Source organism: Triticum aestivum, chromosome 1D (genome assembly GCF_018294505.1).
Source record: "Triticum aestivum cultivar Chinese Spring chromosome 1D, IWGSC CS RefSeq v2.1, whole genome shotgun sequence".
Classification (NCBI taxonomy): Eukaryota; Viridiplantae; Streptophyta; class Magnoliopsida; order Poales; family Poaceae; genus Triticum; species Triticum aestivum.
Genome location: NC_057796.1, coordinates 408,175,553 through 408,463,910, shown reverse-complemented (window position 1 = coordinate 408,463,910; position 288,358 = coordinate 408,175,553). Strand labels below are relative to the sequence as shown.

Below are 288,358 nucleotides of genomic sequence, written 5' to 3'. Positions count from 1 at the left end.
CGAGCTTTGGTAAGTAACACCCTTTCAATTACTTTCGTGTAGCCTCATGTTCTTCAATGTGTATATGTTGTAGTTTCTGTTTCTCTTAAGCGTGGTGTTCTTCGATGTGTAATAAGAAGAGTCTTAATCGTCCTAATGCTTTCGTTTTTAGCTTGATGTAGGAAGTGGGTGTTCTCACCTTGTAGTCTGTTTTTTTCCTTTTGAATTCACTTCTCCGAGTTCTGTTTATCTGGCTTCTACTAAATGGATCTAGCTTGCTCTGAGTATTGATCTAAAAAAGAAGTAACCTCATGTCAGGATGCAGTTCCTGCGAGGAGGGAAGTATGGTCAACCTCGAGATCATGTTTCCAAAATGAGTCTGGATTACACACAAGGTGCCAGTTCCCTAATGATGCTGGATTAGACACAAGGTGCAAATTCCCAGATGATGCTGGATTACACACAAGCCAGGTGGAGTCGTCGGCTGTTCGTGTCCTCGTGGCATTAGTAAAGGCTGAAAGAAAGCGTGCAGTAGCCCTTGAGAATGTAGCTGAGTTCCTGAAGAAGCGAAAAGAGCAATCAGATGCTCTCTTCGCCCAAGCCAAAGAAGAGATGGAAGAAGCCAGAAATAAGCTTGCAGATCCAGAGCAGGCTAGGCGTCTCCTGCTATCTAAAACTGTTGTCAATACAAAATTTCCTTCATAATAGCTAGGTTCAAATGTTTATACAGTCAGCATGCCTGTTGTGATGTCCGTGCATCTACTGATGTGGCACAAAATGTTTTTTTTATGTCATGTATAACAACAATTACTTTCCAAACAATAACAGACGAAGCATTGGACATGGTATAGTTCACGCGCAAACCCGACATTCCAAGTTCAACTTCCACATCAAACTCATGTTCACAGATATCTGCACATTCATACATAATGTCCACAACCATGATTCACTTCAAAGCCAAAAAAATGTGAGGAGAGTTATAAATAAAGAAAATCCTCTACTAGTTCCTGCAACCAGTGCGAGCACAACAAGTCAAGACCATGCGTAAATTAATTATATTTTAGTCATTTTTTTTGTTCTAAAATGCCTGCCGGCTCATGGAAGGACGTATTGCCGGCACACGCGCGGATTCAATGAAGGCAGGCGGGGCAGTCTTAAGCTGGTTGCACGCGGCGAGGAGGCGTGCTCAGCCGGGCCTGCAGCGAGTGCGGCCCTCTTGGCCGGCGCGCCGGTTCAATGCCTGCGCTATGAGAGGTCGCGTCCGTGTTAGAGCAATCACTCCCTCCAGTCCTTTTTTGTTTGGGTATAACAAAATCTCGTTTTCCATTCACATTTTACAAGTAAAATTCGTGGACAAACTTTGACCCAAAGTACGATGGGGACTAGTAAACCAGAATGGAGGTAGTAGTTTTTTTTAATCAAAGAAGGGTTTCCCCTTCCGATTTTCATTACTGAAAACCAGCATCTAAATCTAAACCATAGTATTTGCCCTAGAACTACCAGGTTCAACATTTCGCAACATAAACCCATACAACCTCCATCGCAAAAAAAACATACAACCATACGCCAAGGAGGTACGTAGTACTATGAATTCCATTTTCGCTCCATACCAATCGTTCTAAAAACTACTTACTACTTATAACGCGCCATTGAAAATCGGAACTCTTAACCCCGCTAAAAAACAATATTTTAAACGTGGCTACTCGATCTGTGGCAACTGGCGAGCCACCGCGCTCCAAGTCGTTCACCTATGGTCCCGACCATCAACTCCTACGGATCAAATTATCACGCGAGCTGACTATTCCTACAAAGGTGCTTCACCACGTACCCGGTACCCGCGAATGCAGGAATCATGCACCTAGGGTTTTATGGTTTATTTGTTAACGTCGCCTTTACGTAACACTCATGTGTGCGAGACAGCGAGAGGCCGACTGCATGCGTGCGCCTCTTCTCTTCGTATATGTACTCCACCGTTTGTCTGGTGTCCAAAAAATTATAATAACTACTAGCAATGTGCCAATGCGTTGCCACACGATCAAAGTAGATTAATACATATTCACCGATTTGATAGAAAAAAAGTCTAGTTTTGAAATACGTATATCACTAAAAAATATGTTATGTTTCACTCAAAATATATTCCTTTGGCGGTTTTGATGAGATAAGGGAGGAATGTTGTTGGTTTCAAGATTCGAGAAGTGGTATATGTCTAATTTCTACTCTTACTAGCAAGATGCCCGTGCGTTGCACGGAACATCAAGATCTTGTGGGAGAAAAGGATGAACGAGGGAAGGCCTTATCTGCAAATGTGGTGAAGAGTGCAGGTAAATTGCCATATTTTCCTTCCTATCCGTCAGATATAAATCGGATGACCTACATTGCAGGATGGCAGGCCCACCATCATCACCAACTCTATTTTTTTATCCATACTCTTATAAAAAGCATTGTCGGTGATGATCGTGTGCCTGCCATCCTGCAATATAGGTCATTCGATCTATATCTGACGGATAGGAAGGAAACTAAATCCCGGATGGAATTGAAGCGTCTTCTGATGTGCTTGGTTCTCTTGTGAAATCTGGATTCCTTTGCTAAGGCAATTGCACCAGTATTGTCACAAAAGATTTTCATTGGTCCCGATGTACTAGGTATGACACCTAGATCGGATATGAACTCCTTCATCCAGACTCCTTCATTTGCTGCTTCCGAACCAGCTATGTATTCCGCTTCACACGTAGATCCCGCCACGACACTTTGCTTAGAACTGCACCAACTGACAGCTCCACCATTTAATGTAAATACATATCCGGTTTGCGATTTCGAATCGTATGGATCAGTGTCAAAGCTTGCATCGACGTCACCCCTTACGATGAGCTCTTTGTCACCTCCATAAACGAGAAACATATCCTTAGTCCTTTTCAGGTACTTCAGGATGTTTTTGACCGCTGTCCGGTGATCCACTCCTGGATTACTTTGTTACCTCCCTGCTAAACTAATAGCAAGGCACACATCAGGTCTGGTACACAGCATTGCATACATGATAGAGCCTATGGCTGAAGCATAGGGAATAACTTTTATTTTCTCTCTATCTTTTGCAGTGGTCGGGCATTGAGTCTGACTCAATTTCACACCTTGTAACACGGGCAAGAACCCTTTCTTTGCTTGATCCATTTTGAACTTCTTCAAAACTTTGTCAAGGTATGTGCTTTGTGAAAGTCCAATTAAGCGTCTTGATCTATCTCTATAGATCTTAATGCCTAATATATATGCAGCTTCACCGAGGTCTTTCATTGAAAAACTCTTATTCAAGTATCCCTTTATGCTATCCAGAAATTCTATATCATTTCCAATCAGTAATATGTCATCCACATATAATATCAGAAATGCTATCGAGCTCCCACTCACTTTCTTGTAAATACAGGCTTCTCCAAAAGTCTGTATAAAACCAAATGCTTTGATCACACTATCAAAGGGTTTATTCCAACTCCGAGAGGCTTGCACCAGTCCATAAATGGATCGCTGGAGCTTGCACACTTTGTTAGCTCCCTTTGGATCGACAAAACCTTCCGGTTGCATCATATACAACTCTTCTTCCAGAAATCCATTCAGGAATGCAGTTTTGACATCCATTTGCCAAATTTCATAATCATAAAATGCGGCAATTGCTAACATGATTCGGACATACTTAAGCATCGCTACGGGTCAGAAGGTCTCATCGTAGTCAATCCCTTGAACTTGTCGAAAACCTTTCGCAACAAGTCGAGCTTTATAGACAGTAACATTACCATCAGCGTCAGTCTTCTTCTTGAAGATCCATTTATTTTCAATGGCTTGCCGACCATCGGCCAAGTCAACCAAAGTCCATACTTTGTTCTCATACATGGATCCCATCTCGGATTTCATGGCTTCAAGCCATTTTGCGGAATCTGGGCTCACCATCGCTTCTTCATAGTTTGTAGGTTCATCATGGTCTAGTAACATGACCTCCAGAACAGGATTGCCGTACCACTCTGGTGCGGATCTTGATCTAGTTGACCTACGAGGTTCAGTAATAACTTGATCTGAAGTTTCATGATCATTATCATTAACTTCCTCACCAATTGGTGTAGGTGTCGCAGAAACTGATTTCTGCGATGATCTACTTTCCAATAAGGGAGCAGGTACAGTTACCTCATCAAGTTCTACTTTCCTCCCACTCACATCTTTCAAGAGAAACTCCTTCTCTAGAAAGGATCCATTCTTAGCAACGAATATCTTGCCTTATCTGTGATAGAAGGTGTACCCAACAGCCTCCTTTGGGTATCCTATGAAGACACATTTCTCCGATTTAGGTTCGAGCTTATCAGGTTGAAGTTTCTTCACATAAGCATCGCAACCTCAAACTTTAAGATACGACAACTTTGGTTTCTTGCCAAACCATAGTTCAAAAGGCGTCATCTCAATGGATTTCGATGGTGTCCTATTTAGAGTGAATGCAGCCATCTCTAAAGCATAACCCCAAAACGATAGCGGTAAATCAGTAAGAGACATCATAGATCGCACCATATCTAATAAAGTACGATTACGACGTTCGGACACACCATTACGCTGTGGTGTTCCGGGTGGCATGAGTTGCGAAACTATTCCGCATTGTTTCAAATGTAGGCCAAACTCGTAACTCAAATATTCTCCTCCACGATCAGATCGTAGGAATTTTATTTTCTTGTTACGATGATTTTCAACTTCACTCTGAAATTCTTTGAACTTTTCAAATGTTTCAGACTTATGTTTCATTAAGTAGATATACCCATATCTGCTCAAATCATCTGTGAAGGTGAGAAAATAACGATATCCGCCACGAGCCTCAATATTCATCAGACCACATACATCTGTATGTATGATTTCCAACAAATCTGTTGCTCTCTCCATAGTTCCGGAGAACGGTGTTTTGGTCATCTTGCCCATAAGGCACGGTTCGCAAGTACCAAGTGATTCAAAATCAAGTGATTCCAAAATTCCATCAGTATGGAGTTTCTTCATGCGCTTTACACCGATATGACCCAAACGACAGTGCCACAAATAAGTTGCACTGTCATTATCAACTCTGCATCTTTTGGGGTCAACATTATGAATATGTGTATCACTACTATCGAGATTTATTAAAAATAGACCACTCTTCAAGGGTGCACGACCATAAAAGATATTATTCATATAAATAGAACAACCATTATTCTCTGATTTAAATGAATAACCGTCTCGCATTAAACAAGATCCAGATATAATGTTCATGCTCAACGCTGCCACCAAATAACAATTATTTTGGTCTAAAACTAATCCCGAAGGTAGATGTAGAGGTAGCGTGCCGACGGCGATCACATCGACTTTGGAACCATTTCCACGCGCATCGTCACCTCATCCTTAGCCAATCTTCGCTTAATCCGTAGCCCCTGTTTCGAGTTGCAAATATTAGCAACAGAACCAGTATCAAATACCCAGGTGCTACTGCGAGTATTAGTAAGGTACACATCAATAACATGTATATCACATATACCTTTGTTAACCTTGCCATCCTTCTTATCTGCCAAATACTTGGGGCAGTTCTGCTTCCAGTGACCAGTCTGCTTACAGTAGAAGCACTCAGTTTCAGGCTTAGGTCCAGACTTGGATTTCTTCTCCTGAACAGCAACTTGCTTGCCGTTCTTCTTGAAGTTCCCTTTCTTCTTCCCTTTGCCCTTTTTCTTGAAAATAGTGGTTTTACTGACCATCAACACTTGATGCTCCTTTTTGATTTCTACCTCCGCTGCCTTTAGCATTGCGAAGAGCTCGGGAATTGTCTTATCCATCCCTTGCATGTTATAGTTCATCATGAAGCTCTTGTAGCTTGGTGGCAGTGATTGAAGAATTCTGTCAATGATGCAATCATCCGGAAGTTGATCTCCCAGTTGAATCAAGTGATTATTATACCTAGACATTCTGAGTATATGCTCACTGACAGAACTATTCTCTTCCATCTTGCAGCTATAGAACTTATTGGAGACTTCATATCTCTCAATCCGGGCATTTGCTTGAAATATTAACTTCAACTCCTGGAACATCTCATATGCTCCATGACGTTCAAAACGTTGTTGGAGACCCGGTTCTAAGCCGTAAAGCATGGCACACTGAACTATTGAGTAGTCATCAGCTTTGCTCTGCTAGACGTTCATAACTTCTGGCGTAGCTCTTGCAGGAGGCCTGGCACCTAGCGGTGCTTCCAGGACGTAATTCTTCTGTGCAGCAATGAGGATAATCCTCAAGTTACGGACCCAATCCGTGTAATTGCTACCATCATCTTTCAACTTAGCTTTCTCAAGGAACGCATTAAAATTCAACGGAACAACAGCACGAGCCATTTATCTACAATTAACATAGCCAAGCAAGATACTATCAGGTACTAAGTTCATGATAAATTTAAGTTTAATTAATCATATTACTTAAGAACTCCCACTTAGATAGATATCCCTCTAATCATCTAAGTGATTACGTGATCCAAATCAACTAAACCATGTCCGATCATCACGTGAGATGGAGTAGTTTCAATGGTGAACATCACTATGTTGATCATATCTACTATATGATTCACGCTCGACCTTTCGGTCTCTGTGTTCCGAGGCCATATCTGCATATGCTAGGCTCGTCAAGTTTAACCTGAGTTCCGCGTGTGCAACTGTTTTGCACCCGTTGTATTTGAACGTAGAGCCTATCACACCCGATCATCACGTGGTGCCTCAGCACGAAGAACTTTCGCAACGGTGCATACTTAGGGAGAACACTTTTATCTTGAAATTTGAGTGAGAGATCATCTTATAATGCTACCGTCAATCAAAGCAAGATAAGATGCATAAAGGATTAACATCACATGCAATCAATATAAGTGATATGATATGGCCATCATCATCTTGTGCTTGTGATCTCCATCTCCGAAGCACCGTGCTTGTGATCTCCATCTCCGAAGCACCGTCATGATCACCATCGTCACCGGCGCGACACCTTGATCTCCATCGTAGTATCGTTGTTGTCTCGCCAACTAATTGCTTTTACGACTATCGCTACTACTTAGTGATAAAGTAAAACTATTACATGGTGATTGCATCTCATACAATAAAGCGACAACCATATGGCTCCGGCCAGTTGCCGATAACTCGGTTACAAAACATGATCATCTCATACAACAAATTATATCACATCATGTCTTGACCATATCACATCACAACATGCCCTGCAAAAACAAGTTAGACGTCCTCTACTTTGTTGTTGCAAGTTTTACGTGGCTGCTACGGGCTTAGCAAGAATCGTTCTTACCTACGCATCAAAACCACAACGATAGTTTGTGTCACGACCGGATTTTTGAGATATAATTTCCCAGAAAAACGGCCTTTGTGCCCATCAGCCCCAGGATTACTGTTAGCTGATGAGGCACCAACTTGATACAAGAAAATCCAAGCAAGCACAAAAATATGTAGTACAAGACCATTGAGGCCTAGGAGTACAACATTTGGTTTCTAATGGTTGAGGGCGGAAGCGATTGGACACATCTGTGTCTATGGGACTCCTGATACCAAGTCTGTCACGACCGGATTTTTGAGATATAATTTCCCAGAAAAACGGCCTTTGTGCCCATCAGCCCCAGGATTACTGTTAGCTGATGAGGCACCAACTTGATACAAGAAAATCCAAGCAAGCTGATGAGGCAAGGAATGGCTGTGAGTGCTGCGCACAAAGGTGAGGGGTGCTCGGCAAGGTCAGGAAGTGGCCTTTAAATAGCACCGGGGCTGGGTTATCTACCGGGGCGAAGGGTAACTGGTTGTCGATCCTGTACTCGGGTCAAAGCCACAGATATACCCATCACATAAATGTGACACATTACTGTGGGTGCCGACGGGGTTGGTCTTGGTAGCTGCGCCCGAATTTAAAAAAAGGCAACTGTACGGTAATGTACACATGCATAGCTACTACTCCAACAATAAGGGCGCTCAAGCAGACATCATGCAATAAAAGCGATACAAGGCCACATCATTACAAAGCATAGGAAAAACTAAGGCTTGATACAACTCGGGCGACTTAGTCTACTACGTTAATGTGTAAGTGGGCTGGCCTTGCGGACGTCGGGGTTTCCCCACGGGTTCCGCCGTCAGGATGTGCCGGCTGAGGCTGAGGGGCTGCAGAGTCGGGGAAATGGTGATGACCATCGCGGGGGTTGTTGGCCACAATCCTGTTGGAATGGGTTCCCAAAAGGCGACGAAGCGCTTCTGGGGTCACCAAAGCACTCTGGTTGAGGGCTGGCGCAGACCTCAAGGGATCGATTGGGTGTCCGAACAGCACGACTGGGTTGTCGGCGTCGGGCTCCGCTTCTCTTCTCGCCGGGGCTCGGCGAACCATCTCTCCACGAGCTGCGATCAGATCAAGGGTGACCTGATCGAACAGTTGCTCCAGTGCGCTTACATAGCGCACCAGATGCAATAGTGCAGGATCCGTCTCGTGGTCTCCGTTGGCAACCTGGGGCGGCCTACCATACCCGTCACGACTGGGGTAGTAGTAGAACGAGCGACAGTTGACTCTGGGCGACAAGTGCCGGAGTTGAACTATAGCTTCACGGGCTGCCAGTTGGATGGCTTGTGGCTCAAAGGAAGTTGTCCTTCCAGTGAACCTGTAGGGGAGTTCCGGCGATAGACCCCTACCGTAGATGTGCACAGTGGCCCAGTACTGACAGCTCTCACCGTACATGGGTCCCTGGTACACAACATACTCAGGAGGCTCTTCTAACGCATAGGCACGGCGGGTGAGGTTTGCGAGCACGGTCACAAAACCTCCCAGGTTGGTCGCTGTGGTGTCATTGTGAACGATGGGACCAGGCATCGTGGCTTGGTTTGGGGAAAAAGGGTTGTGCGGTGATTGAGGCTAGCGTGCCCTTTTTATAGGGAAAGGGGACGGAGTCTTCCTCCGCACGCTTGTGGCAGAGACGGGTTGGGTGTCGGTCACTGGCGCGTGATCGACGGGTTAGGCTGATAGGTTGGGCACCGTCCGCCGAAAAGGGCGTCGGGTCACTGTGGGGCTACCTTACGCGGGAAGCTTGACCGGGACTAGGTTAAGATCTGATGGTTTGGGTTAACCTAGGTTTATTGACCTGGCTAAGATAGGATTAGCCAATGGTCAGCCTGGCTCTGATACCAAGTCTGTCACGACCGGATTTTTGAGATATAATTTCCCAGAAAAACGGCCTTTGTGCCCATCAGCCCCAGGATTACTGTTAGCTGATGAGGCACGAACTTGATACAAGAAAATCCAAGCAAGCACAAAAATATGTAGTACAAGACCATTGAGGCCTAGGAGTACAACATTTGGTTTCTAATGGTTGAGGGCGGAAGCGATTGGACACATCTGCCTCTATGGGACTCCTGATACCAAGTCTGTCACGACCGGATTTTTGAGACATAATTTCCCAGAAAAACGGCCTTTGTGCCCATCAGCCCCAGGATTACTGTTAGCTAATGAGGCACCAACTTGATACAAGAAAATCCAAGCAAGCACAAAAATATGTAGTACAAGACCATTTAGGCCTAGGAGTACAACATTTGGTTTCTAATGGTTGAGGGCGGAAGCGATTGGACACATCTGCGTCTATGGGACTCCATTTCCCACAAGAACAGCTGACCAGGATAACTCCTATCTTCGCGAGGCTGCAAACGTCAACGCATGGGTTCCGAGGTTGTCACCACGATGCTAAACTCCAAGCAAGGAATCTGGCCAAGACAATAGCCAGGGACAAGCCAGTGAGTACGTTTGAATGTACTCGCAAACATTAAGAACACGGGTATAATATATCAAACAAGCTTCGGGTTAAATAGATGATCACACGTCTGTCACGAAATATACGGAAATACAAGATGCACACATGCGGGTAAAATAAACGAATATAAAGTACTGGGTGCCAAGCGAGGGTCTGAATGACTCCTCGAGCGGAAACTGCAAGAATAGTAATACTGGTGCCAAACGAGTGTCTGAATGACTCCTCGAAAGGAAACTGCAATAATAACAACGCCGCAGTCGGGCGTCTGAGCGACACCACAGAAAGGCTTTAAAAGAATAATCACAGTGAATATCCAGGAGGTGGAACCATCCCAGGGATACTCAAAAAAATACATAATATAAATGGTTAGTCCAAAATAATAAAGATCATAATCCATATGTGCCATAATCATAAACAATATTTAGTTCAGTCGTTTCTCCATCCGAAAACCGATAATGTAGTCAAGCCGTATTCCATCCGAATACCGTTACTACGATCCAGTTAACCGTGTCTCCATCCGAATACCGTTACTGAGCTCTAGCTAATTCGTTCTCCATCCGAATACCGTTACTAGATTCAACTCAGACTGTGGTCCTTACTCAAGAACATGACTATCCAACAGGATATATCCTCTGCAGAGGGAGTACCATTTTCCCACGAGTAACAGGTTTACTTAGTCCATCGGGACTAATTCCGTCTATGGTCTTTTAATTGAAAACACGCCTGACCTGCACACACCAGCTTAACTCACCGGTGTCTGGAATCACCCACGACACCTGCCAAGCAAAACTCTAAGTGGGGAGGCTACAACCTCGACGTAGCATGGGATCAAATTTCTATTCGCGCGCTCTAAGGGGGTGCCCCCCCTCTCGGTCCCAACCGGAAACACCCATGCCCCCTGACCAAGTGGCATGCCTACCGGAGGCCTCCGGTATCTTCCACTATGGCTCCTCTGTACGGTGTGTGCTTTGGTAGGGGTTGACAACTTACTGAACCATACCCCGTCTGCGACAGGGACAAGTGGTAGTACCAACAAATAGGGAAGCTACTGATCAAGACTCAACTTACGACCGACACAGGTGGTCCAAGCATCCTCCAACAATATTACCACTAGTGAAATAAAACACCGCTCATCAAGTCTCACCCTGCCATACCGGACATACTCGTCTCGACGAGGGACTAGGGACAAGCTCGCGTCTACCCAAGACCACGACTTTCCCGGCTTCCCACCGGTATGCATGAGGGGCTCACGAGGATGATCCAAATCACTACTGTATCCATTGCTGACCACAAAAAAACTCCAAAGTGTACCCATGTACGAGACTATATTCAACACATAAAGCCAATGCATACTCCAAGTAAAAAGGTATTGCGATCGTATCCGAACACCGCAACAAAATATTATGCCTGAGTTCAGAAATGCTTGCCTTCAAGAGTATGCAAAGGATGCACTTTTTTTTTGAAAGCTCTCCCTTTTCTCCAAAATCCTATTTTGCAAAATATACAAATATTTCAACACAGTACCAGAAGTTGTCTCAAATATTTTTGAAATAAATCTTAAAATAAACTAGATGAAATTTGTGAGAGGTAGGAAAAAGAATCAACTCATTTGTAGTTTTATTTTAAAAGTTATAGCCAGTCAAAGTTTAGTCAAACCTCTGTTTTTATAATAAAATCAGAAAAGAAAACGATTCAGAAGATAATACGCTTTCGCAGTCGAGGAGACGCACTCGGGAGTTTGCGCCATCACTTAGACAGAGAGAGAACGGCCGCGCGGGTCACTGTCAGTGGGTCCAGAGGGCCCACTGGTCAGGTTTGACCGTTCTTCCCTCCTTCTCCTCTCTTCTGCCCGACGGGAGCGAGGCTCCGGCGATCGCCGTCGACGAACGGCAGCACCTCACGGGCATCCAAGGGCGGGGATGGAACGGCTAGACCTAGGCGGTCCCCTAGGTGGTTGTTGTGTCGTCGGAGGTGGAAGGAATCGCCGGCGGCGAGCTCCGCGGCGGAGAGGGCTACGGTGGCGAAGTGCTTTTTGTGCTCCGGTGGTCTCCGATCGAAGTTGGGTAGCTGGGCAGCTCCGCAAGGACCAGAGGGAGCTACTGGTGGTGTTGGTTGGGCGAAAGGGTGGCTGGTTGCGACGAATCGCACCGGAGCTTAGCGGCGGCCGAACTGGCCGGAGTTGGAGAGGACGGTCCTCTCCGGTCAATCTACTGCTAGTGGGGCTCTACGGGGAGGGTCTGATGTTGCCTGAGTGCTCGGAGGGGCTCGGGGTTCCCTTATATAGCGTGACGAGGCTGGCTCCGCGGCGGCAGAAGATAAGATCGCCGGCGACAGCCGTTGCTGTAGTTGCAGGGCATCGTGGCGGCGACGAATGCGTGCCGACGAGCGGGAGGATAAGCACGGCCTGTGCCCTGGGGCAGCTGGCGTGCGCTGGCGGTTTGGGCGGCGCCGTCCGCGGCGGAATCCGCTGCCGACGCCGGCGTACAGCCAAGGCGGCGCTGCAGGGTGCTAGGGGAGCTTGGAGGGTACTGGAGAGAGGGCGAGTGCCTGGTGTGGTTTGGCAGGCTAACAGGGGCCAGAGATGGGACGCGACGAGGGCGGCAGAGCGGCGTGTCGGCTCAGTGTGCGCGCGTGCAAAACGTGCGCTCTGGGCGCGCCCAGAGCACGCACGGCACCTGTTCGACGAAATGCCAGTGCGATCTAGAGCGCGGGGGTGGAGCTGGCAAAGAACAGAACAAGGGTAGGGGTGGCTAGGAGCTCAGTGGACAAGGTTGTTGGGTCAATGGGGCAAGTTCACAGTGCAAAGTAGAAAACATGCCTCAAGCTGACTGTGCACACCAAATGTTCGACAGAATGCCAAGTGCACTTAGGCAACTCTTGGAGTGGCCAAAATCTCCAGATCAGGGTCTCTTTAGATGCAGGAGATGGTGGTAAGATTAGTTTGGCAAAAACAGAAAGTTGATAGTGCAAGTTTTGCAAAACTCCAGTTTTGGACAGAAAGAAGAAGGGTTTAAAGCATGCACTTAAAAACCTCTAATGAGTCCACTCTCCTGGACTTACGGGTTTTGAAGGGAGGGCTACAAGTAGGGAAAAGCTCAAGGTTACCAGCGCAAGGAAAAATAAGGTTGCAGTACAAATCACCAATTTGGGCCAGAATGCAAAAGAGGTTGTTCCACTCAAATTTTTCAAAGAACATCACTGGGTTTTTGCTTGAAGATGAATTGTATGCATCCACTGACATCTCCAAACACTTGGAAAATATTTAAAAGGGTTGTAGTGCAAAAGTGCCCACTAGACCAGATTGGAAAAGTTGGTGTAGAGCTCAAAATCTCCAATGGCCAAAAGGTATTTTTGCATAAAAGTGATGTGGAATCATCACATGACATCCCCAAATTTTGGTGGAATTTTTAAATGCATTTGTCAAGAGGTTGCAGTGTAAAACAGGCTCCAAATGCAAAAGAAATCATTTTAAAGGAATATGTTTTGAGAAAAATAGATCTTGCAACATTTGAATCCACTGATAAATAATTATTTTACAAAAGAGAGTATTCAAGTCCAACAATACTCTTTGAAGGTTTTTCCCACTAGAGGCAAAAATCCAAAAATCACAAAAGGTAAAACTTGACAAAAATGGAAAAGTTTTATTTCCTGGCAACATTTTAATAAATAAAACAAGGCCAAAATTTTGGGGTGTCACAACACTACACCCCTTAAGAAAAATCTCGTCCTCGAGATTTGTTAAAAGTTGTTTTGAACCAGAATTGTTTTGAAATAAATTTGTTTTTATCAAAGAAATCCTTCAATTGCACAAAACAAAACGGCTACAGTGAGAGGGCAATAAGTGGTGTAAAACCACAGTGTGGTACACTGGCGTAGTGTGGAAAAATCCACGGTTAGGGAAAATGAGATATTTCTACGCGGATACAGTAATTTAGAATAAATTCTAAATTACTAAAATACGCTGGTCGCAACCAAGAGCACAGTGCTCTCTTCGGCTGACAGGTGGACCCAGGGCCCACTGTCGGCCTCTTCTCCTACCTCTGGCTCTCTCTTCTCTCTCGCGCGCTCTCCCGCGCTTCCTCCACCGGCGATGCCTAGCTCGTAGGGCATCGAGGCCGTACCGTGGTAGTGCGCGGCGTGCTAGCTGCCGGTGCAGCGTGCACTCACCTCGCGGGCCAGGGCGCTGTCGGCACTGCTCGCGGACTCGCCTCCGAACACCGGCGGTCGAGCGACGAGTGGCGCTGGTGGACCTCGCCCACCGTACACCGATCTCGGGCTATAAAACGGTCGCGGTGCTCCTCTCTTCTTCCTCACACCCGGCCTCGCTCCTACTCCTCCTTCCTTCTCCTCCATTGCTGCTAGCAGGGGCTCGAGCCGAGGCTCTAATGGCGGAGGCAATGCCGGACTGGTATGTGGTCCTGGTGTGTGGAGGCTTGGCGGTGCTGCTGGGGTTCTCTGTGCTCCTGTGCGCGATGATCCTGGATGATCGTCGTGATGCTGCCGCTCGAGTGTTGGCTCTTCGCGGCGGCGGCGATCACGCGGATTAGGCGCGGCCTCGAGGCTGACTGCCGTCGGTGTGCTGGGGGCAACTCGTGCCCGAATGGTCACTCACAAATCTCCCTCACGGAGACTGTGGTGTCCTCGAGTGTGGTTAGATAGGCGCAAAAATGTGCTCAAGGATTTGTAATAGTGCTCGAGGTCGAGTGGTGGCTGCTGAGAGTTTGCTGTTAACATGCTGCGTGAATAAAAATCTATGCCGTGAAAAGAAAATATACGCAGCAATATCTCGGGGAAAGAAATCTCCTCAAAAATATGTTGCGAGAGAAAAAAAAATAATTAAAACAGCAGTAACATTGCTCACAAAAACGGGAACTAAAGAAAATCGGATCCGTCGTACACAATTTTTACGAACATGCTACAACACGCAAATACAAGTACTGGAACAATAAATACATCGGAGACGTTTACAAGGAAAACGGCAAAAAGACAGGGTCCTGAGAAAATGCCTCCGGCACTGGGGCACACTCCTCTTCTATTGGGGGAAGCGGGTTGACCAGTCGATGAATGCGCCCTTCTTGGTCAGGCCTCAGTGGTCTGCCAATGGCGATCCGAGGATTTAAATCAGCGAGGCTCTGGAGGTAACCCAATACTTGCTGAGTTAAACGCTCCTGGGCAATAATGTACTGGGCAAGGTTGGCCAGTACTGGATCTCTCTCAATGCGCCCACCGGGAAAAGATGCAACTTCTCCGGGTGCTGCACGACTCGGAAAATAATAGTAACCTCGCTCGCTGGCATAGGGTACCGCGAATCGAAGACGAGTGAGCGCCTCGTACGCAGCAGCTTCTATGGCCATATGCGGAGTCGGCATGGATTTCCCCACGAAGGAGACTTCCGTTGGGTCTTGGTTTGGGTACGCGGGAGGGATGTGCACCACTGCCCAATATTTCAAGGTGGAAGGGGTGATCCTCGATTTGAGCAACTCGTACTGGGGTGGACGGGTGGCACTCATAGTACTGTAGGTAAAGTCCCACAATAATTTGACAAAACTGCCCGGGATTGCGTCTGGGGTTCTCAGACAAATACTGGGGGTCGACATGGCAAGGAATGGCTGTGAGTGCTGCGCACAAAGGTGAGGGGTGCTCGGCATGGTCACGAAGTGGCCTTTAAATAGCACCGGGGCTGGGTTATCTACCGGGGCGAAGGGTAACTGGTTGTCGATCCTGTACTCGGGTCAAAGCCACAGATATACACATCACATAAATGTGATGCATTACTGTGGGTGCCGACGGGGTTGGTCTTGGTAGCTGCGCCCGAAATTTAAAAAAAGGCAACTGTACGGTAACGTACACATGCATAGCTACTACTCCAACAATAAGGGCGCTCAAGCAGACAGCATGCAATAAAAGCGATACAAGGCCACATCATTACAAAGCGTAGGAAAAACTAAGGCTTGATACAACTCGGGCGACTTATTCTACTACGTTAATGTGTAAGTGGGCTGGCCTTGCGGACGTCGGGGTTTCCCCACGGGTTCCGCCGTCAGGATGTGCCGGCTGAGGCTGAGGGGCTGCAGAGTCGGGGAAATGGTGATGACCATCGCGGGGGTTGTTGGCCACAATCCTGTTGGAATGGGTTCCCAAAAGGCGACGAAGCGCTTCTGGGGTCACCAAAGCACTCTGGTTGAGGGCTGGCGCAGACCTCAAGGGATCGATTGGGTGTCCGAACAGCACGACTGGGTTGTCGGCGTCGGGCTCCGCTTCTCTTCTCGCCGGGGCTCGGCGAACCAGCTCTCCGCGAGCTGCGATCTGATCAAGGGTGACCTGATCGAACAGTTGCTCCAGTGCGCTTACATAGCGCACCAGATGCAATAGTGCAGGATCCGTCTCGTGGTCTCCGTTGGCAACCTGGGGCGGCCTACCATACCCGTCACGACTGGGGTAGTAGTAGAACGAGCGACAGTTGACTCTGGGCGACAAGTGCCGGAGTTGAACTATAGCTTCACGGGCTGCCAGTTGGATGGCTTGTGGCTCAAAGGAAGTTGTCCTTCCAGTGAACCTGTAGGGGCGTTCCGGCGACAGACCCCTACCGTAGATGTGCATAGTGGCCCAGTACTGACAGCTCTCACCGTACATGGGTCCCTGGTACACAACATACTCAGGAGGCTCTTCTAACGCATAGGCACGGCGGGTGAGGTTTGCGAGCACGGTCACAAAACCTCCCAGGTTGGTCGCTGTGGTGTCATTGTGAACGATGGGACCAGGCATCGTGGCTTGGTTTGGGGAAAAAGGGTTGTGCAGTGATTGAGGCTAGCGTGCCCTTTTTATAGGGAAAGGGGACGGAGTCTTCCTCCGCACGCTTGTGGCAGAGACGGGTTGGGTGTCGGTCACTGGCGCGTGATCGACGGGTTAGGCTGATAGGTTGGGCACCGTCCGCCGAAAAGGGCGTCGGGTCACTGTGGGGCTACCTTACGCGGGAAGCTTGACCGGGACTAGGTTAAGATCTGATGGTTTGGGTTAACCTAGGTTTATTGACCTGGCTAAGATAGGATTACCCAATGGTCAGCCTGGCTCTGATACCAAGTCTGTCACGACCGGATTTTTGAGATATAATTTCCCAGAAAAACGGCCTTTGTGCCCATCAGCCCCAGGATTACTGTTAGCTGATGAGGCACCAACTTGATACAAGAAAATCCAAGCAAGCACAAAAATATGTAGTACAAGACCATTAAGGCCTAGGAGTACAACATTTGGTTTCTAATGGTTGAGGGCGGAAGCGATTGGACACATCTGCGTCTATGGGACTCCTGATACGAAGTCTGTCACGACCGGATTTTTGAGATATAATTTCCCAGAAAAACGGACTTTGTGCCCATCAGCCCCAGGACTACTGTTAGCTGATGAGGCACCAACTTGATACAAGAAAATCCAAGCAAGCACAAAAATATGTAGTACAAGACCATTGAGGCCTAGGAGTACAACATTTGGTTTCTAATGGTTGAGGGCGAAAGCGATTGGACACATCTGCGTCTATGGGACTACATTTCCCACAAGAACAGCTGACCAGGATAACTCCTATCTTCGCGAGGCTGCAAACGTCAACACGTGGGTTCCGAGGTTGTCACCGCGATGCTAAACTCCAAGCGAGGAATCTGGCCAAGACAATAGCCAGGGACAAGCCAGTGAGTACGTTTGAATGTACTCGCAAACATTAAGAACACGGGTATAATATATCAAACAAGCTCCGGGTTAAATAGATGATCACACGTCTGTCATGAAATATACGGAGATCCAAGATGCACCCATGCGGGTAAAATAAACGAATATAAAGTACTGGGTGCCAAGCGAGGGTCTGAATGACTCCTCGAGCGGAAACTGCAAGAATAGTAATACTGGTGCCAAACGAGTGTCTGAATGACTCCTCGAGAGGAAACTGCAATAATAACAACGCCGCAGTCGGGCGTCTGAGCGACACCACCGAAAGGGCTTTAAAAGAATAATCACAGTGAATATCCAGGAGGTGGAACCATCCCAGGGATACTCAAATAAATACATAATATAAATGGTTAGTCCAAAATAATAAAGATCATAATCCATATGTGCCATAATCATAAACAATATTTAGTTCAGTCGTTTCTCCATCCGAAAACCGATAATGTAGTCAAGCCGTATTCCATCCGAATACCGTTACTACGATCCAGTTAACCGTGTCTCCATCCGAATACCGTTACTGAGCTCTAGCTAATTCGTTCTCCATCCGAATACCGTTACAAGATTCAACTCAGACTGTGGTCCTTACTCAAGAACATGACTATCCAACAGGATATATCCTCTGCAGAGGGAGTACCATTTTCCCACGAGTAACGGGTTTACTTAGTCCATCGGGACTAATTCCGTCTACGGTCTTTTAATTGAAAACACGCCTGACCTGCACACACCAGCTTAACTCACCGGTGTCTGGAATCCCCACGACACCTGCCAAGAAAAACTCTAAGTGGGGAGGCTACAACCTTGATGTAGCATGGGATCAAATTTCTATTCGCGCACTCTAAGGGGGTGCCCCCCTCTCGGTCCCAACCGGAAACACCCATGCCCCCTGACCAAGTGGCATGCCTACCGGAGGCCTCCGGTATCTTCCACTATGGCCCCTCTGTACGGTGTGTGCTTTTGTAGGGGTTGACAACTTACTGAACCATACCCCGTCTGCGACAGGGACAAGTGGTAGTACCAACAAATAGGGAAGCTACTGATCAAGACTCAACTTACGACCGACACAGGTGGTCCAAGCATCCTCCAACAATATTACCACTAGTGAAATAAAACACCGCTCATCAAGTCTCACCCTGCCATACCGGACATACTCGTCTCGACGAGGGACTAGGGACAAGCTCGCGTCTACCCAAGACCACGACTTTCCCGGCTTCCCACCGGTATGCATGAGGGGCTCACGAGGATGATCCTAATCACTACTGTATCCATTGCTGACCACAAAACAACTCCAAAGTGTACCCATGTACGAGACTATATCAACACATAAAGCCAACGCATACTCCAAGTAAAAAGGTATTGCGATCGTATCCGAACACCGCAACAAAATATTATGCCTGAGTTCAGAAATGCTTGCCTTCAAGAGTATGCAAAGGATGCACTTTTTTTTTGAAAGCTCTCCCTTTTCTCCAAAATCCTATTTTTCAAAATATACAAATATTTCAACACAGTACCAGAAGTTGTCTCAAATATTTTTGAAATAAATCTTACAATAAACTAGATGAAATTTGAGAGAGGTAGGAAAAAGAATCAACTCATTTGGAGTTTTATTTTAAAAGTTATAGCCAGTCAAAATTTAGTCAAACTTCTGTTTTTATAATAAAATCAGAAAAGAAAATGATTCAGAAGAAAATACGCTTTCGCAGTCGAGGAGACGCACTCGGGAGTTTGCGCCTTCACTTAGACAGAGAGGGAACGGCCGCGCGGGTCACTGACAGTGGGTCCAGAGGGCCCACTGGTCAGGTTTGACCGTTCTTCCCTCCTTCTCCTCTCTTCTGCCTGACGGGACCGAGGCTCCGGCGATCGCCGTCGACGAACGGCAGCACCTCACGGGCATCCAAGGGCGGGGATGGAACGGCTAGACCGAGGCGGTCCCCTAGGTGGTTGTTGGGTCGTCGGAGGTGGAAGGAATCGCCGGCGGCGAGCTCCGCGGCGGAGAGGGCTACGGTGGCGAAGTGCTTTTTGTGCTCCGGTGGTCTCCGATCGAAGTTGGGTAGCTGGGCAGCTCCGCAAGGACCAGAGGGAGCTACTGGTGGTGTTGGTTGGGCGAAAGGGTGGCTAGTTGCGACGAATCGCACCGGAGCTTAGCGGCGGCCGAACTGGCTGGAGTTGGAGAGGACGGTCCTCTCCGGTCAATCTACTGCTAGGGGGGCTCTACGGGGAGGGTCTGATGTCGCCTGATTGCTCGGAGGGGCTCGGGGTTCCCTTATATAGCGTGACGAGGCTGGCTCCGCGGCGGCAGAAGATAAGATCGCCGGCTACAGCCGTTGCTCTAGTTGCAGGGCATCGTGGCGGCGACGAACGCGTGCCGACGAGCGGGAGGATAAGCACGGCCTGTGCCCTGGGGCAGCTGGCGTGCGCTGGCAGTTTGGGCGGCGACGTCCGCGGCGGAATCCGCTGCCGACGCCGGCGTGCAGCCAAGGCGGCACTGCAGGGTGCCAGGGGAGCTTGGAGGGTACTGGAGAGAGGGCGAGTGCCTGGCGTGGTTCGGCAGGCGAACAGGGGCCAGAGATGGGACGCGACGAGGGCGGCAGAGCGGCGTGTCGGCTCAGTGCGCGCGCGTGCAAAACGTGCGCTCTGGGCGCGCCCAGAGCACGCACGGCACCTGTTCGACGAAATGCCAGTGCGATCTAGAGCGCGAGGGTGGAGCTGGCAAAGAACAGAACAAGGGTAGGGGTGGCTAGGAGCTCAGTGGACAAGGTTGTTGGGTCAATGGGGCAAGTTCACAGTGCAAAGTAGAAAACATGCCTCAAGCTGACTGTGCACACCAAGTGTTCGACAGAATGCCAAGTGCACTTAGGCAACTCTTGGAGTGGCCAAAATCTCCAGATCAGGGTCTCTTTAGATGCAGGAGATGGTGGTAATATTAGTTTGGCAAAAACAGAAAGTTGATAGTGCAAGTTTTGCAAAACTCCAGTTTTGGACAGAAAGAAGAAGGGTTTAAAGCATGCACTTAAAAACCTCTAATGAGTCTACTCTCCTGGACTTAAGGGTTTTGAAGGGAGGGCTACAAGTAGGGAAAAGCTCAAGGTTACCAGCGCAAGGAAAAATAAGGTTGCAGTACAAATCACCAATTTGGGCCAGAATGCAAAAGAGGTTTTTCCACTCAAATTTTTCAAAGAACATCACTGGGTTTTTGCTTGAAGATGAATTGTATGCATCCACTGACATCTCCAAACACTTGGAAGAATTTTTAAAGAAATATTTAAAAGGGTTGTAGTGCAAAAGTGCCCACTGGACCAGATTGGAAAAGTTGGTGTAGAGCTCAAAATCTCCAATGGACAAAAGGTATTTTTGCATAAAAGTGATGTGGAAACATCACATGACATCCCCAAATTTTGGTGGAATTTTTAAATGCATTTGTCAAGAGGTTGCAGTGTAAAACAGGCTCCAAATGCAAAAGAAATCATTTTAAAGGAATATGTTTTGAGAAAAATAGATCTTGCAACATTTGAATCCACTGATAAATAATTATTTTATAAAAGAGAGTATTCAAGTCCAACAATACTCTTTGAAGGTTTTAACCACTAGAGGCAAAAATCCAAAAATCACAAAAGGTAAAACTTGACAAAAATGGAAAAGTTTTATTTCCTGGCAACATTTTAATAAATAAAACAAGGCCAAAATTTTGGGGTGTCACAGTTTGTCAAGTTGGTGTTGTTTTAACCTTCGCAAGGACCGGGCGTAGCCACACTCGGTTCAACTAAAGTGAGAGAGACAGACACCCGCCAGTCACCTTTAAGCAACGAGTGCTCCGAACGGTGAAACCTGTCTCGCGTAAGCGTACGCGTAATGTCGGTCCGGGCCGCTTCATCTCACAATACCGCTGAACCAAAGTATGACATGCTGGTAAGTAGTATGACTTATATCGCCCACAACTCACTTGTGTTCTACTCGTGCATAGCATCAACGCATAAAACCAGGCTCGGATGCCACTGTTGGGGAACGTAGTAATTTCAAAAAATTTCCTACGCACACGCAAGATCATGGTGATGCATAGCAACGAGAGGGGAGAGTGTTGTCCACGTACCCTCGTAGACTGACAGCGGAAGCGTTATCACAACGCGGTTGATGTAGTCGTACGTCTTCACGATCCGACCGATCAAGTACCGAACGTACGGCACCTCCAAGTTCTACACACGTTCAGCTCGATGACGTCCCTCGAACTCCGAACCAGCCGAGTGTTGAGGGAGAGTTTCGTCAGCACGACGGCGTGGTGACGATGATGATGTTCCACCGACGCAGGGCTTCGCCTAAGCTCCGCAATGGTATTATCGAGGTGTAATATGGTGGAGGGGGCACCGCACACGGCTAAAATATCATATATCAAGTGTGTATTGAGGTGCCCCCTTGCCCCCGTATATAAAGGAGCAAGGGGGAGGCCGGCTGCCCTAGGCACGCCAAGGAGAGAGGGGGAGTCCTCCTCCTAGTAGGAGTAGGACTCCCCTTTCCTAGTCCTACTAGGAAAAGAAGGGGGGAAGGAAAGAGAAGGAGAGGGAGAGGGAAAGGGGGCTGCGCCCCCCTCTCCTAGTCCAACTAGGACTCCTCCTGGGAGGGGGCGCGCCACCTCCTGGCTGCTGCCCTCTCTCTCCCCTCAAGGCCCACCAAGGCCCAATACTTCCCCGGAGGGTTCCGGTAACCCTCCGGCACTCCGGTTTAATCCGAAACTTCTCCGGAACACTTCCGGTGTCTGAATATAGTCGTCCAATATATCAATCTTTATGTATCGACCATTTCGAGACTCCTCGTCATGTCCGTGATCACATCCGGGACTCCGAACAACCTTCGGTACATCAAAACATATAAACTCATAATATAACTGTCATCGTAACTTTAAGCGTGCGGACCCTTTGGGTTCGAGAACTATGTAGACATGACCGAGACACCTCTCCGGTCAATAACCAATAGCGGGACCTGGATGCCCATATTGGCTCCCACATATTCTACGAAGACCTTTATCGGTCAGACCGCATAACAACATACGTTGTTCCCTTTGTCATCGGTATGTTACTTGCCCGAGATTCGATCGTCGGTATCTCGATACCTAGTTCAATCTCGTTACCGGCAAGTCTCTTTACTCGTTCCGTAATACATCATCCCGCAACTAACTCATTAGTCACAATGCTTGCAAGGCTTATAGTGATGTGCATTACTGAGTGGGCCCAGAGATACCTCTCCGACAATCGGAGTGACAAATCCTAATCTCGAAATACGCCAACCCAACAAGTACCTTTGGAGACACCTGTAGAGCACCTTTATAATCACCCATTTATGTTGTGACATTTGGTAGCACACAAAGTGTTCCTCCGGTAAACGGGAGTTGCATAATCTCATAGTCATAGGAACATGTATAAGTCATGAAGAAAGCAATAGCAACATACTAAAGGATCGGGTGCTAAGCTAACGTAATGGGTCATGTCAATCACGTCATTCTCCTAATGAGGTGATCCCGTTAATCAAATGACAACTCATGTCTATGGCTAGGAAACATAACCATCTTTGATTAACGAGCTAGTCAAGTAGAGGCATACTAGTGACTCTGTTTGTCTATGTATTCACACATGTATTATGTTTCCGGTTAATACAATTCTAGCATGAATAATAAACATTTATCATGATATAAGGAAATATATAATACTTTATTATTGCCTCTAGGGCATATTTCCTTCAGGAGGAACATAGGCGGTGGGGGCCGGTGGTCCGGCCGGCGGCCCGTGCGGTGTTCTGTATGGGAAGAATCAGAGACGAGGAAGAAGAAGGGTTAGGAGACGTAGGATCTTCATCCAACCGCTTGAAATGGTCGAGAGACAGCTGGGAGTTGCATTCTTAATGCGCTCTGGTTCATCATGTCTGGGCACTGCGCAACCAACATTTTATTATCCAAAATCTGCTTGCTCTTCTTTACCATGTTCCTCTTCCGTTCTTCTTTAATATGTACTCTCTCCGTTCCTAAATACAAGTCTTTGTATAGATTGCACCATGGACTACATATGGAGCAAAATGAGTGAATCTACACTCTAAAATGTATCTGGATTCATCTGTATGTGATCCATAGTGGAAATATCTACCAAGACTTATATTTTGGAACGGAGGGAGTATGATAGTAGTACAGTATGTTCCTTGTACTGAAGATGAGCAGGGACATTTGCAGTGTAGAGGTCTATACGGTCGGTTGTGATGGACACTTTGAGCCTCTTTGATTCGTAGGATCTTGTAAACATAGGAATAGGATTTGTAGTGGCCTGCCCACTTGAATCCTATAAGAATAGCAAGGAAATGCGGGGAGCTGTGTCGCCTTTGAGAGTTACACTGATATTAACAGTACCGCACCTTCACTTGAAGAGAGCTGGTATCCGAAGCCTTTCTAGCCATACCGGCAATACTAGCACATATATTCCAGCAAGTTCCACTTTGCTGATTTTACTCTGATGCTTAAGGTTTTCCCGTTATATCTACACTATGATCTGTGTAGCTGCTTTGTGTCGCACTAGCAGCAGTCCACTCTTGAAGCTAAACACTGCAATGACTTACAAAATTGGCACCAAGGCATTGAGTGCCATTCTGGATGTAATGAAACTCATACGCTCCCCACCTGTTGATTCTTGTTCAGAATATGATTCTAATGACTATTCTAACCTCGAGGAGTCAAAGGCAGATGGCCTGTCCTATTCACCCATCAAGGTGCCTGTTCTAATTTGGCAATGTTTTATTGATTGCAGGTATCTTGCATATGTTGTCTTGCATTTCTTCTACTTTGTTGCACCGGCATCTGCTTAGTTTACTCATCAATATGTCGAGATGCCATGCCCATCCATTATCAATACATATTCCATCTGTCATCATACCATGTTTTTCCACTCAAATGTTGTTCTTATGCATCAGACATCAAAAAGGAAGAGGGTGATTGCCGAACCTGAAGGAGCACCAGCAAAGTCCTTGAAAAACGTGGTGGTGCCAGAGAAATCGGACACCACCCCACTTATATTGGCTGTACAACCAGTGACACAAAATGTAGGACCGACTCCAGCAGACTGTACCCATACTTCACTGGCCACACCACTAGCCCCACCACACAGGACCTGCACTCCAGCAAAAGGTATACCGATTTCATTTGCCATAGCACCAGCTGTACCACAGAAAAATCCCACTCCAGCAAAAAGTACAGCAAGTCCACCGGCCGAAGACCTATCCCAACTGCAGAGACGGCTAATTCCTGCAGATTGGAACCCCATTCCATTTATTCCCAGTTTAAAAGACAATGCTTTCAATGTTGTTAGGGACTACGTGCATATATTCCCATCATGGGAAGATTATTGTGAAGACAAACACCATTTTCACATCTTCCTGTCCAACTTACGTGTAAGTGCTATTATTCATGGTTATTATTTTCCTGTTTTCTGCTGATTGAACACATCAATGATTTACATTACATTGTTGTAACTAGGCGAGGGTCAATCTGGATAGTCATGACGAGCAAAGCTTGCTTGTGCTTTTCAAGGAAGCATTGCAGAAGTATCGGTGTTACCTAAGGAAATCACACTTTGATGGCAAGTCTATAAATGAATTTCCGGTGAAGTCTCCTGTGCTAAATTTAGAAGACATTGAATGGAAAAACCTTGTTATGCACTGGTCTTGTTCCCAGGATGAGGTACTGTCTATGAAATCACATGACAATTTGAACTTCTACTTTTCCGCATGTACCTTACGGATCTTTTTTGCAAGAAATCTGCTCGAAGAAGAATTCTGATTTGACAAGAACGACAGGATATCGCAAATATGTTGCCCGCTGCTTTGCTCTTGTTAGTACCTATTGTCCTGTATCACTGTACTTGCATACATACCTGGTTCATTATGTGACAGCAGTATGCATGATAGCTTGCTTATCAATTGTTCGCTCCAAATTATCTGATATGTATGAATGGTTACATTAGTGTAGAATATATCCAATGCCAATGTTTTTTTTAGCTCTGCATTGTTCTTGTAAGTACATGCTGTCCTTTATCAGTGTACTTATAATGACAGGTAGTTGTTCATGTGCCATCACTCTGCAGCTTATTTTCCTTTGCCCTCCATTATCTACACATCAGATCTATATTTACTCTTACCATAAGGTTGGTACTGAAGAAGTTTAGCTGTGCATTGCTCTTGGCTGTACTTTTGCCTGTACCGCTGCACTTACATTTATAGCTACTTGGTTATGTAGCATCACTCTTCATCTTATCTTAAATATTCTCCATCTTTTTGTATATTATCACATCTATATTTACTCTTAACAAAATTTAGAATAAAGGCAATGCTTTTGAAGAAGATTCTGTGGTAAACTTCTTGAATTGGCCCCCCATCAGCATGGACAAGGCCTTTATGGAGCCTATCTTCACCAATAATGTAAGTTTGTCCATCTCAAGCCTTCAAACTTTGTTGTATACATTTGGTTAGGCATGGCTGCAACAGCTGTTTATTTTTGGTGTTTGCATCAAATTGCTTGTTTAAAGTTTATTATGTAGTTCATAAACAAAAGTTTGTCCTTCTCAATTTAAGTTTTCAGTTGTACAACCAAGTTCCTTCTTCATACCATGTAAATTAAACTATACAGAGGAAGTGATCTTCTTTTGCACTGCATGTATGCTTCTGTTCTTCATCCGTAATCCAGTGGTGTGGTGAACCTACCCACTACAGCACAACGTCATATTCTGCAATGTCTTAACTATGAACAATGTCATATCATTCTACTATTATTTAAACCGTCTCTTTATTTGCCAATCTGAAATGGTATGAATTGACAGCACACTAACCATTGATACTTGTGAGTTCTTGATCTGTAATCCAGTGGTGTCGTGAAGCTGCCAACTCCTTCACAATGTCATTTCCTGCCATGTCTTGACCTGAACAATACCATATTGTGTTAATGCAATTTTAAACTGTGTCACTTTATTCGTCAATAAGAAATGTGATGAATTGTCAGCACTGATACTTTTATGTGCAAAACCTGTCATCTGTCTGCTTGTTTATCTTCCAGAGTGAGGAAGATATAAGTGTTGAACAAGCGCAGTCTCATCATCTTTCTCAGCTGCTTGCGCTGCAGCTCCCCAGCAGGGCTAACCTTTCTTGAACTCTATTGAAGTGCTGTCGGTTTTGTATATTATTTTGTTGGTGTGTTTATTTGCACTGGTGGCGATCTTTGATGCCCAGTGTATGTAATCTGCTGTCTGCTTGTGCTTTACTATCATAGTGGCGAACATTGATGCCCAGTGGATGTAATATGCCGTAATTTCTTTATTGTATAGTCTAGGTTTTTTCTTATTCATGATGCTGCAGTTATTTTACTGTATATATATCCTGTCTTCGCAGTAAACCGGCCAAACCGTAAAATTACGGTACATAATCGGGCCGTCATGCAATCACGATGTAGGTTGGGCCTGAAACGTGCCGAACAGCTCACGGGCCGGCAGCAGCCCGAAATGAACCCCGACCCATGATTGTGCGAATCAAATCACGGGCTTTTAACAGGACAAAATTGTCTCGGTCCTTGTTTGGCCCAATCAGATATCGGCTGCGAGCAGGCCGGATGCAAACCGGGCCGTAGTTAGGCCCAACTATATGACGGGCTTTTAACAGGCCGAAATTAATATAGGGCCGAAATGTTAAACGGGCCCTTAATAGGCCAAAACTAATATCAGGCCGAATTACTAAGTGGGCCTTTAGCAAGTGGGCCCAAAAGCATAGTGTCCAGTTGACGGGCCGAATCTGATATGGGCCATAATTGAGCCCAAAGCCTCTTAAAGGGGCGGACCTGATCTGGGCCATAATTTGGCCCTGAACGTGATAGGCTTTTAACGGGCCGGATCTCATATGGGCCACTATTAGGCCCGGAGCATGGCAGGCCATTAATGGACCGGATCAAATATGGGCCGACATTTGGCCCAAAACATGGCAGCCAGTTAATGGGCCGGCCTACTAGGGTCCTCAAAATCTTGTGGGCCTATAGCTGGGCCGGCCCATTAATGTCGGCGAAATCTCGTGGGCCTTTAGCTGGGCCGGCCCATTATGATCCGCAAGAATCTTGTGGGCCTTTACCTGGGCCGGCCCATTATGGCACACAAAAATCTTGTGGGCCTTTACCTGGGCCGGCCCATTATGGCCCGCAAAATCTTGTGGGCCTTTAGCTGGGCCAGCCCATTATGGTTCGCAAAATCTCATGGGCCTTTAGCTGGGCCGGCCCATTATGGTCGGCAAAATCTTGTGGGCCTTCAGTTTGGCCGACCCATTTAAACTTGATGGGCCGGTCCACGTGTCAACATATCATAGGCGCGTCTCGCCCATTGGATGAGTGAGACCTGTGCCAACGCAAGCCTGACACGTGTCTCCTCCAGCCAATGATGATTTTACACATGGAAAATCCCCATTGGTCGGGGCTGTTAATGGATTATCGGATCCAAAACCCGACCTGATAGCTTAACGGCGTTCCGTTACGGTGGATGCCACGTGTCGGTCACCCTTGACGAAAGCACTTCTGTGACGCGCGATTTATCGTCATGGAAGTGGACACTTCCGTGATGATAATTTTGGTAATGTCATGGAACACTTCTACGACAGCACAGTATGACTATCTTGATTCTGTCATAAATTTGTCATGGACGTACATGCATGACAAAAAACGCAACCTACTGTGACAAACACATATCATCACGGAAGTGTATTTTTTTTGTAGTGAGTGCCATAGTAATAGGATAGATCATTAAAACTCATTTCATATTCTCTACGTTCAGCAGCAAGTTTCCTTTGAGGCAAGCAAAAGTAATCAAAAGGGCTAAATTTAATGGGACAAAGGTCCCCAAGATCAATTTTAGGAGGTATAGGTTCCTCCTTCGGCCCTTCGTATTGCACAACCAATTCATCATTATAAGCATTCTTTTGACAGAACTTTGTAAGCCTATATTCGAGAGAATATCCTAGCTCATTATTTCGAATAGCAAAATCATCATTAAGTTCAGAAATTATATCAACTAGAATATTGGTAGGAACCTTTTTTCTAAGGTTTTCATTAAAAGCAACATAATCTAGAGATTGAAAACGCATTATTTCCTCTTGATCGAATAGGATAGTTTCTATGGGAGGACGTCCAGCGTCCACCCTATAATGCGCAAAGATTTCTTTGGCCTCTTTTATAATAAATCTGAATTCATGAGCCAAAAAGATAGTAGCGGCACGCTTAACAGAAGAATGCTCAATGTTAGAAAATTCTAGGAAAATCCTCTGTATGCAAGGATGCATGTGCATAAACTGTCTTCCAAGTTCAACTACAAGCATGGCGATAGCGTCCGCAAGACTACTAGTTCTATGAAGAATAGAACTACCCATAGAGGGCAAAGCACCGGCAAAAGTAAAGAAATCTTGGATAACCCCTTTCCCAATAATATTACCACTACCAATTCGAATTTTTTTTGTATGCAAGGTAGGGGGTTCTTCAGCAGGAGCATCAGAATTTCCCAAGATATTATTATTGTCCATATCGACAATAATTTCCCCAATTTCAGACATAACGGCAAAAAGAGCGAGGGGCAAAAAAGGAAAGAAGAAGGTGAACAGAAAAGAGAGGGCGAATAAAACGGCAAGGGTGAAGTGGGGGAGAGGAAAACGAGAGGCAAATGGAAAATAATGTAATGCGGGAGATAAGGGTTTGTGATGGGTACTTGGTATGTTGACTTTTGCGTAGACTCGCCGGCAACGGCGCCAGAAATCCTTCTTGCTACCTCTTGAGCACTGCGTTGGTTTTCCCTTGAAGAGGAAAGGGTGATGTAGCAAAGTAACGTAAGTATTTCCCTCAGTTTTTGAGAACCAAGGTATCAATCCAGTAGGAGGCCACGCACGAGTCCCTCGCACCTACACAAACAAATAAATCCTCGCAACCAACGCGATAAGGGTTGTCAATCCCTACACGGTCACTTACGAGAGTGAGATCTGATAGATATGATAAGATAATATTTTTGGTATTTTTATGATATAGATGCAAAGTTAAGAAAGTAAAACAAAAACAGCGCCAGAAATAGCTTGTTGTTGGGAGATTAATATGATGGAAAATAGACCCGAGGGCCATAGGTTTCACTAGTGGCTTCTCTCAAGAGCATAAATATTTACGGTGGGTGAACAAATTAATGTTGAGCAATTGACAGAATTGAGCATAGTTATGAGAATATCTAGGTATGATCATGTATATAGGCATCACGTCCGAGACAAGTAGACTGACTCCTGCCTACATCTACTACTATTACTCCACACATCGACCGCTATCCAGCATGCATCTAGAGTATTAAGTTCATAAGAACAGAGTAATGCTTTAAGAAAGATGACATGATGTAGAGGGATAAACTCATGCAATATGATATAAACCCCATCTTGTTATCCTCGATGGCAACAATACAATATGTGCCTTGCTGCCCCTACTGTCACTGGGAAAGGACACCGCAAAATTGAACCCAAAGCTAAGCACTTCTCCCATTGCAAGAAAGATCAATCTAGTAGGCCAAACCAAACTGATAATTCGAAGAGACTTGCAAAGATAACTAATCATACATAAAAGAATTCAGAAGATTCAAATATTGTTCATAGATAAACTTGATCATAAACCAACAATTCATCGGTCTCAACAAACACACCGCAAAAGAAGATTACATCAAATAGATCTCCACGAGAGAGGGGGGAGAACATTGTATTGAGATCCAAAAAGAGAGAGGAAGCCATCTAGCTAATAACTATGGACCCGAAGGTCTGAGGTAAACTACTCACACTTCATCGGAGAGGCTATGGTGTTGATGTAGCAGCCCTCCGTGATCGATGCCCCCTCCGGCGGAGCTCCGGAACAGGCCCCAAGATGGGATCTCACGGGTACAGAAGGTTGCGGCGGTGGAATTAGGTTTTTGGCTCCGTATCTGGTAGTTTGGGGGTACGTAGGTATATATAGGAGGAAGGAGTACGTCGGTGGAGCAACGTGGGGCCCACGTGGGTGGAGGGCATGCCCAGGGGGTAGGCGCGCCCCCTACCTCGTGGCTTCCTGGTAGCTTGCTTGACGTAGGGTCCAAGTCCTCTGGATCACGTTCGTTTCGAAAATCACGTTCTCTAAGGTTTCATTCCGTTTGTAATACGTTTGATATTCTTTTTCTGCGAAACTTCGAAATAGGAAAAAACAGCAATTCTGGGCTGGGCCTCCGGTTAATAGGTTAGTCCCAAAAATAATATAAAGTGTATAATAAAGCCCAATAATGTCCAAAACAGAAGATAATATAGCATGGAGCAATCAAAAATTATAGATACATTGGAGACGTATCAATCACGTGATCGATATCAACTAAACTATGTCCGATCATCACGTGAGATGGAGTAGTTTTCAATGGTCAACATCACTATGTTGATCGTATCTACTATATGATTCACGGTCGACCTTTCGGTCTCAGTGTTCTGAGGCCATATCTACATATGCTAGGCTCGTCAAGTTTAACCCGAGTATTCTGCATGTGCAAAACTGGCTTGCACCCGTTGTATGTGAACGTAGAGCTTGTCACACCCGATCATCACGTGGTGTCTCGGCACGACGAACCGTAGCAACGGTGCATACTCAGGGAGAACACTTATACCTTGAAATTTAGTGAGAGATCATCTTATAATGCTACCGTCGAACTAAGCAAAATAAGATGCATAAAGGATAAACATCACATGCAATTAATATAAGTGATATGATATGGCCATCATCATCTTGTGCCTTTGATATCCATCTCCAAAGCACCGTCATGATCACCATCGTCACCGGCTTGACACCTTGATCTCCATCGAAGCATCATTGTCGTCTCGCCAACTATTGCTTCTCCGACTATCGCTACCGCTTGGTGATAAAGTAAAGCAATTACATGGCGATTGCATTTCATACAATAAAGTGACAACCATATGGCTCCTGCCAGTTGCCGATAACCGTTACAAAACATGATCATCTCATACAACAATTTATATATAATCACATCTTGACCATATCACATCACAACATGCCCTGCAAAAACAAGTTAGACATTCTCTACTTTGTTGTTGCAAGTTTTACGTGGGTGCTACGGGCTTAGAAAGAACCGTTCTTACCTACGCATCAAAAACCACAATGATTTTTTGTCAAGTGTGTTGTTTTAACCTTCAACAAGGACTGGACGTAACTAAAGTTGGAGAAACAGACTCCCACTAGCCACCTGTGTGCAAAGCACGTCGGTAGAACCAGTCTCGCGTAAGCGTACGTGTAATGTTGGTCTGGGCCGCTTCATCCAACAATACCTCCGAATCAAAGTATGACATGCTGGTAAGCAGTATGACTATTATCACCCACAACTCTTTGTGTTCTACTCATGCATATAACATCTACGCATAGACCTAGCTCTGATACCACTATTGGGGAACGCAGTAATTTCAAAAAAATTCCTACGATCACGCAAGATCTATCTAGGTGATGCATAGCAATGAGAGGGGAGAGTGTTGTCTACGTACCCTCATAGACCGAAAGCGGAAGCGTTATGAAAACACGGTTGATGTAATCGTACGTATTCACGATCTGACCAATCCTAGCACCAAAGGTACGGCACCTCTGCGATCTGCACACGTTCAGCTCGGTGACGTCCCACGAACTCTAGATCCAGCTGAGGTCGAGGGAGAGTTTCATCAGCACGACGGTGTGATGACAGTGATGATGAAGTTACCGATGCAGGGCTTCGCCTAAGCACTACAACGATATGACCGAGGTGGAAATCTGTGGAGGGGGGCACCGCACATGGCTAAGCAATCAACTTGTGTGTCTATGGGGTGCCCCCCTCCCCCGTATATAGAGGAGTGGAGGAGGGGAGGGCCGGCCCTCTCTATGGCGTGCCCAAGGGGGGGAGTCCTACTCCCAGTAGGAGTAGGTTTCCCCCTTCCCTAGTTGGATTAGGAGAAGAAGGAAGAGGGAGAGGGAGAGCAGGAAAGGGGGGCCGGCCCCCTTCCCAATTCGGATTGGGCTTGGGGGGGGGCGCCCTCACCTTGGCCGCCTCTAGGGCATATTTCCTTCACATTGATGCATGATACTGACGAACACTACTTTGATGTAAGGCAGCCGCATGATAGGAGGATGGAATCTGTATGAAAAACAGGACGACATGACATATTGACTCGTATGATGTATAAAGTGTAAACTAAGCACATGGTGTTTGAACTAGTTAGAAGCAATGCAAGCTAGAAACCATATGAAAGATGAAACCAATATCACTCTGCAAAATTAAAAGGGTGGCCTAATGAAAGTGCAACTATCCCTGGGTGGTTTTGGTAATTCCTAACAACATATAGCTCATTGAACTAATGCTCCTTCAAGATGATCATTTCAGAAAGTTCAATGATTGGCATGGCATGGATTAGGAATGTGGACCCCTCAAAATGCTAAGGACACATATTGGCTCAAGCTCAAGGGTCTACATTTTCATTTTAGTGATCCAAGATCACATTGAGTCCATAGGAAAAGCCAATCCTATTAAATGGGGATGAGGTGTTGCTTAATGGCTTGCTTGCTCAAAATGCTTAGTGATATGCTCCAAAAGCTCTCAACCATTTTCTCATATCCACATATGTCCCAAACCAAAAGTCAAACTCGGCCCTACCGATTTGATCTATCCGGCGCCACCGAGTTTATATGACATAGCCACTACCAAAAACCCTAGTCACTTTGGTCTCACCGATAGGGATCTCGGTCTCACCGAGATGGGATTGCAAACTCTCTGTTTCCCTTCATAACGTTTCGGTCCAACCGAGATGAGCGATTGGTCCCACCGAGTTCGCAATGCAAACTCTCTGTTTCCCTTTCATAACGTTTCGGTCTCACTGAAATGAGCGAATCGGTCCCACCGAGTTTGCATGACCAACTCTCTGTTTGCCTATTACAGAAATCAGTCCTACCAAGTTTATGTGATCGGTCTCACCGAGATTACGTTATGCCCTAACCCTAATGAAATCGGTCCCACCGAGCTGACATGTCGGTCCCACCGAAAAGCCTAAAGTTCACATTTTGAACTGAATCGGTCCGACCGAGTTTCATGATTCGGCCCCACCGAGTTTGGTAAATTGTGTGTAATGGTTAGATTTTGTGTGGAGGCTATATATACCCCTCCACCCACTCTTCATTCATGGAGAGAGCCATCAGAACGTGCCTACACTTCCAGCATACATTCTCTGAGAGAGAACCACCTGCTCATGTATTGAGACCAAGATATTCCATTCCAACCACAAGAATCTTGATCTCTAGCCATCCCCAAGTTGCTTTCCACTCAAAACATCTTTCCACCAAATCCAAATCTGTGTGATAGAGTTGAGTGTTGGGAAGACTATCATTTGAAGCACAAGAGCAAGGAGTTCATCATCAACACACCATCTATTACCTTTTGGAGAGTGGTGTCTCCTAGATTGGTTAGGTGTCACTTGGGAGCCTCCGTCAAGATTGTGGAGTTGAACCAAGGAGTTTGTACGGGCAAGGAGATCGCCTACTTCGTGAAGATCTACCCTAGTGAGGCAAGTCCTTCGTGGGCGATGGCCATGGTGGGATAGACAAGGTTGCTTCTTCGTGGACCCTTCGTAGGTGGACCCCTCCATGGACTCGCGCAGCCGTTACTCTTCATGGGTTGAAGTCTCCATCAACGTGGATGTACGATAGCACCACCTATCGGAACCACGCCAAAAATCTCCGTGTCTACATTGCGTTTGCTCCCTCCAAACTCCTCCCTTTACCTTCATATACAAAGTTTTACATTCTGCTGCTATACTCTTAGACTTGCATGTGTAGGTTGATTGCTTGACTTGTTCTAAGTTGTTAAAATCTGCCAAGACTTAAAATTGGGAAAAGGCTAGATTTTTATTTGGTCAAGTAGTCTAATCACCCCCCTCTAGACATACTTTCGATCCTACAAGTGGTATCAGAGCTTTGGTCTCCATTTGCTTTGAATTCCATAGCTTTTGGTGATCATAGCCTTGGTTTCACAACCTAGGAGAGTATGGCATCTAGCAAGAGAAACTACCATCATAGAGGTCCTTACTTTGATGGTACTAATTTTGCTAGTGGAAGCATAAGATGAAAAATGCATATTCTTGGACATAACCCCGCCGTTTGGGCTATTGTGTGTGTTGGCTTGCAAGGTGAATTCTTTGGTGAGAGAGAACCGAACCGTGAAGCTACCGCGGAAGAGTTGAAGATACTGCAATACAATGCTCAAGCTTGCGATATCCTCTTCAAAGGATTTTGCCCCGAAGAATTCAACAAAATCAATCGTCTTGAGAATGCAAAGGAAATCTGGGATACTTTGATTGATATGCCCGAAGGTACCGACTCCGTCAAGGAATCCAAATTGGATGTGCTTAAAAATCAACTTGACAAGTTCAAAATGAAGGATGGTGAAGGTGTCGCTGAAATGTACTCTAGGCTAGCTCTCATCACAAATGAGATTGCCGGCTTAAGAAGTGAAGAGATGACCGATAGATTCATCATCAAGAAGATCCTAAGAGCCTTGGACAGAAAATATGACACTGTGTGCACATTTATCCAAATGATGCCCAATTACAAAGATCTCAAGCCAACGGAAGTGATTGGAAGAATTGTTGCTCATGAGATGTCACACAAGGATAAGGAAGAGCTTCACAACAAGTCAAGTGGTGCTTACAAAGCCTCATGTGATGCCCCTACATCATCAAGTGAGAAACAAACCTTCAATGAGGAATTGAACCTAATGGTGAAGAACTTCAACAAGTTCTACAAGAGTAGAAGCAGGGAAAGAAGTTCCAAGTCAAGGTCCTACAATAACAAAAGATCTTCGAGTCGTGAGCATAATTGCTACAATTGTGGAAGACCCGGACACTACTCCAATGAGTGTACAGCTCCCTACAAAAGAAGAGAAGATTCACCCAAAAGGAGAAGTAGAAGAGAAGAATCACCACCAATAGAGAGGAGGAGTAGAGATGATCGTTATGAATGAAGAACCTCTCGGAGAAGCAAGGATTCAGAAAGGAAGGACAAATCATCAAGGAGCCACTCAAAGCGAAGACATCAAGCTCATGTTGGTAAATGGGTATCCGGCTCTGACTCTGACCATCACTCCGAAAGAAGTTATTACTCCGACTCCGAATATACTGAAGATGAAGGTGTTGCCGGTCTAGCACTTGTGTCAACCGACTCCTATGACATATTTGACTCACCAAATGAAGGAATTGGGAGATGCTTCATGGCTAAAGGCCCAAAGGTATCACACCCCAAGTATGTTGATTTCAATAGTGATGAAGATGATTTGCTAGGTGATGATGATTTACTTGTTGGCAACTCTAGTGATGAAAACTATGATGAACTTGCTATTAATCATGCTAACCAAGATAAAGCGAATGATGATGATAAGAAGGAGATTGAGCATTAGAGTAAAGAACTAAACACTCTTAAGTTAGCTCATGAAACTACCTTGGAAGATCATCGAGAACTTTTAAAGACTCATGAGAAGTTACGCTTTGAAATGCTCAATCTTGAGCAAGAGCATGGGTTCTTAAAGGAAATCAATGATGATCTTCGCAAGAAAAGTTCTTCTTACATTGCCAAGCATTTACTCTTGTCTACTTACATGTCACAAGTTAAATCTAGCAACAAGAGTAAGAAAGATTCTTCTTCTAGTAGTAACAACAATCATGTTAAATCCAATGTTGTGGCCTATAGTAGTTCTCTTGATTCCACTAATGATTCTCTTAGCCAAGTTACACTTGAGCAAGAAAATAGCTTATTGAAGGGAATTATAGAGAAAGGTGTTTACAAGAGCCTTGCCGGGAGTAAGCAATTTGAGGAAATTGTATGCAAGAAAGGAAGGCACCGGAAGAATCAAGGTATAGGTTTTGAATGAAAGTTCAATGCCAATGGAGTTGAGTGGGAAGAAGATCAATACCCCAAGACGAAGTTTGTTCCTCAACAAGAGAAGTATGATCCTACTTCTTTCCAAGGGACACAAGCTCAAGATGAGCTTCCACCACAAGACCATAAGCAAAAAGGCAAGGATAAGCTTCAAGAGGAGATTGATGCATTTGAAGAAGCTCCTAAGGCCTTGGTCAAGTGGGTTCCGAAAACTGCATCAAGTTCTACTTCATCAAGTACGACTACAACTCCAAGGATTCCCATCAAGATGATGTGGACCCCGAAGAAGAAGAACTAGTGAGTTCTTGAGGGTGACTCCGCCAACATACTTCACTCATATCATTTTGGCGAGGACAAGTGTAAATAACTTCCACAACTTGCACTAGTTCAAGGAGTCACGAACCCTCTTTTTGGTAAGACAAGGGACAAGGTAACCTAATGCCTTCATGGACATCATCTTGTGTGTACATCACTCTATGTCTATGGATATCCTTGTTTGTTCCTTGTGGGACTAACCTGTGTAGGTATTGAAAGTGCAACTCACTCCAATGGATTGCTCCGAATGATCTACATCAACATGGAGCATCCACATCTTCAACATCTACATGAAGTCATCATCGAGAAAACCCAAGGTTAGTTCATCCCTCTTACAGGGGATATCACATCTAGGGGGAGCTTTACTCTAATCAATTGAGCTAAAGCAACTCTAATAGTGTGAACACAACAATGCTTTATGTAAAAGTGGCAACCCCACTTGTGCTTAAACGATGAGTATGACCTATGATCAAATGTTCTCATTTGACTCCTAAGTCAATATACTCATATATAGATGACCTAGCCATCGCCAATTGCTTGATAGATGCTAGAGTGTTTGTGCATGCTTTGTCACATATTTCTTTTGCCATTTTATTGTGTGAGCATGTCGATTGCATATTTTTTTTCTCATTCGAGGACATCCATTTGTTGCTTTGGTTGTTTGCCTTTTTCTCTTTTGTTAAATGGATGGACAAGAATGCCTAAGAACTCCCTCTAGCTATCTATGCTTTTCTCATCTCAAACTCTATTCATGCTACATCACAAAGTTTGATCAAGTCAGATTCGAACCACTCTGTGTGAGGAGCACTCGGAGTCCCCGATTCGTCATAGACTTAAACTTCCAAAACCTCTCTGTGCATTTCGGTATGACCGATTCATCCACTTCGGTCACACTGAGTTCACTGAGTTGATCTAGGTTTTCAATCTCGGTGCAACCGATTTGAACCTTTCGGTCACACCGACTTGCAGTAACCGCTTGTGATTCTGCATCTCGGTGCCACCGAGTTGTTCCTTTGAAATGTTTAGTATATGAATCTATTCCTATGAACCAATTAGCTCTAAAGGAAAAGATCCTATAAAAATCATATCATATAAAGTTCCTATGATATTCCTCCACACCAAAGGATGGTTGAAATTGCTGCAGGTGATACGACGGTCTTTCTTTGTAGACTACTCCCCCATCTTTATAGTTACCTCTCTAAGATGAATGAAATAATATATACTGGGTATTCTATATGTGCATTTTGGTACACGAAAACTCGGTAAAAGTTTGCGAGGTTCGAATTTTCAATAAAGCTATATGCACTGCATTTTGGAACGGAGGGAGGACCATACGACAGTTGCTAACACTCACGTGGAAGATTTGCGTGTAGGAGGAGTGGCTGTTCTGTTAAATGACATGGAAAAACTGACACTGTCGGATGCTGATCTAACGCTTCTTACGGCGTTCGTCAGGAAATGGCTTGTGGCAAATGTTTGTCAGATAATGATTTACGGACACATGCATTGCATTGATACGTGCCCCCTCTCTCTCATGCACACACACCCTCACGAGTCACGACTCTCCCGAGTCCTCTCACACCCACCGTCTATCTGCAGGTAGACGTCACACATGTGCTCTTCACACCCTACCCTCAGAACTTCTAAAAAACAAAATATGTCGCGCACCTTTTATTTTAACTCACACGTCACACACTTATACTATTACTCTTGTGGCAAACGTTCTTTGGGCATAGTATATTGTACTCTCACGAAGAGAAGCGGTGCACGCACGCACTAGTTCTCTCACACCCACTCGCGGGTACACGTAGGAGCGCATTTTTTTGAAGCTAGTACAACAAAATCACTCCACTATCTATATAAACAGGAGCCTTAGCGCTTGCTTTACTAGGGTTCCTCTCTTTCACTCTCTCATGCTCTCCAGATCTAAGCAAGACACAGGTGGCCACACACTCTCTCTGCTCACGGCTGGTCACAAATCCGTCCGGACCACCTCGACCGAGGCAGGGTGTAGGTGCATCGTTGAAAGTGCAACTATCCCTAGGTGGTTTTGTTAATTCCTAACAACATATAGCTCATTGAGCTAATGCTATTTCAGGATAGATATTTCAGGAAAGCTCAATGATTGGCATGGCATGGATTAGAAAGTGGACCCTTCAAAATGCTAAGGACAAAAGATTGGCTCAAGCTCAAAGCACAAGACTCTACATTTTCTATTTTAGTGATCCAAGATCACATTGAGTCTATAGGAAAAGCCAATACTATTAAGAAGGGATGAGGTGTTGCTTAGTGAGGTGCTTGCTCAAAATGCTTAGTGATATGCTCCAAACGCTCCACTATTTTCTCATATCCACATATGTCCCAATTCACAAGTCCAAGTCGGCCCCACCGATTCTTTCTATCCGGCGCCACCGAGTTCAGTTGACATAGCCACCGCCAGAAACCCTAGGCTTTTCGGTCTCACCAATAGGGATCTCGGTCTCACCGAGATGGGATTGTAATCTCTCGGTTTCCCTTCGTAACGTTTCGGTCAAACCGAGATGAGCAATCGGTCCCACCGAGATTGCAATGCAAACACTCTGTTTCCTTGTCGTAACGTTTCGGTCCAACCGAGATGAGCGAATCGGTCCTATCGAGTTTGCCTGACAAACTCTCTGTTTGACTATTACCAAAATCAGTCCCACCGAGTTTGTGTAATCGGTCTCACCGAGATTACGTTATGCCCTAACCCTAATGAAATCGGTCCCACCGAAACATCTAACAGTCACATTATGAACCAAATCGGTCTGACCGAGTTCTCTGAATCAGTCCCACCGAGTTTGGTGATTTGTGTGTAATGGTTACATTTTGTGTGGAGGCTATATATACCCCTCCACCCACTCTTCATTCGTGGAGAGAGCCATCAGAACATGCCTACACTTCCTATACATATTTTCTGAGAGAGAACCACCTACACTTGTGATGAGGTCAAGATATTCCATTCCAACCACATAAATCTTGATCTCTAGCCTTCCCCAAGTTGCTTTCCACTCAAATCTTTTTTCTACCAAATCCAATCCTATGAGAGAGAGTTGAGTGTTGGGGAGACTATCATTTGAAGCACAAGAGCAAGGAGTTCATCATCAACACACCATTTGTTACTTCTTGGAGAGTGGTGTCTCCTAGATTGGCTAGGTGTCACTTGGGAGCCTCCGACAAGATTGTGGAAGTGAACCAAGGAGTTTGTAAGGGCAAGGAGATCGCCTACTTCGTGAAGATCTACCCTAGTGAGGCAAGTCCTTTGTGGGCGACGGCCATGGTGGGATAGACAAGGTTGCTTCTTCGTGGACCCTTCGTGGGTGGAGCCCTCCGTGGACTCGCGCAACCGTTACCCTTCGTGGGTTGAAGTTTCCATCAACGTGGATGTATGATAGCACCACCTATCAGAACCACGGATAAGAAATCTCCGTGTCAACATTGTGTTTGCTCCCTCGAACTCATCCCTTTACCTTCATATGGAATTGTTTTACATTCCGCTGCTATACTCTTAGAATTGCATGTGTAGGTTGATTGCTTGACTTGTGCTAAGTTGTTAAAATCTGCCAAGAACTAAAATTGGGAAAAGGCTAGATCTTTATTTTGTCAAGTAGTCTAATCACCCCTCTCTAGACATACGTTCGATCCCACAAGTGGTATCAGAGCTTTGGTCTCCATTTGCTTTGATTTCCATAGCTTTTGGTGGTCAAAGCCTTGGTTTCACAACCTAGGAGAGTATGGCGTCTAGCAAGGGAAATTACCACCGTAGAGGTCCTTACTTTGATGGTACAAATTTTGCTAGTTGGAAGCATAAGATGAAAATGCATATTCTTGGACATAACCCCACCGTTTGGGCTATTGGGTGTATTGGCTTGCAAGGTGAATTCTTTGATGGGAGAGAACCAAACCGTGAAGCTACCACGGAAGAGTTGAAGATGCTACAATACAATGCTCAAGCTTGTGATATTCTCTTCAATGGATTGTGCCCCGAAGAATTCAACAAAATCAGCCGTCTTGAGAATGCAAAGGAAATTTGGGATACTTTGATTGATATGCACGAAGGTACCGACTCCGTCAAGGAATCCAAATTGGATGTGCTTCAAAGTCAACTTGACAAGTTCAAAATGAAGGATGGTGAAGGTGTCGTCGAAATGTACTCTAGGCTTGCTCTCATCACAAATGAGATTGCCGGCTTGGGAAGTGAAGAGATGACCGACAAATTCATCATCAAGAAGATCCTAAGAGCTTTGGATGGAAAATATGATACCGTCTGCACATTGATCCAAATGATGCCCAATTACAAAGATTTCAAGCCAACGGAAGTCATTGGAAGAATTGTTGCTCATGAGATGTCACTCAAGGATAAGTAAGAGCTTCACAACAAGTCTAGTGGTGCTTACAAAGCCTCGTGTGATGCTCCCACGTCATCAAGTGAGAAACAAACCTTCAATGAAGAATTGAGCCTAATGGTAAAGAACTTCAACAAGTTCTACAAGAGTAGAAGCAAAGAAAGAAGTTGCAAGTCAAGGTCCTACAATGACAAAAGATCTTCTAGTCGTGAGCGTAATTGCTACAATTGTGGAAGACCCGCACACTACTCAAATGGGTGTATGGCTCCCTACAAAAGAAGAGAAGATTCTCCCAAAAGAAGAAGTAGAAGAGAAGAATCACCACCAAGAGAAAGGAGGAGTAGAGATGATCGTTATGAATGAAGACCCTCTCGGAGAAGGAAGGACTCGGAAAGGAAAGAAAAGTCATCAAGGAGCTACACAAAAAGAAGACATCAAGCTCATGTTGGTGAATGGGTATCTGGCTCCGACTCCGACAATCACTCCGAAAGAAGTTATCACTCCGACTCCGAATATACTCAAGATGAAGGTGTTGCCGGTCTAGCACTTGTGTCAACCAACTCCTACGACATATTTGACTCACCAAATGAAGGAATTGGAAGATACTTCATGGCCAAAGGTCCAAAGGTAACACATCCCGAGTATGTTAATTTCAATAGTGATGAAGATGATTTGCTAGGTGATGATGATTTACTTGTTGACAACTCTAGTGATGAAAACTATGATGAAACATCAATTAATCATGCTAATCAAGATAAAACGAATGATGATGATAAGAAGGAGATTGAGCGTCTAACTAACGAATTAAACACTCTTAAGTTAGCTCATGAAACTACCTTGGAAAATCATCGTGAACTTTTAAAGACTCATGATAAGCTACGCTTTGAAAAGCTCAACCTTGAGCAAGAGCATGAGTTTTTAAAGGCAATCAATGATGATCTTCGCAAGAAAAGTTCTTCTTACATTGCCAAGCGTTTACTCTTGTCTACTTACATGCCACAATCTAAATCTAGCAACAAGAACAAGAAAGATGCTTCATCTAGTAGTAACAACAATCATGCTAAATCCATTGTTGTTGCTTCTAGTAGTTCTCTTGATTCCACTAATGCTTATCTTAGCCAAGTTACACTTGAGCAAGAAAATGGCTTATTGAAGGGAATCGTAGAGAAAGGTGTTTACAAGAGCCTTGCCGGAAGTAAGCAATTTGAGGAAATTGTACGCAAGCAAGGAAGACACTGGAAGAATCAAGGTGTTGGTTTTGAACGAAAGTTCAATGCCAATGGAGTTGAGTGGGAAGAAGATCAATACCCCAAGACGAAGTTTGTTCCTCAACAAGAGAAGTATGATCCTACTCGTCTTCAGGTCTGCCTCTTCAGGTCTCCGGATCGTCCGCTCGTCGCCAGCGACCTCCCGCCGTTGGTCTCCACCGCCGTCAACGGAAATCTTCACCGCCGTTGCCGCCGTAGCAAGTTCGTCGCCGAACTAGGGTACGAAATTGATCTTTGTGCTAATCCTTAACTCCGATTCTTAGCACATTGCTTTGCCATGATTCTTGCCACGATTGGAACCATCCTGTCCACCGAAAACATCCCGTAGATTAGTTTTGATTTGAAAATTTAGGGTTAGGTCTCCACCAAATTTATCTCGGACCGACCGAGTTGTAGAAATCGGTCTCACCGATTTTGGCTTAGGCCAAAGCACACGCGTTTTCGGTCTGACCGAAAATTGCAAATCGGTGTGACCGAGTTCGATTCTTTGTGAAACCCTAGCAGTCTCGGTACCACCAAACTTTGACTCGGTCTGACCGAGTTCACTAATTCAGGTTCCAAAAGCTGCTTCGGTATCACCGAGTTTACAAATCGGTAGATCCGAAATGCTTTCTGTGAAGAACTAAAACTAAGATTTTAAGTCATCCATTTTGCAAAACTCCTGTACTTTGTGATGCTCATCTACTCTACCTCATCTATAACCTATTGACAGGGTCTGCTGTCAGAGTATTTGCAGAGATGTCTGACCAGAGTGATAGTCAGAACAGGTCTGAGCAACAGGTACAGATGAGTGAGGGTTCAGATCCCTCTAGCAGCTATGATGAAGGCAGCAGGAGCACTCCAAGCAATCTGCCAAAGGCTGCTACCAGGACAAGGAAGAAGAGGAATTCTGACTCTGAAGATGAAGATTATGTGGCAGTTGAAGATGAAGCCACTTCAAAGAAGAAGGTGCTTAAGAAAGAGTATGGCTCAGCTGCTGCAACTAAGCCAGGTCTGAAAACAAAGATGCCAGCAAGAAGACAGCCCATGTCTAAGCCAAGAAAAGTTGCCACAAGAGAAACAATGGAGTTCACTCCTGAACCAAGGAAACTGGAGATGGCAAGAAGAGAAAAGAAAGGGTCAAAAAGACCATTGCCAGAGTTATTGGGAAGCCATCAATGATGAGAGATTTAGAAGAAGAGGAAGAGGATGTTGCACTAGCACCCAAAGCACAAAAGCTTATGGGAGATGCAATCAAATCAGGGGCTGCTCCATCTAAGCCCAAAGCTGCTCCCAAGGCTGCTACTCCAGCTCCAAAGCAAAAACCCAAGAGAAGCACCAGAAACATACCTGCTAAAGAGAAGAACAAGGCCCCAATGCCTCAAGCTGCTGCTGAAGAAGAAGATGATTCTGTTATTTTGAGGCTGAAGCCCAAGATCCCTGACCACACTGATGCACACCCAGTTGTAGAAAACATGAAAATCAGGAAGGATGCAGGATTGAGACTATGGAGACAGTCTGATCCATATGCTATCAGGAGAAGAACTGCTGTGGACTACAGGTTTCACACTAAGGAACAACAGGACTTCTATGAGACTGTTTTGCTTAACAAGAAGCCCATTGTGTGTGATATGAGATGGACTGACTGGGAATTCATCAAGGAGAATGAAGATCACTTCCCTGGAGTGCTTGATAGCTTTAAGGCATGTGGAGTGGATACTTTTGTTGCCCAGAAGCTCACCAAGTGGAATAATGAGCTCATCATGCAGTTTTACTCCACTGCCCACTTCTATCCAGATGGAAGGATTGTATGGATGTCTGAGGGTACTAGGTACCAATCTACAGTTGATGAGTGGGCCAAGCTTATAAATGCTCCTGAGGAACATGAGGATGACTTGGACATTTATGCAGAGAAGAAGAAAGACCACAACAGTATGGCTAACATGTACAAGGAGATCCCAGATGCTGCTTTGGATACACATAAGTTTGGATCAGTTCACTATCTGTTGTCTGGTCTGCCAACAACCAACTGGATCTTAAGGCACACACTGCTACCCAAGTCAGGTGATCACAAGATGATCAGAGGACATGCTATAAACTTGCTGCACATATTTGATGTCCCACAGAAGTTCAAAGTCATGAGCCTGATTGTTGAAACAATCAAGAGGACTGCAGCTGATCAGAAGAGAAGTTGTGGGTATGCCCCACACATTCAGGAGCTAATCAACTCAAAGATGGGCAAAGGCAAGTACATCTTGGATAAGGAGCACCTGCCCATCTATCCTGAATTTGAAGACAACACTGTTGGATGAATCAGAATGACCCATCTTCAGCTCAAGCACAAGAAAAGAGAGAGAAGGCTAAGGCTGAGAAGGCTGCAAAGATGCCAACTGTGGAAGAGGCATCTCAGGTATTCTTGAAGAGCAAGCAAGATCAGATTGGATATCTGATCCAATCCACTCTGAGGATTGAGAAGGGCTTGGCCACCCTGACCAAGAACCAGGAGAGTCTGGAGAGGATCATTGAGCAGAAATTCTATGACCTTGATGTCAAGGTAACAGAGATCCAAACTGCAGTTGAGCAACTTCAGGAGGAAGCTGACGAGAAGAAGGGCAAGTCTACCACAGATGCTATTGCCAGAGTGCCCAGAGGACAGAGATCTGCTGCAGTGCTAGTGACAGACACTAGAGCTACAGCATCAGCACCAGCAGCTACAGCTCCAGTTCCACCTCCAGCAGCTACTCCACCAGCTCCAGCTACTTCATCAGAAGCCTTCGTTCTTGGAGTTCTCTCAACACCACCTCCCGAAGATCAAGCCTGAGAGTCGTTTAGCACTATGCATTTTTGTCAGGACCGGATTTTCGGGATATCAATTCTCCAGAAAATGGCCCTTGTGCTCACCAGCCCCAGGATTACTGGTAGCTGATGAGGCACCAACTTGATACAAGAATTCCAAGCAAAGTACAAAATATGTAGTACAAGACCATTGTGGCCTATGAGTACAACACTTGGTTCCTAGTGGTTGATGGCGGAAGCGGTTTGAGGTTCATCTGTGTCTATGGGACTCCATTTCCCACAAGAACAGCTGACCAGGATAACTCCTATCTTCGCGAGGCTGCTATCAACACTGCATAGGTTCCGGGGCTGTCGTCGTAACGCTCTTCTCCACGCAAGAAATCTGGCCAAGACAATAGCCAGGGACAAGCCAGTGAGTACGTTTGAATGTACTCGCAAACATTTAGAACACGGGGGTAATATAACAAGGGGGTAATCATGCTCCGGAATATTCTATGATCATAATGTCTGTCACGAAATATACGAAAATCTGTGATGCACGCATGCAGGAAAAATATGAACATGCAATACGGGAGTAAAAAATAGAATGCACTGACCGAGTGTCTGAAATGACTCCTCGAATGGTTGCAAATAAATTAACAATGCCTCAGTCGGGCGTCTGAGCGACACCACATAAAGGGCTTATAAAGGATAAATAGACAACAAGCATGCCGCAGTCGGGCGTCTGAGCGACGCCACATAAAGGGCTTATAAAGGATAAATAAACAACAAGCATGCCGCAGTCGGGCGTCTGAGCGACACCACATAAAGGGCTTATAAAGAATAATTAAATAACATGCATGCCGCAGTCGGGCGTCTGAGCGACACCACAGAGAGGGCTTATATAAGAATAATCACAGTGAATATCCAGGAGGTAGAACCGTCCCAGGGATACTCAATAATTCAAATAATGTAAGTGGTTAGTCCACAATAATAAACATAATCCTCATACGTCACAGGTCATAAACTAATCTAGTTTAGCCGTTTCTCCATCCGAAGACCGTCACTAACATAATCATAATCCAATGATCTAGTCTAGCCGTTTCTCCATCCGAAGACCGTCACTAACATAATCATAATCCAATGATCTAGTCTAGCCGTTTCTCCATCCGAAAACCGTCACTAGACCCATCTCAGACTGCAGTCCTTACCCATGGGCGTGGCTATCCGAATAGATATAACCTCTGCAGAGGGTGTACTCTTTACCCATGAGTAACGGATTTATTTAGTCCATCGGGACTAATTCCGCCTACGGCCTTTTAATTGAAAACACGCCTGACCTGCACACACCAGCTTAACTTACCGGTGTCTGGAATCACCCACAACACCTGTCAAGCCAAACTCTAAGTGGGGAGGCTACAACCTCGACGTAGCATGGGATCAAATTTATATCGCGCGCTCTAAGGGGTGCCCCCCTCTCGGTCCCAACCGGAAACACCCATGCCCCCGGACCAGGTGGCATGCCTACCGGAGGCCTCCGGTATCTTCCACCATGGCCTCTCTGTACGGTGTGTGCTTTGGTAAGGGGTTGACAACTTACTGAACCGTACCCTACCTGTGGCAGGGACAGGTGGTAGAACAAAACAAGAAGGGGAAGTTACTGAACAAGACTCGACTTACGGCCGACTCAGGAGGTCCAAGCATTCTCCATAAGACAAATATATTTCCATTAACAGATAAAGTCACCACCCATCAAACCTCACCATGCCATACCGGACACACTCGTCTCGACGAGGAACTAGGGACAACTCGTGTCTACCCAAGACAGCGACCTTCCCGGCTTCCTTCCGGTATGCATGAAAAGCTCACGAGGATGACTACTATCATCAGCATGACCATTACTACCAGCAAAGAATCTCCATTGTGCATTCATACGAATGATTTTTATCGTCACATAAAAATAACGTATGCTCCTAGACAAGTGGTGTTGTAACCGTATGAAAACACCTTACAAAAATATTATGCCAGAGTTCAGAATGCTTGCCTTCAAGTGTATGCATGTGGGGGTGCACTTTTTGAAGGTTGCCTTTTTCTCCAAAATCCAATTTTGAGAAATATTCAAATAACACATATTTCAAAAACAGTACAAAAATTTGTCCCAAATATTTTTGAAATAAATCTTAAAATAAACTAGATGAAATTTGAGAGAGGTAGGAAAAAGAATCAACTCATTCGGAGTTTTATTTTCAAAGTTATAGCCAGTCAAAGATTAGTCAAAGTTCTGTTTTAATAAAATCAGAAAAAGAAAACGCTTCGGGGGAATACGCTTTCGAAGCAGAGGAAACGTACTCGGGACTTCTGCGCTTTCACTTAACTAGAGTGGACGGGCACGCGGGTCACTGACAGTGGGTCCAGGGGGCCCACTTGTCAGGTTTGACTGGTCTTCCCTGCCTCCTCTCTCTCTGCCCGAACGGTGGCGGGACTCCGGCGGTCGCCGTCGACGAACGGCAGCTCCCCACGGGGCCCTGAGGGCAGGGATGGATCCGCCAGTCTAGGGCGGTCCTCCCGGTGGGCGCTAGGCAGGTGGGGACGGAGGAAGTCACCGGCGGCGAGCTCTGCGGCGGACGGTGGTTCGGGAGCAAAGTGGGCTTCGGGCTATGGTGGTCCTTGGTCGAGGCTGAGGCGCTAGGCAGCTCCGCAAGACTATGGGGAGACGGTTGGTGGCATTGGATGGGCGGGGGAGAGCCTGGCTGCGACGTATTGTACTGGATTGCGGCAGCGACCGAACTGGCCGGAGACGAGGAAGAAGGCCCCTCCCCGTCGATTGCTGGCTGCGGGAGTACTATGGGGGTGGCCTGGGGTTGCTTGAGGGCTCGGAGGAGCTCGGGGTCTCCTTAAATAGGCGCTCGAGGTCGGTCCCGTGGCGGCCATGGATAGGATCGCCGGCGACCGCCGTCCTGTGGTTGCAGGGCTACGTGGCGGCGACGAGCGCGTGCCGACGGCTTGCAGATAAGCTCGGGCTGTTCCCAGGGGGCAGCTGGCGCGCGCGGGTGGCTTGGGCGGCGCCGTCCACGGCAGAGCCCGCTGCCGACGCCGGCGTGCCGCCAAGGGAGCTCTGACGGCGGCGCTGTAGGGCGCCAAGGAGGCTTGGATGGTTCTGGTGAGTGGGCGAGTGCAGGGCGCGGCTCTGCAGGCGAGCAAGGGCCAGGGGTGCAACGCGGCGACCCGTGCGCACGCACGTGCAAAACGCATGCTCTGGCCACGCCCAGAGCATGCACACCAGGTGTTCGACGAAAAGCCAGCGCGTGCAGTGAGCTTGGGTGATGCTGGCAGCTAACAGGCCAGGGTTAGGGATAGCTAGGAGGTTAGTGGACATGCTGGATGGGTCAGGGGCTCAAGCTCACAATGCAAACTAGAAACATGCCAAAACTGTTCCTGCACACAGGGTGTTCGACAGAATGCCATGGGCATCTAGGCAACTCCTGGGTGGCTAAACTCCCCAGATCCTAGTCTCTTTAGGAGATAAAGAAGGTGGTAAGGTTAGTTTGGCAAAAACAGAAATTTGTTAGTGCAAGTTTTTGAGAAAACCAGTTTTGGGCAGAAACTAAAGGCTATCATTGCATGCACCAAAAGTACTCCAATGGGTCCAATCTCCTGGACTTAAGGTTTGGTAGGGAGGACTATAAGTAGGAAAAAGCTCAAGGGCACTAGAGCAAAATAAAATAGGGTTGCAGTACAAATCACCAAACTGGACCAGAATGAAAATGAGGTTGATTCACTCAAATTTTCAAAGAACAACACTGGGTTTTTGCATGAAGTTGAATTATGAGCATCTACTGACATCTCCAAACACTTGGAAGAATTTTTAGAAGAATATTTAAATAGGTTGTAGTGCAAAAATACCTACTGGACCAGATTTGAAAATTGATGTAGAGCTCAAAATCTCCAATAACCAAAGATATTTTTGCATAAAGTGATGTGGAAACCTCACATGACATCCCCAAATTTTGGTGAAAATTTTAAAAGCATTTATCAAAAGGTTGCAGTGCAAAAAGGGGCTCCAAATTTATGAAAGATCATTTTAAAAGAATAAAGCTCATGAAAAATAATTATGCAAATAAATCCACTGATAAAGAATTGATTTTATAAAGAGGGCATACAAGTTCCAATAATACTTTTGGAAAGTTTCTATTTGAGGTAAAAACCCACAATATTAAAGAGAAGAGGGGTTCTGAAATCAAAGGAGAAGTCCAGAAAAATAAAAATTTAATTTCCTGGCAAAATTTTAATTAATAAAACAAGGTCAAATTTTTGGGGTGTTACAACACTACCCCCCTTAAGAAAAATCTCGTCCTCGAGATTTGCTAAGGGTTGTTTTTAAAAAATAAAACTCCCATTAGTTGAAATCAAGAGTTTGCTCATAGCACGAATTTTGGGTACAAACATAAGCTGCAACACACAAATAAACATAGCTATGACGTTTACGATGAAAAAGGCAAAAGGACAGGGTCCTGAGAAAACGTCTCTGGTACTGGGGCGCGCAAGCAGACATCCTTTAATAATGGTGACACAGAATCACACAATTACAAGGCGTAGAAAAACTAAGGCTCGGTACTACTCGAGTGACTTAGTCTACTCCGTTAATATCTAAGCGGGCTTGCCTAGTGGACGTCGAAGCTTCTCCACGGGTTTCACCGTCGGGATTAGCCGGATGAGGTTGAGGGGCTGCAGGGTCGGGGTAGCGATGATGACCATCGCGGGGGTTGTTGGCTACAATCCCGTTGGAGTGTGTTCCCAAAAGGCGACGAAGCGCTTCTGGGGACACCAACGTATTTTGGTCGATGGCTGGGGCAGACCTCAAGGGCTCGATTGGGTGTCCGAACAGCACGACTGGGTTGTCGGCGTCGGGCTCCACTTCTCCTCTCGCCGGGGCTCGGCGAAACAGTTCTCCACGAGCTGCGATCAGATCAAGGGTGATTTGATCGAACAGTTCCTCTAGTGCACTTATATAGCGCACCAGATGCAATAGTGCAGGATCCGTCTCGTGATCTCCGTTGGCAACCTGGGGCGGCCTACCATACCCGTTACGACTGGGGTAGTAGTAGAACGAGCGACAGTTAACTCTGGGCGACAAGTGCCGGAGTTGAACTATAGCTTCTCGAGCTGCCAATGGATGGCTTGTGGCTCAAAGGGAGTGGTCCTCCCAGTGAACCTGTAGGGGCGTTCTGGCGATAGACCCCTACCATAAATGTGTACAGTGGCCCAGAACTGACGGCTCTCACCGCTCATGAGTTCTTGGTACACAACATATTCTGGGGGCTCTTCTAATGCATAGGCACGGCGGGTGAGGTTTGCGAGCACGGTCACAAAACCTCCAAGGTTGGTTGCTGTGGTCTCATTGTGAACAATGGGGCCAGGCATCGTGACTTGGTTTGGGAAAGAGGCTGTGCTGTGCTGGGTTGAGGCTAGCGTGCCCTTTTTATAGAAAAAGGGGCGGAGTCTTCCTTCGCACGCTTGCGAATGAGACATTAGGTGTCGGTCACTGGCGCGTGATCGACAGGCTAGGCTGATAGGTTGGGCACCGACTGCCAAAAGCGTCGGGGTCACTGCGTGGCTATCTTAGACGAGAAGCTTGGCCGGGGTTGGGTTAAGGCCTGGTGGGTTGGTTAACCTAGGTTTATTGACCTGGCTAAGATAGGATTAGCCAATGGTCAGCCTGGCTCTGATACCAAGTCTGTCAGGACCAGATTTTCGGGATATCAATTCTCCAGAAAATGGCCCTTGTGCTCACCAGCCCCAGGATTACTGGTAGCTGATGAGGCACCAACTTGATACAAGAATTCCAAGCAAAGTACAAAATATGTAGTACAAGACCATTGTGGCCTATGAGTACAACACTTGGTTCCTAGTGGTTGATGGCGGAAGCGGTTTGAGGTTCATCTCTGTCTATGGGACTCCATTTCCCACAAGAACAGCTGACCGGGATAACTCCTATCTTCGCGAGGTTGCTATCAACACTGCATAGGTTCCGGGGCTGTCGTTGTCACGCTCTTCTCCACGCAAGAAATCTGGCCAAGACAATAGCCAGGGACAAGCCAGTGAGTACGTTTGAATGTACTCGCAAACATTTAGAACACGGGGGTAATATAACAAGGGGGTAATCACGCTCCGGAATGTTCTATGATCATAACGTCTGTCACGAAATATACGAAAATCTGTGATGCACGCATGCAGGAAAAATATGAACATGCAATACGGGAGTAAAAAATAGAATGCACTGACCGAGTGTCTGAAATGACTCCTCGAAAGGTTGCAAATAAATTAACAATGCCTCAGTCGGGCGTCTGAGCGACACCACATAAAGGGCTTATAAAGGATAAATAGACAACAAGCATGCCGCAGTCGGGCGTCTGAGCGACGCCACATAAAGGGATTATAAAGGATAAATAAACAACAAGCATGCCGCAGTCGGGCGTCTGAGCGACACCACATAAAGGGCTTATAAAGAATAATTAAATAACATGCATGCCGCAGTCGGGCGTCTGAGCGACACCACAGAGAGGGCTTATATAAGAATAATCACAGTGAATATACAGGAGGTAGAACCGTCCCAGGGATACTCAATAATTCAAATAATGTAAGTGGTTAGTCCACAATAATAAACATAATCCTCATACGTCACAGGTCATAAACTAATCTAGTTTAGCCGTTTCTCCATCCGAAGACCGTCACTAACATAATCATAATCCAATGATCTAGTCTAGCCGTTTCTCCATCCGAAGACCGTCACTAACATAATCATAATCCAATGATCTAGTCTAGCCGTTTCTCCATCCGAAAACCGTCACTAGACCCATCTCAGACTGCAGTCCTTACCCATGGACGTGGCTATCCGTATAGATATAACCTCTGCAGAGGGTGTACTCTTTACCCACGAGTAACGGATTTATTTAGTCCATCGGGACTAATTCCGCCTACGGCCTTTTAATTGAAAACACGCCTGACCTGCACACACCAGCTTAACTTACCGGTGTCTGGAATCACCCACGACACCTGTCAAGTAAAACTCTAAGTGGGGAGGCTACAACCTCGACGTAGCATGGGATCAAATTTATATCGCGCGCTCTAAGGGGTGCCCCCCTCTCGGTCCCAACCGGAAACACCCATGCCCCCAGACCAGGTGGCATGCCTACCGGAGGCCTCCGGTATCTTCCACCATGGCCTCTCTGTATGGTGTGTGCTTTGGTAAGGGGTTGACAACTTACTGAACCGTACCCTACGTGCGGCAGGGACAAGTGGTAGAACAAAACAAGAAGGGGAAGTCACTGAACAAGACTCGACTTACGGCCGACTCAGGAGGTCCAAGCATTCTCCATAAGACAAATATATTTCCATTAACAGATAGAGTCACCACCCATCAAACCTCACCATGCCATACCGGACACACTCGTCTCGACGAGGAACTAGGGACAACTCGTGTCTACCCAAGACAGCGACCTTCCCGGCTTCCTTCCGGTATGCATGAAAAGCTCACGAGGATGACTACTATCATTGGCATGACCATTACTACCAGCAAAGAATCTCCATTGTGCATTCATACGAATGATTTTTATCGTCACATAAAAATAACGTATGCTCCAAGACAAGTGGTGTTGTAACCGTATCAAAACACCTTACAAAAATATTATGCCAGAGTTCAGAATGCTTGCCTTCAAGTGTATGCATGTGGGGGTGCACTTTTTGAAGGTTGCCTTTTTCTCCAAAATCCAATTTTGAGAAATATTCAAATAACACATATTTCAAAAACAGTACAAAAAGTTGTCTCAAATATTTTTGAAATAAATCTTAAAATAAACTAGATGAAATTTGAGAGAGGTAGGAAAAAGAATCAACTCATTTGGAGTTTTATTTTAAAAGTTATAGCCAGTCAAGATAGTCAAAGTTCTGTTTTAATAAAATCAGAAAAGAAAACGCTTCGGGGGAATACGCTTTCGAAGCAGAGGAGACGTACTCGGGACTTTTGCGCTTTCACATAACCAGAGTGGACGGGCGCGCGGGTCACTGACAGTGGGTCCAGGGGGCCCACTGGTCAGGTTTGACTGGTCTTCCCTCCCTCCTCTCTCTCTGCCCGAACGGTGGCGGGACTCCGGCGATCGCCGTCGACGAACGGCAGCTCCCCACGGGGCCCCGAGGGCAGGGATGGATCCGCCAGTCTAGGGCAGTCCTCCCGGTGGGCGCTAGGCAGGTGGGGACGGAGGAAGTCACCGGCGGCGAGCTCCGCGGCGGACGGTGGTTCGGGAGCAAAGTGGGCTTCGGGCTATGGTGGTCCTTGGTCGAGGCTGAGGCGCTAGGCAGCTCCGCAAGACTATGGGGAGACGGTTGGTGGCGTTGGATGGGCGGGGGAGGGCCTGGCTGCGACAGATTGTACTAGATTGCGGCGGCGACCGAACTGGCCGGAGACGAGGAAGAAGGCCCCTCCCCGTCGATTGCTGGCTGCGGGAGTACTATGGGGGTGGCCTGGGGTTGCCTGAGGGCTCGGAGGAGCTCGGGGTCTCCTTAAATAGGTGCTCGAGGTCGGTCCCGTGGCGGCCGTGGATAGGATCGCCGGCGACCGCTGTCCTATGGTTGCAGGGCTACGTGGCGACGAGCGCATGCCGACGGCTTGCGGATAAGCTCGGGCTGTTCCCAGGGGGCAGCTGGCGCGCGCGGGTGGCTTGGGCGGCGCCGTCCACGGCAGAGCCTGCTGCCGACGCCGGCGTGCCGCCAAGGGAGCTCTGACGGTGGCGCTGTAGGGTGCCAGGGAGGCTTGGATGGTTCTGGTGAGTGGGCGAGTGCAGGGCGCGGCTCTGCAGGGGAGCAAGGGCCAGGGGTGCGACGCGGCGACCCGTGCGCACGCACGTGCAAAACGCGCGCTCTGGCCGCGCCCAGAGCACGCACACCAGGTGTTCGACGAAAAGCCAGCGCGTGCAGTGAGCTTGGGTGATGCTGGCAGCTAACAGGCCAGGGTTAGGGATAGCTAGGAGGTTAGTGGACATGCTGGATGGGTCAGGGGCTCAAGCTCACAATGCAAACTAGAAATCATGCCAAAACTGTTCCTGCACACAGGGTGTTCGACAGAATGCCATGGGCATCTAGGCAACTCTTGGGGTGGCTAAACTCCCCAGATCCTACTCTCTTTAGGAGCTAAAGAAGGTGGTAAGGTTAGTTTGGCAAAAACAGAAATTTGTTAGTGCAAGTTTTTGAGAAAACCAGTTTTGGGCAGAAACTAAAGGCTATCATTGCATGCACCAAAGATACTCCAAAGGGTCCAAACTCCTGGACTTAATAGTTTGGTAGGGAGGACTATAAGTAGGAAAAAGCTCAAGGGCACTAGAGCAAAATAAAATAGGGTTGCAGTACAAATCACCAAACTGGAGCAGAATGAAGATGAGGATGATTCACTCAAATTTTTCAAAGAACAACACTGGGTTTTTGCATGAAGTTGAATTATGAGCATCTACTTACATCTCCAAACACTTGGAAGAATTTTTAGAAGAATATTTAAATAGGTTGTAGTGCAAAAATACCTACTGGACCAGATTTGAAAATTGATGTAGAGCTCAAAACCTCCAATAACCAAAGGATATTTTTGCATAGGAGTGATGTGGAACCCTCACATGACATCCACAAATTTTGGTGAAAATTTTAAATGCATTTATCAAAAGGTTGCAGTGAAAAAGGGGCTCTAAATTTATGAAAGATCATTTTAAAAGAATAAAGCTCATGAAAAATAATTATGCAAATAAATCTACTGAAAAAAAATTGATTTTATAAAGAGAGCATACAAGTTCCAATAATACTTTTGGAAAGTTTCCATTTGAGGTAAAAACCCACAATATTAAAGAGAAGAGGGGTTCTGAAATCAAAGGAGAAGTCCAGAAAAATAAAAATTTAATTTCCTGGCAAAATTTTAATTAATAAAACAAGGTCAAATTTTTGGGGTGTTACAATTTTTGAACTTTTTGGTAACTTGTTGCCAAAGGGGGAGAAAAATGTATAGATCACAGGCTTCGAGAGAGAGAGTGTTGGTTTTTATCTCTCTTTGCACTTATTTGGTTTGGTTTGAAACTTTATTGTGTGCTTGTGTGAGCTACTTGCGAGTTACTTGTTTGATCTTGTGTTTGATCATATGCTACCCTTAATGCTTGTTGGATGATAAATTTCTTATATCCTAGATGATCATTCACTTGTTTTGGTGATGAGTGCATGCTTTAACTTCTATCATTTTGAGCGCTCCACCAAGATGTATGTGACATGGAAGAATAACCCATGATCCTAATTGACTGTGCATTTGCATTCAAAAGCAAATTTTAAATAATGCACAATTTTAGGGGGAGCTCTTGCTTATCAGATACTTGTCAAAGTGACGATGTTTTTCAAACTTATTTATCATTTGTCGAAGCTTTGATCTATATGTTGTCATCAATTACCAAAAAGGGGGAGATTGAAAGTGCAACTATGCCTGGGTGGTTTTGGTAATTCCTAACAACATATAGCTCATTGAGCTAATGCTATTTCAAGATAGATATTTCAGGAAAGCTCAATGATTGGCATGGCATGGATTAGAAAGTGGACCCTTCAAAATGCTAAGGACAAAAGAATGGCTCAAGCTCAAAGCACAAGCCTCTACATTTTCTATTTTAGTGATCCAAGATCACATTGAGTCTATAGGAAAAGCCAATACTATTAAGAAGGGATGAGGTGTTGCTTAATGAGGTGCTTGCTCAAAATGCTTAGTGATATGCTCCAAAACCCTCCACTACTATCTCATATCCACATATGTCCCAAATCACAAGTCCAACTCGGCCCCACCGATTCTTCTCTATCCGGCGCCACCGAGTTCAGTTGACATAGCCACTGCCAGAAACCCTAGTCTTTTCGGTCTCACCGATAGGGATCTCGGTCTCACCGAGATGGGATTGTAATCTCTCTGTTTCCCTTCGTGACATTTTGGTCAAACCGAGATGAGCGATCGGTCCCACCGAGATTGCAATGCAAACACTCGGTTTCCTTTTCGTAACGTTTCAGTCCAACCGAGATGAGCGAATCGGTCCAACCGAGATGAGCGAATCGGTCCCACCGAGTTTGTCTGACAAACTCTCTGTTTGACTATTACCAAATTCGGTCCCACCGAGTTTGTGTAATCGGTCTCACCGAGATTACGTTATACCCTAACCCTAATGAAATCGCTTCCACCGAGTTGACATGTCGGTCCCACCGAAACATCTAACGGTCACATCATGAACCAAATCGGTCTGACCGAGTTCTCTGAATCGGTCCCACCGAGTTTGGTGATTTGTGTGTAACAGTTAGATTTTGTGTGGAGGCTATATATACCCCTCCACCGACTCTTCATTCGTGGAGAGAGCCATCAGAACATGCATACACTTCCAATACATATTTTCTGAGAGAGAACCACCTACACTTGTGTTGAGGTCAAGATATTCCATTCCAACCACATAAATCTTGATCTCTAGCCTTCCCCAAGTTGCTTTCCACTCAAATCTTATTTCTACCAAATCCAGTCCTATGAGAGAGAGTTGAGTGTTGGGGAGACTATCATTTGAAGCACAAGAGCAAGGAGTTCATCATCAACATACCATTTGTTACTTCTTGGAGAGTGGTGTCTCCTAGATTGGCTAGGTGTCACTTGGGAGCCTCCGACAAGATTGTGGAGTTGAACCAAGGATTTTGTAAGGGCAAGGAGATCGCCTACTTCGTGAAGATCTACCCTAGTGAGGCAAGTCCTTCGTGGGCGACGGCCATGGTGGGATAGACAAGGTTGCTTCTTCGTGGACCCTTCGTGGGTGGAGCTCTCCGTGGACTCGCGCAACCGTTAGCCTTCGTGGGTTGAAGTTTCCATCAACGTGGATGTACGATAGCACAACCTATCGGAACCACGGATAAAAAATCTGCGTGTCAACATTGCGTTTGCTCCCTCAAACTCATCCCTTTACCTTCATATGCAATTGTTTTACATTCCGCTGCTATACTCTTAGAATTGCATGTGTAGGTTGATTGCTTGACTTGTGCTAAGTTGTTAAAATCTGCCAAGAACTAAAATTGGGAAAAGGCTAGATTTTTATTTGGTCAAGTAGTCTAATCACCCCCCTCTAGACATACTTTCGTTCCTACAATCGTTCACGCTGTCGTCAGCGGCGAGGGAGGAGACCAGTGGCTGCCCCCTGTCCCGATCGGTGGCCGTGCTATTCTCTTCGAGAGAGTGCCGGCTCGGGACGGCCTCCGACCCCTTCTTCCTGCTTGCAGTATTGTGGCCAAGATGTAGCCCCCCGACGCCGTCTTTGCCACATGCCGATGACCCTCGGGTATATATTCCTTCGAAACCTGCCTTGCTCTATTGCCCCAGCTCCCCACGTGGCTGCCTGTGGATCTTTTCCTACTTCCATCGGATGTTCCAAATCCACCTAGGCTTTTACTATTATTAGAGGTAAAGCTAGTTCATATAGTCGAATCTAAGAGTTGGTTCAAACAGGGAAGAAAGTGGGAAAGCTGTAGCATGAATCTAGGACTTGGTTCTAAGAGGAAACGGGGGAAAGTAGTAGATACTGGCTACCCAACTGGTCTCTTGGTTGAAAAGGCGAAGAAAGCATGTTGGATGGCGAAGGGTGGGGGAAGTGGACCCGTCTCTTGGTCGAAAAAGGAAAGAAAGTGAGGGGTGTTGGGGGACAAAACAAATGAGAATGAGGACGTCTAGATTTCCTGTGCTCACATCGGAAAAATGTCGTCGAGGAGATAAAAAATGGGACAAATGTAGACATGCTGCCTGAGTGTTTGCCGCTCTCGGCAACCATGCCTCACCACTTTATGGCCCTGCTGTCCATACGCCCATATCGCTACCGCTAATGTAAAATCACATGAAGCATTAAGCAATGCCACCTAATGTCACTATAAGTAATGGTCTAGTTGTCAGGACCCCGATTCTAAGTCACACCGATCTAGCCTGTAACACCTCATATCACTTTCGGCGTCACGCACGGTAATCCCACGGGTGTCGCCTTACCATGGCCCGGGACCGTTTGCGCCTTTTGGCTCACGTATATGACAGTGTTGCTAGCATCCATATGACAGAGAACCCGGGCCGACATGGCTAGTCGTGAACCCAAAGCAGCACTAACTTACGGGGACAGGCATACGTGAATCAACATCGAGCATGTCGGTCAACAGCGTGCGAATCCGGGCTGTAGCACTGGGCTAACAGGACTCCGGGAACCCGGGCTGTAGCAGGCTAGGCAGGACTCCGGATGTCACCGCGTGACCTTTCCCCGAAGGTACAGACACAAGAACGAAGTGAATCACATGCCGGCCAATCAGGTGTCCGGAGCAGTAGTGCTGGGCTAGCAGGACTCCGGTGAACCGGGCTGTAGCGGACTACTATGGCTCATGGAAGCACAAGACTACATTTCCCCATAAGAGAGGCTACCAAGGATAAACAACTAGGTTGTCGGATCCCACACATACCAAGCATTTCAATCATACACGCAATATGCTCGATATGTGTAAATACAACATGGCATCACAACATAACTCTACGACTCAAGTATTTATTCAATAGGCTCCGAGGAGCAAGATATTACAAACATAGGTCTCATGACCCAACATTCAGAGCATACAAGTCAAACACATGCGGAAGCTTAACATGTCTGAGTGCAGACATCTACAAATGAAAAAGGCTGAGAAGCCTGACTATCTACTAGATCCTGCCGAGGGCACACGATCGTAGCTGAGGTATCAAGCTAAATGTCGAAGTCCACACGGAACTACTAGCGAGACTGACGTCTCTCTGCAAAACATAAAATAAGCAAACGTGATTACAAATGTACCCAGCAAGGCTTACATCAGAACTATCTACATATGCATCGGTATCAACAAAGGGGGTGGTGGAGTTTAACTGCAGCAAGCCAGCTTTGACTCGGTGGCTATCCTAAACTACGACTGCAAGTAACTCTTTTGAGGTGGCGCACACGAGTCCACATATTCACCATATCAATACTCCACTATGGATCCGCTCCCGTCTCCCTACGAGAACGCCATCCATAGCACTCACGCTTATCTTGCGCATTTTAGAGTATCCACTTTCACTTGTCTATGAACTGTTATAGGCAACCCAGAAGTCCTTTACCACGGACACGGCTATTCAAATATATGATGTTAACCCTGCAGGGGTGTACTTCGTCACACACGCTCTCACCACTTACCGCCGTTTACACAGCATGTACTCGGCAACCTTCAAGCGGAAGCCCAACGTGGGTGTCGGCCACAGCCTACCTAAACACTCAAGTCTCTAGTCCAGGTTTATCGCCTATTCAGGTTTCCACATACGGCCCCGAACGATGTGTACAGGGTTCCGAGACACCAAACGGGCGCCCGGCATGCCCGGCCACGTGCCTACCGCATCACAGCCCACCCCTCGGGTCAGCGCTTCCCACGGCCTCCAGCATACTACAAACACCAGAAACTACTTGCAACTCCTGGACAGAGGACAAGGGTGATTAAGAAGCCGAGAGGGTCCATTGGTTTCGGGCCCAATGCATGGTAGTAACTGTATCATGGATCACAAACACAGAACTCAGTTCCTGAGGACGGCTTCAATGAGACAACCCACCATGTACTCCTACATGGCCTCTCACCGCTACCTTTACCAAATCGTGTTCACACACTTAGCTCACACACAGTAGGACATGTTCATCACCATTCCAACTCATCCCCGATGAATCAGACCCGACTCAACTCTAAGCAGTAGCAGGCATGACAAACAAGCAGGAATGAGTAGGCACATCAGGGCTCAAACAACTCCTACTCATGCTAGTGGGTTTCATCTATTTACTGTGGCAATGACAGGTCATGCAGAGGATAAGGGGTTCAACTACCGCAGCATGAAACAGTTGAATCGTTGTTGTCCTAATGCAGTAAAAGAGAGAAGGAGCGAGAGAGTGGGTTTGTATCGGAATGGACAAGGGGTTTTTGCTTGCCTGGCACTTCCGAAGATCATATAGCTCTTCATCAGTGTCATCGAACTCATCGTCGGAACCACGTCTATCGAGAGGGGACAACCACCGGCAAACAAGGAAGAACACAATCAATGCAATGCAACAATTATGATGCATGCTAAGACATGGCAATATGAATGTGTTTTGGCTAATGCAACTACAAACAGATGGGTTTGGGTCATTTTGAACCAAAGGTTCAATCCCAAACTCAAATTATGAATTTAAATAGTGCCTTATCATGTTTTGAACTAAACAGCAAGGTTAAGTTGTTTAAACATGCATGAAACCAGTACAGATGGAAAGACTGGATTTTTTGATCATTTTTCATATATAATTTGTTTCATTTGGAGTTATGGTTGAATTTCTATGAATTTTAGAAGGTTTGGGTATTTTCTGGAATTTCCTGTATAAAAATAATTCCAGTAATTAAATTAATGCGCCAGCATTGCGTCAAGGTGACGTTAGCTGGTCAGCGGGGTCGTCCAGGTCAAACCTGACGTGTGGGGTCCACACGTCAGTGTCACTGTTAGTAAACTAACTAATTTAGAATTAATTAAAAGTTAATCCAGGTTAGTTAGCAGGCGGGCCCCACTTGTCATTGACTCAGGGGAGGGGGTCAGCCTGGGTCAAACGGGGTCAACTCGCCGGCGTTTAGCCGCCGGCGAGGCCAGACGCGGCGGCGAGCACGGGTTTGCCCTACGGGGCGTCGTTTGGCGCGCGGAGCACAGCTATGGGATGCGGACGCTCGTCCGCATCCAACCGTGGGGGTGGGCGCTAGGTAAGTGGCCTCTGGCCTTTCTCTCTCTCTCTGTTAATAATTTGTTCTGTTTTCTATTTTTTCTATTATGTTTTGATTCAGTTCAAAGACCAAACCATTTTTCAAAATTCATGAAAATAATTGTGTAAACCAAATGGACTTATCCAAAGCTAACAACAATTTCCAGAATTATTGAACATATATTTATTATATAACAAATATAGATCCAATTCAAATATTTATTGGATTAATTCAAAGGCCCAAAATAATTATGTTAAACCTTCCAAAAATATTGGTTTGAATTTTATTCTTGCCAATATTTTTCAAGGTTTAACAGGAACATTTTCTTAGGCTTCTTTGACAAGATTTTAATGTTGATCATTTTAAAAGGTTTCTGAGGCTTTGAAAATTCCTCAATTCAAATTTCATTTGAATTTAAACATGATGCATGGAGGCAAGAAAAATCAAGCAAGGGCTGATCTGGTGCTGTGACACTAGTGCCGCCGATAAATTGAAGCAATGCCACCACCATTTTATGAAGTGCTTCCATCTTGCTTTATTTCCCATGAATTGTGTTTTTGCAGTTACACTTAAATCTCACACCGCTAACATTGCTTCATCCCAGTGGAACTGCACAAATTTGATTGCACATTTACTGACCATGTGCTACTCTCATGACAGTAATACTAATGCTATTGTTCTGCATGTTAATCTAGTAGCAGTGTTGATGTGATGTGATGCTACTTACTTAAGGGCACTTTCATACTGTCAATGTAGTGCCAATTACAACATGATAGATGCTGCTGTTAATCATACGCCACTGCAAATATCTATCACTATTTAAATAACCGTATTTTGTATTTGCGCAAATAGTTATGTCTGTCTCCATATCATTTCTATCCGCGCAATCAAAAGTACACACCTCAGTTTTAGTACAACTGCACAAAATGAGATGGCTATTCCTAGCTGTCGTCCTCTAACCACCAGTGTTCCAGGTATTCCTACATTGGTAGTAACTAGGAAGAATGACCAACACAATCTAAAAGAAGTTGATTCGTACATTTTACTTCCTGATTGCAGTGCAGGGACGAGCGAAAACAACTGCATCCTAGTCCAGAATGCACTTTCTACCAGTTCATCCATGGACCAAGGACTAGCCGGCATGGCTGCACGGAGGTTTTTTGGGACAGGTGCGCGGACAAGAGGCATTGTGGTCTGCTTATTTCTGCAAATAGCGGTGCTTAAATTTAGTGGAATGCACAAGAATTTCAGCTGGTCAGTACACTACATGGTTCAGTTCAGCATTCCAGCTGAGAACACAATTATAATTGGTTGTTCTGGAATGAGAGAACCTAACCCTGGATGGTGGCAACAAGAAAAAACCAGAGTGAACTCCAGGAAATTTAAGCCTGCTGGGAGGCCCTTTGCTCAGAGAAGCCTTGCTTGATTTTTCCTGACTTGTAAACCTTCTTAGAACTTTGTCTTTTGCTGTGAACTAGTATATGTTTGTTATGTTCTATGAATCATTGAGATGTATAAAATTTCTTAACTTATGCTTTTCAAGTTTTTTATGAAGCCGAGTCTAATGTGAGTGTTCCACATGAATGCTGGATTAGCGTGTGAATGTTTGGAATTTACATTGTGGCCTCAGTTAACTGCATGAACCACTGTAACAATATACGTAGTTGCTTATATGTTAGACAATAGATTATTGATTGTTAGCTGGTCGATAGCCTAGTGTTGAAGCGATCTGAGCCAATGTGCCGTGTTTTGCACAACTGCTTCCAAGTGGGGTAGCACCAACAGTGTTTACAAGTACTTATGTATATGTCGGCGCACAGTTCTTGAACGAGTACTGTATTTCATCAAACACACACTGCTCGTATGATAAACCGTGACAACTTATGTCTTACCATGCCATATTCATGAAAAAACTAGTGAGGACGCATCTGTTTCGGCAACAATTATGATGGTTCTCACATGATTCACGGGCACACAAAAGTAGCAGCAGTTCCCATGGACGGATTCAAACAGAATACTAGCCCCAGAGGGCTCGATCATAGGCAAGGTTCGGATAATTAGACACAATCCAAACTACTATTAAACACTAGCTGGGGCAACTATTTCATGCCTCGATCTAATTTGGGTTGGACACAAGATGGACCTTGCCATGAACGTCATCGAGGACGTCCGATAGTAGCTCAATCTTGTGAACCATCATGAAGATAACCTTGTGGCCTTGCCACTCATAAACTTGTTTGTGGAGGCATGCCACGTCATCTTCTTGCGTAAGCTTGACAAGAACAGTATGCCTCACAAACGAAGGAGTAGCTTTGAACTTCTTGTGCTTCAGTACACCCTGGACAACATGCCTGACAACAGTGATGCTGGAATACAACTCGACATCGATATAAGCACAAATGGCTTCCAGGGTCCAACAGCCTAAGAACTCTGTTTTCCCAGTGCGTATATTCAGGTCATCCGCCTCATAGCGAGTGACATGTACAACCACACAATCCTTGTCTGCATCAGGGCTCTAATTGAAACAGAAACAAATTCTGAATTACTTTCCAGTATAAGAAACACAAGTTATTTAAACCACTATGTATAGCATGGCATCGAAGCTAATAGAATTTTGCATTATTCATCACCACATACTTAGATGAAAAACCACAATCGAGATCGGCAAAAAAGAAAATCACCTTGGGCAGCTCAGACACATCCTCAAAGGGGCAAAACTGCTCCTGCAGGGCCACGGGGGCTGTAACCTCAAACGGGGCATTGACCATCTCAGTAGCGCCGTGAGCGTATCTGGGGCCAGCTCGGTGGCTGCCTCCATCTTCTTGGAGCTCTCTGTCTCGTGGGGATCAGCCTCCCGCGTCTGCTCCAACATTGGCAGATCTTTGCCTGGTTTTCCTTGGTCCATCATGAAACTGACGAATACTAGGAGACCACTGAAAGGAAAACACAATCGCAATGACAATGAAACAAAAAAGAGAGTGAGGATCGGTTACTGCTTTGCAAAAGTTATTTTTTTCTCTGAACGAAAATATACCAACATCACGGATCCGCTTACCTTCCCTTCGTTGGGCGAGAAGAATAGTAGCAGATGCGAGTGTTGGCTTTCTTGAAGACGGTGAGGGAGAAGGGGATTCAGCGAAGAGTGAAAATGATGGTTGCTTCGTCCGTCAAACTTAAGACTGCGGGGAGGTGGGGTTTGTGATACGACGGCCCGTTACTGCCGCGCTACGACTGGGGTGACTCTTCGCCTGCATACTGCCTTCTAATTTGGTGGATGGCAGTTGGGTCCGCGTGCTGCATGGCCCTCATGTCAGTGAACAAAAGTAAAACGGCATTCAGTAGAGGGAGACGTTTTGATGACCTAGGAGGAGCCAGAAGCGGTAGTGTATCCACTGTACTAGTAGTAGTAGTTTCTCTGGGTAGCTGTAGAGTGTCTCCACTGTACAAGTAGTAATTGTTTCTCTGGGCCCAAGACAAAACTGCCCATCCACCCTAGTAAATATTAAAATCAATTCAAAAGCCCATATATTTACTTAATGAGAGGCGCTACCCACACCCAGCACACCGCCCCCCAAAAAAACCTGGGTGCTCTTCTTCCTCCTCACTCCCACCCACCTCACATAATCTTGCTCCACTCGTACCCCCAAATTCCTCACCTCACTCCTACAGAAATCCCCAGCTCCCCTTCTTTCTCACTACTACGGAAAAACCCCAGCTCCCCTTCTTCTTCACTCGCACTACAACTAGGCCCGTCATTTGTTACTCTGCTCAAATCCGTGAGCGCGACGCGATGACCTTGAGAAAAATGGAGTCGGCTGACCCTAGCGCCAAGAAGATGAGGCTCCCGCCAGTGGCGACGCCTGTTGTAGATCCCGCACCCGGCAGCGCAGGGAGAAGCGGCGACCCCGCCCCCACCGGATCCCAGGAACCCGTAGAATCTCGGGTGGACCGCATCAATGATCGACGCTGTCCTTGGGGAGATCATCTCGCTTCTCCCCACCAAGGATTGCTGCCGCACCCAAGTCCTCTCAATTCGGTGGCGCCCTCTATGGCTTGCCGTGGCCCTTAATCTCGACTGTCGTCAGCTATCTCTCTTCAATGATTTTGAAATCCCCCGAGCCATCATCTCCTCCCACCAAGGCTCCGTTCAAAGCCTCTGCATCCCGTCATGCTACCTGAGCAAGCATACCATGCCCTGCACGGTGGACGCCTGGCTGAAATCCCCTGAATTCACATAACTACAGCTGCTTGAGTTCTACTATTCCCCTGGAAATCACCTACCAGATACCGAACGCCATGTACTTGTGCCCTCAGCACCGATATGTCCATCTCGCGGTTTTCCTCCTCTCTCCACACAGCCACCTTTGCATTGTCCTACCTACCAGACAATCTGGTACTAAACCTTCGACTCCCATTTCTCAAGAAACTTCCACTTGTGCGGGTTCGTATATTGGAGGCCTCATTGCACAGCATCATCCACTCCAGTTGCCCTGCCCTGGAGTGTTTGGTGCTTGTTTTCACGGTTAGCATCGGTTGTCTCCAAAGAAAGTCGCCTAACCTTGTAAGAATTCGAATTTCTTTTGACGGAAGGCAGCTCATCATCCAAGATGCCCCTTCACTTAAAAGGTTGATCCTTGATTCTAGTTATTCACCGTCGCAAATAACAGTCCTCTCTGCACCTAACCTGGAGACCTTGAGTGTAATACATGATCTCTGTGCTCATTTAAAGATGGTGTTTGGCTCCACAGTTCTTCAGGTACTTTATATTATCATCTACACTTGTAACCATAAGCTGCATTTTAAATTTCTGCGCATAACTTATATATCATCTTGGAGTACACATTTTGTACTAACATTATGTTCTATGCTCAATGAAGAGTTTCTCCATGGATAGCGTATCAATGGTGCTGGATTCTATCAAGATGTTATATATCCAAATGAATAGTTTTGATCTGAACAAGATTATTCGCTTGCTGCAATGCTTTCCATGTCCGGAGAAGTTGTATATAAAGGCGATAATTTCACGCACATTGGAAGCCCGCATATAGTGTACTAGAATTAACCGTTCAGCTGTTGATCTCTCGACACTCTTTCTTAGACCTTAACTGTTTTCAATCTTCATGTCTATTTAGGCAACAGGACAGGGTAAGAAAGTTATAACCAATCGGTGGAATCGTAAGCACCGGGATTTTCTCACTTCTCATGACATTCGATTGAAGACAATAACGCTAGAACGATATGTAGCCAACCATGCAAAAACTAGATTTGTCACATTCTTCCTGCTGAATGAGAGGTTACTATTGTCCATCAGGCTTAAGTTTATCAGCAGCATGGTTTTGACGGATGTGTATGTCGAAGAGCAAAAAAAGGAGTTTCAGGTGGACAAAAGAGCTTCTGAACATGACGGGCTTCTATTTACAACATATTGTGGTCATAATCCAGTGAATTTTACGACCCAGGATGTTCATTCTATGGATCTGACCAATCCATTTGACCGTGACTGCCAAAAACAGTGCTGGAGTTAGATGTTGTTGCCCTTTTCAACCTGGGTTTTGTCTAAACCTGATGAACAATTAACCCTCGTGCTTTTGTACAATTTGTAAGCTGGAGTTAGATGTTCTTGCCCTTTTCAAGTCGGCTGTGACTGTCATATTTTCTTTGAAACAAGGCAAATGGCTTGCCATTCGTTTAATTTAGAGTGAAATATTGTAACAAATCCCAACCAAGGGAAATAACATCACTCTCGCCGGCTGCTTGAGCTCACTGTGCATTACAGAAGCCAAGTGATTAGCCCCCACCAGCACCCACAAACTTATTTTGAACTAGCACACCAAATGGGATGTAAATTTTCATAGGAAAGGCTACATGACCATGACAGATTTGGATTCTGACATTTGGGACCCACAAGGAAATAGCCTATCCAAGGTGGTGTCGACTTACTAGCTAGTCAATAAACGATTCTGCCTACCAGCCGTTGGATTGACATCCAACATCTGTCGTGTATCTTCTATCTCTTGTCTTCTTCCTCCACCCGCCCAAACCAAACCACCCCGTCGGCTCCGCCTACTCCCGCCTCCCATGGCTGGCTGCGCCTCCGCCGGCCTAACATAACCTACAACGTTGGCCAGTCCCTCCCTCTCTTCCCCCACATGTCCTATTATTCTCCGGCGACGTCAGCCCCAACACGCACCCGCACCCAAACGAGCCAACCCTCGTACTCCCCTCAGCCTGTGACTGGACCGACGCAACTTCCATGGCTCCTATTCGTTCTGTCCGAGGCCTCGTCGTCGTCCTCCGCCTTGGTTCGCTCACCGTGCGCGGTGCCCCACCCTCTTGCATTGTTGTAGGATCGAAAGTGTGTCTAGAGGGGGGTGATTAGACTACTAGACGAAATAAAAATCTAGCCTTTTCCCAATTTTAAGTCTTGGCAGATTTTAGCAACTTAACACTAGTCAAGCAACCAACCTACACATGCAAGTCTAAGAGTATGGCAGCAGAATGTAAAACATTGCACATGAAGGTAAAAGGAGGAGTTTGGAGGGAGCAAACGCAATGTAGACACGGAGATTTTTGGCGTGGTTCCGATAGGTGGTGCTATCGTACATCCATGTTGATGGAGACTTCAACCCATGAAGGGTAACGGTTGCACGAGTCCATGGAGGGCTCCACCCACGAAGGGTCCACGAAGAAGCAACCTTGTCTATCCCACCATGGCCATCGCCCACGAAGGACTTGCCTCACTAGGGTAGATCTTCACAAAGTAGGCGATCTCCTTGCCCGTACAAACTCCTTGGTTCAACTCCACAATCTTGACGGAGGCTCCCAAGTGACACCTAACCAATCTAGGAGACACCACTCTCCAAAAGGTAATAGATGGTGTGTTGATGATGAACTCCTTGCTCTTGTGATTCAAATGATAGTCTCCCCAACACTCAACTCTCTCTCACAGATTTGGATTTGGTGGAAAGATGATTTGAGTGGAAAGCAACTTGGAGAAGGCTAGAGATCAAGATTCATATGGTTGGAATGGAATATCTTGATCTCAACACATGAGTAGGTGGTTCTCTCTCAGAAAATGTATGATGGAAGTGTAGGCATGTTGTGATGGCTCTCTCCACGAGTGAAGAGTGGGTGGAGGGGTATATATAGCCTCCACACAAAATCTAACCGTTACACACAGATCACCAAACTCGGTGGGAACGAATAATGAAACTCGGTCAGACCGATTTGGTTCAAAATGTGAACGTTAGGCTTTTCGGTGGGACCGACATGTCAACTCGGTGGAACCGATTTCATTAGGGTTAGGGCATAGCGTAATCTCGGTGAGACCGATCACACAAACTCGGTGGGACCGATTTTGGTAATAAGCTAACCAGAGAGTTGGTCAGGCAAACTCGGCGGGACCGATTCACTCATCTCGGTGAGACCAAAACATTACGAAAGGGAAACAGAGAGTTTGCATTGCGAACTCTGTGGGACCGATTGCTCATCTCGGTTGGACCGAAACGTTATGAAGGGAAACAGAGAGTATGCAATCCCATCTTGATGAGACCAAGATCCCTATCGGTAAGACCGAAGTGACTAGGGTTTTGTGGCAGCGGCTATGTCAACTGAACTCGGTGGCGCCGGATAGAAAGTTTCGGTGGGGCCAAGTTTGACTTTTGGTTTGGGACATATGGGGATATGAGAAAGTGGTTGAGGGTTTTTGGAGCATATCACTAAGCACTTTGAGCAAGTAACCCATTAAGCAACACCTCATCCCCTTTTAATAGTATTGGCTTTTCCTATGGACTCAATGTAATCTTGGATCAGTAAAAGTAAAGTGTAGATTCTTGAGCTTTGGAGCTTGAGCCAATCTTTTGTCCTTAGCATTTTGAGGGGTCCACATTCCTAATCCATGCCATGCCAATCATTGAGCTTTCTTGAAATATTTATCTTGAAGTATCATTAGCTCAATGAGCTATATGTTGTTAATAATTACCAAAACCACCCAGGGATAGTTGCGCTTTCAATCTCCCCCTTTTTAGTAATTGATGACAACATATAGATCAAAGCTTCGACAAATGATAATACAATTGAAATACATTGTCGCTTTGAGAAGTATGTGATAAGCAAGAGCTCCCCCTAAATTTGTGCACTATTTAAGATTTGCTTTTGAATGCAAATGCACAATCGATTAGGATCATGGGTCACTCTTCCATGTCACATACATCTTGGTGGAGCGCTCAAAATAATGAAAATTAAAAGAATGCACTCATCACCAAGCAAAGTGAATGATCATATAAGAGATGTAAGAGATAATATCATCCAAGCAAGCATTAAAGTAGCATATGATCAATCACATGATCAAGCAAGTATCTCACACAGACATAGAGTATCAACCAAGCACACAAAAAGTTCAACCAAAAGCAAGAGAGGCAAAGAAGCAAAACACTCTCTCTCGAAGCCTATGATCTATACACTTCTCCCCCTTTGGCAACAAGTTACCAAAAAGTTCGAAAATGCATAGTGCTATGCGTCTCTCAGGCTTGGTCTTCGGGAGGAGGTGTAGAGAGAACTCCAAGGACGAAGGCATATGTTGATGTAGTTGGAGCTGGTGGAGTGGCTGCTGGAGGTGGCACTGAAGCTGTAGCTGCTGGTGCTGGCGTTGTAGCTCTAGTATCTGTTACTAACGCTACAGCAGACCTCTGACTCTAGGCACTCGCAGAAAAGCATCAGTTGTTGCCTTCCCTTTCCTCTCTCCTGCTTCCTCCTGGAGCTGCTCAACCGCTGTTTGTATCTTAGTAACCTTCAGATCAAGATCATAAGATTTTGTCTCTATGATCCTCTCCAAGCTCTCCTAGTTTTGAGTCAGGGTGGCCAAGCCCTTCTCAATCCTCAAAGTAGATTGGATCAGATATGCAAGCTGATCTTGCTTGATCTTCAGGAAAACTTGAGATGCTTCCTCAACACTTGGCATCTTGGCAGCTTTCTCTGCTTTAGCTTTAGCTCTATTCTCTTGTGCTTGAGCTGATGATGGTTCATCCTCATTCATCACAACCTTGTTGTCTTCAAATTCAGGATATAGAGGTAGATGCTCCTTGTCCAACAAGTATGTTCATGTGCCCATCTTAGCATTGATGAGCTCTTGAATATGTGGAGCATACCCACAACTTCTCTTTTGGTCAGCAACCGTCCTCTTGATTGTCTCTACAATCAGGCTCATGACCTTAAACTTTTGAGGACATGTTTGCCATTGAGTTATGGTCTTTCTTCTTCTTTGCATACATGTCCAAGTCATCCTCATGTTCTTCTGGATCATTGATCAATTCAGCCCATTCTTCAATAGTAGATTGGTACCTTGTACCTTCAGACATCCATACTATCTTCCCATCTGGATAGAAGTGGGCAGTGGAGTAAAACTGCATGATTAGCTCATCATTCCACTTTGTGAGCTTCTGCCCAACAAACTTGTCTACTCCACAAGCTTTGAAGCTGTCAAAAACTCCTGGGAAGTGGTCTTCTTTCTCCTTGATGTAATCCCAATCAACCCATCTCATGTCACAGACAATTGGTTTCTTGTCAAGCAAAATAGTCTCATAGAAGTCTTGTTGTTCTTTTGTATGAAACATGTAGTAAACTGCAGTCCTCCTCCTCACAGCATAGGGATCAGACTGTCTCCATAATCTCAGTCCAGCATCTTTTCTGATGTGCATGTCCTCAGCCACTGGATGAGCGTCATTGTGGTTTGGAATCTTGGGTTTCAGTTTTCTCAAAACAAGAGATTCATCATCCTCTTCTTCAGCTTGAGGCACTGGGGCCTTGTTCTTCTCTTCTGCAGGAATGCTCCTGGTGTTCCTCTTGGGCTTTGGAGGTTTCTGAGCTTGAGCTTTGGGAGCAAACTTGGGCTTAGATGGAGCAGCCCCTGACTTAATAGCATCTCCCATAAGCTTCTGAGCTTTGGGTGCTGGTGCGGCGTCCTCTTCTTCTTCCTCTTCTTCATCAGAAGAATACTTCTCAAATTCAGCCATGGGGTCTACCTTCTTGCACCATCTTCCCCTCTTTCTCTCCTTCTTTTTCTTATCCTCAGCAACATCTTATCCTCCAGTTGACTTGGAGGGTTCCTGAGTGGATGCCCTGGCCTTGGACATTGGGATTCTTCTGGCAGGTGCCTTCTTGTTCAAGCCTGGCTTTGTTGCAGCAGTTGTGCCATACTCCTTCAAGACTTTCTTCCTTGAGGTGGCCTCATCCTCAACAGCCACATAGTCCTCATCCTCAGAGTCTAAGGTCCTCTTCTTCCTTGCTCTAGTGGCTACCTTGGGCAAGTTACTAGGTGTGTTCCTGCTGCCCTCATCATAGCTGCTTGAGGGATCTGAACGCTCACTCAATTGCACCTGTTCCTCAGATCTGTTCTGACTGTCACTCTGGTCAGACATCTTGTCAAACACACTGACAGCAGACCCTGTGAATAGATGTAGATGAGGTAGAGTGGAAGAGCATCACAAAGTGCAGAGTTTTTGCAAAATAGATGACTTAAAAACATAGTTTCAGTTCTTCACAGAAAGCATTTCGGAGCTACCGATTTGTTCAACTCGGTGATACCAAAGCAATTTTGGAACCTAAACTCGTGAACTCGGTCAGACCGAGTCACAGTTCGGTGGCACCAAGATTGCTAGGGTTTCATAGAGAGTCGAACTCGATCGCATCGATTTGCAATTTTCGGTCAGACCGAAAACGCATGTGCAATGGCCTAAGCCAAATCGGTGAGACCGATTTCTACAACTTGGTCGGTCCGAAATGAGTTCGACGAAGACCTAACCCTAAATTTTCAAATCAAATCTAACCTAAGGGATGTTTTCTGTGGATAGATTTTTTGCATACGTGGTAAAGATCATGGCAAAGCAATGTGCTACGAATCAGAGTTAAGGAATTACCACATAGAGTCGAACTCATACCCTAGTTCGGCGGAAGTTTGCTACGGCGGCAACGGCGGAGCAGATTTCCGTTGACGGCGATGGAAACCAGCGGCGGGAGGTTGCTGGCGGCGAGGAGACGGTCCGGAGACCCGAGGAGGCAGAGTAGGACACACGCGCGGGCTGAGGAGTTTGAAGAAATTTCCAAAATCTCACCCGTGGGTTTATATATCCCGACCCTGTTGGTGTGACCGAGTGGAACAACTTGGTGGCACCGAGATGCAGAATCGCAAGTGGTTACTGCAACTCGGTGTGACCGAAAAGTTCAAATTGGTTGCACCGAGATGGAAAACCTAGATCAACTTAGTGAACTCGGTGTGACCGAAGTGGATGACTCGGTCATCCCGAAATGCACAAAGAGGTTTTGGAAGTTTAAGTCTATGACGAATCGGGGACTCCGATTGCTCCTCACATAGAGTGGTTCGAATCTGACTTGATCAAACTTTGTGATGTAGCATGAATAGAGTTTGAGACGAGAAAAGGATAGATAGCTAGAGGGGGTTCTTAGGCATTCTTGTCCATCCATTTGGCAAAAGAGAAAAGGCCAAACATTCAAAACAACAAATGGATGTCCTCGAATGAGTAAAATATGCAACCAACATGCTCACACAATAAAATGGCAAATGAAATATGTGACAAAGCATGCACAAACACTCTAGCATCTATCAAGCAATTGGCGATGACTAGGTCATCTATATATGAGTATATTGACTTAGGAGTCAAATGAGAACATTTGATCATAGGTCATACTCATCGTTTAAGCACAAGTGGGGTTACCACTTTTACATAAAGCATTGTTGTGTTCACACCATTAGAGTTGCTTTAGCTCAATTGATTAGAGTAAAGCTCCCCCTAGATGTGATATTCCCCCTAAGAGGGATGAACTAACCTTGGGTTTTGTCGATGAAAACTTCATGTAGGTGTCGAAGATGTGGATGCTCAATGGTGATATCATTTGGAGCAATCCATTGGAGTGAGTTGCACTTTCAATACCTACATGGGTTAGTCCCACAAGGAACAAACAAGGATATCCATAGACATAGAGTGATGTACACATAGATGATGTCCATGAAAGCATTAGGTTACCTTGTCCTTGTCTTACCAACAAGAGGGTTTGTGACTCCTTGAACTCGTGCAAGGTGTGGAAGTTGGTTGCACATGTCCTTGACAAAGAATATGAGTGAAGTACGTTGGCGAAGTCACCCTCAAGAACTCTCTAGTTCTTCTTCTTTGGGATCCACACCATCTTGATGGGAATCCGTGGAGTTGTAGTCGTACTTGTTGTAGTAGAACTTGATGTAGTCTTGGCAACCCACTTGACCAAGGCCTTGGGATCTTCTTCAAATGCATCAATCTCCTCTTGAAGCTTGTCCTTGCCTTTTTGCTTGTGGTCTTGTGGTGGAAGATCATCTTGAGCTTGCGTTCCTTGGAAAGAAGTAGGATCATACTTCTCTTGTTGAGGAACAAATTTCGTCTTGGGGTATTGATCTTCTTCCCACTCAACTCCATTGGCATTGAACTTTCGTTCAAAACCAACACCTTGATTCTTCCGGTGTCTTCCTTGCTTGCGTACAATTTCCTCAAATTGCTTACTACTAGCAAGGCTCTTGTAAACACCTTTCTCTATAATTCCCTTCAATAAGCTATTTTCTTCCTCAAGTGTAACTTAGCTAAGAGAATCATTAGTGGAATCAAGAGAACTACTAGAAGCAACAACATTGGATTTAGCATGATTATTGTTACTACTAGATGAAGAATCTTTCTTACTCTTGTTGCTAGATTTTACTTGTGGCATGTAAGTGGACAAGAGTAAACGCTTGGCAATGTAAGACAAACTTTTCTTGCGAAGATCATCATTGGTTGCCTTTAAGAACTCATGCTCTTGCTCAAGGTTGAGCTTTTCAAAGCGTAACTTCTCATGAGTCTTTAAAAGTTCTCGATGATCTTCCAAGGTAGTTTCATGAGCTAACTTAAGAGTGTTTAATTTTTTAGTTAGCCGCTCAATCTCCTTCTTATCATCGTCATTCATTTTATCTTGATTAGCATGATTAATAGCAAGTTCATCATAGTTTTCATAACTTGATTTATCAACAAGTAAATCATCATCTCCTAGCAAATCATCTTCATCACTATTGAAATCAACATACTCGGGGTGTGATACCTTTGGGCCTTTAGCCATGAAGCATCTTCCAATTCCTTCATTTGGTGAATCAAATATGTCATAGGAGTTGGTTGACACAAGTGCTAGACCGGCAACACCTTCATCTTGAATATATTCAGAGTCGGAGTGATAACTTCTTTCGGAGTGATGGTTGGAGCCGGAGCCGGATACCCATTCACAAACATGAGCTTGATGTCTTTGCTTTGTGTAGCTCCTTGATGATTTGTCCTTCCTTTTCGAATCCTTGCTTCTCCGAGAGGTTCTACGTTCATAACGATCATCTCTACTCCTTCTCTCTCTTGGTGGTGATTCTTCTCTTATACTTCTTCTTTTAGGAGAATCTTCTCTTCTTTTGTAGGGAGCCGTACACTCATTTGAGTAGTGTCCGGGTCTTCCACAATTGTAGCAATTTCGTTCACGACTTGAAGATCTTTTGTCATTGTAGGACCTTGTCTTGGAACTTCTTTCCTTGCTTCTACTCTTGTAGAACTTGTTGAAATTCTTCACCATTAGGCTCAATTCTTCATTGAAGGTTTGTTTCTCACTTGATGATGTGGGAGCATCACATGAGCTTTGTAAGCACCACTTGACTTGTTGTGAAGCTCTTCCTTATCCTTGAGTGACATCTCATGAGCAACAATTCTTCCAATGACTTCCGTAGGCTTGAGATCTTTGTAATTGGGCATCATTTGGATCAATGTGCATACGGTATCATATTTTCCATCCAAGGCTCTTAGGATATTCTTGATGATGAATCTATCCATCATCTCTTCACTCCCTAAGCTGGCAATCTCATTTGTGATGAGAGCAAGCCTAGAGTACATTTCAGCGACACCTTCACCATCCTTCATTTTGAACTTGTAAAGTTGACTTTGAAGCACATCCAATTTGGATTCCTTGACGGAGTCGGTACCTTCGTGCATATCAATCAAGGTATCCCAAATTTCCTTTGCATTCTCAAGACATCTGATTTTGTTGAATTCTTTGGGGCACAATCCATTGAAGAGAATATGACAAGCTTGAGCATTGTATTGCAGCATCTTCAACTCTTCCGCGGTAGCTTCACGGTTTGGTTCTCTCCCATCAAAGAATTCACCTTGCAAGTTGTAAGTGCATCTAGTGCCACCCCTAGTTGGTTTTGGAGTATTGACGACAAACCTGGTTGAGGGACTAATGTGTTTGTGAGAATTGCAGGATAACACAGGTAGTAGTCCCCCATTGATTCGGTTTACCTACCGGAGATGACCCCTAAAAATGTATGAAGACATTGAAGACAAAGGTGGTATGTGAAGATATTCACATTGAAGACTATGACATGAGAAGACATCACATGAAGACTATGGAGCGCGAAGACTTAGTTGTTTCATTGTTTCCTTTTCTTCTTTGTTGAGTCATAGGAACCACCGTACTGTTAAGTGGGGTCCCGGTGAACAAAGTCAGAGTGACTGAAGTGATGCTCAACTAAATCCTATGTCTTTGAGCGATGAAAATGAGAGCAAATCTTATCCAGAGTTGGATGAGTCAGCTTTACTTGTAGCCCAAGCCAAGCTGCCGTGTGTGTTTGAAATCTGACCATTGGAACACGTGTCAGTTCCATAGTGACCCAGGGTCATTTCGGACAAATCAGGTCGGGCTGCCTAATGGCTATAAATAGCTCACCCCCTACACCATAAATTGGTGGCTGCTCAGAGTTAGTGCACGGCTTTTGTCGTTTGAGAGCAACCCACCTCCGAAGCTTTTGAGAGAGAGAAATACTTGCGAGGACAAAGCCCAAACACCCAGAGCCAAAGAGTGTTAGGCATCACTGAAGTCTTTCTATCCGCGTGACCTAAAAACTTGTTACCCTTGAGGACTGTGAATCCTCCAGCCAGTTAGGCGTCGCGTTCTGAGCATCCAAGAGTCATTCTGGATCGCCGGTGAATGAAGTCTGTGAAGGTTTGGAAGTCTACCTTGGAGACTTACCAGAGTGATTGGGCAAGGACTGGGTGTCCTTAGCTCAAGGGGAATAAGGTGAAGACACGGTCTTCTGAGTTGAATCTCAGCCTTCCTAACCAGACGTACAGTTGTCACAGCAACTGGAACTGGTCCAACAAATCATTGTCCTCACCAAATGTCTGGTTCTATCTTCTCCCTCTCTTTACTTACAGTTTGTCTTCGTGAAGTCATTGCCTGTCTGCACTATCTGTCTGTCTTAACTGTGTGACTACTATTATTGTTTGGCTTCATACTATCTTCCATCCTGATCTTTACTACCTAGCTGCTATTAGTCTTCGTGCTTTCACTTCATTGAATACTTGACTATGGCTTGCTTAGTGTAGTCTACCTTCCGCTGCATATCAATAGGTTCATTTCTATTGTTTGTCTTCGAAACTCTCATGTTTTGAAGACTTTCATAAAAATCGCCTATTCACCCCCCCTCTAGTCGATAACTAGCACTTTCAATTGGTATCAGAGGAAGGTACTCCCTTGGTCTGTGTGATTCGGTTTAACCACCTGGAGTTTTAGCTATGTCGACTGCAGGGATAATCAAAGTCTCCGTTGCGTGCCCCGTCTTTGATATAACTGAATATCCCTACTGGAAGACTAAGATGCGCATGCATCTTGAAGCCATTGATGTCGACCTCTGGTATGTCGTCAAGAATGGTGTTCCCAAGACCGGTGAAGGTGTCACCCCTGCTGATGTCAAGAAGTTCATTCAACTGGATTCTACTGCCAAGAACATCATCTGTGGTCATCTGACCAAAGGACAGTGTGTCCATGTGAGTGCTCTGGAAACGTCGAAGCTAGTCTGGGACTGGCTCTCCAAGGTCAATGAAGGCGTCTCAACCCAGAGAGATCAAAGGATCAGTGTTCTTCGCAACCTCTTCAACCGCTTCAAGAGAAATGACAATGAGAATGTCCAGCTCATGTTTGATCGCCTCACGGACATCACAAATGAGCTTCGTGCTCTCGGCGCCACTGAGATCACCAAGCATGAAATCGTTAAGACACTGCTGAGATCACTTGACAGCTCATTTGACACCCTTGCCCTGATGATACAAGAACGCCCTGACTTCAAGACACTCGATCCGTCTGACATACTTGAGAGGCTCAACACACATGAGTTCCAGCTATCTGAGAAAAGAGATATCTATAGTCCCAACTATGGCCAAACTCACGCTTTGAAGGCAAAAGCTGTTTCCTCATCTGAAGAAGAATCTGACTGCAGTTCTGGTGATCCTGAAGACATTGGAAAGGAGCTTGCTATGATTGTGAAGAAGTTCCAGAAGTTCGCTAAGAAGAAGGGCTTCAGAAAGTCTTCACGATCCAGCTCAAGAAATGATGAAGCTTCCACTCATGATTACAAGAAGAGAACATGTCACAAGTGCAAGAAACCTGGACACTACATCTCTGAATGTCCACAGTGGGACAATGAGAAGAAGAAGAAGAGCAAGGAATATGATTCTAATGACAACAAGAAGAAGAAATCCTCAAAGTCTTCTTCCAAGTCTTCGTCCAAGTCTTCATCACACAAGAAGAGCTCATCTAGTAAGGCTCGTGCTTTTGTTGGCAAGGAGATGGATTCAGAGGAGGAGTCTGCTTCTGAGGAGGCGGACGTGGAGTCTAAGGAGGAGTCCGATTCTGGCGTTGCAAGTCTAGCTCTAGCTACAGCCTACGTTGCCAAGTCCATCTTCAACACTGAAGACAATGGCCCCGTCACCAACGCTGATGCTAATGACAAGGACGGCTCTACTCCCACCTACTGCTTCATGGCACGTGGTGCCAAGGTAAAATCACGCGATGCCTACTTTCAAACATCAAGTGAAGATGACTCTGATTGTGAATCAAAACCCAGCTACAAAACACTTGCTAAAATTGCAACTGAACAAGAGAAAGCTATGGTACATACTCAAAAACTGTTAGACAAAAGCGATGACCTGTTGGACGCGGAAATGACCCGATCTTAGTCCTTAATTGAAGACATAAAAAATCTTCATGTTAAGTACCAGGAACTTGAAAGTCGTCATGAAACGCTCTCAACGACTCATGAAAAGCTTTCCTATGATTATCTTCAAAGGAAGCAAGAACTTGAGAAATTGACAGCGGCTCATGAAGATCTTCAAAAGGAGAATGAGTCACTTCGCGCTCAACAGATCAGTCCCGCTCAGGAAGGATTTGAACCACCATGTGTAAAATGCCTTGAGCGTGATAATGCTACTTCTGTTGCTGAATGTTCTACTGCTGCTACTGTTGCAATATCTTCAACTGTTGATGTGGTAACTAACCCCTCTGCTGAGGATACCACTACTATTGCTGATGAAAATGCTAGGTTGAAGACATTGCTTGAAACAGGGATGTACAAAAGTCTCAAGGGGCATCAGACACTGTGCGATGTCCTCAAAAAGCAGATACTGGACTGAAACCCTAGGAAAGAGGGTGTTGGGTTTGAGAGGAAAATGAATGTTGATGGTTCCTACTAGAAGCCTGAGCAGTACCCCAAAACCACATGGGTTGCTGCAAAGGGACCTTTAGTGGATCCATCCACCTTATCTGGCTTCACTTGTGCTAACCCAGTTATCATTGATGAATCCTTTGATGCAAACTATAAACTGTTTAAGAATCAGAATGATGAAGTGTTCGCCAGGTATATTGGTACTAACTGCAGGAATGGGCCACCTATGAAGAAGATCTGGGTTCCCAAAAGTTGTCTTAAGAATCTTCCTATGAATGTCATCATGACACCGCCTGGGAACAAGACAAATCCCAGACCAAAAGCTTCATATGGTCCAAAGGCTTCATACAGATACATGACTCACTTGAGTCATCCTAATGCCAATGTTTTGCAGGGAAATCATGCTCAAACTTATGAATGTGAGCGGGTTTCATCAAAGCGCTATGTTCATAAAACTAAGAACTTTTCTGCTTATTCATATGAGTATCATTCATCTCCTGCAAGGCTATTTGCTAGGGCTCCAAAGCTGAAGTTCTCAGATGCTGCACTTAGACTCATTTCTTCTAAGCCACCCCTGAAGATGTGGGTGGTTAAGAAGAATTAACTTTCTTTTGCAGGGAAAGGTCTCCCTCCGGAAATCAAAGGCGTCTGATGCTATTGCTGGGGACCTAAAACATCTTGTGGGGCACAAGATAAAATGCCCAAATGGTCTTACTATGTATTTTGTTCCTGAATTGCTTGCCAATCATCCTATCAGTCCTAATCTTTATCTGAGCTTTGATAATCCTCTTGCCCGTCAAATGTTTATGCTTCACAATACTCTTGGTGAAGCCTATCCCCCTAACTGTACTGTAGGGTATGACACCTCATGCTTCATAATGGATTATGGACAGCGGGCGCACTAATCATATGACTGGTGATCGAAGTCTTCTCATGGACTCAACCTTGCGTCCATCTGACAAGAGTCACATCACATTTGCTGACACTAGTAAAAGCAAGGTATTGGGTCTAGGTAGAGTTGTAATCTCAAAGGATCAGCACATGGATAAAGTGATGCTTGTTGAATCCCTTGGTTTCAACTTAATGTCTGTCTCAATGCTTTGTGACTTGAACATGATTGTGATATTTGGAAAATATCATTGCCTTGTACTCTAGTATTTGAAGGGTATCGGAAAGATGATCTGTACATGGTAGATTTCTCAGCAGGACCACAGCTTGCCGTATGTCTTCTAGCAAAAGCTTCAGAGTGCTGGCTCTGGCATCAAAGGCTAGGGCATTCCGGCATGAGAAACTTGCACACTCTCGCAAAGAACAAGCACGTCATAGGCATTGAGGGCGTCAAGTTCAAGAAAGATCATCTGTGCGGTGCCTGCGAAGCTGGAAAGATGACAAGGGCCAAGCATCCCTCGAAGACAATCATGACGACATCTCAACCCTTCGAGCTGCTACACATGGACTTATTTGGTCCTACTCACTACTCTACTCTCACTACTACTGCTTGTCTCTATGGCTTCGTCATTGTCGATGATTATTCAAGATATACTTGGGTGCACATAATCCTCTACAAGACTGAAGTGCAGGATGTATTCAGACGTTTCGCCAACCGTGCCATGAACAACTATGGCGTCAAGATCAAGCACATCAGAAGTGACAACGGCACAGAGTTCAAGAACACCGGCCTCGACCTTTACCTGGATACGTTGGGCTTCACTCATGAGTTCTCAGCTCCGTACACACCTCAGCAGAATGGCATCGTGGAGCGCAAGAACAGAACACTCATTGAGATGGCACGGACAATGCTCGATGAATACAAGATTCCAAGAAAGTTCTGGCCTGAAGCTATTGATACTGCATGCCATGTCATCAACCGTGTTTATCTTCACAAGCTTCTGAAGAAGACATCCTACGAACTCCTCACTGGTAAGAAGCCAAATGTCAGTTACTTCAGAGTATTTGGTGCTAGGTGCTGGATCAAGGATCCTCATCACACTTGAAAATTTGCACCGAAAGCACATGAAGGTTTTATGCTTGGTTACGGAAAGGATTCGCACTCCTACAGAGTCTTCAACCTCTTTCACTATAAAGTGGTTGAAACTCTGGATGTGCGATTCGATGAGACTAACGGCTCACAAAGAGAGCATCTGCCAAATGTGCTAGATGAAGTTCCACCTAGTGAATCCATCAAGCTAATGGGAACATGAGAAATCATACCGTCTGAAGCACAGCCTGAAGAGGAACTAATCATTTCTGCACCCAATCAACCTGAAGACAATGCTCAGCTAGAAGACAATCCTCCTAACGATGACAATGATCAGCAAGAGCAAAATCTTCGTCCAGTTCATCCTCGTGTTGCAAATGAAGTACAGATTGAGAAGATAATTGATAGCATCAATGCGCCTGGTCCACTCACTCGTTCAAGAGCAACACAGCTAGCAAATTTATGTGGGCACTTTGCATTTGTCTCAATATCTGAACCCAAGAAAGTTGCTGAAGCCTTCATGGAACCTGAATGGATTCAAGCCATGCAAGAAGAGCTTCAACAGTTCAAACTGAACAATGTCTGGGAACTTGTCAAGCGTCCTGACCCTCGCAACCACAACATAATAGGCACAAAATGGGTTTATTGCAACAAGCAAGATGAGCATGGTCAAGTTGTCAGAAACAAGGCTCGTCTCATTGCTCAAGGATACACTCAAGTTGAAGGGATTGACTTCGATGAAACATTTGCTCCTGTGGCTAGGCTTGAAGCTATTCGCATATTGCTAGCCTATGCAAATCATCATAACATCCTTTTGTATCAAATGAATGTAAAGAGTGCATTTCTCAACGGCAAGATTGAAGAAGAAGTGTATGTTGCACAACCTCCTGGCTTTGAAGATCCAAAACATCCTGATATGGTGTACAAGCTTAACAAGGCATTGTATGGCCTCAAACAAGCCCCTCGCGCTTGGTATGACACACTCAAAGACTTCCTGGAGAGCAAAGGCTTCAAACCTGGTTCCCTAGATCCTACACTATTCACGAAGACATATGATGATGAACTGTTTGTGTGCCAAATATATGTGGATGACATTATCTTCGGCTGCACCAACCAGAAAAACAGTGATGAGTTTGGACACATGATGCAAGAGCAATATCAGATGCCCATGATGGGTGAGCTGAAGTTCTTCCTTGGTCTTCAAATTCGTCAGCAAAGCAATGGCATCTTCATATCTCAAGAGAAATACCTCAACGACTGCCTGAAGAAGTTTGGAATGCAAGACTGCAAAGGTTACACGACGCCAATGCCAACCAAGAGTCATCTGGGTTCCGATGCCAATGGTAAAGAGTTCGATCAAAAGGTATACCACTCCATGATTGGTTCTTTACTTTATTTATGTGCATCTAGGCCAGATATCATGCTTAGTGTTTGCATGTGTGCTCGATTCCAAGCGGCACCAAAGGAATCGCATCACTTAGCTGTGAAGCGAATTCTTCGATATTTGGCTTACACCCCAACACTAGGATTATGGTATCCAAAGGGCTCAGAGTTTGATCTTGTAGGATTCTCGGATGCTGATTACGCTGGTGACAAGGTGGATCACAAGTCTACATCAGGCACATGTCACTTTCTGGGACGATCACTTGTCTGTTGGTCTTCAAAGAAGCAGAACTGTGTATCACTCTCCACTGCTGAATCCGAATACATTGCTGCTGGATCTTGCTGCGCTCAGCTTCTATGGATGAAGCAAACTCTCAAGGACTATGGCATCCATCTGAAACAAGTACCACTCTACTGCGACAATGAAAGCGCCATCAAGATTGCCAACAATCTAGTTCAGCACTCGAAGACAAAGCACATTGAAATTCGTCATCACTTTCTCAGAGATCATGTTATGAAGGAAGATATTGATATCATACACGTCAACACTGAAGAGCAATTGGCAGATATCTTCACAAAGCCCTTGGATGAGAAAAGGTTTTGCTAGTTGCGGTGTGAGCTAAATATCTTGGAATCCTCGAATGTTCTGTGATTAGGCACACATCCTAACACTTATGCATGTTGATGACTTAGATGTGCAACACACGAAGTAATGTATATCTTCAATCAATGAAGACTTACACTCTGAGTGTGAATACATTAATGCCGAATTTGACTTCGGAGCGCCACGATAATTGTGCGCCGTGTCTGGGTCTAATACTTCCTATACGGCGGGTAACGCCACCACCAAACTTTGTTTGGAATGTTTTTCTCTTGGCGTTACATTTGCTAAGTCTTCGCATTTGGTTGTCTTCAACAGTAACATGACTTCATGTTTATCTTCACAATGTTGATTTGGTCTTGTTCTGATATATACATATGTTAGTGTTCTGTCCTCTACAGCATTCACTTATAGCTATGTCTTCTCGTTTGAATCTTTTGGACTAAGTGAATGTGATCGGACCCTAACCTCTCTATGCTTCCTACCTCAAACTCTATCTATCCAAATCATATACATTCTGTTGAAACTGTCGAATGTCTTCTCTGCGTTCTTGTCAGCAGAAGATACAGAGACAAACATTAAATCTGTTTTTAAATGCTCAATCCTTCTTGCCTGAAACCCAGAGAAGCCGGAATGACCACCCGACAGTCCAGGCGTGCGTGGGAACATGGAACAACTTCCAATATGTTGCATGTTCGCCACGTGTCCCTCAGATGTGAACCGCCAGGGCACCTGCGTAATTGCGCTGTGCCGTCCCTCTCCTTATGAATTCACATTACATCACTGTCAAAATACTTCTTCCACCTCTCCACCTCAACAAACCCTAGTGCCACCGCTAGCTCTCGACGATGCCAGCGACGAAGCGCTTAGCTGTCGCGACCTCACCGACGCCATCTTCACGCCGGCCGTGGACATCTTCTTCTCCGCCGCCGCCGTAGGTGTCCTCCGTCGCCAAGTTAGGGCACGGAAGATCGAACTGCTCGGCCTCATCTTCTACTTCGTCTAGCAGTTCATCGTGTGGTAAATTAAAACTCTCTTTTTACCGTCTTTTTGATCCGATAGATTCATCCTTCCTACCAAAAGTGGTTTCTGTCTCCACAAATTTGGATCTATCCTATTTTGCATCTCATATGATGCCTAGCATATTCACTTATGCTTCACACGTAGTTAGATTCCTCACTTGTACCTATTCTTGGATTCGTACAAATCTGGAACCAACTCTCAACATATAAGTGAATGTCTTCGCGCTATGAGGTCAAAGTCGTCTAAACTGATTTTTCTTCAAAATCTTCTGAGAATGCATATGACCTCTTCCCCTTCCCTCGCATCTCTAATGTTGTCACAGGTACATGTCTGTGGGAGAATCCCTTGGTTCTCATAGTCTGCATTCATTTGCAGAATTCTTACAGCATCATATCAACTCTCCCGAAGCCAGTTCCTGTCTGACCAGCAGACGGAAGACTTTGACAGCTTTGAAGCCATTCAGTCTGAACTACATGGCCACAGAAAAATCAGCAAGGAAGGGAGGCAGACAGCACCGCGGGGGCACATCAATGGATCTGCCTGAAGATCTCTATGAGCTATACAAAACTGATCCTGAAGAGAGCTATGGCCAACGCAAAACTCGAATCAAATGGATTCGAAGATATTGGGCCGAACAATGGTTCAAGTACAGGTTCGTGACCCAGGAATATGCTGAAAAGAATGCCATCAAGCGACCTTGGGGAGACATCTTGTTCAAAAATCTTCCACCCAGGTCCAGAACTGAAGCTATTGCTCAGGGTTTCTACCCTTGCATGGTCCATGGACCACGGCCTGCTGATGCCGACCCATTTTCTCTGATATGGTGTCGTGAAGACAATCTGTTCAAGCGCAACTTCCAGTTTGCCAAGAACTCGGCCAAAGAGAACAAGAGTCTCGGATGCAATTTCAACCCAGGGCCTTCTGCTCCGTGGGCTGATGGCACACGAGATGCCAATCCAAATGTCATTGGCCCCTTCGACAACTTTGATGGTCTCCTCTCCTAGATCGCTGCTCAGAGGGCCACAGTGGATCAGTCTGGAGATGAAGCTGATTCTGATGAAGCTCCTGCTCCGCCGAAGCCTCAAAAGCAGAAGAAACCCAAGGCTTCAAAGCCCTCCACTGCACCAAGAGCTTCACGAGTGAAGCCTCTGGCCACTGCTCCTCCTACACCAAGTGTGCATTCTGAAGATCTCTCACGCATCTCCAAGTCTAAGAAGAAGAAGCCCGTACAGACTACTGGTCAAGCACTGACCCTTGCTGCCGTTCTGAGGAATGAGAACGACGCCATTGATCTGTCTAGTGACGACGATCTTGGCGATGATGCTCTTGAGCTGCTAATAAAGAGCAAGCAAGAGGCGGAAATCTTCAATGATCTTCCCCTCTTCGATGTGAACATCCTGAACAAGTTCATTGACGAATGGTTTGATAGCCCAAACCTCAGTTTTTGATGATCTGCAACTCCATATTGGCCTCAGCGTCTCCTTCCATGGCGCCATTGCTCCTGAGCTGGCTCTAGCTCAGAAAATCGTTGAACTGAAGCACAAAATTGATGATGAGAAGGCACAGTTCAAGAAGCATATGGCCAAGCTCAGTGTGACAGACGTCCAAAACTTCAAGATAATGATGCATGAGCTCAAGGAGGCGTTTCACAAGAAACGTGATGAAGCCAAAGGTTCTCAAGAGCGCACGAAGCTCTTGGCTGCCAAGTGTGTTCAAGCCTACAACGAAGCTGAGAAGCGCAAGGCACTTGGGCATCCTGGCATTGACCCCAAGATGGCTGCCAAGAAGAAGTCTGCTGTGGACCAAGCTGAAGCATCCAGGCGAGAAGAACCTCACATTGTCTTCCCCGCTAGTATGACAGGCATGAAGCCAAAGGTCCCCATAGTGGCTTCAAAGCTCCAAAAAACAAGGGCAGCTGAAGCCGAAGCCAGAAAGCGCAAGACCAAGAACACCACTGACGAGGCTCCACCTGCCAAGAAGCGAAAAACCAAGAAGAAAGATCGGGCTGCTCCCACAGAGCCCCTTGTCATCGAGCCAATTTCTGTTGCTCGTCCTGCATCTGCACATCAAGAGCGTCGTATGATAGTTCATGAGCCTGCCACCACAGAGGCTCCTCAAGTTGAAGACATTCCAGCTGTTGACCCCACCACAGCTGAAGACATTGGTCAACATGACAATGTAGAAGATGATGAAGTCCTTCCTCAGATCGAGCAAAATGTGGTATCATCGCCTGTTCTCACGAATAGAAAACTCATCAGCATTGGTCGTCCCTTGATGCAAATCGCTCAGGATGATTCATGGGCTGATCACCCTCAAGACTCCCCCCGTCAAGCAGAAACACCAACTACTCCCCCAACTCAAGTCACCGCTCCGGTGCTTGAAGATGATGACTTTGAGGCCCAACCTACTCCATCTCCACGTGCGTCGCCAGCGTTACGCAGAAGGAGAAGAGCACCAATCGTAAAGGACCAAGGCCACAAGTCACTCTGTCGAGTGTTCCAGAAGGAGAAGAGCACCAATCAGTATCTCGCCAAGTATTTCCTGAAGCCTCTCCAACTATGAACAACTCCGAGTCTGAAGCCAACGCGGCTGAAGATATTCCGGCTGCATCAGCCGATGACCAAGAAGAACCAAGAGATGAAGAAGAACATGTTGCTACACCCCCAACCATCCCTGAAGTTGTTCTCGAGGAGAACGTGTCCGACCCTCCAGCTACTCGAGTGGAGGTTGATAACATTGAGGCGACCACCAACACCAACACTAAAGCCAATGACGTTGTCATGGCTGAAGCTGATATGGCGCCTGAAGTTAATGTGGTGCCCGAAGTGATTGCATCTGAAGCCAATGCTGCTCCTGACGCAAATCTGCAGCCAGAAGTCAATACCACTGCCACTGCTCCTGTACCGCCTCCATGGCCACACACCATCGAGCAAGCATATGATCATGGTCAGCTGGTCACTGCCAGATGGCCCATTCTGGTTCCTCCACCTGCTGCTGGTCTGCAATTTGACTATCATATCGAGCACAGGCCTCAGGTCCAGAAGCCAAAGCCCAGGTTGCCCAGGTTTCCAGGTACAGCAACTTCACCAGGGTCGTTCAATGCAAATGGCTTCATTGCACACAACACTTTCTTTGATAGTGCCAAGAACCCCTATTCCAAGCCTAGGATTTCATCAGATCGGTTCTGGAGCTATCAGCAGCGCAGCTACTATTCCTGTGTTCTGTATGATCAAGGGCGTATCTTTCCACATATGCGTCTAGACACGAAAGCCATTGCTGGACTGCCCTACCTTGAAGAAGCCCTTGACTGCTTCCGTGATGCTGGTCTGCTGAACTTTGTGACTGATAAGGAGCACTGGAATGAAGAGCTTCTGCTACAATTTTATGCTACCCTCCACATTCGCGGCTACAACAGGGATCCGAAGACTTGGGTCCTTGAGTGGATGACAGGCAATGTCCATCATGAAGCCAAAGCTCTTGATATCATTGAGCTAACTGGCCTGCCCACTCTAGGTGAACTCTTCGAGCCTGGTTGTCAGCTTCACCGCAATGCATTGGAGAGCATCTTTCAGAAGCCAGAGCCCAACATGAGCCAAATGCTAAGCATGATGAAGCTTCTACCACACGACGCTGAATACCCAAGAGAGTTCTTTGTTGAAGACCTAGAGTATCTGCCCCGAACAATCTATCATATCATAAGGCGAACTCTATGGCCCATCAAGGGACATTCTACTGCAGCAAAGCTTGAAGGAGCGATGAAGACATTGGTCTTTTATATCTTCAATGGCATCAGCTTCAATGCTCAAGAATTCTTTATCAGGCAATTGGCTGCATCAGGCTCTGATATCTTTGGTCTGAAGTTCTACGCTCCATGGGTTATGCGCCTTATCAAGCTTCACTCTGCCGTCAACTATCAGCCTTCTGCACGCAACCATCTGATATTTTTGCCAGAGGTTGATATGTCAGTTGAAGCCATATACCCGGAGCCTGCCAAGGAGCCTGTTTGTCTTCACAATGCTGATCACCAAAGCTTCACACAGCCCATTGAAGGAGTTCAGGCCGTCACTCATGTTTATCCTTTGGCTGGCAATACACGCTTCCCTCACCGTGCCCAAACTGAAGCCACTGAAAGCACTATTGCTCAAAGGCCTCGAAAGCGATCTCGTGTTCTCAATGACCGAGAGATTCTCGTTTCCCTGCATTAGAAACAGGATAAGCATCACTACTGGCTAAAGCGGCAGATGCAAAGCCTCTTGGTGCACGTAAATCGCATTCGCAATCTTGCCACCAAGAATGCATTTGTCACTCATTAAAACTGTCGGAGGTCATGGAAGAGTTTGACATTGCTGAGTGCTGAAGCAGATCTTCAAAACGATGGCTTCACTGAAAGATTCAAGTTTGACTCCACTCCTCCAAGGAATGATGTCTTGCGTCAGACTCCCTCTCTTGAAGACTCTGACTATTCCTCCTCAGCTGCAACGGTCAATGCCAGAGTCATAGATGGTCAAGATGATGCTACCTCACCACCTCCAACCTCAGCGCGTGTCGACACTGCACCAAGTTCTTCTGCACCGCCAAACCCCGACGCCGACTGATACGTCTCCAACGTATCTATAATTTTTTATTGTTCCATGCTATTATATTATCCATCTTGGATGTTTTATGGGCTTTACTATGCACTTTTATATTATTTTTGGGACTAACCTATTGACGCAGAGCCCAGTGCCAGTTCATGTTTTTTTTCCCTTGTTTCAGTATTTCGAAGAAAAGGAATATCAAACGGAGTCGAAACGGAAGGAAACCTTCTAGAGAAGTTATTTTTGGAAGGAAAGCAACCCAGGAGACTTGGAGTGCACGTCAGGAAAGCAACGAGGGAGGCACGAGGTAGGGGGCGTGCCCACCCCCCGGGCGCACCCTCCACCCTCGTAGGCCCCTCGTGGCTCCCCTGACGTACTTCTTTCACCTATATATACCAATATACCCTAAAACCTTCGGGGAACAGAATAGATCGGGAGTTCCGCCACCACAAGCCTCTGTAGCCACCAAAAACCAATCGGGACCCTGTTCCGGCACCCTGTCGGAGGGGGGATCCCTCATCGGTGGCCATCTTCATCATCCCGGCGCTCTCCATGACGAGGAGAGAGTAGTTCACCCTCGGGGCTGAGGGTATGTACCAGTAGCTATGTGTTCAATCTCTCTCTCTCTCGTGTTCTTGAGGTGGTACGATCTTGATGTATCGCGAGCTTTGCTATTATAGTTGGATCTTATGATGTTTCTCCCCCTCTACTCTCTTGTAATAGATTGATTTTTCCCTTTGAAGTTATCTTATCGGATTGAGTCTTTAATGATTTGAGAACACTTGATGTATGTCTTGCGTGGGATAACCATGGTGACAATGGGTTATTCTATTGATTCACTTGATGTATGTTTTGGTGATCAACTTGCGGGTTCCGCCCATGAACCTATGCATAGGGGTTGGCACACGTTTTCGTCTTGACTCTCCGATAGAAACTTTGGGGCACTCTTTGAGGTTCTATGTGTTGGTTGAATAGATGAATCTGAGATTGTGTGATACATATCGTATAATCAAACCCACGGATACTTGAGGTGACATTGGAGTATCTAGGTGACATTAGGGTTTTGGTTGATGTGTGTCTTAAGGTGTTATTTTACTACGAACTCTAGGGCTGTTTGTGACACTTATAGGAATAGCCCAATGGATTGATCGGAAAGAATAACTTTGAGGTGGTTTCGTACCCTACCATAATCTCTTCGTTTGTTCTCCACTATTAGTGACTTTGTAGTGACTCTTTGTTGCATGTTGAGGGATAGTTATATGATCCAATTATGTTATTATTGTTGAGAGAACTTGCACTAGTGAAAGTATGAACCCTAGGCCTTGTTTCGAAGCATTGCAATACCATTTACGCTCACTTTTATCATTAGTTACCTTGCTATTTTTATATTTTCAGATTACAAAAACCTATATCTACCATCCATATTGCACTTGTATCACCATCTCTTCGCCGAACTAGTGCACCTATACAATTTACCATTGTATTGGGTGTGTTGGGGACACAAGAGACTCTTTGTTATTTGGTTGCAGGGTTGTTTGAGAGAGACCATCTTCATCCTACGCCTTCCACGGATTGATAAACCTTAGGTCATCCACTTGAGGGAAATTTGCTACTGTCCTACAAACCTCTGCACTTGGAGGCCCAACAACGTCTACAAGGAGAAGGTTGCGTAGTAGACATCAAGCAGTTTCTGGCACCGTTGCCGGGGAGGCTAGGTAAGCGGCACTCACACCCCGTCAACTAAGCAGTTTCTGGCGCCGTTGCCGGGGAGGTGAGTGCTTGAAGGTATATCTTTAGATCTTGCAATCGAATCTTTTTGTTTCTTGTTTTAGCACTAGTTTAGTTTATAAAAGAAAACTACAAAAAAAGTAATTGAGGGTGCCTTATATGCTTCATCTTTTTAGTGTCTTTCGTGAAAATGATGGGAAGGAAAATTGTGCTCAAGTACTAGAAGAAGAATTACATAGAATGCTTGGCATAAAAATATGTGAATGGGAATGATTGCAATGTTGTTAGTTTGAATTCCTTGAATACCCATGATGCTAATGATATGCAAAGCCACAAGCTTGGGGATGCTATGTTTGATGAAGATGATATGTTTAGTCCCCCAAGTTTTGACGAGCAAATTTATTATGATAAAAGCATGCCTCCTATTTATGATGATTATTGTGATGACATGTATGCTATAAAGAATAATTATAACCATGAAATTTTTCATCTTGATCTTAATTTTCAATCACATGATAGTTATTTTGTTGAGTTTGCTCCCACTACTATTCATGAGAAGAAATTTGCTTATGTGGAGAGTAATAAAATTTCTATGCTTGTGGATCATCAAAAGAATTCTTTATGTGATAATTATATTGTTGAATTCATTCATGATGCTACTGAAAATTATTATGAGGGAGGAATATATGCTTGTAGGAATTGCAATAATATCAAGTTTCCTCTCTATGTGCTTAAAGTTTTGAAGTTATGCTTGTTTTGCCTTCCTATGCTAGTTGATCATTGTTCCCATAAGTTGTTTGCTCACAAAATCCCTATGCATAGGAAGTGGGTTAGACTTAAATGTGCTAGTCATGTTCTTCATGATGCTCTCTTTATGTTTCAATTCTTATCTTTTATGTGAGCATCATTGAAATCGTCATGCCTAGCTAGGGGCGTTAAACGTTAGCGCTTGTTGGGAGGCAACCCAATTTTATTTTATTTTTTTGCTTTTTGGTTCTGTTTAGGAATAAATAATCGGTCCTGTTTAGATGTGTTTTTGTGTTTTAGTTAGTGTTTGTGCCAAGTAGAACCTTTGGGAAGACTTGGGTGAAGTCTTTATGATCATGCTGTAAAAAAAACAGAAACTTTAGCGCTCACGAGATTAGATTCAAATTTTTACTGGAGAGTGCTATTTAGTTTATTCTTTTTTAAGATGATTACTAGATAAATTCCTCAGGTCCAACAATTTATTTTAGAATTTTTGGAGTTCCAGAAGTTTGCGTTAGTTACAGATTACTACAGACTGTTCTGTTTTTGACAGATTCTGTTTTTCGTGTGTTGTTTGCTTATTTTGATGAATCTATGGCTAGTAAAATAGTTTATAAACCATAGAGAAGTTGGAATACAGTAGGTTTAACACCAATATAAATAAATAATGAGTTCATTACAGTACCTTGAAGTGGTGTTTTGTTTTCTTTCGCTAACGGAGCTTACGAGTTTTCTGTTAAGTTTTGTGTTGTGAAGTTTTCATGTTTTGGGTAAAGATTCGATGGACTATGGAATAAGGAGTGGCAAGAGCCTAAGCTTGGGAATGCCCAAGGCACCCCATGGTAATATTCAAGGACAACCAAGAGCCTAAGCTTGGGGATGCCCCGTATGGCATCCCCTCTTTCGTCTTCGTTCATCGGTAACTTTACTTGGAGCTATATTTTTATTCACCACATGATATGTGTTTTGCTTGGAGCGTCATTTTATTTTCTTTAGCTTTCCTTGCTGTTTGAATAAAATACCAAGATCTGAAATTCTTAAATGTTAGAGAGTCTTCACATAGTTACATAATTATACAACTACTCATTGATCTTCACTCATATCTTTTGGAGTAGTTTGTTGTTTGCTCTAGTGTTTCACTTATATCTTTTAGAGCATGGTGGTGGATTTGTTTTATAGAAAATATTGATCTCTCATGCTTCACTTAGATTATTTTGAGAGTCTTAAATAGCATGGTAATTTTCTTAAATAATCCTAATATGCTAGGTATTCAAGATTAGTAAAAACTTTCTTATGAGTGTGTTGAATACTAAGAGAAGTTTGATGCTTGATGATTGTTTTGAGACATGGAGGTAGTGATATTAAAGTTGTGCTAGTTGAGTAGTGTGAATTTGAGAAATACTTGTGTTGAAGTTTGCAAGTCCCGTAGCATGCACGTATGGTAAACGTTATGTAACAAATTTGAAACATGAGGTGTTCTTTGATTGTCCTCCTTATGAGTGGCGGTCGGGGACGAGCGATGGTCTTTTCCTACCAATCTATCCCCCTAGGAGCATGCGCGTAGTTCTTGGTTTTTGATGACTTGTAGATTTTTGCAATAAGTATGTGAGTTCTTTATGACTAATGTTGAGTTCATGGATTATACGCACTCTCACCTTTCCATCATTGCTAGCCTCTTCGGTACCGTGCATTGCCCTTTCTCACATTGAGAGTTGGTGCAAACTTCGCCGGTGCATCCAAACCCCGTGATATGATACGCTCTTTCACCCATAAACCTCCTTATATCTTCCTCAAAACAGCCACCATACCTACCTATTATGGCATTTCCATAGCCATTCCGAGATATATTGCCATGCAACTTTCCACCATCCCGTTTATCATGACACGTTCATCATTGTCATATTGCTTTACATGATCATGTAGTTGACATAGTATTTGTGGCAAAGCTACCGTTCATAATTCTTTCATACATGTCACTCTTGGTTCATTGCATATCCCGATACACCGCCGGAGGCATTCATATAGAGTCATACTTTGTTCTAGTATCGATTTGTAATCAATGAGTTGTAAATAAATAGAAGTGTGATGATCATCATTTCCTAGAGCATTGTCCCAAGTGAGGAATAAAAAAAGAGAGAGAAAGGCCATAAAAAAGAGAAGGCCCAAAAAATGAGGGAAAAAGAGAGAAGGGACAATGTTACTATCCTTTTACCACACTTGTGCTTCAAAGTAGCACCATGATCTTCATAATAGAGAGTCTCTTGTTTTGTCACTTTCATATACTAGTGGGAATTTTTCATTATAGAACTTGGCTTGTATATTCGAACAATGGGCCTCCTCAAGTGCCCTAGGTATTCGTGAGCAAGCAAGTTGGATGCACACCCACTTAGTTTCTTTTGTTGAGCTTTCATATATTTATAGCTCTAGTGCATCCGTTGCACGGCAATCCCTACTCCTCGCATTAACATCAATCGATGGGCATCTCCATAGCTCATTGATTAGCCTCATTGATGTGAGACTTTCTCCTTTTTTCTCTTCTCCACATAACCCCCATCGTTATATTCTATTCCACCCATAGTGCTATATCCATGGCTCACGCTCATGTATTGCGTGAAAGTTGAAAAAAGTTTGAGATTACTAAAGTATGAAACAATTGCTTGGCTTGTCATCGGGGTTGTGCATGATGAGAGCATTCTTGTGTGACGAAAATGGAGCATGACTAAACTATATGATTTTGTAGGGATGAACTTTCTTTGGCCATGTTATTTTGAGAGGACATAATTGCTTAGTTAGTATGCTTGAAGTATTATTATTTTTGTGTCAATATGAACTTTTATCTTGAACCTTTCGGATCTGAATATTCATACCACAATTAAGAAGAATTACATTGAAATTATGCCAAGTAGCATTCCACATCAAAAATTCTGTTTTTATCAACTACCTACTCGAGGACGAGCAGGAATTAAGCTTGGGGATGCTGATACGTCTCCAACGTATCTATAATTTTTGATTGTTCCATGCTATTATATTATCCATCTTGGATGTTTTATGGGCTTTACTATGCAATTTTATATTATTTTTGGGACTAACCTATTGACCCAGAGCCCAGTGCCAGTTCCTATTTTTCCCTTGTTCCAGTGTTTCGAAGAAAAGGAATATCAAACGGAGTAGAAACGGAATGAAACCTTCTAGAGAAGTTATTTTTGGAAGGAAAGCAACCCGAGAGACTTGGAGTGCACGTCAGGAACGCAACGAGGGAGGCACGAGGCAGGGGGGCGCGCCCACACCCCTAGGCGCGCCCTCCACCCTCGTGGGCCCCTCGTGGCTCCCCTGACGTACTTCTTTCACCTATATATACCAATATGCCCTAAAACCTTCGGGGAACAGAATAGATCGGGAGTTCCGCCGCCGCAAGCCTCTGTAGCCACCAAAAACCAATCGGGACCCTGTCCCGGCACCCTGCCGGAGGGGGGGATCCCTCACCGGTGGCCAGGTTCATCATCCCGGCGCTCTCCATGACGAGGAGGGAGTAGTTCACCCTCGGGGCTGAGGGTATGTACCAGTAGCTATGTGTTCGATCTCTCTCTCTCTCTCGTGTTCTTGAGGTGGTAAGATCTTGATGTATCGCGAGCTTTGCTATTATAGTTGGATCTTATGATGTTCTCCCCCTCTACTCTCTTGTAATAGATTGAGTTTTCCCTTTGAAGTTATCTTATCGGATTGAGTCTTTAATGATTTGAGAACACTTGATGTATGTCTTGCGTGGGATAACCGTGGTGACAATGGGTTATTCTATTGATTCACTTGATGTATGTTTTGGTGATCAACTTGCAGGTTCCGCCCATGTACCTATGCATAGGGGTTGGCACACGTTTTCGTCTTCACTCTCCGGTAGAAACTTTGGGGCACTCTTTGAGGTTCTATGTGTTGGTTGAATAGATGAATCTGAGATTGTGTGATACATATCGTATAATCATACCCACGGATACTTGAGGTGACATTGGAGTATTGACATTAGGGTTTTGGTTGATGTGTGTATTAAGGTGTTATTTTACTACGAACTCTAGGGCTGTTTGTGACACTTATAGGAATAGCCCAATGGATTGATCGGAAAGAATAACTTTGAGGTGGTTTCGTACCCTACCATAATCTCTTCGTCTGTTCTCCGCTATTAGTGACTTTGGAGTGACTCTTTGTTGCATGTTTAGGGATAGTTATATGATCCAATTATGTTATTATTGTTGAGAGAACTTGCACTAGTGAAAGTATGAACCCTAGGCCTTGTTTCGAAGCATTGCAATACCATTTACGCTCACTTTTATCATTAGTTACCTTGTTGTTTCTATATATTCAGATTACAAAAACCTATATCTACCATCCATATTGCACTTGTATCACCATCTCTTCGCCGAACTAGTGCACCTATACAATTTACCATTGTATTGGGTGTGTTGGGGACACAAGAGACTCTTTGTTATTTGGTTGCAGGGTTGTTTGAGAGAGACCATCTTCATCCTACGCCTCCCACGGATTGATAAACCTTAGGTCATCCACTTGAGGGAAATTTGCTACTGTCCTACAAACCTCTGCACTTGGAGGCCCAACAACGTCTATAAGGAGAAGGTTGTGTAGTAGACATCACCGACCCTGCAGCTTCACCTACTTCTTCTGGGAACGAGTAGAGCCTCTATGTCTTCAAACCTTTTCGGTCCTTACTGACAAAAGGGGGAGAAGCATATGAGTTGATAGTCTTCAAGCGGGTCCATATGGGCGGTTGCTTTATATTTTGCCTAGTGTTTACAACTCTCGCTTTTGATACATTTGGTTCTTTGAGTTGTAACACTTAAACTTGATGGTCGTATGCTACTTGTTTGCTATTCTGTGATGTGATGATAAATTCCGCATGTGCGATGATAAATTCCGCACGAAGTCATATTGCAGACGTCCATTTTTCATTATGCATGTTAATATCTTCGTTATATCAAATCATGCATGATGAATTGTCTTCATAAGTTGAAGAGGATCTCCACATGTACAACCTGCCATGTGCATTTGCATTCCAAAAGCAAATTACTTATATGCACATCTTCAGGGGGAGCCTATTGCTACTTATGAAGACAATACCTTTAACCTTTACAATTTCACATACTTTTATCCCCGTTGAAAACTTCAACCACTTTGTCATCAATCACCAAAAAGGGGGAGATTTTAAGTGCATCTAGTGCCACCCCTAGTTGGTTTTGGAGTATTAAGACAAACTTGGTTGAGGGACTAATGTGTTTGTGAGAATTGCAGGATAACACAGGTAGTAGTCCCTCATTGATTCGGTTTACCTACCGGAGATGACCCCTAAAAATGTATGAAGACATTGAAGACAAAGGTGGTATGTAAGATATTCACATTGAAGACTATGACATGAGAAGACATCGCATGAAGACTATGGAGCGCGAAGACTTAGTTGTTTCATTGTTTCCTTTTCTTCTTTGTTGAGTCATAGGAACCACCGTACTGTTAAGTGGGGTCCCAGTGAACAAAGTCAGAGTGACTGAAGTGATGTTCAACCAAATCCTATGTCTTCGAGCGAAGACAATGAGAGCAAATCTTATCCAGAGTTGGATGAGTTAGCTTTACTTGTATCCCAAGCCAAGCTGTCGTGTGTGTTTGAAATCTGACCGTTGGAACACGTGTCAGTTCCTTAGTGACCCAGGGTCATTTCGGACAAATCAGGTCGGGTTGCCTAGTGGCTATAAATAGCCCACCCCCTACACCATAAATTGGTGGCTGCTCAGAGTTAGTGCACGACTTTTGTCGTTTGAGAGCAACCCACCTCCGAAGCTTTGGAGAGAGAGAGAAATCCTTGCGAGGACAAAGCCCAAACACCCAGAGCCAAAGAGTGTTAGGCATCACTGTAGTCTTTCTGTCCGCGTGACCTGAAGACTTGTTACACTTGAGGACTGTGAATCCTCCAGCCAGTTAGGCGTCGCGTTCTGAGCATCCAAGAGTCATTGTGGATCGCCGGTGAACGAAGTCTGTGAAGGTCTGGAAGTCTACCTTGAAGACTTACCAGAGTGATTGGGCGAGGACTGGGTGTCCTTAGCTCACGGGGAATAAGGTGAAGACACGGTCTTCTGAGTTGAATCTCAGCCTCCCTAACCAGACGTACAATTTTCACAGCAACTGGAACTGGTCCAATAAATCATTGTCCTCACCAAGTGTCTGGTTCTATCCTCTCCCTCTCTTTACTTACAGTTTGTCTTCGTGAAGTCATTGCCTGTCTGCACTATCTGTCTATCTTCACTGTGTGACTACTATTATTGTTTGGCTTCATACTATCTTCCATCCTGATCTTTACTACCTAGCTGCTATTAGCCTTCGTGCTTTCACTTCATTGAATACTTGACTATGGCTTGCTTAGGTCTACCTTCCGCTGCATATCAATAGGTTCATTTCTATTGTTTGTCTTCGAAACTCTCATGTTTTGAAGACTTTCATAAAAATCGCCTATTTACCCTGCCTCTAGTCGATAACTAGCACTTTCACAAGCCAGTACACACAATAGCCCAAACGGCGGGGTTATGTCCATCTTATGCTTCCAACTAGCAAAATTAGTACCATCAAAGTAAGGACGTCTACGGTAGTAATTTCCCTCGCTAGACGCCATACTCTCCTAGGTTGTGAAACCAAGGCTATGATCACCAAAAGCTATGGAAATCAAGGCAAATGGAGACCATAGCTCTAATACCACTTGTAGGATCGAAAAGTATGTCTAGAGGGGGGTGATTAGACTACTTGACCAAATAAAAATCTAGCCTTTTCCCAATTTTAAGTCTTGACAGATTTTAGCAACTTAGCACTAGTCAAGCAACCAACCTACACATGCAAGTCTAACAGTATAGCAGCGGAATGTAAAACATTGCACATGAAGGTAAAAGGAGGAGTTTGGAGGGAGCAAACGCAATGTAACCATGGAGATTTTTGGCGTGGTTTCGATAGGTGGTGCTATCGTACATCCACGTTGATGGAGACTTCAACCCACGAAGGGTAACGGTTGCACGAGTCCATGGAGGGCTCCTCCCACGAAGGGTCCACGAAGAAGTAACCTTGTCTATCCCACCATGGCCATCGCCCACGAAGGACTTGCCTCACTAGGGTAGATCTTCACGAAGTAGGCGATCTCCTTTGTAACGCCCAAGATGCGGCTATATCTCCCACGTGTCGAGGCACGACTTAGAGGCATAACCGCATTTTGGTTTTGTCGCAAGAGGGGTAATCTTCACACAATCCCATGTACTGAATAAGGAAGGGATAAATAGGGTTGGCTTACAATCGCCACTTCACACAATGAACATATAATTCATACATCATTCAGAGCACACACATAGGCCGACTACGGACAAATCCAAATGAAAAGAAGATAACCCCAAATGCTAGATCCCCGATCATCCCAACTGTGCTCCACTACTGATCATCAGGAAACGAAACATAGTAACGACCAAGGTTCTCGTCGAACTCCCACTTGAGCTCGGTTGCGTCACCTGCACTGGTCTCATCGGCACCTGCAACTGTTTTGGTAGAATCTGTGAGTCACGAGGACTCAGCAATCTCAAAACCCGCGAGATCAAGACTATTTAAGCTTATGGGTAGGATGGGGTAATGAGGTGGAGTTGCACCAAGCACTAAGCAAATATGGTGGCTAACATACGCAAATGAGAGTAAGATGAGAAGCTACGCAACAGACGTGAAGCTAGAAGTGATCAAGAAGTGATCCTGAAACTACTTACGTACAACCATCACACAAACCGTGTTCAATTCCCGGACTCCGCCGAAAAGAGACCATCACGGCTACACACGCGGTTGATGCATTTTAGTTAAATCAAGTGTCAAATTCTCTACAACCGGACATTAACAAATTCCCATCTGCCACATAACCACGGGCACGGCTTTCGAAAGTTTATACCCTGCAGGGGTGTCCCAACTTAGCCCATCATAAGCTCTCACGATCAACGAAGGATATTCCTTCTCCCAAAAAGACCCGATCAGTCTCGGAATCCCGGTTACAAGACATTTTGACAATGGTAAAACAAGACCAGCAAAGCCGCCCGACTGTGCCGACAAATCCTGATAGGAGCTGCACATATCTCGTTCTCAGGGCACACCAGATAGATCAAGCTATGAGTAAAACCAGCCCTCAAGTTTCCCCAAGGTGGCCCCGCAGGCTGCCCGTTTGGGACCAACACTCAGAGGAGCACTGGCCCGAGGGGGTTTAAAATAAAGATGACCCTTGAGTCTGCAGAACCCAAGGTAAATGTATAGGTGGTAGGTAGGCAAATGGTAAAACCAAGGTTGGGCCTTGCTGGAGGAGTTTTATTCAAAGCGAACGAGATATGTGCAGCTCCTATCGGGATTTGTCGGCACAGTCGGGCGGCTTTGCTGATCTTGTTTTACCATTGTCAAAATGTCTTGTAACCGGGATTCCGAGACTGATCGGGTCTTTCCGGGAGAAGGAATATCCTTCGTTGATCGTGAGAGCTTATGATGGGCTAAGTTGGGACACCCCTACAGGGTATAAACTTTCGAAAGCCTTGCCCACGGTTAAGGCGGGTTAGAGGCTTGACATGGCAATATGGGAGGCATGATAAACAAGTGGTTGGTAGCGTGACATAGCGATAGAGCGAACAACCAGCAAGCAAAGATAGAAGTGATATCGAGGGTAAAGGTCATCTTGCCTAAGATCTCGCAAGGAAGAAGAACAAGTCCATGAAGAAGACAAACGGACGTAGTCGAACGAATCCTCACAACTCCAGAACAAAACCGAAGCTAACGAGAGAAGCAAACCGGAAAGAAGCAAGCAACATGGTAAACACACAAGCATAAACATGGCATGATGCACAAACAAGTATGATGCATGTCCGGTTTAAAAGCATGACAAAGCATGGCAAAGTGCAACAAACAATACTACAAGTTAAGTGGAGCTCAATATGCGACGAAACACCACATTTACTTATTTAGTTCTCTCCCGTTTATATACCCAACAATATTAAATGTTGTTAAACATGGCAAGAGGTGAAACATAAAACTACCTATCTAGGCAAGTTTAAATAAGGCCAGAACAACAAATACAATTCCGAAAAATCCCCATGTGCATTTAGCAATTTAAAGCAAACAACAATTTTAAATGTTGTTAACATGATGCAGATGACATATGCAAGTCTTATGCAATTTAAAGAAAATATTGACATGAGCATGTTATGAAGCATTTGGTCATCATGACGAAAGGGAAGGGTGCCACGGCGACGATAACGGACACGGTGCCACGGCAATGTTCCGGTTTCGACAACTCATTGAGATAGCGGTGCAAAAGAAGCAAGTGTGCGGATGTGCGGAACATGCTAGAGATGGTGGGGTGATCCCGGTTACCGGGTTCCCATGGGTCGACGACATGGAAAACGAGGAAGAACGTGCAACGTCAATCGCATACGGTGAAAACACGCGGTTTCATCTCATACATCACTCATGCATTCGTTCACGGCAGTCGTCTCAGTGGTTATACCTTCGAAGCGTGCGTTTTGGGGCGGGCGTGTTCGATGCGGTGTAGATGGAAGTAGACGTTCTCGCGACGGTAGTGGAAGTAGTGGTACACGTTTCGTAGTCGTACACACTCCATAGATGATCAGGGTCACGGCAAGGAACTTGACATCCACGGGGTCACGGCGAGGAACTTGACGTCCACGGGTCAACTGTAGAGGTACACACGTTGTCGGGGTACTTGTCGGTCCGTTCTTGGTGTAGCTGTACATGGCAAACGTAGTGGTACTGAGCGCCGGTCGTCGAGGGACTTGCCGAAATCCACATAGCCGGTGTGCTTGTTCGGGCGTCGGTGTTGCCGGTGTGGTACTTGGCGAATCCGCGTAGTCGCACAAGAGTCGTTGTACACTTGACGGGTCCGAAAGAGGAACTTGGCGCGTCCAAAATCTTCAGGGATCGTCCTTGGACTTGGCGGTGTTAGTCTCCTCGGGTCAACAGTGGTGTGCAAGGGCCAGAACGACCGACAGCTTGGGTGGCTCCTCAAGGCTATGGAGACGACAGGTAGCAGGAGGCTGCTAGTGGAGGCAGGGCCACGCCGAGGACCCGAAGGGGTTTAGAAGGAGGTGCTCGCGAGAGGAGCCTCGCGGTGGTGCAGAGGTCGTCGATGGAGATGATGGTCAAGGAACGGGCGGAGGAGGATCGGCCTGGGCGTGATGCGGCAGCGGGGAGCTTGGCAGAGCCGACCATCCATGGCGGGCCAAGGTCGCTGAGGTCCCTGTCCAAGGGCAGAGAGAGTGCGCTGAGAGAGAGATGGATACAAGAGGAGAAAGGAGAACGAGGGAAAGAGGCGGGGCATGGTGCGGTCTGACGATATGCTGCGGGGCTCCTCGAGGTAGCCGACGATGGCGAACGCACGGATCCAGGCAGTAGCAGACGGGATTCGGCGACGAGCGGCTCTGGCTGCTCGATGCAGGGACGCGGCAGGGACCGATGCAGGTCATGAAGACGACAGTGGCGCGGGACTTGGCGTGCGGCAGCAGCGGGACATGGCAGCAGGGCAGCGGCCTACAGGGTCGTCGGCGCGGGCGCCATGGCCGGAGGCCAAGGTAGCGGTCGAGGGGATCGGGCGTGGGGCGCTGCCCCTCTGCGTGCGTGTGTTGTGTGGCGGCGGCAAAGGGAAAGACGAGAGGGAGAGGGAGAGGGGATCGATCGGGAGATGAGGAGGGGGATCGGGGCTAGGGTTTAGGTGCGGCTGGGCCTAGGTGGGCCTTGGAGGCCGGCCCAGTGGAGAGAGAGGCTGCTGGGCTCTCCACTCCCTCTCTCATATTTTCCCAAAACAGAAAAAGAATAGGAAGAAAGAAAAGAGAGAAAGGAAAAAGGTTAGAGAAGGGACTTTGGCATGCGGATAATTTTCCCGGGCTCACAAAAATGTGTTTGTTCCAAGAAAATAGGAATGGCCATGCTTGCAAGATTTAAATTCAAATTCCTTTGAATTAAATTCAAATGGTTTGAACAAGGACTAGGATTCCGAAGTGTCCAAAAATGTTGAACAATTAGGAAGAGCCTCGATAAGTGGCAAAAGAATTATTGGCAAGGTTAGAGAGTCAAAACTTGAAGAAGAAAAGGCTAAGGGATTTAACATGCAAGTGTGTTGTGGTAAATTCCAAATTATTGGAATATTTATAATAGCTCCCTAATAATAGTAGGAGACTTTGAATATGTTTTAAAGAGAAATCATCATGTGAATACCCTCGATTTAAATGGATCAAAGATCCATAAGATTTATTTAAGTTGAATTTTAAAAAGGGTTGCATGATGACATGATGCAATGCAAATGATGCAATGATGAATGCCACGAACAAAACAAATTGCACGACGAATCTCGAAATACAAGGAAGGCATCTGGAGCGCTGGTCTTGGGGCGTCACATCCTTGCCCGTACAAACTCCTTGGTTCAACTCCACAATCTTGACGAAGGCTCCCAAGTGACACCAAACCAATCTAGGAGACACCACTCTCCAAAAGGTAATAGATGGTGTGTTGATGATGAACTCCTTGCTCTTGTGCTTCAAATGATAGTCTCCCCAACACTCAACTATCTCACACAGATTTGGATTTAGTGAAAGATGATTTGAGTGGAAAGCAACTTGGAGAAGGCTAGAGATCAAGATTCATATGGTTGGAATGGAGTATCTTGACCTCAACACATGAGTAGGTGGTTCTCTCTCAGAAAATGTATGATGGAAGTGTAGGCATGTTCTGATGGCTCTCTCCACGAGTGAAGAGTGGGTGGAGGGGTATATATAGCCTCCACACAAAATCTAACCGTTACACACAGATCACCAAACTCGGCGGGACCGAATAATGAAACTCGGTCAGACCGATTTGGTTCAAAATGTGAACGTTAGGCTTTTTGGTGGGACCGACATGTCAACTCGGTGGAACCGATTTCATTAGGGTTAGGGGATAACGTAATCTCGGTGAGACAGATTACACAAACTCGGTGGGACCGATTTTGGTAATAAGCTAACCAGAGAGTTGGCCAGGCAAACTCGGTGGGACCGATTCGCTTATCTCGGTGAGACCGAAACGTTATGAAAGAGAAACAGAGAGTTTGCATTGCGAACTAGGTGGGACCGATCGCTCATCTCGGTTGGACCGGAATGTTACGAAGGGAAACTGAGAGTTTGCAATCCCATCTCGGTGAGATCGAGATCCCTATCGGTAAGACCGAAGTGACTAAGGTTTTGTGGAAGTGGCTATGTCAACTGAACTCGGTGGCGCCGGATAGAAAGTTTCGGTGGGGCCGAGTTTGACTTTTGGTTTGGGACATATGTGGATATGGGAAAGTGGTTGAGGGTTTTTGGAGCATATCACTAAGCACTTTGAGCAAGTAACCCATTAAGCAACACCTCATCCCCTTTTAATAGTATTGGCTTTTCCTATGGACTCAACGTGATCTTGGATCACTAAAAGTAAAGTGTAGAGTCTTGAGCTTTGGAGCTTGAGCCAATCTTTTGTCCTTAGCATTTTGAGGGGTCCACATTCCTAATCCATGCCATGCCAATCATTGAGCTTTCCTGAAATATTTATCTTGAAGTAGCATTAGCTCAATGAGCTATATGTTGTTAATGATTACTAAAACCACAAGGGATAGTTGCACTTTCAGTTGTCAACGTCGTCAACAACCGAGAGGAACAAGGAGATGACTATACGTGGAGAGGATGAACAGTAGGGACCCACCAGCATCATGGTAGTACGCAAGCAAGTGCCTCGTTATGGGGGTCACACCATTGTCAACATAGTCAATAAACGAGAGAATTACACAACGAGCGGCTGACACCAGGGACCTAGCAGGTCGCGCAATTGTTATCTACTTTTTTTAGGAACAAACAGTTGTTATTTATACTAGTTTTAGCGACGGATGAGGGTAACAACGGGGCTGTGCGGGGTCTGTGGCCCGTCTAGCCAGGGAGTTATTTATGTTTACCACATCATGAGCCCAGTTGTGTTTTTTCTTGCTGAAAATGGCTATCCCAGTTCTATTTTTTTTAAGAAACACCCAAACGAGGCCTACTTGCTTTATCAGCCCTGCTGGGCTGCAAACCTTTCAGACGAGGAGAGTTTCATTCGGTTTGCCCAGAAATGGGCTGTACATTTTTAAAACACATCAAACCGGGAATTAGTTTCAATTTTTTTTATTACAAGATTTTAAATTCCATTGATTTTTATGCATGGACAATTATTTGGATTTTATATTTATATAAATTATTTTTCAAAATAGTTTGAATGTGACTCGATATTTCGGGATTAAAAAACAGTTGACCGCACCGAAATATGCAAAATTTTGTAAAATTTGTAACCGTGGCCACAATATGGGGTGTAATGCTAACAAAAAGAAGATGGGCTCCAAAAAAAATTCTTAAGAATTAGCAAATGGGCTGTAAATTATTAGAAATAATGGCAGATGGGTTGTATGCTGTTTTCCACAGATTTGAGGCTGACTTGTGCGCCTACTACAGGTTGACGCGTATGCTTTCCTAAAAAAAAGGTTGACGCACACGCAACGTCGTGTCAACTTAGTCAACACACAAGAGCAGTGACTGTTGGATGTCCATCCAATGGCCGTCGTGCTTCTTCAATCTCTGCTCTTCCTGCTCCAGCCGCTCAAACAAGCGCCGGCGGGACTGCCTGCTCCCTCCTCCCGCGGGCGGCTGTGCTGCCGCGCAGGCCTCACCGCCCCACCGTACTCCCATCGCTGGCCTAGCCATCCCTCTACTCACCCACACCTGCTGTTATTCTCCGGCGACGGCAGACGAACCAGTAAACCCTCGTACTCCCCTCCATGTGGGAAACAACTGCCGAGTCTTCCTTGGCTTCATCTCGTTCCCTCCCTGGTGCTCTTGGCGCGGCGTGGTCAATGTGGTCAATGAACGACATCCATCGGAAGTGGACTGTACGTGGAGAGGCTGACAGCTGGGTCCATGGCCGCAAGCAAGGAAATGCCTCTTATTACGCGCAAAATAATGATTCCTCCACCTGACAGATGGGACCACCGGAAGGGCCTCTGTATTTCATGAAAAAAATGTTACCCCGCTGACAGGTCGGACCCACCAGCTATATCTTCGCACGCAAGGAAGTGCCTCCTTATTACGCACAAAAAAATGAATACTCCCCCTGCTAGCTGGGACCCAGCATAGTGGGAGGCTGACTTGTGGGCCTACTAAGTTGACGGGGATGGAGGGCTTTGTCAACTTAGTCAATATGAACGATTCTAGCTCCAATGACCGTACAATGTCCATCCAACGGCCGTAGTGCTTCTTCAACCTGTGGTCTTCTTGCTCCAGCCGCCCAAACCCGCGCCGATCGTGCCGCGTGCTCCTGCCTCCCATGGCCGGCTGTGATGCCGCGGAGGCCTCACCGCCCCCTACTACTCCCACCGCTGGCCAGGCCATCCCTCTACTCACCCACACCCCCTGTTATTCTACGGCGACGGCAGCCTCACACCGCAGCCGAACCTGGGATTCCACTCCCACGTCTTCCCCAGCTCCACGCTGTCCCCTTCCTAGGCCTCGTCGTCGTCCACCGCCCTGGTGCCCTCGGTGCGGCATGGTCAACGTGGTCAAGGAACGACTTCCATCGGAAGAGTACTGTACGTGGAGAGGCTGACAGCTGGGTCCACGGCCGCAGCAAGGAAGTGCCTCCTTATTACGCGGAAAACAATGATTCATCCACCTGATAGCAGGGACCCACCGGACAGGCCACCGTATTCTGCGAAAAAACATTTCCCCTGACTACTAGGACCCACCAGCTACATATTCGCACGCAAGGAAGTGCCTGACAGTCGGGACCCACCTGGTCGAAGCGTACTGCTACCTCTTGATCATGTGTTGGTTTTCCCTTGAAGAGGAAAGGGTGATGCAGCAAAGTAGCGTAAGTATTTCCCTCAGTTTTTGAGAACCAAGGTATCAATTCAGTAGGAGACTACATGCAAATCGACTAGTACCTGCACAAACAATCAAGAACCTTGCAACCAACGCGATAAAGGGGTTGTCAATCCCTTCACGGCCACTTGCAAAAGTGAGATCTAATAAAGATAATAAGATAAATATTTTTGGTATTTTTGTTGTATAGATTGAAAAGTAAAGATTACAAAATAAATAGTAAACTAGAATTATAGATCGGAAACTTATATGATGTAAAGTAGACCCGGGGGCCATAGGTTTCACTAGTGGCTTCTCTCATGATAGCATATATTACGGTGTGAACAAATTACTGCCGAGCAATTGATAGAAAAGCGCATAGTTAGGAGAATATCAGGCATGATCATGAACATAGGCATCACATCTGTGTCAAGTAGACGGAAATGATTCTGCATCTACTACTATTACTCCACACATCGACCGCTCTATAGCATGCATCTAGAGTATTAAGTTCATAAGAACAGAGTAACGCATTAGGCAAGATGACATGATGTAGAGGGATAAACTCAAGCAATATGATATAAACCCCATCTTTTTATCCTCGATGGCAATAATACAATACGTGTCGGTTCCCTTTTTGTCACTGGGATCGAGCACTGCAAGATTGAACCCAAAGCTAAGCACTTCTCCCATTGCAAGAAAGATCAATCTAGTAGGCCAAACTAAACCGATAATTCGAGGAGACTTGCAAAGATATCAAATCATGCATATAATAATTCAGATAAGAATCAAATATTGTTCATAGATAATCTTGATCATATACCCACAATTCACCAGATCTCGACAAACACACCGCAAAAAGTATTACATCGAATAGATCTCCAAGAACATCGAGGAGAACTTTGTATTGAGAACCAAAGAGAGAGAACAAGCCATCTAGCTAATAACTATGGACCCGAAGGTCTGTGGTAAACAACTCACACATCATCGGAGAGGCTATGGTGTTGATGTAGAAGCCCTCCGTGATCGAATCCCCCTCCGGCAGATCGCCGGAAAAGGCCCCAAGATGGGATCTCATAGGTACAGAAGGTTGCGGCGATGGAGAAGTGGTTTCGTGGCTCCCCTGGATGTTTTCAGGGTATAAGAGTATATATAGGTGAATGAAGTAGGTCAGTGGAGCTACGAGGGGCCCACGATGGTGGGGGCGCGCCTACCCCCTGGGCGCGCCCTCCTGCCTCCTGGCCGCCTTGTTGTGTCTCTGACTTCAACTCCAAGTCTCCTGGATTGCGTTTGTTCCAAGAAAGATCCTCGTGAAGGTTTCGTTCCGTTTGGATTCCGTTTGATATTTCTTTTCTGCGAAACACTGAAATAGGCAAAAAACAGCAACTGGCACTGGGCCTCCGGTTAATAGGTTAGTCCCAAAAAATAATATTAAATAGCATATTAAAGCCCATTAAACATCCAAAACAGATAATATGATAGCATGGAACAATCAAAAATTATAGATACGTTGGAGACGTATCAGCATCCCCAAGCTTAATTCTTGCTCGTCCTCGAGTAGGTAAATGATAAAAACGGAATTTTTGATGTGGAATCCTACCTAACATAATTTTCAATGTAATCTTCTTTATTGTGGCATGAATGTTCAGATCCGAAAGATTCAAGACAAAAGTTTAATATTGACATAAAAATAATAATACTTCAAGCATACTTACTAAGCAATTATGTCTTCTCAAAATAACATAGCCAAAGAAAGCTTATCCCTACAAAATCATATAGTTTGGCCATGCTCCATCTTCGTCACACAAAATGCTCTCATCATGCACAACCCCGATGACAAGCCAAGCAATTTTTTCATACTTTAGTATTGTCAAACTTTTTCAACTTTCACGCAATACATGAGCGCGAGCCATGGACATACCACTATGGGTGGAATAGAATATGATGATGGAGGTTGTGTGAAGAAGACAAAAAAGGAGAAAGTCTCGCATTGACGCGGCTAATCAATGGGCTATGGAGATGCCCATCAATTGATGTCAATGCGAGGAGTAGGGATTGCCATGCAACGGATGCACTAGAGCTATAAATGTATGAAAGCTCAACAAAAGAAACTAAGTGGGTGTGCATCCAACTTGCTTGCTCACGAAGACCTAGGGCATTTGAGGAAGCCCATTGTTGGAATATACAAGACAAGTTCTATAATGAAAAATTCCCACTAGTACATCTTCAACCCCTATACCAATGAATTCGTCCTGGTGTATCTCGATGATATCTTGGTTTTCTCCAAGAATAAGAAGGATCATGCCAAACATTTGCGATTGGTGCTCGACAAGCTCAGAGAGTATCAATTCTATGCGAAGTTCGCCAAATGTGAGTTTTGGCTCGATGAAGTTCTTTTCCTTGGTCACATCATCTCTGCCAAGGGCATCGCTGTTAACCCCGAGAAGGTGTCCGCAGTTGTGAATTGGGAACCTCCTCAAAATGTCAAGCAGCTTCGCAGTTTTCTGGGTCTTGCAAGCTATTGCCGAAGATTCGTTGAGAATTTCTCCAAGATTGCAAAGCCTCTTTCCAACCTCCTACAGAAGCATGTGAAGTATGTCTGTTCTCCTGAGTGTGACGTTGCTTTCAACACTCTCAAAGAGAAACTAGTCACAGCTCCTGTCTTGACTCCTCCTGATGAATCCAAGCCGTATGAAGTTTTCTGTGATGCTTCTCTTCAAGGTCTCGGTGCTGTATTAATGCAAGAGAAGAAAGTTGTGGCCTATACCTCTCGTCAGTTGAAGCCCAACGAGAAGAACTACCCCACTCACGATCTTGAGTTGGCGGCAGTTGTCCATGCATTAATAACGTGGAGACATCTCTTGTTGGGAAGACAAGTGGACATTTTCACCGACCACAAGAGTCTCAAGTATATCTTCACTCAACCCAACCTCAACCTCAGGCAGACTCGATGGGTCGAAAAGATTCAAGAGTACAATCCGAGTATTGAATATACTCCAGGCAAGGCCAATGTCATTGCAGATGCTTTAAGCAGGAAGGCTTATTGCAACAACTTAATCCTCAAGCCATTCCAACCGGATCTTTGTGAAGCTTTCCGCAAGCTGAATCTCCAAGTTGTTCCTCAAGGCTTCTTGCCAACCTCATAGTCTCTCCTACTTTGGAAGATCAAATTTGTGAGGCACAACTCCTTGATGCCATGGTGAAGAAGGTGAAACGTGGTATCGACAAGGGTCTTTCCAAATACAAGTGCTATCGCATTGATGACAGAGACACTTTGTTCTTCGAGGACTGGATTGTGGTTCCTAAAGGTGATCTAAGGAAAGTCATAATGAACGAGGCGCACAATTCTCTCCTTTCCATTCATCCTGGAAGTACGAAGATGTATCATGACCTCAAGCAGTCGTATTGGTGGACTCGAATGAAGCGAGAAATTGCTCAGTTCGTGAATGAATGTGATGTCTGCCGAAGAGTGAAAGCAGAACACCAACGACCAGCTGGCCTCCTCCAACCTCTTGCTATCCCAGAATGGAAGTTTGATCATATCGAAATGGACTTCGTGACTGGATTTCCCAAATCCAAGCGCGGAAATGATGCTATCTTCGTTGTCATCGACAAGCTTTCTAAAGTGGCTCATTTCCTTCCAATCAAAGAATCCATCACAGCAGCTCAGCTTGCAGAGCTATACACCTCCAGAATTGTCTCCTTGCACGGCATTCCACAATTGATTTCTTCAGACCATGGAAGCATCTTCACCTCTAAGTTCTGGGACTCCTTCCAGAAGGCCATGGGCACTAACATTTGCTTCAGCACAGCTTTCCATCCTCAAACTAGTGGCCAAGTCGAGCGAGTCAATCAAATTCTTGAAGATATGCTTAGGGCTTGTGTCATTTCCTTTGGCATGAAATGGGAAGATTGTCTTCCTTATGCTGAATTCTCCTACAACAACAGCTTCCAAGCGAGTTCAGGCAAGGCCCCATTTGAGATTCTCTATGGCAGAAAGTGCCGTACTCCTCTCAATTGGTCAGAGACTGGTGAACGCCAACTTCTTGGCAATGACTTAATCACTGAAGCTGAAGAAATGTGTAAAGTCATCCGTGATAATCTCAAAGCCGCGCAATCGCGCCAGAAGAGCTACTATGATAGTAAGCATCGTGATTTGGCTTTCGAGATCGGAGACCATGTCTACCTCCGCGTCTCTCCAATGAAAGGCACTCGTCGCTTCGGTATCAAAGGGAAGCTTGCCCCTAGATACGTGGGTCCTTTCAAGATCATTGGCAAGAGAGGCGACCTCGCCTATCAACTTGAGCTTCCTTCCAACTTCGTGAACGTGCACGATGTGTTCCACGTGTCACAGCTCCGCAAGTGCTTCAAGACGCCTGAGCGCACTATCGACTTCGAAGAGATTGACCTCCAAGAAGATTTGTCTTATCATGAGCACCCCGTTGCTATTCTTGAAGAAACTGAGCGCAAGACTCGCAACAAGTCAATCAAATTCCTGAAAGTGAAGTGGTCGCACCATTCCGACCGGGAAGCCACCTGGGAACGCGAGGACCATCTCCGTTCCGAATATCCGGAGTTCTTTCAGTCCTAGATCTCGGGACGAGATCCTCTCGTAGTGCTGGAGTGTTGTAACACCCCGCATGTAACTTGCCATATTTGTAACTCCGACTCTTGCCATTTCTGGCTATGTGTTATGATAATCCCTCCGTGGTCGGGTTTTGTCTTTCGTTTTGCATTTTGTCATGTCATGCATTTTCATATCATGTCATCATGTGCATTGCATTTGCATACGTGTTCGTCTCATGCATCCGAGCATTTTCCCCGTTGTCCGTTTTCCAATCCGGCGCTCCTATCTCCTCCGGTGCACCCCTCTTGTTTTCTTTCGTGTGCGTGTGTCAAACTTTCTTGGAATGGACCGAGGCTTGTCAAGTGGCCTTAATATACCACCCGGAGACCACCGGTCAAGTTTCGTTCCATTTGGAGGTCGTTTGGTACTCCAACGGTTAACCGGGCATCCGCAAAGTCCATTTGAGTGTCCAGCAAAACCCCCCTCAAAACCAGCCCAAAACCCACCAAACTCTCTTCCATGCTCTAGGTCGTTCGATCACGATCGTGTGGGCGAAAACCGCACCTCATTTGGAGCCTCCTAGCTCCCTCTACCTATTAATATGTGGGCATCCCGAGATTTTCGCGCAGTCCAACCCTAGAAATTTTCCCTCCACGCCGCCGGAAGCGCGTCCATCGGCCGCACACGTCGCCGCCGCAACCAACCAATCCGGAGCCGCACGTCGCCCGCTGCCTCGCCCGCCGCCGGCCCGCGAAGCCCGCCGCGAGCCCGCGCCCGTTCGCCGCCTGCCGCCCTCGCCGTGGACTCGCGCGCCGCCGCCTCCAGCGTCCTCCGGCCGCCGCGCGCTCGCCGCCCTCCGCCGCCGCCCGCCCGCGTGCCCCGCCGTCGCGGCCGCGCTTGCCCGCGCCGCGGCGCCCCTCGCCGCCGGCGCCGAGGTCCGCCGCCTCTCCTCCGCCGGAGGCCCCGCCGGCCTCTCCTCTCCTACCCACCGGCGAGCCGCACCACCGGAGCCCCGAGCGCCTGAGCACCAGTGCCCCGGCCAGATCCGATCAAAGCCACCGTACGCGTTGACTTTCCTCGACCCCCCTAATTTCTGTCATAAATTTTCTCAGCATGTGCACTTGTTCGTGATGCCATAACTCCTTGCATGTAGCTCTGATTCGCGCGTGTAATATGTCAAATTGTTAATCTCGTGATGCTCTTCATTTTGTTCAATTGCCTCATGTTAATTAGAGGTCATCTTGATGCCCAAATCTCTGTTGGAAGAGGGCTAGTTGCTGTTATTCTCTGGTTCTTATCAGAACTTGGAGATTTGTTATTTTTGTATCATTTAATCTGTGCATCTTTTGGGCATGAGCTCTACATGTGTTTTGAAGTATGCCATGCCATCTTTCCAGTGGTGTAGTCCATGTATTTTTGTGATCTCTGTGGTGACTAGCACAAGCATGCAAAGTAGGCCCCGTAATATTTCTGATTTCAGGGACTTGGTGATTTCTCTAAGTCCTCGTCTGCTGTTATTTTGTTGCCATGTAAACTTGATGCTACGGAGAGATCCATGCATATTTTGGAGATGTTCAGTAAGGATGTTTTGTAGCTATAGTTGTAATTGATCCATTCCTGCAATTGTCAGCAATTATGGAGTGCGATAGCATGACTCAATCTTGCTCTACTTTTGCTATAAAATATTTCTGGTAGTTTCTTAACATGATATTCATTTTTGCCAAGCTTATTGTAATTGATCCATACATGCTATGCTTGTGTTCTTGCCATGGATAGCTTCATAAACATGCCATCTTGCTGTAGGTATGCTTGGTTTTTCATGCATTGCTCTGTAGTGAGTGCATCAAGCTCACAAAGAGGCGTACATATTATTATTTCTGCCATGCTCTGTTTTCTGCTAAGTCTGAAACCTGATAACGAAACTTGCTATGTTTACATGCTTGCCATCATATCTTCTGCTCCTTTTTGGCTTATGGTCAGTAAGGGACTTTTGTCATGTGCTTCTAGTAGAACACTTCCATGCCTTGTTTTTCTATGTTAAGTTCCTGTAGCATGTTGATTTCGTGCTCCGCACATTGCTACCTGATGCTGTTTACTGCCATGCCCAGTTTTTCACCAAGTCTGTGATCCTGTTATCTTTTGCATTTTTTCCATGCTTGTTTGAGCTTGATATGTTGTGATGTAGCCGTAGCTCAGTGTTCATCTTTTGTCAAGTATCTCCTGTAGATTACTTACATGTGCTTTGTTGCTATGTTGGGGTGCTGTAGCATTGTTGCTTGTTGCATTTTAAGTGCTATCTTGCTGTTTATCGCAGATTCGTGTCATTCTTGTTTTGCTTGCCATTTGCAAACCGTGCATCCGATTCCGGTGATCTTTATATCGATTTCGACCGAAATCATCTCATCTTTCCAGTGGCATGCTTGGTTTGCCAAGTTACTGCCTTGTTCATCATTTTCCTTCCGGAGCACGCATATGCATCGCATATCATATCTTGCATATCATACATGTTTTGCATCATGTTGCTTGTGCATTTCTCGTGTTGATTGTGGTTCCGTTTGTTGTGTTCTTGTCTTGGATAGAGCCGGGAGACGAGTTCGTGAACGAGGAACCTTTCGAGTACGCTTATGAGGATGAAGCTTTCGACAACTCTGAGAACCTTGCAGGCAAGATGACCACCCCTCGAAATCACTTCTATCTTTGCTTTGCTAGTTGTTCGCTCTATTGCCATGCTACGCTACCTATCACTTGCTATATCATGTCTCCCATTTTGCCATGTCAGCCTCTAACCATCCTTTCCTAGCAAACCGTTGTTTGGCTAAGTTACCGCTTTTGCTCAGCCCCTCTTATAGCGTTGCTAGTTGCAGGTGAAGTTGAAGTTTGTTCCATGTCGGAACATGGATATGTTGGGATATCACAATATCTCTTATTTAATTAATGCATCTATATATTTGGTAAAGGGTGGAAGGCTCGGCCTTATGCCTGGTGTTTTGTTCCACTCTTGCCGCCCTAGTTACTGTTATACCGGGATTATGTTCCTTGAGTTTGCGTTCCTTACGCGGTCGGGTGATTTATGGGACCCCCTTGACAGTTCGCCTTGAATAAAACTCCTCCAGCAAGGCCCAACCTTGGTTTTACCATTTGCCACCTAAGCCTTTTCCCCCGGGTTTTCGCGAGCCCGAGGGTCATCTTTATTTTAACCCCCCCGGGCCAGTGCTCCTTCGAGTGTTGGTCCGAACCGAGCAGACTGCGGGGCCCCCTCCTGGAAACTCGAGGTCTGGTTTTACTCGTAGGATGTCTCATCCGGTGTGCCCTGAGAACGAGATATGTGCAGCTCCTATCGGGATTTGTCGGCACATTCGGGTGGCTTTGCTGGTCTTGTTTTACCATTGTCGAGATGTCTTGTAAACCGGGATTCCGAGACTGATCGGGTCTTTCCGGGAGAAGGTTTATCCTTCGTTGACCGTGAGAGCTTATGATGGGCTAAGTTGGGACACCCCTGCAGGGTATTATCTTTCGAAAGCCGTGCCCGCGGTTATGAGGCAGATGGGAATTTGTTAATGTCCAGTTGTAGAGAACTTGTCACTTGACCCATTTAAAATACATCAACTGCGTGTGTAGCCGTGATGGTCTCTTCTCGGCGGAGTCCGGGAAGTGAACACGGTCTGAATTATGTATGACGTAAGTAGGTGTTCAGGATCACTTCTTGGTCATTGCTAGATGACGTCCGTTCCGTTGCTTCTCTTCTCGCTCTCATTTGCGCAAGTTAGCCACCATATATGCTTTTGCCGCTGCAGCTCCACCTCATTACACCTCCTTTCCTATAAGCTTAAATAGTCTTGATCTCGCGGGTGTGAGATTGCCGAGTCCTCATGACTCACAGATTCTACCAAAACAGTTGCAGGTGCCGACGATGCCAGTGCAGATGATGGCGTCGATCTCAAGTGGGAGTTCGACGAGGAACGTGGTCGTTACTATGTGTCTTTTCCTGATGATCAGTAGTGGAGCCCAGTTGGGACGTTCGGGGATCTAGCATTTGGGGTTGTCTTATTTTCATCTGGATTTTGACCGTAGTCGGTCTATATGTTTGTATTTTGGATGATGTATGAATAATATTTATGTATTGTGTGAAGTGGCGACTGTAAGCCAACTCTTTATCCCATTCTTGTTCATTACATGGGATTGTGTGAAGATGACCCTTCTTGCGACAAAACCACTATGCGGTTATGCCTCTAAGTCATGCCTCGACACGTGGGAGATATAGCCGCATCGTGGGCGTACCACCCTGGCTCTTCGAAAAATTATCAGGCCATTCGAGCCTTCAAGCATACAAAGCAGAGGGCCGCCTTCCCCCGGCCGGCTATCCCCAGGACCGACTACCAGAAGGCGACCCGGCCTCAGAAACCTTCCCCAAGAAAGATACGAGATGGCCGACTCTAGGAAGCCGGCCCCAAGAGGACCGACTCCCAGAAGCCGGCCATGAAGAAAGCCGACTCCCAGAAGCCGGCCAAGACTGCACCCACCAAGACTGTATCCACATAACGGTGATAAGACGGGGCGTGGCCGCAGTACAGCCCACTACCCCCGAATCCCGGAACAGGCATGGCCACAGGGCGCCGTACGGGCCAGCCATCTCCCGTCCGGCGCGGCACTGTAGCCATGTTGACCTTGATGTCACCCACGACAGGCGCCAGTACGGCCCGCGGGCGGCGGGCCCCTTTAGCCAGAGAGACACTCGAAGGCGGCCCGGCCTCCCCTAGTCGGCCAGGGGCGTAGCCGGCTCCCAATAGCCGGCTACCTCCCTCCCTCGAAACATGTGCCTCATTAAGGAGACAAGACGAGGTGAGGCTACAGTGAGAGCCCGCAAGGCGGCGGCACTGTAGCCACGCTTACCTCGACAAAGCCCTCGTCATCAGAGGCGAGGCAACAGTAACCAGCCGCCGACAAGGCCCCCAAGCGGTGGGGCCGGCCTGTCGGCCAAGAGGCCGGCAGCCGGCGGGACCCACCAGTCGGCGGGCCCCAATGGCCGGCGGAGAAGCCGGCGAGCACAGACACTGACGGCTGGGACCCGCGCCCAGCCGGATTACCATTGTACCCCTGGGGGTAGGCCTATATAAACCCCCCGGGACACCCATGCAAAGGGTTGATCTCATAGAGTTTCACACACCACATAGAGAGAAAAGGAGAGCTAGCCTTGCCCTTCTTCTTCCTCTAGCCAAACAGCTCAAGGAGCACTTGTAGCTACTTGTATTGATCTAGTGATCATGCGGAGACCCCGCAGAGCAGGACTAGGGGTGTTATCTCCACGGAGAGCCCCGAACCTGGGTAAGATCCGCCGGCGTGCATGTCTTCGCCTTATCCCGTTTCCAGGCACCGGCGATGTCTTACTGGCTCCCACAATGATAAGCCACCCGTTGGCATATGTCGCACCTACCACCCGACATTTGGCGCCCACCGTGGGGCCAGGTGCACCGTCGTCCGGAGACCTGTTCTGGACGGGAACCCTTTTCCTCCCCCGCGAGCGTAGCCAGCCTGCTACGCCCGATGGCGCTTGCCCTGACGCGCTGCAAGGCGTCGACGACGCCTACGCGGCGAGCTGCCTCGCCGACCTTCTTGGCGAGACTCGCATCTCTGACGAGCCCGCGTCCGACGCGGGCACAGACTACCCCGAGAGCCGCCTCGTCAGCCTCCTCGACCAGCTTCACGTCTCCAGCGAGCTTGCTGTGGACTTGGAGTCGGTCGGCTCCACCGACCCGATGCTTGTCGACTCCGACACGGCATCGCTTGACGCCTTCCCCACCGACGTGGTGATCTTCGACGACCCTCTCCCTCGAGCCGACAGTGGCAGCAGCGCTGTCACTGAGGTGCTGGTCATCAGCCACGGCGCCGACTCGGGCGAGAACGCCCACGACGCCCTACAAGCGGCGATGCATGACTTGTCCGCCCCCATCCCGGCCGACGCCGACGCCGAGACTCTGGAGGCACGCCGCCTCGCCCTCATCGCGGAGGGCCAGAAGATAGCCTCCATGAGACGCCTCACTGAGGCTCACCAGCGCGAAGTCGACCGCGCCGCCTTTGGTACGCCGCCTCATGGCGGGCCGAGCCGAGCCGGCCTCGTCAAGAAGCGCGGCGCGGCCATCGCCAGCATGCTGGGGGCAGACCGCCCAGTCTACGCCACACCGCTCGAGAATCTGCGAGCCGCTCAGGCGGCCGCAGAAGAGCTGAACGGGCTGGGGGCTGATGAGCTCCCCTACATGACAAGGCGCATCCAGCAGCTGATCGACGCGGCCGCAGAACGGCATGAAGCCGGCGCCCGCGCTGAGAGTCCTCCCCCACGCCGAGAACACGCCGCGACATCCCGGTCGCCGACTGCGAGCGGCGCCCGCGCAAGGAAAGACAAGGAGCCGGCTGCTAGCCGCAGCCGGACTCGAATCACCATCGAGCGCGACGCAGAAGGCCGCCCCGAGCGGTGGAGCGCCAAGGCAATCCGCCTCCTCCCCCGCCTCGTGGGGAGAGATATCCCACCCCGCCGCCTGTCACGCATCCGACTCTCGGTGGCCGACTAGGCCACCGCGAAGGAGTCGGCGAGAACGACGCCCGCCACCGGATCGACCGCCTAGCACGATCCCTGGCGCTAGAAGAAGAAGACGATGTCGGCCCGCCTTGCTTTGGCCCCCGCATCCGCGACGAGCCCTTCCCCAAAGGGTTCTCGCTCCCCAGAGACACGCCCAAGTACAACGGCTCCGTGAAGCCGGAAGATTGGCTGATCGACTACTCTACCGCTGTCAGCATAGCGAACGGCAACAGGCGCGTAGCCGTGAAGTACGTCCCTCTCATGCTTCAAGGCACGGCACGCACCTGGCTGAACAGCCTCAAGCCCTACAGCGTCAACAGCTGGCTGGACTTCACGGAAGTCTTCGTCCGCAACTTCACCAGCACGTACAAGCGGCCTCCCAAGCCCCGCCAGCTCTCCTTGTGCGTCCAAGGGCCCAGCGAATCGACTCGCGACTACCTCACGCGGTGGGCCGAGCTCCGCAACTCCTGCGAGGGGGTGCACGAGGTTCAAGCCATAGAATACTTCACCGCCGGGTGCCGAGAGGGCACCCTCCTCAAGCACCGACTCCTCTGCGACGAGCCGGCTACCCTCGACGAGCTGCTGGTCATAGCAGACAAGTACGCCACGGCCGACTCCTCGATGAAGACCGAGCTCCGAGTGGACGCCTCTGGGAAGGTGCTCGCTCCGGCTCCCAAGACGCCGGCTGGTGACTCCAACCGACGCCCCTACCAGAACGACCACAAGCGCAAGGCCCCTATGCCGCCTTCCACCAGTCGGCAGGTGGCCACTGTCGAAGACGAGCAGCCCGAAGAGCGGCCCGCTCCCAAGAAGAAGGGCGGCAGGCCGGCTTGGCAGCCGGCCTTCTCCTACGAGCAGACTCTCGATGCCCCCTGCAAGTTCCACAGCGGCGCGAAGCCGTCCAACCACACGACCCGGAAGTGCCACTGGCTCACACGGATCTCCAAGGGCGAGGGGCTGGTGCCGCCTCCGCCTCCCGGCCCGCCGCCTCCAGCCCCCCAGCAGCCGGCTGCTCGACCAGCAGTCGGAGCCATTCAGGATGAGTTCCCAGATGAGCACGCCGCCTACGTCGTCTTCACGAGCCAGGTTGAAGACAAGCGCAGCCGGCGCCGACAGCACCAAGAGGTCAACGCAGTCGCCTCCAGCAACCCCGAGTTCATGCATTGGTCTGAAAGGCCTATCAGCTGGAGCCGGGCCGATCACCCAGAGGTGATGCCGTCTCCTGGCTCCTACGCATTGGTGTTGGACGTCACCCTCGCGACGGAGAGGCGAGCTGCCCGATTCTCCCGCGTGCTGATTGATGGCGGAAGCAGTATCAACATACTGTACCGCGACACCATGGAGAAGTTGAACCTCAAGGCGAAGCAGCTCATGCCAAGCCGGACCGTGTTCCATGGCATCGTACCCGGCCTGTCCTGTTCCCCAATCGGCAAGATCAAGATGGATGTTCTCTTCGGAGACAAGGATCACTTTCGCCGAGAAGCAATCTGGTTTGAAGTAGTGGACCTAGAGAGCCCTTACCACGCCTTGCTTGGCCGACCTGCCCTGGCCAAGTTCATGGCTGTGCCCCACTACGCCTACCTCAAGATGAAGATGCCGAGCTCGAAGGGGATCATCACTGTAGCCGGCGACTACAAGAAGTCCATCGAGTGCGCTGCAGCCAGCAGCCGACTGGCCGAGTCCCTCGTGGTTGCAGAAGAGAAGAAGATGCTGGAGCGAGTTGTGGCCATGGCCGGCAAGCAGCCGGCCCTGTCCCCCAACCCCAAGGAATATGATGCTCAGGGCTCCTTCCAGCCGGCCAAGGAGACGAAGAAGATACCTCTGGACCCGGAGAACCCGGAGAGGTTTGCTGTCATTGGTGCAAACCTGGACAGTAAATAGGAAGGCGAGCTCGTCGACTTCCTCCGTGAGAATCGAGACATCTTTGCATGGTCCCCAAAGGACATGCCGGGTGTTCCGAAGGATTTCGCCGAGCACAAGTTACACGTCCGAGCGGACGCGAAACCAGTCAAGCAGCCTCTCCGCCGACTGTCGGAGGAGAAGAGAAGAATCGTAGGAGAAGAGATAGCCCGGCTCCTGGCCGCCGGCTTCATTATGGAAGTGTTTTTCCCAGAGTGGCTTGCCAACCCGGTCTTGGTGTTGAAGAAGAACAACAAATGGCGTATGTGTATAGACTACACTAGCCTCAACAAAGCCTGCCCCAAAGATCCGTTTGCCCTACCACGGATTGATCAAGTGATAGACTCCACAGCCGGATGCGAGCTGTTGAGTTTCTTGGATGCCTACTCAGGATACCACCAGATCAAGTTGGACCCAGCTGACCGCCTGAAGACCGCCTTCATCACACCATTCGGAGCTTTCTGTTACCTGACTATGACATTCGGCTTGAGGAATGCCGGTGCCACTTTTCAGCGTTGCATGCAGAAATGCCTCCTCAAGCAACTCGGCAGAAATGCCCACGTCTACGTAGACGATATTGTGGTGAAGACGGAGAAGCGCGGCACCCTGCTGGAAGACCTCAAAGAAACATTTGCCAACTTGCGCCGATTCCAGATCAAGCTCAACCCCGAGAAATGCGTGTTCGGAGTACCAGCCGGCCAGCTTCTAGGCTTTCTGGTCTCCGAACGCGGCATTGAGTGCAACCCTGTGAAGATCAAGGCCATTGAGAGAATGGAGATTCCCACCAAGTTGCGAGACGTTCAGAAGTTCACCGGGTGCCTGGCCTCCCTAAACCGCTTCATCAGCCGGCTAGGAGAGAAGGCTCTCCCCCTGTACCGACTCATGAAGAAATCCACCCACTTCGAGTGGAACGACCAAGCAGACCAAGCCTTCCATGAGTTGAAGAAGATGCTGACCACTCCACCTGTCCTGGCGGCGCCGACTGAGAAGGAGCCCATGCTCCTCTACATTGCCGCGACTAGCCGAGTGGTCAGTACAGTCATCGTGGTCCAGCGCCCAGAAGAAGGCCGAGCCCAGTTAGTCCAGAGGCCGGTATATTATTTAAGCGAAGTACTGTCCACCTCAAAGCAAAACTACCCGCACTACCAGAAGATGTGCTATGGAGTGTACTTCGCCGCCAAGAAGCTGAAGCCCTACTTTCAAGAGCATCCCATCACGGTCGTATGCACCGCCCCGCTTGCCGAGATCATAGGCAGCCGGGATGCATCCGGCCGGGTGGCTAAGTGGGCCATTGCGCTGGCTCCTTACACAATCTTCTACCAGCCCCGCACCGCCATCAAGTCCCAAGCATTGGCCGACTTCCTTGTCGACTGGGCCGAGACCCAGTACCTACCGCCGGCTCCCGACTCCACTCATTGGCGGATGCACTTCGACGGGTCCAAGATGCGCACCGGCTTGGGAGCCGGCATCGTCCTCACCTCTCCCAAAGGCGACAAGCTCAGATACACGCTGCAAATCCATTTTGCCGCCTCCAACAATGTGGCTGAGTACGAGGCGCTCATACACGGGCTCCGGCTAGCCAAAGAGCTCGGCATACGCCGGATCCTGTGTTATGGCGACTCGGACTTGGTGGTCCAGCAGTCATCTGGCGACTGGGACGCCAAGGATGCAAACATGGCGAGCTATCGATTCCTCGTCCAGCAGATCAGTGGATACTTTGAAGGGTGCGAGTTCCTCCACGTGCCACGGGCCGACAACGACCAAGCAGATGCCCTGGCACGGATCGGCTCCACCCGACAGGCTATACCAACCGGTGTCTCTCTCCAGCGCCTCCTCAAACCGTCTATCAAGCCGTCTCCAGAATCGGACTCTATCTTCGTACCGCCCGCCCCTGATGCAGCCGGATCCGACTGGAGGAACCCAGCAGGCGGCTCGGGGACTTCGACAAGCGGCCCGGGGACTGCCGTAGTCGCACCCGGCTCGGGGACTTCAGAACCCGGCCCGGGGACTGCAGCAGTCGGCCCGGGGACTGCAGCGACACAAGAGGCGGTGGCCGACTCCAACTCTCCACCACCCAACCCACCCACCCGGGTCACAGTGGCCGTACTGACAATAGAAGAAGTCACAGCTCCATCATGGGCCCAGCCCATCCTCAACTTCCTAGTCAACAGAGAGCTGCCGACTGATGAGATCTCGGCAAGACTAGTGCAACGCCGAGCCGGAGCATACGCAATAATAAACAGAGAACTTGTCAAGCGTAGCGTCACTGGAGTCTTCCAGCGCTGCGTCGAGCCAGAGAAGGGCATAGCAATCCTCAAGGATATCCACCAAGGCGAATGCGGCCACCACGCAGCCTCAAGATCACTTGTCGCCAAAGCTTTCCGCCATGGTTTCTTCTGGCCGACTGCTTTGGAAGATGCCAAGGAATTAGTCAAATGCTGCAAAGGATGCCAAGTCTTCAGTTCCAAGCAACACCTGCCGGCTTCTGCACTCAAGACCATCCCCCTCACCTGGCCCTTTGCCGTTTGGGGGCTGGACATGGTGGGCCCATTCAAGACAGCCCGCGGCGGCATGACACATCTGCTTGTCGCCGTGGACAAATTTACCAAGTGGATTGAAGCGAAGCCGATCAAGAAGCTGAACGGGCCGACTGCCGTGACATTCATCGCAGACATCACTACTCGGTATGGTGTACCACACAGCATCATCACCGACAACGGCACGAATTTTGCCAAGGGAGCACTGGCACGTTTCTGCGCGACACAGGGCATCCGACTGGACTTAGCGTCCGTTGCCCACCCGCAGTCAAACGGCCAGGTCGAGCGAGCAAACGGCCTCATCCTCTCCGGCATCAAGCCCCGACTGGTCGTACCACTGGAGCGTTCGGCCGGCTGCTGGCTCGATGAGCTGCCGGCTGTCCTCTGGAGTCTGCGTACTACCCCAAACAAGTCAACCGGCTTCACTCCGTTCTTCCTTGTATATGGTGCCGAGGCTGTCATCCCAACTGACATCGAGTTCGACTCGCCTCGGGTCACCATGTACACGGAGGCGGAGGCCAAGGAAGCGCGAGAAGACGGCGTCGACCTGCTGGAAGAAGGCCGGCTGTTAGCACTCAGCCGGTCCGCCATCTACCAGCAGGGTTTGCGCCGTTACCACAACCGGAAGGTCAAGCCAAGATCCTTCCAAGAGGGCGATCTTGTGCTCCGGCTGATCCAGCGAACAGCCGGCCAGCACAAGCTCTCGGCCCCTTGGGAAGGCCCTTTCGTCGTCAGCAAGGCCCTAGGCAACGACTCCTACTACCTGATCGACGCACAGAAGCCAAGAGCACGCAAGAGGGATGATTCCGGCAAGGAGTCGGAACGACCATGGAACGCCAACCTCCTGAGAAGATTTTACAGTTAAAAGCAGTATGTATCATGCTACCTTTTTGTATTAAGTACGAGACAACGGGCCCCCCGAGGCGCACTCGGGGACTGCCCTCCTTTATCTATGAATGACGAGTGTCATACCCATGAATGTATTATTACATTTGATTTTCTATCTGGCACCGGGTTCGACTAGTCGGCCCGGGGACTGGCCGCCTTAAGTTATATTAAAAGTTCTACCTGAAGTCAGACAAGTAGTGTGCCAGCACCCGAGCCCTCTCTTGTTGTAAGTCGCAGCTCGAAGAACCGACTGTCCGACTGGCAAGAGCCAAAGGCAGAAAGGATGCCCACACGAAAAACGGCTAAGGACTAACGAACTTATATAACACAAGCCGGCCTCCAACCACGCCTACCGGCTGTCAAAACAGCCGGCTGGCCGGCTTCCCAGTCACTTCGCTACAATCCAACAAAGCTAGAGTACTTGCCCTCCCAACCGGCCAAGCACTTCTCCAGCCACAGACTGCAGAGCAGCTGTCCGGCTGGGAAGGCGGCAACCAAGGGAGGGCGGCAAAGGAAACAGCCGAAGGATGAAAAGCAAAGAACAAGGGAAAGCCAAACGCATGCATGATTATATTTACACATAAGGCCTTCAACAGGCCGGCAGTCAATATAGTTCGAATACACCCCCAGTGGGTGGAACTGTGCAAACTTAACAAAATACTGTTCCAAGAGTAATAAAACAGGAAAGTAGAGGCAGCAGACTAGACTAAGGGCGCAGCAGGGGAGCCGGGCTGGTCGGTGGAGACGGCAGCGCCGGCTGGAGGAGTGGCCGGCTGGCGAGTCTCGGCTTGATCATCGCCGGCTGCAGGCGGTGCGCTCGCACGCGCCTTGTTGCTGGAGGCACGGTCAAGCTGAGGCTGACCGGCTGCTCCACCATCTGGCGCGGCGCCTTCACCCTCCTCCTCCTCCTCGCCCTCGTCGCTGGAGTCGATCTCCTCCGCCGAGTCCTCGCCATCTGCCGGGTTCAGCCCGAACCACTCCTCCGGCTGGGCAACGCCGTTGTCGTCCACCTCAGGAGCAAAGGCGCTGGTGTCGGTGTAGTCGGCGATCGCCGAGGCTCGCTGGATGATAGCCGGCCGCACCGGCTCCAGCTCCGTGTCGGCCTCCTGCCGCCAGGTGGCCAGCTGGTCCAAACTCAGCTCGGGATACCAGGCCTTGACGAACTCCAGCGCCCGCCTGGCGCCTGACCGAGCCGCAGAAGCCTTCCAGGCCTCGAAGCGGCCGGCCGCCACCTCCAGCCAGTCGGCAGTCCGACTGGGAGTGCGGGGAATCACCTCACCGGGCCAGAGAGCGGCCAGCACCTGCGCCCCAACACGCTGAAGCCGGCGGAGCATGCGGTGAGCCGGCTGGAGGCGGGCTTGAATCGCCAAGAGCTGTTCCTCCAGCGACCGGCGAGCGTTCGGCGCGATCTTGGCGCCAGCCTGCCTTTGCGCCTCGCGGTGGGCCTCGACGACCTGGTTGGCGGCAGTAGAGTAGCCAGGGAAGTACTCTGCGCAAGAAAGAAAGAGAAAGAAGAGAAAAATACCAAGTCAGAAAATGAACCAAACGGCAAGCGGCAAGCAAGGGACGAAGAAGAGGGCGGCCTACCGTCAACCAAGTCTTCGATCTGGCCGTAGCCGTTGATCAACGACTGCCTCGCCTCGGCCCAGCTCGCTGCCTCCGTCTCATATTCGGCTTGGAGGGCGGCCTCGCTGTCCTGCACCGCCTTCAGGGCCGCCTTGTGGCTCTCCTCCTGGTCGGCTAGCTTCTTGGCCAGGCGGTCACGCTCCTGGGCCAAGGCGTCAAACTCGGCTTCCTTAGCGCGAAGGGCGGCCTGAGTCCCACCCAGCTGCTCCCTCAGTTTGGCGTTGGCCGCTGCAGACATGGCAGAGAAGAAAGAAGCAATAAGGAAGAAGTCGTCAAGAAAGATCCGACCCGACTGCTCAGCAGTCGGCCCGAATCTCGGGGACTGCACCCAGTGGGTGCGCTGACGCGCCCCCACGTGAGATAAAAGATGAAGCACTTACCCCGGCTCTCAGATAGATCAGCATTCTTCTGGGTCAGCTCCCGAGCCTGGGAGTTGAAGGCAGCTGCACGGAGGTTGTGGTAGTCCTGCAAGTCAGGCAGAGAAGCGAATGAGAACAAGATAGCAAACAAAGCCCGCTAAGAAGTTCCAAGCCGCCTGCTCAGCAGTCGACTCAGAACTCGGGGACTACACCCAGTGGGTGCGCTGACGCGCCCCCACGGAAGAAACCAAGATCAAAAAGCAAAAACGGGAAGACTTACCCGAATGGCCGCTCGCGTCACGAGGAGCTCGTCATTGTATTGCCTCAGCGCCGCGGCCTGGGACTGAAGCCGGTTCCGGACTTCTTGCGCCGCCACATTCACCATGGCCATCCCTCCACCCGACGTCCACCCCGAGCTGGCGCTGGCCGCCTCCACGTCCTGGGCCGACGAGCTGGAGCCCGCGGCCTTCTGCGGGTCCGAAGTGGCCTTCCCCGCGCGCTGGTGCGATGGCGACTGGACCACCAGGTCTGTCCTCGCAGCCGGCTCGCCCCCAGCCGATTGTCCAGGCGGCACGTTAGACCGGCTGCCTTGGGCCGCCCCAGTCGGCGAGGACGGTGCCACCTCCCTCTCCAGGACGACGACATCGTCCTCCCTCTCCAACCCCGGCAGGTCGCCGCCGGCTTCCTCTGGCGGGGGCTCCGGGACCTCGGGCGCCGCGACACGCAGAGGGGTGACAAGCAAGGCCCCCTCTGCTATCGTCACGGCTGCAGCCTTCGCTTGGGCCTTGGCCGCCGCGTCGGCACGCGCCTTCGCCGACTCCTCCTCCTGTGCCGCCTTGACGGCAGCCGCCCTCAGCTCCTCTGCCTCTCGCTCCTCCCGCGCATTTCGCTCCGTCGCCGCTTGAAGCTCGACGCAGGGGTCCACGCGGCGGGTGCTCCCGGATCCTCCCGGTGATCCAACCAAGGAGGCGGCAACAACCCGCTCAAGAGAAAGCGGAGCCCTGATTTTTGAAACAAGACAAGGGTTCAGAAATCCACAAGAAAAGAAGAAGGAGTATGCAAAAGAATATACACTTACGCTGACACCGTCTGCGGCTGCTTCACCACCTTGCGGAAGCGGGCCGCCTTTGCGGCCGCCTCATCCCGCCTGGTCGCCGCCGCCCCGCCCTTGGGCTTCTTCGGCCGACTGCTGAACAAGCCCGATGCGGCCCGGCACTTCTGCCCGCCGCCCCGAGCAGGCGGCGCGGTGGAGGAACCCGCGCCATGGCCGGACGCCGGCTGGCGGCGTGGGACGATTTCCGCCTCGTCGTCATCCGGCCAGTCGTCGAAGCTGACTCCAAGCCCGGAGCTGCCTGCTTCGCCGCCTCCCGCCTCGGTGTTGTCGTCCATGGCGGCCGCCCCCAAGTCGTGGTCCTCCAAGTCATGCTCCGCCCGGTCGGGAAGAAATCGGCGATCCGCCCCCAACCCGGCCGCAGGTCGAAGGAGAGGGCTCTGCCAAGACGTGCCGGCTGGTCAGAGTCAGCCAAGAAAAACTCGGCGACAAAACTAAGAGAAGAAAGGATAAAGAGAGCATACCGTAGGCGGGGGATGAGCACGGGAGTACGGCTCCTTGCCAAACCGCCACTCTGCGGAGAGCTTGCAGTTCGCAAGATAATTCACCATATGAGCCACCTCGTCGTGAGGCATGTCCTTGGTGCACATCCGGCTCGGATCGAGTTGGCCGCTCATCTGACAGATCAGATGAGGGCGGCTTTGAAGCGGAAGCACCCGGCGCGCGACGAAGGCGGCCAGCAAGTCGGACCCAGTCAGGCCCTCCAACTAGATCATTACCCGGAGTTGGGCGACGGCCGCGGCTCCAGCCGGTGACAGCGTCACGGCCCGATAGGACCACTGGGGCCGCCTCTCAGCCGGCGGGCCGGCTACGTAGGCCGGCAAGTTGACGTAGTCGCCTTGCGGGGCGATGTTCTTCACATAGAAGTACGACTTCTGCCAGCGCTTCACCGACTGGATCAGTGTGATGACGGGGAAGGGGTTGTCGGCTGCCGGCCTCTGCATCACGATGAAGGCGCCGCTCTGAGCCGGCACGCCCTGCATGCGGGTGCCGAGCTTGGTTTGGAAGAACTCCACCCAGAGCTCGAGGGTGGGGAGAACGCCAAGAAAGCATTCGCACAGGGTGACAAAGGCGGACAGCAGCACCACCGTGTTCGGAGTGAGGTGGTGCGGCTGGAGTTGATAGAAGTCGAGAAAGGAGCGGAAGAAGGCGCTCGCCGGCAAGCCGAGGCCGCGTAGGAAATGCGAGCGGAAGAGTACCCACTCGCCTTGCTCCGGCGCCGGCGTGATCTCCTTCTCCGGCGCGAGACAGACCCGCACCTGGTCCTTGCCGGGCAACCGCCGCGTCTTGCGGAGGAAGTCGACGTGGTCCATATGGACGTTGGAGCCGTCCTAGTCCCCGCCGTACTGCATGATGGCGAGGAGCTGGCGAGAAAGGATGCGGCGGCGGAGGAAGCACGGCCCCGCGGCGGCGAAGCGGCGGGGTGGTGCGAAGTTTGGTGGGACGGCGCGACGGCGAGACGCTGCGGCGATGGAAAGGAGGAGGAAGAAGATGGCGGAGAGAAGAGGAGCGTGCGAGCGTCTGCCGCTTCCCCTCCTCCCCCTACTTATAGCCTCGTGCGGCGAAGCCGAAGGGGCGAGGCGTGGGGGGGAACGTGGGATTAACTGCGCCCACTCCCCCACGTCCCGCGATTATTACGCCCTAACGGCGTGCGGAAACCGCCGCCGGAAGGCATGCGGACAGCTTTGGGCCATAGAGAATCCGCGCCCGGGCCTAGGCGTAGGAGTGGTGGGCCCCCGGCCTGCGGCGACGTCCTGTTGCGCGCGTGGGTTGGCAGGCTTTTTTCAGCAGGAGGATGCCATGTGGTTCGCGGGCGGCGAGCGGCCGGCCCGCAGCCCGGTGTGCGCACCAACCGACTCCCGCCTTCAGACTTTAGAAATTTCGCCAAGACGGCGTGCCCAATCGAAGCCACCTCCCAGCTGCTGGCTCGTGAAGATAAGAAGCTGACCGAGCTTCTCGACCTCCTCTCAGCCTCGAAGCCCAACCAGCTTCGGGGACTACTGTCGGAGTAAATGGCCACGGGTAGCCTAACCGACCCCCCTGGCTCTTCAAAAAATTATCAGGCCATTCGAGCCTTCAAGCATCCAGAGCATAGGGCCGCCTTCCCCCGGCCGGCTATCCCCAGGGCCAATTACCAGAAGACGACCCGGCCTCAGAAACCTTCCCAAATAAAGCTACGAGATGGCCGTCTCCAGGAAGCCGGCCCCAAGAGGACCGACTCCCAGAAGCCGGCCATGAAGAAAGCCGACTCCCAGAAGCCGGCCAAGACTGCACCCACCAAGACTGCACCCACCAAGACTGCATCCACGTAACGGTGATAAGACGGGGCGTGGCCGCAGTACAGCCCACTACCCCCGAATCCCAGAACAGGCATGGCCACAGAGCGTCGTACGGGTCAACCATCTCCCGTCCGGCGCGACACTGTAGCCATGTTGACCTCGATGTCACCCATGACAGGCGCCAGTACTGCCCGCGGGCGGCGGGCCCGTTTAGCCATAGAGACGCTCGAAGGCGGCCCGGCCTCCCCTAGTCGTCCGGGGGCGTAGCCGGCTCCCAATAGCCGGCTACCTCCCTCCCTCGAAACATGTGCCTCATTAAGGAGACAAGACGAGGTGAGGCTACAGTGAGAGCCCGCAAGACGGCGACACTGTAGCCACGCTTACCTCGACAAAGCCCTCGTCATCAGAGGCGAGGCGACAGTAACCAGCCGCCGACAAGGCCCCCAAGCGGTGGGGCCGGCCTGTCGCCCAAGAGGCCGGCAGCCGGCGGGACCCACCAGTCGGCGGGCCCCAATGGTCGGCGGAGAAGCCGGCGAGCACAGACACTGACGGCTGGGAGCCGCGCCCGGGCGGATTACCATTGTACCCCTCGGGGGCAGGCCTATATAAACCCCCCGGGACACCCATGCAAAGGGTTGACCTCATATAGTTTCACACACCACATAGAGAGAAAAGGAGAGCTAGCCTTGCCCTTCTTCTTCGTCCAGCCAAACAGCTCAAGGAGCATTTGTAGCTACTCGTGTTGATTTAGTGATCATGCGGAGACCCCGCAGAGCAGGACTAGGGGCGTTATCTGCACAGAGAGCCCCAAACCTAGGTAAGATTCGCCGGCGTGCATGTCTTCGCCTCATCCCGTTTCCAGGCACCGGCGATGCCTTACTGGCTCCCACAATGATAAGCCACCCGTTGGCATATGTCGCTCCTACCACCCGACAAGTCATAATGAACTCACATACTTATTGCAAAAATCTACAAGTCATCAAAACCAAGCACTACGCGCATGCTCCTAGGGGGATAGATTGGTAGGAAAAGACCATCGCTCGTCCCCGACCGCCACTCATACGGAAAGCAATCAAAGAACACCTCATGCTTCAAATTTGTCACACAATGGTTACCATACGTGCATGCTACGGGACTTGCAAACTTCAACACAAGTATTTCTCAAATTCACAATTACTCAACTAGTGTTACTCTAATATTACCATCTTCATATCTCAAAAAAATCATCAAGTATCAAACTTCTCATAGTATTCAATGCACTCTATATGGAAGTTTTTATTATACCCATCTTGGATGCCTATTATATTAGGACTAATTTTATAGCCAAAGCAAATTACCATGCTGTTCTAAAAGACTCTCAAAATAATATAAGTGAAGCATGATAGATCAATAATTCCTATAAAATAAAACCACCACCGTGCTCTAAAAGGTGTAAGTGAAGCACTAGAGCAAAAAATAACTAGCTCAAAAGATATAAGTGAAGCACATAGAGTATTCTAATAAATTCCGATTCATGTGTGTCTCTCCCAAAAGGTGTGTACAGCAAGTATGATTATGGTAAACTAAAAATCAAAGACTCAAATCATGTAAGACGCTCCAAGCAAAACACATATCATGTGGTGAATAAAAATATAGCCTCAAGTAAAGTTACCGACAGATGAAGACGAAAGAGGGGATGCCTTCCGGGGCATCCCCAAGCTTAGGCTTTTGGTTGTCCTTGAATTTTACCTTGGAGTGCCTTGGGCATCCCCAAGCTTAGGCTCTTGCCACTCCTTATTCCAAAATCTATCAAATCTCTACCCAAAAACTTGAAAACTTCACAATACAAAACTTAAACAGAAAATCTCATGAGCTCCGTTAGTATAAGAAAACAAATCACCACTTTAAGGTACTGTAGTGAACTCATTCTTTATTTATATTGGTGTTAAACCTACTGTATTACAACTTCTCTATGGCTCATACCCCCCGATACTAGCCATAGATTCATCGAAATAAGCAAACAACACACAAAAAACAGAATCTGTCAAAAACAGAACAGTCTGTAGTAATATGTATCAAACGTATACTTCTGAACTCCAAAAATTCTGAAATAAATTGGTGGACGTGAGGAATTTATCTATTAATCATCTGCAAAAATAATCATCCTAAAAGCAGTCTCTAGTAAAAAATGGCAGCTAATCTCGTGAGCGCTAAAGTTTCTGTTTTTTACAGCAAGATCGCAAAGACTTCACCCAAGTCTTCCCAAAGGTTCTACTTGGCACAAACACTAATTAAAACATAAAACCACATCTAAACAGAGGCTAGATGAGTTATTTATTACTAAACAGGAACAAAAATCAAGGAACAAAAATAAAATTGGGTTGCCTCCCAACAAGCGCTATCGCTTAACGCGCCTAGCTAGGCATAAAAACAAGAATAGATCTAGGTATTGTCATCTTTGGTATTTATCTTTTTAATGGGGTTATGCTCGGATCCGGGAGGTTCCTTAAGTTCCCCTTCATACTCGGAGATCTTTAGATCAAGAGCATTCAACCGCTTATTGCAAAGAGTGATCAACATATTCATGCGGTGAAGGTTCCCACTAACATTTTTAAGAGGTTCAAGAGATTTTTGCAAAATTTTAGTAACCTCGCATATTTTCTCAAAAACTTGGGTTCCTTCGTGACTATGATGAAGTCCCTTATGTGGGGGTAGTACTCCTACTATTCCCTCTATAATCTCATACGCGATACTGGGATCAATTTTAATAAAACTCCCTTTAGCGGCAAAATCCAAGAGTTGTCTATGGGACATGGTTAGCCCAACATAAAAGTTACAAAGTAAAATCTTGAAATCTCCCTCTATAGTGCAATCACGATAGGATTCATTCATCCTATACCAAGCATCTTTTAAGTTTTCTCCTTGTCTTTGTTTGAAGTGGAGAACTTCAAAATTGGGAGACAAAGGAAGAGGGCTAGCCATGATGGCGAAACAAACTATCTAACACACGGACACACAAGAAGCAAGCAAAGAGAGACAAGCAAAATAGGGCGAATAAAACAGCAAAGGTGAAGTGGGGGAGAGGAAAACGAGAGGAAATGCCAAATAATGTAATGCGAGGGATAAGAGTTTATGATGGGTACTTGGTATGTCTTGACTTGAGCGTAGATCTCCCCGGCAACGGCGCCACAAATGGCTAGTTGACGGGAGATCAAATCTTGCCTTGACTTGGCGCAAATCTCCCCGGCAACGGCGCCAGAAATCCTTCTTGCTACCTCTTGAGCATGCTTTGGTTTTCCCTTGAAGAGGAAAGGGTGATGCAGCAAAGTAGCGTAAGTATTTCCCTCAGTTTTTGAGAACCAAGGTATCAATCCAGTAGGAGGCCACACACAAGTCCCTCGTACCTACACAAACAAATAAGAACCTTGCAACCAACGCGATAAAGGGGTTGTCAATCCCTTCACGGCCTCCAACTGCACAATTTTACTCCGGCCTCCATCCTTCACATCACGGGTTTTGTCGCTCTTTGCGAGCTATTCCTGGGCTGCGAGGCCCACTTTGAGTTATGTAGGAAGCTTTTCTGCCTCGTCCCTCGCACTCAAAAGGGATCGGTATTCGAGGTGGGCGGCGCCGAGGTATGGCGCATAGCTGGGACCGGATACCTGTCCGGCACACCGAAGAAGGCGTCCAAAGAGTGGCCCTCGGAGTGGTTTTATATTGAAGATGTCGCCCTCCCCGACCCAGTCCGAATGGGCCTTCTCGAATTTTCCAGCGCTCCATTGGAGAAACGCCACAGCTGGCGCCCTCAGAGCTTCTAGGAGGAAGATAGTGCGGAAGTCCAACAATTAATGGGCAAGATAAGGACACTCGCCCAGTCCGGATTATCAATAATCGAGTAATGGCGACTTCCATAGCGCGGGGTGTCCAGCCACTCCAATTCAGAGGGCTCCCTATGTGGCACTATAATGGGGAAGATGACGCCTCACGCTGCGGACTAAAAGGTTCGGACACCCCCGCCGCCCTGGCCACAATATTGGCCGATGTGTACAAAGGGGAGAAAGATGAGTTTACTCGTCTTAAGCGCCGAGAGGGATTTTCCATGTACAATCCTCCTAACTGGGTGAGTTTTAATCCCACCACCTTACTCAATCTTCTCCCTGAATTATGTTTGAGTGACATTAACCCGTCCATTTTTAATAGGAATGGCGGAAGGTCATCGCAGGGATCCATAGACCTGCTCCACAGCCGGAGGACCACAACCGGGACCTCGATCCCTGATACGAGGAGGATCTGGACATATTTGTAGAGCTCCAGGAGGGAGTCTTCTACCAGGCGAGCTATGATGGCACAGAAGTAGCCATCATGGCCGATTATCCTGGCCTCTTCCCTGCTTCATATGTAAGTAATCAGGAGACATTTCCTCCAAAAGAACTTCCTCATTATGCCTCACCCGCCGCACTGTCCCATGCTCTAAAGGGGAAACGCTCGGCGCGCCATGCCACACCAGAGGCGTCTCATAAGAGGGCGGCGCCTGCACCGGGCGGGTCTTCGAGGAGGAAGGCGAACGACAACACGGCCGAGCCTCCATCAAGGAGGTATGACATTAAATATGCCCTCTGGCGGTCACATCGAACTGTCACATTGTCCGTTGTGTTTTTATCATGAAGAGTGTTCACCGGCTATGTCCAGGGATCCTGCCGGTCGCGCCTCCACCAATCAGGTTCCAGACTCTGCCTCTAGGGCGGGGGTTGACGCAGGAGTGCCGCTGGATTATCCTCCTTCTGAGGATTCGGATGATGTATTGATACATCCATTTTATATCATGCTTTTATATTGATATTTATTGCATTATGGGCTGTTATTACACATTATGTCACAATACTTATGCCTATTCTCTCTTATTTTACAAGGTTTACATAAGGAGGGAGAATGCCGGCAGCTGGAATTCTGGGCTGGAAAATGAGCAAATATTAGAGACCTATTCTGCACAACTCCAAAAGTCTTGAAACTCCACGGAAGTTCTTTTTGGAAATAATAAAAAATATTGAGCAGAAGAAATACCAGAGGGGGCCCACACCCTGGCCACGAGGGTGGGGGCGTGCCCTACTCCCATGGGCGCGCCCCCTGCCTCGTGGGCCCCCTGTTGGCCCTCTGGTGCCCATCTTCTGCTATATGAAGTCTTTCGTCCGAAGAAAAAATCATAAGCAAGCTTTCGGGACGAGACTCCGCCGCCACGAGGCGGAACCTTGGCGGAACCAATCTAGGGCTCTGGCGGAGCTGTTCTGTCAGGGACACTTCCCTCCGGGAGGGGGAAATCATCGCCATCGTCATCACCAACGCTCCTCTCATCGGGAGGGGGCCAATCTCCATCAACATCTTCACCAGCACCATCTCCTCTCAAACCCTAGTTCATCTCTTGTATCCAATTCTTATCTCTAAGTCCGGGATTGGTACCTGTAGGTTGCTAGTAGTGTCGATTACTCCTTGTAGTTGATGCTAGTTGGTTTATTTGGTGGAAGATCATATGTTCAGATCCTATATGCATATTAATACTCCTCTGATTATGAACATGAATATGCTTTGTGAGTAGTTACGTTTGTTCCTGAGGACATGGGAGAAGTCTTGCTATTAGTAGTCAGGTGAATTTGGTATTTGTTCGATATTTTGATGAGATGTATGTTGTCTTTCCTCTAGTGGTGTTATGTGAACGTTGACTACATGACACTTAACCATTATTTGGGACTAGAGGAAGGGATTGGGAAGTAATAAGTAGATGATGGGTTGCTAGAGTGACAGAAGCTTAAACCCTAGTTTATGCGTTGCTTCGTAAGGGGCTGATTTGGATCCATATGTTTCATGTTATGGTTAGGTTTACCTTAATACTTCTTTTGTAGTTACGGATGCTTGCAATAGGAGTTAATCATAAGTGGGATGCTTGTCCAAGTAAGGACAGCACGCAAGCACCGGTCCACCCACATATCAAATTATCAAAGTACCGAATGCGAATCATATGAACGTGATGAAAACTAGCTTGGCGATAATTCCCATGTGTCCTCGGGAGCGCTTTTCTTTATATAAGAGTTTGTCCAGGCTTGTCCTTTGCTACAAAAAGGATTGGGCCACCTTGCTGCACTTTATTTACTTTTGTTACTTGTTGCTCGTTACAAATTATCTTATCACAAAACTATCTGTTATCTATAATTTCAGTGCTTGCAGAGAATACCTTGCTGAAAATCGCTTATCATTTCCTTCTGCTCCTCGTTGGGTTCGACACTCTTACTTATCGAAAGGACTACGAGATATCCCCTATACTTGTGGGTCATCAAGACTCTTTTCTGGCGCCGTTGCCGGGGAGTGAAGCGCCTTTGGTAGGTGGAATTTGGTAAGGAAAAATTATATAGTGTGCTGAAATTTACTGTCACTTGTTACTATGGAAGTAATCCTCTGAGGGGCTTGTTCGGGGTATCTTCACCCCGACCAGTAGAGCAAAGAGTTGCTCCTCAACCTACTGAACCTACTGAAAAGGAAAATTTCTACTTTGAAATTCCTTCGGGTATGGTAGAAAAACTGCTAGCTAATCCTTTTGCAGGAGATGGAACTTTACATCCTGATGAGCACCTAATCTATGTGGATGAGGTTTGTGGATTATTTAAGCTTGCAGGTATGCCCGATGATGTTATCAAGAAGAAGGTCTTCCCTTTATCTTTGAAGGGAGATGCATTGACATGGTATAGGCTATGTGATGATATGGGATCATGGAACTACAAACGATTGAAATTGGAATTTCATCAGAAGTTTTATCCTATGCATCTTGTTCATCGTGATCGTAATGATATATATAATTTTTGGCCTCGCGAAGGAGAAAGCAACGCTCAAGATTGGGGGAGGCTTAAGTAAACCTTATATTCATGCCCCAATCATGAGCTCTCAAGAGAAATGATTATTCAAAAATTTTATGCTCGGCTTTCTGATAACAATCGCACCATGCTCGATACTTCTTGTGCTGGCTCTTTTATGATGAAGACTATTGAATATAAATGGGATTTATTGGAAAGAATTAAATGCAACTCTAAAGATTGGGATCTCGACAAAGGTAAGGAGTCAGGTATGACACCTAAGTTTGATTGTGTTAAATCTTTTATGGATACCGATGTTTTCCATAAGTTTAGCACTAAATATGGACTTGACTCCGAGATAGTAGCTTCTTTCTGTGAATCTTTTGCTACTCATGTTGATGTCCCTAAGGAGAAGTGGTTTAAATATCATCCTCCCATAGAAGTAAAAGTAGCCGCACCTATTAAAGTCGAAGAAAAGACTATCACTTATAATGATCCTATTGTTCCTACTACTTATGTTGAGAAACCACCTTTCCCTATTAGAATAAAGGATCATGCTAAAGCTTCAATTGTGGTTCGTAAAAGCAATGTTAGAACTTATACACCTCCTGAGCAAGTTAAAGTTGAACCTAATATTGCTATTGTTAAAGATCTCTTGGCTGATAATATTGATGGGCATGTTATTTATTTCTGTGATGAGACTGCTAGAATTGCTAAACCTTGTGCTAAAGATAAACATAGACCTGTGGTAGGCATGCCTGTTATTTCTGTTAAAATAGGAGATCATTGTTATCATGGCTTGTGTGATATGGGTGCTAGTGCTAGTGCAATACCTATTGACTTCTACAAAGAATTATGCATGATACTGCACCTACTGAGTTAGAAGAAATTGATGTCACAATTAAACTTGCCAATAGAGATACTATATCACCAATTGGAATTGTTAGAGATGTTGAAGTCTTATGTGGGAAAACTAAATATCTGGCTGATTTTCTCGTTCTTGGTTCCCCACAAGATAGCTTTTGTCCCATTATACTTGGTAGACCCTTCTTAAACACTGTTAATGCTAAGATAGACTACGAAAAGGATGTTGTTACCATTGGTCTAGGTGATTTGTCTCATGAGTTTAATTTCTCTAAATTTCGTAGACAACACCGTGAAGAGGAATTGCCTAGTAAAGATGAAATTATTGGTCTTGCTTCTATTGCCGTACCTCCTAGTGATCCTTTAGAACAATATTTGCTAGACCATGAAAATGATATGTTTATGAATGAAAGAAGGGAAATAGATGAAGTGTTCTTTAAACAGGGACCTATTCTAAAACACAACTTGCCTGTTGAAATCCTAGGGGATCCTCCTCCACCCAAGGGTGATCCCGTGTTTGAACTTAAACCATTGCCTGATACTCTTAAATATGCTTATCTTGATGAAAAGAAGATATATCCTGTTATTATTAGTGCTAACCTTTTAGAGAAGGAGGAAGAAAAATTATTGAAAACTCTGAAGAAGCACCGTGCTTCTATTGGATATACTCTTGATGATCTTAAGGGCATTAGTCCCACTCTATGTCAACATAAAATAAATTTGGAGAAAGATGCCAAACTAGTTATTGATCACCAACGACGCCTGAATCCTAAGATGAAACAAGTGGTAAGAAAGGAAATACTAAAGCTCCTTGAGGCAGGTATAATCCATCCCGTTGCTGATAGTCAGTGGGTAAGTCCTGTCCATTGTGTCCCTAAGAAGGGAGGTATTACTGTCGTTCCTAATGATAAAGCTGAATTGATTCCGCAAAGAATTATTACAGGTTATAGGATGGTAATTGATTTCCGCAAATTAAATAAGGCTACTAAAAAAGATCATTACCCCTTACCTTTTATTGATCAAATGCTAGAAAGATTATCCAAACATACACATTTTTGCTTTCTAGATGGTTATTCTGGTTTCTCTCAAATACCTGTGTCAGCTGATGATCAAGCTAAGACCACATTTACTTGCCCTTTCGGTACTTCTGTTGATAGACGTATGCCTTTTGGTTTATGTAATGCACTTGCCACCTTTCAAAGATGCATGATGGCTATATTCTCTGACTTTTGTGAAAAGATTTGTGAGGTTTTCATGGACGATTTCTCCGTTTATGGATCCTCTTTTGATGCTTGCTTGAGCAACCTTGATCGAGTTTTGCAGAGATGTGAAGAAACTAATCTTGTCTTGAATTGGGAGAAGTGCCACTTTATGGTTAATGAAGGTATTGTCTTGGGGCATAAAATTTTTGAAAGAGGTATTGAAGTTGATACAGCTAAAGTTGATGCTGTTGAAAAGAGGCCATGTCCCAAGGACATCAAAGGTATAAGAAGTTTCCTTGGTCACGCTGGATTTTATAGGAGGTTCATTAAGGACTTCTCGAAAATTTCTCGGCCTCTGACTAATCTATTACAAAAAGATATACCATTTGTCTTTGATGATGATTGTGTAGAAGCATTTGAAATACTTAAGAAAGCATTGATTTCTGCACCTATCGTTCAGCCACCTGATTGGAATTTACCCTTTGAAATTATGTGTGATGCTAGTGATTATGCTGTAGGTGCTGTTCTAGGGCAAAGAGTTGATAAGAAATTAAATGTTATTCAATATGCTAGTAAAACTCTAGACAATGACCAGAGAAATTATGCTACTACTGAAAAATAATTTTTAGCAGTTGTATTGGCTTGTGATAAGTTCAGACCTTATATTGTTGATTCTAAAGTAACTATTCACACGGATCATGCTGCTATTAAATATCTTATGGAAAAGAAAGATGCTAAACCTAGACTTATTAGATGGGTTCTCTTGCTACAAGAATTTGACTTGCATATTATTGATAGAAAAGGAGCTGAGAACCCCGTTGCAGACAACTTGTCTAGGTTAGAAAATGTTCTTGATGACCCACTACCTATTGATGATAGCTTTCCTGATGAACAACTAAATGTCATAAATGCTTCCAGTACTACTCCATGGTATGCCGATTATGCTAATTACATTGTTGCTAAATTTATACCACCTAGTTTCACATACCAGCAAAAGAAAAAGTTTTTCTATGATTTAAGACATTACTTTTGGGATGACCCACATCTTTATAAAGAAGGAGTAGATGGTGTTATTAGACGTTGTATACCTGAGCATGAACAGGAACAGATCCTACGCAAGTGTCACTCCGAAGCTTATGGAGGACACCACGCTGGAGATAGAACTGCACATAAGGTATTGCAATCCGGTTTTTATTGGCCTACTCTCTTTAAGGATGCCCGTAAGTTTGTCTTATCTTGTGATGAATGTCAAAGAATTGGTAATATTAGTAGACGTCAAGAAATGCTTATGAATTATTCACTTGTTATTGAACCATTTGATGTTTGGGGCTTTGATTATATGGGACCGTTTCCTGCCTCTAATGGATATACACATATTTTAGTTGTTGTTGATTATGTTACTAAGTGGGTAGAAGCTATTCCAACTAGTAGTGCTGATCATAACACTTCTATTAAGATGCTTAAAGAAGTTATTTTTCCGAGGTTTGGAGTCCCTAGATATTTAATGACTGGTGGTGGTTCACATTTTATTCATGGTGCTTTCCGTAAAATTCTTGCTAAGTATGATGTTAGTCATGGAATTGCATCTCCTTATCACCCACAGTCTAGTGGTCAAGTAGAATTGAGTAACAGAGAGCTCAAATTAATTTTGCAAAATACTGTTAATCGATCTAGAAAGAATTGGTCCAAGAAACTTGATGATGCATTATGGGCATATAGAACTACATATAAAAATCCTATGGGTATGTCTCCATATAAAATGGTATATGGAAAAGCATGTCACTTACCTCTCGAACTAGAACATAAGGCATATTGGGCATTAAAGAGCTCAACTATGATTTGAAACTTGCTGGTGAGAAGAGGTTATTTGACATTAGCTCACTTCATGAATGGAGAACCCAAGCCTATGAGAATGCCAAGTTGTTTAAAGAAAAGTTAAAATATGGCATGACAAAAGGATACAAAAGCGTGAGTTTAATGTAGGTGATTATGTATTGCTATACAACTCTCGTTTAAGATTTTTTGCAGGAAAACTTCTCTCTAAATGGGAAGGTCCTTACGTTATCGAGGAGGTCTATCGTTCCGGTGCCATAAAAATCAACAACTTCGAAGGCACAAATCCGAAGGTGGTGAACGGTCAAAGAATCAAACATTATATCTCAGGTAATCCTATAAATGTTGAAACCAACCTTATTGAAAACGTAACCCCGGAGGAATACATAAGGGACACTTTCCGGAACGTTTCAGACTCCGAAAAGGAATAGGTATGTGGTACGGTAAGTAAACCGACTCCAAAACAGTTCTAATGGCAATTTTTCTCCGTTTTGGAATATTTAGAAAAATAAGAAGAAGTCCGGGAAGGACACGAGGCCTCCACGAGGGTGGAGGGCGCGCCCCCTGCCTCGTGGGCACCTCGTGTGCTCCCCGGACTCCATTTTCTTGCACGTTACGTATTTTGGTCGGTAAAAATTCATTATATAATCTCCCGAAGTTTTTGACTCCTGTATCACGCAAATATCCTCCATTTTCGTTTCGAGCTATTTTTCTGACAGATCTAGATCATCATGACGTCTCTAAGTGCCCCATGGACAAGTTCTTCAACAAGGTCATCAACCCTTACCTCTCGGAGGTGCTGCAACACCCTCAAACCATTGAGATGCGTGATGGTTGTTGCACATCCGTGATGTTGAGGGATCGAAGGGGATCGGAAGTGTGGAGACGAGGCTCGAAGCAATGGAGCAACAAGTTTTCAAGTGCCAGGGGATGGTGGAACATGGATTCAATTCCAACCACATGATGATCGCGGAGTTCACCAACAACCACAAGCTGGATGCCAAGAACATTGGGGAGACCATCTTCAACCTTCACGAGAAGATCGAGCACCTCCAAGCCCAAATCTATGACCTGCAAAACCAAAACTGTGAGTATGAATATAGATTCAAGAGGATGAGTTTGGCTGCAGATTTGAGGATCCCGGAGACTCGATCATCCTTCTATGATGGTGAGCCTATGCCTTGGAAGATGGACGACAAGCCCACATCATCAACAACTCCACCACCTTCCTCGCCAACAAAGGAGATATAATCACATGGGTATGGGCACTCCCCTTGGCAACTGCCAAGCTTGGGGGAGGTGCCTCGGTATCGTATCACCATCACACTCTTATCTTTACCTTTTTCTTAGTTTGATCCTTTTTAGTAATATTTTGATCTAGTAGAATAAAGCTTTAGTATGATCTGGTCTTGAGTTTTGCTTTATGATCCCTTTTATGTAATCGAGTCCGTGAGCTATATAATAAAGATTAGTGTTGAGTTAAGGGCTTGATTATTTTGCTATGATCTTGAGGGAATAAAAGAAAAGAGAAAGAATAAAAAGAAACAAAGAGATCATATTGATCTTATGAAGAGTAATGACTTCACATAGAAAGAGTAAAAGTTGTTGAGACTTGAGAAACATAGCTTTGGTCATCGTTGCAATTAATAGGAAGTAATAAAGAAAGAGAGGTTTCACATATAAATATACTATCTTGGACATCTTTTATGATTGTGAGCACTCATTAAAATATGACATGCTAAAGAGTTGATGTTGGATAAGGAAGACAATGTAATGGGTTATGTTTTCTTATATCTGAAATAAAGTATATTGTCATGGATCATCCAACATGTTGAGCTTGCCTTTCCCCCTCATGCTAGCCAAATTCTTTGCACCAAGTAGAGATACTACTTGTGCTTCCGAAAACCCTTAAACCCAGTTTTGCCATGAGAGTCCACCATATCTACCTATGGATTGAGTAAGATCCTTCAAGTAAGTTGTCATCGGTGCAAGCAATAAAAAATGCTCTCTAAATATGTATGATTGATTGGTGTGGAGGAAATAAGCTTTATACGATCTTGTGATGTGGAAGAAATAAAAGCGACGGACTGCATAATAAAGGTCTATATCACAAGTGGCAATATAAAGTGACATTCTTTCGCATTAAGATTTTGTGCATCCAACGCTGAAAGCGCATGGAAACCTCTGCTTCCCTCTGCGAAGGGCCTATCTTTTACTTTTATCTTCTACCTTATGCAAGAGTCATGGTGATCTTCACCTTTCCTTTTTACATTTTATCCTTTGGCAAGCACAGTGTGTTGGAAAGATCCTGACATATATATCTAATTGGATGTAAGTTAGCATGAACTATTATTGTTGACATTACCCTTGAGGTAAAAGGTTGGGAGGCGAAACTATAAGCCCCTATCTTTCTCTGTGTCCGATTAAAACTCCGTAACCACAATTATTTCGTGAGTGTTAGCAATTGTGAAAGACTAAATGATAGTTGAGTATGTGGACTTGCTGAAGAGCTCTGACATAGACTCTTTCTTATGTTATGAAAATTGCAGTTGCTTCAATGACGGAGATTATAGTTTGTTGGTTCTTAATGAAGTTTTTGATTCATACTTTGCATTGTGAATAGATTGTTACTTGAGCATAAGAAACCATATGACATTATCCATATATGTTGCTGTTATGAGAATAATCATGATGCCATCATGTCCGTATTTTATTTTATCGACACCTCTACCTCTAAACATGTGGACATATTTATCGTTATCGGCTTCCGCTTGAGGACAAGCGAGGTCTAAGCTTGGGGGAGTTGATACGTCCATTTTGCATCATGCTTTTATATCGATATTTATTGCATTATGGGCTGTTATTACACATTATGTCACCATACTTATGCCTATTCTCTCTTATTTTACAAGGATTACATAAGGAGGGAGAATGCCGGCAGCTGGAATTCTGGGCTGGAAAAGGAGCAAATATTACAGACCTATTCTGCACAACTCCAAAAGTCCTGAAACTCCATGGAAGTTATTTTTGGAAATAATAAAAAATATTGAGCAGAAGAAATACCAGAGGGGGACCACACCCTGGCCACGAGGGTGGGGGCGCGCCCTACCCCCCGGGCGCGCCCCCTGCCTCGTGGGCCCCCTGTTGGCCCTCCTGTGCCCATCTTCTGCTATATGAAGTCTTTCGTCCGAAGAAATCATAAGCAAGCTTTCGGGACGAGACTCCGCCGCCATGAGGCGGAACCTTGGCGGAACCAATCTAGGGCTCTGGCGGAGCTGTTCTGCCGGGGACACTTCCCTCCGGGAGGGGGAAATCATCGCCATCGTCATCACCAACGCTCCTCTCATCGGGAGGGGGCCAATCTCCATCAACGTCTTCACCAGCACCATCTCCTCTCAAACCCTAGTTCATCTCTTGTATCCAATTCTTGTCTCTAAGCCTGGGATTGGTACTAGTAGGTTGCTAGTAGTGTCGATTACTCCTTGTAGTTGATGCTAGTTGGTTTATTTGGTGGAAGACCATATGTTCAGATCCTATATGCATATTAATACTCCTCTGATTATGAACATGAATATGCTTTGTGAGTAGTTACGTTTGTTCCTGAGGACATGGGAGAAGTCTTGCTATTAGTAGTCATGTGAATTTGGTATTTGTTTGATATTTTGATGAGATGTATGTTGGCTCTCCTCTAGTGGTGTTATGTGAACTTCGACTACATGACACTTCACCATTATTTGGGCCTAGAGGAAGGCATTGGGAAGTAATAAGTAGATGATGGGTTGCTAGAGTGAGAGAAGCTTAAACCCTAGTTTATGCGTTGCTTCGTAAGGGGCTGATTTGGATCCATATGTTTCATGCTATGGTTAGGTTTACCTTAATACTTCTTTTGTAGTTGCGGATGCTTGCAATAGGAGTTAATCATAAGTGGGATGCTTGTCCAAGTAAGGACAGCACCCAAGCACCGGTCCACCCACATATCAAATTATCAAAGTACCGAACGCGAATCATATGAACGTGATGAAAACTAGCTTGACGATAATTCCCATGTGTCCTCGGGAGCGCTTTTCTTTATATAAGAGTTTGTCCAGGCTTGTCCTTTTCTACAAAAAGGATTGGGCCACCTTGCTGCACTTTATTTACTTTTGTTGCTCGTTGCTCGTTACAAAATATCTTATCACAAAACTATCTGTTACCTATAATTTCAGTGCTTGCAGAGAATCCTTGCTGAAAACCGCTTATCATTTCCTTCTGTTACTTGTTGGGTTCGACACTCTTACTTATCGAAAGGACTACGATAGATCCCCTATACTTGTGGGTCATCATGTATCTATCACGAACTCTGAAGTAGAGAGCGGCATGAATCATCAGCGCCGAAGAGCCACTCTTCACGACCCCAACTTTACTAAAGAGGCGTTCAATGCCTTCAGCTCGGCTGATGCGTACATCCGAGCTGCTTGGGATGGGCGTACGAGAGCCATTGACCAGCATTTAAAAGATATGTGTGTAAGTACGTATTGTACATATCTGGTAATCATATACCCGTAGCCCCCGAGACTTAAAGCAGTTGAAACAACTGATTTAAGGATCATTGTATAATTAGGCACTCACGAAGAAGAACAACATGCTGTCTCATGAGCTGGAAAAGTGTCGGACCCAGCTAGCTGTTGTTACCGCCGAACTGGAGAAGTCCTAGGAGGCACCGCCTGGTAATGTTCCCCTCCATTAGAAAAATATAATCATATACCAGTAATGTTAATACTGTTGTATTTCCCATGGCAGGATCATTAGATCAACTAAAAGAGGAACTGAAGGTCGCGCAAGCGGGTAAACAACATGCCGAAAGGCAACTGGACGCTGGCGGACATGTGTTGACGCGGACCAGGGATGATAAGAACAAGCTTCAGGATTCCAACACCCTGCTGGGCGAAGAGCTAAAAGACGTGCGAGCCCAGCTAGCAGACGCCGTAAAAGAGAACAAAAGGCTATGGGGCGGCATATTCAGTATGCATTTGAAATTACCTTCATGTAATGCGGCAATGAAATGAGCAAACAGATTTATGTCTGCGGGTATACTGACTGGCCGTCCCGAAGAGGAAATGTCCGGATCTCAAGGCGATCTGCTACAAGAGCTGTCCCAAGTGCACGATCGAGCTCGGAAAGCGATGCAGAGTGTTGCCAAAGCTTTATAGCCATCCGCATCCCCTCCAGTAAGTATGGAGGAGCTTGTGAAGCTATTCAAGGGAGCTTGGCGCCGCTTTGGATTATGGAAGATATCAGCTTGCCGGGAAGGCGCACGCGAGGCCTGGGCCATGGTGAAAATGCGGTACACCAGACTTGATCCGAATCATATGGCCCGGGTCGGGCCTCGGGGGTCAGATGGGAAAGAAATTCCAGTAAGCTTGGTATATGACCAAGTAAAGATAGCCGCCAAGTTTTCACAACAGGATTGTAGGTTAGACAGCCTGTTAGACGGTATAGAGGAAGAAGTAGCTTCCGACTCCAAGTGACTATGTACTTCAATTGACAGATTTGTCCCTAGCCGAATTGTAAAACGATTGTCATGGCAGACCTTTTCGCTTCCGCCTCCGGACCCAAAGGTGCGAAGTGTTTCTGAATACCGAACTGGTAATAAATACCGGGGCATGCGTGGAAACCAGGTGTAGGGGTCATAGTTGCTTGAACAGACAAGTTGTATCCGGCTAGCTATGTTATATTACTTGTTGATTGTAAGAAACATCTTCCAGGGAGAATAGTTCCGTTAAGGGTTCCTTTCCCTGGGTGAACATGCATTAGTATGCATGCCGGAACTGTGATTCAAAAAAATCGTAGTATATATAGTATCTGGGGGTTCACATTGCAACGAGGGTAAAACGTCTTTAGTCCGCCGACCGATTATTCCCTTAAGAACGCTAGCTTTCAGCTTCACCCAGTTTGAGGTACACGTCCAGATGACCCGGCTGTAACAATCGCAGAGGTGCTCCCTTTATGCCCTAGCCGAACAAACAGGAACGTAGGGCATAAGCACAGGAGCCAGGCAACCCAGCTTGGCAAAAACTTAAGTCATAAAGGTGCATATAATGGCGAAGAAAAGGTACATATGAGAGAAGGACACATATGTTTGTGAGCTTGATGCTCAAAAAATGATAACAAGCTTCTGTAAAAGAAGCCCCCAGGTATTATGGGCGTGTACATTTAAAGATGTGTACCTCATAAGTGTGCGGTCTAGCCGCATAAGAGCTATAAAGCTGAAAAAATTTAAAGAGAGGAAAATGTAAAAAGAAGAACAAGAAAACGAACAATGAGTCTGGCTCTGGCGTAGAATCTTCGGAGTCTGGCGGCATTCCACGGGTTCGGCTCTAAGCGATTATCTGATGCATCAAGCAGGTGGTACGCACCTCCATTGAGAACTTCATCTATAATGAAGGGACCCTCCCATTTGGGCTTGAGTTTGTCCTTTTTCTTTTCTGGCAAGCATGGAACAAGTTCACCAACATTATAAGTCTTGGCCCACACTTCTCTGCTTTGATATCTGCGAGCTTGTTGTTGATAGAATGCGGAACGGGCTTTTGCAACGTCACGCTCCTCCTCCAGGGCATCTAGACTGTCCTGCCGATCAAGCTCGGCTTCTCTCTCTTCGTACATGCGCACTCGAGGTGAGTCATGAATGATGTCGCAGGGAAAAACAGCCTCTGCGCCGAACACCATGAAGAATGGTGTGTAACTGGTAGTCAGATTGGGCGTGGTCCGCAGCCCCCAGAGTACGGAGTCGAGCTCCTCGACCCAGTGTTTGTCTGATTCTTTCAAAGACCGCACTAGTCTGGGCTTAATGCCGCTCCTGATAAGACCATTAGCTCGTTCGACTTGACCGTTTGTTTGTGGGTGATAGACGGAGGCATAATCGAGCTTGATGCCAAGGTTAGCACACCAGGTTTTCACTTCGTCGGCTGTAAAATTGGAGCCGTTATCGGTGATGATGTTGTGTGGGACACCATAACGGTGTAGGATACCAGATATAAAGTCTATCACTGGTCCGGCTTCGGCCATTTTAACTGGTTTGGCCTCTATCCACTTAGTGAATTTATCTACCATGACCAGCAGGTATTTTTTCTTATGGCTTCCCCCTGTAAGGGGTCCGACCATGTCAAGCCCCCAGACTGCAAAAGGCCAAGTAATGGGGATTGTTTGTAGAGCGGTAGGCGGCATATGGCTTTGATTGGCAAAAAGTTGGCATCCTACACAATGTTGGACAAGGTCCTGTGCCTCTGCTCGGGCCGTCGGCCAATAGAAACTAGTATGGAAGGCCTTAATTAGAAGAGCCCGAGCTGCGGCATGGTGACTGCCGAGGCCAACATGTATTTCGGCCAGGAGCTGGCATCCCTCTTCTTCGGAGATACATCTTTTAAGGACTCCGGTAGCGCTCTTCTTGTAGAGCTCTCCTTCATGAACCTTGTAGGCTTTCGAACGCCGAACGATGCATCGGGCCTCATTCTGGTCCTCAGGGAGCTCTCGCCTATTGAGGTAGGCCAAGAAGGGTTCGGTCCATGGGGCAATTACTGCCATTATTAGATGGGCTGATGGTGTTATTTCGGTGGCCGAGCCCCCGATGACATCGGTGTTGTGTTCGGAATCTGGGGCTATAATTGGATGTGGACTAGTGTTGTCGCTCTCATCTTGCCACGCCATAGATGGCTTGAAGAGCCTTTCCACAAAGATGTTAGGGAGGACGGGGTCACGCTTGGTGCCCATGCGAGCAAGGACATCCGCCGCTTGATTACTTTCTCGAGCCACATGATGAAACTCGAGTCCCTCAAACCGAGCTGATATTTTGAGTACGGCGTTACGATAGGCCGACATCTTCGGATCTTTTGTGTCGAAGTCTCCGTTTATTTGGGATATTGAGAGGTTTGAATCCCCACGCACCTCCAGGCGTTGTATGCCCATGGAGACAGCCATCCAAAGACCGTGCAATAAGGCCTCGTATTCGGCTGTGTTGTTGGAGTTTGTGTATAATATTTGGAGTACGTATCGGACTGTGTCTCCTGTGGGGGACGTTAAGACGACACCCGCTCCTAAACCGGCCAGCATTTTAGAGCCATTGAAGTGCATGACCCAGTTGGAATATGTACCGTACTCTTTAGGGAGTTCGCCCTCTGTCCATTCGGCGACGAAGTCAGCCAATACTTGGGATTTGATGGCTCGGCGCGGTTTGTATGTTATGTCGAATAGCAAAAGCTCAATGGCCCACTTAGCAATCCAGCCTATAGCGTCGCGGTTGTTTATTATGTCATTGAGTGGTACTTTGGAAGCCACCATGATCGAGCACTCTTGAAAGTAGTGTCGTAGCTTCCGGGATACCATGAAGACCGCGTATGCTATCTTTTGGTAATGAGGGTACCGGGATTTGCATGGTGTGAGGACAGTGGATACATAGTATACCGGTTTCTGAAGTGGGAATTTATGTCCGTCCTCCTCTCGTTCAACGACGAGCACCGCACTCACCACGTGGTGTGTTGCAGAGATGTATAATAACATGGGTTCACCGACGTTTGGCGCAGCCAGAATTGGGTTGCTTGCTAAAAGAGCTTTTATTTCTTCCATTCTGGTCATTGCCGCGTCCGTCCACTCGAAGTGGTCGGTGTGTCGGAGCAGGCGATATAGTGGCAATGCCTTTTCTCCTAACCTGGAGATAAAGCGGCTTAAAGCTGCCACGCACCCGACTAGTTTTTTGACCTGCTTGAGGTCTGTTGGTGTAGCCAATTGTGACAAAGCTCGGATTTTGGCTGGGTTTGCCTCAATTCCTCTATTGGAAACGATGAAGCCCAGCAGTTTTCCAGCGGGGACGCCGAAAACACATTTTTCCGGATTGAGCTTGATGTCATATGTACGGAGGTTGTCAAATGTGAGACGCAGGTCGTCTATTAGTGACTCAACGTGCTTAGTTTTGATGACGATGTCATCCACATATCCTTTGACCGTTTTGCCAATTTGTTTCTCCAGGCATGTTTGAATCATGCGTTGGTAGGTGGTGCCCGCATTTTTCAGCCCGAAGGGCATAGTATTGAAGCAGAAAGGCCCATATGGGGTAATGAATGCCGTTGCGGCTTGATCGGATTCCTTCATTTTGATTTGATGGTATCCGGAGTATGCGTCGAGGAAGCACAGTGAGTCGTGTCCTGCAGTGGCATCAATGATCTGATCGACGCGGGGGAGGGGAAGGGATCCTTAGGGCAGGCCTTGTTGAGGTCTTTGAAATCAACACACAGGCGCTAGGATTTGTCCTTCTTTGGTACCATCACCAGGTTTTCTAGCCAGTCTGGGTGTTTTATTTCTCTAATGAACCCGGCCTCAATTAACTTGGCTAGCTCCTCCCCCATAGCTTGTCGTTTGGGTTCGGAAAAGCGCCGCAGTGTTTGCTTGACCTGTTTATATCCCTTCAATATATTGAGACTGTGTTCGGTCAACCTGCATGGGATTCCTGGCATATCTGAGGGGTGCCAGGCGAATATGTCCCAGTTCTCGTGCAGGAACGCGCGTAATGCGGCGTCGATTGTCGGGTCCAGCTGTGCCCCGATGGAGGCTGTCTTCTTAGGGTCCGTTGGGTGAACCTAAAATTTGACAATTTCGTCTGCTGGTTTGAAGGAGGTGGATTTGGGCCACTTATCAAGAATTATGTCGTCCCTATCCACCGTGGAGCATAGTGCGGTTAACTCTTCGGCTGCGAGGGCCTCAGATAGTGCCTCGAGGGCCAGGGATGCGGTTTTGTTTTCGGCGCGGAGTGCTATGTCCGGATCACTGGTGAGAGTGATAATACCGTTGGGCCCGGGCATCTTGAGCTTCATATACCCGTAATGAGGTATGGCTTGAAAACGCGTGAATGCGTCTCGCCCCAATAGAGCGTGATATCCACTGTTGAAAGAGACCACTTGGAAGGTTATCTCTTCGGACCAATAGTTTTCCCGCGTGCCGAATACCATGTCGAGCTTAATTTTTCCTACACATCTTCCTTCCCGACTGGGAATGATTCCTCGAAAGGTCATATTACTTTGCTCGATGCGACTTCTATCTATTTGCATTTTATTGAGCGTGTCCTCGTAGATGAGGTTCAGCCCACTGCCGCCGTCCATGAGCACTTTAGTGAGCCAAAAGCCATCCACAATTGGGTTGAGAACCAAGGCGGCTAGTGCCCGGACTGAACAAAATTTTGGTTCGTCATCAGCAGTAAAAGTTATGGCCGTGTCGTTCCAAGGATTTATTGCTGCGACTTGGCAGACTTCGGCGAGGTCACGTAGTGCCCTCTTACGCCGATTGTTTAAAGTGAAAGTCTCAAAGACCGTCAATACCCTGAGGTCGTCATTTTCCGGAGAGTACTGCTCCGATGTGTTTTTGGTGAGGATATCCTCGAAGCTCTTGGCCACTTGCCGGAGTATCCAACAAGCTCTAAGGCTGTGGGTTGGTTCGGTATCCGGTGTCGTGTGTATTTCGCATGGCTTTTCGATCCATCCCTCAAGAACGGTTCCACGTCCCGTAATGGGTTTTATTTTCTTGCCCATTGGGTTGGGTGCGCCATGAGGGTGCATCCTTTTTGCCTGCCTGGGAGGTGGTGTGAAAGCCGGTAGTTCCCAGCGAGCTGTCTGAGTTTTCCAAGCGCTTTCCATTGCGCAGTATTTCTGTACTATGGTTGCCAAGTCAGTGAAGTGTGATACGCAACGGTGGTTGAGAGCATTGAGGATCCCTTTGTCCATGCAATTATTGCAGAATACTGAAATTGCGTCCTCGTCGCGGCAACCTTTAATCCTGTCCTTGACAAGGAGGAATCTGGCCCAAAAGTGATGGACCATTTCCTGAGGTTGCTGCCGTACGTACATGAGGTCACATATATCCGGGTGACCGGAATTGCTTGGCGAATATTGTTTATGGTGGGTGGGTGGCGTTAAATCCGAACCCTGACCCACCATGGAGTCCGGAGTTTGAAAAACTTCCGAGCTCATTAGTTCGGGCTCCGGGATGTCCAATGATTCTCTAGGCTTAACGCCTGATTCTAAGATCGGAGGACTGGGGGTGTCACCCCGCGGACGGGTATCCGGCTCTTCGAGCTCAGAGATCCCAACATAGCTTATTTTTAGCATAGGGGAAGAGTTGTTGTTGTTTTGCTCCTCTACGACCGCTATCTGATGGGTGATCGGCGGAGATTTGATTTCTCTCTGATCGGGTTTAAGCCCAATCCGATCATAGCCTGTAGCGACCCCCAGGGCAGCGATGCGATCCAGGAGTTCGTTTAAAGATGACAAATCTGCCGGATCCATCTGTTTGGAGTGTTCGGGGCCAACACAGAGACGGTTTTCGATGACTTGAGAGGTCATCATCGGCTTAACAGCCGAACGGGCGGCCATGGTAAAGCTGCCAGCCGAAGGGTTTGGCCAGAGACCAGGGCTCCTCCGGAAGTGATACTGTCCTTGATAACAAGGCGAGCCATCAATCCCGTCGTCGACGTCACAGAGGAACTCTCAATGAAAGCACCAATGTCGGTGTCAAAACCGGCGGATCTCGGGTAGGGGGTCCCGAACTATGCGTCTTAGGATCCATGGTAACAGGAGATAGGGACACAATGCTTACCCAGGTCCGGGCCCTCTCGGTGGAGGTAATACCCTACTTCCTGCTTGATTATCTTGGATGAATATGGGATTACAAGAGTTGATCTACCTCGAGATCGTAATGGCTAAACCCTAGAAGTCTAGCCTGTATGATTATGATTCTGATTGCCTCTACAGACTAAACCCTCCGGTTTATATAGACACCGGAGGGGCCTAGGGTTGTAGAGAGTCAGTTTACAGAGAAAGGAATCTTTACATACGAACGCTAAGCTTGCCATCCACGCAAAACAGAGTCCCATCCGGACACGGGAGGGAGTCTTCTGTCTTGTATCTTCACGACCCATTAGTCTGGCCCATGTCACATAGCCCGAACGCCCGAGTACCCCTTAATCCAGGACTCCCTCATCTGGCATACCGTAAAACGGAGGAAATGGACTTCTCTTGGACATCCTACGGTCGAAACGGGGTCCTGTTGGTCGGGAGGGGTGTGGCGTACCGCAAAATGGAGGAAACTGACTTGTGTTGGAGCGCTACGGTTGAAACAGGGGTCCTGTTTATCGGGAGGGGTGTGGCGTACCACAAAACAGGACTCCATGGGATACTGTTCATCTCCACCATCGACTGCCTCCATGGGCTACTGTTCATCCACCGTCGACCTCCTCCAGCCTCCACCTGCGACTGTTCATCCACGGCGTCTCCCCTCCTACCTCCACCAGCCACTTTTCATCCACGGGCTCCTATTCATCCAGCCTCCACCGCTCCTCCACCAGCTACTGTTCAACTAGCCCTCTCCACGGGGTCCTGTTCAACCGCCCCTCCACGGGCTACTGTTCATCCAGCCCTCCACCGGCTACTGTTCAACCAGCCCTCCCCGGGGTCCTGTTCATCCAATCCTCCACGGGGTCCTGTTCATCCATCCCCAACCGGCTCGATCGGGGTCCTGTTCATCCAGCGGCAACGGCCTCCACTACCATGGGGTCCTGTTCATCCACCCCCACCCACCAAGAACTGTTCATCCAACCCCCACAACAACGCTCACTGTTCATCAAGAGGCAACATCGATCAGCTTCAGTTAGCAGCAGTAACAAAGGAATCACTCGGGTTCAGTTAACAGCAAGGGATCGATCGAGGTTCAGTAACGTAGCTAGTGCAATCGCTCGGGTTCAGTTAGAGCCCAACGCCTCGCTCGGGTTCAGTTAGAACGCAACGCCTCACACATACGTGCGTACGTGTATGAGAGAAACACGCAAACCTCCATGCATCCCTCGGCCCCGACCACCCATCGTAACCGGGAACTCCCCAATATTTTCCTCGCCCTCGCTTCTACCATGGTTTTTTCCGTCATGGACGGCCCAAAGAATGTCATGCAGTTGCGTCTCCGGCCCGCCTAGGACGAAAAGCCCATTTTCTGTCATGATTTTTTGTCATGGAAGTAGGCGCCCAGCACATCAATGATGATACCAGATTTTGTCACAATTATCGTCATAGAAGTGTCATAAGCATGACAGGAAAAAAATTCGTTCGGCCCAAAATGTCACGGATGTGTCTTTTTTTGTAGTGGTTGTACCTTCTCTCAAATTGGAAAATGGTTCATCACAGAAATCAGTTCCAGTGATGCCTACACCAATTATTGAGGTAGTTAATGATGATGATCATGAAACTTCAGATCAAGTTACTACCAAACCTCGTAGGTCAACCTCATAGAAGTAGGATCCCACCACATCTATAATGATACCAGGTTTTGTCACAATTATCGTCATAGAAGTGTCATAAGCATGACAGAAAAAAAAATTCATTCGGCCAAAATGTCACGGATGTGTCTTTTTTTGTAGTACATGCGACGACTATATGGTGAGTGTGGGCATTAAGGAGGAATTTGAGCAATATGTTCACAATGCCGATCTCGGTCCCAACATTTCAGATAAGTGCAACCAACACCACACTCTCACTGAACCATTTGTCAAAGGATTTAAATTCCATCCCCGTGAGTCTAGGGTGTTGATAACCCACAAGTATAGAAGATCGCAACAGTTTTCGAGGGTAGAATATTCAACCCAAATTTATAGATTCGACACAAGGGGAGCCAAAGAATATTTGCAAGTAATAGCAGCTGAGTTGTCAATTCAACCACACCTGGAGATTAATTATCTGCAGCAAAGTGATCAGTAGCAAAGTAGTATGATAGTTTTGATAATAGTAGTAGTAGCAATAGTAACGGTAATAGTGATAGCAGTGATTTTGCAGCAAGTGTAACAGTAACTATAGTAGTAGTAACTTAGCAAGAACAATATAAGATAAATTCATAGGCATTGGATCTGTAATTTGTTAGATGATATTCATCATGTGACAGTCATAACCTATGGCGATAAGGCACTAGCTCCAGTTCATAAATATAATGTAGGCATGTATTCCGTAAATAGTCATACGTGCTTATGGAAAGAACTTGCATGACATCTTTTGTCCTACCCTCCCGTGGCAGCGGGGTCCAATTGGAAACTAAGGGATATTAAGGCCTCCTTTTAATAGAGAATCATAACAAAGCATTAACACACGTGTAATACATGAACTCCTCAAACTAAGGTCATCACCGGGAGTGGTCCCGACTATTGTCACTCCGGGGTTGCCGGATCATAACACGTAGTAGGTGACTATAACTTGGAAGATCGGATCTAGAACATAGATATAATTAATGGTGATAACATAAACGGTTCAGATCTAAAATCATGGCACCCCGGCCCAAAGTGACAAGCATTAAGCATGGCAAATTCATCGCAACATCAATCTCAGAACATAGTGGATACTAGGGATCAGGCCCTAACAAAACTAACTAGACTACAGATGAATCTCATCCAACTCCTCACCGACCAGCGAGCCTATGAAGGAATTACTCACTCTCGGTGGGGAGCATCATGGAATTGACAATGGAGAAGGGTTGGTGATGACGAAGAACAATGATCCGCCTCTCCGGAGCCCCAAAAGGACTCCAGATCTGGCCTTCTGATGAAGAACAGGAGGTGCCGGCGGCTTTGTCTTGTGGATGGTGATAATTCTTTCTCCCTGAATTTTTCTGGAAAAATAGGATTTTATAGCATCGGTTTCAGGGTCTGCGGGGCCACCAGGTGGGGACAACCCACCTGGGCGCGCCTGGTGGGGCAGGGGCTCCCTGGTGGGTTGTGCCCACCCAGGTCCCCCCTCAGGTGGCTCTTGGCTCCAGAAATTCTCTTTTATTGGGTAAAAATTCCTCGCAAAGTTTTGTTCCATTCCTAGAACTTTTATTTCTGCACAAAAACAACACCATGGTAGTTCTGCTGAAAACAGCGTCAGTCCGGGGTTAGTTTCATTCAAATCATGCAAATTAGAGTCCAAAACAAGAGGAAAAGCGTTCGGAGAAGTAGATACGTTGGAGATGTATCATCTCCCCCAAGCTTAAACCTTTGCTTGTCCTCAAACAGTTCAGTTGATAAACTGAAAGTGAAAAAGAAAAACTTTTACGAACTCTTTTGCTCTTGTTTGCATAAATAGGCTTAAACAACACCCAGGTTTTCAGCCAACATTATAACTAACCATGCAGACAATAACTCTTAAAAATTATATTAACTCATATCAATGACATAATCACCTAGAGGGCAATAATAAGATATCTCAAACGGCAACACGTTATCAAAACAACCATGATATAATATGACAATAGTGGTATCTCGCTAGCCCTTTCTGAGACCGCAGAACATTAATGCAGAGCACCTGCAAAGTTCAAGCAGTGACTAAACATTGTAATTCATGGCAGAAAAGATCGAGTCATGATGCACCCAACATTAGCTACACACAATGCATCAGCATGATAGCAGTGCTCTCAGGTTATGGCGCTTATTTTAGAAGGTGGTGACACAACATAAAAGTAAATAGATAGTCCCATCGCAGAGGGAAGCCGTGATTTGCAGAGGTGCCAGAGCTCAGGTTTTTAAAACAGAGGTAAATGATATTTTGAGATATGCACCCTTCTTATTCACTTCACGACCATCAGTTATCAATATCTTCCATGCTAAACACATTAGTAGCGGTTCCCAAGCGATAAAGTAAATGTTATTACTCCATTGGGAGATTTTGTTTGATTATTTGTATGTTCTTTTTGCAATTTGGGACTGAGCATCCCTATTACCGCCCCTTTTCTCGTGCAATGGCGAGTGAATAAACACTCGACCTGAGAAGAACCCGCTTAGCATGGAAGATACCAACCACCTCCTATCGTTCCATGAACGATCCAGGTGAAGGGAATATGCCCTAGAGGCAATAATAAAGTTGTTATTTATATTTCATTATATCATGATAAATGTTTATTATTCATGATGGAATTGTATTAACCTGAAACTTGATACATGTGTGGATACATAGACAAAACACAGTGTCGCTAGTAAGCCTCTACTAGACTAGCTCGTTAATCAAAGATGGTTAAGTTTCCTAGCCATAGACATGTGTTGTCATTTGATGAACGGGATCACATCATAGGGAGAATGATGCGATGGACAAGACCCATCTGTCAGCTTAGCATGTTGATCGTTCAGTTTTATTGCTATTGCTTTCTTCATGTCAAATACATATTCCTTCGACTATGAAATTATGCAACTCCCGGATATCGGAGGAATACCTTGTGTGCTATCAAACATCACAACGTAACTGGGTGATTATAAAGATGCTCTACAGGTATCTCTGAAGGTGTTTGTTGGGTTGGCATAGATCGAGATTAGGATTTGTCACTCCAAGTATCGGAGAGGTATCTCTGGGCCCTCTCGGTAATGCACATCATAATAAGCCTTGCAAGCAATGTGACTATTGAGTTAGTTGCGGGATGATGCATAACGGAAGACTTGCCGGTAACGAGATTGAACTAGGTATGAAGATACCGACGATGGAATCTCGGGCAAGTAACATACCGATGACAAAGGGAATAATGTATGTTGTCATTATAGTATGACCGATAAAGAACTTCGTAGAATATGTGGGAACCAATATGAGCATCCAGGTTCCGCTATTGGTTATTGACCGGAGAGGTGTCTCGGTCATGTCTACATAGTTGTCGAACCAGTAGGGTCCGCACGCTTAACGTTCGATGCGATTTTGTATTATATGAGTTATGTGATTTGGTGACCGATGTTTTTTCGGAGTATCGGATGAGATCACGGACATGACGAGGAGTCTTGAAATGGTCGAGACGTAAAGATTGATATATTGGACGATAGTATTTGGACACCGGAATGGTTTCGGGATGTTTCGGATATTTATCGGAGTACCAAGGGGTTACCGGAACCCCCCGGGGAAGTAATGGGCCAACATGTGCCATAGGGGAGAGAGAGGGGAGCCTACAAGGGGTGCCCCCCCATGGGCTGTCCGAATTGGACAAGGGAAAGGGGCGCAACCCCCCTTTCCTTTCCCCCTCTCCCTCTCCTTCCCTCTTTCCCCCTCCATGAGAAGGAAAGGGGGGGGGGGGCGAATCCTACTAGGACTGGAGTCCTAGTAGGACTCCCCCCTCTTGGCGCGCCCCCTCATGGGCGGCCTGCTCCTCGCCCTCCTTTATATATGTGGGGGGCACCCCTTCGAAACACACCAATTGTTCCAAGCCGTGTGCGGCGTCTCTCTCCACAATTTACTCCTCCGGTCATATTCACGTAGTGCTTAGACGAAGCCCTGCGCAGATCACATCACCATCACCGTCACCATGCCGTCGTGCTGATGAAACTCTCCCTCGACCCTCTGCTGGATCAAGAGTTCGAGGGACGTCATCGAGCTGAACGTGTGTTAAACTCGGAGGTGCCGTACGTTTGGTAATTGATCGGTTGGATTGCGAAGACGTTCGACTACATCAACCGCGTTAACCTAACGCTTCCGCTTTCGGTCTATGAGGGTACATGGACACACTCTCCCCCTCTCGTTGCTATGCATCTCCTACATAGATCTTGCGTGAGCGTAGGATTTTTTTTTGAAATTGCATGCTACGTTCCCCAACACTAGGCACACAAAAAGGATATTTATTTGAAGTTTTTAGAGATGGTACATGCAAATTTACTCAGAACGGCAGGGTAATATCACATATAGGTAGGTATGTGGACTCGTCTAGAATAACTTGGGTTTAAGATTTTGGATGTGCAAGCAGAATTCCCACTTAGTACAGGCGAAGGCTAGCAATTAGGTTGAGAAGCGGCCAGCTAGAGAGCAACAACGGTCATGAAAATGCATTATGCATAAGTAACATTGGACACTAGCATGGGTAGGATATGAACACCGTGAACATAAATATCATAGAGGCTATGTTGGTTTTGATTCAACTACATGCATGAACATGTGCCAAGTCAAGCCACTCGAACATTCAGAGGAGGATACCATATCATCATACTACATCACGATCATTTTAACGCAATGTTGATATCCAAGAAAAATCATTATCCACCCCTAGCTACTTATGCGTGGCATGAGAAACTATAATCTATAATTGTCATTGCAAACATGTTTAATCATAATGGGCTGAATCATGGATACTAGGTTAAACATATTTACAAAAACAGAACAAGTCGAGCTCATACCCATCTCTCTCTGCCACGGGCCAGTTCATCAAATATCATCATTATTGCCTTTCACTTGCACGACCCAACGATATGAAAATAATAATAGGGCAAGAGTGTCGTGGACTAAGCTGGAATCTGCAAACATTTTATTCAACAGGAGAAGACAAGGTAATATGGGCTCTTTGTTAGATCTACAATTATGCATATGAGAGCCACTCAACATATTCATCGTGGTCTTCTCCTCGGCATGACTCAAATAAAAAGAAAAGAAATTCAGAGAAACACACTGAAATATTTTTGGAGTTTTTGGTTTTCTAGAACAGGCAAATAAAAGGGAAAAGCAAAAACAAGAAAAACTATCTACGCGGGAAAGCTCCCAATAAGAAAAGAAGAACAAGGAAATCTTTTTGGGTTTTCTTTTTAGTGCTACAGCCTACAGCTAACTACTCTAGAAAGAAAATTAAAAAGAAGCAGGAAATATTTTTGTATTTTCTCAAGTTTTTCAAACACACAAGAAGAAAGCGAGAACATAAATTTAACATGGATAATACAATGAAAAGGTGAGGATACCGACAACTGGAATGAAATGTGTAAACATGAATGTAATGTTGGTGGGAATACGTACTCCCCCAAGCTTAGGCTCTTGGCCTAACTTGGTGATCAGTCAGTAGTTGAAGAAACCATGGGGTTCATTGTAGAACTGCTGAGGAGCGGGCATCCATGGATCCCACTACTGAGGCTCCTCCTCTACTGCAGCCTGGTTGTTTTGGTAGGTGATGATATCCGCATGCATAATCCTATATCCGCCCCTGGCAACAAGATCAAAGAAAGCAGGAGCAGGCAATGGAATAATATCACGAGTTCTCACACTAAAAACCAAGTTATACAGAATAGGGATGTGAGGGTAATCAGTAGCAATAAACTGGTGGTGCTCCATGGCTGCGCGATCTAGGTAAATCTTGGGCAGAGGATAATCATGCAGGCGTATCTCAACGTTAAAGCGAGCCGCCAAACGAGTAGTGTAAATACCACCATGTATTTTACCCTTGGATTCATTAATGTGAAGGCGACGTGCCACAATAGCCCCCAAGCTATAAGTGTTGTCTCCCTCAAGTGCACGACGTAAGACAGCAAGGTCTGGGGCACTGAGTGCACCCACCTTCTCTCTAGCAAGCAAGCATTTTGCAATGAAAATATTAAATAATGAACAACAGGAAAATGCAAGCCAGCGGTGGTGATACCCGACACCCCTCTCTCATCACCCATTGTCAAGGTACGATAAAAGGCTTCAAACTCTGCAGGCCTAGGCTCTACCAAACCACCATCAGAAGGAAGCAAGCATATTTCATAGAACTCAGTAAACGGTATCTAATGGGGCTCAGCATATAAATTAAACTGCACCTCAGGAGGATTATTCCTAGGAAGGAAAGTAAAAGTTTGCATAAAGGTGTTTGTGAGGATATGACACTATTCACACTCAGCTGTGATGAAGTCGGTGAGGTCGGCATACCAGCATATTGTGCAAACTCTTGAAGGATTCCAGCCCCTTCCATGAACGGGGTATGCGGCCATTCGCACAGCCGTACTTCCGCCAATCTCCAGGTTTGGAGATCACTGTCAGAGATATTCATCTTTTTCCAAGCAACAATCCCCCGAAACAGTTTCGGAAATGGAGCTTCGAGCAAAGAGATCAAAATCCGCGGGTTTGAGAGCAAGAACACAAGAGAGAGAGAGAGAGAGCAATGGTGATTTTTTTTTCTGGAGGTAGGAGATGATGTGGTATGAAGAGATAAGTGAGGGGGCCCACGTGGGGACCACAACGCACCAGGGCACGCCTGGGGGTCCTGACCCGCCCAGGTGGGTTGTACCCACCTGGTGCACCTCCTTTTGATGTTATTTGCACCAAAAATTCTCAAATATTCAGAAAAAATCGTATTAAATTTTCAGAGCATTCTGAGAACTTATATTTTTCGGTCATTTTTTATTGCACAGGAAAAATCAGAAAACAGACAAAACATGGCATTTTATTTTATTTAACTTAATAAAAAACAGAAAACAAAAGGTAGGGATAGAAGGTAGTGCTTACTAAATTCATCAACTTCATACCTCTCAAAAATGATCCATTAATAAGGTTCATCAAGTCTTATTAACAACCACTCTCGATCAGCATGAAACCGAAGAACTTTCGTAAATAACTAATTTACCTCAACGGGGATATGAATGTCCCCAACAATAAGCATTTCATATTTCTTTTTAACAGTAGGTAGAGGTAGTTGAAAACTTCCAATAGTGATTGTCGGAGATATTTCAATAACATTAGTACCATTCACTTGGAATTGTTTCTACGGAAAGTGCACCATATGCTCATTACCATTGATATGAATAGTGATCTTGCTTTTATTGCAATCAATAACAACCCTTGCAGTATTCAAGAAGGGTCTACCAAGGATAATCGACATGTTGTCGTCCTCGGGCATCTCAAGTATAACAAAGTCAGTCAAAATAGTAACATTAGCAACAACAACGGGCACATCCTCACAAATACCGATAGGTATGGCAGTTGATTTGTCAGCCATTTGCAAAGATATTTCAGTAGGTGTGAGTTTATTCAAACCAAGTCCTTTATATAAAGAGAAAGGCATAACACTAACACCAGCTCCTAAATCACATAAAGCAGTTTTCACATAATTTCTTTTGATGGAGCAAGGTATAGTTGGTATTCCCGGATCTCCAAGTTTTTTAGGTACTCCATCTTTAAAAGTATAATTAGCAAGCATGGTGGAGATTTCAGCTTCCGGTATTTTTCTCTTATTGGTGATGATGTCTTTCATGTATTTTGCATAAGGAGGTATTTTTAAGATATCAGTCAAGCGAGTACGCAAAAAGATTGGCCTCAGCATTTCAGCAAAGCGTTCAAATTCTTCATCATCTTTCTTTTTAGTTGTCTTAGGTCGAAAGGGCATAGGTTTTTGAACCCACTGTTCTCTTTCATTACCGTGTTTTCTAGCAATAAAGTCTCTTTTATCATATCTTTTATTCTTGGGTTGTGGGTTATCAAGATCAACTACAGGTTCTATCTCAACATCATTATCTGGTTCTTTATTATTTGTTTGAGTGTCTTCATGAACCTCATTATTATCTTTTTCATTATCAGAAGGTGAGTGTTCACTACCAGATGGAGTTTCAGCATCAGAGATAGAAACTTCATTGTCATTATCAGGAGGTTTCTCTACTTCAGGTTCACTAGAGACATACAAAGTCCTATCATTTTTCTTTTCCCTTTTCTTTTTAGAAGGACTACGTGCATCAGTGTTAACTCTTTGATAGTCTTGTTCAATTCTTTTTGGGTGTCCCTCAGGATAAAGTGGTTCTTGAGTCATTCTACCGCCTCTAGTCATTACTCTAACAGCATGATCATTGATATTATTGTTCATTTCATCTAACAACTCTCTTTGAGATTTAGCAACTTGTTCTAACTGAGTTCGAACCATAGAAGCATGCTTTCCCACACCTCTAACATCAATTGAGATTCTAAATAACAAGTCACTCAAGCGAGCAATCAAATGAGAATTGTATTTCAACTGTTTCATAACATTTGTATTGAAGTGATCTTGTTTTCTAATATAGTTTTAAAATTCATAAAGGCATTGGCTAGGGTGCATATTGTGAGGATTGTCATTATTATTGAATTTCATTAGAGAATTTACCTCTACCACCTTAGGTGGTGGTGTATCAAGCTCATGTATTTCTTCAATAGGAGGTAAATTTCTGACATCCTCAGCTTGAATACCTTTTTCCTTCATAGATTTCTTTGCCTCTTGCATATCTTTAGGACTGAGATATAATATACCCCTCTTCTTTGGAGTGGGTTTAGGCGGTGGTTCAGGAAGAGTCCAATCATCATAAATTTTCAATATGTTATTCAATAATTCTTCAGCTTACCCAGTAGTTCGTTCCCTGAAAACACAACTAGCACAACTATCTAGGAAATCCCTAGAAGCATCGGTTAGTCCATTATAGAAGATATCAAGTATTCCATTTTTCTTAAGAGGGTGATCAGGCAAAGCATTAAGCAATTGGCAAAGCCTCCCCCAAGCTTGTGGGAGACTCTCTTCTTCAATTTGCACAAAGTTAAATATTTCCTGTAAGGCAGCTTGTTTCTTATGAGCAGGAAAATATTTTTCAGAGAAGTAATATCTCATATCCTGGGGACTACGCACACAACCAGGAGCAAGAGTATTGTACCAAGCTTTAGCATCACCCTTTAATGAGAACAGAAATAATTTGAGAATATAGTAATAGCAAATCTTCTCATCATGAGCAAAAAGGGTGGCTATGTCATTCAACTTAGTAAGATGTGCCACAACAGTTTCAGTTTCATAACCATGGAAAGGATCAGATTCAACCAAACTTGTCGTGGAATTGTCACGGCAGATGTCCTCGAGCTAGGACTTAGTCGTGGAGCCATCGCAACTAGGAAGCTTGAAGGGGTTAAGTGGGACAAGGAACACGAGGGTTTATACTGGTTCGGCCCCTTACGGTGAAGGTAAAAGCCTACGTCCAGTTTGAGGTGGTATTGATTAGGGTTTCGATGACCAGGGAGCTTAACTGCTATGCCTGGCTCTCGATGAGATCTTTCTTGTCCCTAAACCGCTGCCGGGTCGTCCCTTTATATAGGGAGGTTGACGCCCAGTTGTTCTCAGAGTCCCGGTCGGCTCATAAGAGTGTCCGCCTCGGACTCTCAACTATTCCTGCCTTACACTACAAGTTCTACCATAATAATGATTGTAACTACGGGCCTTAAGCCATATCCGGGTCTTAAGCCCATCTCTGGCCCATCGTCTTCAAGCTTGGCTCCGGGCTTCTGGCAATGACCATATGAGTAACCCGGCCCCTCCTGGCGGGTGACTCTAAGGTCTATATCCTCAACATTAGGCCCCAGATTGATTTGAGCCGGCTCATGTCAATCTTCAATTCTTTCGACAGAAAACCTCCGGCTTACCATTGTGTGAGAGCCATAACCCGGCGTGACGTCATCCTCTGGACTCCGGGTAATCTGCCGTGACGTCATCTTCCATTAAGCCCATTTTTTACTCCACCAGATCCGCAACGGATCTTATCTTTACTGCCATCCCGAAAATCGAGGCGTTTCGTGGGGAGATAACCACGCCGTGGTCTCCTCGTTTCTCGCGCCCACTTATGAGCTCGCCCTTATAAATAGGCCGGCCCGACGGGCCTTTCAGCCACCCTTCTTCCTCCTCGCGCCACTGTTCCTCTGCTCGAGCTCGAACTCTGCCGCCGCCGCCGCGCCCCCGGTCTTCGTCAACCTTGGCCGCTTCATCACCCTGACTCGGTCCAGACAAACGGCGGCAACCTCCGCTCCTCTTCAGCACCGGTGAGTCCTTGCTACTCCATAGGGAAGATCCGCACTAGGGCTTCATAGTTCTTCCTCTGTTCTTCGTAGTTCATCGCGGCCCTCAGTAGATTTGAATTTTACTGCCTCTTTTTGATCTTAGTATAGGGTAGAACTAGTGCGGCGGCTGTTTAGCACTCATTTCAAATCCAAGTAGGCCTCTTTTTACTGCATAAAGACCTCATTCGAGCTCAAGAACCTCCCTCGCGTCTGTTTCTAGGTCTAACAACCTTTTCTTTTGCCTGACCATTTTGATCCAAAATATTCACCGCTACGTGTGAAACCTGTTTTCACCACACTTAGTAAAAAACTGCCCTCATTGAATCATGGCGGTTTACATTTCCGGCTTAAAGAAAACACGCGCCGTAGAACCTTCCGACTTAAGAGAAGCCACGCACCGTAGAACTTTCCGGCTCACTTATAACAAGGCTGTAGACAATTTGAATTACCCTCAAGCACACCAGCGGCTTAGATAACCCGATGTACTTAGACATATATCATTAGTCCCCTCCATAAGCCGCCACCTTAAACCTTAACTTTGCAAGTCTCCTCTGGCTCATTATTAAACCGGATATTTTTCCCTGTATCATAGGTTTCCAACAGTCACCATGCCTCCCAAGGCTCCTAAAGCCTCCATCAGTTGCAACTGGATGAGGTCCAATGTCACCAATGAAACTTTAGCAGATTTTGTCAAGTCCGGCTATCTGCCCAAGAAAGACATCATGTCCTACCGTGCCCTTGACCCGTCAGAAGAGAGACCACAACCAAAGGACGGGGAGGTAGTGATTTTTGCGGATGATATGAGCCGGGGCTTCGCACCGCCCGGCTCAAAGTTTTTCAGAGACGTTCTGAACTTCTTCGATCTGTGGCCTCAAGACATAGGACCCAACTCAGTGTCCAATATCTGCAACTTCCAAGTGTTCTGCGAGGTTTACCTTGGAGAAGAACCCAGTCTGCTGCTCTTCAGAGAGCTTTTCTATTTAAACCGTCAGAATGAGTGTGCCAATGGGCCAAGTCTGGAGCTAGGTGGCATCTCCATCCAGCGGTGGAGGGACTGCCTTTTCCCTTACGCAGAGCCGCCCAGCCACCCCAAGGACTGGAATCTGACATGGTTTTACTGCCAAGACACGTCGCCGGCTGATGAGAGTCCGCTGCCCGGCTTTCGCCCCTCGCGTCTGGAGCCGACTCACCCACTGTCAGACAAGCTGACTCAAGCGGAGCGCCAACCTCTGCTCCCCACCATCAACAAGATCAAGGCTCTCCTGGGCAATGGTCTGAATGGAATCGATCTGGTCCGGGTCTGGATCTCGTGGCGGGTGATCCCATTGAGCCGCCGCCCCGGCTTAATGTGTGAGTACACGGGCCGAAAGGATGACCCCCAGAGACACAGCCGCAACGATCTTCCTGAAGATGTTGCAGAGGAGATGACCAAGGCTCTCTTGAACGAGAGCCTGGCAGACTGCGGAAGGACCGGGTTAGCCCCCTTCTGCAAGACCAACCCAGCCCCAGCGGTAAGCCGCTGATCTAAACCTCTTATCTGTATATAACTGTCATCTGAATCGTTTTAAGAAATCATCATTGTATTTTTCAGGCTGATGATAAGTTCTGGCGGGTCAAATATGACCATGAGGCGGCCAAGAAGGCCAGAAAGGCGAAGAAAGCCGCCAAGAAAGCCGCCCCTCGCAAGAAAGGAAACAGGCCTACTGCTTCAGAGCTGATGCAACTAAGCGACAGCTCCGAGTCAGAGGTAACCCCTGAGCCTGTAAGTCCTTGTTGTACTTTGTTGTTTATTTCTGTCCGCCTTATCAATACTTGTTCATCAATAGGACGACACCGGAGCAAGTAACCCGGTGGTTGAAGAGGTAACGACATTTTCCTCCGACTCGGAGCCCTTGCCCAGGCTGAAAATCCGAAGGGTAACCCGGAAAGTAAGCTTTTCACATCCTTTAGCTTATCAAGACCCTCAATTTATTTTGAAGCGACAGGTGCATGAAAGCCGGCGGCACACCCGGACCGACAAAAGCACCGACCTCTCCTCCGGGTTACCTGACGCATCGAGGAAACGCCGGACCGAGGTGATCTCAAAATTGTACCCTTTTCATCCTTTGGCAGGTGTTATACGTCAACCGCTCAACTCTTCTGACTCAAATTATCAGGAAACTTCCCCCTCTTCCGGCGACTCTATGCAGTCAAGCCTGCCGGCTTTCAAGACCGTGCCCGGGTAATGATAACCATCTCATGTTGTACTTTTGTCTTCACTTACCTATTATGCTTAATCTTTTTGTCCTTTCAGTGCCCAGGCCAAGATCACCAAGGGGCGAAGAAGTCCAAGCCGGTCGATGAGCCGGACTTGCCTGAGCCAGAGGCAGCCGCTCAAGAGCCGCCAGCCGCCTCTGCACCTGAGGCCACTGCCCCAACCACCAAGACAACTACAGAAGCTGCTGTTAACCCGGAGGCCTCCAGCTCGGCTCCCCCAGCTGATGACCCGGACGTGGTAATCACCCGAACGGAGTTCGTTGAGCCGGGGAGACCTACCGTGCTGGCCAAGTGCTCCGCCAAAGGGGAGCTGCTAGAGTCACGCCGGGTTAACCTGGACCTCACCGACTACTCCAACTTGAACATTGGAGAGATCGTCTCCGGCTTCGTCAGCCAAGTGCACAAGAGCCGGGACGCAGAGATTGCTATGGTGACCCAGATCCAGCAGAAATCTGAGGTAATATTCTTCTGTCCTCTTACTTACTGCTTAGTTACCCGTACCGTGCTAGGCCCCAAGTCGACGACTTATGATTGAGTATGTTGTAGACTTAGGTTCCGGCTTACTCCATTTGAACCGGCAAAGTGTAGATAGAAACGTTCAATATTCATTAGCCCCCAAGTGCCAAGTGTCTTTGCTTGGAAAACGCTTGGGACTTTAAATTTGTAGAGTAATTGTTCATGCCATAACCCGGAAATTTATACAGGCTGCTGGCAAGAAGCTTGAGGCTGACCTTGCTGATCTCAAGAACCGGCTGAAGATGCAAGAGATGGAGACCCGGAAGGCAAACGCCAAGTTTGTGTCCAGCATCGCCGCGCAAGAGAAGCTGAAGACGGAGTTCGACGCTGAGCGGAAGGCGTGGGCCGAAGAAAAGGCCGCATTGGTGAACCGGCCTGAACAGGCGGAGAAGGCTCTCTCCGAGAAGACCGCCGAGCTCTCCGGCCTAAAGCGCCAAGTGTCCCAGATGGTGGCCGCAATCTTCGGTAAGTCGTCTCACCGGCTTTCATCAAGTTTAGAATGTTTATATCTCATAATTCATCCTTGTCGGCGGCTTATCTGACTCTGTTAAACAGGTCCCAGAAGTGCCAACCTGAATCAGAGTGTGGTGACCAAGCTGAAGGCCGTATATACCCTGGTGGAGCAACTCTACACCGGGTCACAACGTGCCTTGGCTGTGGTGGCCCTCTCCAACGAGGTGCCGACTCACCTGGCGGAAGTCCTTCGCCGGCTCGCCGTTCTGCCTCAACGGATCCAAGAGCTGCGACGGGCCTCTGCAAGAGCCGGAGCGATCGCTGCGCTGAGCCGGGCCAAGGCGTTCTTGCCAGAGTTAGACCCGGCGGACATCGCCCTCGGCTATCCAAGTCTGAAGGAAGACGGCACCGCCTTTGATCAGAAGGACTTCGCAGCTTGCGTGAAGGCCGTACGCCCGGTGGCCACTCTTATTGGCAACGATACAGATTTGTCCGAGTATCAGCCGGGCTACGACGCAGAAAATCAGAGGATCCCTACTCCGCGCTATGAAGCCCTCAACTTGATCCCGCCGGCTCGTCAGCACACTTTCGCCCCGGAGATTGACCCGGCCGGGTTAATTGACGAGGAAGCCCAATTCGAAGCTCTCAGCGGCATCGACTGGAAGTCATCAACTTTCCAGGTCTTGGGATCAACCGGAGGAGAAGAGAGGAACGAGCCGGAGACCTCAACTCAGCAAGCGTTGTAACTCAGCTGGCGGCTTATCAATCAATGCCTCTCCTTTTTGGACTCAATGAGTCTTTGTAATAGAGTAGGACCAACACTTTATCTTTGTCGTGCCATCGTGCACGCCTTGAATGTTAAAGTCTGATGAAGTTGTCTCCTTTATGTTTCTCCGGGTCATAATCAATCCTTTGTTTTCCTTAATCTCAAAATAGTTGCCTGTTAACTATCCTGCATAGAAGGGCAAATCACAAGTCTCGAGGCGGCTTTACCGCCCTGAGAATCATAAGTTTTAGATATATAACCCGGAATATGAATCAAAAAGGACTGGTCTTCAATTATATCCTTAAGATAGCCGTAAGAACATACTTAGCGGCCTGCAAGCATACTTCCGGCTCAAATAACCCGGGTGGTAAGGTTGGTACCGCAAGTCCGGTTTACCTGTCTTAATAACACCCATTGTGTTCAGCTAATACTGTAAGCCAAAGCCGGCAAAGTGAGACCCGGCCGTACACACGTTGAAATAATCAGACAAGAACTGACTATAAAGTAGAAGAACTTAGGGGCTTCCGGTTCGAATACGACCAGAGACCCGGCCCAAAGGGGTTATGCTAAGATTCGAATACGATCATATAGCCCCCAGTGGGTGTGGCGATGCCAATCAAGAGGGTATTGACAGCTATGTTCTCTTTGGTTCGAATACGACCCATGTTTGAACAGGAAGCCCCCAAGTGATTTTAAGAATTGTTTAACGACGCTGATTCGAATACGATCCACGTCGGTTCCCAAAGGGGTGAAACCATGATTCAAATATGATCAAGGAAAACTCCCCAATGAGCTCGGCACTTTGCCAATCAAATGGGTATCGACAGCTATGTTCTCTTTGGTTCGAATACGACCCATGTTTGAACAGGAAGCCCCCAAGTGACCTTATTGCTTACGGCTAGATTCGAATACGATCATAAGCCGGATCCTCCTTCAAGTCATCATGTAATCTTGCAATGAAAACAACACGTGCATATTTGGAGGAGAAAAAAGGACAGAGGTCCTGCTTTATTGCTTATCATAATATATACATGGCTGAGAGAAATATGTACATCACGAGAGCTGGTGGCTCAAGTGTAGTAAGGCCGAAGCTGAGCTATGTTCCACGGCCGACGGGTCTCTTCCTCCGACTTACGTGAATCTTTATGCTCCCGAATGTCAATGAGGTAATATGACCCGTTGTGCAAGTTCTTGCTGACCACAAAGGGTCCTTCCCAAGGCGGGGAGAGCTTGTGCGCATCTGTTTGATCCTGGATGAGCCGGAGCACGAGATCGCCTTCCTGGAAGACCCGGGTTTTAACCCGGCGACTATGATAACGGCGCAGGTCTTGTTGGTAAATCGCGGAGCGAGCTGCGGCCACATCACGCTGTTCGTCCAACAAGTCAAGAGCATCTTGGCGCGCCTGTTCATTGTCCGCCTCAACATAAGCCGCCACTCGAGGTGAGTCATGACGGATGTCACTGGGGAGGACGGCCTCTGCCCCATAAACCATGAAGAAAGGCGTGAAGCCTGTAGACCTGTTAGGAGTAGTGTTGATGCTCCATAACACGGAGGGCAACTCCTCCACCCAACAACCCGGCGTCCGTTGCAAAGGGACCAAAAGCCGGGGCTTGATACCCTTCAGAATCTCCTGATTAGCTCTCTCAGCTTGACCATTGGATTGAGGATGAGCAACTGAGGAGACATCAAGTCGGATATGCTCTCGTTGACAAAACTCTTCCATGGCGCCTTTGGATAGATTGGTGCCATTGTCAGTTATAATGCTGTGCGGAAAGCCAAAGCGGAAAATCACCTTTTTCATAAATTGAACCGCCGTGGCCGCATCGCACTTGCTAACTGGCTCAGCTTCCACCCACTTGGTAAATTTGTCAACCGCCACCAATAGGTGGGTCTTCTTATCTTTGGATCCTTTGAAAGGCCCAACCATATCAAGCCCCCAGACCGCAAAGGGCCAAGTAATTGGGATCATCCTCAGCTCCTGAGCCGGCACATGAGCCCGTCGTGAGAACCTCTGGCAACCATCACATTTACTGACCAAGTCCTCTGCATCAGCATGAGCCGTCAGCCAATAAAAACCATGGCGAAAAGCCTTGGCCACAAGAGACTTTGAGCCGGCGTGATGGCCACAATCCCCTTCGTGAATCTCACGCAAGATCTCTTGACCTTCCTCAGGGGAGACACAACGCTGAAATGCTCCTGTAACACTGCGATGATGCAACTCGCCATTGATAACAATCATTGACTTAGCCCGCCGGGTTATTTGTCTGGCCAAAGTTTCATCCTCAGGCAACTCACCCCGGGTCATGTAAGCCAAATAGGGCATTGTCCAGTCCGGTATGATGTGGAGAGCCGCCACCAGTCGTGCCTCCGGGTCAGGGACAGCCAAGTCTTCCTCTGTAGGCAGCGTAACAGAAGGATTATACAGGACATCCAGGAAAGTATTAGGCGGCACCGGCTTTCGCTGAGAGCCTAGCCGGCTTAGAGCATCAGCCGCCTCGTTCTTCCTGCGATCAATGTGCTCCACTTGGTAGCCCTGAAAGTGCCCAGCAATGGCATCAACTTCGCGGCGATAAGCCGCCATGAGAGGGTCCTTAGAGTCCCACTTGCCTGATACTTGTTGAGCCACCAAGTCTGAGTCACCGAAACACCTTACCCGGCTCAAGCTCATCTCCTTAGCCATCCGAAGACCGTGGAGCAAGGCCTCGTACTCAGCCGCATTGTTAGTGCAAGGAAACATCAACCGTAACACATAATGGAACTTGTCACCTTTAGGGGAAGCCAATACAACTCCAGCCCCCGAGCCCTCCAACTGCCTGGACCCATCGAAGTGAATAGTCCAATATGTGTTATCCGGCTTTTGCTCGGGCACTTGTGACTCTGTCCAATCATTGATGAAATCCACCAAGGCCTGAGATTTAACAGCAGTGCGTGGCACATATTTGAGACCGTGAGGTCCCAGCTCGATAGCCCACTTAGCCACTCTCCCTGTGGCCTCTCTGTTTTGAATGATGTCACCAAGAGGGGCAGAACTGACCACAGTGATGGGATGACCCTGGAAATAATGCTTAAGTTTCCGGCTCGCCATGAACACACCGTAAACAAGCTTCTGCAATGCGGGTACCGCTGTTTGGACTCGATGAGCACTTCGCTGACATAATAAACCGGCCGCTGAACCGGATGCTCCTTACCCTCTTCCTTGCGCTCCACCACCATAGCCACACTGACGGCTCGTGTGTTCGCCGCCACATATAATAATAAGGGCTCCTTATCAACCGGAGCAGCAAGGACTGGAGGCTCTGCCAGCTGCTTCTTCAACTCCTCAAAGGCAGTATTAGCTGCATCATTCCAGACAAAGTTATCAGTTTTCTTCATCAACTGATATAATGGCATGGCCTTCTCACCCAAACGGCTTATAAACCGGCTTAAAGCAGCGATGCGACCCGCCAAGCGCTGAACGTCATTTATACACGCCGGCTTAGCCAGGGAGGTGATAGCTTTGATCTTCTCCGGGTTAGCTTCAATGCCTCTGTCAGAAACCAAAAAGCCCAAGAGTTTGCCTGCAGGAACACCAAAAACACACTTGGCCGGGTTAAGCATCATCTTGTAAACCCGGAGATTATCAAAGGTTTCTCTCAATCATCTATCAGGGTTTCCTCCTTTATGGACTTAACCACAATATCGTCCACATAAGCATGAACATTGCGCCCAATCTGGTTATGAAGACAGTTTTGCACGCAACGCTGATAAGTCGCCTGTGCACACTTGAGTCCAAAGGGCATAGATACGTAGCAGAAGGCTCCAAAGGGAGTGATGAATGCCGTCTTCTCCTGATCCTTAACTGCCATTTTAATCTGATGATATCCGGAATAAGCATCCAAGAAACTTAAGCGCGCACAACCTGGCCGTAGCATCAATAATTTGATCAATACGGGGAAGGGCAAAAGGATCAGCCGGACACGCCTTGTTTAAGTCCGTGTAATCCACACACATCCTCCAAGTGCCGTTCTTCTTGAGTACGAGCATCGGGTTAGCTAACCACTCTGGGTGAAAGACTTCAACAATGAACCCGGCCGCCAAGAGCCGGGCCACCTCTTCATCAATAGCTTTCCGCCACTCTTCATTAAACCGCCGAAGGAACTGCCTGACCGGTTTAAACTTCGGATCAACATTGAGAGTGTGCTCAGCGAGTTCTCTAGGTACACCTGGCATGTCAGAAGGTTTCCACGCGAAGATGTCCCTATTCTCACGGATGAACTCGATGAGCGCGCTTCCTATTTCGGATCCAGATTGGCACTGATACTAAACTGCTGAGATGAATCTCCTGGAATAAAATCAACAAGCTTAGTTTCATCAGCCGACTTAAATTTCATCGCCGGCTCATTCTCCGTAGTTGGCTTTTTCAGAGAGGTCATATCTGTTGGGTCAACATTATCTTTGTAAAACTTCAACTCCTCTGTTGCACAAACAGATTCTGCATAAGCCGCATCGCCTTCCTCACACTCCAGAGCCACTTTCCGGCTACCATGAACCGTAATGGTCCCATTGTGACCCGGCATCTTGAGCTATAAGTACACATAACACGGTCGTGCCATGAACTTGGCGTAAGCCGGCCGTCCAAATATAGCATGGTATGGGCTTCTTATCTTGACCACCTCAAAGGTCAATTTCTCCACCCTGTAGTTGTTCTCATCTCCAAAGGCCATTTCCAATTCAATCTTGCCGACTGGATAAGCCGACTTACCAGGTACCACATCGTGGAAAATAGTGTTGGACTGGCTGAGGTTTTATCAATCAACCCCATACGACGGAAAGTCTCATAATAGAGGATGTTGATGCTGCTGCCTCCATCCATGAGCACCTTAGTGAACTTATATCCTCCCACCTGAGGAGCCACCACTAGGGCCAAGTGACCCGGATTATCCACCCGTGGCGGGTGATCCTCCCTACTCCACACTATAGGCTGCTCAGACCACCGCAAGTAGCGTGGAACCGCCGGCTCAACAGCATTCACAGCCCTCTTATGAAGCTTCTGATCACGCTTACACAGACTGGTGGTAAACACATGATATTGTCCACCGCTAAGCTGCTTTGGATTGGTCTGATAACCCCCCTGCTGCTGTTGATGACCTTGGCCGGACTGTTGATGAAAGCCCCCTTGACCGTTCTGAGGTCCAGAATTTGAGCCGCCGCCCGGGCCATTGTAATTCTTAAAGGCCTTCATGATTGCACAATCCTTCCATAGATGAGTCGCTGGCTTCTCTCTAGAGCCATGCCTTGGACAAGGCTCATTCAACAGCTGCTCCAGCGTCGGGCCTGACCCGCCGCCTCGGGGAGGGGGCCTCCCCTTGCGTCGCTGGTTATTACCTTGTGAGCTGGCGTTGGCTACAAACTCTAGGCTGCCATCGGACTTGCGCTTGCCTCCTCCTTGGCTCCCCGGGTTATGCTGAGGACCCTTGCCATTGCCATTCTTCTTTCCCTTCCCTGCCCTTTCATCATCTGAAGGGGGATCCTTGGTACCATCAGAATCGGCGTACTTGACAAGAGCCGCCATTAGTGTACCCATATCACTGCAGTCGCGCTTAAGCCGCCCGAGCTTCATCTTCAGGGGCACGAAACGACAATTCTGTTCCAACATTAAGACTACAGAGCCGGCATCCATCTTATCTGATGAATGTATGATCTCCTTGACCCGGCGAACCCAGTGAGTCATGGATTCACCCTCCTGCTGCTTACAGTTAGTCAAATCCACAATTGACATAGACTGCCTGCATGTATCTTAAAGTTTTGGATGAACCGGGCTTTCAATTCAGCCCTAGACCCGATGGAGTTCGATGGTAGCACTTTCAACCAAGTGCGGGCGGTCCCATCCAACATCATGGTGAAGTACTTGGCCATTGCCGCCTCACTGACCTCCAGTAGTTCCATGGCCATCTCGTAACTCTCGATCCAGGCTGCGGGTTGTAAGTCAGCCGTGTAGTTGGGCACCTTCCTAGGGCCTTTGAAGTCCTTGGGTAAACGTTCATTGCGGATAGCTGGTACTAAGCAAGGGACACCCCCAGTCCTGGTAGGGATGCCCACATCGACGGACGTCATCGGATAAGCCGGGGGAGTTTGGTAGGCCGTCAACTGAGGCACCTGCTCCGCCTCTTGCCGCACTCTGTCTTGGTCTGCTGCGTGAAAGGCTCCGTTATGAGCCGGGCCATGGCCAGGGGGCGGGTCATGGCGCCGGACGTTACTTGAGCCGGTCGCTGAGACCATGTGCCGGCTGTAACTCGGGCTCCAGCCTGGACGAGGGGTCGAGTGGATCCTGTCCCGGCTGTAGGAGTATGGCTCTTGCTGCGCCAGTGCCGTCTGAAGGAGTTCCTTGACCCGGCGGGTTTCAATAGCCATCGGAGAGTCGCCGTCGACCGGGAGAGCCGCCAGCAGTGTTGCCGCAGCGACCATGTTCTCCAGCGGGTTGTTATAATGACCCGGTGGTATTGGCACGTACTGAGGCGGGGCAGGGGGCGCCTGGGGAGGCCCCATCACTTGTGGCTAAATAGGGGTCCCAGACCCGGGCACTATGACCCCTGGCGGGTTACTAGACCCTGCACCTAGCGTGTTGAAGAGGTTACGTGGATCGTAAACCGGAGGGAGTCGAGATTGGGTCTTTTGATGCCTCCTTCTCAGGACCTCATTGGACGCGTTTTGATCCATCGTGAGCCGGAAGGACTGCGCTTGAATCAACTGGGTTTGGGCATCGAGAGCCGCCCGCTCCGCAGCCATCCTGATCCCTTCCGCTGCCAGATCCTCCTTAGCCTTCACTAGATCCAACTTTAACTGTGCCACCTCCGCATCATGCTGAGCTTGATCAGTCGGGTCAACCGTGGCGGCTAATAGGGCCGTCATCTTGTCCGTGAGATCCATTAGCACCTGAGCCGGCGAGGGCACCGGGTTTCCCGCTCCAGCAGCAGGGTTCTGAACAGGCTGTGCACCGGCCATAAAGACCCCAACCTGACTTGGCGGCTCAAACGGGTCCGGAATACTGTCACCATTGGAATAACCCATGAGCCGGCCATCTTGAAGTTGATACAACGAGTTTGACTCATCGGTGGATGACTCGCCGTCAGAGCCGGCGGCCGTTTCATCACCAGACCCAGATTGATCAGAGAGCCCTCCATGGACGCATCCCACAAAAGCATGCCTTACGGCAGGCCGGGCCCGGGCGGGTCGCGCACGCTGAGCCGTCTCGATGAGATCGGCGCAGAGATCCAGCTCAGGGCCCGGCTCACCAATCTTGCCGATGAAAACATGAATTCCGCCGAAGGGGACCCGGTACCCGTACTCAATTGAGCCGGTGTCGGGGCCCGTGTTTGCATCGTCGATGTAGAGCTTGCCGCGACGACTCTTGGTCATCCGGCCCACAGCATATCCCTTGAGCCCTTCGAAGCTGCCCTTCAAGAACTCAAATCCACCGTGCGTTGGCCCCACGGTGGGCGCCAACTGTCATGGAATTGTCACGAAAGATCTCATCGAGAGCCAGGCATAGCAGTTAAGCTCCCTGGTCATCGAAACCCTAATCAATACCACCTCAAACTGGATGTAGGCTTTTACCTTCACCGTAAGGGGCCGAACCAGTATAAACCCTCATGTTCCTTGTCCCACTTAACCCCTTCAAGCTTCCTAGTTGCGATGGCTCCACAACTAAGTCCTAGCTTGAGGACATCTGCTGTGACAATTCCACGACAAAACTAATTAACTCTGGATCGACAGAGAATTCGTAATCCTTATCATCAATAAATATAGGTGAGGTAGCAAACTTAGGATCATATTGCATTCTAGCATTTAGAGATTTTTCTTTATACTTGCATAATAATTTCTCTAGATCATCTCTATCCGTACAAGCAAGAATATCTCTAGTTGTCTCCTCATTCATAACATAACCTTCCGGTACCTTAGGCATTTCATATCTAGGAGGGCTGGTTCTAGTAGGTGTTTCAAGATTTTCAGTTTCAAGCTCATCATTAGTTTCAACAACATCATGTTGTCTTACTCTAGCAATTTGTTCATCAAGAAAATCACCTAGTGGCACATCATCATCATCATCAAGCAAGGTACTAGCATCATCGTAAGTATCATTCCTAGCATAAGTAGCATCATCAATAACTTGCGACATATCAGGATTGATAGCATGTGGTGGTGTTGCAAGTTTACTTATAACAGAAGGTGAATCTAAAGCAGAGCTAGATGGCAGTTACTTACCTCCCCTCGTCTTAGAGGGATAAATCTTAGTCTTAGCATCCTTTAGATTCTTCATAGTGATAAACTGATAATAATCCCAAGTGACTCAACAAATATAGCTATGCTTCCCCGGCAACGGCGCCAGAAAAAGGTCTTGATAACCCACAAGTATAGGGGATCACAAACGTTTTTGACGGTAGAGTATTCAACCCAAATTTATAGATTCGACACAAGGGGAGCCAAAGAATATTTGCAAGTATTAGCAGCTGAGTTGTCAATTCAACCACACCTGGAGATTAATTATCTGCAGCAAAGTGATCAGTAGCAAAGTAGTATGATAGTTTTGATAATAGTAGTAGTAGCAATAGTAACGGTAACAGTGATAGCAGTGATTTTGTAGCAAGTGTAACAGTAACGATAGCAGTAGTAACTTAGCAAGAACAATGTAAGATAAATTCGTAGGCATTGGATCTGTAATTTGTTGGATGATATTCATCATGTGACAGCCATAACCTAGGGCGATACGGCACTAGCTCCAGTTCATAAATATAATGCACACATGTATTCCATAAATAGTCAGACGTGCTTATGGAAAGAACTTGCATGACATCTTTTATCCTACCCTCCCGTGGCAGTGGGGTCCAATTGGAAACTAAGGGATATTAAGGCCTCCTTTTAATAGAGAACTGGAACAAAGCATTAACACATGGTGAATACATGAACTCCTCAAACTACGGTCATCACCGGGAGTGGTCCCGACTATTGTCACTCCGGGGTTGTCGGATCATAACATGTAGTAGGTGACTATAACTTGCAAGATCGGATCTAGAACATAGATATAATGGTGATAACATAAACGGTTCAGATCTGAAATCATGGCACCCGGGCCCAAAGTGGCAAGCATTAAGCATGGCAAAGTCATAGCAACATCAATCTCAGAACATAGTGAATACTTGGGATCAGCCCTAACAAAACTAACTAGATTACATGATGAATCTCATCCAACTCCTCACCGACCAGCGAGCCTACGAAGGAATTACTCACTCCCGGTGGGGAGCATCATGGAATTGGCGGTGGAGAAGGGTTGGTGATGACGAAGAACGAAGATCCCCCTCTCCGGAGCCCCAAACGGACTCCAGATCTGGCCTCCCGGTGAAGAACAGGAGGTCACGGCGGCTCCATCTCGTGGATTGCGATAATTCTTTCTCCTTGATTTTTTCTGGAAAAATAGGATTTTATAGCATCGGTTTCAGGGTCTGTGGGGCTAGCAGGTGGGGGACAACCCACCTGGGCGCGCCTGGGGGGCAGGCGCGCCCTGGTGGGTTGTGCCCACCCAGGTGCCCCCCTCAGGTGGCTCTTGGCTCCAGAAATTCTCTTTTATTGGGTAAGAATTCCTCGCAAAGTTTTGTTCCATTCCAAGAACTTTTATTTCTGCACAAAAACAACACCATGGTAGTTCTGGTGAAAACAGTGTCAGTCCGGGGTTAGTTTAATTCAAATCATGCAAATTAGAGTCCAAAACAAGAGGAAAAGCATTAGGAAAAGTAGATACGTTGGAGACGTATTAGGTGTCATTTTAACTTTATGAAAATTCATTTACCATATCACTAGAGAGATTTGCTCACCATTGCAAAACTCCATTCTAGGGCTCGCTTGACGAACCACCAAGAGCTGAGTTCCAATCATTCTTGACTAGTCTTTGCTGTGGTGAGACGAGGGGAGTGACGCAAGGTAGAATAAAGAGCATTCATTTTCCCGCAATTCAGTACTTTGCTTTATTTAGTGGGAAATGTGTTGTAGGTAGACAAGATTGTATTACACTTGGGTAAAAGTTACTGAGTTCCAATCATTCTTGACTAGTCTCAGATTGGAATGAAACTTTGCGAGGAATTTTTACCCAATCAAAGAGAATTTTTACCCAAGTGTACTACAATCTTGTTTGCTTACAACACATTTCCCATTAAATAAAGCAATGTACTGAATTGCAGGAAAATGAATGCTCTTTATTCTACCTTGCGTCACTCCCCTCGTCTCACCACAACAAAGACTAGTCAAGAATGATTGGAACTCAGCTCTTGGTGGTTCGTCAAGCGAGCCCCAGAATGAAATTTTGCAATGGTGAGCAAATCTCTCTAATGATATGGTAAATGAATTTTCATAAAGTTTAAATGACACCCGATACGTCTCCAACATATCTACTTTTCCTAACGCTTTTCCTCTTGTTTTGGACTCTAATTTGCATGATTTGAATGAAACTAACCCCGGACTGTCGTTGTTTTTAGCAGAACTACCATGGTGTTGTTTTTGTGTAGAAATAAAAGTTCTCGGAACGGAACGAAACTTTGCGAGGAATTCTTGCTAAGTTACTACTTCTATCATTACTGTTGCACTTGCTACAAAACTACTTCTATCACTGTTACTGTTACCACTGCTGCTATTATTATCAAAACTATCATACTACTTTGCTACTGATCACTTTGCTGCAGATAATGAGTCTCCAGGTGTGGTTGAATTGACAACTCAACTGCTAATACTTACAAATATTCTTTGGCTCCCCTTGTGTCGAATCTATAAATTTGGGTTGAATACCTACCCTCGAAAACTGTTGCGATCCCCTATACTTGTGGGTTATTAGCCACATGTCTATGGTGGGCTGGGAGTGCCCAATACTGAGAAGTTTGCACGTGCCTTGCATTTGCATTGTCCATGGTTCGAATGGAAGGAGCCTGCTAAGCTGTGGGTGGGAAGCGGGAACCCGTGCGATGAGGAAGACCTCAATTTCTTCTATGCCTCTACCACCATCACAGTGGGTAATGGCGCGCGAATGCCATTCTTGGATTCTCCTTGGCTCCTTGGACACAAGCCCAAGGACATTGCTCCACTCATCTTTGAGGCCTCCTCACGGAAGAACTGAAAGGTGCGGGAGGCCCTCAAGAATAATGCTTGGATCCTAAAGATCAAACCTCCACCCACAGCTATTACCATCGAGCATATTAGACAGTTCTTCTCTCTCTGGATCCTCCTGGACGAGGTCCATCTTGACGAGCTCACCAAAGACGACATCCTTTGGAAGCACACAGCCTCTGGCCATTACACGGTGGCCTCTGCGTACAAGGCACAATTTCTAGGCTTGGTTCTCTCCCCCATGGATCAAATGATTTGGAAGGCTTGGGCACCACCGAAGGTGAAGTTTTTTGCTTGGCTTGCAATTCAGGATAGAATCTGGATGGCCGATCGGTTGGCTAAGCGTGGGTGGCCCAATTGCGGTCCTTGTCCCTTCGGCAAGGGTGTGAAGGAATGTGAGTTGCACCTGCTCTTCAAGTGCCGCTATTCCCTGAGGCTTTGGAGATTGGTCGTCCAGAGATTCTGCATGGACGACATGGACACAACTTCATGGCATTTGATGGTCTCTGTTGAGGAATGGTGGGCGAGTACTTGTGACATCGGCACCACGAACAGGAAGGCCAAGGCATCTATTACCATGCTTGTGTCATGGGTGATCTGGAATGAGAGAAACACAAGAGTATTCCGGCACAAGAGCGCTCCCCCGCCAATTCTGCTCAATGCCATAGTGGCCGAGGCAAGCCTTTGGGTCTCTGCTGGGGAAAAGAAGTTAGGGTCTTTTATTTTGTGAGAGTAATTGCCATGTCGCATTAAGGGTGTGTGTTGTATAAACTTTTCTCTCCGTATTTAATATACGAGGCAAAGCTTGTGCCTCCGTTTCAAAAAAGAACTTTGCAAAAGGTACCAGCCACACCTCGAGCAATACGGGCATGTTTGGTGCCCGTAGTGGCCGGGCCTGGCTAGCTCAAGCCTGGCTCATATGAGGCTGGGTGAGCAAATGCAGCCCCTAAACCAACATCTGCAACCTGTTTGGTTTCCCGTATTTAGTTCTCACGGATTAGGGGCTAGCTTATGCACGGTGTTTAGTTGCCTGCTTTTGTACGCGCACACACAAGCCCTGCTGTTTGGTTGCATGCAACACATGTTGTCTGATAACCTCTTCGGTGCGGTGGTGTCGTTACCAGCACACAACGGTGTGAGGAAGAGCACACACAACAAAACATAGTAGTACTAAGCAGTTATAAAATATTGTACCACACATTAACAGATAAGTTCAAACGCAAAGCAGTTTGATATTAAACTAAAGCAACTGGAGCATATGAGGGGCTATCCTAGGCATTCACGGCGAAGGCGTCGTCATGGCTCCCGCACCTGGTCACCACTTCAATGCCATCATCATTGAAGATGGCAACTTTCAGCATGTTGGGAGTGAGCAACTTGAAGGTCACCATGAAGCCTATCTTCATCTGATGGATGACGACGAAGGTGGCCCAACCCTGATTGAGGGTGACCCTACCGTTCAACAGCCAGACAGTGACCCTCTAGAAGTAGCCAGTGTTCGTCTTCAGCTTGAACTCCAGCGACAGGGACAGGAAGTGCCTCGTGAAGTCCAACGACATAAGTATGGCCTTGAGCTGGGGGGGCATGATCACCTTGTAGAAGGTGGTTGGCCCTCCCACCTCATGGTAGTGGACCTAGTTCCGACGCTTGCCGGTGGGGGCACCTCCGGCACGTCATTGTCCATGCCTGGGCTTTGGACGGGCGTCACCTGCACGGGCGTCACCTTTGAGGGCAGCACCTCGTCCTTGCCCTTGTAATGTTCCTTCGATGGAACGACCTCCTTTCCCTTGTTCTCCGTGTCGATCTGCATTATGAAGAGGTTCAAAGGCTGGGTCAACATATGTGCATTATGAACCTTGCAACATCGCCATTAAAACCTATGCTCGTGTGCCCCTTTATTAACCCACCTTGCCGGTCACCACTTATCCGTCTCTCACTCTTCCTCCAACCTAATGCCATCAACTCCAACAAGTCCAACCCAAACCCCAACCCCAACCCCAAAGCCAACCCCTTCCCTTGGGGCAATGGATGGAGGGCTTTCTTCCTAGCGTGCTCGCTGGGTGACCGCACCAAGTTTGAGAACACTATGGAAGTGTGCTCAAACTTCAGCAGCAAAGAAGAGCTGCACGAAGAGTCAGACGCTGTGGTGAAGAAGGCGACGCCAGAGGAGTTGAAGACACTGATTCTTGACCCAGCGAAGGGCGCTTTGTCAGTCAACATACTTCGCTGGGCCATGAATATGACGCCCGGATAATCAAGCTACAGTGAACCTCTGCTAATGATGCCACGTCACCTCGATTACTGTTGATAAACTCACGTTGGTTCGAAACCGATTCAAATTAAAATTCTAACTCAAGTCAAACGGTAAAAGTTTTCAAGTTTAAAAACTAAGAAGTTCAGGTTGTGCCAGATAAACCATAAGTAGTAATGGTGGAGAAACCCCATTTTTATAAAATATTTAAGTACTCTAAAAATAAATAAACTGCAGCATAAACAATTATTTAAATACATTTTGTAGTTAATAAAATGTTAAACTATTTTATTTGGGGGTTAAACTTTTTGTGGAAGTGGTGTATTTAATAAAACTAATTTAGGTACTGATAATATATTTACAAAACTAAAAAAAGAGAAAGAAACAAAACGAAAATAAAAGGTAAACAGAACCCACCCCCCACTAGGTCGTGGCCCTGCTGGCTACTCCAGCCGGCCCACTCGCTACCCACTGGCCTATATGGCCTAACCCCCACACCCCAAACCCTAACTACCCCCACGACCTACCCCACATCCACCCCCGATCCCCCCACTCTCCCTGGCGCCTCCCCTCTCCCCGATCTGGACGCATCGCCCTGACCCCGTCGTCATCGCCGACGCCCGGCATCGCCCTGCCGCCGCCGCCCCACGCCGGATCGACCTCGCCGTGACCTCCTCATCTCCTCCCCATGGGTCGTCCCCGAGCCTCGCCGCCCGCTTCTCTTCAACGCTGGTGAGGCCACTGTCCTCCTCTCCCCTCGTTCTCTGTCACTGGCGCCGTCCGCCGCGCGCCGACCACGTTCGACCCTGCGCCTCGCTGTGGTCCCCCGAGCCCTCGCTCCGCTGCCATCCACTACCGCGCCCCGACCTCGCCTCTGCCACTCGTGCGCGCGCGCCCGACCTCATCCGCGCCCGCCTGCTCGTGCGCTCGCCGTAGCCGCGGTCAGGGCCCTGCTCCAGCCGCGCACCTCACCTCGCCGCCTCTGCGTGGCCGCGCCCCGTCGCGGTTCCCCGCACGCCCGCGCGCGCCTGGGGTGCGCCTTGCCCTGGCTCCGCCCAGCTTCCGCTCGCCGCCAAGACGCGCCTGCGTGCGAACCACGTCGCCCCGCCGCGGGCGCCCCGCGGCCTCCGCCGCTGCTCGATGCTCCACCCTGCCGCTGGCCTCCTGCAGTGTCAGGAGCCTGAACCTCACAGACAGTTAACTGAAGAAATCGAGAGTCTAGTTGAAGAAATCAACTCTGAGAATGAAGTGATACCTGTCTGGGAAATGGACGGCTACGATGGAACCAGCGAGTAACGATCAACGGTTGTCTTCAGTAACGGAGTCCTGTTCATCTTCACGCCGTTGCCGCCACCCGCATGACAGCTACAGAACGGGACCGAGCACGTGATGCGCTACCTGCTCCCTCCTACTTATCCCCTCCTCCAAGCCTGAGCTGGGCAGCTTTCCCCTTTCTCCAAGTGTAATAGCTAGCTACCCTTAGAACCCTAGAGTACTTGGTAGGAATTGGGCAGATCCTCGATCTGAACCCCTGTATCTGTAATCCTGAACCTTGAGATAATATCAAGCGGGGCTAGTTCGAGTAATCGCTGTCTTGTTGAGTGTTCTGGTCTTGTCAATTGGTATCAGAGGCCAGTCATTTTCTCGGAGGAGGATCGATCGAAGCGGGTTGTGGTTGGGTTTCGGCTTGGTAAAATCCCACAGCTAGCCCCCCCCCCCCCCGCGGGGCGGAGTTCGTTGGTGGCGAATTTTGGTGGCGGAAGGGCGAGGTCACCCGCCAGGGTTGCAGATTAGTTCTGTTGTAAAATTCCAGAGCCAGCAGTGACCGCCATGCCTACCAGGACGAAGCAGATGGACGAGATCTCAGAGGAACTCGAAGCTCTTCAGAGCGAAGTCGCTGCACTGGGTCTGAAGCAGGACAAGATCCAGGATCAGATGGATCTGGTCAACAATCGGCTGCAAACAGTCGAGTCCTTGGAGAAGCAGTTGGGCAAAGTGGAGTTGCTAGTGGAGAACAACGCCAAGGTCCAGCAGGAAATCTTTACGATCCTTGGGAGATGCGGAGCGAAAATCCCACCCCTCCCTCCCCTGGATCTCATGCTGCAGGGTCAGTGGTCATACAACAGGACACAAACCAGTAGCCGCAGCAATAGCCCCAGCGAACAGCTGCAGTTCCAGAAAATCCTAACATACTTCAACACTTGCAGCAACCGCAACTCCAAAACCCCAACACCAACAGACCTGTCAGTCAGCAATTTCAAGCTCAACCTATCACTACACAGCAGTATCAATCTGACAGAGCGGCACAATTCATGAAAAGCATTTCCAAAGGCCCAAAGCTGGATTTCCCCTGTTTCAACGGAGAAAACCCACTAGGCTGGATTCGGCAAGTGTGAAGGAAATATGCCCTAGAGGCAATAATAAAGTATTATTTATTTCCTTATATCATGATAAATGTTTATTATTCATGCTAGAATTGTATTAACCGGAAACATAATACATGTGTGAATACATAGACAAACAGAGAGTCACTAGTATGCCTCTACTTGACTAGCTCGTTAATCAAAGATGGTTATGTTTCCTAGCCATAGACATGAGTTGTCATTTGATTAACGGGATCACCTCATTAGTAGAATGACGTGATTGACTTGTGACCCATTCCGTTAGCTTAGCACCCAATCGTTTAGTATGTTGCTATTGCTTTCTTCATGACTTATACATGTTCCTATGACTATGAGATTATGCAACTCCTGTTTACCGGAGGAACACTTTGTGTGCTACCAAACATCACAACATAAATGGGTGATTATAAAGGTGCTCTACAGGTGTCTCCAAAGGTACTTGTTGGGTTGGCGTATTTCGAGATTAGGATTTGTCACTCCGATTGTCGGAGAGGTATCTCTGGGCCCACTCAGTAATGCACATCACTATAAGCCTTGCAAGCATTGTGACTAATGAGTTAGTTGCGGGATGATGTATTACGGAACGAGTAAAGAGACTTGCCGGTAACGAGATTGAACTAGGTATCGAGATACCGACGATCAAATCTCGGGCAAGTAACATACCGATGACAAAGGGAACAACGTATGTTGTTATGCGGTCTGACCGATAAAGATCTTCGTAGAATATGTGGGAGCCAATATGGGCATCCAGGTCCTGCTATTGGTTATTGACCGGAGAGGTGTCTCGGTCATGTCTACATAGTTCTCGAACCCGTAGGGTCCGCACGCTTAACGTTACGATGACAGTTTTATTGAGTTTTGATGTACCGAAGGAGTTCGGAGTCCCGGATGAGATCGGGGATATGACGAGGAGTCTCGAAATGGTCGAGACGTAAAGATCGATATATTGGACGACTATATTCGGATATTGGAAAGGTTCCGAGTGATTCGGGTATTTTTCGGAGTACCGGAGAGTTACGGGAATTCGTATTGGGCCTTAATGGGCCATACGGGAAAGGAGAGAAAGGCCTCAAAAGGTGGCCGCGCCCCTCCCCATGGTCTGGTCCGAATTGGACTAGGGAAGGGGGGCGCCCCCTTCCTTCTTTCTCCTTCTCCCTTCCCTTCTCCTATTCCAACAAGGAAAGGAGGAGTCCTACTCCCGGTGGGAGTAGGACTCCCCCCTTTGGCGCGCCTCTCCCCTTGGCCGGCTGCCTCTCCCTTGCTCCTTTATATACGGGGGCAGGGGGACACCCCATATACACGATAATTGATATACGATATTTTAGCCGTGTGCGGTGCCCCCCTCCACCATATTACACCTCGATAATATCGTTGCGGAGCTTAGGCGAAGCCCTGCGTCGGTGGAACATCATCATCGTCATCACGCCGTCGTGCTGACGAAACTCTCCCTGAACACTCGGCTGGATCGGAGTTCGAGGGACGTCATCGAGCTGAACGTGTGCTGAACTCGGAGGTGTCGTGCGTTCGGTACTTGATCGGTCGGATCGTGAAGATGTACGACTACATCAACCGCTTTGCGATAACGCTTCCGCTTTCGGTCTACGAGGGTACGTGGACAACACTCTCCCCTCTCGTTGCTATGCATCACCATGGTCATGCGTGTGCGTAGGAATTTTTTTGAAATTACTACGTTCCCCAACAGTGGCATCCGAGCCTGGTTTTATGCATTGATGCTATGCACGAGTAGAACACAAGTGAGTTGTGGGCGATATAAGTCATACTGCTTACCAGCATGTCATACTTTGGTTCAGCGGTATTGTGAGATGAAGCGGTCCGGACCGACATTACGCGTACGCTTACGCGAGACTGGTTTCACCGTTGCGAGCACTCGTTGCTTAAAGGTGACTGGCGGGTGTCTGTCTCTCTCACTTTAGTGGAACCGAGTGTGGCTACACCCGGTCCTTGCGAAGGTTAAAACAGCACCAACTTGACAAACTATCATTGTGGTTTTGATGCGTAGGTAAGAACGGTTCTTGCTAAGCCCGTAGCAGCCACGTAAAACTTGCAACAACAAAGTAGAGGACGTCTAACTTGTTTTTGCAGGGCATGTTGTGATGTGATATGGTCAAGACATGATGCTATATTTTATTGTATGAGATGATCATGTTTTGTAACCGAGTTATCGGCAACTGGCAGGAGCCATATGGTTGTCGCTTTATTGTATGCAATGCAATCGCCATGTAATTGTTTTACTTTATCACTAAGCGGTAGCGATAGTCGTAAAATCAATAAGTTGGCGAGACGACAACGATACTACGATGGAGATCAAGGTGTCGCGCCGGTGACAATGGTGATCATGACGGTGCTTCGGAGATGGAGATCACAAGCACAAGATGATGATGGCCATATCATATCACTTATATTGATTGCATGTGATGTTAATCTTTTATGCATCTTATCTTGCTTTGATTGACGGTAGCATTATAAGATGATCTCTCACTAAAATTTCAAGATAAAAGTGTTCTCCCTGAGTATGCACCGTTGCAAAAGTTCTTCGTGCTGAGACACCACGTGATGATCGGGTGTGATAGGCTCTACGTTCAAATACAACGGGTGCAAAACAACTGCACACGCGGAATACTCAGGTTAAACTTGACGAGCCTAGCATATGCAGATATGGCCTCGGAACATGGAGACCGAAAGGTCGAGCGTGAATCATATAGTAGAAATGATCAACATAGTGATGTTCACCATTGAAACTACTCCATCTCACGTGATGATCGGACATGGTTTAGTTGATTTGGATCACGTAATCACTTAGAGGATTAGAGGGATATCTATCTAAGTGGGAGTTCTTAAGTAATATGATTAATTGAACTTAAATTTATCATGAACTTAGTCCTGATAGTATTTTGCAAATTATGTTGTAGATCAATAGCTCGCGTTGTTGCTTCCCTGTGTTTATTTTTGATATGTTCCTAGAGAAAATTATGTTGAAAGATGTTAGTAGCAAAGATGCGGATTGGATCCGTGATCTGAGGATTATCCTCATTGCTGCATAGAAAAATTATGTCCTTGATGCACCGCTAGGTGACAGACCTATTGCAAGAGCAGATGCAGACGTTATGAACGTTTGGCTAGCTCAATATGATGACTACTTGATAGTTTAGTGCACCATGCTTAACGGCTTAGAATCGGGACTTCAAAGACGTTTTGAACATCATGGACCATATGAGATGTTCCAGGAGTTGAAGTTAATATTTCAAGCAAATACCCGAGTTGAGAGATATGAAGTCTCCAACAAGTTCTATAGCTAACAGATGGAGGAGAATCGCTCAACTAGTGAGCATGTGCTCAGATTGTCTGGGTACTACAATCACTTGAATCAAGTGGGAGATAATCTTCCAGATAAAATAGTGATTGACAGAATTCTCTAGTCACCATCACCAAGTTAGTAGAACTTCGTGACGAACTATAGTATGCAAGGGATGACGAAAGTAATTCCCGAGCTCTTCGTAATGCTGAAATCGACGAAGGTAGAAATCAAGAAAAACATCAAGTGTTGATGGTTGACGAGACCACTAGTTTCAAGAAAAGGGCAAAGGGAAGAAGGGGAACTTCAACGGCAAGCAAGTTGCTGCTCAAGTGAAGAAGCCTAAGTCTGGTCCTAAGCCTGAGACTAAGTGCTTCTACTGCAAAGGGACTGGTCACTGGAAGCGGAACTACCCCAAGTATTTGGTGGATAAGAAAGATGGCAAAGTGAACAAAGGTATATTAGATATACATGTTATTGATGTGTACTTACTAGTGTTTATAGCAACCCCTCAGTATTTGATACTGGTTCAGTTGCTAAAGAGTAGTAACTCAAATCAGGGAGTTGCAGAATAAACAGAGACTAGTAAAAGGCAAGGTGACGATGTGTGTTGGAAGTAGTTCCAAGATTGATATGATCATCATCGTACACTCCCTATAATTTCGGGATTAGTGTTGAAACTAAATAAGTGTTATTTGGTGTTTGCGTTGAGCATGAATATGATTTGATCATGTTTATTGCAATACGGTTATTCATTTAAGTTAGAGAACAATTGTTGTTCTGTTTACATGAATAAAAACCTTCTATGGTCATACACACCAACGAAAATGGTTTGTTGGATCTCAATCATAGTGATACACATATTCATAATATTGAAGCCAAAAGATGCAAAGTTAATAATGATGGTGCAACTTATTTGTGGCACCGCCGTTTAGGTCATATTGGTGTAAAGCGCATGAAGAAACTCCATACTGATGGGATTTTGGAATCACTTGATTATGAATCACTTGATGCTTGCGAACCGTGCCTCATGGGCAAGATGACTAAAACGCCGTTCTCCAGAACTATGGAGAGAGCAACAGAATTGTTGGAAATCATACATACAGATGTATGTGGTCCGATGAATATTGAGGCTCGTAGCAGGTATCATTATTTTTGGACCTTCACAGATGATTTGAGCATATATGGGTATATCTGCTTAATGAAACAGAAGTCTGAAACATTTGAAAAGTTCATATAATTTCAGAGTGAAGCGGAAAATCATCGTAACAAGAAAATAAAGTTTCTACGATCTGATCATGGAGAAGAGTATTTGAGTTACGAGTTTGGCCTTCAGTTAAAACAATGTGAAATAGTTTCACTACTCACGCCACCTGGAACACCACGGTGTAATGGTGTGTCCGAACATCGTAACCGTACTTTATTAGATATGGTGCGATATATGATGTCTCTTACCGATCTACCACTATCATTTTGGGGTTATGCATTAGAGACAGCTACATTCACGTTAAATAGGGTACCATCTAAATCCGTTGAGACGACGTCTTATGAACTGTGGTATGGCAAGAAACCAAAGTTGTCGTTTCTTAAAGTTTGGGGTTGCGATGCTTATGTGAAAAAGTTTCATCCTGATAAGCTCAAACCCAAATCGGAGAAATGTGCCTTCATAGGATACCCAAAGGAGACAGTTGGGTACACCTTCTATCACAGATCCGAAGGCAAGACATTCGTTGCTAAGTATGGATCCTTTCTAGAGAAGGAGTTTCTCTCGAAAGAAGTGAGTGGGAGGAAAGTAGAACTTGATGAGGTAACTGTACCTGCTCCCTTATTGGAAAGTAGTTCATCACGGAAACCTGTTCCTGTGAATCCTACACCAATTAGTGAGGAAGTTAATGATGATGATCATGTAACTTCAGATCAAGTTACTACCAAACCTCGTAGGTAAACCAGAGTAAGATCCGCACCAGAGTGGTACGGTAATCCTGTTCTCGAGGTTATGTTACTAGACCATGACGAACCTACGAACTATGAAGAAGCGATGGTGAGCCCAGATTCCGCAAAATGGCTTGAGGCCATGAAATCTGAGATGAGATCCATGTATGAGAACAAAGTATGGACTTTGATTGACTTGCCCAATGATCGGCGAGCCATTGAGATTAAATGGACCTTCAAGAGGAAGACAGACAGTGATAGTAGTGTTACTGTCTACAAAGCTAGAATTGTCGCAAAAAGGTTTTCGACAAGTTCAAGGTGTTGACTACGATGAGAGTTTCTCCCTCGTATCTATGCTTAAGTCTGTCTGAATCATGTTAGCAATTGCCGCATTTTATGAAATATGGCAAAAGGATAAAACAAAACTGCATTCCTTAATGGATTATTAAAGAAGAGTTGTATATGATGCAACCAGGAGGTTTTGTCAATCCTAAAAGTGCTAACAAAATATGCAAGCTCCAGCGATCCATCTATGGACTGGTGCAAGCATCTCAGAGTTGGAATATACGCTTTGCTAAGTTGATGAAAGGATATAATTTTATACAGACTTGCGGTGAAGCCTGTATTTACAAGAAAGTGAGTGGGAGCACTACAACATTTCTGATAAGTATATGTGAATGACATATTGTTGATCAGAAATAATGTAGAATTATTCTGCAAAGCATAAAGGAGTGTTTGAAAGGAGTTTTTCAAAGAAAGACCTCGGTGAAGCTGCTTACATATTGAGCATCAAGATCTATAGAGATAGATCAAGACGCTTGATAAGTTTTTTCAATGAGTACATACCTTAACAAGATTTTGAAGTAGTTCAAAATAGAACAGTCAAAGAAAGAGTTCTTGCCTGTGTTACAAGGTGTGAAATTGAGTAAGACTCAAAGCCCGACCACAGCAGAAGATAGAAAGAGAATGAAAGTCATTCCCTATGCCTTGGCCATAGGTTCTATAAAGTATGCCATGCTGTGTACCAGATCTATTGTATACCCTACACTGATTTTGGCAAGGGAGTACAATAGTGATCTAGGAGTAGATCACTGGACAGCGGTCAAAATTATCCTTAGTGGAATAAGGATCTGTTTCTCGATTATGGAAGTGACAAAAGGTTCGTCGTAAAGGCTTACATCGATGCAAGTTTTGACACTAATCTAGATGACTCTAAGCCTCGGTCTAGATACATATTGAAAGTGGGAGCAATTAGCTAGAGTAGCTCCGTGCAGAGCATTGTAGACATAGAAATTTGCAAAATACTTACGGATCTGAATGTGACAGACCCGTTGACTAAAATTATCTCACAATCAAAACATGATCACACCATAGTACTCTTTGGGTGTTAATCACATAGTGATGTGAACTAGATTACTGACTCTAGTAAACCCTTTGGGTGTTGGTCACATGATGATGTGAACTATGGGTGTTAATCACATGGTGATGTGAACTATTGATGTTAAATCACATGGCGATCTGAACTAGATTATTGACTCTAGTGCAAGTGGGGGACTAAAGGAAATATGCCCTAGAGGCAATAATAAAGTATTATTTATTTCCTTATATCATGATAAATGTTTATTATTCATGCTAGAATTGTATTAACCGGAAACATAATACATGTGTGAATACATAGACAAACATAGTGTCACTAGTATGCCTCTACTTGACTAGCTCGTTAATCAAAGATGGTTATGTTTCCTAGCCATAGACATGAGTTGTCATTTGATTAACGAGATCACCTCATTAGGAGAATGCCGTGATTGACTTGACCCATTCCGTTAGCTTAGCACCCGATCGTTTAGTATGTTGCTATTGCTTTCTTCATGACTTATACATGTTCCTATGACTATGAGATTATGCAACTCCCGTTTACCGGAGGAACACTTTGTGTACTACCAAACGTCACAACGTAAATGGGTGATTATAAAGGTGCTCTACAGGTGTCTCCAAAGGTACTTGTTGGGTTGGCGTATTTCAAGATTAGGATTTGTCACTCCGATTGTCGGAGAGGTATCTCTGGGCCCACTCAATAATGCACATCACTATAAGCCTTGCAAGCATTGTGACTAATGAGTTAGTTGCGGGATGATGTATTACGGAACGAGTAAAGAGACTTGCTGGTAACGAGATTGAACTAGGTATCGAGATACCGACAATCGAATCTCGGGCAAGTAACATACCGATGACAAAGGGAACAACGTATGTTGTTATGCGGTCTGACCGATAAAGATCTTCGTAGAATATGTGGGAGCCAATATGGGCATCCAGGTCCCGCTATTGGTTATTGACCGGAGAGGTGTCTCGGTCATGTCTACATAGTTCTCGAACCTGTAGGGTCCGCACGCTTAACGTTACGATGACAATTTTATTGAGTTTTGATGTACCGAAGGAGTTCGGAGTCCCGGATGAGATCGGGGATATGACGAGGAGTCTCGAAATGGTCGAGACGTAAAGATCGATATATGGGATGACTATATTCGGAAATCGGAAAGGTTCCGAGTGATTCGGGTATTTTTCGGAGTACCGGAGAGTTATAGGAATTCGTATTGGGCCTTAATGGGCCATACGGGAAAGGAGAGAAAGGCCTCAAAAGGTGGCCGCACCCCTCCCCATGGTCTGGTCCGAATTGGACTAGGGAAGGGGGGCGCCCCCTTCCTTCTTTCTCCTTCTCCCTTCCCTTCTCCTATTCCAACAAGGAAAGGAGGAGTCCTACTCCCGGTGGGAGTAGGACTCCCCCCTTTGGCGCGCCTCTCCCCTTGGCCGGCTGCCTCTCCCTTGCTCCTTTATATACGAGGGTAGGGGGGCACCCCATATACACGACAATTGATATACAATATTTTAGCCGTGTGCGGTGCCCCCCTCCACCATATTACACCTCGATAATACCGTTGCGGAGCTTAGGCGAAGCCCTGCGTCGGTGGAACATCATCATCGTCACCACGCCGTCGTGCTGACGAAACTCTCCCTCAACACTCGGCTGGATCGGAGTTCGAGGGACGTCATCGAGCTGAACGTGTGCTGAACTCGGAGGTGCCGTGCGTTCGGTACTTGATCAGTCGGATCGTGAAGACGTATGACTACATCAACCGCGTTGTGATAACGCTTCCGCTTTCGGTCTACGAGGGTACGTGGAAAACACTCTCAACTCTCATTGCTATGCATCACCATGATCTTGCGTGTGCGTAGGAAATTTTTTGAAATTACTACGTTCCCCAACAAAGTGAACAAATACTTCCAACTAGCACAAACTCCAGATGAGTGCAAGGTTGACTTGGCTCTGACTTACATAGTAGGCAGAGCGGATAATTGGGTTAGAAGTGCCCAATTAGATAACATCAAAATGCCTTGGGATGAGTTCTGCAGGTTGATTTGTGACAGATTTGCAGATCACAGTATCTATGAGATTTTGGAGAAATTCCATAGCATCAAACAGAATACACTTTCAGTAACTGCTTATACAGATAAGTTTGAGGAGATTATGGCCATTGTAAGGGCTGAACATCCTTATCTACAAGAGCATTACTATGTTGTCAGTTTTGTTAATGGACTGAAACCTAGCATTAGGTGCAACTTAAGGCCCCAAAGACCAGAAACATTATCTCAAGCTTACTGGTTAGCCAGAGATTATGAGAGTGGCATCCAAGCAAAATATCAATCTTATGTCAATCAGCAGGAGAAACAGCAGCAGAAATTGTCAATCCCTCCAGCTCCTAATTTACAAGTACCTGCTGCTGCACCAGCAAGTAAGAAACCAGACATTTGTTGGAGATGTAATGGACCTTGGGTTCCTGGTCATAAATGTAAGCAAGCACCATCACTACATGCCATAGCTGGCACTGACAGTTCAACAGAAATCACCGCTGACGAAGAGGCACAACTCGCAGTTCTGTCAGTAGAAGGACAGTGGACTGAATCTGATACTCAGTGTATGCATATCTCTGCACAAGCTATATCTAGAAATACATCTCCCTCAACCTTAGCAGTCACAATAGTAATTGGGGGCAGACAGGGAGTAGCCTTGGTGGATACTGGTAGTACTAACACCTTTATTGACCTCAAGTTTGCTCTGAAAGCTAGTTGCTCTCTGATCAACACTCCAACAAAGAAAGTGTTAGTTGCTGCTGGTGGTTCTCTATTATCCGGAGCTTATGCTCCAGATATAAGCTTTAAGATCTGCAATGAGCAATTTTCCAATGATTTCACTGTCTTGGAACTACAAGGCTATAATGTAGTCCTTGGTTGTGATATGCTCAAAAAGCACAATCCCCTCTCCATGGACTTTGAAGCTAGAACTGTTACTATGCTCAAAGACAAATTACGTTCAGTAACATTTCCTGATTGTACAACTACTGTTGGTCCCAAAATCATTTCAGTAGAGAAATTGGAGCAGATGTGCTCTAAAGATGCAGTTGGCTTCACTATGAGCTTGCAGTTTATGTCAACAGAGGGCAAATCATTTCTAGCTGCCCAACAAACACCTGAAGATTTTCTGCCTGTTCTGGAACAATATGAGGAGTTGTTCAAAGAGCCAACTACTCTGCCACCATCAAGGGATTGTGATCATTCTATTCCTCTCAAGGAAGATGCAACCCCTCCAAATGTGAGACCTTATAGAGTACCACATTTGCAAAAAGATGAAATGGAACAACAGATCAAAACTCTGCTTTCTAGGCATATAATTCAACATAGCATGAGCCCTTATGCATCACCAGCTATATTGGTCAGGAAAAAAGGAGGCACCTGGAGACTGTGTATAGATTATAGAAAATTAAATGCACAGACAATAAAGAACAAGTTCCCCATCCCTGTTTTAGAAGATCTACTGGATGAATTAAATGGAGCAACAATTTTCAGTAAGCTAGACCTGAAATCAGGATACCATCAAATCAGAATGAAAGCAGAGGACATACACAAAACAGCATTCAGAACTTATTCTGGCCATTATGAATTCTTAGTCATGCCATTTGGACTGACTAATGCTCCAGTAACATTCCAAGCCTTAATGAACAAACTGTTTGCACCATATTTGAGGCAGTTTGTGCTAGTGTTCTTTGATGATATCTTGATCTTCAGCAAAACTCCAGAAGAGCATAAGGAGCATTTAAAGATTGTCATGGAAATACTGCAGAAAAACAATCTCCTCCTCAACAAGTCCAAATGCATATTTGGAACTCCTACTGTGGAGTACTTGGGTGATGTGACCTCTGCTCAGGGAGTGGCAACTGATCCTGACAAGATTGCAGCTGTGCAACAATGGTCTGTCCCTGCTAACATCACTGAACTGAGGAGCTTTTTGGGATTAGCTGGGTACTACAGGAGGTTTATCCAGGATTATGGAGTAATCTGCAGGCCACTGCATGATTTATTGAAGAAGGACTCCCTCTTTTGGTCTGAAACACAAACAACAGCATTTAACAAACTAAAGTACAGTCTGACCCATGCCCCAGTACTAGCTCTACCTGATTTTACTATCCCATTTGAGCTGGAATGTGATGCTTCAGGTGCTGGCATTGGAGCAGTTCTTATGCAAAAACACAGACCTGTTGCTTACTATAGCAAATCACTGGGAGCTAAAGCAGCTGCCCTCTCTACTTATGAAAAAGAGGCAGTAGCTATACTAGAGTCCCTCAGGAAGTGGAGGCACTACTTTCTTGGATCATCATTGATCATTAAAATAGACCACCAAAGTCTGAAATATATCACAAAACAAAGAATTTCAGAAGGAATTCAGCATAAGCTCATGCTTAAACTACTGGAGTTTACTTATACTATAGAATACAAGAAAGGAAAAGAGAACAAAGCTGCTGATGCACTATCATGGAAACCTCAAGTGCTGTCTATTTCCATGGCAGTTCCCAGTTGGACAGAAAATATTGAGAATACTTACAAGATAGATGACAAATGCAAAAGTCTTATAGCTCAACTCACAGCTGGCACTACAACTCTGCCATTGTATACATATACTGCAGGTATACTGAGATACAAGGATAGGATATATATTGGTACTAATCCTGAATTTCAACAACAGCTTCTGTCCACATTTCACTCTTCTCCTATTGGGGGCCATTCTGGAGTGAGAGCAACTTACCACAGAATCAAGAGAATTTTCTATTGGCCCAACCTTAAAGCCCAGATAGAAACATTCATCCAACAGTGCCCAGTGTGTCAGAGATCAAAAGGTGAACATTGTCATCATCCTGGATTGTTGGATCCCCTCCCAATACCTGACATGGCATGGAGGCACATCTCTATGGATTTTGTGGAAGGTTTACCTAAATCTCAGGGTAAAGATGTCATACTAGTAGTTGTGGACAGATTTACCAAATACTCCCACTTCATTGCTCTGTCCCACCCATTTACTGTCACAACTGTTTTGCAAGCATTCATTGACAACATCTTCAAATTACATGGAATGCCAGTATCTATAGTAACTGACAGAGATACAATCTTCACCAGTAACTTTTGGCAGGCCTTGTTCAAAGCTCTAGGAGTGAAACTCAATATGAGTACAACTCATCACCCCCAATCTGATGGACAGACAGAGAGGGTCAACCAGTGTTTGGAGGCCTACCTCAGAGCTATGGCATTCAATGAACCAAAGAAGTGGTGTGCTTGGCTTTCTATGGCAAAATGGCGGTTTAATACATCATACCACACAGCAACTAAGTTCACACCTTTCCAGTGTTTATATGGGTTTCCACTTCCACAGATTAGAGAAGTCTCGGTACCTGGACCTAGTGACACTGAGGCACGGTCCTTTTTGCAACAGAGAGAAAATATACAACAACAACTGAAACACAATTTCATCATAGCACAACAGAGAATGAAGAAATATGCTGACAGAAACAGAACAGATAGATAGTTTTCTGAAGGGGACATGGTTTATCTGAAAATGCAACCTTACAGACTGGCTGCTTTTGGCATTCGAACAGGCCTCAAGTTAACTACAAAATTCTATGGCCCTTTCAGAATCTTACAAAAGATTGGCAATTCCTCTTACAAGCTATTGTTACCTGAAGATGTTCAGATACACAATGTTTTCCATGTAAGCCAACTAAAGAGACACTTAGGGCCGAATGCCATTCCTGCTCCGGGACTGCCACTTGTTGATGATTCTGGAAAAATCAAAGTTGCTCCTGTCTTGGTCTTGGAAACACGAGCAGTTCCTCAACACCCTAAACTAGTCACACAATGGTTGGTCCAGTGGCTGAACATGTCACCAGAAGATGCGACGTGGGAGGATGCAGACTTCATTAAGTTCACATTCCCTGACTTCTTCAACGCCACAATTTGTTCGTGGTTCTCTTCAAAAGATCCTCGAGGACAAGGATCTGCTTCTAGAGAGGGTAATTGTCAGGACCCTGAACCTCACAGGCAGTTAACTGAAGAAATCGACAGTCTAACTGAAGAAATCAACACTGAGAATGAAGAGATGCCTGTCTGGAAAATGGACGGCTATGATGGAACCAGCGAGTGACGATCAACGACTGTCTTCAGTAACGGAGTCCTGTTCATCTTCACGCCATTGCCGTCACCCGCATGACAGCTACAGAACGGGACCGAGCACGTGATGCGGTACCTGCTCCCTCCTACTTATCCCCTCCTCCAAGCCTGAGCGGGGCATCTTTCCCCTTTCTCCAAGTGTAATAGCTAGCTACCCTTAGAACCCTAGAGTACTCGGTAGAAATTGGGCAGATCCTCGATCTGAACCCTTGTATCTGTAATCCTGACCCTTGAGATAATATCAAGCGGGGCTAGTTCGAGTAATCGCTGTCTTGTTGAGTGTTGTGGTCTTTTCATGCAGCCACCACCGCCGCCCGCGACTGCCGCCGCCGTCCACCGCTGCTGGCCAGCGCCCAGGTCCAGTCGCCCGCGCCCCGGCGCTGGCTTGCGTCGTGCGCGCCCCGTGCCCTCTCGGGCACGCGCCCGTTCGGGCTACGCCCGCACCCCGCGCCCGCTAACCCACTAAGGCCCCTAGGGCCAATGACATCTGGGGCCCAGCCCTAGAAGGTTTTTATAAACAAAAAGGAATTAAAAAATAATAATTAAAATAATTAAAATATTAATTAATTAATTAACTTAATTAATCCTGATTAAATTAACCTAATCACTAGTTAACTTAATTAAACCATGATTAGCCTGATCAGTCAATGACATGCGGACCCCACACGTCAGATTGACCCAGTCAACACCCTGTTGACTGCTGACATCATGATGACTTCAGCATGCACTGTTCTGGATAATGTTGAATTAAATTAATTAAATAAATTCTAAAAATGATTTAAAACTTTAGAAAATCATATAAAATAAACCGTAGCTTAGATGAAAATACTTTCTACATGAAAGTTGCTCAGAACGACGAGACGAATCCGGATACGCAGCCCGTTCGTCCGCCACACACCCCTATCATATCGAACATGCAACTTTCCCCATCCGGTACATCTGTCCGAAAACGCGAAACACCGGGGATACTTTCCCGGATGTTTCCCCCCTTCGCCGGTATCACCTCTTACCGCGTTAGGGCACACCTAACACCGCTGTTTGCTTTGACATGCATCGTTATGCATCTATTTGCATTGTATTCATTGTTTCTTCCCCCTCTTCTCTCCGGTAGACTACGAGACCGACGCCGCTGCTGGTGCCCCGACCGACTACGCTGTTGACGACCCCTCTTTCTTGCCAGAGCAACCAGGCAAGCCCCCCCCCTTGATCACCAGATATCGCCTATTCTACTCTATACTGCTTGCATTAGAGTAGTGTAGCATGTTACTGCTTTCCGTTTATCCTATCCTGATGCATAGCCTGTCCTTGCTACTACTGTTGTTACCTGTACCTGCAATCCTAAATGCTTATATAGGATGCTAGTATTCCATCAGTGGCCCTACATTCTTGTCCGTCTACCATGCTATACTATCGGGCCGTGATCAATCGGGAGGTGATCACGGGTTTATACTATATACTTTATACATGATACATGTGGTGACTAAAGTCGGGTCGGCTCGTGGAGCACCCGCGAGTGATTCACGGATTGGGGGCTGAAAGGACCTTTGTCCCAACGGCCCTCTGTGTAGATTTTTGTAGCGGAGCGACAGGGCAGGTTGAGACTACCTAGGTGAGAGGTGGGCCTGGCCCTGGTCGGCGTCCGCGGTTACTTCAAAATAACACACTTAACGAGTTCTTGGTATTTGATCTGAGTCTGGCCATTTGGTCTATACGCACTAACCAACTACGTGAGAAAGTTATGGGCACTCGACGTCGTGGTATCAGCCGAAGCCTTCTTGACGTCAGCGACTGAGCGGCGCGTGCCGGGTTGGACCGTGTAACGCAACTTCCTTTGAAATGGAGGTTGCTAGGTCTGCTCACCGGCTGCGTTCGCAACGTGCAGGTGTGCAATGGGTGATGGGCCCAGACCCCTGTGCGCATAGGATTTAGACCGGCCTGCTATTGTGCCTAGGTAGGGCTGCGACGTGTTGATCTTCCGAGGCCGGGCATGACCCAGGAAAGTGTGTCCAGCCAAATGGGATCGAGCGTGTTGGGTTATGTGGTGCACCCCTGCAGGGAAGTTTATCTATTCGAATTGTCGTGTCCCTCGGTAAAAGGACGACCCGGAGTTGTACCTTGACCTTATGACAACTAGAACTGGATACTTAATAAAACACACCCTTCCAAGTGCCATATATAACCCGGTGATCACTCTCTAACAGGGCGACGAGGAGGGGATCGCCGGGTAGGATTATGATATGCGATGATACTTGGTGAACTTACCATCTACTCTCTTCTACATGCTGCAAGATGGAGGCTGCCAGAAGCGTAGTCTTCGACAGGACTAGCTATCCCCCTCTTATTCTGGCATTCTGCAGTTCAGTCCACCGATATTGCCTCTTTACACATATACCCGTGCATATGTAGTGTAGATCCTTGCTTGCGAGTACTTTGGATGAGCACTCACGGTTGCTTTTCTCCCTCTTTCCCCTTTCCTTTCCTCTCGGTTGTCGCAACCAGATGTCGGTGCCCAGGAACCAGATGCCACCGTCAATGCCTACTACTACGTGGAGACCGCGGCTACCTCTTGAGCACTGCGTTGGTTTTCCCTTGAAGAGGAAAGGGTGATGCAGCAAAGTAGCGTAAGTATTTCCCTCAGTTTTTGAGAACCAAGGTATCAATCCAGTAGGAGGCTACGCGCGAGTCCCTCGCACCAACACAAAACAAATAAATCCTCGCAACCAACGCGATAAGGGGTTGTCAATCCCTACACGGTCACTTACGAGAATGAGATCTGATAGATATGATAGGATAATATTTTTTGTATTTTTATGATAAATATGCAATGTAAAATAAAAGCAAAATAGAAAGCAACGGAAATAACTAAGTGTTGGAAGATTAATATGATGAAGATAGACCCGGGGGCCATAGGTTTCACTAGTGGCTTCTCTCAAGAGCATAAGTATTTTACGGTGGGTGAACAAATTACTGTTGAGCAATTGACAGAATTGAGCATAGTTATGAGAATATCTAGGTATGATCATGTATATAGGCATCACGTCCGAGACAAGTAGACCGACTCCTACCTGCATCTACTACTATTACTCCACACATCGACCGCTATCCAGCATGCATCTAGAGTATTAAGTTCATAAGAACAGAGTAACGCTTTAAGCAAGATGACATGATGTAGAGGGATAAATTCATGCAATATGATAAAAACCCCATTTTGTTATCCTCGATGGCAACAATACAATACATGCCTTGCTGGCCCTACTGTCACTGGGAAAGGACACCGCAAGATTGAACCCAAAGCTAAGCACTTCTCCCATTGAAGAAAGATCAATCTAGTAGGCCAAACCAAACTGATAATTCGAAGAGACTTGCAAAGATAACCAATCATACATAAAAGAATTCAGAAGATTCAAATATTGTTCATAGATAAACTTGATCATAAACCCACAATTCATCGGTTTCAACAAACACACCGCAAAAGAAGATTACATCGAATAGATCTCCACGAGAGAGGGGGAGAACATTGTATTGAGATCAAAAAAGAGAGAAGAAGCCATCTAGCTAATAACTATGGACCCGAAGGTCTGAGGTAAACTACTCACACTTCATTGGAGAGGCTATGGTGTTGATGTAGGAGCCCTCCGTGATGGATGCCCCCTCCGGCGGAGCTCCGGAACAGGCCCCAAGATGGGATCTCGTGGGTACAGAAGGTTGCGGCGGTGGAATTAGGTTTTTGGCTCCGTATCTGATCGTTTGGGGGTACGTAGGTATATATAGGAGGAAGAAGTACGTCGGTGGAGCAACAAGGGGCCCACGAGGGTGGAGGGCGTGCCCTGGGGGGGGGGGTAGGCGTGCCCCTACCTCGTGGCCTCCTGGAAGCTTCCTTGACGTAGGGTCCAAGTCTTCTGGATCATGTTCGTTCCAAAAATCACGTTCCCGAAGGTTTCATTCCGTTTGGACTCCGTTTGATATTCTTTTTCTGCGAAACTCTGAAATAGGCAAAAAAACAGCAATTCTGGGCTGGGCCTCCGGTTAATAGGTTAGTCCCAAAAATAATATAAAAGTGAATAATAAAGGCCAATAATGTACAAAACAGAAGATAATATAGCATGGAGCAATCAAAAATTATAGATACATTGGAGACGTATCAAGCATCCCCAAGCTTAATTCCTGCTCGTCCTCGAGTAGGTAAATGATAAAAACAGAATTTTTGATGCGGAATGCTACTTAGCATAATTTCAAAGTAATTCTTCTTATTGTGGCATGAATGTTCAGATTTGATATGATCCAAGATAAAAGTTTAATGTTGACATAAAGACAATAATATTTCAAGCATACTAACTAAGCAATTATGTCTTATCAAAATAACATGGCCAAAGCAAGTTATCCCTACAAAATCATATAGTCTGGCTATGCTCCATCTTCCCCACAGAAAATATTCATATCATGTACGACCCCGGTTTTAGCCAAGCAATTGGTTCATACTTTTAACGCGCTTCAGCCTTTTCAACTCTTACGCAATACATGAGCGCAAGCCATGGATATAGCACTATGGTGGAATAAGGTATAATGGCAGGGGTTATGTGGGAAGACAAAAAAAGGAGAAAGTCTCAAATCAACGAGGCTAATCAACGGGCTATGGAGATGCCCATCAATTGATGTTAATGCGAGGAGTAGGGATTGCCATGCAACGGATGCACTAGAGCTATAAGTGTATGAAAGCTCAAAAAGAAACTAAGTGGGTGTGCATCCAACTTGCTTGCTCACGAAGACCTCGGGCATTTGAGGAAGCCCATCATTGGAATATACAAGCCAAGTTCTATAATGAAATTTCCCACTAGTATATGAAAGTGACAAAATGAGAGACTCTCTATTATGAAGATCACGGTGCTACTTTAAAGCACAAGTGTGGTAAAAGGATAGTAACATTGTCCCTTCTCTCTTTTTCTCTCCTTTTTTTTATTTGGGCCTTTTTTCCCTTTTTTATGGCCTCTTTTTTTATTTAGTCCGGAGTCTCATCCCAACTTGTGGGGGAATCATAGTCTCCATCATCCTTTCCTCACTTGGGACAATGCTATAATAATGATGATCTCACACTTTTATTTACTTACAACGCATTAATTACAACTCAATACTTAGAAAAAAATATGACTCTATATGAATGCCTCCAGTGGTGTACCGGGATATGCAATGAATCAAGAGCGACATGTATGAAAGAATTATGAACGGTGGCTTTGCCACAAATACAATCTTAACTACATGATCATGCAAGGCAATATCACAATAATGGAGTATGTCATGATAAATGAAACGGTGGAAAGTTGCATGGCAATATATCTCGGAATGGATATGGAAATGCCAAGATAGGTAGGTATGGTGGCTGTTTTGAGGAAGATATAAGGAGGTTTATGTGTGATAGAGCGTATCGTATCACGGGGTTTGGATGCACCAACGAAGTTTGCACCAACTCTCAAGGTGAGAAAGGGCAATGCGCGGTACCGAAGAGGCTAGAAAATTGCGGAAAGGTAAGTGTGCGTATAATCCATGGACTCACATTAGTCGTAAAGAACTCATATACTTATTGCAAAAATTTATTACCCCTCGAAGCAAAGTACTACTACGCATGCTCCTAGGGGAAGGGTTGGTAGGAGTTAACCATCGCGCGATCCCGACCGCCACACAAAGGAAGATAATCAACAAATACTTCATGCTCCGACTTCGTTACATAACGGTTCACCATACGTGCATGCTACAGGAATCACAAACTCCAACACATGTATATTTCAATTCCACAATTACTCAACTAGCACAACTATGATATTACCACCTTCATATCTCAAAACAATTATCAAGCATCAAATTTCTCATGATATTAATTAAAGCAAATTGCCATGCTACTTTGAGACTCTCAAAATAATATAATTGAAGCATGAGAGATCGATAGTTTCTATAAAACAAATCCACCACCGTGCTCTAAAAGATATAAGTGAAGCACTAGAGCAAAACTATATAACTCAAAAGATATAAGTGAAGCACATAGAGTATTCTAATAATTTCCGAATCATGTGTGTCTCTCTCAAAAGGTGTGTGCAGCAAGGATGATTATGGTAAACTAACAAACAAAGACTCAAATCATACAAGACGCTCCAAGAAAAACACATATCATGTGGTGAATAAAAATATAGCTCCAAGTAAAGTTACCGATGGAAGTAGACGAAAGAGGGGATGCCTTCTGGGGCATCCCCAAGCTTTGGCTTTATGGTGTCCTTAGATTATCTTGGGGGTGCCATGGGCATCCCCAAGCTTAGGCTCTTGCCACTCCTTGTTCCATAATCCATCAAATCTTTTACCCAAAACTTGAAAACTTCACAACACAAAACTTAGCAGAAAATCTCGTGAGCTCTGGTAGCGAAAGAAAACAAAAGACCACTTCAAGGTACTGTAATGAACTCATTCTTTATTTATATTGGTTTTAAACCTACTATATTCCAACTTCTCTATGGTTTATAAACTCTTTTACTAGCCATAGATTCATCAAAATAAGCAAACAACACACGAAAAACAGAATCTGTCAAAAACAGAACAGTCTGTAGTAATCTGTAACTAACGCAAACTTCTGCAACTCCAAAAAATCAGCCAAAATAGGAAGACCTAGGCAATTTGTTTATTGATTAGCAGCAATTGGAATCAATATTTTATCACGTTCTGGTGATTTTTAACAATTGTTTTTGTGAACAGAAAGTTTCTGGAATTTTCTGCAAGATCAAATAACTATCATCCAAGAAGATCCTATAGGTTTAACTTGGCACAAACACTAATTAAAACATAAAACACATCTAACCAGAGGCTAGAACAAATATTTATTCCTAAACAGAAGCAAAAAACTAAAAACTAAAAATAAAATTGGGTTGCCTCCCAACAAGCGCTATCGTTTAACGCCCCTAGCTAGGCATAAAAGCAAGGATAGATCTAGGTATTGCCATCTTTGGTAGGCAATCCAGAAGTGGCTCTCATGATAGATTCATATGGTAATTTTATTTTCTTCCTAGGGAAGTGTTCCATGCCTTTCTTTAATGGAAATTGGAATCTAATATTCCCTTCCTTCATATCAATAATTGCACCAATTGTTCTAAGGAAAGGTCTACCAAGAATAATAGGACATGAAGGATTGCAATCTATATCAAGAACAATAAAATCTACGGGCACATAGTTCCTATTTGCAAAAATAAGAACATCATTAATTCTTCCCATAGGTTTCTTAATAGTGGAATCCGCAAGGTGCAAATTTAAAGAGCAATCATCAAAATCACAGAAACCTAGCAAATCGCACAAAGTTTTCGGAATCGTGGAAACACTAGCACCCAAATCACACAAAGCATAGCATTCATGATCTTTAATCTTAATTTTAATAGTAGGTTCCCACTCATCATAAAGTTTTCTAGGGATAGAAACTTCCAACTCAAGTTTTTCTTCATAAGATTGCATCAAAGCATCAACGATATGTTTGGTAAAAGCTTTATTTTGACTATAAGCATGAGGAGAATTTAGCACGGATTGCAACAAGGAAATACAATCTATCAAAGAGCAATTATCATAATTAAATTCCTTGAAATCCAAAATAGTGGGTTCATTAACATCTAATGTTTTGATCTCTTCAATCCCACTTTTATCAATTTTAGCATCAAGATCTAAAAACTCCAAATTTTTGGAACACCTTCTAGGTAAAGGTGGATCATATTCAGTCCCATCATTATCAAGATTCATATTTCAAAACAAAGATTTAATAGGGGACACATCAATAACTTTTAGATCTTCATCTTTATTTTCATAGAAATCCGGTTTAGCGGCCATCTTATTAACTAAGGTAGCCTGCTTATCCGATATTTAAGCTATCAACTTTTCAAGACGAGCAATTTGGGATCTCAAGCCATCAAATTCTTTAGGCATATCATCGAGCTCTTTATTCCTATAACTCATAAAGCTTTTTTGTTCCTTCAGCTCGTTTCTGATGAAATTATTATGCTCAAATTGTAAAACCATAAAACTCCTGACGTTGCTTTCGATCTCTTCTAACCTTTTAAGGTGAAGATCACCAAATCTAGGTAGAGCCATCGTGACAAACAAGCAATCCAACACACGAGCAAACAAGAGACGGGCAAAAAGAGGCAAACGGAAAAGAGAGGGCGAATAAAACGGCAAGGGTGAAGTGGGGGAGAGGAAAACGAGAGGCAAATGGCAAATAATGTAATGTGGGAGATAAGGGTTTGTGATGGGTACTTGGTATGTTGACTTTTGCGTAGACCTCCCTGGCAACGGCGCCAGAAATCCTTTTTGCTACCTCTTGAGCACTGCGTTGGTTTTCCCTTGAAGAGGAAAGGGTGATGCAGCAAAGTAGCGTAAGTATTTCCCTTAGTTTTTGAGAACCAAGGTATCAATCCAGTAGGAGGCTACGCGCGAGTCCCTCGCACCTACACAAAACAAATAAATCCTCGCAACCAACGCGATAAGGGGTTGTCAATCCCTACACGGTCACTTACGAGAGTGAGATCTGATAGATATGATAGGATAATATTTTTTGTATTTTTATGATAAAGATGCAAAGTAAAATAAAAGCAAAATAAAAGCAACGGAAATAACTAAGTGTTGGAAGATTAATATGATGAAGATAGACCCGGGGGCCATAGGTTTCACTAGTGGCTTCTCTCAAGAGCATAAGTATTTTACGGTGGGTGAACAAATTACTCTTGAGCAATTGACAGAATTGAGCATAGTTATGAGAATATCTAGGTATGATCATGTATATAGGCATCACGTCCGAGATAAGTAGACCGACTCCTGCCTTCATCTACTACTATTACTCCACACATCGACCGCTATCCAGCATGCATCTAGAGTATTAAGTTCATAAGAACAGAGTAACGCTTTAAGCAAGATGACATGATGTAGAGGGATAAATTCATGCAATATGATAAAAAAACCATCTTGTTATCCTCGATGGCAACAATACAATACGTGCATTGCTGCCCCTACTGTCACTGGGAAAGGACACCGCAAGATTGAACCCAAAGCTAAGCACTTCTTCCATTGCAAGAAAGATCAATCTAGTGGGCCAAACCAAACTGATAATTCGAAGAGACTTGTAAAGATAACCAATCATACATAAAAGAATTCAGAAGATTCAAATATTGTTCATAGATAAACTTGATCATAAACCCACAATTCATCGGTCTCAACAAACACACCGCAAAACAAGATTACATCGAATAGATCTCCACGAGAGAGGGGGAGAACATTGTATTGAGATCCAAAAAGAGAGAAGAAGCCATCTAGCTAATAACTATGGACCCAAAGGTCTAAGGTAATCTACTCACACTTCATCGGAGAGGCTATGGTGTTGATGTAGAAGCCCTCCGTTATGGATGCCCCCTCTGGCGGAGCTCCAGAACAGGCCCCAAGATGGGATCTCATGGGTACAGAAGGTTGCGGCGGTGGAATTAGGTTTTTGGCTCCGTATCTGATCGTTTGGGGGTACGTAGGTATATATAGGAGGAAGAAGTACGTCGGTGGAGCAACAGGGGGCCCACGAGGGTGGAGGGCGCGCCCTGGGGGGTAGGCACACCCCTACCTCGTGGCCTCCTGGAAGCTTCCTTGACGTTGGGTCCAAGTCTCCTGGATCATGTTCGTTCCAAAAATCACGTTCCCGAAGGTTTCATTCCGTTTGGACTCCGTTTGATATTCTTTTTCTGTGAAACTCTGAAATAGGCAAAAAACAGCAATTCTGGGCTGGGCCTCCGGTTAATAGGTTAGTCCCAAAAATAATATAAAAGTGAATAATAAAGCCCAATAATGTCCAAAACAGAAGATAATATAGCATGGAGCAATCAAAAATTATAGATACGTTGGAGACGTATCAACCGCCGACGACCAGGAGTAGTTAGGAGGCTCCCAGGCAGGAGGCCTTGCCTTTTCGATCGATGTTGTTTTTGTGCTAGCCTTCTTAAGGCAAACTTGTCTAACTTATGTCTGTACTCAGATAATTTTGCTTCCGCTGACTCTTGTGTTTTTGAGCTTATGTATTCGAGCCCTCAAGGCCCATGGCTTGTAACATAAAGCTTGTATTATTTTAATTTGTGTCTAGAGTTGTGTTGTGATATCTTCCGGTGAGTCCTTTATCTTGATCGTACACATTTGCGTGTATGATTAGTGTATGATTGAATCGAGGGCATCACAAGTTGGTATCAGAGCTGACTGCCTGTAGGAATCCCCCTTCCACACTTCTTGGCCGAAGTTGAGTCTAGTCATTACAAAACTTATACTAACATGGCTGTGTGGCTTACGGGCCCACGTCGCCATTGGGTGGTAGTAGGATCTTTTATTCCTCGTCTATACTCTGGGACTCTGATCTCTCTTCTACATGGGTTAAAATGGTTTTACTAACTCTAACATTAGGATCTCGTGATCACATCCACCCAGAGAGCCCCTTATTACTGATGATCGTCTGCTGCACGTGAAGACCCTGAAGATACTCTTCGCTGTTAACTCGAGAACTTGTGTTCATCGCGTTTGCAATTCCCCTTCCACCGTCAACCCTTATGGATAACTACATGCAGTTGTCATTCTTACATTCATCCCCAGTTGGTCTTGTTATTACAAGATACCCCGAAATACTCGTCGTTGTTTCGATAATCCTTTGAGCTTACTGCCTTGCTGTTCTTTGTCACCTGAATACCCCTACAGATAATTCTCGCACTTATCGAGTATCCGCCCATCCCCAGTTGTTTATGTGTTTCACTAAGGTCTTCGAAATAATATTCGATCTTCCGAAAATCCTTAGCAACTTATTGCTCTTGAAATTCTTGCTTGCTTGCATTATGCTTAATTCCATAAGTATACTGATCTTATTGGCAGCCTTTGTCACTATCATTTTGAGTCCATTGATTCAATATGTTGCGAATGCTCGCAATCCTCAATCAGGTCGTAGAATGCATCCTTCCGACTCAGACGTCATTTTAAACATGAGCTGGATCTCGACCAACCGGATTGCCATCGATTGTACCCCTAAGCCTACGCAACTTATCCATCCTTAATCAGAGCATTTGCTTCTGATCCCTTGATCAGAAATCATAATTCTTTTGCATTTGAGCTTTGAATAAGTCAGTTGTTTCTATAGTCTGATCTCCTTGCATTGTTTCTTCCTCTGGTTGAGTGCCGATGCTCACATTAGATCCCTTGAGGACCACCGGATCCTTTGTTGGATTTTATCCGATAGCGTCCTTCATATTCAATCACTTTGGAAGTTCTTTCTCCATTGGTAAATCCTATCCTCTGATTGACCAACCATGCTCTGCTTTCGAGCTTGTGTTATTTACTCTTGAAGTTTGTGGTATATGTTCCTAAGAGACCTTGATGGGTTGAACTATGCCTTTTCTAATCTGTATGAACCCGGAAACTACTATGGGTCATACTCTACTGTTGTTATGTCAGATAAAATTTCAACACAACTTCGTTGAAGGCGAGAAGTGAATGAAAGGTTATGCATTAAAGAAGTGGGAGTCGACCTTGAACTTTGTGTTCATGCCCATGGACACGATGTAGATCCTATCATGGAAGCTTCTTGAAATAATAACTATTTCCTTGATAACTATCATCTGGTATCTGTGAATTGATCCTTTGCAACCGTGGTTCCGACCATGATTGTTCTTCTTTGATCCCATTTCTCGGACAAGTTAAAACATTTGTCTTCTACAGATCAATGACTCTACCCGACCTCTATTATGATCTACCTTCGAGTATTACCCTTGGTATCTCGAGGATATCATGCCATTGTTCTACATCTTATGAATTTTGATGAAGTACTACCTTTCCCTGTCGATGTCACTTCATGGGTGCTGGGTTGTTTGTCAACCCAAAACACCGATAAGTGAATCGGTTCCGCACTCCGAATCAATAACTCTAAGTAATTTTCGTTGCTTATGAGTTTATTAATCCTTCACGTCATTCCTAACCTAATTGGCTATATCATTATCATGCAAACTTTTAACTATGCTACCTGGTGCTTCTTCCCGGAGCACAATTTTTGACGATGAGCTAAGCTTATGTCGATTTTCCTCATCACATCATTTCGCCTTGAACAACAAGCTTGATTTCGAGTTTGTGTCGTACCCATGGTTCCAATAACCTTTCACTTCATCATTCCTTTTATTTGATGTCGTCGCTAATTGATTTCATCTTCATGAAATCTCTCGACAAATGTGTCGTGATCATCATCAACCTTATGAGCTCGTCCAGGATATCAATCGGATTCATGAAGAGAAATACCATCCTTGCCCTCGAAGAGTTGTGTTATCATCGGCCACTTTAATGCCTTCCCTCCAACACAAACTTGTTCGTGTTTTGTGTTGTACCTTGAGTTCCTTGCTACCCAGCATTGTTCTTCTTTACCTTGAAATATTACCACCTTTTATGTCAAGAATGTCGTGGGAATTTCACCACCTCTTAAGAATTCTTGGTATGGTGATACTTTTCACCATCACCATTCTTTCTTGGTTCCTCGTGTTGATTCCAACCGGGGTACCAACAAGTGAGCGGTGCTGTTTGGATTCTGCCCTTCTAGCAACCCTATTGCTTTGAAGTTAATGGTCGACCGTTCATTCTTAGACTATTGATTATTGAATCACCATTCCGACGTTGGTCGTGCAACCCAGCCCATATTTCGGGTGCACCTTTCAACCAATGTTTAATTATGTATGTTTTCCTCAAGCATACATCATTATACCATTTGATCTGACAAATGTTATCTCCTTGTTCACATAATTGTGGAAATCCATCTTTTGTTAATCTCGATGAATTGTCACTGATTCCATCAGCCAGCTCCTCATCCTCTCGTTGGTTTACCGATGAACTCTTGTTTAGGAACTCGCTTCCATAGTTCATTTCCCGAGAATCATATAGTGACATCTCGTCAATTGTGTTGCACCTCTTCCTCTCAGGCATCCTGAGCCTGAGGTATCCTGACACCAATCAGATCTGAACCTCGGTCAGATATGATGGTTGGAACATATTTCCAAGAGTTATAACATTGGTCTTTATATGACCCGGTAAGGTGATATCGTGCCTAGCACACCTGACCGGAGGACCTATTGTTATAGTTTCCTTTTAGCAAGGATATCCATTCTTCCATGATGAAATTGTAAGACTTATTCTACAAGTTGTCCCTGATGGATCCTTTGTGTATCCAAAGTCTGATCTTTACCCAGTGACCATGTCAATGCTATCTCGAAGCATGTCTGTGGTACTCCGATTTTCAACAAGAACATTTGAAGGCCAATGCTAAATGATTCCTCCTCAATTATCCAAACACCGTTGTATAGGTAATGTCTTGAAATTTCTCTCCCCTTACCCAAAGAGTTTTCTACATTATATCTTGTCATGGATATCATGCTTTGCTTGCCCTTGGGAAGGATATATCCTTCAAATATGTGTTTAAACATATTTTTCTTTCCATTGTTCTGATTAAATCTGATAGACACTTTTTCCTTTCCATTGGTTTGTTTAAACCCTTTCTATGATCTATATGATATAAGGAGTAATAATTCCCTGCTTGTGCAAACACCTCGGTGTACAACTCTGTCAGTAAGACCTTGTTACTATTGTTGATGACATTCCGGTAACCACCGATGGACGAGAACTTTGCCTATTGGTCCGCCTTGTTTCAACGAGCAGGAAAATGGTTCTCTTCGTCCCTCGCCCTTGGCACCGAAGTTGTTGCTGACATATCTAACAGTCTCTTCTCTGACGTGCCTTGCTATCATGACCATGCAAGCTATCAACGCCTTTCTACTTTTAACCCACATGGTGGGCCCATAACCCACAGTTCCACATGATCGAAACCTGACTCTCTTGTACATCCTTGGTTCTGAAGTATCCTTTGCACTTAACTTTTTATGTAATTCAAGAGTCACCGTCCTATAGATGATTTGTTCTGGTACCAGACGCAATACTTATTCTCGTTGCTCTGGACCCCTATCACACTTTGTTTCAGGCAACGAACGATTGCCTACCTGCTTGAAACTTCCCATGATACCTCCTTACTTTGCTCTCGATATCTTCTTAAGTTTCAATTCGAGAGTTACTTTCGACCACCTACCCATATGTTATTGACCAGATAGTCAACCTTGCAGAGGTCCGTTCTTTTGGAATACCCACCCTTTATTCTTTCGTAAGTACGATGGAGTTCCCGAATAAAGGATGTTGACTTCATCACGATGACCTGAAGAAGAGAAATGAATACATCAACGTAATGGATCGACCTCTTCGAGAAGAGCAACCAAGACCGAGAAGATTCGTTAGATTTCGTAAACCGATCTTTTTCCCCTTACTCCACCTCTTAAAATCTCGGGACGAGATTTCTTGTAGTGGAAGAGAATTGTGACGCCCGGATAATCAAGCTAAAGTGAACCTTTGCTAATGATGCCACGTCACCTCGATTACTGTTGATATACTCACGTTGTTTCGAAACCGATTCAAATTCAAATTCTAACTCAAGTCAAACGGTAAAAGTTTTCAAGTTTAAAAACTAAGATGTTCGGGTTGTGCCAGATAAACCATAAGTAGTAATGGTGGAGAAACCCCATTTTTATAAAATGATTAAGTACTCTAAAAATAAATAAACTGCAGCATAAACAATTATTTAAATACATTTTGTAGTTAATAAGATGTTAAACTATTTTATTTGGGGGTTAAACTTTTTGTGGAAGTGGTGTATTTAATAAAACTAATTTAGGTACTGATAATATATTTACAAAACTAAAAAAGAGAAACAAACAAAAAAATAAAAGGTAAACAGAACCCACCCCCCATTGGGTCGTGGCCCTGCTGGCTACTCCAGCCGGCAGGCCCAGCCGGCCCACTCGCTACCCACTGGCCTATATGGCCTAACCGCCACACCCCAAACCCTAACTACCCCCACGACCCACCCCACATCCACCCCCGATCCCCCCACTCTCCCTGGCGCCTCCCCTCTCCCCGATCTGGATGCATCGACCTGACCCCGTCGTCATCGCCGACGCCCGGCGCCGCCTCGCCGCCGCCGCCCCACGCCGGATCGACCTCGCCGTGACCTCCTCATCTCCTCCCCACGGGTCGTCCCCGAGCCTCGCCGCCCGCTTCTCTTCAACGCTGGTGAGGCCACCGGCCTCCTCTCCCCTCGTTCTCTGTCACCGGCGCCGTCCGCCGCGCGCCGACCATGTTCGACCCTGCGCCTCGCTGTGGTCCCCCGAGCCCTCGCTCCGCTACCATCCACTACCGCGCCCCGACCTCGCCTCTGCCACTCGTGCGCGCGCGCCCGACCTCATCCGCGCCCGCCTGCTCGTGCGCTCGCCGTAGCCGCGGTCAGGGCCCTGCTCCAGCCGCGCACCTCACCTCGCCGCCTCTGTGTGGCCGCGCCCCGTCGCGGTTCCCCGCACACCCGCGCGCGCCTTGCCCTGGCTCCGCCCAGCTTCTGCTCGCCGCCAAGACGCGCCCGCGTGCGAACCACGTCGGCCCGCCGCGCGTGCCCCGCGGCCTCTACCGGCCGCGGCCGCTGCCCGATGCTCCACCCTGCCGCTGGCCTCCTGCAGCCACCACCGCCGCCCGCGACTGCCGCCGCCGTCCACCGCTGCTGGCCGGCGCCCAGGTCTAGTCGCCCGCGCCCCGGCGCTGGCTTGCGTCGTGCGCGCCCCGCGCCCGTTCGGGCTACGCCCGCACCCAGCGCCCGCTAACCCACTAAGGCCCCTAGGTCCAATGACATGTGGGGCCCAGCCCCAGAACGTTTTTATAAAGAAAAAGGAATTAAAAATAATAATTAAAATATTGATTAATAAATTAACTTAATTAATCCTGATTAAATTAACCTAATCACTAGTTAACTTAATTAAACCATGATTAGCCTGATCAGTCAATGACATGCGGACCCCACACGTCAGATTGACCCAGTCAACACCCTGTTGATTGCTCACATCATGATGACTTCAGCATGCACTGTTCTGGATAATGTTGAATGAAATTAATTAAATAAATTCTAAAAATGATTTAAAACTTTAGAAAATCATATAAAATAAACTGTAGCTCAGATGAAAATACTTTCTACATGAAAGTTGCTCAGAACGACGAGACAAATCCGGATACGCAGCCTGTTCGTCCGCCACACACCCCTAGCATATCGAACACGCAACTTTCCCCATCCGGTACATCTGTCCAAAAACGCGAAACACCGGGGATACTTTCCTGAATGTTTCCCTCCTTCGCCGGTATCACCTCTTACCGCGTTAGGGCACACCTAACACCACTGTTTGCTTTGTCATGCATCGTTATGCATCTGTTTGCATTGTATTCATTGTTTCTTCCCCCTCTTCTCTCCGGTAGACTACGAGACCGACGCCGCTGCTGGTGCCCCGACCGACTACGCTGTTGACGACCCCTCCTTCTTGCCAGAGCAACCAGGAAACTCCCCCCTTGATCACCAGATATCGCCTATTCTACTCTATACTACTTGCATTAGAGTAGTGTAGCCTGTTACTGCTTTCCATTTATCCTATCCTGATGCATAGCCTGTCCTTGCTACTACTGTTGTTACCTGTACCTGCAATCCTAAATGCTTAGTATAGGATGCTAGTATTCCATTAGTGGCCCTACATTCTTGTCCGTCTGCCATGCTATACTATCGGGCCGTGATCACTCGGGAGGTGATCACGGGTTTATACTATATACTTTATACATGATACATGTGGTGACTAAAGTCGGGTCGGCTCGTGGAGCACCCGCGAGTGATTCACGGATTGGGGGCGGAAAGGACCTTTGTCCCAATGGCGCTCTGTGTGGATTTTTGTAGCGAAGCGACAGGGCAGGTTGAGACTACCTAGGTGAGAGGTGGGCCTGGCCCTGGTCGGCGTCCGCGGTTACTTCAAAATAACACGCTTAACGAGTTCTTGGTATTTGATCTGAGTCTGGCCATTTGGTCTATACGCACTAACCAACTACGTGGGAAAGTTATGGGCACTCGACGTCGTGGTATCAACCGAAGCCTTCTTGACGTCAGCGACTGAGCGGCGCGCGCCGGGTTGGACCGCGTAACGCAACTTCTTTGGAAATGGAGGTTGCTAGGTCTGCTCACCGGCCGCGTTCGCAACGTGCAGGTGTGCAATGGGCGACGGGCCCAGACCCCTGCGCGCATAGGATTTAGACTGGCGTGCTGACCTCTCTGTTTCGCCTAGGTAGGGCTGCAACGTGTTGATCTTCCGAGGCCGGGCATGACCCAGGAAAGTGTGTCCAGCCAAATGGGAACGAGCGTGTTGGGTTATGTGGTGCACCCCTGCAGGGAAGTTTATCTATTCGAAGAGCCGTGTCCCTCGGTAAAAGGACGACCCGGAGTTGTACCTTGACCTTATGACAACTAGAACTGGATACTTAATAAAACACACCCTTCCAAGTGCCAGATATAACCCGGTGATCACTCTCTAACAAGGTGACGAGGAGGGGATCGCCGGGTAGGATTATGCTATGCGATGATACTTGATGAACTTACCATCTACTCTCTTCTACATGCTGCAAGATGGAGGCTGCCAGAAGCGTAGTCTTCGACAGGACTAGCTATCCCCCCCTTATTCTCGTATTCTGCAGTTCAGTCCACTGATATTGCCTCTTTACACAGATACACATGCATATGTAGTGTAGATCCTTGCTTGCGAGTACTTTGGATGAGTACTCACGGTTGCTTTTCTCCCTCTTTTCCCCCTTTCCTTTCCTCTCGGTTGTCGCAACCAGATGTCGGAGCCCAGGAGCCATATGCCACCGTCGATGCCTACTACTACGTGGAGACCGCCGACGGCCAGGAGTAGTTAGGAGGCTCCCAGGCAGGAGGCCTTGCCTTTTCGATCGATGTAGTTTTTGTGCTAGCCTTCTTAAGGCAAACTTGTCTAACTTATGTCTGTACTCAGATATTGTTGCTTTCGCTGACTCTTGTGTTTTCGAGCTTATGTATTCGAGCCCTCGAGGCCCATGGCTTGTAACATAAAGCTTGTATTATTTTAATTTGTGTCTAGAGTTGTGCTGTGATATCTTCCGGTGAGTCCTTGATCTTGATCGTACACATTTGCGTGTATGATTAGTGTACGATTGAATCGAGGGCGTCACAATGAATCAGGCTGAATCCGGTGACACTGGACAAAGAGCAAAGTGGGCCAAGTACAGACAGTACTGGCGTCCTCATGACCATCGTGCCGGCGTGTACTTCACCACAAATACTGTGCCTACGGAAGAGGATGCGGTGGCGATGATTGTGAGGGCGCCGGAGCCAGGAAACCGAAGCATGCCAATCAAGGTGGACTCCGGCGAGGAAGAAGAGATGGTGGTGCAGGAGAAGACCAAGACCAAGACCAAGACCAAGCCCACCCACCGCTCCAATCGCCTCCAGGGTGCCCGAGGCTACGATCTGTGCGTACTATGTAAGATGAACCCTAATCCTCATTACTATTGTACTCAATCCGGATCTGGAACCTCATATGTACCATTAGTCATGACGATGTTATGGTCGCCTCTATGGTGTTTACCCCGATTCCCCGTTCCTCTAACGCAGATCGAAACGAAACTCGAATCAAATGTGATGTATTAGGCGAGGAGGGGGGAAATAGCTTACGGCCATTGCCGAAGTGATGCTGCTGCGGATGCCGGTGAAGGTGGTCGTAGGTCGACTTGCTGTTCTCCGATCTGCTGCACGCCGCCGCCGCCGCCGTCAATGAGAGTTGGGAGAGGGGAGAGGGGAGAGAGAGCGGTGAGGGAAGGTGAGGGTAATAACTGTCGGCTCTTCGGGAAGCAACGCGGCTTCTCGAGGGTGGCTCCTCGCGTGCAGCCCCGTCGCCAACGTGCCTCGCTCGGGCCTGACTCGCGAGAAACTGCCAGTTCGAGCGTAGCTCGCGGGCCTAGCTCGAGGGTGCTTTAAAGTTCGTGCGATGCAGGTTGAACAGTGTATCCAGACCAACCAAATAGCCCAAACTCTTCTCACCCGGGCCTGGTTGGGCCTTATGCTGGCAACCAAACGCGCCCTACATGATGTTTCCTACTACTTAAATATCAAATATTGTCTCGCCTGAGATATGCCCTCTCTGACTAGTTTATTATAGCTCCATATTCATCGACAACTATCCGCGGCGAGAATATGCCATCTCGAATTTGTCTATCAGTTCCTGCTCATCCTTCTTCTTGGGAAATTTTGAAGGACGAGATGATCAAGGGCATCACACAACTCACGTCTCTCATCTCCTTTCAGAATTATCGTCTGCAAATTCAGAGCTTGCTCCAGCATGGACCTTATAAACTGAGCAGGGGAAGACTTTATTTTCTTGAGACAAAGATACGGTGAAAACTGATTCCACACCGACTGACAATGGGTCCCAGCGAGTACCCCAGCCTAGAGTCAGAATCAAAATCGGGAGACACATCCAAATCGGTTGGCCTCAATTTTATTTTCTGAGAAATCTTTTTTTTTGAGTCGGTTGGCCTCAATTGACCTAGTAGAAAGCTAGGGTACATGCGGCAGCCCACGATGGCGCATGGGCTACTGATTCCACCAAAAATCAAGCTGGGCTATCATTAATCTTATCTAAAAAAAAGGCAATAAATATTTTTCGGCCATTAGCACCTGTACAGTACACTAATGTATACCATTCGCTCCAAAAAAAAAACTAAGGTATACCAGAAAGTCTTCCCCTGCTATCTCATCAAAAGGAAAAAAGTCTTCCCCTGCTCGCCGCCCTCTGTCTCCGCCACACGCGCTAGCGACATACAAGGTGGAGGAGAAGAGAGTTTTCAAGTCCCACCCGTACTTCTCCAAGCTGTAGCCAGACTGTTCTAAAACGAAGGAAGAACGCTGTAGCCACACACCGAAGCCCTCTTCTATATAAGAAACTCAAGTTCTACAAGACCTTCCGGTAGCTAGAGAGGAGCAGAAAGATTGACCGGCAGAACCAACCAACTCAAGGTTGTGTTGCTGAGTTCAGACACGCATCGCAATGGGGAGCAACGAGATGGTGATGGTGCCGGAGATCAAGCACACCAAGCTCTTCATCAACGGCGAGTTCGTCGATGCCGCCTCGGGTACGTCGTCATGATCAATTAGTTTGTGCCAGTGAAATGATTCATATACTGGCTATATATGTTCCAATTTGGTGGATAACTAGGCACTAGCTACCTTCCCTTTGTCGTCTTCGCGGACGAAGATGCATGTCGATAAGATTGACATATCGTCTATTCGTTTGAGTTCTAGCAATCAGTACGTCCCAAGCAAGGTGATCCAAATGAGGTGCTAAAATCCACACATCAGTTTTCTTTGCCAGTTCGAACTGCTCAACTTGGTATCGATAAAGCATCTATATATGCTCAATGAAATATCTTCTTTTTGTTCTTTATTGGCCGTACAAAATCTACATGACTCAGTGTTGTGTGATCACCTTAAGTTTCATGAATATATTTGCATTCTTGAAACTCCGCGCAAAAGGTAGCCATGGTTGACTTTGTAGGGGTTTTTTTTTTAGGGAAGACTATAGTTTCTTTTCTGACAGAAATTTGTGGAAATACAGTTCATGCAAGTATCTTTAATGCAAACAAGATTTCGTAAATGTTTTGTAGCCACTTTTTAGACATTCCCCGCCGAACCAAGTTGGCCTTTAGGCTGTGCATAGTGGGAGTAATATAACCGGTAACATGCACTTGTGACTAACAAACATGCTTATGTGGCACACAATTAAATGAGAGAGAGAGGGTTAGACCGTTAGAGTAACATAGGTAGATACCATATCATGTTAAATGTTATGCTACTTTGTGTCATGCATGACAATAAATATGGTCATCTATGATACTACTTTATGATACTATGCACTATAAAGGTAGTATCATACACTAGTACCACATGCATGATGCTACTATATGATACTCCCCACTATGAGTAGCCTTATATGCATGGTGTTTTCGACCAGTAGCCCGTGCTTATATTTCTTAAACGTGCATCACGGTATAAACGCAAAGAAACTGAAATTAAATTTGATTGTGGCTCGGCTCGCCGGTCGTTGTTTCTGAGGACTGAATGACTTGACATGGAAAAATCAGTATGAATATTCTCTCGGAACTGCAGTAGCTAGAGACATCTTCTGTTGCTACCGCCAAAACAGATATGAGAAATAATCCGTTGAAAAACAAAAGACAATAAAAAGGAGAATAAGTTAAGAGATACTATAATTTTTTCCTTCCCCTGCCTCCCTTGGTACAGTGAACGCCACGAGGAGGGACACATGTCTTTCTTGACTTTGCAAATGCATTCTACTCGCTGTCACTGATACGGACCAACTTGCCTAATATCCTTGTGGATGAAGCCCAGAAATCCCTGATTTTGCTTGCTCTCTCCATCGATCAGGCCAAAGTTGTCTCTGTCACGTTCACGAGATTCTTTGCTTTAAAAAACGTTCACGAGGTTCAACGGAAGCAGATGTACACATCATCCCATAACTTACAGAATTATTGCGATTCGACACGGTATTCTATCCCTTTGATTTCTAATTGCCGCCACTTGATGTTTGTATATGCATGCTACCGCCTACCGGTCGACTGGTGGCCACAACCACAAACGAGGGAGAAATGCCGACGTGATTTGCTGGTGGATTTCGTCTTTTTTCAGGCAAGACGTTCGAGACGCGGGACCCACGCACAGGCGACGTGCTGGCCCACATCGCAGAGGCGGACAAAGCCGACGTGGACCTCGCCGTCGGCGCCGCCAGGGAGGCCTTCGAGCACGGCAAGTGGCCCCGCATGTCAGGCTACGTACGTAATCCGGCACTCCCGCCCCTGTCGATGTAGCTCATCCGGTCGACAAATTGCCTGGCAACTCACTCGCCGCCGGCGTCCATGCATGCATGCAGGAGAGGGGCAGGGCCATGCACAAGCTGGCCGACCTGATGGAGCAGCACACCGAGGAGCTCGCGGCGCTGGACGGCGCCGACGCCGGCAAGCTGCTGCTGCTGGGCAAGATCATCGACATCCCTGCGGCGGTGCAGATGCTGCGCTACTACGCCGGCGCCGCCGACAAGATCCACGGCGAGTCGCTGCGCGTGTCCGGCAAGTACCAGGGGTACACCCTCAAGGAGCCCATCGGGGTGGTCGGCATCATCATCCCGTGGAACTTCCCCAGCCTCATGTTCTTCCTCAAGATCAGCCCGGCGCTCGCCGCCGGATGCACCGTCGTCGTCAAGCCCGCCGAGCAGACGCCCCTCTCCGCCCTCTACTACGCGCACCTTGCGAAGCTGGTAATCAATGGATCTCTCTACAACTTAACGCCCTTCCATTCCAAACACCGTCGATGTGAATTGTGAACTATAGTAAAACTCAACCTGTCCTCACGTGTATACATGCATGTTTCAGGCTGGCATTCCGGACGGAGTGATCAATGTCGTCCCTGGCTTCGGCCCGACGGCCGGCGCCGCCATTGCCTCCCACATGGACGTCGACAGCGTGAGCACAAATGATCATTAGTATTACTTGTTCTGTGTCATGCATTTCTGCTCTATTTACACTATCCTAATGAAAGATAATTCTACCACCATATCGGTCAGGTTGCTTTCACCGGCTCTGGTGAAGTAGGCCGCCTCATCATGGAGGCATCTGCACGGAGCAACCTGAAGACGGTGTCGCTTGAGCTCGGCGGCAAGTCGCCTCTGATAATCTTCGACGACGCCGACGTCGACATGGCGGTTGAGCTCTCAAGGCTTGCCATCTTCTTCAACAAGGTAATAGATAGCATTCTCTCCACAGAGGATAAAATGAACAAATGCTAGTAAACAACCCCACAGAGCAAAAGACAGACACTGACCATATATATACTGCTATCTGAATCTGAACTTCCAGGGAGAGGTTTGCGTCGCGGGGTCTCGTGTTTATGTTCAGGAAGGGATCTACGACGAGTTCGTGAAGAAGGCTGTGGTGGCTGCACAGAACTGGAAAGTCGGAGACCCGTTCGACGTCGCCACCAACATGGGTCCCCAGGTACATAAAGCCTTCATTTTTCATCAACCATGCTCAAATTCGAGGAAAAACGCGCCAAAACTAGTCGGGTTCATGGCCGGAAAGGAAGTGGCAAATATGATTAATTCAACCAGCTTGAATCTAGGTTGATAAGGAGCAATTTGAAAGGGTCCTAAGGTACATTGAGCATGGCAAGAGCGAGGGGGCGACTCTGCTGACCGGCGGCAAACGTGCCGGCGACAAAGGATACTACATTGAGCCTACCATATTTGCAGATGTCAAGGTAATTTTAACTTCTACTAGACGCACAAGACAGAAGGTGTACACATCATGTTACTCACAAGGGGAAAACAATTGACTTCCATAGGAGGACATGAAGATCGCTCAAGATGAGATCTTTGGCCCTGTGATGTCCCTCATGAAGTTCAAGTACGCGAATTCTTCACAATGTCACATGAGAAAAGTTAAATTGGTTTTTGAATTATGAACTTCTAGTGTCTGACCAAGTAACTGTTCTGCCCGTCTTTGCCCGCAGGACGGTCGATGAGGCGATAGAGAAGGCCAACTGCACGAAGTACGGGCTGGCCGCCGGGATAATCACCAAGAACTTGGACATCGCCAACCGGGTGTCGAGGTCGGTTCGAGCGGGTACCGTGTGGGTGAATTGTTACTTCGCCTTCGATCCCGAGGCGCCCTTTGGCGGGTACAAGATGAGCGGCTTCGGCCGGGACCAGGGGATGATGGCCATCGACAAGTACATGCAGGTCAAGAGCGTCATCACCGCAGTCCCTGACTCGCCTTGGTATTAGATAGTAGCCAAGACAATGCAAGTTTCTGTATTTGTGCACTGTACATGCGTGTTGAGTTGCCTGGTGCTTGTGTCGTAGTCCTTTGTTTGTGCCTGGTATGTTGCATGCGTGCCAAAAACTTGTTGGAGGTGTGATATATATATGGTGCAAGTGATTCGCTTCTGATCCTTCATCTTTGTGTCACGCATTTGACAACACAATGGTGTAACGCCTTTGAAACTATGTAGGAGTCTTATGTTGCAAGACCCATATGAGATCCACATATTGTGACGATGAATAGACGTCCCATTTTCACTTCCCTAGGAGGAGGTGACAGGGAGGCCGGCGAGGAGATGTGCCTTGCGCCGCGGTGGGAGGGGGTTTGGGAAAATCCAAATCCAATTCGGGACCTGAATATAGACATCCGAACGCAGCATAGAGGATAAGAACATTTCATAGTTTGAGAATAGGGTTTAGGATTTTCCGTGGGGCAATGCCTCTCCACGTCTCTCTATATATAATGATCAGCACATACAATTACATAAGTACAAAGTACGTGTACGTGACACGCTAGACCTATTTTAACACTTCCCTCAATCTAAACTTCTACTATGTACAAGGTTTAGATTGGAACTAAAACGGTCTAGCATCTGTCGAGTGGCTGGTTTGATGAACACATCAGCCAACTCATCATTAGAGGAAATGAACCTGACCTCAAGAGCTCCAGAAGCTACACGACCACTCTCAAAATGGAAATCGATCTCAATGTGCTTGGTACGTGCATGGAAAACTGGGTTGGCAGTCAGATATGTGGCTCCTAAATTATCACACCAGAGAACGGGAACACGCTGCTGTGAAACACCAAGCTCTTTGAGTAGTGAATCTACCCAGATGGCTTCAGCAGCTCCGTTTGCCAAAGCTTTGTACTCGGCCTCTATACTGGATCTCGACACTGTCGACTGTTTCTTAGAGCTCCAGGAAATGAGATTCGGTCCAACAAAGATAGCAAAGCCTCCGGTGGATCGGCGATCATCAGGGCATCCTGCCAATCTGCATCAGTAAAAATACTAATGCTAGTGGAGGTAGCCTTCCGAAACTTCAGTCCTGTGTGCAATGTCCCTTTCACATAGCGCAGAATGCGCTTAACAGCTTCCCAATGAACATCAGTGGGCTGCGAGAGTAACTGGCATACCTTGTTCACTGCAAACGAAATATCCGGATGGGTGAGTGTCAAATACTGCAGTCCACCAACGACACTGCGATACCGGAAAGAATCACCGGTACTGAGAGGTTGTCCAGACACTCGGGAAAGCTGATCTGAGGTAGACAATGGTGTGGAAGTGGGCTTACAATTCTCCATGCTCACACAGTGCAAAAGATCCAAGGCATACTTCCGTTGAGTCAATGTCATCCCCCTGAATTTTACGACGCTTCCAAACCAAGGAAGTACTCCAACGGCCCAAGGTCCTTGATAGGGAAACTGGCCGCAAGGGAGTGAACAAGACCATCAACAGCTTGGGGAGAGCATCCGGCGATAACAATATCATCCACATAGACTAGCATATAGATCTGAACATCACGATAGCGGAAGGAAAATGGAGATGTGTCTGCTTTGGAGGAGACAAAACCAAGCTGAATAAGACGTGCACTGAGCCGAGCATACCACACACGAGGAGACTGTTTGAGTCCATAGAGAGCCCGCTGCAGCTTGCACACATGCGAGGGATACCGAGCGTCCTCAAAACCAGGCGGCTGCTGCATATAAACATCCTCAGATAAGAAACCATGAAGGAAGGTGTTACTGACATCAATCTGCCGAAGACTCCAGCCACGAGAGACAGCAAGAGCAAGATCGAACAGTAGCCGGCTTGACAACCGGACTGGACGTGTGGCCATTGTTAATGCCAAGCTGCTGGGTGAAACCACCACTACTAGGAAAAGGGCTATAGATGGAATGGCCACTAATGGCACACCAGACATGTGGTGCGCCACTACTATATAGCAGTGGCGCACCATGTGCTGGTGCACCATTAGTGTGAAAGACACTAATGGCGCACCAGACACACGGTGCGCCACTAGTAACAAATTTTTCATTTTTTATTTTTTCAAACATACTAATGGCGCACCAGGGCACAGTGCGCCATTACTAGTTCTAACTAGTAATGGCGCACCAACCACATAGTGCGCCACTACTATATTTTTTTATTTTTTATTTTTTGCAAAACTACTAATGGCGCACCAGGGAACAGTGCGCCATTACTAGTTTAAACTAGTAATGGCGCACTGTTCCCTGGTGCGCCATTAGTGTTTTTTTTGCAAAACTACTAATGGCGCACCACCAGCAGGTGCGCCATTAGTAACCAGGGTTACTAATGGCGCATTTGTTGGTGGTGCGCAATTAGTAACCTGGGACGAGCTAGATATTTTGGACAGCCACACCTACCCACTCACTTTCCCCACTTCATTCTCTCCACCAACTCCTCCAAGCTTGTCTCGGCTGCCTCCTCCTCGTCACCTCATTTGCACCATAAATTCATCCAAATTAAGTGGTTAAATTACCTTTTTTTGATAGGTAAGTAAGGGGGAAGCTATCTTTATGTTGTTCTCCCTCCAACAACGTGCACATGCACTTTTTATGGCCTAGCTAGATCTATGTATGTTTGTGGTGTTGCATATGTTTGTGGTGTTGCATATATGTTTGTGTTTGCAGGTACCGGTATTTGAAATGCGATAGTTGCCAATATTTTGCCGGAATGTTGATTCATTTCCGTTTTGGCGAGAATTTTGGCACTATGCATTCTTTTTGGTCCTATTTTTAGGGAAAGTCATGCCAAATTTTTTCTTGGTTCTAAAATATCGTTTTCCTCTACCCCGCAGGCGACCATGGTCCGCACGATGACCGAAGGCATCGTGAATAGGTTTTTGAGCTCCGCGAAGGCCGAGATGCTTGAAAAGAACGAGACGGAGATAAGATGTCCGTGTCGAAGATGCAAGCTGAAGAGCCTTATTGCGGACCCGGATTCCGGGCAGGTGCGGGACCACCTGCTCTTGCGTGGTTTCATGGATGGCTATCGGTGGCAAGGTGATGAAGATGACTATGAAGTCGTCCATGGGGGGCGGGCAAGAAATGAGGAAGGGCAGCAAGACAACCACCGCGTCTCGGGCGGGCGAGAAGATGAAGAATCTCCAGGACATGATCACGACGGTGATGCTATACACAGTCATCATGTAGAAGATGCCGGACATGATGATGAGGAAGATGCGGGAGCAGACGAAGGGCATGATCATGAAGATGAAGATGCCGGCGGAGCAGACGACGATGGACCATCGATGGGCTGGGTGCAGGACCCTCATATTCAAGAGCTGCTTCTCAAGCAGACGGATAACGCAAGAGCTGCCGCCCGAGAGAAAGCCAAGCTGGATCAACTGGAGATAGACGCGGTTACTCCATTGTATGAAGGATGCAGGCCCGAGGATACCCGCCTGAAAGTAACGCTCATGGCTCTGGAGATGAAGGTAAAACACAAAATGACCGACGCATGCTTCGACGAGAACATGTCATTCTGGCACGAACGTCTTCCCAAGGGGAACAAGTGCCCGACCAGTTTCGAGGAGGCGAAGAAAATCGTGTGTCCTCTGGATTTACCGCACGTGAAATACCATGTGTGCATGAACAATTGCATCATTTATCGGGACGAGCACGCGGAGTCTACCATATGTCTGGTGTGCGGCGTCACTCGATACAAGAAGAGGAAGAAAGCTCCTCGAAAAGTGGTGTGGTACTTTCCGATCACTCCTCGTCTGCAGCGGTATTTCACGGACCCTAGGTAGCAAAGCTCCTGCGTTAGCACGCGGATAGGGAGGAGAAGAAGCGAGAAGATGACGCAAATGATCCGGAGATAAATAAAAAAGACAAGATGCTGAGTCACCCTAAGGATGGGAGCCAGTGGCAAGCGTTGAACTTCGAACACCGAGAATTTGGGAAGGATCCAAGGAACATCGTGCTGGGTGCGAGCACCGATGGAGTCAATCCGTTTGGTAGCCAGAGAAGCACACATAGCACCTGGCCTGTGTTTGTGTGGATGTACAACCTTCCCCCCTGGTTGTGCATGAAGAGGAAGTACATTCACATGAGTATGCTAATTGAAGGGCCGAAACAACCAGGGAACAACATCAATCTGTATCTGGGGCTGCTGAAAGAGGAGCTAGACACGCTGTGGAAAATGCCAGCCAATACGTGGGACGCCGCAGAGAAAGAATATTTCCCTATGAGAGCCGCACTACTCACGACGGTGCACGACTATCTCGGTTACGGATATCTCGCGGGGCAGGTGGTCCACGGATTTTCTGGATGCGTCAGGTGCATGGATGACACAACGTATCGCCAGCTAGATAGAGATCCCGGGTCTTCAAAAACCATGTTCATGGGACATCGAAGGTGGCTTCGCGACGATGACCCGTGGAGGAAACGCAAGGATCTGTTCAATGGTGAAACCGAACCCCGAAGACGCCTGCGTACGAGGAGCGGCGAGGAAATAGACGAGCTGTTGAAAAATTGGAAAGATTGCCCACTGCCGGGAAAGAAGCAAAAGGCGCCAGAGCCGGGAAAGAAGCGAAAGGCGCCAGAGCCGCTGTTGAAGGTATGGAAAACGAGGTCTGTTTTCTGGGACTTGCCGTACTGGAAGATCCACCGTGTGCCTCAAAGCCTTGATGTTATGCATATCACAAAGAACGTGTGCGAGAGTCTGCTTGGTACCCTGCTCAACATGCCAGAGAGGACCAAAGATGGGCCGAAAGCAAGGGCAGACTTGAAATCAATGGGCATCAGGGAGGAGCTTCACGCTAATGATGATGAGGCGAAGCAGGACACGGAAAGTCGTCGCAAAGGCAAAAAGGCCAAGAAGACCGGAAATGACTTCCCTCCCGCGTGCTTCACTCTAAGTCAGGAGGAGATCGATCAATTTTTCACCTGCCTTGTAGGAGTAAAACTTCCTTACGGTTACGCGGGGAAGGTAAGCAGATACCTAGACTCAGCGAAGCAGAAGTTTAGCAGGATGAAGTCTCACAACTGTCACGTGCTGATGACGCAGATACTTCCAGTTGCAATCCGTGGGATCATGGACGCGCACGTCCGTGAAATGCTATTTGGCCTATGCAACTTTTTCGACGTCATCTCTCAGAAGTCGGTTGGCGTGAGGCAACTCAGAAGGCTACAGGAAGAGATCGTGGTGATACTATGCGAGCTTGAGATGTACTTCCCGCCCGCATTCTTCGACGTTATGGTGCATCTGCTGGTCCATATCGTGGAGGATATCATCCAACTCGGGCCGACGTTCCTGCACAACATGATGCCGTTCGAAAGGATGAATGGTGTCATCAAAGGATACGTTCGCAACATGTCACGTCCAGAGGGAAGCATAGCCAGGGGCTTTCTGACCGACGAGTGCATCTCCTACTGCACGAATTATCTAGGCATCGAGAACCCCGTTGGTCTGCCCGTCAACAGGCACCTCGGCAGGCTCGCTGGATGGGGTCACCGTGAGGGTCGCCGCGAAATGCATGTCGACTTTGATGGTCGACTCGCCGACTTTGAAAGAGCAAACCTAGTCGCGCTACAACACATAGACGTGGTCGATCCTTGGGTGGTAGAGCACAAAACCTTTATTGAGAAGACGTACAATGACCGAGGCCAACAGAGGACGGACGGAGATATAATCAAAGAGCACAACTCATGTTTCACGCGTTGGTTCAAGCAGAAGCTTCTGTCGTACCCTTTACATGAGGATTCTTCCACGGAAGAACAACTCATATTCGCCTTGTCACAGGGCGCCGAGCACAACCTGATGACGTATGAGGCGTACGATATCAACGGCTACACATTCTACACCGAGGACAAGGACATGAAGAGCGATGGTTATCAGAACTCCGAGGTAATGATGGAATCCTACACCGGTAACGACAAGGACGGATACTACGGAAGGATCGAGGAGATCTGGGAGCTGAGCTACGCTGGAGAGAAGGTCCCGATGTTCTGTGTCAGATGGGCCAAGAGCGTCATAAAAGAAGACCGGTATTTCACCACCATGGTTATACTCGAAGCCAAATCCAAGACCGCAGGCGCGAACGTCACCGCGAAAAATGAGCCATGGATACTGGCTTCCCAAGTGGACCAATGCTTCTTCATTACCGACCCGTCAAAGCCCAGTCGTGTTGTCGTGAGGAGAGGCAAAAGGAAGATCATCAGAATGGATGGAGTCGCCAATGAGCAAGACTTCGACAAGTACGGCGACCCGAAGATGGAACATGACGACGACGATGAAGTATCAGCATACACCACAAGAAGAAGCAGGACCACCCTACCTAAAGGACGTCCGTTCAAGAGAAGAACTCCATTTACGAAAAATAAGGGCAAGAAGATTGTTAACAGATAGCTAGCTAAGATCGATTGTATTTAAATTGTAGCCTTCATTTCTCGATTGTATTTCATGGGCACTTTTTGAACTCATGAATATTTTTAAATTTCATGGACACTCGATCTCGATTCCCCTCCATCTCGATCGCTATCCCACCTCGTCAGATCCGGTCCCCCTCGCCGCCGAGCACCCCCGCACCCTCTTCCCCGCTCCACCGGCCGCCGTCGCCGACCCCCCGCACCCTCCCCCGCTCCACCGCCGCCGACGACCCACCGCATCCTCCCCTGCTCCACCGCCGCCGACGACCCACCGCACCCTCCCCGGCCCGCTCCACCGCCGCCGACGACCCCCCGCACCCTCCCCGGCCCGCTCCACCGTCACAAATGAATGCAACTAAAATTGCAAAAAAAAACAAATTTGATTATATTTTCAAATAATAAATTTGATGATTTTTTCATATTCATAAATATTTTCAAATAACAATTTTGATTATATTTTTAAAAAAATTATTACTGTTTTTATAAAAAATTATTATTGTTTCATATTCATTTTCATTTTCTAAAAAATTATTAGATGCAACAAAAAAATAATAAAAAATATTACTAATGGCGCACCTCTGGCTGGTGCGCCATTGCTATATAAAAAAAAGTTCACTAATGGCACACCGATCGTGGGTGCGCCATTGCTATATAAAAAAACATTCTAATGGCGCACCGCTTCGGGGTGCGCCATTAGTAAGTTTCCCCCTATAGCTAATTCCTCCCTCTCCCTCGCCAGTTCCCCTTCGTCCCTCTCCCTCGCGCCAGTTCCTCTCCGTCCGCTCCCAATCCGCGCCACCGCCGCCTCCCTCTCCCCATCCTCCCCTTCCTCCCCTCCGACCCCACCCCAGTCTCGCCGGAGCAGCGCCGCAGGGCCGACACCAACCTTGCCCTCGCCCACGCGCGCCGCAACCTCCACCTCGCCGGTTTCGGAGCTGCTCGTGGAGGAGACGTGGCTGGAGGCGCTCTCCGGGGAGGCGCCCGTCTACCCGCCGCCCTCGAGCGCCAGTTCGTCGCCCTCGAGCGCCTGCACGCCAAGGTGCCCGTCTACCCGCCGCCCCACCTCGTCTTCCACGCGCTCCACTATGCTGTTAGGGTTAAGATTTTTTTAGTCCCCGCCCCCGACTCTGCTGCTGAAATTACCGTCGAAATCGAGGTAAAATCACTGTTGAACTAGGTGTAAAATCACTACCGTTGAAATTCAAATTTAAACTTGAAAATGAAAATTGAATTGGAGAATTAAATCACTGTTTTTTAGTCCCCATTTCTGAACCTATGCTAACCTTGCAAGCAGCATAACAGGCAATGTACTCCAAAATACTATAAGAACTGGAGTAAAAGATGACTGCATCTCACAGAATATAAGAAATGGGGACTCTTGGCTAAGTATGGCAATGCCACAGAGTATAAGAAGTACTCCTGCATCTTACACAATGATAGGTCTAATTTATGCTACTCAACGAAAGAAGAAGAAAAATGCACTGGACATACACTGAAGAAAAATGCACTGTATCATCGGGTAATTGTCCATGGTTTATACCTGAAAATAAGTTTATCTCACGGCATGAATGTAAGTATCTGTTCCGCATTCATGGGCTATCTACCCAAGGTAAACCTAGAAAATGAGTTATATCCAGGACAAGCCACTGTCAATTAACACTCTATACACTGCCAACTGTATTTAGTTAACATTACACTGCCACTGCTATTCAGCACAAACGTTTGATCATCTCACTCTACTTACTGTCAATTGACACTGTATAACTGTCAGTCCATTCACTAGCATCAGCCAGCACTTCTGAATCTAATCTTTCTTGGGCAAGCTCGGCTACTTGTTCTTAGTCATTCACTAAAAGATCCTCAACAGACTGCATGCATCTAGTATTAAATTTCTTGGACGGATCATCTCTTTTAGCAAAGGACTGTAATAATTAACTAACTGAAAATTTGACATTCTGGACTATGCTTGGCTCTGGTTTTGTGAAATTTCATCTCTTTTCTACTGCCATGACTAGTCATGAATTTTATTTTACTTTCCCCACTTTATAACATTCAGAAATTGTTTACTAGCTCAAGCTTCTCCTTTGCACTTTATCACTTCAATCTACTGCTACCTCAAGCTTCTCGTTTACACTTGTGCCAAGTAACATTTTTTCCTTGTATAATTATATGGTGGTTGACTGAGCTGCTACTTTTTCCTTGTAGAAGATCGCAGGTCGAGTGGGAGGGATCCAGTTGCGACGACACCGAATCACCAGCAAGGCAGCTGCCTAGAATAATAGGTTGACTCACCTATATATACTACTATCTTGCATCTCTCTCTTGTTTCTTCTTCTACTAGAATACAACGAGAGTCATTTCAGTTACTTGTCTTAGTGTGTGGTGTGGTTGTTTATTGTTCAACACCAGCAGCTAGCTCTATTTAGGTCCGGTAGAAACGACATGGCTCTCCAATTTTTAAGTAATCTTGCATATGTTAGAAACTACATATATGGTCTCCGGTTTTCTTACCTCTGCTCTGAAACACCAATGCATCAACAAAAGAAGATGGTATTTTTGTTACGCTTTCAGTTCGTGTCAGCAGGGAGATATAATGTTTTAAAATCTTTCTGGTTATATTGGAGTTAGGTTTTTTGAATATGAGCAGCAGTGACTTGGATATACCTTATGGAGTTGTAACAGTTCCTCTTGGTGCTTAGGTGCATTTTCTTTGTGTAACTTGGTTTAAAAATGTGATTTGGTCTTTTGTGGCATTTGGATGCCTAAATCCCATTTTCTTAATCATATTGCTTGGAAACTTTTGGTTATCTCCTCTCAGTGATGAAATAATTTATATGTACTGCACTTTTTTCATAATTTTAACAACTGTAGAACATGTTGAGACTAGCAACTTTTTTGTGACATCAACCAACAGTCCTGTCACTGGGTTACCCTATTTTATATTTTTAATTACTAACTTAAGTTTGAGTAAACAGTGGCATTGAAGTCCTCATAATAATCAGGAGGATGTTAACTTTCTGATGTCCCCAGAAGTTAACTAAGATTGTGGTGCTAGTAGAGGCACATTGTGGCCTTTTCATCCATATGAAAGTAGAGGCACATTGTTGTGCTAGTTTGCTGGGTTTTGTCTCTGACCATCGTGTCGTGATGATTTTGCAGGTACCCCGAGAGGCCCTTGAGTTTGCCGGAATGTCGATTAACTTCCGTTCCGGCAAATTCGGGTACTCCATATGTCCTATTTTCAGCAAAGGTCATGCTGAAATTTTCCGTGAATTTTAGCATGACTTTGCTAAAAATAGGACATATGGGGTACTTGCGACTAATGCATGGGCCGGGGTATCTTAGTACTTAATTAAGTAGGATCAATTGCCCCTTTATTCTTGCTGCATTAAACCATAGGTGGCAATAGAGCCAAGTGATTAGGCCCAAATGATGAAAGCTTAGGCTTTTAGGGTGCCTTGGCGTCGACAAACCCTAAATGATAAAAGCTTAGCTTTTAGGATGCCTCTCGGTGTCGACAAACCCTAAATGATGAGACCATGATCTTGTTCCTTGACAATAACCAACTTTTTGACCAAACTTTTTTCCTATTTAGAGCAAAACATGGCCCACAACGATGAGGCCGGCGGTTCGGGCAGCAAGCAATTCTGGGAGCTGTCCCAGGAGCTGGAGGAAGAACCTCACCGCTATGAGGACGCCGCGGAAGACACCGATCCTGACTACACAACCCCTAGTGGCGTCGGGGATGACACCACTGATGGTGCCGCCGAGGAAGCCACCACTGATGATGGCAGCGCACGCACAGATGGCAGCCAACCGAAGAGGCAACGGAAGGACCGGCGCCCGAGCGTGCTCGGCACCGTCAAGGAGGAATTTACTGAAGTGAACTCCGACGGGCATCCAACAACGCCCAAACAAGTAGTCAAGTGGTACTCGGTTCAGCTCGGGTGCATTCTCCGGAGCACCGTCTCGATCAACACCGAGAATCTAAGGTATAAGGACCGAGGGAATTTGCGCAACCTCCTCTTCACGAAGCTGCACGAACGATACAAGTTCCCCGCTGAGTTTGCAAACACACGCCTCTCAGGGAATAAAGTGAACAGTGCCGCCCTCATGAGGATGAGCACGGCCCTGTCTACATGGAGAAGCACGGTGAAGGCAATGATTGAAAAAGGTTATAGTTATGAGAAGATCAAGGCGAAATATCCTTTGATGAGCAAAGATGACTACAAGGAGTTCAAGATCAAGTGCGAGAGCAGCGCAACCTCTGAATCAAGTCAGTGGGGGAAAGAAATGCGGGAGTTGAACTTAGGGGTCCACCAACTCGGTCTCGGCGGTTACAGAGTGGCGGAGCCTATATGGGACAAGGAGGACGCGGAGCGTGCCGAGCAAGGCCTACCGCCCCGCTTTGAGAAATTACGTGACAAGCAGACCAGGAACTTTGTCAGGGCCCGGTACAAGGAGGACCCGGTAACAAAGGAGCTTACCACGAATCCGAAGACCAGGGCGCTTGAGCTTGTTCTGGTAAGGAATACACCCCCGCGTAATTAGGTCCATATGGTTGCATTCTAATTAATGAAGCCAAATTTCTAAATGGTTCACATTCCTTCCGCAGGAGGCTGAAAGCAGTAGCGCGGGGTCGTCTCAGGGCTCCCCTTTTGACACCCCTTTAAATAGGGCGTTGAACGTAATGAAAAACAAGGATAAGCTCAGTAAGCCGTCGTCAGCTGGTCGTGTGGCCGGCAAAGGCTTGTCCACAAAATGGTCGTCATACTATACCGCTGGTGGGCGAAAGGAGAAAAAGACCAGCTCGGAAAGCCAGTCGCGCGAGGTTCAAGAACTCTAGGCACAAGTGGCGCGGATTCCGGAGATTGTCCAAGAGCAAGTGCAACAACAACTGGGAACGACGCTCACCGCCATAGTGCCTACCTTGATTCAGGGGCTGACGACGTGGATTGCGGGCGGCCAACAGGGGCCTCCCCCGGTTCCCAGCTTCATGGCCAGCAACTCGCACAACGCGCAGGCGGCGCCATTGGTGTCTCTGGTGGAGGCGGTATTCGTGTCTCCGGCGCCGGCACGGGCATTGGAGCTTAATGCACCCGGGTGTACGCCGGTCGGCACCTCGCCAGCAAGCGGCCCCTCCGTCAGTTGCACACCCGCCGTTGGCGGTGCCTCGACATTAGCCAAGCTCGACGGCATCATGGTAACTAAGCCTCTCGGCTGATGACTTCATCTCCTTGCCTTTGACTGGGCATCCCTGACGCCCTACATGTTTTCGCAGCGCACCGCCGACGTTCCTTGCACTCTCCTGCACTTCGTGGGCGACGAGTTGGTTGATGTCGCCAAGGGCAGAATCGTTCAAGCGGGCAACCGCGTGTTCCACGGTAATCCGATGCCACCCAGCTTGTATAGGGTTGAACTGGTTCGGGTGCTACCAGGCTGCGACGAGTTGTTACCTCTGATTCGACCCGCTGGGCCGACGAAGATGATGTGATGACCCTCAGCGCCTGCGTAAGCTGGCCCCTGCTTTGGCCGAAGAGCCAGATTCGCTTGGGGGCGGGGGACACCACCCCACAGACAAGACCGCCAGTCGTGCCAGCACCAAGCCATGGCAAGAACGCCGCAACGCTACCGGACATGCCGGACATCCCTATGGCACAAGATCCGGACATGCATATGGCACAGGATCCGGACGACGACGACAACGACGGCGATACATTTTCCAACGTCGATAAGTACTTTGCCGAACATGGGTACGGTGACGAGTTCTGTGGGCCTCCTTCTCAAGAACCCAACCCTGAAAAAGACGACCGCGATCTAGCTGGTACGGCGGAGAAACCCAATTGCAACAGGCGTCGTCTGGCGTTCAGTTCTCAGGAGACGCCTCCAGCTGCCGCCTTCACCGAGCCTCAGATAGCTGAGGTGCGAAATATTATCAGCCCCAACACGCTCAAGAAGGCGGTCTGTGAGCAGAACTCGATCCCATTACAGCAGATCAGGAAGAAGGGACGGAAACGAAAGACTAACAAGGGCGCCGGTGCGAGCCAGCCGGCACCGAGTACGATCCGTGCTCAGGACGGGCCACCTTCACCTAAGGATATCTCGAGGAGGGTGCATGTGGCGGGTAGGGCGATGCTACCGACAAATATGCTCAATGCTGCAACCGGTGCTATGCGGAGTCCGCATGACAGTGTTCTTTCTTTGGAGAAGCGGCGTCTCAGAGAGAATGATGTGGCATACCCGATTTTCGTGGCCAAGGTGCCAGAGGGCAAGGGCTTTGTGGATAGCGCCGTCGGGGGTACGATCGTCCTGCGGTTTGATGACATCTTTGCTATGTTTAACCTTCATCCGCTGCACTACACCTTCGTTCGGCTGTTTTCGCTCAGTATTAGAGACAAGACCCCAGACATTGTGATAGTCGACCCCTTCTACATGCGTGCCAAGATCTTGGGCAGCGCTGGGGATCGGCAAGTCGTGAGTTCACACCTCGAAGGCGTCATTCTGGCAAACCCAGATAAGGATAACTTCCTCGTGCCTTACTTTCCCGAGTAAGTCATCTCCTAACCGCCCCGTAACATAGGATTTCTTACATTTCGATCGTTCTTTTTTTCTAACATTCCGTGTTCTGTGCAGTGACACACATTGCACACTCATCCTCTTAAGCCCGAAATATTCCATGGCCACGTATTTCGACCCGGACCGTGACTACAAGATAGACTACACAAATATCAAGAAAGTTCTTGATGATGCTCTCCCCGGCTACGCTGCATCTGGAGGCACCTTTAAGAGGCCAGCTCGTAGGTACAGCAGGCACATGTTCACCCACAATACGACGTTCCCTTGCGTCAAGCAGCCGCCTGGCGGTCAGAAGGATGCCTACTACGCCCTCCATCACATGCGGGCGATCGTACGGGACCATAATCACCTTCTGCTACCAAATAATCTCAAAGATTGGGCCGCAAGCTTGGCGGCAATCCAGGACGCGGACATCCGACAAGAATTCTTTCGCATCTAGTCGGAGTTTGCAGAAATCATCCATCAAGATGTCCTTCGTACCTCGGGGCAGTTCTACCTCAAATTTCAACCGTCCAACAGTGAGATAGACACAGCGCTACAAATGCAGGCTGACAACGCCCGCGACTTCATGACCATCACGACAGACGGCGGCTTCATCCACGCTCCGGTCCCATGAGTCGAGTCGAAAGTAGTGGTGCTATGTGTAGTTCTGAAACTTTAATGAACTTGTATGTCTCTATGGTTTGGACAGTCATTTAACTTAGATGTAATTGATGATATTTATTAGTAGGACCATGAATCGTGCTATTAATGTCTTGCTTTTCTCTTCCGATCCTTTTGTTGCATACTTATATATTACTTATGTATTGTCTATTGTTTGGCTAGTGCATAGAGATGCCGTCGTATGTCGTGTACAAGGGTAAGGTTCCCGGAGTCTACGACGACTGGGAGGAGTGTCGGAGACAGGTTCACCGTTTCAGCGGTAACAGTTACAAAGGGTACACCACTAGGGCGGAGGGGGAATGTAGATACGTGCGCTATCTAGCGGGAGAGGAGGGAGCGTTGGAGGAACCTATGTGATGGTAGTTTAGATGATCGATATCGACTTGTAATGTGAAGACAAACTCGCTACTTGCGGTCTCGAGACTTGTAATGTTCTATCTTTGTTCGGTCTTTTGAATTCGGAGACTAATATGATGAATTGTATTCGGAGACTAATCTTCTATTGTATTCGATGAATCTGCTGTTGTTGTGTGGTGCTGTTTATATTCTGTCCAATAATATATTTTGTAATCTGTGCAAATATCAGAAAGAAAAAAAGCCCTATATACATACTAATGGCGCATCACCCCAACGTGCGCCATTAGTATGCCAAAGGATACTAATGGAGCATCACCCCAACGTGCGCCATTAGTATGCCAAAGGATACTAATGGCGCATCACCCCGCAGTGCGCCATTAGTATGGCAAAGCACATGGGTAAATATGCCCCCCTGGGAGGCATACTAATGGCCCACCGTGGCCTATACTAATGGCGCACTGCCTGGTGCGCCATTAGTATACCAGATACTAATGGCGCACCAGTGGTGCGCCATTAGTAAAAAATACTAGTGGCGTGGTACTAGTGGCGCACCAGTAGTGCGCCATTAGTAGGCAAAACTGGTGCGCCACTAGTAGGCCTTTTCCTAGTAGTGCACGGGCGACCAGTCGGGCCTTGTACTTATCAACAGGGCCATCTGGACGATGCTTGGTCTTGAAAATCCATTTGCTCCCATCAATGTTGACTCCGCGCGGACGAGGCACAAGAACCCAAGTATTGTTGTGATGAAGGTCGGCTAGCTCATCAATCATCGTTGTACGCCAGGCGGTCTCACGGAGAGCATCGCGATGAGAGACAGGCACCGCATGAATCGCGCGCCGGCTAGGATCATACCGGACGGTCCCATCAATCGGTACAAGCGCACGCCAGGTGTGATCGCAGGTGTGTGTGACCATGGTGTGACCAGGAGTAGATGGAGGCATCGCGGTCGAGGGGACAGGGCTGCCCTCGACAGAGGGCGATGCGAGCTGAGCAGTCGGCGACCACGGAGTAGCAGCATCCTGCACCGAGGTAGAAGGCGAGTCGGGCGCGGCGTCAGCACGCTTCGAGTCAGCAGCGCGCGGTGAAGGAGCTGCCGATGGGCCAGGCGAGGAGGCTGCTGGGGCCGCCGATGGGCCGGGCGAGGCCGCCGCTGGGTTCGCCGATGCGCCGGGCGAAGGGGCAGCCGACCGGGCAGGGGACGTGCTGTTGGGGAACGTAGCATGCAATTTCAAAAAAATTCCTATGATCACGCAAGATCTATCTAGGAGATGCATAGCAACGAGAGGGGGAGAGTGTGTCCACGTACCCTCGTAGACCGAAAGCAGAAGCGGTATGTTAACGCGGTTGATGTAGTCGAACGTCTTCATGATCGAATCGATCCAAGTACCGAACGTACGGCACCTCCTGTTCAGCACACGTTCAGCTCGATGACGTCCCTCGAACTCTTGATCCAGTAGAGGGTCGAGGGAGAGTTCTGTCAGCACGACAGTGTTGGTGATGTGATCCGCGTAGGGCTTTGCCTAAGCACTACGACGCTATGACCGGAGGAGTAAACTGTGGAGGGGGGCACCGCACACGGCTAAGAGAATTCTTGGTCTGCCTTTGGGGTGCCTCTGCCCCCGTATATAAAGGAGGGGAGGAGGAGGCCGGCGGCCTAGGAGTGGCGCGCCAACGGGGGGAGTCCTACTTAGAGTCCCAGTCCAAGTAGTATTCGCCCCCCCTCTTCCTTCCAACGGAGAGGGGAAAGGGGAAATGGGGGAGAAGGAGAAGGAAAGGGAGGGCCGCGCCCCCACCCCTTGTCCAATTCGGTTTGGGCAAGGGGGAGGCGCGCTCCACCTCCCGTGGCCTGCCTCCTCTTCTCCACCATGGCCCATGAGGCCCATTAACTTTCCCGAGGGGTTCCGGTAACCTCCGGTACTCCGAACAATCCCCGATCTTTTTCGGAACCATTTCGGTGTCCGTATAAAACCTTCCAGTATATGAATCTTTACCTCTCGACCATTTCGAGACTCCTCGTCATGTCCGTGATCTCATCCGGGACTCCGAACAAACTTCAGTCACCAAAACACATAACTCATGATACAAATCATCATCGAACGTTAAGCGTGTGGACCCTACGGGTTCGAGAACTATGTAGACATGACCAGACACATATCCGGTCAATAACCAATAGCGGAACCTGGATGCTCGTATTGGCTCCTACATATTCTATGAAGATCTTTATCGGTCAAACTACATAACAACATACGTCATTCCCTTTGTCATCGGTATGTTACTTGCCCGAGATTCGATCGTCGGTACCATCATACCTAGTTGAATCTCGTTACTGGCAAGTCTCTTTACTCATTCCATAATGCATCATCCCGCAACTAAGTCATTAGTCACATTGCTTGCAAGGCTTATAGTGATGTGCATTACCGAGAGGGCCCAGAGATACCTCTCTGATACACGGAGTGACAAATCCTAATCTCGATCTATGCCAACCCAACAAACACCTTCGGAGACACCTGTAGAGCATCTTTATAATCACCCAGTTACGTTTTGATGTTTGATAGCACACAAGGTGTTCCTCCGGTATTCGGGAGTTGCATAATCTCATAGTTAGAGGAATATGTATAAGTCATGAAGAAAGCAATAGCAATAAAACTAAACGATCATAATGCTAAGCTAACGGATGGGCCTTGTCCATCAGATCATTCTCCTAATGATGTGACCCCGTTCATCAAATGACAACACATGTCTATGGTTAGGAAACTTAACCATCTTTGATCAACAAGCTAGTCTAGTAGAGGCTTACTAGGGACACTGTATTGTCTATGTATCCACATATGTATCAAGTTTCCGGTTAATACAATTCTAGCATGAATAATAGATGTTTATCATGATATAAGGAAATATAAATGGCAACTTTATTATTGCCTCTAGGGCATATTTCCTTCAGTCTCCCACTTGCACTAGAGTCAATAATCTAGTTCACATCGCCATGTGATTTAACACCAATAGTTCACATCACCATGTGATTAACCCCCATAGTTCACATCGCCATGTGACCAACACCCAAAGGGTTTACTAGAGTCAATAATCTAGTCACATCGCCATGTGATTAACACCCAAAGAGTACTAAGGTGTGATCATGTTTTGCATGTGAGAGAAGTTTAGTCAACGGGTCTGCCACATTCAGATCCGTATGTATTTTGGAAATTTCTATGTCTACAATCCTTTGCATGGAGCTACTCTAGCTAATTGCTCCCACTTTCAATATGTATCCAGATTGAGACTCAGAGTCATCCAAATCGGTGTAATCTTGCATCGACGTAACTCTTTATGAGGAACTCTTTATCACCTCCATAACCGAGAAATATTCCTTACTCCTCTAAGGATAATTTTGACCGATGTCCAGTGATCCACTCCTGGATTACTTTGGTACCTCCCTGCTAGAGTTGTAGCAAGGCACACATCAGGTCTGGTACACAGCATTGCAAACATGGCTGAGGCATAGGGAATTACTTTCATTTTCTCTCCATCTTCTGCAGTGGTCGGGTATTGAGTCTGACTCATCTTCACACCTTGTAACACAGGCAAGAACCCTGTCTTTGACTGATCCATTTTGAACTTCTTCAAAACTTTATCAAGGTATCTGCTTTGTGAAACTCCAATTAAGCGTCTTTATCTATCTCTATAGATCTTGATGCCCAATATATAAGCAGCTTCACCGAGGTCTTTCATTGAAAATTTCTTATTCAAGTATCCTTTTACGCTATCTAGAAATTCTGTATCATTTCCAATCAACAATATGTCGTCCACATATAATATTAGAAATGCTACAGAGGTCCCACTCACTTTCTTGTAAATACAGGCTTCTCCAAAAGTCTGTATAAAACCACATGCTTTGATCACACTATCAAATCGTATATTCCAACTCCGAGATGCTTGCACCAGTCCATAAATGGACCGGTGGAGCTTGCACACTTTGTTAGCACCTTTAGGATCGACAAAACCTTCTGGTTGCATCATATACAACTCTTGTTTAAGGAATTCATTAAGGAATGCAGTTTTGACATCCATTTGCCAAATTTCATAATCATAAAATGAAGCAATTGCTAACATGATTCGGACAGACTTAAGCATCGCTACGAGTGAGAAGGTCTCATCGTAGTCAACTCCTTGAACTTGTCGAAAACCCTTCGCAACAAGTCGAGCTTTGTAGATATTAACACTATTATCCGCGTCCGTCTTCCTCTTGAAGATCCATTTATTCTCTATGGCTTGCCGATCATCGGGAAAGTCAACCAAAGTCCATACTTTGTTCTTATACATGGATCCCATCTCACATTTCAAGGCCTCAAGCCATTTTGCGGAATCTGGGCTCATCATCGCTTCCTCATAGTTCGTAGGTTCGTCATGGTCATAACATGACTTCCAGAACAGGATTACCGTACCACTCTGGTGCGGACCGTACTCTAGTTGACCTACGAGGTTCGGTAGTAACTTGATCTGAAGTTTCATGATGATCATCATTAACCACCTCAATAATTGGTGTAGGCATCACTTGAACTGATTTCTGTGATGAACCATTTTCCAATTCGAGAGAAGGTACAACCACTACAAAAAACAGACACATCCGTGACATTTTGGGCCGAACGATTTTTCCTGTCATGCTTCTTACACTTCTATGACGATAATTGTGACAAAATCTGGTATCATCATAGATGTGCTGGGCACCTACTTCCATGACAAAAAATCATGACAGAAAATGAGCTTTTCATCCTGGGCGGGCCGGAGACGCAGCTGCATGACATTCTTTGGGCCGTCCATGACGGAGAAAACCGTGGTAGAAGCGAGGGCGAGGAAAATATCAGGGGAATTCCCGGTACGGTGGGTGGTCGGGGGCCGAGCGATGCACATTTCTCTCGTACGTACGCACGTGTGTGCGAGGCGTTGCGCTCTAACTGAACCCGAGCGATTGCACTTCAGGCTCTAACTGAACCCGAGTGATTGCACTAGCTACGTTACTGAACCCCGATCGATCCCTTGCTGCTAACTGAAGCCGATCGATGCTTCCTCTGGATGAATAGTGAGTGTTGTTGGGGGGTTTGGATGAACAGTTCCCGGTGGGGGGTTGGATGAACAGGACCCCGTGGTAGTAGAGGACGTTGCCGCTGGATGAATAGGACCCCGATCGATCGAGCCGGTGGATGAACAGGACCCCGCGGAGGGCTGGATGAACAGGACCCCATGGAGGGCTGGATGAACAGTAGCCGGTGGAGGGCTGGTTGAACAGTAGCCAGTGGAGGGCTGGATGAACAGTAGCCCGTGGAGGGGTGGTTGAACAGGACCTTGTGGAGAGGGCTAGTTGAATAGTAGCCGGTGGAGGAGCGCCCGTTGGAGGCTGGATGAACAGGAGCCCGTGGATGAACAGTCGCAGGTGGAGGCTGGAGGAGGTCGATGGTGGATGAACAGTAGCCCGTGGAGGCTGGAGGAGGTCGACAGTGGAGATGAACAGTATCCTATGGAGTCCCGTTTTGCTGTACGCCACACCCCTCTCGATGAACAGGATCCCCGTTTCAACCGTAGCGCTCCAACACAAGTCTGATTCCTCCGTTTTGTGGTACGCCAAACCCCTCCCGATCAAGAGGACCCCGTTTCGACCGTAGGAGGTCCGTTTCCTCCATTTTGTGGTATGCCAGACCACTCTCGATGAACAGGATCACTACTAGGAAAAGGCCTGTTAGTGGCACACCTGTTTTGGCCATTAATGGCGCACTACAGGTGCGCCACTATCATCACGCCATTAGTAACTAATACTAATGGCGCACCCCTGGTGCGCCATTAGTATACCAGACAGTAGTGGCGCACCAGGCAGTGCGCCATTAGTATGTCCCCTGGTGCACCATTAGTATGCCTCCCAGGGGGCCATATTTACCTTGTGCTCTGTGTTACTAATGGCGCACTACTAGACAGTGCGCCACTAGTGTGTTTATTGCAGTGCGCCACTAAAGTGTTGTGTGGTGCGCCACTAGTATGAATATTAGGATTTTTTTTCTTTTGTGATATTTGCACAGGTTACAAAATATATTACTGCACAGAATATAGACAGCACAACATATAAACAGCAGATTTATCGAATACAATAGAAGATTAGTCTCCGAATACAATTCATCATATTAGTCTCCAAATTCAAAAGACCGAACAAAGTTAGAACATTACAAGTCTCGAGACCGCGAGTAGCGAGTTTGTCTTCACATTACAAGTCGATATCGATCATCTAAACTACCATCACATAGAAGAGAGCTGCGGTCATCACGATTAGCATCATCGTGATGAAACTGGTCTTCATCCGGTTCCTCCTCCGCTCCCTCCTCTCTCCCGCTAGATAGCGCGCGTATGTAGCTTCCACCTCCGCCCTAGTGGTGTACCCTTTGTAACTGTTACCGCTGAAATGGTGAACCTGTCTCCGACACTCCTCCCAGTCGTCGTAGACTCCGGGAACCTTACCCTTGTACACGACATACGACGGCATCTCTATGCACTAGCCAAACAACAAACAATACATAAGCAATATATAAGTATGCAACAAAAGGATCGGAAGAGAAAAGCAAGACATTAATAGCACGATTCATGGTCCTACTAATAAATAGCATCGATTACATATAAGTTGAGCGACTGTCCAAACCAAAGAGACATACAAGTTCATTAAAGTTTAATTACAACATGAGCTAATCGGTATTTCAGAACTACATAGCATCACTACTTTCGACTCGACTCAGGGACCGGAGCATGGATGAAGCCGCCGTCTGTCGTGATGGTCATGAAATAGCTAGTGTTGTCAGCGTGCATTTGTAGCGTTGCTTCTATCTCACTGTTGGACGGTTGATATCTGAGGTAGAACTGCCCCGAGGTACGAAGGACATCTTGATGGATGATTTCCACAAACTTGGACTGGATGCGAAAGAATTCTTGTCTGATGTTCGCGTCCTGGATTGCCGACAAGCGTGCGGCCCAATATTTGAGATTATTTGGTAGCAGAAGGTGATTATGGTCCCGTACGATTGCCCGCATGTGATGGAGGGCGTAGTAGGCATCCTTCTGACCGGCAGGCGGTTGCTTGACGCAGGGGAACGTCGTATTGTGGGTGGATACGTGCTTGCCGTACCTACGAACTAGCCTACTGAAGGTGCCTCCAGATCTGGCGTAGCCGGGGAGAACATCATCAAGAACTTTCTTGATATTTGTGTAGTCTTTCTTCGACTGACGGTCCGAGTCAAAATACGTGGCCATGGAATATTTCGGGCTTAAGAGGATGAGTGTGAAATGTGTGTCACTGCACAAAGCACAGAATGTTAGAAAAAAAAGAATGATCGAAATCTATGAAATCATATGTTACGGGGCAGTGAGGGGATGACTTACTCGGGAAAGTAAGGCACGAGGAAGTTATCCTTATCTGGGTTTGCTAGAATGACGCCTTCGAGGTATGAACTCGCGACTTGCCGGTCCCCAGCGCTGCCCAGGATCTTGGCACGCATGTAGAAGGGGTCGACTATCACGATGTCCGGGGTCTTGTCTCTAATGATCCGCATCTCCATACTCAGCGAAAATAGCCGATTGAAGGTGTAGTGCAGCGGATGAAGGTTAAACATAGCGAAGATGTCATCAAACCGCAGGACGATCATACCCCCGATGGCGCTATCCACAAAGCCCTTGCCCTCTGGCACCTTGGCCACGAAAACTGGGTATGCCACATCATTCTCGGAGAGATGCCACTTCTCCAAAGAAAGAACACTGTCATGCAGACTCCGCATAGCACCGGTTGCAGCATTGAGCAGATTAGTCAGTAGCATCGGCCTACCCGCAACATGCACCCTCCTCGAGATATCCTTAGGTGAAGGTGGACCATCCTGAGCACGGATCGTACTCGGTGCCGGCTGGCTCGCACCCTTGTTAGTCTTTCTTTTCCGTCCCTTCTTCTTCTGCTGTAATGGGATCGAGTTCTGCTCAGAGACCGCCTTCTTCAGTGTGTTGGGGCTGATAATATTTCGCACCTCGGCTATCTGAGGCTCGGTGAAGGCGGCAGCTGGTGGCGTCTCCTGAGAACTGAACGCCAGACGATGCCTGTTGCAATTGGGTTTCTCCACGGTACCAGCTAGATCGTCTTTTGCAGGGTTGGGTTCTTGAGAAGGAGGCCCCAAGAATTCGTCATCGTACCCATGTTCGTTGAAGTACTTATCGACGTTGGTAAATGTACCGTCGTCATCGTCGTCCGGATCCTGTGCCATATGCATGTCCGGCATGTCCGGTAGCGTTGCGGGGGTCTTGCCATGGCTTGGCGCCGGCACGACTGGCGGTGTTGTCTGTGGGGTGGTGTCCCCCGCCCCCAAACGAATCTGGCTCTTCGGCCAAAGCATGGGCCAGCTTATGCAGCCGCTGAGGGTCATCACATCATCTTCGTCGGCCCCATGGGGTCGATACGGAGGTAATATGTTGTCGAAGCCCGGCAGCACCTGAACCAGTTGAACCCTATAAATGGTGGGTGGCATCTGATTACCGTGGAACACGCGGCTGCCCGGTTGAACGATTCTGCCCTTGGCGACATCGACCAACTCGTCGTTCACGAAGTGCAGGAGAGTGCACGGAACATCGGCGGCGCCCTGCGAAAACATGTAGGGCGTCAGCGATGCCCAGTCAAAGGCAAGGAGATGGAGTCATCGGCCGAGAGGCTTAATTAGTTACCGTGATGGCGTCGAGCTCGGCTAATGTCGAGGCACCGCCAACGGCAGGTGTGCAATTGACGGAGGGGCCGCTTGCTGCCGAGGTGTCGGCACCCGGGTGCATTAAGCTGCAATGTCGGCGCCGCCACTGGAGACACCAATGCCGCCTCCGCCGGAGACACCAATGGCGCCGCCGCGGGAGACACCAATGCCGCCTCCGCCGGAGACACCAATGGCGCCGCCGGCGCGTTGCGCGAGTCGCTACCCGTGAAGCTGGGAATCGGGGGCGGCCCCTGTTGGCCGCCCGCCACCCACGCCTGCAGCCCAGAAACCAAGGTAGGTATAATGGCGGTGATCGTCGCTCCCAGTTGGTATCGCACTTGCTCTTCGACCATCTCCGGAATCCGCGCCACTTGTGCCTTGAGTTGTTGAACCTCGCGCTGCTGGCTTTCCAAGCTGGTCTTTCTCTCCTTCCGCCCAGCGGTATAGTACTCCGACCATTTCCTGGACAAGCCTTTGCCGGCCACATGACCAGCTGACGACGGCTTACTGAGCTTATCCTTGTTTTTCATTACGTTCAACGCCCTATTTAAAGGGGTGTCGAAAGGGGAGCTCTGAGACGACCCCGCGCTACTGCTTTCAGTGTCCTGCGGAAGGAACGTGAACCATTTAGAAATTTGGCTTCATTAATTAGAATGCAACCATATGGAGCTAATTACGCGGGGGTGTATTCCTTACCAGACCACGCTCAAGCGCCTTGGTCTTCGGATCCGTGGTAAGCTCCTTGGTTACCGGGTCAATCTTGTACCGGGCCCTGACATAGTTCCTGGTCTGCTTGTCACGGTATTTCTCTAAGAGGGGCAGTAGGCCTTGCTCGGCACGGTCCGCGTCCTCCTTGTCCCATATAGGTTCTGCCACTCGGTAACCGCCAGGACCGAGTTTGTGGACCCCTAAGTTCAAGTCCCACATATCTTTCCCCCACTGAATTGATTCAGCAGATGCGTTGCTCTCGCACTTGATCTTGAACTCCCGGTAGTCATCTTCGCTGATCGAAGGATTTTTCCTTGATCTTCTCATAACTATCACCTTTTTCAATCATGCTCTTCACCGAGGCTCTCCAAGTAGCCAGGGCCGTGCTCATCTTCGTGAGGGCGGCACTGTTCACTTTATTCCATGAGAGGCGTGTGTTTGCGAAGTCACCGGGGAACTTGTATCGTTCGTGCAGCTTCGTGAAGAGGAGGTTGCGCAAATTCCCTCGGTCACGATGCCTTAGGTTCTCGGTGTTGATCGAGACGGTGCTCCGGAGAATGCACCTGAGCTGTCCCGCGTACCCCTTGACTATTTCTTTGGGCGCCGTTGGTTGCCCCTCGGAGGACACTTCAGTAAATTCCTCCTTTATAGTGCCGAGCACGTTCGGGCGCCGGTGCTTCCATTGCCTCTTGGGTTGGCTGCCATCTGTGCGTGTGCTGCCATCATCAGTGGTGGCATCCTCGGCGGCACCATAAGTGGTGTCATCCCCGACGCCACTAGGGGTTGTGTAGTCAGGATCGGTGTCTTCCGCGGCGTCCTCATAGCGGTGAGGTTCTTCCTCCATCTCCTGGGACAGCTCCCAGGATGCCTTGCCCGAACCGCCGGCCTCATCGTTGTGGGACATGTTTCGCTCTAAATAGGAAAAAAGTTTGGTGAAAAAGTTGGTTATTGTCAAGGAACAAGATCATGGTCTCATCATTTAGGGTTTGTTGACATTGAGGCATCCTAAAAGCTAAGCTTTTATCATTTAGGGTTTGTCGACGCCGAGGCACCCTAAAAGCCTAAGCTTTCATCATTTAGGTTTTTATCGACACCGAGGCACCCTAAAAGCCAAGGTTTTATCATTTAGGGTTTGTCGACGGTGAGGCACCCTAAATGCTAAGTTGAGTTTTCATAATTTAGGGTTTATCGATGCCGAGGCACCCTAGGTTGACTGATATATATGGGTATCTTCTAATAATATACCCTATCGAGAAAAGGGAAGGAGAATTCTAAGTTGGGCCTAATCACTTGGCTCTATTGCCACCTATGGTTTAATGCAGCAAGAATAAAGGGGCAGTTGATCCTACTTAATAAGTACTAAGATACCCCGGCCCATGCATTAGTCGCAAGTACCCCATATGTCCTATTTTTAGCAAAGTCATGCTAAAATTCACGGAAAATTTCAGCATGACCTTTGCTGAAAATAGGACATATGGAGTACCTGAATTTGCCGAAACGGAAGTTAATCGACATTCCGGCAAACTCAAGGGCCTCTCAGGGTACAGCAGCAGCATCACAAGTTGACAAAATTCCCAAGTAGTACAGCAGCAGCATCACAAGTAGTACCAATGAAGGCAACAACCTATAGCAGCATCACAAGTAGTACCAACAGGATCTTCATAGGAGCATACAACAATGTAGGCAAAAAGAAGGAACTTAATTTCGATAGTTATTTGACCGAGTATCACAGAGCAGACATGATACTACCACAAAACCTATAGTTCTTGCAAAGTGGAAGATAAGTATGGGAGGCAAAGCAAAGTTGATTGACGGTACAGCAGCAGCATCATCACAAGTAGTACAGCAGCAGCATCATCATCACAAGTAATACACTTAATTGGCAAAAAAGATCAAAAAATAGCATAAATTGGAAAACAAGCAATACTTCTAAACCAAACTTAAGTGATGCTGCACTAAACTAGAACAAGTTGATTCTACACGAAGTGATTCTACACTAAACCAGAACAAGTTGATTTCAAACTTGACACATAAATAAAATTTGACATCAATGAAATTTAGACTATGAGTGCCTGCCCATGACATCTGCATGGTTCTCTACACCACACACCATCAACACTGCTAGCTACTCCTACTCGATCGCCCCAGCTTTTGCCACGGACAGCAAGAATATCAACTTGAATACCATTGGTATATTTCCTATTTTTACAAAGACCTTGCACAATTGGCAATGATGTTCAGTAGCAGAGATTCAGAGTCATTAGTTTTGAGTGTACATCGTGAAAAACTGTACATCTGATTCTTTGGTCATTTTACTGCGCATTTTAAAAACATCTTAAACATCCTACAGGATGGTGTGAAGGAAATGATCACAAGATAGCACTAAATACTTCAACTTCCTCATTTGTCTGCAGTTAACTTCCAACTTGGTAACCCATTTGGATCGAGAAAACAAGCACACAGAGCATTACTAAGTGGCACTAGTAGTACTACGGATGCACTAGTACATATTTTCCTAGCATAAAGTAGAGTAAGGAGAAGAAAAATAAATCTAGGATTTCTATATGTGCCACTCAGATAGGATTTCAGATTGCACAACTTTCTGTCCCTTACTATCTGGCCAGATTCTACTTGCCCAAATGTTAAACTTGTTAATTCTTTTTCCTTCTCTTTTCACCAATGCACACATACAGAATGATGAGACAAGTGTTCAATGGGTGGATAGTCTTTGATTTGAAATTTAGAACAATTCCCAGCTGTCTGTGCGGTTAAATTATCCCTACAGCCAAAGTTATCTATCTATAGATGCATGAGACCAGTGTTCAATGGGCTGGCAATGCTGAGGCAGTTAAATAACCAGGAACACGACACCTTTCACTTCCATAGTTACCGCAACATTTCTCCAGTGCTCTAGCACCGTTAGGAGTTCAGTCTGACCATGAGGATCAGCATCTGACCGAGGAGAATATCAGGGAACTTGAGAGAGCCAGCTGGATGGGTATAGGAAACTAAATCACTCAGCCAGGTCACTATTGACTAAGCCTGCTCAATCCATGGTTTCACTACTTATACTCTAAGGCCTAATGTATTGTAGTTTGAGTGTCCACAAGCCATGTGGTGTAAATTTCCTTGCCACTACAGTCTACAGCAGTGACCCTGCTTGATCTTTTGGTGCATTTGATACCGCATTCCACTTAATTCTACTTACTGAAAGGTGATTCAGAAACAATGCAGAGTTTCCTCTGTTCAGATGCAAGTTAAGTTTCAGAAACGTATCATTTTCCACCGCATATGTTCACTAGTTCAGACTTAATAACATGAGTATCAAAACTAGCCGCGAGCTGAGACCTGAGAACTAGGCACTCAAATTTCTGCACTTTATTCTAGCCTCCTACATATACTGCAAATCAAAGCACACGCACATAGATGATCGGCACCAAGTCGAGTTCAAGAGACGCCCTAATGCCTATGGTCCAAAGATGGCTCCAACTAAATTATGTTTTACACAGAACAAGGTCCGATTCCTTCTCTATACAAATCTTCAGCAAGAACTACCCGAGGCTTATTTGAGATCTAAAGAGTAGCTACCAATATTGGCACAAAACTAGGAGGGAGGGAGGATGGGGGTGCATTAACCTCAGGCACTCGGAGAGGACGGAGGGCGTGATCTGCTTGTACTTGGGCACCTCGGTGAGCATCTTGTCGTAGGTGGCCTGGTCGAAGAGCACCGCGTTGCTCCACTTCTTCTTCTGCTTCCCGCCACCCGACTTGGACGGCTTCGACGACGCCGCCGGGGCCTTCTCCTTCTTCGGTGCCTGTGAGCGATGATAAACGAGGGGGCGTCAGTACTCAGTAGACGGGGCGAAGAGGGGGAGGCGAAGGGGGCAGCTCCGGCGGCGCGGCTGGGTCACCTACGGCGGTCGGAGGAGGCCCTCGCTCGGCCGATTCCATTCGGTGGAACCGAGCGAGGAGACAGGGGAGGGTGCGGGGGGTCGTCGGCGGTGGTGGAGCGGGGGAGGGTGCGGGGGGACGTCGGCGGCGGTGGAGCGGGGGAGGGTGCGGGGGGTCGTCGGCGGCGGTGGAGCGGGGGAGGGTGCGGGTGGTCGTCGGCGGCGAGGGGGATCTGGCGAGGGGGGAGATGGTGAGGGGAGAGATGTGGAGGGGATCTGGCGCGGGGGGCGAGGGGGAAAGGGACAGAGGGAGGTGCATCTAATAGCAATGGCGCACCACCGAGGGGTGCGCCATAAGTATATCCATAGCAATGGCGCACCACCGAGGGGTGCGCCATAAGTAACTTTTTTTTAGTTTCATCTAATATTTTTTTAGAAAATGACAATCAAATTTGAAAACATTTATGAATGTGAAAAAATATCATCAAATTTCTTATTTGAAAATATTTATGAATATGAAAAAATATCATCAAATTTGTTATTTGAAAATATCATCAAATTTGTTATGTGAAAATATTTGAAAAAATATCATAAAAATTTGAAAACATTACCAATGGCACACCTCCTAGGGGTGCGCCGTAAGTACACTGATAGCAATGGCGCACCTCCTCCTGGTGCGCCATTAGTAACTTTTTTAATTATTTTTAGTTGCATCTAATATTTTTTTTAGAAAATGACAATCAAATTTGAAAAAAATTATGAATGTGAAAAAATATCATCAAATTTGTTATTTCAAAATATTTATGAATATGAAAAAATATCATCAAATTTGTTATTTAAAAATATCATCAATATTTTTTTTGGATTTTTAGTTGCATTCATTTGTGAATTGGTAAAACATTTATGAATATGAAAAAATATCATCAAATTTGTCAAAATATTCATGAATTCAAAAAGTGCCCATGAAATTTAAAAATATTCATGAGTTCAAAAAATATTAACAAATTCAATACTTTTTGTGAGTTAGAAATTCAATACCATAATAAACATAAATAAATATTCATGAGGACTAGAACAGAAGTAATATCATTTCAAAATGTCGAAATACATTCGAGAAATGAAGACTACGATTTAAATACAATCGATCTTAGCTAGCTATCTTTTCACAATCTTCTTGCCCTTCTTTTTCACAAATGGAGTTCTTCTGTGAACGGACGTCCTTTAGGTAGGGTGGTCCTGCTTCTTCTTGTGGTGTATGTCACTTCATCGTCGTCGTCATGTTCCATCTTCGGGTCGCCGTACTTGTCGAAGTCTTGCTCATTGGCGACTCCATCCATTCTGATGAACTTCTTTTTGCCTCTCCTCACGACAACACGACTGAGCTTTGACGGGTCGGTAATGAAGAAGCATTAGTCCACTTGGGAAGCCAGTACCCATGGCTCATTTTTCGCGGTGACGTTTGCGCCCGCGGTCTTGGATTTGGCTTCGGGTATAACCATGGTGGTGAAATACCGGTCTTCTTTTAGGACGCTCTTGGCCCATCTGACACGGAACATCGGGACCTTCTCTCGAGCGTAGCTCAGCTCCCAGATTTCCTCGATCCTTCCGTAGTATCTGTCCTTGTCGTTACCGGTGTAGGATTCCATCGTTACCCCGGAGTTCTGATAACCATCGCTCTTCATGTCCTTGTCCTTGGTGTAGAATGTGTAGCCGTTGATATCGTACGCCTCATAGGTCATCAGGTTGTGCTCGGCGCCCTGTGACAAGGCGAATATGAGTTTTTCTTCCGCGGAAGAATCCTCATGTAAAGGGTACGACAGAAGCTTCTCCTTGAACCAACGCGTGAAACATGAGTTGTGCTCTTTGATTATATCTCCGTCCGTCCTCTGTTGGCCTCGGTCATTGTACGTCTTCTCAATAAAGGTTTTGTGCTCTACCACCCAAGGATCGACCACGTCTATGTGTTGTAGCGCGACTAGGTTTGCTCTTTCAAAGTCGGCGAGTCGACCCTCGAAGTCGACATGCATTTCGCGGCGACCATCGCGGTGACCCCATCCAGCGAGCCTGCCGAGGTGCCTGTTGACGGGCAGACCAACGGGGTTCTCGATGCCTAGATAATTCGTGCAGTAGGAGATGCACTCTTCGGTCAGAAAGCCCCTGGCTATGCTTCCCTCTAGACGTGACATGTTGCGAACGTATCCTTTGATGACACCATTCATCCTTTCGAACGGCATCATGCTGTGCAGGAACGTCGGCCCGAGTTGGATGATATCCTCCACGATATGGACCAGCAGATGCACCATCACATCGAAGAATGCGGGCGGGAAGTACATCTCAAGCTCGCATAGTATCACCACGATCTCTTCCTGTAGCCTTCTGAGTTGCCTCACGCCAACCGACTTCCGAGAGATGACGTCGAAAAAGTTGCATAGGCCAAATAGCGTTTCACGGACGTGCGCGTCCATGATCCCACGGATTGCAACTGGAAGTATCTGCGTCATCAGCACGTGACAGTCGTGAGACTTCATCCCGCTGAACTTCTGCTTCGCTGAGTCTAGGTATCTGCTTATCTTCCCCGCGTAACCGTAAGGAAGTTTTACTCCTACGAGGCAGGTGAAAAACTGCTCGATCTCCTCCTGACTTAGAGTGAAGCACGCGGGAGGGTAGTCATTTCCGGTCTTCTTGGCCTTTTTGCCTTTGCGACGACTTTCCGTGTCCTGCTTCGCCTCATCATCATCATCATCATCATTAGCGTGAAGCTCCTCCCTGATGCCCATTGATTTCAAGTCTGCCCTTGCTTTCGGCCCATCTTTGGTCCTCTCTGGCATGTTGAGCAGGGTACCAAGCAGACTCTCGCACACGTTCTTCGTGATATGCATGACATCAAGGCTGTGAGGCACACGGTGGATCTTCCAGTACGGCAAGTCCCAGAAAACAGACCTCGTTTTCCATACCTTCAGCAGCGGCTCTGGCGCCTTTCGCTTCTTTCCCGGCTCTGGCGCCTTTTGCTTCTTTCCCGGCAGTGGGCAATCTTTCCAATTTTTCAACAGCTCGTCTATTTCCTCGCCGCTCCTCGTACGCGGGCGTCTTCGGGGTTCGGTTTCACCATCGAACAGATCCTTGCGTTTTCTCCATGGGTCATTGTCGCGAAGCCACCTTCGATGTCCCATGAACACGGTTTTCGAAGACCCGGGATCTCTATCTAGCTGGCGATACGTTGTGTCATCCATGCACCTGACGCATCCAGAAAATCCGTGGACCACCTGCCCCGCGAGATATCCATAACCGAGATAGTCGTGCACCGTCGTGAGCAGTGCGGCTCTCATAGGGAAATATTCTTTCTCTGCGGCATCCCACGTATTGGCTGGCGTTTTCCACAGCGTGTCTAGCTCCTCTTTCAGCAGCCCCAGATACAGATTGATGTCGTTCCCTGGTTGTTTCGGCCCTTCAATTAGCATACTCATGTGAATGTACTTCCTCTTCATGCACAACCAGGGGGAAGGTTGTACATCCACACAAACACAGGCCAGGTGCTATGTGTGCTTCTCTGGCTGCCAAACGGATTGACTCCATCGGTGCTCGCGCCCAGCATGATGTTCCTTGGATCGTCCCCAAATTCTGGGTGTTCGAAGTTCAACGCTTGCCACTGGCTCGCATCCTTAGGGTGACTCAGCATCTTGTCTTTTTTATTTATCTCCGGATCATTTCCGTCATCTTCTCGCTTCTTCTCCTCCCTATCCGCGTGCCAACGCAGGAGCTTTGCTAGCTTAGGGTCCGCGAAATACCGCTGCAGACGAGGAGTGATCGGAAAGTACCACACCACTTTTCGAGGAGCTTTCTTCCTCTTCTTGTATCGAGTGACGCCGCACACCGGACATATGGTAGACTCCGCGTGCTCGTCCCGATAAATGATGCAATTGTTCATGCACACATGGTATTTCACGTGCGGTAAATCCAGAGGACACACGATTTTCTTCGCCTCCTCGAAACTGGTCGGGCACTTGTTCCCCTTGGGAAGACGTTCGTGCCAGAATGACATGTTCTCGTCGAAGCATGCGTCGGTCATTTTGTGTTTTACCTTCATCTCCAGAGCCATGAGCGTTACTTTCAGGCGGGTATCCTCGGGCCTGCATCCTTCATACAATGGAGTAACCGCGTCTATCTCCAGTTGATCCAGCTTGGCTTTCTCTCGGGCGGCAGCTCTTGCGTTATCCGTCTGCTTGAGAAGCAGCTCTTGAATATGAGGGTCCTGCACCCAGCCCATCGATGGTCCATCGTCGTCTGCTCCGGCATCTTCATCTTCATGATCATGCCCTTCGTCTTGATCTTCCTCATCATCATGTCCGGCATCTTCTACATGATGACTGTGTACTGCATCACCGTCGTGATCATGTCCTGGAGATTCTTCGTCTTCTCGCCCGCCCTCGCCGCGGTGGTTGTCTTGCTGCCCTTCCTCATTTCTTGCCCGGCCCCCATGGACGACTTCATAGTCATCTTCATCACCTTGCCACCGATAGCCATCCATGAAACCATGCAAGAGCAGGTGGTCCCGCACCTGCCCGGAATCCGGGTCCGCAATAAGGCTCTTCAGCTTGCATCTTCGACACGGACATCTTATCTCCGTCTCGTTCTTTTGAAGCATCTCGGCCTTCGCGGAGCTCAAAAACCTATTCACGATGCCTTCGGTCATCGTGCGGACCATGGTCGCCTGCGGGGTAGAGCAAAACGATATTTTAGAACCAAGAAATTTTTTGGCATGACTTTGCCTAAAAATAGGACCAAAAAGAATGCATAGTGCCAAATTCTCGCTGAAACGGAAATGAATCAACATTCCGGCAAAATATTGGCAACTATCGCATTTCAAATATCGGTACCTGCAAACACAAACATATATGCAACACCCCAAAATATGCAACACCACAAACATACGTAGATCTAGCTAGGCCATAAAAAGTGCATGTGCACATTGTTGGAGGGAGAAAAAAAGTAGATCTACAACATAAAGAAAGCTTTTCCCTTACTTACCTATCAAAAAAAGGTAATTTAACCACTTAATTTGGGTGAATCTATGGTGCAAATGAGGTGAGGAGGAGGAGGCAGCCGAGACAAGCTTGGAGGAGGAGGTGGAGAGAATGAAGTGGGGAAAGTGAGTGTGGTACGTGGTTGTCCAAAATATGTAGCTGGTCTCAGGTTACTAATGGCGCACCACCTAAAAATGCGCCATTAGTAACCCTGGTTACTAATGGCGCACCAGTTAGGGGTGCGCCATTACTAGTTTTGCAAAAAAATATAATTGTTAGTAGTGGTGCACCGTGGTTGTGGTGCGCCATTACTAGTTTGAACTAGTAATGGCGCACCTGTGTGAAGTGCACCATTACTAGTTTTGAAAAAAGTAAAAAAAAATTGTTAGTAGTGGCGCACAGAGCGTGTGGTGCGCCATTACTAGTTAAAACTAGTAATGGCGCACTGTGCCCTGGTGCGCCATTAATAGTTTTGGAAAAATAAAAAAAATTAAATTTGCTAGTAATGGCGCACCTTGTGTCTGGTGCGCCATTAGTAATGAGGACACTAATGGCACACCTGTATCTGGTGGGCCATTGCTATATAGCAGTGGCGCACCACATACATGGTGCGCCATTAATGTCCATATTAGCTATAGCCCTTTTCCTAGTAGTGGCCGGTCGAACACAAGGCCGTTTCCTCCGTTCTGCGGTACGCCAGGCCTCGTTTCCATCGGTTGTTCCATCCAAGCCGGTTGGCTCCCAATGAATAGCACGCGTTCCGTTGCCTCCAGACGAACACGACACATTCCGTTGCCTCCCCATGAACACGACGACGACGCAGTTTCTCCGTTCCGACCCAGCCATAGCCATGTACACGAGCCCTAGCCGTACGTATGCGCGAGTAGGAGTTCGAGACCCCGGCCGTATGTACATACGTGACCGTATTTACTTTCTTGCACCCTGGGCGCTGTGCGTACGTGTACATGCACCAGTAGAAAACAGGGCTTTGGTTCGGGCAGGGCAAGCCCATTAGTCCCGGTTCAGTCACGAACCGGGACCCATGGGGGCATTCGTCCCGGTTCGTTTGCCCAGGGGGCCGGCCGGGGCCTCGTGGGCATTGGTCCCGGTTCGTGGGGACCCATTTGTACCGGTTCTTGGCACGAACCGGTACCAATGTGCCTGGCTCCTGGCCCACAATCATTGGTCCCGGTTCCAGCCACGAACCAGGACAAATGAATTGCCTATATGTACCCATCGCCACGGTAGAGCACTCCATAGTACTTTGTTTTTTCTGGCCGGCGATGGGAGGGCATTTGGGTGCTCTAGCTCACCTCCTATGCACATGAGGTGTTCGATGAAATGTCTGAGCCACACTAGTTAATCTTTCTCCTCTCGAAACTCGACCTCTGAGCTCCATTTCCCCCGAGATTTGTCTAGGTTTAGCGGTCCGTCACGTCCCGTCCCCGTCTTCACCGCCGTCGATCGCCCGCGCCGATCTCGTCGCTGGCACCACCGTGGTGAGCCTCTTGTTCTTATCTTCTTTCTGAAAAAAAACATTCTTACTTCAGATAGATACTTGTCTAATTTTCTTACTTTTATTATTCTTGTTATTATATAGTGCGATGGTTTTGGTATCCGCCCCCGTCGGCCCTCGTCCTGTCTATGATTCGGATGTGGTATATATTATCTTTTTATAACTATTCGGTTCATTTATTGTTTATGACAATTATGCCGACCAACGTGACATAGCTTTTATTTATCTAGGAGGTGGTTGAACTAGAAATTCCAACCGACCCTATAGTCGAGAGGTTAAATTTAGTTGAAGAAGAAAACAATTACTTGAAGGAAAAACTAAAGAAAATTGAGGAGGAGAAGATGATATTGGAGTTGCATGTTGCGGATGTCGTCGATGATCACAAGATCAAGATGGATGCAATGCGGTTGAAGATTAGAAAGATTAGAAAATATGCCATTCATACAGAGGCTTGGTATCATTATGCAGTTGGATCAATTGTTACCTTGGTTGCGATTATGATCGCATTTGTTGTAGCATTGAAATGTTTTACATAATTTCAATGTATGGTTTAATGAGATGCTCTGGAGAGCTATATGTTTTTCAATGAGAACTATGTATGTACTTTGGTTTGAATGTGATGATGAACTTCTGTTAATTTGGTCACTTATCTACTTCGAAAGAGATTGTCCGTTTTGTACACGAAGTGCATCCTGTTTTTGCCGTAACCCTCTCTACATTCTTGCACATGCTATGTGGGTCAAATGATGATACCATGCCAACTTTCAACCTTTTCAGAGTTTATTTAAATTCTTTTCAATTTCAGGGTCTTATAGCTCAAAATAATCAGTAAATGCATGAAAAGTAACAAATGAAGTCAGAAAGGGTTGAAAATTGATGATGTGGCTTTGAATGGTGCATTTTGAACACAGAAAAACTCTGGAGTTCAAATAAGTTAAAAAAAATGAAATCCCTTTGTAACAGACGAGTTTCCGTATGAAACCCTGATACTTCGAAAGAGATTGTCCGTTTTGTACACGAAGTGCATCCAGTTTTTGCCGTAACCCTCTCTACTTTCTTGCACATGCTATGTGGGTCAAATGATGATACCATGCCAACTTTCAACCTTTTCAGAGTTCATTTGAAATGCTTTTCAATTTCAGGGTCTTATAGCTCAAAATAATCAGTAAATGCATGAAAAATAACAAATGAAGTCAGAAAGGGTTGAAAATTGATGATGTGGCTTTGAATGGTGCATTTTGAACACAGAAAAACTATGGAGTTCAAATAAGTTCAAAAAATGAAATCCCTTTGTAACAGACGAGTTTCCGTATGAAACCCTGATACTTCGAAAGAGATTGTCCGTTTTGTACACGAAGTGCATCCAGTTTTTGCCGTAACCCTCTCTACTTTCTTGCACATGCTATGTGGGTGAAATGATGATACCATGCCAACTTTCAACCTTTTCAGAGTTCATTTGAAATGCTTTTCAATTTCAGGGTCTTATAGCTCAAAATAATCAGTAAATGCATGAAAAATAACAAATGAAGTCAGAAAGGGTTGAAAATTGATGATGTGGCTTTGAATGGTGCATTTTGAACACAGAAAAACTATGGACTTCAAATAAGTTAAAAAAATGAAATCCCTTTGTAACTAAAATCCCTTTATAAAACTCTAATAGCAAAAGGAATGAACTAAAAAGCTTTTATAAACCTCTAGTATTTTTTAAACTAAAATTATATAAAATTCATGCCACTGAAATTATCAAAGTATTTTCTGTTCAAAACATGAAAAGCAGAAAGAAACAAAATAAACTTTAATAAATAAGTAGAAACAAAATAAAATAAAATAAATAAGTAGAAAGAAAATAAACTTTAATAAATAAACTTTAATAAATAAGTAGAAACAAAATAAAATAAAATAAAATTTAATATAATAAATAAGTAGAAACAAAATAAAATAAACTTTAATAAAATAAAGAAGTAGAAACAAAATAAACTTTATAAAAGTAAAATAAATAAACTTTAATACAATAAATAAAAATAGAAACAGTAAGTTTTTGTTGTAAATAGAAATAAAATAAAATAAATAAAGCAACAAAAATAAATAAAAAATGCCCCCTACTGGGCCTCCATGGCCTGAATACGACTAGAAACCCAACCATAGGCCAGGATTCAGGCCCGCAGGAGGCCTAGTAGGCCCACAAGCACATCATGACAAATTAGGTCCGCAAGCCTGCAGTTGAGAGGAGCTTGAGAGGGTTGGCGCAGCAGCGCTTATAAACCACTCTCGAGCTCTCTCAGCCAGCAAGGTTGGACTAAAGTTTTGGGTGCGTCGCGGGCAGCACAGGGCCTTTGGTCCCGGTTGGTGCCACCAACCGGGACTAAAGGGGTGCATTGGTACCGGTTCGTGACACCAACCGGTACCAATGCCCCCCCTTTAGTCCCAGTTGGTGACACCAACCGGGACCAAAGGCCGCCGCTTCCCGCCCTTTGGGCTGCCGAAAACTGACCTTTGGTCACGGTTGGTGGCACCAACCGGGACTAAAGGTGGCATTGGTACCGGTTGGTGCCACGAACCGGTACCAATGCTCTGGGTATATAAGCTGGACTTGTGAAAATTTCACAATTTCACCGTCAGTTCGTGCCCGACGCCCCAGCGCTGCTCCTCGTCGCCGTCATCGCCCTGCCTCCGACGCCGTCACCGCGCCGCCCCTGCCTCCGACGCCGTCGCCGCGCCGCCCTGCCTCCGACGCCGTTGCCGTGCCGCCCCTGCCCCCGACCACGCCGTCGCCGCGCCGGCCCCTGCCCCGCGCCCGAGCCCCTTCCCGCGGCCCGCCCCCGCGCGCCGGCGCCCTCGCCTCCCCCGCCGTCGCCATCGCCAGACGCCCCCGCTGTGAGCCGCCGCGCCGGTCCGGCTCTGTTTTTATTTTGTATTAGATTAATTTTTTGTTCATATATATAAAATGTATATTTGTATGTATCTGGCTATATGTAAGTTCAGAGCATGTTTTTTATTAGATTAATTTCTTATTAGATTTATTACATTAATTTTTTTGTTCACAGCATGTTTTTGTTCATATATGTATTTTTTGTTCATATGTGTATTAATGTTTTTGTTGCATATATGTAATTTTTTCAATGTATATATGTATGTGGTAGCTATATATGCATAATGAGGGGGTGGGGGTCGATATACCTCCTCCCCGATAATTTCAACATGAGGGGAGGTCGATATACCCCCTCCCCGATAACATTTTTTAGAAAAGTTTTATATATCTAGCTAGGAAGAAAGGAAGAAGGAATGAACTAAGAAGAGGAAGAAGAAGAAAAAAAGGAGAAGAAGAAGGAATAGAGGAGAAGAAGAAAATAGAGTCTATTTTTCTTCTTCTCCTCTATTCCTTCTTCTTCTCCTTTTTTTCTTCTTCTCCTCTTTTTTATCTTCTACTTCCTCTTCTTAATTTTTATCGGGAACTCCGTTCCAAAATAACTTCGACATGATGGGCGGTCGATATATATACCCCCTCTCGACCGTGATAACTTATACCACGGGAGCACCCCCCGTCGACAAAACTCTCGAGGACACCCAAACCGTAGAAAAAAACGATGTCGGTCTCCTACCCCCTCCCGCCGCGCCCCTACCCGACAAACTCTCTCGAGGCCACCCAAATTTACCAAGTTAAAAGAGCGTTGTCGTCGAGGCCACCCCATACCCTTGAAGCGTTGTCGAGGCCACCCCAAACCCTTGAAGCGTTGCCGATCGAGGCCACCCCAAACCCTAGAGAAGCAGCGTCGAGGCCACTAATTAATATGATTCCTTATTGTGATGAGCTAGCTAGTTCTACGTTTGGCACTAATATATCCATCTGTCATGTTTGAATAATAATTGCCATGTTGTAAAAATTTGCAGAAACTATGGACCCCCGAGACGAAGCAAAAGAAGCGATGTTGGGGGACATAATCGCACACGGAAGTGAGGCCGTCTTGTCGTTTCTCAACGACACCGATGGTCTGGAAGGAGAGGGTGAAGAAGAAGACTATGGTGATCGAACAATGGAGGAGGAAGGAAATGATCATGATGGCTCCGGTGACCCAATGCCGGTGCAAGAAGGACACCGTGATGACGGCTCCGGTGACCGAACGGAGTCCGGCCAGGTATATATATATATATTAGTTAAGCATGTGCTGACTATAGCTAGCTAATTGATGCATTAATTGTTTTTGGTATGTACACATATATTAATAAACTCTCGTCTTTCTTCTTTTTTCTAGCCCTCCGGATCGAGCACAACTTCGGTAAAGAGACGAGGCCCGAAGAAAAAGTTGCGATCGGATGAAAGGTTTGAGATCATAGAAATCGCGCGCAATGGCATGCCGATTGAACCCATCCGGACAAAGGAAGCATTTGCTGCTCAGTGCGGGGTTCTTGTTACGGACAGGATCCCGATCAGCATCCACCAATGGTTAAAGCCGGCTAAAGAAGACCCTGAGGTGTCTTGTGTCTCCAATATGCAGAAAGATGATCTTTGGACCAAGCTGAAGGCAAATTTCACCCTACCGCCAGAGGAGGATCCGGAGAAGCCAGTTAAAGAGCAATTGATCAAGTCTCATGCTCTTAAGAAGATGGCAGAACTATTCAGGAGGTGGAAGAATGAGCTGGAAAAATTTGTCGACAAAGAGACACCAGAATTCATCGGCCGGTATGAGAAGATCAAAGATCACTGGCCCGCATTTGTGGCCCACAAGACATCGGACAAGAGTAAGAAGATGTCAGTGACAAACAAGAAGAATGCTGCGAAGAAGAAGCTTCACCATCGCACGGGGTCAGGTGGCTACCTCAAAGCCCGGCCGTTGTGGGCCAAGGCTGAGAATGACCTGCTTGATAAAGGGGTCGAACCAGAGACATTCAGGTGGCCAGACCGTTGCCGGACTTGGTTCTTCGGGGCTGGCGGAACCTTGGACCCTGTATCAGGGAAGTGCGTTTGGACGGACGAGCAAATGAGAATACCAGTCACGAGGCTTCAGGAGTATATCGATGCAGCCCAGAAAGGGACGTTCGTTCCAGACAGAGAGAACGACGAGCTCACAATGGCCCTCGGGAATCCTGAGCACCCTGGACGGACACGAGGCACGCCAGGCTCCGTTCCGTGGAAGGCTGGGTTTCCGGACGCAGGCGGTTACAAATGCCAGGACAGGAGGAAGAAAGTGGAGCATACCCAACTGCAGGCGCTGCACGCAAGGGTACTAGCGATAGAGGAACGAGAAGCAAATCGTAGCAAACGACTTGCCGAAGCTTCCCCCGAAGCTACCCCGCCATCTCAGCGGAGAAGCAGCGTGGCTTCCACCGAGCTGCTTCAGCAGGAGCCTGTCTTCACGGCTCCTGCTAGCTACCCCGTGGATGCTATCACGGTGTCTCAACATTGCCACCTTATGACGCAATGGCAGAACTTCGAAGTCAAGGCGGCTGTTGGCTCTGTTTTACCTACTGAACCTGGCGCAACCTACCACCGCCAGCCGATTCCAGAAGGATATGCTAGGGTGATGGTGGATCAAATAACAGACGGATTTGAGGACCTCCAGCTTGACCACCCTACGGGTGAAGGGGAGATTCGGCTGGGTTCTTCTCTGAAGACTCCATGCCTATGGCAGAAGGAGCTCATCAACCTGCCGAACTGGACGCCTCCGCCTCCTCCTCCTGCTCCGGTGAGTCAGGGCACTCCGCCTCCTCCTCCGCCTCCTCCTCCGACGAGTGATCAGGGCACTCAGCCTCCTTCTCCGGCGCGTGGCGGCACTCCGCCTCCTTCTCCGCCTGCGCCGGCGCGCCCGAGCAGCCAGCCTCCTCCTTCTCCGCCTCGCCAGCAAGGGCGGAAGAGACCCACCGCCGCTCCGGCTGCTCCGGAGCGTCATAGTCCTTCTCCTCCACCTCGTAAGCAAGCACGAAAGAAGACAGCCACAACCGCTCTATCTGATCGGGCGTCTAGCAGTACAGTCAGAGGCGGGAGGCAATACAGATTCGGTCCTTCTCTGAAGACTCCAGAGAAGTTACCATACGAGAGGACCGAGGAGGAAAACAGGAATATCGTGCGAGCCGAAGTGACGAAATTCTTTGAAGGGGTGAAAGCAAAGAAACATCCACCTCCGGAGGAGAAGATAGATCCGGTGAAAGCGAAGCGCACTCTGGATGCCCTGAAGAAACCACCAAAGTCTCCGCCGAAAGCCAACTATGACCGCATTATTAAAAAGTCATTTCTCGAAGCGAAGTAGTCGGGAAGTACTATCAGTGATCAAAGGTTAGCAGAACGACGAGCTGGGAAAAAAATTGCCCAGCTCGGCGAACAAGCGGACCAATCGTGCCCCCCGCTCAAGGTGTCTAGCGACATCGTCGCTAATGATCCGAGGATGGTGCCCGGTTATAGCAATCTTGGAGATTACCTGCCCAATGATGTACATTATGATTTGTTGGAGGTGGACGAACACAGATACGAGTACAGGAAGACTCTCGTCAAAGATGAAAAATCTCTAACAACGATGATGCGAAGATTCCATGATTGGTACATGAAAACCTGCAGAGAGTCTGGGGGGACGAATAGTTTGACGCTGAGAGTTAAAGAGGAGCATGACCTCGTTGGAATTGAACTGTTGAATGTTCCATTTGAGGAGTTCTTCCAGTTTTTCAATCAACAGGCCCTCGATAAATCAACGATCACTTGCTACTGTCTGTAAGTACTACTTCTGTCATTAAGTCTCTATATATAGGTCAGCTCTTTCATTGCATGTATTTATAATTATCCTCACTATATTATGCAGATTGAAGATCGCCGAATTGAAGAAAAGACAAATCGGTGATATTGGGTTCATTAACACAAATCTCATAGATGCAAATGAGGTTAAATTTCATGCCAAAAATACCGAGGCCAACTTGCTACAATCGTTCGTAATAAATGAAAACAAAGATATAATACTCTTTCCTTACAACTTCAAGTGAGTGTTACTGTCTTGTGCATATTCGGTTTCCCTTATTAGTCCAGGTTATAGTAATGTAATTGATGAGTTATGCATGCGTGCGCAGCTTCCACTATATTCTCCTAGAGATTAAGCTTGAGCAGGGACTAGTAACCGTCTTAGACTCGAGACGAAAAGATCCTAAGGAGTATGCGGACATGACTGAAATGCTCGAGAAGTAAGTTAAATCGATCATTATCACACCATATCAGCAACTTTGTTCATTTCCTGATATCAAGTAATTCTTTTCTTTCTCTGGCAGGGTTTGGACAAAATTCACCAAAAAAGCTCCGGGACTGCCGAAGAAGCTGCAATTTAGACACCCGAAAGTAAGTACTACTAGCATGTTCCGCGCATCTCCTAGTGATTCAAGCGCTAGTTTCATCAATACCATTTATAGCATGCTTGCTTATCAGTTTGATTGACCTCTATTTCTTGTAAAGTGGTTGTGGCAGGAAGCCGGGAATAATTACTGTGGATACTACAATTGCGAGTCCATCCGCCACATGACCTGTGAGCGGGGCTACTCCGACGAACAATATGAAGTGCGTAAGCAATAATATTCACAATTTTATTTTATTACCATCATTTGTGTTGAGTTTCATTTATTCATATATATATGTATTGACCCCCTTCTTCAAATTAGATATTTCGGATGCGGGATGAATTCCTACCACCAGATCGTATGCGAGCAATTCAAGAGGAATCGGCGGCATTCATCCTTGACCACGTGATCGCTAAAGACAGAGAATACCATGTGCACCTTGACTTCGTATATAATTAGGAGATTATATTGTAAGAGATAATTATATTGTATATATGTAACCACTAGTGTCGGATAGATATACGAGAACTTGTTGTTCGACCAATCTCTCGGAGAAGGACAGGTGGTCGATATCACTTCTCTCTGTATGCATATGTTCATGACGATCTTCTGTTTCCTTCATTTGCTTACTAGCTAGCGTGTCGAGTCCTCTCTATACGTATAATACGTAGCGTACGTCGACCAAGAACGGAGATAAGAGAGGACACTTCTCTCTATTAATTAGCTAGATAACACAATATATGAAACACCTAAATTAACCTCCCAAAACCCCAAAACCACCCCCTTTCAAAAAAACCTCAGCTCGTGCCAGCTGCTAACGCGTGGATGCCTATTGGTCCTGGTTTGTGCCACCAACCGGGACCAAAGGGCCTCCTGCCTGGGCTCGCAGCACGGGCCACGTGGAGGCCCATCTGTACCGGTTCATGTAAGAATCGGGACTAAAGGCCCAAGGCATTACTAACGACACTTTAGTCCCGGTTCAACAACTGGGACAAAAGGCCCTTAAGAACCGGGACAAATGGCCCTTTTTCTACTAGTGATGCTACGTGCGCGCCTCTACTACGACACGTGCGCACCTCTACTTCGACCAGTATGTACGTACACGTTCGCGACCAGAATGACAACGCTACGTACGCTTCGATCGGGTGGGTCCCGACTGTCAGGCACTTCCTTGCGCGCGAAGATGTAGCTGGTGGGTCCCAGCAGTTAGGGGGGGCGAATCATTTTTTTGTGAAATACGGTGGCCCGTCTGGTGGGTCCCTGCTGTCAGGTGGAGGAATCATTATTTTCCGCGTAATAAGGAGGCACTTCCTTGCTGCGGCCATGGACCCAACTGTCGGCCTCTCAATGTACAGTACTCTTCCGATGGAAGTCGTTCGTTGACCACATTTACCATGCCGCGCCGAGAGCACCAAGGCGGTGGACGATGGCGAGGCCTAGGAAGGGAACGACGCGGAGCCGGGGAAGACGCGGAAGTGGATACCCACGCGAAGAGGAGTACGAGGGTTCATTGGTACGACTGCGGTGTGAGGCTGCCGTGGCCGCAGGGCCTGGCCAGTGGTGGGAGTAGTAGGGGCCGGTGAGGCCTCCGCGGCAGCACAGCCGGCCGCGGGAGGCAAGATCACGTGGTGGTTTGGATGGCTGGAGCAAGATAATCAGAGGTTGAAGAAGCTGGACGACCGTCGGATGTTAACAATCCAACGGTCACTGGTGATAGAATCGTTTGTTGACTAAGTTGACAAAGCCCTCCGTCCGCGTGAACTTAGTAGGCCCACAAGTCAGCCTCCCACTATGGTGGGTCCCTGCTAGTAGGGGGAGTATTCATTTTTTTGTGCGTCATAAGGAGGCACTTCCTTGCGTGCGAAGATATAGCTGGTGGGTCTGAGCTGTTAGCGGGAGTATTCAATCTTTTTGGCGTAATAAGGAGGTACTTGCTTGCGTGCGGCCATGGACCATGTGGGTCCCAACTGTCAGCCTCTCCATGTACGTCCCTCTTATGATGTAGTTGTTTATTGATAATGTTGACCACGCCGTGCCGAGAACAGCAGCGCGATGGACGATGCTACCTCTTGAGCACTGCGTTGGTTTTCCCTTGAAGAGGAAAGGGTGATGTAGTAAAGCAGCGTAAGTATTTCCCTCAGTTTTTGAGAACCAAGGTATCAATCCAGTTGGAGGCCACGCACGAGTCCCTCGCACCTACACAAACAAATAAATCCTCGCAACCAACGCAATAAAGGGGTTGTCAATCCCTTCACAGTCACTTACGAGAGTGAGATCTGATAGATATGATAAGATAATATTTTTGGTATTTTTATGATAAAGATGCAAAGTAAAATAAAAGGCAATAAAAATAGCTAAGTGTTGGAAGATTAATATGACGGAAGATAGACCCGGGGGCCATAGGTTTCACTAGTGGCTTCTCTCGAGAGCATAAGTATTAGAGTGGGTGAACAAATTACTGTTGAGCAATTGACAGAATTGAGCATAGTTATGAGAATATCTAGGTATGATCATGTATATAGGCATCACGTCCGCGACAAGTAGACCGACTCCTGCCTGCATCTACTACTACTACTACTCCACATATCGACCGCTATCCAGCATGCATCTAGAGTATTAAGTTCATAAGAACAGAGTAACGCTTTAAGTAAGATGACATGATGTAGAGGGATAAACTCACGCAATATGATATAAACCCCATCTTGTTATCCTCGATGGCAACAATACAATACGTGCCTTGCTGCCCCTACTGTCACTAGGAAAGGACACCGCAAGATTGAACCCAAAGCTAAGGACTTCTCCCACTATAAGAAAGATCAATCTAGTACGCCAAACCAAACTGATAATTCGAAGAGACTTGCAAAGATAACCAATCATACATAAAATAATTCAGAGAAGATTCAAATATTGTTCATAGATAAACTTGATCATAAACCCAAAATTCATCGGTCTCAACAAACACACCGCAAAATAAGATTACATCGAATAGAACCCCACAAGAGAGGGGGAGAACATTGTATTGAGATCCAAAAATAGAAAAGAAGCCATCTAGCTAGTAACTATGGACCCGAAGGTCTGAGGTAAACTACTCACGCATCATCGGAGAGGCTATGGTGTTGATGTAGAAGCCCTCCGTGATTGATGCCCCCTCCGGCGGAGCTCCGGAAAAGGCCCCAAGATTGGATCTCACGGGTACAGAAGGTTGCGGCCGTGGAATTAGGTTTTTGGCTTCGTATCTGGTAGTTTGGGGGTACGTAGGTATATATAGGAGGAAGAAGTACGTCGGTGGAGCAACGTGGGGCCCACGAGGGTGGAGGGCGCGCCTGGGGGGGGGGGTCGGCGCGCCCCCTACCTCGTGCCTTCCTGGTTGATGTCTTGACATAAGGTCCAAATCCTCTGGATCACGTTCGTTCCGAAAATCACGTTCTCGAAGGTTTCATTCCGTTTGGACTCCGTTTGATATTCTTTTTCTTCGAAACTCTGAAATAGGCAAAAAACAGCAATTCTGGGCTGAGCCTCCGGTTAATAGGTTAGTCCCAAATATAATATAAAAGTGTATAATAAAGCCCATTAATGTCCAAAACAGAATATAATATAGCATGGAACAATAAAAAATTATAGATACGTTGGAGACGTATCAAGCATCCCCAAGCTTAATTCCTGCTCGTCCTCGAGTAGGTAAATGATAAAAACAAAATTTTTGATGTGGAATGCTACTTGACATAATTTCAATGTAATTCTCTTAATTGTGGTATGAATATTCAGATCCGAAAGATTCAAGTTAAAAGTTTAATATTGACATAAAAGTAATAATACTTCAAGCATACTAACTAAGCAATTATGTCCTCTCAAAATAACATGGCCAAAGAAAGTTCATCCCTACAAAATCATATAGTTTAGTCATGCTCCATTTTCGTCACACAAGAATGCTCTCATCATGCACAACCCCGATGACAAGCCAAGCAATTGTTTCATACTTTAGTAATCTCAAACTTTTTCAACCTTCACGCAATACATGAGCGTGAGCCATGGATATAGAACTATGGGTGGAATAGAATATAATGATGGAGGTTATGTGGAGAAGACAAAAAAGGAGAAAGTCTCACATCAACGCGGCTAATCAATGAGCTATGGAGATGCCCATCGATTGATGTTAATGCAAGGAGTAGGGATTGCCATGCAACGGATGCACTAGAGCTATAAATGCATGAAAGCTCAACAAAAGAAACTAAGTGGGTGTGCATCCAACTTGCTTGCTCACGAAGACCTAGGGCATTTGAGGAAGCCCATTGTTGGAATATACAAGCCAAGCTCTATAATGAAAAATTCCCACTAGTATATGAAAGTGACAAAACAAGAGACTCTCTATCATGAAGATCATGGTGCTACTTTGAAGCATAAGTGTGGAAAAAGGATAGTAGCATTGCCCCTTTTTATTCTCTTTTTTTCTTTTTGGGCCTTCTTTTTTTTATTTGGCCTTTCTCTTTTTTTATTGGGACAATGCTCTACGAATGATGATCACCACACTTCTATTTATTTACAACTCAATGATTACAGCTCGATACTAGAACAAAGTATGACTTTATATGAATGCCTCCGGCGGTATACCGGGTTAGCAATGAATCAAGAGTGACATGTATGAAAAATTTATGAACGGTGGCTTTGCCACAAATACGATGTCAACTACATGATCATGCAAGCAATATGACAATAATGAACGTGTCATGATAAACGGAACGGTGGAAAGTTGCATGTCAATATATCTCGAAATGGCTATGGAAATGCCATAATAGGTAGGTATGGTGGCTGTTTTGAGGAGGATATAAGGAGGTTTATGTGTGAAAGAGCGTATCATATCACGGGGTTTGGATGCACCGGTGAAGTTTGCACCAACTCTCAGTGTGAGAAAGGGCAATGCACGGTACCGAAGAGGCTAGCAATGATGGAAGGGTAAGAGTGCGTATAATCCATGGACTCAACATTAGTCATAAAGAACTCACATACTTATTGCAAAAATCTACAAGTCATCAAAAACCAAGCACTACGCGCATGCTCCTAGGGGGATAGATTGGTAGGAAAAGACCATCGCTCGTCCCCGACCGCCACTCATAAGGAGGACAATCAAATAACACCTCATGTTTCAAATTTGTTACATAACGTTTACCATACGTGCATGCTACGGGACTTGTAAACTTCAACACAAGTATTTCTCAAATTCACAACTACTCAACTAGCACAACTTTAATATCACTACCTCCATATCTCAAAACAATCATCAAGCATCAAACTTCTCTTAGCATTCAGCACACTCATAAGAAAGTTTTTTACTAGTCTTGAATACCTAACATATTAGGATTATTTCCCAATTTAAGCAAATTACCATGCTGTTTAAGAATCTAAAAATAATATAAGTGAAGCATGAGAGAATAATAGTTTCTATAAAACAAAACCACCGCCGTGCTCTAAAAGATATAAGTGAAGCACTAGAGCAAAAACTATATAGCTCAAAAGATATAAGTGAAGCGCATAGAGTATTCTAATAAATTCCGAATCATGTGTGTCTCTCTCAAAAGGTGTGTACAGCAAGGATGATTGTGGTAAACTAAAAGGCAAATAATCAAATCATACAAGATGCTCCAAGCAAAACACATATCATGTGGTGCATAAAAATATAGCTCCAAGTAAAGTTACCTATGGAAGTAGACGAAAGAGGGGATGCCTTCCGGGGCATCCCCAAGCTTTGGCTTTTTGGTGTCCTTGGATTATCTTGGGGTTCCATGGGCATCCCCAAGCTTAGGCTCTTGCCACTCCTTGTTCCTTAATCCATCAAATCTTTTACCCAAAACTTGAAACTTCACAACGCAAAACTTAGCAGAAAATCTCGTGAGGTCCGTTAGCGAAAGAAAACAAAACACCACTTCAAGGTACTGTAATAAACTCATTCTTTATTTATATTGGTGTTAAACCTACTGTATTCCAACTTCTCTATGGTTTATAAACTATTTTACTAGCCATAGATTCATCAAAATAAGCAAACAACACACGAAAAACAGAATCTGTCAAAAACAGAACAGTCTGTAGTAATCTGTAACTAACGCAAACTTCTGGAACGCCAAAAATTCAGCAAAAATAGGACGACCTAGACAATTTGTTTATTGATCAGAAGCAATTGGAATAAATATTTTATGACGTTCGGGTGATTTTTAACAATTATTTTCGTGAACAGAAAGTTTCTGGAATTTTCAGCAAGATCAAATAACTATCATTCAAGAAGATCCTATAGGTTAAACTTGGCACAAACACTAATTAAAACATAACAACACATCTAACCAGAGGCTAGATCAAATATTTATTCCTAAAAAGAATCAAAAAGCAAAAAAAACTAAAAATAAAATTGGGTTGCCTCCCAACAAGCGCTATCGTTTAACGCCCCTAGCTAGGCATAAAAGCAAGGATAGATCTAGGTATTGCCATCTTTGGTAGGCAATCCATAAGTGGCTCTCATAATAGATTCATAAGGTAATTTTATTTTCTTTCTAGGGAAGTGTTCCATGCCTTTCCTTAACGGAAATTGGAATCTAATATTCCCTTCCTTCATATCAATAATTGCACCAATCGTTCTAAGGAAAGGTCTACCAAGAATAATAGGACATGAAGGATTGCAATCTATATCAAGAACAATAAAATATATGGGCACATAATTCCTATTTGCAATAATAAGAACATCATTAATTCTTCCCATAGGTTTCTTAATGGTGGAATCCGCAAGGTTCAAGTTTAGAGAGCAATCATCAAAATCACGAAAACCTAGCAAATCACACAAAGTTTTTGGAATCGTGGAAACACTAGCACCCAAATCACACAAAGCATAGCATTCATGATCTTTAATTTTAATTTTAATAGTAGGTTCCCACTCATCATAAAGTTTTCTAGGGATAGAAACTTCCAACTCAAGTTTTTCTTCATAAGATTGCATCAAAGCATCAACGAAATGTTTAGTAAAAGCTTTATGTTGACTATAAGCATGTGGAGAATTTAGCACGGATTGCAACAAGGAAATACAATCTATCAAAGGGCAATTATCATAATTAAATTCCTTGAAATCCAAAATAGTGGGTTCATTAATATCTAGAGTTTTGATCTCTTCAATCCCACTTTTACCAATTTTTGCATCAAGATCTAAAAACTCCGAATTTTTGGAACGCCTTGTAGGTAAAGCTGGATCATATTCAGTCCCATCATTATCAAGATTCATATTGCAAAACAAAGATTTAATAGGGGACACATCAATAACTTTTAGATCTTCATCTTTATTTTCATAGAAATTAGAAGAACACGCTTTCACAAAGCAATCTTTCTTAGCACGCATCCTAGCGGTTCTTTCTTTGCACTCATCAATATAAATTCTCATGACTTTGAGAGACTCATTGATATCATGCTTAGGTGGAATAGATCTAAGTTTCAAGGAATCAACATCAAGAGAAATACTATCAACGTTCCTAGCCAATTCATCAATCTTAGGCAATTTTTCTTCAAACAAAGCATTGAAATTCTTTTGCGAATTCATAAATTCTTTAACACTAGTCTCAAATTCAGAAGGCATCTTATTAAAATATCCATAAGGATTGTTGTAGGAATTACCATAATTATTAGAGGAATTACTAGGGTACGGCCTAGGATTAAAGTTTCCTCTATACGCGTTGTTACCAAAATTATTCCTACCAACAAACTTCACATCCATAGATTCATTATTATTCTCAATCAAAGTAGACAAAGGCATATCATTAGGATCAGAAGAACACTTTTAGTAGCAAATAATTTCATAAGTTCATCCATCTTTCCATTCAAAACATTAATTTCTTCTATCGCATGCACCTTTTTATTAGTAGATCTTTCAGTGTGCCATTGAGAATAATTAACCATAATATTATCTAGGAGTTTAGTAGCTTCTCCTAAAGTGATTTCCATAAAAGTGCCTCCCGCGGCCGAATCTATAAGATTTCTAGAAGCAAAATTCAATCCGGCATAAATTTTTTGTATAATCATCCACAAATTCAAACCATGTGTAGGGCAATTACGTATCATTAATTTCATCGTCTCCAAAGCTTGTGCAACATGTTCATGATCAAGTTTCTTAAAATTCATAATATCGTTTCTAAGAGAGATGATCTTAGCGGGAGGAAAATACTTAGAGATAAAAGTATCTTTGCACTTATTCCAAGAATCAATACTATTTTTAGGCAAAGATGAAAACCAAGCTTTAGCACGATCTCTAAGCGAAAAAGGAAATAGCTTCAATTTAACAATATCATTATCCACATCTTTCTTCTTTTGCATATCACACAAATCAACGAAGCTATTTAGATGCGTAGCGGCATCTTCACTAGGAAGGCTGGCGAATTGATATTTCATGACAAGATTCAGTAAGGCAGTATTGATTTCACAAGATTCAGTATCGGTAAGAGGAGCAATCGGAGTGCTAAGAAAATCATTATTGTTGGTATTGGTAAAGTCACACAATTTAGTATTATCTTGAGCCATCGTGACAAGCAAGCAATCCAACACACGAGCAAACAAGAAGCAGGGAAAAAAGAGGCGACGGAAAAGAGAGGGCGAATAAAACGGCAAGGGTGAAGTGGGGGAGAGGAAAACGAGAGGCAAATGGCAAATAATGTAATACGGGAGATAAGGTTTTGTGATGGGTACTTGGTATGTTGACTTTTGCGTAGATTCCCCAGCAACGACGCCAGAAATCCTTCTTGCTACCTCTTGAGCACTGCGGTTGGTTTTCCCTTGAAGAGGAAAGGGTGATGCAGTAAAGCAGCGTAAGTATTTCCCTCAGTTTTTGAGAACCAAGGTATCAATCCAGTAGGAGGCCACGCACGAGTCCCTCGCACCTACACAAACAAATAAATCCTCGCAACCAACACAATAAAGGGGTTGTCAATCCCTTCACGGTCACTTACGAGAGTGAGATTTGCTAGATATGATAAGATAATATTTTTGGTATTTTTATGATAAAGATGCAAAGTAAAATAAAAGGCAATAAAAATAGCTAAGTGTTGGAAGATTAATATGATGGAAGATAGACCCGGGGGCCATAGGTTTCACTAGTGGCTTCTCTCGAGAGCATAAGTATTACGGTGGGTGAAGAAATTACTGTTGAGCAATTGACAGAATTGAGCATAGTTATGAGAATATCTAGGTATGATCATGTATATATGCATCACGTCCGCGACAAGTAGACCGACTCCTGCCTGCATCTACTACTATTACTCCACATCGACCGCTATCTAGCATGCATCTAGAGTATTAAGTTCATAAGAACAGAGTAACGCTTTAAGTAAGATGACATGATGTAGAGGGATAAACTCATGCAATATGATATAAACCCCATCTTGTTATCCTCGATGGCAACAATACAATACGTGCCTTGCTGCCCCTACTGTCACTGGGAAAGGACACCACAAGATTGAACCCAAAGCTAAGCACTTCTGCCATTGCAAGAAAGATCAATCTAGTAGGCCAAACCAAACTGATAATTCGAAGAGACTTGCAAAGATAACCAATCATACATAAAAGAATTCAGAGAAGATTCAAATATTGTTCATAGATAAACTTGATCATAAACCCACAATTCATCGGTCTCAACAAACACACCACAAAAGAAGATTACATCGAATATATCTCCACAAGAGAGGGGGAGAACATTGTATTGAGATCCAAAAAGAGAGAAGATGCCATCTAGCTAGTAACTATGGACCCGAAGGTCTGAGGTAAACTACACACACATCATCGGAGAGGCTATGGTGTTGATGTAGAAGCCCTCCGTGATCGATGCCACCTCCGGCGGAGCTCTGGAAAAGGCCCAAGATGGGATCTTACGGGTACAGAAGGTTGCGGCGGTGGAATTAGGTTTTTGGCTCCGTATCTGGTAGTTTGGGGGTACGTAGGTATATATAGGAGGAAGAAGTACGTCGGTGGAGCAACGTGGGGCCCATGAGGGTGGAGGGCGCGCCCCCCTACCTCGTGCCTTCCTGGTTGATGTCTTGACGTAGGGTCCAAGTCCTCTGGATCACGTTCATTCCGAAAATCACGTTCCCGAAGATTTCATTCCGTTTGGACTCCGTTTGATATTCTTTTTCTGCGAAACTCTGAAATAGGCAAAAAATAGCAATTCTGGGCTGGGCCTCCGGTTAATAGGTTAGTCCCAAATATAATATAAAAGTGTATAATAAAGCCCATTAATGTCCAAAACAGAATATAAAATAGCATGGAACAATCAAAAATTATAGATACGTTGGAGACGTATCAGACGACGGCGAGACCCAGGAAGGGAATGACTCGGAGGCGGCGAAGCCACAACAGTGGGGAGATGTGGGTGAGTAGAGGGATGGCCTGGCCAGCGATGGGAGTAGTAGGGGGCAGTGAGGCCTGCGCGGCAGCACAGCCGGCCACGGGAGGCAGGAGCAGGCGGTCCCGCCAGCGCTGGATTTGGCGGCTGGAGCAAAAAGACCAGAGATTGAAGAAACACGACGGCCGTTGGATTGACATCCAACGGTTACGTCTGCTAGAATCGTTTTTTGTCATATATAATAAGTAAAAAAATCTTGCATACGCGTGAACTTAATAGGCCCACAAGTCAGACCATTCCCTATTTTTTTAATGATTTATATATAGCTCACTGCAACTTCTTATGCAATTTATTGCAGTCCATTTTTTTGTTTGCTAGGGCTAGGATTAAAAATTTAAACGAAATTTCGCATATTTCTGTGGGTTCCAAACTGTTTTGAATACCGAAATGTCGAGCTAGATTTAAAGTACTTTGAAGGTATATTTAAATTAGGTTAAAGCCCAGTGAAATTGGAATCTGAAAATCTGAAAAACTTCAGAAATTATAAAGTAAATGCCAACTTGTCATCTGCTTTTATATTTATAGCCCATTTCATATTACTTTCAAGATTTGCAGGCGTCTTGAAAGAGTTGCAGCCCATCAGGGCGTAGAAAAATAAGTAGGCCTGTATTGGGTATTCTTCAGAAAAATAAACTGGGCTCATTTTCACAAAAGAAAATAGCTGGGCTGGTCATGTGGTGAACATAAAATATAAGCCTGGGCTAGACGGGCCACAACCCGGTTGAAACCCTGCTCCGTCTCAACAATAACAAAAAAAATACTGCTCGAGCAGCTACGTCCCAGGTGTCAGCCGATCTTGTGCTGTTCTCTTGTCTATTGACTATATACGCTGACAATGTCGTGGGTCCCAGATGTCAGGAAACCACTAGCAGGAAGCATTTTCTTTTTCCATACATTGTCAATGGAGTATATATATATAATAAAAAATGAGGAACTTCCTTGCGTTCGGCCATGGACATGGTGGGCCCCTACTATCATCCTCTCCACGTACAGTCCTCTACCGATTCCTCTTGTTTGTTGACCATGTTGACAACGCGAGAGGGCGGCGCCGCGGCGAGCGCAGCAAAGCGCGCGGAGGATGACGGCGAGGCCTCGGAGGTCGGCCTTAACGATTTAGGAGATGGTGGGGCGGCAATGCGTGCGCTGAGGTGCAGCCAGCCGTGGGAGGTGGAAGCAGGCGGCCCCGCCGGCGCTGGTTTGGTTTTGGCGGCTGGAGGAAGACATGACTGAAGAAACATGACATACTGTAAAAGCAGCAGGAGTACTTAACAACCTTAACTGAAACCAGCAGGGGCACTTAACAACCATAGCTGAAAGCAGTATGAGTACTTATACAGGTTCAACCATACAAAGCAGGCCTCGGACAGTGCTACTTTGCCTACATTTAACCAAAGGGTGAGGCCGCCAAGCCCTAGGACAAGGCCCAGGCGCCACTCCGCGCATCCACAACCTTTTGAAAGCGGCTTCATCTCACAATGTGGTCAATAAACAGGATATTCGCTTTAGAGCCATGGAAAAGCAGGAACATAATCTTCTGTCCTATTCTCCAAGATGGACGGGCCTTCATTATTTGAGACCACCCATGAATAAGTATCTTTTCACCTCCAAGCAGAATGGAGTAGGTCGACATAAACATCATGTTGTGACCAAGCGCAAGTCTGACCCGGCAATTGTCAGGCATCTGTATAGGAACAATAGAACTGGGCAGTTCCTGTTTCAAGAAGATCACAACTGTAAAACTGTGCGTAAGCAAGAGTTTATGAACAACATATATAACAGAAAACAGCTCATACCATAAGTTTCTCAACACAGTTGGACCTGTTCAACGAGTGCAACAGTGGCACACATATCCCACGTGGCCTTCCACCATTGAAACGCCCCACAAGGACCTCAAGACGATCAATAAAGTGTAGGAACTTGTGGATCTCGTCCAATTCAACTTCAGTGCCATGAGTAACAGCCGAGTTCTTACAGAATAACAAACGAGTAGCCTGCTTAACTCTGAAAAAACCTACACGTGCCACCAATTATAAGAAAATATTGTTGGGTAACGTAGCAGAAATTCAAAATTTTCTACGCATCACCAAGATCAATCTATGGAGTAATCTAGCAACGAGGGGAAGGGGAGTGCATCTACATACCCTTGTAGATCGCGAGCGGAAGAGTTCAAGAGAACGGGGTTGATGGAGTCGTACTCGTCGTGATCCAAATCACCGATGATCCTAGCGCCGAACGGACGGCACCTCCGCGTTCAACACACGTACGGAGCAGCGACGTCTCCTCCTTCTTGATCCAGCAAGGGGGGAGGAGAGGTTGATGGAGATCCAGCAGCACGACGGCGTGGTGGTGGAAGTAGCGGGATCCTGGCAGGGCTTCGCCAAGCGCAAGCGGGGAGGAAGAGGTGTCACGGGAGGGAGAGGGAGGCGCCAGGGCTTAGGTTTCTGCTGCCCTCCCTTCCCCCCACTATATATAGGGCCAAGGGAGAGGGGAGGGGGCGCAGCCTTGGCCCTTCCTCCAAGGAAGGGTGCGGCCAGGGAGGAGTCCATCCTCCCCAAGGCACCTCGGAGGTGCCTTCCCCCTTTAGGACTCTCCCTTTATCTTATCTCTTGGCGCATGGGCCTCTTGGGGCTGGTTCCCTTGGCCCATATAGGCCAAGGCGCACCCCCCACAGCCCATGTGGCCCCCCGGGGCTGGTGGACCCCTTGGTGGACCCCCGGACCCCTTTCGGCACTCCCGGTACAATACCGATAAAGTGCGAAACTTTTCCGGCGACCAAAATAAGACTTCCCATATATAAATCTTTACCTCCGGACCATTCCGGAACTCCTCGTGACGTCCGGGATCTCATCCGGGACTCCGAAAAACTTTTGGGATACCGCATACTAATATCTCTATAACCCTAGCGTCACCGAACCTTAAGTGTGTAGACCCTACGGGTTCGGGAGACAGGCAGACATGACCGAGACGACTCTCCGGTCAATAACCAACAGCGGGATCTGGATACCCATGTTGGCTCCCACATGCTCCTCAATGATCTCATCGGATAAACCACGATGTTGAGGATTCAATCAATCCCGTATACAATCCCTTTGTCTATCGGTATGTTACTTGCCCGAGATTCGATCGTCGGTATCCCTATACCTTGTTCAATCTCGTTACCGGCAAGTCTCTTTACTCGTTCCGTAACTCACATCATCCCGTGATCAACTCCTTGGTCACATTGTGCACATTATGATGATGTCCTACCGAGTGGGCCCAGAGATACCTCTCCATTTACACGGAGTGACAAATCCCAGTCTCGATTCGTGCCAACCCAACAGACACTTTCGGAGATACCTGTAGTGCACCTTTATAGCCACCCAGTTACGTTGTGACGTTTGGTACACCCAAAGCATTCCTACGGTATCCGGGAGATGCACAATCTCATCGTCTAAGGAAATGATACTTGACATTAGAAAAGCTCTGAGCAAACGAACTACACGATCTTGTGCTAGGCTTAGGATTGGGTCTTGTCCATCACATCATTCTCCTCATGATGTGATCCCGTTATCAACGACATCCAATGTCCATGGTCAGGAAACCGTAACCATCTATTGATCAACGAGCTAGTCAACTAGAGGCTTACTAGGGACATGGTGTTGTCTATGTATCCACACATGTATCTGAGTTTCCTATCAATACAATTCTAGCATGGATAATAAACGATTATCATGAACAAGGAAATATAATAATAACCTATTTATTATTGCCTCTAGGGCATATTTCCAACAGTCTCCCACTTGCACTAGAGTCAATAATCTAGTTCACATCACCATGAAAAGAGGTCACATCACCATGTGACCAACATCCAAAGAGTTTACTAGAGTCAACAATCTAGTTCACATCACTATGTGATTAACACTCAATGAGTTCTGGTTTGATCATGTTATGCTTGTGAGAGAGGTTATTAGTCAACGGGTCTGAACCTTTCAGATCCGTGTGTGCTTTACGAATATCTATGTCATCTTGTGGATGCTACCACGCGCTATTTGGAGCCATTTCAAATAATTGCTCTACTATACGAATCCGGTCTACTACTCAGAGTCATCCGGATTAGTGTCAAAGTTTGCATCGACGTGACCCTTTACGACGAACTCCTTTTCACCTCCATAATCGAGAAAATTCCTTAGTCCACTAGGTACTAAGGATAAGTTTGACCGCTGTCATGAGATCCTTTCCCGGATCACCATTGTACCCTCTTCACCAACTCATGGCAAGGCACACTACATGTGCGGTACACAGCATAGCATACTATAGAGCCTATGTCTAAAGCATAGGGGACGACCTTCGTCCTTTCTCTATCTTCCGCTGTGGTCAGGTCTTGAGTCTCACTCAATACTCACACCTTGTAACACAGCCAAGAACTCCTTCTTTGCTGATCTATTTTGAACTCTTTCAAAATCATGTCAAGGTGTGCTGTCTTTTGAAAGTATCATCAGGTGTCTTGATCTATCTCTATGGATCTTGATGCCCAATATGTAAGCAGCTTTTATCCAGGTGTTCCTTTGAAAAACTCCTTTCAAACAACCCTTTATGCTTTCCAGGAATTTTACATCATTTCAGATCAACAATATGTCATTCACATATACTTATCAGAAATGTTGTAGCGCTCCCACTCACTTTATTGTAAATACAAGTTTCTAACAAACTTTGTATAAACCCAAAAACTTTGATCACTCTATCAAAGCGTATATTCTGACTCCGAGATGCTTGCTCTAGTCCATGGAAGGATCGCTGGAGCTAGCATACCTATTAGCATCCTTAGGATCGACAAAACCTTTCTGATTGTATCACATACAACCTTTCCTCACGAAAAACTGGTAAGGAAACTTGTTTTGACATCCATCTGCCAGATTTCATAAATGTAGCTAATGCTAACATGATTCCGACGGACCTAAGCATCGCTACGGATGAGAAAAAACTCATTGTAGTCAACTCCTTGAACTTGTGAAAAATATTCTTTGCCACAAGTCGAGCTTCATAGACGGTAACATTACCGTCCATGTCCGTCTTCTTCTTAAAGATCCATTTATCTCAATGGCTTGCCGATCATCGGGCAAGTTCACCAAAGTCCATGCTTTGTTCTGATACATGGATTCTATCTCGGATTTCATGGCCTCGAGCTATTCATCAGAATATGGGCCCACCATCGCTTCTCCATAGCTCGTAGGTTCATAGTTGTCTAGCAACATGACTTCCAAGGCAGGATCACGCATTACTCTGAAGTAGTGCGCATCCTCGTCATCCTACGAGGTTTGGTAGTGACTTGATCCGAAGTTTCATGATCACCATCATAAGCTTCCACTTCAATTGGTGTAGGTGCCACAGGAACAACTTCCTGTGCCCTGCTACATACTAGTTGAAGCGACGGTTCAATAACCTTATCAAGTCTCCACCATCCTCCCACTCAATTCTTTCGAGAGAAACTTTTCCTCGAGAAAGGACTCGTTTCTAGAAGCAATTACTTTTGCTTCCAGATCTGAAATAGGAGATATACCCAACTGTTTTTGGGTATTCTATGAAGATGCATTTATCCGCTTTGGGTTCGAGCTTATCAGCCTGAAACTTTTTCACATAAGCATCGCAGCCCCAAACTTTTAAGAAACGACAACTTAGGTTTCTATAAACGGTGTCGTCTCAACGGAATTGTGTGGTGCCCCTTTTAAAGTGAATGCGGTTGTCTCTAATGCCTAACCCATAAATGATAGTGGTAATTTGATAAGAAACATCATGGTATGCACCATATCCAATAGGGTGCAGTTATGATGTTCGGACACACCATCACACTATGGTGTTCCAGGCGGTATTAATTGTGAAACACTTTCCACAATGTCTCAATTGTGTGCCAAACTCATATCTCAGATACTCATCTCTATGATCATATCACAGACATTTTATCCTCTTGTCACGACGATCTTCAACTTCACTCTGAAATTACTTGAACCTTTCAATAATTCAGACTAGTGTTTCGTCAAGTAAATACACTCAGCATCTACTCAAATCATCTGTGAAGTAAGAACATAACGATGTCCAGTGCATGCCTCAGCACTCATTGGACTGCGTAGATCAAAATGTATTAATTCCAATAAGTTGCTCTCTTGTTCCATCTCACTGAAAACGAGGACTTTCAGTCATTTTGCCCATGTGGTATGATTTGCATGTCTCAAGTGATTCATAATCAAGTGAGTCCAAACGATCCATCTGTATGGAGTTTCTTCATGCATATATACCAATAGACATGGTTCGCATGTCTCAATCTTTTCAAAAATGAGTGAGTCCAAAGATCCGCCTACATGGAGCTTCTTCATGCGTTCTACACCAATATGACTCAAGTGGCAGTGCCACAAGTATGTGGTACTATCATTACTATCTTATATCCTTTTGGCATGAACATGTGTATCACTACTATCGAGATTCATTTTAGGTGCAAGACCATTGAAGGTATTATTCAAATAAACAGAGTAACCATTATTCTCCTTAAATGAATAACCGTTTTGCGGCAAACATAATCCAATCATGTTCAACGCAAACACCAAATCTCGATGGTAGAGGGAGCATGCGATGCTTGATCACATCAACCTTGGAAACACTTCCAACACATATCGTCATCTCACCTTTAGCTAGTCTCCATTTATTCCGCAGCTTTTATTTCGAGTTACTAACACTTAGCAACCGAACCAGTATCTAATACCCTGGTCCTGCTAGGAGTACTAGTAAAGTACACACTCATATAACGTATATCCAATATACTTCTGTCGACCTTGCCTGCCTTCTCATCTACCAAGTATCTAGGGTAGTACTGCTTCAGTGACCGTTCCTCTCATTACAGAAGCCCTTAGTCTCGGGTTTGGGTTCAACCTTGGGATTCTTCACTAGAGCAGCAAACGACTTGCTGTTTCATGAAGTATCCCTTTTGCCCTTGCCCTTCTTAAACTAGTGGTTTTACTAACCATCAACAATTGATGCTCCTTCTTGATTTCTACTCTCGCGGTGTTAAACATCGCGAATAGCTCAAGGATCATCATAATTATCCTTGATATGTTATAGTTCATCACGAAGCTCTACTAGCTTGGTGGCAGTGACTATGGAGAACTATCACTATCTCATCTGGGAGATTAACTCCCACTCGATTCAAGCGATTGTGGCACTCAGACAATCTGAGCACACGCTCAACGATTGAGCTTTTCTCCCTTAGTTTGCAGGCTTAAGAAACTTGTCAGAGGTCTCATACCTCTTGACGTGGGCACTAGTCTGAAATCCCAATTTTAGTCTTCGGAACATCTCACATGTTCTGCGACATTTCAAAAACGTCTTTGGTGCCACAATTCTAAACCGCACTAAACTATCACGTAGTCATCAAAACGTGTATGTCAGATGTTTCGTAACATCTACAGACGACGCTGAGGTTCAGCACACCGAGCGGTGCATTAAGGACATAAGCCTTCTGTGCAGCAATGAGGACAATCCTCAGTTTACGGACCCAGTCCGCATAATTGCTACTACCAACTTTCAACTAAATTTTCTCTAGGTACATATCTTAAACAGTAGAACTAAAGCGTATGACATAATTTGTAAAGACCTATTTGATTATGTTCATGATAATGAAGTTCATCTGATTATGAACTCCCACTCAGATAGACATCCCTCTAGTCATCTAAGTGAAACATGATCCGAGTTTAACTAGGCCGTGTCCGATCATCACGTGAGACGGACTAGTCAAGATCGGTGGACATCTCCATGTTGATCGTATCTTCTATACGACTCATGCTCGACCTTTCGGTCCTCCGTGTTTCGAGGCCATGTCTGTACATGCTAGGCTCGTCTAGTCAACCTAAGTGTATTGCGTGTGTTCCGAGGCCATGTCTGTACATGCTAGGCTCGTCAACACCCGTTGTATTCGAACGTTAGAATTTATCACACCCGATCATCACGTGGTGCTTCGAAACAACGAACCTTCGCAACGGTGCACAGTTAGGGTGAACACTTTCTTGAAATTATTATAAGGGATCATCTTACTTACTATCGTCGTTCTAAGCAAATAAGATGCAAAAACATGATAAACATCACATGCAATCAAATAGTGACATGATATGGCCAATATCATCATGCTCCTTTGATCTCCATCTTCGGGGCACCATGATCATCTTCGTCACCGGCATGACACCATGATCTCCATCATCATGATCTCCATCATTGTGTCTTCATGAAGTCGTCACGCCAACGATTACTTCTACTTCTATGGCTAACGCGTTTAGCAACAACGTAAAGTAATTTACATGGCGTTATTCAATGACACGCAGGTCATGCAAAATAATAAAGACAACTCCTATGGCTCCTGCCGGTTGTCATACTCATCGACATGCAAGTCGTGATTCCTATTACAAGAATATGATCAATCTCATACATCACATATATCAATCACATCTTCTGGCCATATCACATCACATAGCACTTGCTGCAAAAACAAGTTAGACGTCCTCTAATTGTTGTTGCAAGTTTTTACGTGGTTTGTAGGTTTCGAGCAAGAACGTTTCTTACCTACGTATGACCACAACGTGATTTGCCAATTTCTATTTACCCTTCATAAGGACCCTTTTCATCGAATCCGATCCGACTAAAGTGGGAGAGACAGACATCCGCTAGCCACCTTATGCAACTAGTGCATGTCAGTCGGTGGAACCTGTCTCACGTAAGAGTACGTGTAAGGTCGGTCGGGGCCGCTTCATCCCACGATGCCGCCGAATCAAGATAAGACTAGTAACGGCAAGTAAATTGACAAAATCGACGCCCACAACTACTTTGTGTTCTACTCGTGCATAGAAACTACGCATAGACCTAGCTCATGATGCCACTGTTGGGTAACGTAGCAGAAATTCAAAATTTTCTACGCATCACCAAGATCAATCTATTGAGTAATCTAGCAACGAGGAGAGACAGCCACCCGCTAGCCACCTTATGCAACTTGTGCATGTCAGTCGATGGAACCTGTCTCACGTAAGTGTACGTGTAAGGTCGGCCCGGGCCGCTTCATCCTACAATGCCGCCGAAACAAGAAAAGACTAGTAGCGGCAAGAAGAATTGGCAAACTAAACGCCCACAACCTTTGTGTTCTACTCGTGCATAGTAACTACGCATAGGCCTGGCTAATGATGCTACTGTTGGGAATCGTAGCATAATTTAAAATTTTCCTACGCTCACCAAGATGCATCTATGGAGTCTACTAGCAACGAGGGGAAAGGAGTGCATCTACATACCCTTGTAGATCGCGAGCGGAAGCGTTCCAATGAACGTGGATGACGGAGTCGTACTCGCCGTGATCCAAATCACCGATGACCGAGTGCCGAACGGACGGCACCTCCGCGTTCAACACACGTACGGTGCAGCGACGTCTCCTCCTTCTTGATCCTGCAAGGGGGAAGGAGAGGTTGATGGAGATCCAGCAGCCCGACGGCGTGGTGGTGGATGTAGCGGGTCTCCGGCAGGGCTTCGCCAAGCTTCTGCGAGAGAGAGAGAGAGAGGTGTTGCAGGGGAGGAGGGAGGCGCCCAAGGCTGTAGGTTGCTGCCCTCCCTCCCCCCTTTATATAGGCCCCCTTGGGAGGGGGGGCCGGCCAAAACCCATCTAGGGTTGGGGGGGCGGCGGCCAAGGGGTGCAAAGGGGTTGCCTTGCCCCCCAAGGCAAGGGGGAAGTCCCCCCACCCTAGGGTTCCCAACCCTAGGCGCATGGGGGGAGGCCCATGGGGGGCGCCCAGCCCACTAGGGGCTGGTTCCCTTCCACTTTCAGCCCATGGGGCCCTCCGGGATAGGTGGCCCCACCCGGTGGACCCCCGGGACCCTTCCGGTGGTCCCGGTACAATACCGGTAACCCCCGAAACTTTCCTGGTGGCCGAAACTGGACTTCCTATATATAATTCTTCACCTCCGGACTATTCCGGAACCTCTCGTGACGTCCGGGATCACATCCGGGACTCCGAACAACTTTCGGGTTTCCACATACATATATCTCTACAACCCTAGCGTCACCGGACCTTAAGTGTGTAGACCCTACGGGTTCGGGAGACATGCAGACATGACCGAGACGCCTCTCCGATCAATAACCAACAGCGGGATCTGGATACCCATGTTGGCTCCCACATGTTCCACGATGATCTCATCGGATGAACCACGGTGTCGAGGATTCAATCAATCCATATGCAATTCCCTTTGTCAAACGGTATGTTACTTGCCCGAGATTCGATCGTCGGTATCCCAATACCTTGTTCAATCTCGTTACCGGCAAGTCTCTTTACTCGTACCGCAATGCATGATCCCGTGACTAACGCCTTAGTCACATTGAGCTCATTATGATGATGCATTACCGAGTGGGCCCAGAGATACCTCTCCGTCACACGGAGTGACAAATCCCAGTCTCGATCCGTGCCAACCCAACAGGCACTTTCGGAGATACCCGTAGTGCACCTTTATGGTCACCCAGTTACGTTGTGACGTTTGGTACACCCAAAGCACTCCTACGGTATCCGGGAGTTGCACGATCTCATGGTCTAAGGAAAAGATACTTGACATTGGAAAAGCTCTAGCAAACGAAACTACACGATCTTTTATGCTATGCTTAGGATTGGGTCTTGTCCATCACATCATTCTCCTAATGATGTGATCCCGTTATCAACGACATCCAATGTCCATAGTCAGGAAACCATGACTATCTGTTGATCAACGAGCTAGTCAACTAGAGGCTTACTAGGGACAGGTTGTGGTCTATGTATTCACACATGTATTACGATTTCCGGACAATACAATTATAGCATGAATAATAGACAATTACCATGAACAAAGAAATATAATAATAACCATTTATTATTGCCTCTAGGGCATATTTCCAACACCCAATATTTAAGCAGCTTTATCCAGGTCTTCCTTTGAAAAACTCCTTTCAAACAACCCTTTATGCTTTCTAGAAATTTTACATCATTTCGGATCAACAATATGTCATTCACATATACTTATCAGAAATGTTGTAGCGCTCGCACTCACTTTATTGTAAATACAAGTTTCTAACAAACTTTGTATAAACCCAAAAACTCTGATCGCTCCATCAAAGCTTATATTCTGACTCCGAGATGCTTGCTCTAGTCCATGGAAGGATCGCTGGAGCTAGCATACCTTTTAGCATCCTTAGGATCGACAAAACCTTTCTGATTGTATCAGATACAACCTTTCCTTACGAAAACTGGTAAGGAAACTTGTTTTGACATCCATCTGCCAGATTTCATAAATGCAGCTAATGCTAACATGATTCCGACGGACTTAAGCATCGCTACGGATGAGAAAATCTCATCGTAGTCAACTTCTTGAACTTGTGGAAATACTCTTTGCCACAAGTCGAGCTTCATAGACGGTAACATTACCGTCCACGTCCGTCTTCTTCTCAAAGATCCATTTATCTCGGATTTCATGGCTTCTAACCATTTGTCGGAATATGGGCCCACCATCGCTTCTCCATAGCTCGTAGGTTCAGTATTGTCCAACAACATGATATCTCAGACAGGATCACGTACCACTCTGAAGTAGCACGCATCCTCGTCGTCCTACGAGGTTTGGTAGTGACTTGATCCGAAGTTTCATGATCACTATCATAAGCTTCCACTTCAATTGGTGTAGGTGCCACAGGAAAAACTTCCTGTGCCCTGCTACACACTAGTTGAAGTGACGGTTCAATAACCTTATCAAGTCTCCACCATCCTCCCACTCAATTCTTTCGAGAGAAACTTTTCCTCGAGAATGGACTCGTTTCTAGAAACAATTACTTTTGCTTCCAGATCTGTAATAGGAGGTATACCCAACTGTTTTGGGTTTTCTATGAAGATGTATTTATCCGCTTTGGGTTCGAGCTTATCAGCTTGAAACTTTTTTCACATAAGCATCGCAGCCCCAAACTTTTAAGAAACGACAACTTAGGTTTCTCTAAACGGTGTCGTCTCAACGGAATTGCGTGGTGCCCCTTTTAAAGTGAATGCGGTTGTCTCTAATGCCTAACCCATAAACGATAGTGATAATTTGATAAGAGACATCATGGTATGCACCATATCCAATTGGGTGCAGTTATGATGTTCGAACACACCATCACACTGTGGTGTTCCAGGCGGTATTAATTGTGAAACACTTTCCACAATGTCTTAATTGTGTGCCAAACTCGTAACTCAGATACTCATCTCTATGATCATATCACAGACATTTTATCCTCTTGTCATGACGATCTTAAACTTCACTCTGAAATTATTTGAACCTTTCAATAATTCAGACTTGTGTTTCATCAAGTAAATACACTCAGCATCTACTCAAATCATCTGTGAAGTAAGAGCATGACGATATCCACTGCATGCCTCAGCACTCATTGGACTGCATACATCAAAATGTATTACTTCCAATAAGTTGCTCTCTTGTTCCATCTTACTGAAAACGAGGCCTTTCAGTCATCTTGCCCATGTGGTATGATTTGCATGTCTCAAATGATTCAAAATCAAGTGAGTCCAAACGATCCATCTGCATGGAGTTTCTTCATGCATATATACCAATAGACATGGTTCGCATGTCTCAATCTTTTCAAAAACGACTGAGTCCACAGATCCATCTACATGGTGGTTCTTCATGCGTTCTATACCAATATGACTCAAATTGCAGTGCCACAAGTATGTGGTACTATCATTACTATTTTATATCTTTTGGCACGAACATGTGTATCACTGCGATCGAGATTCATTTTAGGTGCAAGACCATTGAAGGTATTATTCAAATAAACAGAGTAACCATTATTCTCCTTAAATGAATAACCGTATTGCGATAAACATAATCCAATCATGCTCAACGCAAACACCAAATCTCGATGGTAGAGGGAGCATGCGATGCTTGATCACATCAACCTTGGAAACACTTCCAACACATATCGTCATCTCACCTTTAGCTAGTCTCCATTTATTCCGCAGCTTTTATTTTGTGTTACTAACACTTAGCAACCGAACCGGTATCTACTACCCTGGTGCTGCTAGGAGTACTAGTAAAGTACACATTCATATAACGTATATCCAATATACTTCTGTCGACCATGCCTGCCTTCTCATCTACCAAGTATCTAGGGTAGTACTGCTTCAGTGACCGTTCCCCTCATTACGGAAGCACTTAGTCTCGGGTTTGGGTTCAACCTAGGGATTCTTCACTACAGCAGCAAACGATTTGCTGTTTCATGAAGTATCCCTTTTGCCCTTGCCCTTCTAGAAACTAGTGGTTTTACTAACCATGAACAATTGATGCTCCTTCTTGATTTCTACTTTCGCGGTGTCAAACCTCGCGAGTTGCTCAATGATCATCATCTATCCTTGATATTTATAGTTCATCACGAAGCTCTAATAGCTTGGTGGCAGTGATTATGGAGAACCATCACTATCTCATCTGGAAGATTAACTCCCACTCGATTCAAGTGATTGTAGTACTCAGACAATCTGAGCACATGCTCAACGATTGATCTCTTCTCCCTTAGTTTGCAGGCTTAAGAAACTTGTCAGAGGTCTCATACCTCTTGACGTGGGCACTAGTCTGAAATCCCAATTTCAGTCTTCGGAACATCTCATATGTTCTACGACGTTTCAAAAACATCTTTGGTGCCACAATTCTAAACCGTTAGCATTACGCACTGAACTATCACGTAGTCATCAAAACGTGTATGTCAGATGTTCCGCAACATCTACAGACGACGCTGAGGTTCAGCACACCGAGCGGTGCATTAAGGACATAAGACTTCTGTGCAGCAATGAGGACAATCCTTAGTTTACGGACCCAGTCCGCATAATTGCTACTACCAACTTTCAACTAAATTTTCTCTAGGAACGTATCTTAAACAGTAGAACTAAAGCGTATGACATAATTTGCAAAGATCTTTTGACTATGTTCATGATAATTAAGTTCATCTGATTAATGAACTCCCACTCAGATATACATCCCTCTAGTCATCTAAGTGATACATGATCCGAGTCAAACTAGGCCGTGTCCGATCATCACGTGAGACGGACTAGTCATCATCGGTGAACATCTCCATGTTGATCGTATCTACTATACGACTCATGTTCGATCTTTCGATCTCTTGTGTTCCGAGGCCATGTCTGTACATGCTAGGCTCGTCAAGTCAACCTAAGTGTTTCGCAGGTGTTCCGAGGCCATGTCTGTACATGCTAGGCTCGTCAACACCCGTTGTATTCGAACGTTAGAATCTATCACACCCGATCATCACGTGGTGCTTCGAAACAACGAACCATCGCAACGGTGCACAGTTAGGGGGAACACGTCTCTTGAAATTTTAGTGACGGGTCATCTTACTTACTACCGTCATTCTAAGCAAATAAGATGCAAAACATGATAAACATCACATGCAATCAAATAGTGACATGATATGGCCAATATCATTTTGCACCTTTGATCTCCATCTTCGGGGCACCATGATCATCTTCGTCACCGGCACACCATGATCTCCATCATCATGATCTCCATCATTGTGTCTTTATGAAGTTGTCACGCCAACGATTACTTCTACTTCTATGGCTAACGCGCTTAGCAATAAAGTAAAGTAATTTACATGGCGTTATTCAATGACACGCAGGTCATACAAAAATAAAGACAACTCCTATGGCTCCGGCCGGTTGTCATACTCATCGACATGCAAGTCGTGATTCCTATTACAAGAACATGATCAATCTCATACATCACATATATCATTCATCACATCCTTTTGGCCATATCACATCACATAGCATACCCTGCAAAAACAAGTTAGATGTCCTCTAATTGTTGTTGCATGTTTTACGTGGCTGCTATGGGATTCTAGCAAGAACGTTTCTTACCTACGCAAAAACCACAATGTGATATGCCAATTTCTATTTACCCTTCATAAGGACCCTTTTCATCGAATCCGATCCGACTAAAGTGGGAGAGACAGACACCCGCTAGCCACCTTATGCAACTAGTGCATGTCAGTCGGTGGAACCTGTCTCACGTAAGAGTACGTGTAAGGTCGGTCGGGGCCGCTTCATCCCACGATGCCGCCGAATCAAGATAAGACTAGTAACGGCAAGTAAATTGACAAAATCGACTCCCACAACTACTTTGTGTTCTACTCGTGCATAGAAACTACGCATAGACCTAGCTCATGATGCCACTGTTGGGTAACGTAGCAGAAATTCAAAATTTTCTACGCATCACCAAGATCAATCTATGGAGTAATCTAGCAACGAGGGGAAGGGGAGTGCATCTACATACCCTTGTAGATCGCGAGCGGAAGCGTTCAAGAGAACGGGGTTGATGGAGTCGTACTCGTCGTGATCCAAATCACTGATGATCCTAGCGCCGAACGGACGGCACCTCCGCGTTCAACACACGTACGGAGCAGCAACGTCTCCTCCTTCTTGATCCAGCAAGGGGGGAGGAGAGGTTGATGGAGATCCAGCAGCACGACGGCGTGGTGGTGGAAGTAGCGGGATCCCGGCAGGGCTTCGCCAAGCGCAAGCGGGGAGAAAGAGGTGTCACGGGAGGGAGAGGGAGGCGTCAGGGCTTAGGTTTCTGCTGCCCTCCCTTCCCCCCACTATATATAGGGCCAAGGGAGAGGGGGGGCGTAGACTTGGCCCTTCCTCCAAGGAAGGGTGCGGCCAGGGAGGAGTCCATCCTCCCCAAGGCACCTCGGAGGTGCGTTCCCCCTTTAGGACTCTCCCTTTATCTTATCTCTTGGCGCATGGGCCTCTTGGGGCTGGTTCCCTTGGCCCATATAGGCCAAGGCGCACCCCCCACAGCCCATGTGGCCCCCCCGGGGCTGGTGGACCCCTTTGTGGACCCCCGGACCCCTCTCGGCACTCCCGGTACAATACCGATAAAGTGCGAAACTTTTCCGGCGACCAAAATAAGACTTCCCATATATAAATCTTTACCTCCGGACCATTCCGGAACTCCTCGTGACATCCGGGATCTCATCCGGGACTCCGATCAACTTTCGGGTTACCGCATACTAATATCTCTATAACCCTAGCGTCACCGAACCTTAAGTGTGTAGACCCTACGGGTTCGGGAGACAGGCAGACATGACCGAGACGACTCTCCGGTCAATAACCAACAGCTGGATCTGGATACCCATGTTGGCTCCCACATGCTCCTCGATGATCTCATCGGATGAACCACGATGTTGAGGATTCAATCAATCCCGTATACAATTCCCTTTGTCTATCGGTATGTTACTTGACCGAGATTCGATCGTCGGTATCCCTATACCTTGTTCAATCTCGTTACCGGCAAGTCTCTTTACTCGTTCCGTAACTCACATCATCCCGTGATCAACTCCTTGGTGACATTGTGCACATTAGGATGATGTCCTACCGAGTGGGCCCAGAGATACCTCTCCGTTTACACGGAGTGACAAATCCTAGTCTCGATTCGTGCCAACCCAACAGACACTTTCGGAGATACTTGTAGTGCACCTTTATAGCCACCCAGTTACGTTGTGACGTTTGGTACACCCAAAGCATTCCTACGGTATCCGGGAGTTGCACAATCTCATGGTCTAAGGAAATGATACTTGACATTAGAAAAGCTCTGAGCAAACGAACTACACGATCTTGTGCTAGGCTTAGGATTGGGTCTTGTCCATCACATCATTCTCCTCATGATGTGATCCCGTTATCAACGACATCCAATGTCCATGGTCAGGAAACTGTAACCATCTATTGATCAACGAGCTAGTCAACTAGAGGCTTACTAGGGACATGGTGTTGTCTATGTATCCACACATGTATCTGAGTTTCCTATCAATACAATTCTAGCATGGATAATAAACGATTATCATGAACAAGGTAATATAATAATAACCTATTTATTATTGCCTCTAGGGCATATTTCCAACAAATATTAGTTAGAAGTAGCATCTTCGTGAGAGGTTCATTGCTACTTCTAAAGTTAAATTGTGATCAGTTAGACAGAATAGGTGGATTAAGAAGTAATTGAGGCAAGAAGCGAGAACCATATACAAAACTAACATGGATGAACAATTGGAACAACGTCGGGGTAGAAGATCACAGTGAAGATGAGACCAGGTTCTGCTATTTCCATCAACGTTTGTGCGCCAACTTACAGTCCGTAACACTTGAGAAAGTTTATCCAAGTTCGGCCATAAAAAAAGCATCGATCTTCTTGGTTCATGAACCCAACTCGAAACTTATACCGATGGCTTGTCTTCACTGTTACCATTAAACTGGTGTATTCAGTTATGGCAAGGCCGAGCATCTTGAGTACATGTGTTCTGGCAGATCAAGGAATGCACTGCAGGAAAAATGATATGAGAACACAATGTATTCCCTATATCCAAATCTAGAAACAATTTCCTCCTTCACGCCAGTGTTGACCATGATACTAGTACCTTTTATCCAAATATAGCAATCCAAATTGCCAAATTAGTCGACAGCATGTTCAAAAAACCCCACCCTCCCGGATAGAAAAGAGGATTCTAGGAACATCTGTGCTCGTTTTAAAATGCTATGTTCTCGCCGAGGGCGCAGAAACCTGTAGGGTCCTCGCACTTTGGGCACTTCAAATGAAACACACTAGATTCAGTAGGAAGAAAAATGCATCAACGGTGGCGGCTGCCATCCTAGGAGTACCCGCGACCAAGGGACTTGGATTTATCGGGGATGGATGAAGAATTCGTACCAGGTTCTCCATGAGAAAACCCTATGCAATCGCCGAGCGGGGGTTTTCTCTGAGCAAGCAGACGAGGGAGAAGGGGATTCAGGGCCAGTGAAATATTGCCGCTTCGTCCGTCCAGCTTACTGCTAAAGCTGGAAAGGTGGGGGTTTTTGTGATTTGATGGATCATTGAGCATTAATGCGGCGCTACGACCAGGGTGTGTCTACCGTGCAGTTGTGCACTCTAATTTGGTGCATATGGAACGTGGACCCCGTTGCCAGATGCCCCACATATCAACGAAAGGAAGTAGAAAGACAGGAGTAACTAGTTATTACACATAAATATATTTTTGACAGAGAGATATCCCTCTGTAAAGAAATATATAGATCTTTTATATCACAACTTTATAAATAAGAAAAATCAAGGGGAATATATATAACATATATAATTATAAAAAACAGAGTTTTTTTAACATGGTATAGACGAGTTGGTGATGATGGTGTGTCTGCCATCATGCAATATAGGCCGTCCGATTTATATCTGACGGATAGGAAGGAAACTATGGCAATTTTGCAAAAAGTTACCCACACACCTCTCCACATTTGCAAATAAGGCCTTCCCTCGTTCATCCTTTTCTCTCACAAGATAAAATACTGATACAAATGCATCTTGATGTTACGTGCAACGCACGGGCATTATGGGGGTTCAGCTGAGAAATACTCAGACAGGCTCACGGTTCTGGACTTTGGACCACAGGTCGGTGGGCCTGCATGTTTGGGGGCCCATGTGTTCTACCTCAGCGCTTTCCATATTGCAAGCGGTCGGTACGGCGCTGGTTTTAGATGCTGTCGCAAAGCGAATACACAAAATTGAATAAAGCACGGCAGCTGTTGGAATGAAATCAAACGACAGTTCCTAACCAGCAATCAGAGTTGCAATTCTATCAACGATAGTGTCG

At 46.5% G+C, this 288,358-nt stretch overlaps 1 protein-coding gene across 1 annotated transcript; it reads left to right on the top strand.

Annotated features, from left to right (window-relative positions):
* The first annotated feature begins 213,977 nt into the window (after positions 1-213,977).
* On the top strand, positions 213,978-218,201 carry LOC123182453 (aldehyde dehydrogenase family 2 member C4). Its single transcript, XM_044595013.1, has 9 exons — positions 213,978-214,309; positions 215,883-216,025; positions 216,124-216,507; positions 216,623-216,712; positions 216,814-216,987; positions 217,106-217,243; positions 217,368-217,505; positions 217,590-217,651; positions 217,758-218,201. Exons 1-9 carry the CDS (start codon positions 214,225-214,227, stop codon positions 218,029-218,031), a joined length of 1,488 nt encoding a protein of 495 aa, XP_044450948.1. The 5' UTR covers positions 213,978-214,224; the 3' UTR covers positions 218,032-218,201.
* Positions 218,202-288,358: the final 70,157 nt, after the last annotated feature.

Excerpts from the sequence above, each read along its gene's own strand:
- LOC123182453 (XM_044595013.1), top strand. The coding sequence starts at position 214,225 with ATGGGGAGCAACGAGATGGTGATGGTGCCGGAGATCAAGCACACCAAG. Across the intron at positions 216,026-216,123 it reads GGCCCCGCATGTCAGGCTAC|GAGAGGGGCAGGGCCATGCA; the intron begins GTACGTAATCCG and ends GCATGCATGCAG. Across the intron at positions 217,652-217,757 it reads ATGTCCCTCATGAAGTTCAA|GACGGTCGATGAGGCGATAG; the intron begins GTACGCGAATTC and ends CTTTGCCCGCAG.